The 265745-nt window shown below is 42.6% G+C and overlaps 2 protein-coding genes across 8 annotated transcripts; one reads left to right on the top strand and one right to left on the bottom strand.

Moving 5' to 3' along the window:
• Nucleotides 1–23701: 23701 nt before the first annotated feature.
• LOC147895567 (D-alanine-D-alanine ligase family) lies at nt 23702–178365 on the bottom strand. Of its 6 annotated transcripts, none has more exons than XM_087383547.1 (24): nt 177864–178365; nt 165270–165341; nt 165125–165171; nt 164827–164938; nt 140987–141061; nt 132818–132880; nt 132597–132674; nt 132310–132402; nt 132033–132152; nt 131397–131480; nt 130433–130642; nt 115283–115330; nt 103097–103324; nt 77449–77549; nt 77058–77293; nt 59771–59839; nt 59436–59500; nt 59132–59307; nt 39634–39712; nt 34703–34964; nt 34412–34457; nt 24423–24531; nt 24227–24289; nt 23702–24147 (listed from the first exon to the last, which is right to left on the bottom strand). In XM_087383547.1, exons 1-24 carry the CDS (start codon nt 178209–178211, stop codon nt 24055–24057), a joined length of 2877 nt encoding a protein of 958 aa, XP_087239673.1. In that variant the 5' UTR covers nt 178212–178365; the 3' UTR covers nt 23702–24054. The 6 variants fall into 6 exon arrangements, with proteins under 6 accessions (XP_087239673.1, XP_087239677.1, XP_087239674.1 ...); XM_087383551.1 differs by having other exon boundaries at nt 130433–130513; XM_087383548.1 differs by having other exon boundaries at nt 140987–141058.
• A 75946-nt stretch (nt 178366–254311) lies between these two features.
• LOC147895566 (glycosyltransferase 6-like) lies at nt 254312–256825 on the top strand. 2 transcript variants are annotated; one of them, XM_087384206.1, is made up of 2 exons: nt 254312–254588; nt 254914–256825. In XM_087384206.1, exon 2 carries the CDS (start codon nt 255048–255050, stop codon nt 256767–256769), a length of 1722 nt encoding a protein of 573 aa, XP_087240332.1. In that variant the 5' UTR covers nt 254312–254588; nt 254914–255047; the 3' UTR covers nt 256770–256825. The 2 variants fall into 2 exon arrangements, with proteins under 2 accessions (XP_087240332.1, XP_087240331.1); XM_087384205.1 differs by having other exon boundaries at nt 254312–256824.
• Nucleotides 256826–265745: the final 8920 nt, after the last annotated feature.

Raw genomic sequence — 265745 nt, 5'->3', positions numbered from 1 at the left:
ACTATATTATCTGATGCTAGTCTAGGATTAGGCTCTAAATAGAAAACATGGAAACGACTCAATGACATGACACAATAGCCCGACCTTACCATTAAGGTTACCAATGTAAGGTACACAAGCCAATTATTTTTGTAGATGGTGATTTCGACTATTTTATTGGGTAATTATACAATTTATATAGAAATCAATACAAAGCTCTATTTTTTGAAAGTGCTATCTTTTGAAAGCCCTCTTTGTAAAAAGACGATGAATTGCTTTCAAAGACATCTTTTTTTGACAATCTTGAAAGATCTACTATTAAACTTAAGACCACCATAGATTAATGATTATGTTAGGCTGAATTACATTAATAAAATGTACTATGTGTAGAAACACAAAGTCTATCATGGGTACATAATTCAAGGACAAAGAAACAAATGGTGGAATGATGTCAACCTTGTATAATAAAGCACCCACTCTTTGCTTTAGGACTAGTGCATGTGTGAAAGCAATTTATATCCTAGCAAAAATTGTCCATTGATGGAGGCATGACAAAGTGGAGAAATAGCAAAATGCAAAATGTAGGCTTCTTAGTGATGGAGGTTAAGCATGAGAACAATCATACAATGGATCTAGTAATGTGCATAATCTTGAATAATGCTCTTTTAACTTAAAATTTTGTGTAGATTAAATAGTTTTGAAGATATTCATGCAATGTATTACGCATGCATAGCCCCAGCTATCAGTTTTTACATGTGAATCTAAATAATGCATTCATTAATGCATTTTGAGGGGTATTTTGTCAATCTATTTACTTTAGAGGGTTTGGCAACTCATCCTTGTTTACGCCAACATATTGGTAACATATTCTTGGTGGCAAGCTATCAATGTTGATATTATTTATATAGATACCAAACATAACAGAAGAGGTTTAAATACTCAAATCAATCTATAATGGAGTATGTTTTAAAAATCAAGATTGTTTAAATATGGTCCAAACAAATATGGAAACAAGGGTGATTGTCCTTGAAAAGGTGTATACAAATTTTGAGGTAATGTTATCGTAAATGGAACATTATGAGTCATATGTTGTCACACTCACTTAATTGTAGCTCAACTATTGTACTCCTTACTTGGAACACAAATATTGTACTCCTCCCATTGTTTCATAAAGAACACAAACCCATCATATGAAAGGGTATTTCCAATGCTCAAGTCATAATTATAGATTTTCTTTAGTAGTTAATTAGGGAACGAAAGTGGCTGGACTCATTCATGATTAGCAATGCAGTAGTACTATAGATATTCCTTAATTTTATATAGAAATATATCATTTATTAAAGAGGTGAATCTATAAGGATATTAGCACCAAGGTAAACTATCTCGATCAAATGAAGGAGGTCCTTTCTATAGTATTATTGAACAAGATGTCCGGATGTAGTACTATCTACTTAAAGATCTACCATTGCTAATCCTTACATGAGTGTACGACACATGGCATTTGGCAAGCTTAGGATCTTAAAAGAATAGCCATAAGTATTCAAAAGTGTTTGAACTTGGGTAGGGCCATCCAAAACCAAATTCAAGAAAGTGATAAAATTTGAGTTCCAACATGGTATTGATCTTCTTAGTTGACAAAAATAGTTATCAATCTTATAAGCACATTGGTAGGCATTGATGATTTGTGTACCACGTCCATCGTCTCGAACACTTTTTTATCTTTCAAGGACCATTGCACTACTTATTGTATATCCATTTGAACATGAGTTCCTCAAAGAGGAGAGGAGTGGACACAATTGTAGTGTAGCTATCTTACACTGCAATGAAAGCCAAAAAATTTATACACAAAAACCCACATCCTTTTGCCTATTCGTATTGTTTTCTTGCAAAATAGCTTACAACTATGCAAGCACCCACTTCACATAAGCATAGGCCCCCTAAATGGAGGCAAGGCAATATGAGGGGATGCCTAGAGGGGTCACTCATTAACAAAGTGGATAATCCACTAAGGCCATGCTTTGTTTTGATAGTAGACCATGTGGTATTTGAAAGAACAATTTGGTCTATGTGGATGGATTGTGGCTAGTGTGTGTTAGGAATTGCATATGTTTTTTGAGTTAGCTTGTACATGAGTTGATGTATTTTTAAATATAGAATGTTTATTGTTTTTCCAAATTTTACGTTATTATGATTGGGTATTAACCCATTGAAATACTTGTTTAGTGAGTTGTTAATCAAGCTCATAGCTATGTAGTTTGTTTGTTTGGAAGTTGAAAATGTGCTTGTTCTTTGTTTGTGAGTTAATGCTTCTACATTTTGTGTTTGAGATAAGGCTTCATCTTTGCAAATGTGAGATCCACATGTTGAGGAGGCATGAAGAAAGTTCGTTGAATTTTCTCAGTAGGGAAAAATATGTTGACACACCTATATGGTTGAGTGTATGGGGGAATGGAGGAATTGGTGTCAACTATGTGGATAAAGGTATGGTGATCGACATTCGGAAGGAACAATTGGTTGTTTTGCAGTGGGCAGAAGAAGTTGCACTCGACCAAGAAGCTGCCATGAAAATTGGCTACAATGAGGAACACCAAACAAATGAAGAACTGGTTGAGAGCGCAAGATAATTTTTGTATTGATTTTGCTAGAGTGGACACGTTTTCTTTTTAAGTTAATGGTCCATTCACCTTTGTTCATTTCTTTCTTTCATCAATGTACTTTTTTCCATTTTTATTCACGTTTACTTGTTTTTCCTATTTTGGTTTTCTTCGGATTTATATGTATCATTTATTTTGTACAAGTTATTGAAAATGGTTAACTAAATTTGGTAAATGTGTGGAAACTTTTAGGTATTCATCGGTCACGAGTGCTTGGTTAATGTTTTTTTTAGTAATGTTGACTCGAGGATTGTATGCTTTGCATATGAGTGAATGTCTAAGTCCGTGTGTATTTTTGGGGTTATCTATTGGGAATTATTTGTTAAGGTTTTTGTGTTTTGTGGTTGAGAAAAGGCTTCATCTTTGCTAATAGGAGATCCACATGTTGAGGACATGCCGAAGTTGAATTTGTAGGTGTATGAGTTGGGGACTACAATTTGTATTCTGTTTTTGTGCTATGCACGTATGAAGGATGTCAATGTTGAGGTCTCCTATCAGTATGAGATTTTGTGTGACAAAAGTTGTAGATAGTGTTTTGTGGAGTAATTGAAATAATAATTTCATCTGTTACACAAAACAAATCAAGAACTGGTTGAGAGTGCAATATAATTTTTTTGGGGGATTTTGCCAGAGCAGGCACTTTTTTTTGTAAGTTAACAGTCCATGCACTTTGTTCATTTATCTCTTTCATTCATGTACAAGTGATTGGAAATAGGTCATTGAATTTGGTAAATGCGTGAAATTGTTTAGGTATGTATTGGTCATGAGTACTTGGTTAATGATTCTTTTTTAGCAACGTTGACTCAAGGATTGTACAATTTGTTTTTTTGGGATATCCATAGAGAATTAATTTGTAGAGTTATGATTTGTTGTATATACTCAGTTGCCACCATAAAGTGGTTATGTTCAAGTTTGAAAATGTGTGGGTTATGTGGTGTTTTACATGTGCTGAGATTGATTTGTAGGTGTATTGTGGACTACCATTTTTTAAATATAAATATCGAGTGCCCTTAAGTAGTGATGAATGTCTGATGGAGTTTGGATTTCTGCTATGCGCATATGTAGGTTATAGAACGATCTATCCAATATGCATATGCAGATCCGCATTGGTTGTTCATGTTAGGTATGTTACTCCAAATATGATATAGTTGTGTTTCGCATATAGTTGTGATGTGATGACATTGTAGTATGTGCCTGGAACTATTCATAATCTCTTGTAGCGTCCATGACTCCTTCGTTTGTTGAAGCATGTCAATGTTGAAGTCTCCTATGAGAATGACTTTTTCATTTGTTGAAGCATGTCAATGTTGAAGTCTCCTATGAGAATGACATTCTATGTGGCAAAAGTTGTTGATAGTGTTTTGTGTAGTAATTGAAATAATTTTTTTGTATGTTTGGCTGGTGGTCTGTATACGTTTAAAATTTCATATGTTATCTGTTTTGTGTTGACACGAGTTGTTGTGATCTTGATTCCATGTATTGAAAATTTATTTGCTTTTTCAATGAGAATATTCTTTTATACCAGGGTGCAACTAGAGCGATTGTTTATATACTAGAAATTTGGCATGAGATATGGTTTGCAATCTTTGGTTTTGTCTTACAAACATATAATATCAAAATTCATAAGTGTCTTTGTGGCTTGTATGTCGTCTTTCTATTTCTGTAATGACCTAGCGTTTAAAGATTTAATTAGTATAGTTGTATCTGTATTTTGTTGGATTTTATTATTTAAGGTTTCCCATCTTGATTGAGTTGTTGGTCTTTCCATCTCTTCATGAACGTCTCTATCCATTAGGAAATGTTGTTGTTGGAGCGGTTGAAGTAAGTACATGTTTCTTGTATTGTTTACCCATAAAAGTACAGTGTATACAAGACCGTGTGTCCAAATTCCCGCTGGTGAGAAAGCAGTTTCTCCATTGTTAGACCATGTGCTCTGTGGATCATTCTAGCAGCAACTACTTGAATCGGGAATTATTGTCGAGTGCGGATGTTTGTTTTAGAAGGGCCAATTTGTACCTTTATTGTAACACAAAATATCATTATCCATTTGCAATTGGTGTTTGTTGTGCATGCATGGAAATTGTTTTGTCGGGTTTCACTCCCTATTCGTGGGTTATGAAATTGAATCCATACATTGCCATTGTTCTCATATGTGGACATGCCCATGAAAACACCATCTGCACCGTTTACTAATCATCCTGTTGATTAATTTTTTGTGCACATAGTTCAACTAACATTCCTTGTTTGCAGACTGTCTATTGCTTTAGGATTTTGTAGTATTTTAGAAAAAATACGATTGTCACTAGTGAACAAGTCCATTGCTTTGATATTGTACTCTTTACCTGATACTACATGGAAAACTTTGTTGTTATGTTTGTTTGTTTCGAGATTGGTATAGTAAAGGTGAGGGAAAGTATTGTCTTAGGGTGGGTCACGGAGGCAACATTGGTTGATGTATTGTATTTGCTCAGCGCTATGTGTACACTTCCTAAAGAGTTCAACACTTATATAAATTGGTTTTTGTTTTGTCGCATTGTTTTTTAGAGCTAATAACATTGTGGTTTTGTGAGCCAATATGTGTTCGCCACTATTTACAATGAGTCTCTCTCTGGTTTAAATACCCGACCATCTTTCGTTGGATTGCCTAATATTAATCTTCACAGCAGATGACATCAACATTTCCAAAATTATTCCACGTGATTTCTTTTTAAGGTTCTCATACGGAGGTCCATGAAATCTAAAGTTCGTCTTACCTCTAATGCAATCTTTTCAAACATGACAAATGAGTGAGTCAAGCTTTTCCCTCAAGAGGGAGGTTAAGTTTTTGGTTTGTAATGGCAAATGTAATGTGGAATGTATAGTGAGCCCGCGTTTATGTTATAACCCGCTTTTCCCATGTAAGTTAACATTAATACATGCAATAGTTCATAATTTGCACATGAAAGAGTTCGATTGTAAAACCATAATAAGCCTTGGACTATAAGCCAAAGAAGGTATGTTTTACCTGTGCAATCTCCACCTATGAGAAATAAGTGTATTTTTTCTTGTCGGATGAATCCTTTTCCATATCATGACCTTGTCAAATATTCTCAGTTCAATGTTAAGAGATCGAATCGTCTTGAAATATTCATCGTTATGCATGAGGATTTTTTAAAAATAGGAATAACGAATTTATCGTTCATCATTTTTTAATTAACGTTTCTCATGTCAAATGCAATGTCGTATGTAGGGAAGTTATTTTGTTCAAAGTTATGGTTTTCAGACATCTTGATGTCATCGTTATTCATGTGTTGGATATCGTGCTCTTGTGCTTTTCATTCATTGTTGTCATCTTGTGTAAGTAAAGCTCTATTTTGTACTTTAATCTCATGCCGAGAACTGTAAGATCAATGTATTGTTGGTTCATGATCTTCATCATCTTTGAAAGGATAGTATAGTAGTACCCATTCACAACAGTAATTTTTTGGGTCTCTATCACCATATTGAACTTCACAAATCTTATAATTCTTGGTCTCCATCTCTTTTTTATGCTGCCATTATCATAGTTATATTATGTTGCAAATGATGCGAGGCAAATGTTGTCCATGTCTTTTCTTCTTGTGCATTTATTGATGATAGTTTCGCACGTTATGTCGATGGACTCATTGGGGAGGTGTTGTAATTGTTGTTTTTGCCTAAGGATGCGTGCTCTGTTTTCTTGTTTGTTTATGTTTATAAAGTAGAAGTTCCTTGTTGTTCTATGTAATGGCAAAGACATAGTAGTGAAAGATGCTAATTGTGCACTCATCTGCTACACAGGTAAAACATATATCCCATTCTTTGTAGCATATCATATGCACTACTGTTATCCTATTTAAGTTTTAATTGTGTTGGAGGCTACTTGTTATTGTGTCATCCATTTTTGTGATGTATGAAGTGCAATAAGTTGTGGTTGAGTATGGGTCCATAATGTACTCTATGTCCATATTTGATCACCATAAGAAGCTCATCTTTGGATTGAAAGTGTTTGTGAAAATGTCCTGTTCTCTGAGTGTATTTTCACTAATAATGCCTTCTAAGGTTGTGACCATGTCTTCTGTACAATGAGTATTCCTTCTTCTAGTGGATTCAATTTTGCATGGGAAAATTAACATTTTGGGGTACTTTATGATGAACCTTAGTTTCTGTGGCTTTCGTGTGAGTTGTGTAGTTTTAGAAGGGTGGTTGTTAATTTCACTTTATAAATGATGTGTTTCAAACTTAAAGCCAAATGTTCGAAAGAAAACATGTTGTAAGAATAAGTCTTCAATGCAGTAGTGGTAGATATCATCTAACACTGGGAGTTAGTGGACTTGCCTTCCGACAAGAAGGCGATCGGCACCCTTTATCTCGAGAAGGAAGGGGGGGATTCGCTCATCATTGTTCTCTATGTCAGTGACATGCTTCTCAATGGTACTAATGCTTTCAAATTATAGATTTCAAGGATAAATTTGAGAAGATGTGTTTAGATGTCAGTTTTTGGGTTGCTTCACTACTATTTGGACATTTAATTTATAGAGGATGATAGAGGTGTTGGGTGTAGTCCAAGTATATTACTAAGATCTTGGAACAGTTCACATTTTAGAATTGCAAGCCCACAAATGGAGCCAGGGTTTAAGCTGTCCATTCAAGATGCCAATGAACATTTTTTATGACTCTGTTTATAGCCAAGCTATGGAAAGCCTTATTTATTTATGCAACACATCTTGACATTCAATATGCAATGTCCAAGCTGAGCAGGTTTATGCATAGCCTAAAGGCTTCACATTAGCATGTTGTGAAGCATGTGTTTCAATATTTGTAGGGCACCCGGTCTCTCAGTTTGCTCTTTCTCAGGAGGGGGTTTTTGGGTTCCACTAGTTTCAGACTCAGGGTTCCCTACTCCATCGAATGGGGTTCTGTATTCTAGTTTAGAGCTCAAGAGGGTTCCAACAAGAGTGTTTTGGGTCTGGGTTCAATTAAATCTGTTCTCAAATCTAGGTTCGAGTTTTATGAGGTAGGTTTTGAGTTCTAGGTTCTAGCAAAGAGGTTATAGTGTCCATGCCTAGCCAAAAATATGATTTTGGGATTTGGGTTCCATCAAATGGGTTTTGAGTTCCATGTTGCATCACTATCATATTTAACATATTTTTCAAATTCAAAGGGCTACCTTGCCATAGCCTACAACATCTTTTTGATGTTTGACCAAATCTATTGTCCATGCTAGATAAGTTGCACTTGCATATCAAACAATTCCTAATTTGTAATAAAAATGTTGTCAACATTTACCTCTGATGCATCCACCCATCATTTGTTTTTTGACCTCAAAAAGTGCATCCAATTATTTTACCAATATGATTGTCTTAGTCTGAAGGGTTGTGTTCTTACGAGGAATAAAAAATCATTCTACATCTTGTGCAACCGAACTAGATTAAAACATATGATTTGGACTTGGTAGATAACGTGGTTGCCAAATTATTGACCTGCAGAATGTGGTAGTCTACTTACTTTTGGGAATCTAGCAAGAGGCTTATGGGCTCTAGGTGCTAGGATCATGAGTTCTTGTGTTATGGTTATGGTTCCCGAAAAAGAACTTGGGTTCTAGGGGTTTTAGTTCTAAGGTATTGAGCTAACTTTTGATGTTTGCTCGAGACTTTGTGATACCTGACATGTCTAGGTGTATGGTAGATCTTTTCTTTTTATGATATAAATCAAACTTTTTCCAACAAAAAAGAAAAGAATGTCCTTGTATCATTGAAGGTTCAATGCCACACAGGTTTCTAAGGGGATCACTACTCTCTGAAGGTGATCACAAATTTCTTAACATGTACAATATGTGCTTAGGGAATCACAGATGATAAAATCGAACAGAAATTATTTTCATACAATTTTTTAAACAGGCTTCTCAAATAGCTTACTAATGTCAATTGTTCCTCACAATCGGCTATCCATTGAATCACGCCTTTTTTTAGACCATTGCAAAAAAGGAAACTATTTGACTAACAATTAGATGGAACTTTGTTGTTTAATAGTCTACTAAACTCACAACCACTTATCAATCGATGAATCACTCTTTTTTTAAAGATGTTGCAAATGATGCCTATTTTAAGATGCAAGGTTGCAAAAAAACTGCCACGAGCAAGAGTGTTGTACAGAAGAGGCATTGACTAGGTCATCAGAAGATGTGTTCAAGACCATGAGCAAAAAGCTGTGTTAGCAGATTATACTCTTAGATCATTTTCAAAATTTACAAAGCTTTGGATTGGTGACCAATGTCCTCTCCTTCTGTTATCTTTTTAAATTCTATGAAGCATTAGATGGGTGACAAGTTTCACCCCTGCTCGTCACCACTTCTCCCTGTGATTGGTCGTCATGTGGTCCTCTCAGAATTGAATCATGCCTTTTTGAAGCAATCGCCAATGGTGCCTATTTTACTAATAACTAGATGATGGATTTTATAGGTGCTCGGCCATCATGCGGTCCTCTCAAAATCGAATCACGCCTTTTTGAAGCAGTTTTTAATTTACTAATAATTAGATGAAGGGTTGTTATAAAACTATTATGAGCATGTAAAAAAGTACAACACTTATACCCTTAAATCCATTTTCAAATTTGAGGGAGCTTTTGATGTCCCCCGTCTCGCATCGTTGGACCTAAAATCTTTATACTATCATGTATTATTCTAAAATGTATAATTGCAAATTTAAATTAGAGATTCTATTAGCTAAATGCTAAACATGAATCCATTATTGAAAACCCATAAATTTATATCACCATCAAAATAAAATAAAATAAAGTAAAAGTAAAATAAAAGAGAGTAATTTAATAAAAAGTTACAACTAATAGGAAAAATATTCAAGAGACTAATATTTTTTATAATTGTTCCACAAGAAGATGGCTATAGATTTATTCCTAGGATGGAGGTGATATTATGTTGCCAAAGAGAAATAGTTTCATTTGCTACAATCCATGATAGTGATCCAAATTATTTTTATCACTTTAAAAGGCTTGGCAAAGATAAAGTGGTAGTTATTGTATTTAAGATTCTTAGTGCACATGTTAAGCTAAAGCATAAGTGTGGAAATATGGAAGTACTTGGAGATGTTATGCCTTATAATGTTTTCAATAAATCATTTATTGCATGGGATAGAGATAAGACTTATCCAACACATATCATCGGGAATACAAAATGCATTTCTTTGGATTTTAGTGTGGGAGATATTTTGCAAATGATATCATTTGCAAATAAGAACAGTCAAGTATTGGGGTTTGAACACGTGGATCAGTGGTCATTTGCATAGATGAGAATTGTGAAAGTTACTAATGATGGTATAGATGATAATGCAATGTCATTGGATGGTCCCTATTATGAGGAAGGACAAGATTTGAGATGGAGCATGCAATTTTCGAAGATTAAAAAAGGACGTGGTTTTCAATGATCATAAAGATAAGGTATACTACAATTTCAAAGGACTTAAAGAATATGCCAATGAGCCAATCTTTGTCCCTTCAGATGTGGATGATTTCAATGGACTCAAGTATAAAAGTGACATCTTATCAGGAGTGGATGAGTTTATTGGTACTGAGAAAGATGAAGAATTCAGAACAATCGCACCCCTACCTAAAGTTGCTTGTGCATTTTGTGGGAAGGACAATCATGAGAAAGAGAGATGCTAGTATAATCCAAATTATAGGGAGAGAGTCCCTCCTCATGTGCAAAATTCAAACAATAAAGCCCCACCCATGGTGGCAGCTAATCAGATTGCAGTAGGCAGGCAAGGACAACAAAGATTCAATAATGCACCACCATGAAGACCCAATCAGCCAGAAAAATCAACAAGGACAAAACTAGGATCAAGCGTGCACATACTATGGCATGGAAGGCCACAGACAAGGTCCTCAATGTGAGCTTTGGTGCAAGCAAAGAGGAGAAAGAGGAATTCCAATAATCAATTATAATGCACGAGGTAACCAAAATTAGTAGTAGTAGCCATCACCAGGTGTTCATATGGTGTACTTAGATCTTATAAATGAGGGCTACAATCAACAAAATCAAAGAAATCAAGGTAACATACATGCACTAGCAGTGACCCGATCTAGAGGTACAAACTCCTCAATGAACTCCATCATCAAGAATGACTCCCACAGTGCCAAACGAAAGATGATCACTAGTCCATCACAGACGCCGAAAAGCACTATCAGTTCAGTGCATGTAGCATTGACGGACCATCCATTGCAACAACAGATCAACACAAGCTTCTTCCACAAGTCTCCTCTACTTATGGTGCCCAAAAGAGGCCATTGGCTCACATTTGCTAGCCCAGCAGAACAACCAGAGCCAAACATCCAACTCTTAAGTGCTACAGCATCCCTCGACGTAGCCATGGCTCCTAAAAAATCTCTCACCCCTGCTCGAAAAAGCCCACCCTAAATCCTGACCGCAAGGAAGACTATACACATCCCAGATCCAGAGCAGATGGAATCAGATGAAGAACTACCTCTTCCTCTGCAAAAGAAGCAGATGCTCATAGCCAGCTTTGCAAATATCAAGGTGTCATTTGACCTCTCCAAGCATTAGAAGTGGCTAAAGAAGATCGGCTTATTGCAATACTCTAGCTTACCCTGGAGTCATGGAAGGCTTCTTCACATGCACTTACACAATATGAGAGTTTCCAATGCAACAGAGGTATGCTTGCTGAGAATATCATGCTTTCCCTTGATATTATAGCACAGGTCTTTCAGCTTCCTATCATCAACGAGGAGGTTGTGTACAAAAAAGATGTCAATTCCGACATGCAGAAGGAGTTTGTACCGCTAGAGACACAAAAGAATTACTTTTTCATCAATAATGTTCAGGATTTGAGAAGACATCAATTTGTTTGGTATCTTGAAAGGATGCAATTGCTTGTAAAAACTAATATTATGAGTAGAGATTCTTATGCTATTCTAAGTGTAGCTGAGAAGGGAACAAAGATATCATGGGCACATTTATTGCACTCACGCCTCATGAGCGAGATCACCAGAAAGGAATTGAGTGCTTCCAATGCTTATTCCAAGATAGGGCCGTTTATTGCTGTGTTATTTGAATTTGCTAGTCAGATGGGTACAAAGGCCCCGAAGGTAGTCCATCACTACAGTGAAGAGCGCACAAAAACAAAGCACAACAACCAACATGAGGAGGAAAAGACAAAGAAAGACATGCTACAACCATTGGAAGATGCCCATTACTCCAAGGAGGAAGTGATTATGGCTGTGTATGGCCAATCCTTGGCAAAACACCTGTGGTACATGCCCTTAGTAGGAGAAGGGTTACTAGCCACGCTTGGAGAGCCCAAATCTTCCAAGAAGATCAAGTTAAATCCTCAGCTAAAATTTATGCTTCAAAAGCTAGAGACCTAGAGTAAACCAGAGGATAACATTGCCAGCATACTGCTTACAACTCCTTCCAAAAGCTCCTTTGAAGCATTCTCCCATGTCCACAACATGATGGACTTATAAGCATCCCCAAAACAAAATATGACCAGTCCACCTACAGGAGGAATAGACTCTAGCATTGAGCCAGAACATGCGCTCCAAGTCTTGCAGGACTATGTTGATCAATAGAGAAAAATACAACTGTAGCTGAAGTAGCAAGTGAAGGAATTAATAGAGGATAAGAAGGCCGAACACAAATATATGCTTAAGCAAGCCGACATGCAGAAGAAGCTCCATGCCACTCAATTGGAACTAGAGGAGATCAAGAGGGAATATGCCCAATACAGAGCTATGTAGGAGAAACAAGTCTTCAAACTCACTGCCCAAGTCAGAGTGCAAAAAGAATGCATGCCAATTGTGACAACTTGGTTGGAAGAAATGAAGGCATATTTTTTTTTGCAATTGGATCGAATGGGTGCAATACATACATACTTGAATATTTAGAATCTTATACTAAAGGAATGAACAAATGCCTTGGAAGGAGTTGATCAACATTTGAATGAAATGGGAGAAGAAGTTGATGGAGTTTTCTTTAGGTCCTCCAATCTCACAGATATAAAGACAGTTGGTAAAGACATCTCAGGACCTATGGTCCAATCTCAAAAAACGCGTGTTTGTTATTGTGCAAAGACCTTATGAGGCCTTTGCATCTACTACATATGCATATGAAATCATGGCACAGGAATTGGAAATGCTCTGAGCTACACCATAGGGTGCAAAATAGAGACAGATGCCAATGGATGCTGACACATAATTATTTGAATTGAAAATATAGCCTGAGAAGTAGGCTACAACACAACGGAGCCAGTCAACACAATTGCCTGCAAAGCATACCACTTTCAAGGATGCCAAATATGAGGATACAAAAATCATTACTACCCTGAGCCAGGCTTTACCCCTCGGTGCACATTTTACCGAGCAACAGACATGTGAGGAGGAACTGGAACTGAATGAAACCTGCAAAAATGTGCATGTGATGTGACGAGCATGTAGAGCACAAAAAATCGAGCATTGTTTCTTTTTGGAGTGCCCTCAAATTCTTCCTAGATCAAGAGATATCGCTTGATTTAGTGGAGGGGTAAAAATGATGATGTGGCACTCAGGGTCACATGCTGGGGTGTTCCTGCCAAGGGGTAGCAATGCTTAGCAAGGGGTCAGTGCCACGTGGCCCTCACATGGCAGTGATGATGTGGTAGAGCTGACTAGACAGGGCTCATTACTTGTTGATGGTGCAGACATCCACAATGATTTGGCGTGGTTCTGGCCGTTGCAAGAGTGTCGTTAATGAGGCGCTATAGTCATGCATGGAGAGTCTCGTAGAAGAGTTGCGTAGGCAGCTGGTTAATGATTGTTGGTAGTGGGTGAAGCTTTTACTTTGAGGAAGTTCGATGGGTGATGACAAAGCCGTTGGAGCCGTTATGGCTCGTGGATGTAGTAGAGCTGATGGAGTGGGGACTTGGTGTTGGAGGAGTCCTTGTTCTATGAAGAAGGAGCTCCTTATCTCTAAAGCCTCCACTCCTTAGTGCCATCTAGGAGCTGCTACTTGGAGAGAAGCTCATTTCAAGGGTGTAGTAGTCCGACAGGCATTTGAGAATCGTTGGGCACTGCTTTGTCGATGAAGGCTGAGCATCGGAGGTCGGAGCTTAGGTGCTAAAGGTGTGGATGGGTTGCCAGACTGAGCACGGGAGCTAGTTTCCCTTACTGCTTGTGTAGTTCGTAGCTGGAGGCGCTACTAGGTCGCTTGCGCATGCTATTGTAGGGCTGCTTCATCGAGGCTAGGTTAAAGCTGACAAAAATATTTCTATGGACTTCTCAAGAAGAACATACTTCCCTCACTCTCTCAATAGATTTCTTTAGGAGAATAACTACTTAAACTCTCTCCTGAAGTAAGATAGCCCAAAAGCCTTGTCTCTCACACTCGGAATGATTCAACCAATAGATCCTAATCTTTCTCTCAATCAAATCTCTTAAGAAAACACTCAAGGGATCTCTCTCTCTCTCTCACAGAAGAATGAACACTCAAGCTTACGATGAACTGAATGAAAATCCTTTAATGAAAAAAATTTCATAAAGGAATGAATGGAAATCTTTCATCAACGGAATGAATTTATGGAAGCACTCTCTCAACAATCACTCTCTCATACTCTCGCAAGGATCGCCATGTCTCAGTAGAAGACAAGGGAGCTCTGATACCATGACAAAATATGAAGAGGGGAGAGGAGAAGAGTGGAGATGAGGAGAGGGGAATAGCTAGAGAGCACACCACAAATGACTAACTGTATACTAGATTTAGTTGAATATATAGGATATATACAAACCCTTTTAGGGTTAGGGTTAGGGCATCTAACCCTTTCCGTTATATTTGTCTATGTGTTAGTGCTATTCACAATATCTAACACATGATGTTGAGATGGTTTCTCAATAGAGCTTTGGTGCAGGAAGATTAGTAAGAGTTGTAACAATGTTACCATAGTCTTCTTGTGGTAGACTCTTCAATAAAATTCCTATACACACATCTTTATCCAAATTTACTTTGAATTCTAAGAGTTGAGTAGTCAAACTCTTCATTTATTGAGATATGCAGCAAGAGATTCACCCTTGTTCAAGTTCAAGACAAAGAACTGTATGAGGAGGCTAATCTTGGAATTTTTGATTTGTGTGCCAAAAAGTTTCTCCACTTCTTCCCAAGCCTAAAAGGATGTGTCTTTTCCATTAATATCATGGATGAATTCATCACTTAATCCTAAGGCAATAATTCAAAGTGCCTTCTCATCTTTCCCTAGTTGATTACTTCTCCTTAGCATTTGAAATGTTCGAAAGTCCCTTCCTCATGAGAGTGAACTTTACCTTGGTCTACCAAGTATGAAAAGAACCAAATTTGTCTAGCTTTGTGGAATTGGCCATAGGGGAAGGTCTTACCATAATACGATAGTATCTAATTCCTTATAATGCTACAATGCCTTTAGAATTGAGTGTCTACTATCAATGCATCAATCTCAACCCACATTTGCACTCATTTCAAGCATAAAACCCTGCAAAATTGTCTTCTTCTTCTGGATGTTGTTAGATTTTGATTCGAGAACAACAAGAATGGGGAAGTTCCCTTCAACTATCACTTCAAATGAATCAAACACTTGCAAATAGACAAAAGCCCTCAAGTTCTAGCACTTGCTAGAAGTCAATGCAATGGATTCTCCAACAAGAATAGTCAAAAGATTCTAGTTTTCGTGTGCAACCTAAGTGAAAATTTGCCTCATCCAGGTGCACCCTAGTTTAAGAAATTAGCTCTCAAATTTTTGTGATAAGATCTAAGTAAAAGCGGGCACAAGAGAGTGACGAGAAGCATTTGGGAGGAAAGTGAGATGGAATCAACCATGTCTAGTCTAGATGGAGTCAATACTATGAAGAGGAGGATTCTTCATGATGCTAAGAGCAATTTGCAGTCTGAAGGTCATGATACCTTGCCAACTAGGTGCAATGGGAGACAGATGCCATGCTTTGGGTTGACATCTTTATTGGGAATACAAAGACCCGCTTCAACAAAGCATGCAATGTAGACCCTACTCTTGCACAAGAGTTTGATGTCTTCAAGTTAACACAGTAGACATGTGTATGGGCCAAGCACAAGAGTAGGGCCCTTGCATCAGATTGCCGTGTCATAATGGCTAAGAGCTAGGATAAGAAGGCTGCAATAGCTTATGGGCGAGCTACATCCCTGGCCGCAGGTGAAGAGCAGCTAGCCTCTACATCCTCTCAACCATTGAGAGAGGTGATGAGGTTTAAAAGGCACAACACATGTCTAGTAACATAGACAAAGTGTCACACTTGGCAAATGTCACAGAGAGAGAGAGAGAGAGAGATACAAGTTGGTGAGAAAATCGAACGACTCAGGCACCTGTGGCACTGTATTTAAAGTGCGATTGGTAGGAGTTGCATGGTTGCCATATCACGTGGGATATGCCGGAAAGAAGTATAAGGGCAATATTGAGACACGTAATGAGAGAAAAATTCATGCAAATTTTACACCCAATCCTTGTACATGTGATCGCAGCAACCCAAGAGAGCCACTATGGACCGTCATGCCATTCTTTAATAACGGTAGCCTGTTGCAATTCCTTTAGATTCTGCCAATTGACCAGGGCAGGTTCACACTCTACTTCCACCATGTTCTAAGGGAAGGAATGGATCGGATGGCCACAACAACAAGGAGAGTCCAAGCTACATTGGAGAAGGAAGATATCACCTGAATCAATCTCTTTTGTGAGAATTTCCTCCATATCATCCATGCACTTGTGGATGGTTTAGCAAGGCTGCATGTTGGAAGGTGGATGACATAGACCTATACCCAGACAATATCTTACTGGATTTTATTGGAAAGTCTAGATGCCGAGTATAGACTAGGGAATGGGCATGGACTTCTCAGAGAGGCATTCAAGCATCTGAAGAAGCAGTCTTTGGAGACAGATGCCGACTTTGCTGGGCGAGTTTAAAGGAAAGAGGAAGAGCATGGCCGAAAAAAATGGCTTGCATCCGAGCTATAGGAGGTAGCATTAAGAGGCAAATACACATGCCATGCAGATACGTATGCATTGGGATGGATCATTGTTGAGATGATTCAGATTCAATTTGTGAAATTCTTGGAGTTACCTTGAGGATGATCATAAAATGCCTCCTCCTCATGTCATTAATGCCATTAAGCGTCATGCAAAAAAGAGTCAAATGATGCATTGCATTGCCGATTAAAAAAAGCCACCTGAAGAGACCAATGATACATTAAAGAGAGTAGAATGTGAGGGAGAATTGGCTATGAGGTCTATGGAAGAGATGAGCCTTACACTTAGGCTTACAACATAAGCCACATTTTTTGTCTTGTAATATTTTTAGGACCGCATGTGTCAAACTAATTGTAATGAAATTCTTGTTCAAAAATAAAATTTAATTGTTACCATTCCATGTAAATAAGGATTGCAACATCTACATTTTGTTAAATTAAAGTAATTTTATTATAATTTATTTTGCACAGCATATGTAACAGTTTGCATCTTGCATGGGATATGTAACATCTTCATCTTGTATCGATCATATTTCATGTTACATTTGCATCTTACATCCTACATCACACATCAGCACCTCACAAATGTTGAACTTAATGCATGCAGACCTTGCATATTGTTGGGAGCATTCATCCGCACTTCACTCTTTGCAACAAGGAAAGAATACTCCTCCCCCGCTTAGGAAACCAGAAGGTTTCAAAAGAGCACGCAAGCGTCTATTGACGCAAGATGAAATTGAAGAGGAGCTTCAACATCTTGAGCATCAATAATTGCAGTTTGAGTGGCTACGCAGGGTTACTAGTACGAGGCCCAAGCATGCGCAAACACTATTGCACGGACATCCATGTACTCTCAGTCTGAAGGTCTATATGTTTAATATTTTAAAATTTGCACGCTTTTAATATTATATGTATCATTTCTTAGGTCTTTTGTCAATAATTATCACATACGAACTAGCAACCAACACCATGGGGTTGGTTTTCTAAGCATGCAATGGAAAGAAGTGAACAAGCTTGTCTCAAAACAAGAGCTTTTGGTAATCTTGCCCTTAGAGGCTGATGAAGAGAAAGCCTCAGGCAACAACCAAGCGATGAGATGTAGAAGAACAACAGAGGGAAGTGGAATCACCCCAACCCAAGATTTGGAGCAGCACGGGAGATGGAAGATAACAAATTATCGAGACAAACAGATTTGACAAACCGCTAAGTGGATACATATCAAGGTATATGGGAAGGCACCACACCATAATGAAGTGGCGATGTACTTTGCGAAATTCTTATACATGTACATAAAGGATATCTAGGACAAGCATACATGTGATCGTACTGAAGTGATGATCACCCAATCACAATCCAGGGCATTGGAGGGTGCATGTGGGCCACTAGAGCAACAAGTGGTGTAGCTCCGTGAAAGGAACGTAGCCCAGTTCGAGCAAGTCCCAACACCCAGAAACCAAAAGACCACAAACCAAGCCGGAGCTGTAGAATGAGATTATAGCTCTACACACCCAGCTGAAGAGCTTAGAGGACCTCAACACACGGTTGTGACAAGAGGCCCATGATACACATGTAGCACAAATTGGAGATGCAAGCATGGAGGCGCAATTAGTTGTTTGTCGACATCCATCTTATCAAACATATGTTGTGCAACCACTTCCCTCTGATAGCCCAAACAATTGTTTGTGCCCAATATGCCAGTGTTTGTTTGATAACTTAGCTGGCTATTATGCTCTACATTGCGGCCATAAATTTCATATTTATTGTCTAGTAGATTACTTGCTAACTAAATCTATTTGTCCACTTTGTAAATCCCAACTATCAATGACATTATACATGGTGTTGGGCATAGGACAGCTATATGTAGGACCGTGAATTAGACCTCTTTACAATGTATACATTCTCTATTATGAAAATATATGATTTTGTTTCAAGTTATATGTTCTTTCAAGTTTATATGATTTTAGTATGAATGAATTAAGTAATAAAGTAATTAAAATTCAGAACAAAGTAGGTTGCAATTCTAAATCAAAATGCACAACTAAATGGAAAAGCATTTAGCATTTGCAATTAAAGTTTAATGAAGAAGGAAATCCTTATGTGTGCATTCCATTCGAATTGACAAACTAGGAATGTACTTATAATGACTTTAATTTCTTTCTAAGCGTTGCCTGAGTTTGAACATGTTTGAAAAAGAACCCTCATTGCAATCAAGAGTACAAGCTCACACGTGTCACCATTCATCATCAACCATTTCCAAGCAGATGTTCTTTCTGCCAATCCTTGAACATCGCTCGATGTAAACAACCCCTCCTTGCATCGATACTTGGCTAACTCATTACAACACTTTGCAAATTCGTAGATTTGGAGATAATATTATCGCATGACCTTATGAAAGTTATGCATAACAATTGGGATCTCTTTGAGCTTTATATTCCACCACTTGAGGTCTAAAAGATACCCAACACTATGCAAGGGATTGTGAGCTTGCTTCCATTGAGGCCTAAACAATCGCCACGATTCCTTGCATTTTGTAGCATTAAATGATCTTCTCTCATTCTCTTGGCCTGGGCGAGTAGGGGGATTCCTTGCAATAAGAGCTTGCTCAATACTCCAAAAATGCATCCATGCTTTTTCGATTGTTAGAGCCTTTGAGTCGAAAGCCCTAAGCGTTTCTAACATAGGTTTCATAACATTAGCAACATCCTCAAACGGTCTCCATAATGTAGAGGATCCCAATGTTTTTTTTATGTCATGTATTTTCTCCTTTGTTGCCTTATTGGTCAACTCTGACATCCATCATTCAAATGCATCATAATGAAATGTCTCTATAAGAAAACTCATATTCTTCAGCAAGGATTGCAAAGTGTAGAAGTACGTGGTAAATCTCGTGGTTATTGACAATTGCAACATGGTAGAATCATCATGAGACATAAAGATTGCTATGAGATATTACTTCCATTGTATTAACTTAAAGATGTCTCAAGCCTTACAAACAATCTCTTAAACCATGGCACTTGTTTATATCAATATTTCAATGGAAGATTTAAAGTGTCTGTACAACACACAAATGCATATAGATTGATATACTCCCTTTGCAATATTCTACCCGCCTTTTCACAACTCTGGGCATTATCCATGACAACCTACACAACCTTTTCAAGACCTAACTCTCTTATAACCTTTGATAATACACCAGCTATCGACTTCTTTAGATGTGAGGCATCAATTAACTTATGGAAGGCCTCCCCATGCGACGATATAACCATCACATGTAATAAAGCATGGCATTTTATGCTTGTCCACCCGTCTGAGACAATTGTGCATCCAGTGTTATACAATTGCTTAAAATGCTGTGACTTACGTGATCTTTCTCTTCTGCATATGCCTTGTCTAACAATGCTTTATGTAATGTGTCGTATGAAGGGGGATTGAAGCCCGATTCATAATTAGCAATGCAATTCCATGCAACTCTCATATCATCGTTATCGCCATACTTAGTGGATACCCTGACCACAAGATTGATCTACCAAGTACATACTATACATTCTCCAAATCTTGAATCTGTATGCTCTCAACTATCGTGGGTTGACTGAAATTAGGAGTCGCAGTTGTCGATCTAGCTTCATGAGCCATAGGTGGAGATCTATCTTACATATTAGTGTCACACAAGGAGTCCTGGCATGGGAGCCTGCAACACTTGTACTTCCGTCACCGAGTGTGCTTATAGACTTTACTCCGCTTACACCTTGACTTTCCCAAATTGATCTTTGGATTTTTTCGGAAGATTGCAACTTCTCTATCAAGGTGCGAGCTGTTGTAGCAACTCTAGGGACAACACAACACTAAATGCTCTTTCTTGAGCCACCACTAGTCTTGAAGGTTGCGGAAGAGCATTTCTAATTTCAAGAATTTTTTATTATGCATTTGTAGTTGCAACATGTACCTTGTTTCTGCTCAAATCATTGCCATCTCGTCCTCCCCTTCTGTCCAGACTCTTCACTAACAATCACATTCATTAGCACTCATGATCCTAGTCTACAAGTTCCCAAAAACACAAGGAATCAGAGTATAGACCACCCTCAAGTACACACAACAAACATCACATCCACTAGCACTTACGTTCATGGTTTGTGATTTTTTCAAAATGCAAGTTATCGGCGCAATAAACCATACACCTACAAGTATAATGAATGTTGACTCAGCCTTACCACTATTTAGATCCACATTACAGTTGATTTTCTTTCCCGACTTACCAAAGTGTTTATCGAGATATGAACCATAATCAGATGGAATGATGAGCCTCTATTGCCCTTTCCATCAATATATAGCATCAAGCTACACAAAAATTTATAAATTTGCAACCCACAATACCGCCTGTACTTAAGCTATTATCAATGATAATATGAAAAACATCGTTGGTAATATAGCATTACCATCGATTATAATACCAACTACTAGTGGTAATAGTAACGGTTAGTTTAGTTATATTACCGCCAGTTATGTGAATACTACCGACAATAGTTTTACCCAGTTTCCCTATGAATTTTTTTAATAAGCAACGTAATCACATTGTTTTCACACTATTTTAAAGCATAATTAACGAACGCTAATAACCTATTACTGCAAACGTGAAACATAAAGCATAATCCCAAGTTGCTATTGATATCAAGAATCTTATAGAATCCATCTTTGCTACTATAGCATAAGTCTCATCATAATTTTGACCATATTGCTGTGCAAAACCTTTTGCAACTAGCCTTGCTTTATATTATTCAATGCTTCCATCTGGATTGTACTTTACTTTATAAACCCATTTATTTGCAATGGTCTTCTGTCCTGATGGAAGGTCACATAAATCCCAAGTGTTATTTTTGTACAAAGCTTCCATTTCTTCATTCATAGAAGTTTTTCATTTCGGCTTGTCAACTGTATCCTCAAAATACACTAGCTCTTCGCTAGCCATGATGGTAGTCATAAGAGCATAATTGGTGGTTTCAATCTGAATTGCTTTCTCTTTTTGACAATGGCAAATTGTCCATATGAGAAGACCTTTCACAAAGAAAGATCATATCGGAGTAAAAAGCAAAACTAGGTAATGGGTCTTGATGACCCCCTACATGCCTCTACAGAGACTCAGCTGGTATATCAAGTGATGCATGAGGACTGTGAAGATACAAGGAAAAGTTGGAATGATCCGGTTCCTACCAAGTATCATGATTGAGGTAGATGATATCTTTGACCCCATGAAGAATTATGCCAAAAATGCCATCATTGTTTTCTTTCCTGGACGGGCTGGTATATCAAGTGATGCATGAGGATTGTGAAGATACAAGGAAAAGTTGGAATGATCCGGTTCCTACCAGGTATCATGATTGAGGTAGATGATATCTTCGACCCCATGAAGAATTATGCCAAACATGCCATTATTGTTTTCTTTCCTGGACGGATGCCTATTGCTGCAAAAGTTGGCAATTGGTTGACTAGAACCCTCGGTGGTTGGTATGTCAAGAAAGTACATTATGTAACGAAGGTTTTTTTGGAGTGATAATGGCTGATGAAAAGCATAGATAGATTTTGCTGGAGCAATCTCCACTCTTCTATGGTCAACAAATGGTCCATGTATTGCCCTGGTCTCCTACCAGGGATTATCAGGCTTTGATTCGCCATCGCTGCTCTGTATGGGTAGAAGTTGTGAATTTTTCTCAGCGCATGACTTCTCTATTGCCAAAAATTGCAGCCTCTTGGTAAGGTGGTTTGTCCATTGAGACCAAATGGCAATTCGAATTACTTTTGCATTTTGTGGGACAAATATAATCTCACACCGGCTTCTTATTCAATTGCTGTCAATAATGTTTCCATGGGCAGTGCTTTCTACAAGTTGAAATGGGGACTGTTTGCAAGTGCTTGCTTTGAATGTAGGCACATGGCTTTGCAATGCCCTTCTCGACCTCCGAAGATGCGAGTACAAGTTGACATGGTTTTGCCATAAAGTAAGAATGCCAATGCCTCTTCTGTAGTAAAAAACAAAGGAGTAAAATAATTTTTTGCTGTTCAAGACAAAGGTGAAGCCCTGACTGTCTCGAATGCTACTGCTCCTCTTCCTATGCCTTCGGCTTCTCTGTCTCAGGTGAAGGAAAGAATTTGAATGAAGGATGGTAAACTCCTCGCAAAGTTCTCTCTCCTAGGAGACCTCTGCCATCCAAGACTTAGAATCGTGCTTCACAGGCCGAGACACCAATTAAAAACTTTGACATTGGTTTGACTTGGGCTATAGTCACTGCCAATCGTACCCTCTTCATAGAAGGAACGTTATTGCTATATTATCTTTCCCTCATGTTGATTCCTCTTCTCAAGGCAAAGGTCCAGATATTGAGATGGAGATGCAAACATAATCAGTTTATTTATTGCTATACATAATTGTTTCATTGCTGTAAATATGCTTGACTACATCAAATGCGTTACACTTAATGTACAGGGTTTGTGTGATCATAGAGAGTGGAAACTTGTGTGGATATATATCAGACAATCGCAACCAGACATAGTGGCTGTGAAGAAACATAATCAGCACATATTTGCTAGTCACATAAGACATTTTGCTGATTATGATATTTTCTATGCTGGGGAGCACTCTTTCTCTGGAGTGGCTTTTTTGGTGAGGCATGATCTTCAACCCGTTGTGGCTCTCAATGATCGCCATGGTAGATGGATTATAATGCAATGCCTGTTTCGGGGAGAAATATTTGAATTTGCATCGGTTTATGCTCCTTAATCTTCCAATGGTCTAGCATTGATTTGGGATGCCATGCACAATTATCCATGAAGACACTATGCATTCATCTATGGTGATTTCAACAATGCTCCTCAACCGGGAGAGAATACTTCGGACCACACTCATATAAGGCAATCATTTTATGATTGTCTACATGCACGAGATCTACATTATCCTGCCTTCTTGTCATATAATGATATATTCTAACACTTGTGACTGCCCATCCCTTTCTTTGGGACTGTTTCTTGTGATATAATGAAAAATGCATTTCACCCTTTAAAAAAAAGTAGCCCGCAAGGTACATTTCTGCTCAAATGGGGTGCACATTGTGACTCAGATGGCTGTCATCATCTTGTACCACAAAAGGAAAAAGAAAATGGTGCAATGTGTTGCGATGTGCCATCAATAGTGCTATGATACAGGTAGATGTATCCAAACAGTCCACCTCTGGTGATTAACATTTACCACAAAAAAGACAATAATAGAAGCAAGAAAGACTGACATGAAAACAATATATGACCTATGTTTTGAGAAACAGCTCACGACCTCACGAAAATGGGTTTTGTCATTTAAAGCCTTTGGAAGATAGAGCATTTTTTGAAAGGCACCCAGATAACGTTTGATTAAGGTTAAATACCCATCCTTTTATGCTGTGATAAAGCCAGTTCCACAATCCTTCTGAAGAACATAGATGGAAATATTGGGGGAACTTCTGCAAGAGCCTGTGCACACACAGAAAAAACCCTTAGGAAGGTCTCTCCATTATATATGCCTTCAGAGTTAAGAAATTAGACTGCTTACCTGATGAACGAGGACGGTCGATGGCGTCATTCCTGGAATAGTGTTCACTTCAATCACTATGATCTAAAAATCAAACAAAAAAACAGCTCACAACCACAGACTTGAAAGGAGGTGAAACTCAACCGCAGTTGGAAAGTTTGACATCCAGACTAAATCATGTACAAAATAAGGTATACGTTTAAAAATTTGGCCAGACCTCTCCTGAATCAATGTGAACAAATGCATCAATGCGAGCAAACCCTTCTAGCTGCAAGGTATTCGCAACTAGTTCCACCCTCTTTTTGCAAGCTTGCACTGCATCCATTCTAAGCAAGGTAACATCACATCTTAAGTTATGTTACATGTTTCAAATTTAGAAAAACAAAGAAAGAGATTCAAGTTAAACTTACATGAAAGAGCAAATCCCACCAATCTATAGCAATTCAGTTTACAGGAAAATCTTGATTGTTGTTATGTCTGTACTGATGAGGGAATGCAGTATGCATCTATGCACATATATGGGGCCTACATGAAGGTGACGGGTGCTTCCAAGTGCAGGTACGGGGCCTACATGTATTTTATATGAGGAGGTGGTGGGTTCTTACAAGTGCAGGTATGGGGCCTACGTGCATTTTATATGTGGAGGTGATGAGAGCTGACCTCACAAAGCTGCAGAAACTCCAACTGCAAAAGCAGAAGTGAAAAGCTTGGAAAGCCACAAAAGCCAACTCTTGAATCTCTGATGGTGGATCTAGCATTGGCTCCCGTGGTTGTAGGCATTTGAAGTTACCAAAACCGAAGCAGAAAAAAAACACAACCTCACAGTTCGTAAGGGCAAACCCAAAGCAAAACCACCGCGAACAGGGATGCTAATGGAAGTGAGAGGCTGCTCATACTGCTCTGACAGACTGAGTTGCTATGAGTGATGAAGTATCAGGTCCACCATAGGTAACTAGGCTTTCAAATTGATCCTTATGGTTTAATGCATCATCGAATATCTTTAAAACCATGTGTCTATGTACATGTCTCAGTTCTTTCTAAAAGCATTTGAAGACTTAGCCAGTACTGGCTCTGCCACGTGAAATGTATCTGATGAGCCTGTTCACACTTGCTAGCATATTGCCAAAAGGTAGATGTAGATACCTATTATTACAACCATCCTTGCCCATAAAATATCCTCTGAATTGCAAGTGAACAGCAACCTCCTGCAATCGAGAGCAATTCTACCTACCATAATGATAGAGAGCTGAATGTGACTTGCATAATTATGAAATTAATGTGGGCCTTGTCATCTTGAGTATCCTTGAGTTAGTCTGGATCATGCATCGGGGTGTCTTCGATGGGAAAGTCCCCAACGCTCTTCTCAATCCAATGCTGGGGCATTCTTCCATGTTAGTGGGTGTCTGGTGGCCTTAATTCCTCCACCAGTGGTAAATCTTGTTGTTTCTAAGGTATGATGCTCTGGAATATCTCTCCCGGTCTTCTCTTCACAGAGGCTGAGCAGCCTTGATCTCATCATCTACATATGTGGCCTCATCATCCTTGAATGAGGCCATAGTAGGTCGGGTAACAAATTTTCAATCCTCTGTTTTACAATTTAGGCTACAATATCCAGACAGTCTATGGCTATTATCCAATCAAGCATGGCTCGATCATATTTGAAGGTAGCAGCTACAATCCATCAGCTCTCAACTGGCAAACCACAACTGCTCTGTTTTGGAGCTTTTTGAGCTGTTTGATTCTCCAGCAAAGCATGGCGCTCCATTCCCAGGTCAATTCACTTGCGATTAATTGATGCCAGTTGGCAGTTTTTAGCCCTCTACCAATCAAAAGGGAATATCTGCCAAATGTCACACCATATTCGTGACAAAATGAATGCCATCCACAATCACATTGGCTCCCATCACCACACCCAAGAATAGGATAGTGCATTGGCCTGCTAGTTTGATGAGGAAGGAATAGGGATAAATCAGGGGGAGTCCCACGTGGAGTCTGGTAGCATCTGGCAATATATTAACTCTGGAGCCAAATCCACTATAGCTCTCACATCCAACTTGGGTTCTCAGTTCAAGCTAGCAGCGCCAGCCTTCTTTCCTTTCCCAAAACCCTTGGGATGAACCCCCAGCCCAGCCTGGGAGATTAGTTTCAATCAGTGGGTACCCCTAGATATGGTCAATATGGAGGAGCTTTGCTCCTCCTCAAAATCCCCCCCCTCTCTACCCCCTCCCAGGTAGCCTTGACTCCAGCCCGAACTCTACTCTACAGTTGCAGCGTTGACTCCCTCTCTACACAGGACGACATACCAATGAGGGGGAATCCATCATCCTATCTTTGGCAGCCAAGAACAGACTTTTCAGCTAGAGCAATAGGTGCAACAAGAGTTAAGGTTGCGGTTAGCAGCCGTGACAGCTAGATTTCAGGTCTTGAAGGACCTGGCACGCAGGCAGTAATAGATGAGGAAATGAAGACTTGCAAGGCTTCTCTCCCTACACCTCAACTAGTATCTACAATTAAATAATTTTTTCGCACTGAAGTACAAACAATCAAGAGCGACATGCTTGTGGAGGTTGATACAAAGGCAAGTAAAACTGATCTTCAAGAAGAGATTAAGGAACATGAAGCCAGACGTGACAATGCACTGAAGATTAGAATAGGGGCGCTCCCTAAAGGCTAGTACAAAGAGGACTCTTTCAATGAGACTTTAGCACATGTCAAAGCAGGCATGCCTAGCATTGCATGGACGGTTGACGATGATGAAGATGCCAGAACAACTACTATCCTGCATTCTAGAGGATATGCTTTCGTTACACTTAACTCACAAGATATACGTATCAAGCTTCTCCAACCTGCATTCTAAAGGACATGCTTTCGTTACAATTAACTCACAAGATTTACGGATCAAGCTTCTCCAACAATCTTACAAGTTGAAAGGGACCAAGGTATGGTTAGTGAGGAACTCACGGATTAAATTGAAAAACAAGGCAACGGAAGTAGCCAAGGGCTGCTAGGAAGGATCGAAAAATGAGCAAGGGCAATATATTGGAGGGTGTAGCACTCATCAAGGAGTTTGAATCCAAATCAAAAGACTCAATCTTAAACTAACATATGACTGATTATGTTTTTTGATTTCTAGACATTAACGTAGGTACTCTAAATAACTTGGAGTTGCATTTTTTTGCACTCCATGGGAGCTGCCATGTGCCCTCCCTAAGCAGATGTACTAGCTCAATTTTTTTGTTGTCCCATAGACTTGTGGTCTCTTGGAGACATTAATAGACTTCCTTTCTTTCTTTCTCTTCTCACATCATTCAAATAGATTCTCAAGTTGCGAGCATTGTCCCCTACATTGGGATGCGTGAGGCAAACTTCAATGCTTGTGGCAGCAGCAACAGTGTAAGGAGCCGAAGATGAAGCCTGAGAGATTAAGATTGGGCACTTGATGGTGCCAATTTTGTATGGTGTGGGAGCACAAGAATCATATTTATGTCGTCATGTGGTAGTTCCAAGAGTTCAATAAAAACCATTGCCTAGAATTACAAATCCTTGGTTGGTGGGAGTGCCTTCTTCCATTGGGGAAACTTGGTGGAAGTTGCAGTCAAACACCAAACTTGTGCTATGACAAGTCAAAAACAAACCTTAGCAAAGGCTCTATAAAAGTGCTGGAGAAGATGGAGTTACAAGGGTTGATCAATGTGATTGGTCCCTCCCCAGTTGCGAGTGTGTCCAAGAGAAAAACAAATATACTGACTAGAACCCTATTCATGATGACATCTGCATGCACTTGCCAGACTCACATCTACAAGACCCAAACTTGCAAGAAGCTTTGCAAGCTGCCCTCTCACAGACTCTTATAGTAGCATGTGGCACCACCATTGCTGCGATACTCCTGCAGTCTATGGACTCATATTGCAGTATCCAACACTACCTATACCAATACAAGTGATCCATCTGCTAACTAAGTTACTACTAGTGATATACCTGCTATCTTCGTTTCATTGAGCTTGACATCCAATCACCAATCACTATTGCCCTGAACACTATGGAGATTGGTACTTTGGATAATACCAATGGGAAAGATGTCATGATGGCGAGAAGGATGAATAGAGATGATGTCCATTGTTTGAGCTAGATTTTCTGGAGCAAGAGGTTTTTTGCGCGGGTTTTGCTATTTTTAAATTTTAATTAGTTATTTCACAGTTCTTGAGCATCTATTACTCATTGTATTAAATTAAAGGTAGACAATCCTTTTGAACAAAGCGAATCTTTTGGGTCAACCAAATCCCTAGTGCCATTTCCATTATCATGAAGAACATAATCTCCTCCCTTGGCCCCCCCACCCAAAGGAAACAAAAGAAAACAAAAAACTTCAAGGAACACAATTCATGTAAGGATTAAGAAGTCCTTGTGTATCCTAGAGTAAAGGATATTTTAGTGAGACATCAATGTCTCATGTAGAATATAGGATTTATATTATGTTATTTTATCATTTTTGTAATATTGAATTACTCAATTTACAAAATCAATCACACCAATGTGTAGACAATGTTTTACCACTTCATTTGATTAGTTACGTGACTATGATTAGTATGTATGCATGCGTATGTGCATGCCTGTATACAAGCATAGGTGAATGTCTCTCGTATACAGAATGTCATTAGGGAGTATGGAAATTGGCACATGGCTACATGGAGGAATGAGATCAAATGGGCAAAAAGGACAGCACAACAATTGACTGAATTTTCACATTTAAGGCCTCTCTCTAAATCAGAAAATGATTCCCTTTCACGTGCTCGGATCAAACTGACTGATAATGATCAGAGGAAATTGCACAAATGGCAGATTAGAGCAAGAATGAAGCCCCTCATGGATAAGGGCTGGTCATCAAAAGACTTCTTCCAGGGACTGCATGCTACTCGAAAGAAAAACTCATGTCTAAGGGTAAGGAAGTTAGATGGCTCTTGGACGCACTCTTTCTCTGATCTCCAAGATGAATGCCAAAATTACTTTCAGAAATTGTTCTCTACCCCTGGCTCCCCATCAAATCAAATGACTGATGCGAGGACTGAATTTCTTCAATATGTTTCTCAGATAGTGGAAATGGATGATGCTCTTACATTCGAGAGACCTTTTACTGACACAAAACTTGATAATGCGTTGTCCCACCTTGGCAAATACAAGTCTCCTGGCTGGGATGGTCTTACGGTGGAATTTTATATTTCCTTTTGGGATGATTTGAAAGATGTTCTCTTACAAATGATCAATTCTGCCTGGCAAGAAAATCACTTGCCGCATCTTTGGAAGCATGGCATAATCAAACTTGTGTCCAAAAAACATCTGTGTGACCATATGTCAGATTGGAGGCCTATTACTTTGATGCCTGTAGTTTACAAACTCATCGCCAAAATGATAGTGTATGGGCTTCATGAGATACTGAATGCGGGCCTTCATCCTCATCAGTATGGGTTTGTGCCGCGAAGACAAATCCATGACAATATCTCCAATGCATTGACTGCAATTGAATATGCTAAGTACTCGCATCAAGATGTGCTCATATTGCAGGTAGATATCACTAAGGCATTTGACACTGTTCAATGGGATTTTATCTCTCAAATCATGACAAAGTTGGGCTTTGGTCCCAAGATAGCAAATGCAATTTATTGGCTTTATTCTGGCTCTACCTCTCACTGCATTCTTGGGAGTCATCTATCTCGGTCATGGACATTGGGTAGATCAGTCAGACAGGGCTGCCCTCTTAGTGCTCTCTTCTATGCCATTGTGACCCATCCCCTCTTGATGTATCTTGATCATCTTACAAACACAGGACAGATGACTGGTCTTAAAATCCCTGGGGCTGCATATTTTTTGGCACAGGCATATGCTGATGATTCCTTCTTTATGCCACAGAACTCTCCCCGGGAAGTTCACATGCTTATGACCACATTATCATTGTATGGATTAGCAGCGGGATTGCATGTCAACTTTGACAAATCTAATTTGCTTCCCTTGAAACAATGTGACTGGCATTCTATTCTCTGGCCAGGTCAGGTAGTGCATTCCAAAGATGTAGTCAGGCATTTGGGATATCCTATAGGATGGCATATCACCAGAAAGCAGCAGTTAAAATGGATCTTCCAAAGACTTCAACATAAACTCGAATATTGGAAAATTTCTACTTGGCCACTTCATGTCAGGCTCAGAATAGTACAGTCTATTGTAATGTCCTATGTTCAGTTCTTTTTGCCTTTGCTACATTGGTCCTCCAAAGATATTTCAGCCTTTATGTCTCAAGCTATGGAGCTGTTATGGAGAACAAAAACTGCTGTGGAAGCATTGAGACTGATGAAGATGGAAATGGTGTGCTCTCCTAGGATGCATGGGGGACTTACTGTTCTCAATATCAGATATCATGTACTTGCAAGGAAGGCGACTATGCTCCATACTTTTTTCTGTCAACAACACCCATGGACTTGTATGATAGCATCCATGTGTGTCAACATGAGGACATCTGCTTATGGCCATTGGACTACTGGTTATTGGGAGGTTGTCATTGGGAGATTTGTAGGGAAGATTCCTGGCTGCCCTTTCTCTACTGCTCTGATACTTGACTGGAAACAAGTACTTTCCAAGGTCAAATGGGCTCCTGATAATCGCTCGGGGATAAACTCAATGAGGAAAGAAAGTATTCATTGGAGTGCCATCTTTGACATTCCACTTGCTTTACAGGAACCTGTTCGGGCATATAATCTCATGAAATTGGAAATTAGATACATCAATGACGTTGTAGATGATCTGGGCTATGCCTTATCTTTTCCTCAGGCCACTGCCTCCTATGCATTGGGCAGCATCATAGGTCGATATGGAATAAAATTGCTGATCTCTTACATCCTTTTCTACCTGTTCCTCCTGTGGCTGACACAGACAGGCTTATGGATTGGTAGTTGCACCCTTCTGCTACATGCTCTCATCCTGTTCCTCTGCCTGCTTTGACCTCCATCAAAGCCTACAAGCTTCTTCAGCCTGCTCCATGGATTCAGCAATATGCTAATACTCTGTGGCATATCAGGCAGCCCCTCTCATGGTGGCAGAAGAATCTTCGGATATTACGGAGGTGTAAAATGCCTTTGAAACAAAGACTTTTTCTTTGGAGATGCATGACTGGCACATTGTCAGTGGGAATCACACTTGCCAAACGTCACATTGCACCATCCACATGTCTACGGTGTCAGGCTCCTTCCGAGACTGTCCCTCATTTGCTTTAGCATTGCCAGTCTTCTCGGAATCTCCTTGGGAGAATTTCAGATCATCTTCGGCTCCGTTTCCTGAGTCATAGATTTGGGAAACATTTTTGGTTATTTGGCAGATTTATGAGGTCCTTGTCTCAATATTCCCTATTTCTCTCATGGGTGAGATATTGGGCTCTTTGGACACTCTGGAATGAGCATAATTTGGCATACTTGGGCCGCCAGATTCACAAGTCATATGAATCTTTCAGAGCCTCATTGCGGCAATCCTTATATGATGCCTGCCATGGGGGTGATATACATGCTTCTTGCATAAAGCTTTTCTTTTTATGCTTCTGATCTTTGGGATACTCTCCATTTTGGAGACTTCCCATCTTGTAAATTCATGAGAATATAAATAAAATGCACTGGATTTTACCAAAAAAAAAAGAATGTGCATAAGGATCAAGGAGCCCTTGTCGGATTAATTTTCATGTAATATATAGAATTTACTAGATCGTATTGGTTTATGGTTTATAAATTTCAAGTTGGTCGATTTGCAAATTAATAGCACTAGTGTGTAGAGCTTTTTGGCTGGTTAGTTGGATAAGCTACATGGCTATGATTTGAATTATATATAGTTGAAGTGATATGGTCCTGCCAAGTTTGGTACCCTTCTCAAAGTCATATGGGAGGCAGCTCGCTAGAGCACTACCGCCCCCATCCATTTTTGAAGAAGGCTATGGGGGGAAGCTCATTGGTGAGCTACCTCCCACAGCCAAAACTCAGCAGAACCGTGTCTTCGACCGTAACTTGGATCATAGTTGTGTACTATATTAGATCAAATGACAAAACATGCTCTATAAACTGATGCTATCGGTTTTATTTAGTAAGTCATGATTAAAGAAACCCTAAAATAAAATACGTATAAAAATCTTAATATGTTTACATATTCTACATGAGGAATTGATTTTTTGCTAAAATATTCTTTAGACTAGCTATTTGAGGAATCCTTGATCCTTATGGAGTGTGACTTTTTTGGGGAGCACTAATAACCAATTTCCTAAGCTTGCATTTGGAAAGGCATTTTATTACACATATACTAATGCTGAAGCCATTCGTTAAAAATCCAAGTATCTTTAGACCCGCTACAAAGGAACCATGATAAAAGAGTACAATAGAAGAATTTAGGGTTTTGTAAATAATCAAGAAAAGGAAAATAGTGCCTAAAACCTAAGTCAATGAAAATTGGCAAAACTGGCTCAAGAGATCTTGTTTATCACACAAAGCTCATGATCCTCACAATGTTAATGTTTTTGAGAGTAAGACAGATTAGAGAGCCAACAATGATGAGGAGTATATCTTAAAGCCAAAGTAGTAGAAGCTCAACCTAGCTTCTGTAAGCAGTTGGATCCACTAATCTTGTGCCCATCACTTTGCTAGGTATTTCATCCTAAGACCTCTCACATGGGTTGAAAGTGCTTTGACTCTTTGGACCTTGATGTTTGGGATGACGAGGTGTGTGTTCCCCTTTATTTCTCATTAGTTTTGCCTTCATTATCTTGATCTAACACCATAAGCTGAATCTTCCATTTCCCCAAACCACTTAAGCCTAACAAAAAAATCACCTACAGTGGATATTCTAGATTGAGCCTTCTCGATAAGTTCTGTTTTACAGTTGCTTCCAATACTCTAGCAGTGCATTTTGATACCAAGTATCATGTCTTTGTAACCCACATTTGTATTGACTGTTCCGGCGCACACAGGCCAGATGGCTTCAGGGGCAGCACCAGAGATCTATCCCTCCAATCCTGCCCTCCTCCTTCCTTCCCTCCCACTCTCCATCTGCTGAACCATTTTCTTATGTCGGTTGCCCACCTTGTGCAGATGATCTTACTTTTGTAGTTTTTTTGAAGCTTTGTGCTGGCCTTCCATGCTTTATGAGGCAACCTATCAGGTTCATTTGTTGTACCTCTATTAGGTATTGCATAACTCTGATCAATGCATGAAATTCAATTGGTCTCCTTCCCGTTTCCAACAGAAGTAATGAGTATGGAGTAGTGGGTTTGACACCAAGGTGTCGCCTTAAGAAAGCTTTTTGCATTTTCTCAATATCATTCCATGTAGAGGCTGAAATGCTGCCTCCCCATACTTCCACTCCATATAATACTGTCTGCACTACATATGCATCAAACAATACATTTCGAATTTTCTAGTTCCTGGTGTCGGTGTGCCTGCAATCATTCTCAAATTGGTAGTACTTCCCCCAACCAGTGTCCATCCTTCTGTGTATACATTGCCACCATCTGTGATTTGCCAGGATATCAACCCCTAAGTATTTGAAGGTGCTGACATACTCAATAATCTGTCCATCAAAGTGATTTCAGGGGGATGTTCTGGCTGATTGGTATAGACTGCCATCATCTTTGTTTTCCCGACATTTACTTGCAGCCCACTTTCCTTACAAAAAGTCTTAAGCACTTATAAAAGTTTGTGCATAGATTCTGGATCGTATGCAAAAAGAACGACATCATCTACGTATAGCAACAATAGCACTATCCAAAGTCCCAATTGCGGTCCTTGCAACCCTTCCTCTGCTGCAGATTCATTGATGAGTTCCTCCAATTGGTCAATGCATATTCCAAACAAGGTAGGCGATAGAGGGCAGCCTTGCTTCACTCCCATATTACTCTCAAATGCATCGGACATACCCTGTGTTTGTTTGAGTTGGCATAATACCTTTTCATAGATGCGAGAGATGCCTACTCTTAAGGCCAAAGGGACTCCCATTTCTTGCATTCTCTTCCATAATCCTCCTCTTGGAACTGTGTCAAATGCTTTCTTGAAATCCACAAAACAACAAAATAGAGAGAGAGAGAGAGAAAGAAAGAAAGAAAGAAACTATTATTATCGTCCTCTGGGGGCCTGAAATCGACCCATGGGACCCAATAGAGAGAGAGAGAGAGAGAGAGAGAGAGAGAGAGACCTTATTAATGAAGGAGGCGGCGGTGTGAGATTGATCCCTGTCCCACCTAGTATGACATAAGGAGACAATAAAAAAATCCATTTAGATGAGGTAACACATGGAATAATAAATACAAAGTATAATTCCTTTGGGGATCCCAGCTTACATGGAGCAGTTCAAAGTAAATAACCTTGCAGAATGGAAAAACCTCATACGATTAAGACACAAACAGCATAAAATTCTGAAATTTTGCTTGCTCAAGATCTGCAAAATAAGAGATTGTAGCCAAAGTCTTGATAATGAGTGTATAACCTTGAAATTTTTCTTCCAAAGATAGAATGTCACTCTGTTCTTTGATGGTGATACTGGGGTTGAGAGCATGCATTTCCCCTGCTCTCCCGATAACACCTACTGTTATCTCGACCCATTTACTGGACCCCGTATATTCAAGGATATCTTGAGCAGATTTGTCTTTAGCATTCCCTGAAGACAGTCTTATTTCAGCTGTTTCAATAAATGGCTCAAAAATGAGCTTCTCTGGTGTAGAATCAGGCATCTGGATAATACCATGTGCCTGCAAAAGGTAATCTCAGATTTTTTGTACTCGAAAAATCCTTCAAAGAGTTGAAGTTTTTCCAAGAATTTATATCATCACAAGTAACAAGCAACTATATGCAGGAATGTTTCGACTTCTTCCATTTCTATGAGCACACTGTGAAACAATTTGCTGACATTGTTCAAACTAATTTGCTAACACATTGTTAGAGGGAACAGTCATGAAGATTGTTCGAATGAATGTTATTGTAATAATGCTTACAAAAGAGGAGAACATTTCAAGAGAAACAAGGACCCGATATAATTTTTGCCAAAATTCAACTCATAGGTCCTGCAAAATGTACCTTTGGATGAATGAACATCAATTTCAAAGGCCAATCTGTTGGAATATGAAGTCAAAGTGTGTATTTGTGTGTCCTAGGTCCCTAGGACTTATTTTATAGTCTAGTGAGTCCTAGACAGTGCCACGTGTCATATGGGAGATTATCCCATATGCATTGTGACTTTCTAGAGTCTAGAGGCTCACACTATATAGTCTTGTACTAGTCTTCAGTCTTTACAGATCAGTCAACATCAAGCTATCTCTATCATGTGAGTACTTTGGTTATCATTGTTGTGCACTTGTATCTTCTTTCCATTTCCTTTCCATTCCATTCCTGCGTGCCATGTGCCTTCACAATCTAACTCTACTTAGATTGGTATTCAGTCTCAATAAGAGTGCAAGATCATACCTATCAAGCAGGAAAAGATGTAAAAAGGCCCATTAGTAATGGGCCACACGCTACATACAGGTGCTATGCTTAAAATGCAATGTTTAATTCATGAGTACATGTCAGTACCATCTTCCTGCATCACCTGTGAACCACACTGGTTCAGAAAAGCAACCAAATATGTTCTGCATAAAATTTAAGAGAGATTTTTTGGAGAATATTCACAGTATAACATCGCAGCTAGATTCAAGTAGCTAGCATAAATCCAATCCAAGCTACATAGCTCCACGAAGCTGAAGGAAATGGAACAAACTTCCCCACAAAGTTTGTTCAAGCTCTATCATTCAGCTCCACGAAGCTGAAGGTGACTGACAAACTTCGCTGACAATTTACCCCCCCTGGCCCCGCCCCCACCCCCCTCCCGGAAAAAAAGGGAACATAAATTCAATCAATTTCTATCATACAACTATATAAGTTCTAATATACTGCTCCAGTAAGCTGAAGTCAATCAAGCAAAATTCCCAAGCAATTTACCAAAAAAAGAAAGAACTCTCAAAAAATGCAATTGCATGAATGAAACTGTAGGATCTCCTTTCTCAGAAGATTAAAATAATAATTGTTAAGAGGCAATGGGTATATGGTAGGCTTTGATACCTATTGAAGGAAAATGAGCACAATCTGGATGGAAAAAAGCTTGGAAGTCTTGTGATCCACAATGATCAGCTCGACAACTGAACTAAAGAGAAACTACATCTGCTCACTTCTATACTATATACTAAGGCTCAAAACTACTGTTATGGCATGCAAACCCTAAAAATCTAAGTGAACCAATGTGTCTTACATGATTTTTTTAAACAAGTGTATTACATGCTAACAAATGAAAGACGGCATCGGAAACCACGAAATTATATGAGCAGAGGTGAAAGCCCTCACTCAGAACATGCCAGCTCCAGTTAGATCACCTCAGACCACTCCAACACTAGGGAACCTTTAGCAGCCATCCCCTAAGCATACCCTTAGAATGAAAAAAAGTCAAGATTCTTGGTATGGAGTTTCCATTACCTTATGCTCACGGACCCTCTCAGCCTCTCCTCCCTGCCTGCAGCTCCCTCCCCACCCCTAGCCTCTCCGCCCGCAGCTCCCTCCCCTCCCCGCCTGCAGCTCCCTCCCCACCCCTAGCCTCTCCGCCCCTAGCCTCTCAGCCCTCGCCGCCTGCAGCTCCCTACCCGCCTAGCCTCGCCTCCTGCAGCTCCCTCCCCGCCTAGCCTCGCCTCCTGCAGCTCCCTCCCCGCCTAGCTTCCCTCGCCGCCGCCTGCAGCTCCCTCCCACGCCCATTGCCTCCTCCGTCTGCTGCCTCTTCCGACCCTCCACTCCTGCTGCTCCCCTCCCGCCTGCAGCTCCACAAACCCCTCCCCCGCCTGCAGCTCCTTCGCCCGCTGCCTCCCCGCCTGCAGCCCCTCCACCCGCTGCCTTCTCTCCCCCGCTTCTGCTCCACCCTCCCTCTCTACTCACGCTGCCTTGCCATCGCGCTTGCTCATGCTGCTGCTCATGCTGCTGCTCATGCTGCCTTGCCATCGCACCAGCACACTGCTCCATCTTGGAGGACCTTTCAACCTTTGACCCCAGTCCTCTACCATAATGAAGGATAAAGGAAGATGAGGACAGGGACTCACTTAGGCGGAATACCCTTCAGTCCAGATATACATACATGAGGAGATGGGGAAGGGGAACGGTGACAAGGGAAAAACACAAAAGCAACTCAACTTGGAGAACTTCAACAAACGCAGCAACCAGAGCGGTTTGACAGTGGACAGCACCGCGGAGCAGAAGAAAGGGGCCCACCCGAAGCCCATGCCGCTCACCACAGCCTCGACCACTATGATTACCACCACCACTTTGCTACCATCATCCGCATCCGCCTCATCATCCACGCCACCTCTCCCCTCTCCCTCTCCTGCATCATCATCACAGGCCTCCTCCCCAGTAGCCCCATCACTACCCCCATCAACCACAGCTCGACATGGTACTTCACTTGGATCAGCAATGCCGAGGTCTCCCCCAAAAGGGGGTCCGCATTCCAAAGGACCTCCTGCAAGACGAGGAAATTCAGCAGGTCATGGCAAGGATTTGGGAGCAGTTAGAGACGGCACCGTGTGAGGGCCGGGCTACGTGGGTGGCTGATGCAATTCAGAGGAGCAGTGAGGAGCTATAGGCTCATGCCCTTCGGCGAAGGAGTACCCTTCACGAGCGAGAGTGGGCTTTGAGGAGAGACCTCGCCTCCATTGAGAAGCTCAGGGAGCAGGACCCAGTGTCTCAGTGGCTTAGTGACAGATTCGAGAGCGCTCATCTCGAGCTCCAGGACACGGAGGTGCGGCGGGCTAAGTTCTCCTATCATTTCTCCTTGGCCCGATGGGTGCAACACGGGGACGGGATGACAAAGCAGTTCTTTCAGACCACTCGGTCCTGATCAACAGGCACACAGCTACGTCTTTCGGACTCGCAGGGCATCATGCACATTGACCTGCAGAAGATTCTGGACATGACCACGGGTTTCTACAGCCAGCTCTTTCAGACGGAGAGGATGACCCCAGCTGGTCTTGTGGCCCAGGAGCTAGTTTGGGATCACGTTCCGCCAGTAGTCTCATAGAACTTATGCAGCAGACTTGAGGAGCCTTTCACGGATGAGGAGCTCTGGGAGGCCCTCAAGGCTCTCCCGACCCAGAAGTGCCCGGGTGAGGATGGCTTGACTCCGACCTTCTTCCCGAACTTTTGGGAGATTATCTCCACCCCTTTCTGTTTAGCTTGCTAGGAGATTTTTGACATAGGCCTTCTCCCTCAGTCTTTGAGCATCCCGAAAGGGGGAGATAGGTCAGACATCCGACACCGGAACCTTAGAATGAAGAATGCATAACAGAGAGATGAAATCGAATACACAGAGATCTATAACTCTGAAAATCCTCCACCGAATCGTGAAAGAGCTGATAAGTAGGGGTTTTTGGGCGTCCGGAACGCAATGGGATAGACGGTTTTGGAAACCATGGTCTCAATCACTAAGTCCAACACGCGGACTCAAAAACGTTTTTGAAAACAGAGCTGTTTGTAAACTCTAGCGGAGTACGAATGATGAGCAACATAGAAGTTTTAGGACCTCCTCAGTCCACCGGAACTGACAGATCTGCAAATGGTTGCTCCAAACTTGAGTTCCAACACCCGGAGGGTTCTTACTCTTCCAACACATGGACCCCAGTCAACATCTAGAGAGACATTTGGAGAAAATCCCATATCCCAATTGCCCACTCTGACTATATGGTAAATTTTGAGATCCAAGCGCACACTTTTGTTGGGACCTAGACCTATGCCTCTCAATCACTCTTAGTGATTCGTATACACACCCTCATGTCCACTTGGAGAAGAGTTCAAGGTGAAAGCGGCTTTCATGAGAGGGTCGGACCATGGTTTGTTTTCGAATACAATACTAAAGGGATCTCATGGCACTTCCAATCTTCTGTTGGAGTACACCAAGCTCTTATGCATGTTATTTAACCAAGCAGGCTTCCATATCAGTAATAAATAGTCCTAGATCAATGAATGACAACCATGGTAGGGATCCTTAACAACATGTTACCCTTCATATTGAGCTTCCATATCAGTAATAAATAGTCCTAGATCAATGAATGACAACCACGGTAGGGATCCTAAACATGTAGCCCCTTCATATTGAACCCTATCTATCAAATGATCCTACCACACGTCATAGCATTTATCTTGATAATCCTATAACTCAATGTAATTTTGATCATACACCCAACTCTATAAGCTCAAGCTTAAGTAAAACAAATAGGTGACCCACATACATCAAGATTGTGCCATTGCACCCTGGTTCAAGCATGATAGATTCAGGCCAAATGCATGAGCCACAAAACTATTTGTAAGAACTTGCATGTAATTGTGCCCAAATAATACACGAGACAGAAATACCTTGCTTAAGCTTCCCAGAAGCAACTGGGGTAGCCTCGCTTGAATTGCAACCAGATATGAATGCAGGTCTTCTGCACAACTACACACCAAAAAAGCAGCTTGGTTAAGAATTTTATTGGAAACACTACAAGATCAAAAGGTTGAGCCTTACAGAAGTACCTGCAAAGAAACATTCTTCTGAAATATGTTTTATCCATGACAGGTTTATTGCATCACAAGAAAATATCACTTTCCCGGACGGGTATATATTTGAGAATTTAGACACTCTTAAAAAGCGTTTCATTCATCAAAAATTGTTTCGGCAAAAAGCATTCAGGGGGATTTTTAAATGAACATAGGAATCAGCTATAATTATGAAAATACCTCAACGCCAAAAATGTTTTCAAACATGCTTACTAGCCTTCACATTATCTACGTATCATACTCCCCTACACTCACACAATATTGTCAAATCGAATTCCACCATTGAGTTACATGACATACTCCTAGTAGGAATGGCACTAAAATAACTTCATCCTAATGTTCTCCATAACAGCAGCAAACTGCTGAGTGGGGGTCACATCCATGCCTACTTGGCCTTCCATATAAATGGCAGTGGTACCCCATCCTAGTGTATCTGGATCATTAGCCCAAAATCCAATGGATTTCGAATATCGTTGTGTAGTCCGAAAGTCCACAATCAAGAAACTCCTCGTCATTTCCACATGGGAAGATGAAGTCCAATGATCTGTGTCTATAAGTAGGCGAGTGACTTGTCACGTCAGCTGCGAACAAGTATAGAAAGGGAGTAAGAGGGCAGCCTTGGCAAACAAATCTGGATATCTGAAATTTCAAGAAGTTATCTGTTACGCTCAAGTTGAGGTAACATGACCTCGGAAGGGTCAATCGATATTTTCCTTTGTAAAGGATCAATGTTTGTATTATATTTATTTGGGCTTCATGTAAATAGTCAAAGGGGTTAATGTCAAGGTCCTTGATGAGGGTGACAAGGCACTAACTAGATGGGTCTAAGGCTATGGGTCTTAAATGCGTTAAGTGGGAAATGTGCCTAGGGGCAAGTGAATAAATTGATATCCCAAGAGAGGGGTAGTAAATATGCATTTAAGAGGTACCCTAGAATGTAGACATGTGGCATACTAGATCCATCTAGGGAATTGGGGCTTGGTGGAATATGCAAGCTGGAGCCTTCACGTGTGTGTATTGTTCTGAGAGTTTGCTGTCACCAAGAATTGGCTGGGAGGAAAATTAAGTACTTGCCCCGTGATTGATTGTTGGCTAGGGAGGATTGAATAGGTTGTACATTAATAGATGTGTAACATTTGGTATCAGAGCGTGGGACGGTGGTTGGTCATTGTTATACCCAACGGAAGACCTGCTGGAGCGTAATGAGTAAAAGACCTTACAAGGAATTATCAGGCTCAAGAACCGACAAGCCTCCAGCGTCTCTGTTTTGGTAGCGCAGCCTAACGGCAAGAGTCCGTCGCTAGATGTGCACAAGAAAGCTCCCCTACACGCAGAAGTCGAGCGCATGAAGCTCATCATACCCAACGACGCCCAAGCGGGTTTCTGTAGTTACTCACGCTATAACGATTACAGCTCCTTGACTAACCGGTCGTTCATGTTTGGTGGATCAACGTTGGGATAATGAACGTTAACGATTGTGTACTACGGGTTCCGTTGATTAGCTGACGACCTTAGAGAACCTTCGTGTGGTGGCTCAGCAAATCAGAATCAATTATGATTACCTCTACGTGATAGTGGCTGGGACGAATTTTTTGGTGGAGCAGAAGTTTTTTTTTGGGGTCCGTTGGTGACGGAGGTCACAATCCCGTAATATTACTATCACGATTTCAGATTTCAGAAATATTGGTTTTGTGTGTTATATACGAAGGCTTGTTGACGATTGGGTGAAGTCGAATTTCATCGTCATGAGAATTCCGTACATCAGTGACGGAATCCCATTTTTTTCCCGTCCGAATATTGATGGAACTTGACGGAAAATCAGTTTAGAGGCGCTTTTGAGTGGATTTGGATGTATCGAAGTGGCGTGGTGTCGAATAGAGGCAATCAGGAGCTTGAACACTGAAAGTTGGACCAGGGAGTTTTCTATTTCTTTATGCCTTTGAATTATTTGAGATTGCAGATATTTCCCTAGTATAGGGAAAAGATATTCATCTTGGTTCTCAGCTATTTTCAGTTGCTGGTTACACCTGTTTAGACACCTTTTGTGGTTGTGAGATTGAAAAGCAATTTGTGAATAGAGTTTTAGGTGGTGTTTTATTCATTTTATTTATTTATTAAAAAAAAAAAACACACACCCATCGACCTAAATGGAAGTAGAAGAAGCTTCTAGGGTGGATCCCGTAGAGTCGGGAGCCCGGCCGACCCCGCAAGTGTCGTGCCCAGCAAGCCATACACTGTCTTGTAGAATTGCATTATTGGAGGATGCCTTGCAACAGATTTTAGCGCAACAATTACAAGCAAATGTAGGGCAATCCGAGCTCATGAAAATGGTTCATAGTGTGTCTGCCACACCATCTCATGAAGAGAAGGGTAAAGCTCCAATGGAGCCTGAATCCAGTGTTCATACGGTCGAGCCTAGGAGGGCTAAGGTGCCTAATATTGCCAATTATAGGCCAGAAAAGTATTCTGGTTGGATGTCTTACCGTAGTTCTGATATCATAGAGACTTGGTTACACAAATGGAACGAGGCCTTCGCCATTTGTGAAATCAACAACGATATGAAGAAAATCCGTGAAGCCACCCATATGTTAAATGAGGCAGTGGATAGGTGGTGGATAAAACAGCAGAAAGATGGAGTGGCATCCACTACTTGGAAGGGGTTTAAAGAAGAATTTAGAAAACACTTCTTACCTCCTGACGAAGCATCCCGAGCTTGGGATCAATATTGAAACCTTCGTCAGAGAAATTTATCAGTGGCGGAATACATTGATAAGTTCAGAGAAAGTGTAATGAAAGTTTATAAACCTCTACCTCAGTCAATCCAGGTAAAAGATTTTATCTTTGGACTGAATGAATGGATCAAGATGGAAGTTCGGGCTAAGTATGCAAACACGCTAGATGAAGCAATTGCCATAGCCCTGAACTATGAGGATGCCAAAGGGAACAGACCAAGTGGGTTTATGCAGGTTGGGACTCGATATGAGTACCCGAAGAAAACTGGGTTTAAGAAGAAGTGGATTAGCAAAGGGAAAGCCTCACAACCTAGTGGTCAAGCCAAGCAGGCGAAGCCAGTTGAGACTCCTAAACCAAGTACCACCATTGGAGTGAAAAGAAAAGTAACACCAATGGCAACCCGGGCTTGGTCGAAGTCTTCTTTGAACTTAGAGCAAAGAGAAAAAGCAAGGAGAGAAGGCTTGTGTTTTGGATGCCTTTAGCCTCATCAGTGGAAAGATTGTCCACGAAACAAGGATCGTCGGATAGCTGAGATGGTGATCTCAAAATGCGACGTGGAAATGGAGGAAAGTCCCAGAGCATAACAGATGCAGATTCAGCTAGCGGGATCTTCTCAAAGGTCAATACCTATTTTGTTATGTCTGTCTGTTGCTAAGCTAGTAACCAATGCACCTGATAATGTCCTATCAAAGCCCGCACCAACGGGCTATATAGCCTTTTAACTATACGGAGTTAATTAAGATGAAAGGGCAAGTAGCCAATCATGATGTCATTGTGTTGTTTGACTCAGCGTCAACGCACAATGTAATTAACTCCAGGCTTGTAAAGAGGCTGAAATTAAAGACTAGTACGAGAGTCGACCTACGACAACTAGCTTCAAATCTACCTATGAAAGACAACACAATCCCTCCTTAGAACTGGTGCATGGATATTGAGCACCCCAATCTCGAAGCCCCTAGAAAACGGATGATCCACTAAGCCCTGGCTAGATCAAAGTACCATGTGCAATAACATTGCAAAGAATCGAAGCTAAAATGGAAACGCAGAGTCCACGAGATCGAAAGAGCACTGGACCAAAAAGTATGCGTAATTAAAAGCTTGCCTATCGTGCCGCATCGCCTATCAATGAGTTTGTGCTCTTGGAGGAAGAGAATGTCCATTTGGTCCATGAGTGACCAAGGGGTGAAGCTTGTCATTGATGACTTGCTTCCTTACGATGGGTTGGAATCCCAGCCAATCCCTCAACATTCCATGACAACTCTCATTGAGAAGAAAGAGGCTGGTGGAAGGTCCTATCTGACAGGAGTTTGATGAGCCCAAGCTGAAGGTGAGGGTCAATCAAGTGGCCAAAATAGAGGCAACACAGTCTAGAAAATCACCTCTCGATAAAAGAGTATGAGAGGTAAAAGATCTCGGTAAGTCATCATCACCAAGATCCTCAGCTGGGTTGCTAATCTAAGGGCTACATAAGGGTTTGGAGAGGCAAAAACCTCTTGAGGGGCGATGTGAGGTGCAAAGGGAAGACAATTGTTAATGATCTTGCACCTTTCCAAACTTGAGCTTGGTAAGCACGCGGGGAGAGGAGGAAGGGGGGGGGGAGTGCAGACCCACCTAGTGATGTATTGAACACCTAAGGAAGGAATACATGACCCAATGCATCCAAGAAGAGATCCTTCCACTGCTCTTGACCTAGCATGAGTCTCTTGGCAACAAGCTTGCACTACAAAGCTTTGCATTGAACATCAGGATCAATGATACTAAGCCCTCCCTCATGGGTCAATAGAATCAAGGTCTCTCAAGCCACTCCTTCTCTAGCATCTTTGGACCCATAAAGTCTAGTTCTAATAGGCTTCTTGAGCTGTGTGATGCACCCCCTAGAAAGAAGCTATCTCCGAACAAACAATAGTAGCAGCCTTGGATCTCGTAGTGGAGATGAAATGCTCCTTTGACTTGATCTCCTATAGATCACACAAGGCACAAATCCCCCTCGCCCTCGGTACTCCCTCGACTCGTCCACTCTCAATGTGGAGTCGATGTGACGAAACCCTAAATTGCCCAATAAATATTTTCAATGAATGAGGGAGATGAATCCGAGTATATCCTGGAGGATAGATAAAGCTCTCATCGAAAAAGTGAAAACATTGATCTCTATAGAAGCTGGGCTTCATTGGGAACTCACTTAGTGCCAGCCAAGTCCTGAATGTGCATAGTTGTAGAAGGTCATCGCGTCTGACGTGGTTGACCTCATGATATCCGACCAAGAGAAATGGCACATCAATGCTGCATTGGAAGCACCGTGCAGTGGATCCCCAATCTCTAACCACCTGCATGTATGCATACTAGCATCTCTAATCACCCTCATCTGCTAGGGTCATAGAAGACGATAGTGCTAGCCATGGTAGTCTACATTGCCCTAAAGAGCAGTTGTCGTACACTCCGAACCATAAGTGATGACCTGGAACACCGCATCAAGTTGAGCACTATCGGGGTCAAACAAGGTGTTTGGCCTACATAGATAAGCTCGAGGCATATATGTCCCTCGCTGGTTCCTTAACTCAGATCTTGTTGTACGCATATGATGTCGTGTTGTTATCCCCCTTTACAGAGGACCTCTAGAGAACTTAGATGCATTATAGTCATTCTGTGAGTCACATGATTTGAACCTCAATATCGGTAGAAGGAAGGTCACTATCTTCAACACATCCCGAGTAGCCATGCATGGAGAGCAGCTAACCTGCGATGGATCGTGAGTTGAGATTATCTCATCATACACTTATCTCCGGGTTCTCTTCTCTGTTCCTATAAATACGATGAGGCCGATGATGCAAGTCCGTTTGAGCAAAGGATATGCCTCGTTATCCAGGCTGGAAAGACAATGCTTCCACTCACACCAAGACTCTCCTCTTCGACCTTCTTGGTCCGGCCAGCAGACATCTATGGTAGCCCTTGTTGGGGACCGGATCTTTGTGAGGCAGAGTGGCCTCGATAGAGTGTCTCCAAGTTCTTATGCTGTCGAGGATGATATGCAATAAGCCATCAGTTCCCCACTGGATCATTCAGGATGAATTTGGGTCGTCTTCTGGTCTCCTTTGTCCATCCAACTCCTATCCGGACTCTACCCAAAAGCCTCTCATAGAGTGCCATATCTCCACTCATAACCCAACTCCTGTAACATCTAAAAAGGCGGCCCCTTGATACTGTCAAGGATTTGCACAAACCCGCAAAGTAACAATAGAAACTCTGTCTCCATAACCTAGCCTTCTCAATGACAACCCTGAGTGTGAGTATGTGATCCAATGTGTGTGTGTGTGTGTGTATTGGTGTGTGTGTGGGGTGAGTCATCGTGAGAGGAGGAGCGCCTCGCCTTGATCCCCCTGCAGGCCCTTTCGTCCGTACGTTCCGTACGTTCTGTACGTCCGTACGGTCACCATACCTGCGTAGATCTGCATGCAGGCCCGTGCTGTCTCCTTGCTCTCCGTTTTTTCGTACAACGCAGTATAGCCTAGCCTTTTCTGTACAGATTTCGTCAGCTTCTCCGTACAGCCTAGTCTCCTCGTTAGCTTCCGTACAGCCCAGCCCTTCGTCAGCTTCCGTACGCCCAGCCTCTTTCGCACCAATTTCATTCAGTTTCTCTTCGTCAGTTTCCTTTCGTCAGTTTCTCTATACAACCCAGCCTCCGTACAAATTTCATTTGGTATTTCTATGCAATCCATCATCGCCCGTACAGACTTCTCCGTACAACCCCGTTGGTGGTCCGTACAACACAACCTGCTCAGTCCCTTTCGTAAAGTTTTACCCCGTACCTCTTGCTGTACAAGTTTTGGGGTTTTTTTGCTCCGGTGTCTTCCCTAGCAGTCCTGTGTCTTCCGCCAAAATCTCACCTATCCCTCTGCTCTCTCCTTACCAGTTATAGTCTTCTTCTCTTCTCTTGTGGGCTTCCTGTGAATATTTCTTTGGGACGGGTTTTTTTTTGGCTTTCACTACCCTTTTACAGGTACTTCATTCTCAAGCTCCCTTTCTTACAAAGTCATGGTAGAGTATTCATATGAAAAAACGTTTCAAAAGGAGCGCTCGGCTCCTTGCAAGAAGCAAAAGCAGGTTGAGGGTCAGCATGACCCGATGCATGATACTCTTGAGGCTCAACTGGTATATGATGTAATGCATGAAGGATTTGCAGATACGAGAAAAGAGTGTAAAGACTCGGTTCCTTCAGTTGGCCTCATGGTTAAGGTCGATGAAATTGTGGATCCAGTCAAAGAATATGCCAAGAATGCAGTCATATTATTCTTTCCAGGCCGGATGCCACCTGCTGCAGAGATAGGCAATTGGCTGACACGCACATTGGCTGGCTCTTTTGTTCGTAAAGTACACTATGCAGCCAGGGGCTTTTTTGAGGTTATCATGGTGGATGAGATTCACAGACAAATGCTTTTGGAACATTCACCTCTCTTTTTTGGGTAGCAAATGGTGCATGTCTTGCCATGGTCTCCCACAAGGGATTTTCAGGCTTTAATCCGACACAGATGCCCGGTTTGGGTTGAAGTTGTTGATTTCCCCCAATGTATGGCCTCACTTTTGCCTAAAATTGCAGCATCTTTAGGTAAAGTGGTCTGCCCACCACGGCCAAATGGCAACTCAAACAGATTTTGCATTCTCTGGGATACTGATAATCCCACACCGGACTCTTATTCAGTCACGGTGAATAATGTGAACATGGGAAGTGCTTTTTATAAACTCAAATGGCGTTTATTTGCAGGGGCCTGTTTTGAATGCAAAAAGTTTGGACACATGGCTTCACAGTGTCCAATGAATCAACATAAAATGCCTCATGCCACCTTGCCAGTTCACATGCCTACTAAAGATGCTCCTACTCCAGTTGCCAACAAAAATAAAAGCAGTAGACAACCATAAGGATAAAGGCAAAGCTTTAGTGGCTCCCAATGGGAATCTCACTTCACATTCACCTCTTGCTATTCAATCCTTGACCAAAGGAAAGCAACCTTCAACTGATGGCTGGCAAAGCCCAAGAAAAGCTATTTCTGCTCAAAGAATTCCACCCCCCCGCACTTGGAATGGTGCATCTTCTAGTGGAAATACCCCAGAGATAAATACAGGAATTGGGATTACATGGGCTGCAGTAACAGCCAGCAAAACACTCTTCCCTGAAGAAGAGGTTGCTGCTTTGCTGTCTCCTTCTCAGGCGGCTACTTCTTCTCAGGGGCGAGGCCTCGACCTTGAGATAGAAATGCAAGGCTGACCTCATAAATTTTGCTGCTGTACATAGTTGTTACATTACTATAAATACCTGTATATATGACTGCTCACATCAAATGTTTCACACTCAATGTCCAGGGCATGTGTGACAGTAGGAAATGGAAATCTGTGTGGCTGTACATCAACAGATTTCAGCCTGACATAGTGGCATTACAAGAGCACAACCAACATATTTATGCAGGCAAGACAGGACACTACTGTGGATATGATATTTTCTATGCTGGGGAGCACTCTTTCTCAGGGGTTGTCCTTCTGATCAAACATGAGCTTCAACCAGTCATTGCATTAAATGACAACAAAGGCAGATGGCTTGTTCTCCAATGCATTATTAGAGGAGAGGTGTTTGAATTTGCTTCAGTTTATGCACCTCAGTCCTCTAGAGAAAGAACTGCAATTTGGGATGCCATGCAACAATATCCGTGGAGATATCATGCCTACATATGTGGGGATTTCAATAACGCTCCACAACAGGGAGACAACACCTCCAGACATGACCATATGTTATCTCCTGAAAGGCATGCATGGTCTCAACTACTTTTGCATTTGGATCTGGTTGACCTTTGGAAGGAATTGCAGCCTTTGTCACCGGGCTACACTTTCCAACATAATGCTCTTTCCGCTTATCAGGCATGTCTGGATCGATGGTATAGTGTCGCTCCCCAACAAAATGGGGATTTCACATGCAAAATGTGGATTGACTATGCCTTTGTGCATTCAGACCATGCACCGCTATGGCTGCGGTTATCTTTTCATAATATGCCAGATGATAGATTGCCACAAAGGAGACATCTAATCATAAACAATAGTTATTTGCAACATGCTGATTTTAAGGCAATGGTTACTGAAGCAGCTCATTGTCTTTCCTCTAGCAGCCATCTTCATGTTGATAGTGCCTGGGATTCTTTTATTTCTAAAATGCAAGTGGTGATTAGAGCTTATGGCAAGTCTTACATGAAGACTCTGAGGGAAACCATTGCTCAGGCCAAATCTACTTGTCAAGACCTCACTAAACTCAGTCATCATCGTTCGTTGTCCATGCATGAGCAAACAACACTATGCCAGGCCAGACGTTGTCTTAAACTAAATGATCACAGGAAACTGGCTAAATGGGAGACTAGAGCAAGACAAAGAGCCTTCACAGATAAAGGTTGCTCTTCCAAAGAATTTTTCAAAAGTTTACATCAGAGGAGGATCAAAATAGAAATTTGCAGAGTGCTTATGCCTGATGGATCATGGACTACTTCACGGTTACAGCTTGCCTCTGTTTGTGTGCATCATTTCTCTCAGCAATTTGGCTCTGCAGCTCCTCCCTCGCAACAGATTTTGCTTGCACGAAATTTACTGTTGCAACATGTTTCTCCTATCATTTCCCATACTCAAGCTTTGGAATTGGAGGAACCCTTTACTGAGAGGGAACTGTCAGATGCGCTCAAATCATGTGGCAAATGGAAATCCCCAGGATGGGATGGTTTAACAGTCGAGTTTTTTCTAGCATACTGGCCTATTTTGAAGCATTCATTGCTATATATGGTAAATGCTGCGTGGCAAAATCAGAAAATGCCGGACACATGGAAAAGAGGTTTTGTTAAACTCCTTCCCAAAAAACAAATTTGTGAGTCTTTGGCAGAATAGAGACCTATCACTCTTATGCCTGTAATTTACAAAGTCACTACCAAAATGATTGTTGATCGGCTAAAGGGGTTTTTACATGATGGGTTGCATCCTGCTCAATATGGCTTTGTCCCGCGTAGGCATATCACAGAGAACATTGCTAATGCCTACATTGGAATTGAATATGCCAAATACACACAGCGGGATGTTTTGTTATTGCAAAATGATATTGCCAAAGCCTTTGATACTGTTCAGTGGGATTTTATTTCATCGACTATGCAGGCATTGGGTTTTGGCACAAAAATGCAGCAACTCATCACTTGGCTATATCAAGATAGTAAAGCTGCCTGCATACTTTCAGGAGATATTTCTCCATCCTGGACTCTTGCTTGCTCTGTCAGGCAAGGATGTCCCCTGAGTGCTTTACTTTTTGCCATAGCCACTCATCCACTGCTTCAATATCTGGATCACCTCTTGGACATTGACAAGTTCCACGGTTTGGAGATTCTTGGTAGTCGCAGCACGATTGCTCAGGCATATGCTGATGATTCATTCTTTACTCCAAAAAATACTCGGGCCGATCTGTCCATGATTATGCATGCTCTTTCTACCTATGGATTGGCTGCTGGCCTTCGGGTAAATTTTCAGAAATCAAAATTGCTGCCGTTACATGCACAGGAATGGCACAACCTTCTGTGGCCTGGGGAAATTGTCCCTGCTTCTCAATTCATTCGACATCTTGGTTATCCTCTAGGCTGGGGACTCACCCGTTCACAACAAACTGATTGGGTGCTAGTAAAGTTAAGGGCAAAACTTGAATATTGGAAGCTTGCAACTTGGCCATTACATGTTCATCTGAGAATTACACAATCCATTTTGATAGCATACATACAATTTTATCTGCCTCTCACTATGTTCACTAAGGCAGATCTGGTTTCATTTATGTCAGCTATCATGGAAATTTTTTGGCGTTCAAAACATGGCAAGAAAAGTCTCAGATTACTCTCTATGCATCATCTCTATTCTCCAAAGATGCACGGAGGTCTGAACATTCTCAATATTCAAATGCATTTACTTGCTCACAGAGGGAAAATGATGATACAGTTTATGCAAGGAGATCAGCCTTGGGTTTTCATGATCCGCTCTCTATTATTACATCTTCATACATCTGCCTTTGGGAATTGGCAGCCTACTCAGTGGGATTTTTTATTTGGCTCCATCCAAGGCAAGATCAGAGGCTGCCCTTTTGTCTCTCGTCTGCTTCTTGATTGGAAACACATTCTATCCCACTTGGAATGGCATGGCAGGGACTCTCTCTCCCGCACGACGCTCCTCGCTGCCCCTCGCTGCACCTCCCGCACGACGCTCCTCGCTGCCCCTCCCGCACGATGCCCTCGCTGCCCTCACGACGCCCTCGCTGCCCCTTGCTGCCCCTCCCGCACACCCTCGCTGCCCCTCCCGCACACCCTCGCTGCCCCTTGACGCCCCCCCCGCTGCCCCTCTGCTGCCCTCGACGCCCCCCCGCTGCCCCTCTCGCCCCCCCGCTGCCCTCGACGCCCCCCCCGCTGCCCCCTCTCGCTGCCCCCTCGATGCCCTCGACGCCCTCCCCGCTGCCCTCGACGCCCTCCCCGCACGCCCTCGCTGCCCCTCGCTGCCCCCCGCTGCCCCTCTCGCTGCCCTCGGCGCCCCCCCCGCTGCCCCTCTCACCCCCCCCGCTGCCCTCGACACCCCCCCCGCTGCCCCTCTCGCTGCCCTCGATGCCCCCCCGTTGCCCCTCTCGCCGCCCTTGACGCCCCCCCCGCTGCCCCTCTCGCCCCCCCGCTGCCCTCGACGCCCCCCCGCTGCCCCTCTCGCTGCCCCTCGACGCCCCCTCTGCCCCTCTCGCTGCCCCTTGACGCCCCCCCCGCTGCCCCTCTCGCTGCCCTCTCGTCGCTCCGCCTCCCCCTCCCTCGTCGCTCGCCCCCTCCCTCGTCGCTCAGTCCCCCCCTCTCGTGTAGCTCTACTCTGCTCCCCTCCTGTAGCTCCACTCTGCCTCCCTCCTCCCGTAGCTCCACTCTACTCCCCCCCCTCCCACAGCCTCTGCACCACCCCCCCCTCCCGTAGCCTCTGCCCCACACCCTCCCGCAGCCTTCCCGTGGTCTGAGGGCCCTTGTCTGCTGCAAGCCTTGGCTTGCCACTGGCCTGCGCACCCCTACAGCAATGCTGCACAAGATCTGCCTCCCCTGGAAATCGTGCACTTGAACAAGTCCTACAATGGCCCACAAACCCAAACAGTCTCCGAAGCCAATCGTGGGAGAGATCACAAAACGCATCTCCAGGAGTGGATTAGCAATTGACAGCCAACCAGCCCTGAAAACATCGGGTGCAATGGACAATGCAGTTCTTTCTCCCGTAGCTATCATCTCTACTCCAATCACTGCCCCCCCCACCACTGTACCACTCAGCCTGCCCCCCATAGGAGAGGGTCACAGTCCCTCACCCCCCACACAGCTTCCTTCTGTCTCCACCACTCTTATGTCCCCCCTTCCCCTCACCCAGCAGCCTTTCTCCACTCCTCTGCCATATACAGCAAGCCTATCGCCCACGCCTCCACAGCCATACGCCATGTCCCAGTTTGCACCCCCCCGGGTCCCACCTGAGATGATAGATTACATCTTTGCGGAGCTACATCGACTACGGGATCACATCGTAGCACAAGACCAGCTTATTCAGAGCATGCGCCAGGAGATCACTCACCTCCGTCAAGAGGTTGTCTCTCTCACTGCTACAGTCACAGCGGCTCTGCGCACTACACCAAAGGTAGAGGAGCGGATCGCTACTATCCAGACTACTATTGCAGAGACTACCAGATGGGTGGACGTTGCGAGACAGGCACCCAAAGCAGCAGTCTCAGCCACCATTGCCGAGCAGGAACAGAGGGCCAGTAAGGCTCTCAACATCCGAGTACGAGGTATCCCCCGCGCAGATTCACTCACCCCCTTAGCGGACGCGACTGCTTTTGTGACCTCTACCCTCGGCCTCGTCGAGCATGGAGTCGAGCATGCATGGCGCACAGGACGGGATCCCACGCGCCCACAGCCACTCATCATCCGATTCAAGGATACTCAGGCTCGACTTACAGCACTCTGGCAGCGTGCTACACTACGGGACCACCCTACTATCTTCATGGATGAGGGTCTCACACCTATGTAGGTGGAAGAGCGGCGCACCCTGCTTCAGCAGCGAGATGTAGCCCGTCAGGAGGGGAAGTGGGCTGTTGTCCGAGATGGCCGCCTGTTAGTTGGCCCCCGCCGCCGAGCCCCACCAGGTACTCCAGACATGGTAGCAGACTCCCCCCCCAAATAGGGAGACATGGTCTATGAGACTCGGACTCAGCACACAGTACCCTTGGCATGCACCGTATGGAGCTATAATGGTACCCTCTGGTCTGACCCTGGGAACTTCTCAGAGTCATACACTGGACGCGACATCGCTTTCTATACAAAGACACATGAGAGCCCCAAGCGCCCTCTCCCCTTGGTCAGTGGCTATACCTCGGAGTCAGTATTCCGTGAGGAGACCAGATATATTGGGGGGGTCCGAGGGACCCTACTCCTTCGCTCAGCGCTCACGAGCTTGACATCCGTGGTTAGACGGGTTGCCCATGCCCGTTACCTATGGCTCCGATTCCGACGCCCCTCCACACGCGACCTCTTTATTGCAGTCTGCTATTTTCCTCCAGAGACGTCACATTTCGCACAGATGCTTCGCGAGGACACGGGGGTATCCCCCTATCTAGATCTCTACTCAGACATTGTGGAGTTCTCCAGACGCGGAGAGGTCCTCCTAGTTGGGGATTTCAACGCAAGGACAGGTGCACGTCAGACATCACTCCTAGATTTCCACTCAGATCTGGTCCTATTACTTGAGAGGGACACAGAGGACTCGGGCTTCCCTCGCTCCTCGGCCGACAGTCGCGCTCCCGTTACTGGGTATGGGCAGGCTCTTTTGGACCTTGGACGTATACATGATCTGGTCATCTACAATGGACTAGATCGGTGGCCTGCCTCCTCTGGTTTCACATGTTTCCCACATGGCGGAGGAGCTAGTGTCGTCGACTATATTCTGGGATCTCCTGCTTTAGCCCCACAGATCACTGACTTCCGCACTGCACCCTTACCCCCAGGAGCCGATCACACTTACCTTTTCTTTCATATACTTGTGTCCCAAGCTCCTCCCAGCCACACCCCACACTATACTACCTATCATGATATACACTTCGATCATAAGCTCTCACCTGATTACTCAGCCCACCTAGCCTCCCTCCTCAGACACATAGGCACCATACCCTCTCTAGATCACCGAGCAACCCTTATCACCCACTCCCTTCACAATGCAGCCCGCCACATCTTTCCTTCCACTGCCCGATCCACCCGCCCTCCACCCGCTGGCTCTACCCCTTGCAACAGATGGTATGATGACGAGTGCAAAGCATTACGCCGCACACTCCGACTCACAACCCAGCGAAACGCTAGGGCCAACCCACGTCTCACCAGGGATTATCGTCGACTAGTCCGTCGCAAGAAGCTAGCCTTCCTGCGCCAGAATGAGGATACGCTACTGAACATTCTGTTTAGCTCCAAGGATTTCTGGAGGAAATTCCTAGAACGCTGATCCCCCTCCCCCCTCACGGACACTTCCCTCTGGCACACCTATGCACGCACACTCTATGATATCCCTGATCAGCCCCCCCCGACCTCTCAGCCACCCCCCGCCCCGCTTCTTGTATCCTCTTCACAACCCAGGGAGTCACCCACGCAGCACATAAGCTTCATAACGGTCGAGCTAAGGATCATGAGGGCCTTTGCACAGAGTTTGTTGCCTACGGCATCAAAACTCTAGCCCCCATCCTGGCAACGCTGTTCGATGAAGCTGTCTGTCAGGGGTTCCCTAGAGCCTGGACCCTGAACACTATCACACCCATCCACAAAGCAGGAGATCCCATGGATCCAGGGAATTACAGGACCATCATGGTTGGACATGTTATGTCCAAGATCTATGCATCAGTGTTAGATGGCGAGGTCAGTGCTCGCGCAGAGATACAGGGGCTCAGGGCATCCGGACAGGCCGGCTTCAGGATGGATCACTCGACTTATGATCACATTTTTACACTTAGAGGGATCATTGAGGAGGCCAGACACAGGAGACAGAGAGTATATTGTTGCTTTGTGGATTTCCGCAAGGCATTCGACACCGTTCCCCGCGCCCGACTCATCAGACGTCTGCAGGAGTTAGGCTACGACTCGGCGATTATCTGGGCAGTAGTAGCTCTCTATGAGCGAGTGACGGGGCAGGTCAGGATTGGCACCAGCTGGACCCCAGAGATCACGAGCAGTATCGGAGTCAAACAAGGATGTCCCTTGTCACCGACTCTATTTGGCCTCTACATTAACGAGCTCGAGACCACCATCAGGACACTCGGAGGTGCAGGCTGCTCTCTTGCGGGGACTGCCATCCAGATTCTCCTATACGCAGACGATGTAGTACTACTATCCTCTTCTGCTACTGGTCTTCAGCGACACTTGGATGGACTTCAGGCCTTCTGTGATACACATGACTTGAAGGTCAACCTTGGGAAAACCAAGGTGATGATCTTCAACACTTCCAGACCCGCTATGCACCGAGAGCAGTTCCTCTTCGCCGCGACCCTGTTGAGATAGTTGACTCCTACACATACTTGGGCGTTGTCTTCTCAGGCCCGATCTTCACGATGCGCCCGGCCATGCAGGCCATGATCAGCTGGAGATACGCCGCTCTTGCCAGGCTGGAGCGACAGTGCTACCACTCCCACTTCCAGGACCCGCGGACCAAGTCTCTTCTTTTTTATTCTTTGGTCCGCCCAGCAGGCATGTATGGTAGCCCTTGGTGGGGAGTCGACCTTTCAGACACAGAGTGGGCTCGAGTTGAGTGCCTGCAGATACTGATGTTTGCTCGGATGATCCGTAGCAAACCATCGGTACCACACCAGATCATTCTAGCAGAGTTCGGCACCTCACCCCTACAGCTTGATGCGGCTTTTCAGGCTATCACCTACCTCCACAGAGTCAGGGATTTTGGCTCCTCCGCTGACGGTCGCCTCCGCCTACCTTGGTTAGCCCTATCCTCCTCTATGGCCTTATCCGTTGATGGGGACCAGCGATGCTGGTATAGTCGTCTTTTCAATTGGTTCACCCGATTGGGCCTCGACTTAGACCGGTTGCCTCCTTTTCAGTACAGCGTCGATGCTCCACCATCTCCCCTCTCCCCCACTGACCAAGAGGTCAACCAGCTAATTCGGGCGGATCTGCTCCAGCTCCACACCTGGCGGACATGGTTTCTTCACTCCGAGCTTCCTGTGAAGCTCGACTTCTACCGCCGACACTGCCTCCAGATCTCACAGGAGGGCTTCATCACACCTCCGGGTTACACACAACTTCATCTACCACATGCGCTCCGGATCTCCCTCGGTCAGTTTAGGGTCTCGTCACACCGATTACGGATCGAGAGTGGACGCGCAGAGGGTATCCCACGAGAGGACCGCCTTTGCCCACTTTGCGACTTACAGGAGATCGAGTCGGAGGAGCATTTTGCTTTCAGATGTCCTATCTATTATGCCATTCGAGGCCGATACCACTGCCTCTTCCGCAACGGATTCGGCTCCCTCTCACACATGCTACAATTCCCGGATCAGCAGTGCCTTGCCGCTTTCTTACATGAGATGACCCGCCACCGAGATACTTCTCTCCGAGCACGGCGACACGAGAAGCACACACAGCGTGAGGACATCCAGCGGCCTATCACTGACTTCTTTCAGCCACAGGATATCTCTTCTCAGTCTAGCCGACGACGCGGACGTGAGCAAGAGCCAGTCACGACAGCTGCGTCAGCGGACAGATTCACACATCCAGGTCCATGACATCTCGTCTCTGCTCTCGGCCCGCCCCACTGGGGTTACCGTTGCCCTCATCCACAGGGCCACCCGCCGCCCCCGACGACTGAGCTCGACTAGGCCGCGTGACGTCAGAGGCCAATCATCTATCGCAGGGTTTTTTCCGACTTCCCATTTGATGGCCTCTCTATGATTGGTCTCTTACGATCACCACCTGCACATGTATACTGTATCTCCCCCCTCTGCCCCACTTTTTTGTGCCCCCCCCTTCCTCTTCTTTGTATCATTTGGAGGTAGACACATATTTTTTGTATCAGGACTAGACACATAGTCCTTCATAACCTCTTTTTTTGTAGAAACGGTTGGTTGGCCCGTTTTGAGACCACCACCGTTATGCTCATTGTATCAGTTATCTTTAGTCTCATAGACCTTCACGGTCTCCCGAAGACTTTAATAAACTTTCTTTCTTTCTTTCTTTCTTTCTTTCTCGGGCAACTCTTTGAGGGTAGAGAATATTTTTTGGTCTAAAGTATTCCACCCTCCTTTGGCCATACAAGAACCCCGACGTTCTTATTTTCTCTCCTTCAAAGGCATTTCATCTGTGGCGGATGTAGTTCAGGATGATGGGCAATTTTATCTTTTTCTATGGCTGCTCGCAAATATGGCTTGGGAGCTCATTATCGTCCTTTATGGCATAGAATTTCAGCAATGCTCCAACCGTACTTGACGGTACCTCACTTGGAACTTCAAAATCGGCTTGAGGATTGGATTTTACGCTCTCCTTCCTTATACGCCCGTCCTTTGAAGCTCTCACATATCACAGTGTCATCACTGTATAGAGTTTTATTACCTCCACCTTGGATTTCCCACAGAGCAAATACTGTTTGGCATATGGATTGTCCAATGAAGTGGTGGAGAAAAAGGCTGCGTCTCCTTTGGCATTACAAAGTCCCTCTTCGACAACAGCTTTTCCTATGGCGAGTTCTCCTTGGCATTTTTCCATCTAGACAGTTACTCGCACACAGACATATTGCTTCAGCTATTTGTCATAGATGCCAGCACTCTACTGAATCAGTGTTTCCCATCTTTTGGTCCTGTCCAAATACTTCTGATCTCATTGCTCTCATTAGACAGAGGCTTCGACAGCGATTTCCTACTGTTACTTTTGGCAGATTTTTCTGGTTGTTTGGCTTTCATCCACAGAGACAGGGTTTTGATTTATTTTTTGTATGGGTGCGCTATTGGACCCTATGGACTTTATGGATGGATAGAAATCATAGAGTCTTTGGTGATCCACTATTTTCATCCTTTCTTTTTTTCAAACGATCTCTGCAACAATCATTCTACGATTGTTTTCAGACTCGTTTGATTGATCAGGATGTGTATACAGCTTATACTGAGATCTTTAGTTGAGTAGTAGCTACTTCGTTTTTGAAGTAACTATGAATGTAATTATTCTACAGAAATAAAAGATTTCTTCCCACAAAAAAAAGAAGTGAGTATGTGATCCATGGTCCCGTGGTCACGATGGAAACCAGCCTGTCCCTCTACTCTAAGTCTATGCATTTCTGCGAATTGACTGACCTCAGTATTGTGTATTGATGCAGGTATCTTAGACATGATTTGTCCGACCATGATGGTCCTGTAGTTTTCCAGTTTCATGGGATCCCCTGCCTTGTGAATTCGTGCGACAGTGTTAAGAGTCCAGTATGTGGAAAGCCAAGACAAATAGCCTCATTGAAGAGATTTGCTAAGATTGGAGCTAGGACGTCAATCACATATGCAAGAGTTGACGGAGGTGGAGGGAGGGTGATCAGAGGCAGAGGGTGAGCAGGGCAGGTGCAGGCCTGTACGGGCTACCGTACAGGTCCATACAGCAGCAATGGGTGGCAGGAACAGGCTTTCGAGGGTGGAGTGGAGCAGAAGAGGATGAAATAAGAGGAAAGGACGGGCAGAAATGGGAGGCTCATGGGCAGGAACAAGAGGTGCAGCAGGTACTGGGAAGCGGAAGCAGCAGCACCTGGGAAGGTGTAGATTTTATTGACAACCATTCCGATTGGAATAATACTTTGTGGCTCATTTGAACATGGCCATAGAGCATCCAATGTGGCTGGAGTTGCCTCTTCTTCCTATCCCATACAGGTCCCAACCTAATAAAATGTCAAGAGGAGGGGTGTGTAGCCGACAGTAGGGCTAGTCAGGTTGAATCCTCAAGAAAACGTACCATATTTTCATCAATGTGAAGTTTTGCCATCCAGGATTTCTTTGAAGAAGTAAAGTGACATGATAAGGTCTTAAGAATAGCCTAATCAGTGCTCTTTATGGAAAGATAAGACTGTTATGCTGGCTTTTCCCATGTAAAGTTGGAATGCTAGACATGGTGGTGTTACTCCAGACAAGGCAGAGCATGTGGCGGTGATTTAAGGTCCCATCACAAGGCCTGCGGTTTCGCATTAGGCCACTGAGCCTGGTCAAGAAGATCAACAAAACAGGCTGACACTTCAGTTATACTTGTTAGGTCCTATGGGAGATGCATCAAAACAGGCTGACAATCTACATGTACTTATCAGGGGCCATGGGAGATGAAGTTGAGTAACATTCACAAGATGAGGATTTCTAGACGTTTAAGATCTTGTGAAGGTTTGCACATGTTTTAGCGATCCATCAATTCCAGGTAGGCATATACTGATGCCTGGAAAATTCCTTAACAGCATAGAAACATATCACACATACCCTGAACATATATACTTAGAAAATTCACAAGATATGCAGAAGATCACAAAAACGTACCAAAGTCTTGCAACTCCAGTAGAACAACCATCACTAGCAGGCTTTACACAAAGGGTGCGCGCATTCAGCCTTTTTAACATAGATTCCCAGAGGGTCCTCCAATTTCGAGTTTCCTTCAAGATATCAGCTGTGCTCCAGACATCCTTGGGTGCAGTAAGCACCCCTTTGGTAGTAAGCTTTGGCAAGAAGAAGACAACAAACATAACCACTAAGTTAATGCACAACTTCTAAATTGAAAATATATTGAATCCAGCACATAAGCTCACCTCCTACACCTCTTGACTGCATCCCAACAATAACTTACATGAGCCAAAGCAATTGCTGATTCTGCCTTATCCATACAAATCCTGGATGAGGCCACGCCAGAACCTGTATTCCAATTATCATTTTGTGTAATCTGAAAGAATGGAATGCAGCAAAGTGTATTTTCTAAACTCAAATTCCAAATACATTTCCCACTATTGAGAGCGTGCTATATAACAACTATATGAAGAAACCCAGCATATTATATGAAGAAACCCAGCATATAAAATAGTTTTCCAATGTACATTACGTCCAGCAGAAAGAAAGTAAGAAATTTTATTAGAGAAACTTCAATGTTACTCAGAGCAAAAAGTGTGGATTGTGTAAGTTCATTACCACTGTAGACAATGTTTGAAGCTTGCAGAATTTCCTGCAAATTCCCATTTTCTCCAACACCACCATGAACTATTTAAGAGCATGGAGTCACTATGTCAACGGAGTGAATTGAATTTACAAAGAATACCAACAGTTGATATTGGAGCTAACAACAATGAAAAATAATGATTGAACAAGCTACAATTGTATTTAAGCTGAGACACCCTATCTGTCAGATGTTTCTTCAAATAAGAAGAATATTTTATAACAAACACAGTTTGCATAATGCAGATCCTTACAGATTATAAAGGCACGAAAATGGGGTCATAACCACATATAATACTACCATAACAATTTCAAACTATTAAGAGGAAATGGGAATCCAGTTGCCATCCCCAAATCATTTAGAAGTCATATTTAAACTCGTAAACATAGAAAGGCCACCTCAGTATTTTAACGGGTAGATCACTACTAGGCTGTAAGGATGATCTATTTCTCCACCCAAGGTGATATTAAATACAAAAAGAGAGGGCCTTTTGAGTTCCCAAAAACTAACCAATTATTATTATTTTTGGCAAAAAATTGAACTAACCCCAACCCTAGCCCTTCAATATGTGCTGTAAGGATAATCCTTAATAGCCTTGCATCACTAGGCCATTAATACTAGAACACAGTACATGCTAGGAGTTGGGGCTCTCTAGGGCCTTCCAAGCACCCATGGTCAATTCCCCTTGGTGATGTATTCCCTTAGTTCTTTAAATGTAGGGCATTTTTACCCCTCTTTTGTACCTACAACAATTTCATAAAGCACACCACCATGGCACCCATTGACTGTTAGCTTTTGCATGCAAGAATAAACTCTAGAGTAATCCTAGTCTTTCTGGGTGTGCCCACCAAGCAAACCAAAGGACACGCCAAACATTATTTCTCTGGTTAATTGAGGTCAATCCTCTTTGATTATAATTAAGGGGCTTTGACCAATAGTCAAGGCGCCTTAATTATAACCAAATCTCTCCAATTGAGGTTGGAAAATCTTGGTTGACTAGAGTCAACCCTCTTGCCTAAACCTTGAAGTCTCTCCGATCGAAGTCAAGTGTCTTTGACCGAAGTCGAGATGCTTAAAAGAACTCTTTGACCATAATTTAAAAAAATAAATGAAGACCTCTTTAAATATGATCAAATAAATGGCTAACTCTGTACTTTACTTGGAATATTTACAGCTTCGTATCATCCCCTCGGCTTCTAACCAGTAAAAGCCTCTTTGTAAACACCCAGAACTTGTAGATAATTAGACAACATGTCTTCATCCATCCACTTGGCATTCAATGGCCAATAATTCTTGAACTTTTCAAGGTATCTATTAAATACCTTGCCCTAAGCTCTCTTGCGTCCCAATGATACACATTTGTTTTTGGCTAAAGGATCTCCTCCAGCTCCACTTCTTGTGGATCTTCCATTATAGGTTCTATAGGCTCTGGCCCTTGATATTTCTTCAGAAGACTCACATGAAAAGCATTATAAATCTTCCAATACTCTAACAACTATAATCTGTATGCCACCTCATTGATTTCATCTGTGACCCTGAAAAGTCCATACTACCTGATAGAAAACTTTCTTTTTGCCCTTAGGTTTGCGGAGCTTGGCTTTCTCAAATTTTAAAAGCACCCAATCACCTCTCTTGAGATCAAGGTTCCTTCTATGCTTATCTATAGCTTTATTTTGTTTCTCATGAGACCTTTCTATTGCTGTCCACGCATGGCTGAATGCCGTTTGGAGGTCTCAGACATACTGATCAGCTGCAAATATCTAATCTTTGGTCCTCTTGATTGGTGGCAGAATCACCTTTCCATATGTGACCTCAAACGGGGCTTTACCTATGGAGCTGTGAACTGTACTATTGTATACAAACTAGATGAGCGGAAGGTACTTTTTCCAACCTCATTTTTTATAAGCACATAGCATTTCAAAAGGTCTAGCATCGTTGAATTTGCTCCTTCACTTTGACCATCTACAGGGATGAAAAGAAGAAGAAAAATTCAGATTCGTTCCCATATTGTCAAATAGAGCTGTCCAAAATGGGCTGGTCATTCCAGGGTCTCGGTCACTAAAAATGGACTTAGGCATAACGTGAGGGTTTATGCCCTACTATTCGTGCTAATGTACGTATGCTTCGACCATCTACAGCTTCTGATGCTATGGATTTGGCATTAGAGTCAGAAAGAAAGCAAGGAAGAAGCTTTGCTACTCGCACCCCTCGAGCAAAGAAGCATACTTCATACTTCAAGCAGGAGGGTGTAAGAGGTAAAGTTGGTAGATATGATGGTAAGTCTAATTGGAAACCTGCTAAGTCACGTATTAATCGAAGAACCAAAGAATTTGTCACATGTTACGAATGCAAAGAGAAGGGACACTACTCTTATGAATGTCCAAAGAATCCACTTGCTACACACAAGAGTTGAGAGCAAAGCAATATGCCATCACTAAGGGGTAACCTTCCTGCCCACAGGCAGTTTCTTAAGGGAAAATTTCCCAATAGTTGGAGATAGGTACAACATACTTGATTTTCATCATTCCACTTAGGAGTGATTTTTGTGGTGTGCAAGAAGAGACTCACCTATTTCCATTCTAATTATTTACCGAATCCATGTAGGCTTCAATTTTACCTGGGCTAGAAGCACACATGTCAGACTGGTACAAAGAGCTAGGCAGAGTTAATGTGTTACGCTTGGCTGCACATAGTGGAGGCATGACAAGCAATGTTCCCCCTTGGTAGAGCTTGTAAACTTGTAACGAAAAGACACGTCTCCTTCTAATCGCACTTGGTGACAGGCAGACATTTGAAAGCAAGATACTTTAGACTTCACTGATTTCTTTTTTCATGAAAGAGACTTCTATTAAGTATGAAAAAAAACCCACAAAGCAAGGCATACATTTGAAAGCAAGATACTTTAGACTTCACTGATTTTTTTTTCCATGAAAGAGACTTCTATAAAGTATGAAAAAAAACCCCACAAAGCAAGCTCAAAGTGGAAATACATCATGCAGATTTCAAAAGTAGTGGAGAGCAGCTCCATTGCTAGTGCTAATACGAGTCGTAGGAGGAGCTTTGTTTGCTGCTGCCCCCCGCCATCGTCCGTCGCCATCAGCCACCCCTAGCAGCGCCCTGCCCCTTGGCCGCGACCTGCTCCCTTGGCAACACCCTGCTGCCTAGGCTACGCAGGCTTCCGTTGGCAGCCCCCCCTGCTCAGGTCACCCCCCCTTGCCCGCTCGCGTTGCGCCTCCTCTCAGCCCGTTTGGCTGCTGCAGGTGCGCCCTGGTGGTCGAGCCCCCCCCTTAGCCTGTTCACCTTGCGCCCCCCCCTTCAGTCCAACTGGCTCTGCAGGTCGAGCTCCCCTTGCCCCCTTCAGGTTGCCCCTTCAGGCTGCCTTCTAGACCACCCTTCAGGCCGCCAGTAGCTACCGTCTGCCCCCTCCCTTGCACCTCAGGTTGGACTTCAGGGCCCTCTTCCGAGACTGTTCTGCGTGTGTTTCGTCACAGTTTCTTTTCCTCCTGACATTGTGCAGATGATTGAGGTAGCAGAGGAGGGTTTTCGTTTGACGTACATCATTGGCTTTCTCCCCGGTAGAGGCCAACAGTTACGTGATTGGGTGTACACCAGCATGGCCTCATTGGGTGTCTCAGTTACAGTTTTTCAATTGCTTGGCAGAGGGTACTTTTCTTTTGGCCTTCAGCCCGCAGAGCAGGCTCAAAGAGTACTTATGAGCTCTCCGATTCAGTTTCAGAGCAGAGTCATCCATTTGTGGCCTTGGCGGAAGCACTTCAGTACTACGTCCCCGGGACCACGTTAGGTCTCTTTTTGGATGCTTTTCCCTGGACTTCCTGATGAGGTTAGCTCTTGTCGCAGAGCTGTGGAGCATATGGCTAGCGTGGCAGGACAGTCATCATCAGGCCCTAGACTTTCCTATGCTCAGTCACTTGCTGGTACAGGTGTTACGAGGGTCAGACTCACTTCAGAGTTCCCCCCTCCTCGACCTTTGCCTACTTTGATTTCGTACTCCACGGGAGATGGGGTCCAGATGCAGCAAAGGGTTTTGTATGAGGGGCTTCCTGATCAATGTCTTTTCTGTTGGAAGAGAGGTCACTTTATTAGGGATTGCCCCAGTCGTCGGCCTTGATCACAGACTCCGCATCCTTCTCATCCTACGAGAGACCCAGAGCCTTCAGTTCAGCCTCCAGGGGTCTCTGAGCCTGCTTCGACTCATTCAGCAGAACAAGAGGAGACTCCTCTGGGGGAGCCTCCAGTGGAATTAGAGGACCTGGAGGTGCCTCCAGTGGAACAATTTTCACGGAGAGCTCCGAAGAGACGGAGACAGAGGGAAAGCTAGCAGTACGAGCAGCCCCAGGTATGAGCTCACAGATGGCAGAGAGTTGAGACTTATGTGCAGGAGACCCCGGAAAGGGGAGATGCAGAGGACCATCCGCAAGCAGGTCTGACACGGTGCAGGAGACGGTCGCTCAGGGAGTCGAGTCACATGTGCAGGAGACCCCGGAAAGGGGAGTTGTAGAGGACCATCCGCAGGCAGGTCTTGACACTGTGTAGGAGACGGTAGAACAGGGAGTCGAGATACATGTGCAGGAGACCCCGGAAAGGGGAGATGCAGAGGACCATCCACAGGCATGTCTTCTCACCAAGCACGAGACAGTAGTTCAGGATTTGATGACTCTAGACACCACTACCCCGGAGTTTCAGATATTGGTTACGGAGACAGTTATTCAGCAGGAGACTGCTCAGGCTGCAGTTACGGTGACGGATGCCTCTCCCCAGCAGCCTGTTGAGAGAGTGGTATTTTACGACATAGGTCAGAGTCAGAGCCCATCCCAGGATCTCATGCACCTGTACGAGGTTCCCTCGAGACCCCTTTCATAGCCCCGTCGCATAGTACCTTCCTTTGTTGCGATGCGGAGCGTCCTTTTGGAAACCCCTCCCAGCACAGCCTCGTCCTCGCAGCTTTTCACTCCTGGTGTATCCAGATCTTTTGCGAGTGCGGTCACAAATTTTGCTCAGTACCCAGACAGGCGTGAGGATTGGGAGATCCTAGCAGATGAGATCGAGCGAGAGTTTCAGTCACCCATGTGGACATGCACCTCGTCGCACATTCTTCCTCTCCCTCTCACCTATTCCAGGAGCAGAGTCAGGACGGCTCAACCCTTTTCAGCTCTTCTGACTCCTAGACCTGACCCCAGGATGGTTGACAGAGATCTGCCCGTTGAGCTTTGGCCTTTTTGGCTCGAGGGGTTATCACAGACTCCCTCACTCGATTGGAACTTCTACCGGTGTTTTGCCGATGGTCAGAGGAGGTAGAGGAGTACTTGGGATCAGCTACTCTCTCCAGAGAGGGGCATGTTCTTCGTTTCTCCGCTGGTAGCTTTCGACCTCAAGGGAGCGAAAGCTGGTCAGCTGAGTTACTTGACAGCGAGATTGCTAGACAACTTATGAGCATGACTCAGTTTTCATCGGTTCACCATTTTGTCCGCTCGCAGATTCATTCTTGCCCTAGGACTCTTCGACCTGGCTTCGGCGGCAGGGCCTTTCTGTTTCTGTTCTTTGAGATTCAGGGAGACTTTGATTTGCCCAGGAGTGCTGGTTGGTTTGACTTTCAGCTCCTTGGTTCGTGCCAAAGTACTATTCCCTTGGATGGAGCCATTTTACATGAGTTGGGACAGATTTGTAGTTTGATTAGAGACCGACTTTGGATTGTGCCGTCAAAGAGAGAGTTTTGTGCCGTTGCCACTGGCACACCCTCACTTCCATCCGATGTCTAGGTTGTCCATCATTTCTTGGAATGTGAGAGGACTGAACGGCCGCAGATTTACCTCAGATGCAGATGGTCGTAGATTGGGAGTTCCTAGATTGCAGTTGCTTAGGGACTCCCTTCGGTTTATTTCCTCAAGGTCCCCTCCAGACATTGTGCTTATCCAGGAGCATAAGCTCTCCCAGGACAGGATTGACAGATGCAGATCCTTACTCAGAGGACAGAGCCGGACTTATTGGAGCCCAGCGGATAGCACGAGGGGAGGAGTTTGCATTTCAGTTTCAGCTAGGTGGGCCTCAGAGATCACCCAAGAGGGTACACTAGTGGACAGCAGAGCATGCTATGTTATTCCTCATATTGAGAACACAGTAGTTGGTGTTCTCAATGTGTATGCTCCCACGGATCCAGCTCACATACGTGCTTTTTGGAGACAGCTTAGAGAGTCCCTTCCTCAGGCAGACACTTGGATTGTTGGAGGTGATTTCAACATGGTTGAATTCGCTGAAGACAAGTCGGGTCAGACAGAGGGTGGCCTTTCCGATAGGGAGAGAGTGGAGTGGGATAGTTTTGTTTTGCATGCTGGACTTCATGATGATGCTCGATTGGACGACTTTTGTCAATTGGCAGACAGTCTTCAGTTCTCTTGGACCGGGGTTTTCCATGGCTATCTTTCTTTGGTCAGACTTGACAGGTTTTATATTGGCCATTGGGGTCAGGCCAGAGGAGGACAGATTGGGATCCGCCCGGGTTATGTTTTATCTGACCATGCTCCAGTCCTATTACAGATTCTTCCTACCTCTCGATTGGAAAGCACAGGCTCTGTCAGAGTTCCCGACTTTGTTTTTCAGGATACAGAGTTCGTGGAACGGTTGAGAGAGACTTGGTTGTCAGTGGACACTCCTATGGATCAAGGCTGGTTGTTGTGGGTAGAGGGGGCTTTGGCTAGAGTCAGCATGGCCTGCCAGTTGAGGGCAAAAGAGGAGAAGGAAAAGCTCAGAACCAGAGATCAGAATGCAAGAGCGGAGGTATCCAGACTTCAGAGATTGATTCAGAGTTTTCCTCATTCTCTTTTCATCAGAGGGCAGATTTCGGAGGCTCAGGAGAGACTAGAGGAGATTCAGGGCAGGAGGGCCTAGTTCAGGTTTTACTCTTAGTAGACTCTCTCGATTTAGAAGGGATAGATGCTCTGGAGAATTCTTCAGGACAATGGGTCAGAGATACTCTTCGGACAGTCTTCATAGACTTGTGGATGAGGCCGGGTCTCTTCATACGGACCCTCATCGGCAGGAGCAGGAGCTTCTGGACACTGAGTTTGCTGACAACACGGCACTCACAGTCAGAGGAGATGCATATAGTCTTGCTACTGTTGCGGATTCAATTGACAAGTTCTGCCTAGCCTCAGGAGGACGTGTCAATTGAAACAAATCAAAAGGCATCTGGACAGGAGCTCAGCAGGATACCCCAGCATGGGGAGGAGACAGAGGCTTTGTATGGATTCCCAGAGGCACCTCCACGAGATATCTAGGCTTTCAGGTTGGCATTGAGGTGTCCCCGACGCAACAGTTTGCCCCAGTTCTTGAGAGCATCCGGAGAAAGCTAGCCTATTGAAGCACGGCTAGACTTTCTTTGGCCAAAAGAGTGCTGGTACTCAACCAGGTTCTACTAGCGACTATGTGGTACGTTGCGTCATGTTGGTGCTTTCATGCTGACTCGATCCGTCAGGTGAGGAGATTGCTCCGGAACTTCCTGTGGAGTGGTGCTGATGGTTCTGAGGACACTAGGGCCAGGGTTTCATGGGATACTATCACTTTACCCGCCTCGCAGGGAGGACTTGGAGTTCTTGATCCTGAGATGCAAATCAGAGCCCTTTTAGTCAGACTTCTTGTTAGAGGTTTGACTCCAGGAGATCAGCCGTGGAAGCAGTTCCTACTGCATGGGATTCACCAGTGCACCCCAAGAGCAGCAGGCCAGTGGGCAGGTAGAGTCAGTTGGATCTTCCTGACGGACCAGCATTCTTAGCCTTCCTCACCACTTGTGAAAAGGCTTATTCAGATATGGAATCTTTTTCCACAACACCTCATCAGAACAGTTCCCTCCTCCAGAGAGGAAATTGCCCGACAGCCACTATATCATAACCCCCTGGTTCGATATCAGGGATCTTCCCCTGGTACAGAACTTAGGACTCCCTTGGCCAGATGGCATGCTCAGGGGTTTGTGACAGTCGGAGATTGGTTCAGGGGACGTGTGGAGATGTCAGAGGAGGAGATCAGAGATAGACACGGGCCACTTGGACAGATTGCTGCCACCAGATTACTGATCATGAGAGCTATTCCTCACGGGTGGAGGGATATGCTTACAGATCCAACCTATGTTCATCCCATCTCTACATGGTCAAGTTGTTTTAGTGAGGCTGGGCTATGCATTGGAGTTCGTTTAGGACCGGCACCGTTTACTTATTTTGAGACGGACTCCTCTCACAGATTGTATCCCACTCAGCCCCTGGATCGACAGGAGCTCGTTTCGCAGAGAGTCAAGGTCATTGGTTGCCTTGGTAAGGAATGGGCCACAGATCCTTCCAGGTTGACCATCGCAGAGGATCCTAGATGGAGACTTTGGATCTTTCAAGGTCGACCTCTTGCGGAGCTCGACTAGGACCCAAGTGAGTGGGCGTGGCCTGCTCCGGTGGTAGGCACTCGTTTTCTAGTACTCGACGAGGGCAGGTTACATGCTTCAGCAGAGAGACTCTCATCACCTACCATTTGTCTCACAGCATTGGCACGCACAGGGACTTACTGCAGAGCTCTTGCTGAGCTACTGGACTCACTTTTGGGGCATCAGTAGAGCCAGGAAAGTCTCCTACTTTCTTTGGCTCACTATTCGTAGGGATATACCTGTGGGTACTTGGCTTCAGTAGATGGGTAGACCCTCCTTGTGTATGCATTGTCAACTTGCAGAGGAATCTAGTAAGCATTGTTTATGGAGCTGCCCTAGCTCTAGAGTGGTTTGGACAAGTATCTTCAGGATGTTCTCATATGTTACATCCGAGTCCTTTCTGATGAGATGGGGCGCTACCCTTTGGGGGAGAGGATTTGGAGTCTTTGCCCTCTATGAGTCAGAGCCGGGAGACCACGGTTTCTTCATGCAGTGTCGCCAGAGACGGGGTCCCACAGATGTTAGCATCATGGAGCCGCAGGACTTAACTTTTGGTACCAGTACCAGCTCAGGATTCCAGGCCTACTTCACCTACAGGGTCAGCCTGGGAGGTGATTTCTAGTATTACCCTATGGCGGATATGGTGTTCGCGATGTTCTTTTGTCCTTGGGGGCCATTTATGCACGGAGGCTGACACTCTTGCTTTCATTTGGGTGGAGATTATCTTCACTCTCAGGAGTCAGTGGGAGCGGTGTACAGGCACCTCTTTGGCAGCTCGTGGGAGACTTTTATCCTTCATGAGGACATGGGACTGCTCATTATTTTTTCATTTGACCCCTTTTGGGATGTCGTGGCATTTTAGACCACCACCATGGCTTTTTTGCCACATTGTTGAGGCTAGGGATAGAGTGCTTTCTCTCCCACCTGTTGTATGATTCGTTTTGAATGGAATATATCACTTTTATTTTTAAATTTAAATAAATCATGCATGGCATGAACCAAAAAAACACTCAGAACGGGTCAACAGAAAACCTCAGAACAAACTAGAAAGAACCAAGGAAGAGGCTGAAAGTGCCACTTCATTCCTGCTATAGACTCTGAGAAGAAGGGCCATTCCCTAAGAAAATATCCCCCCTGCCACAAGCTGCCCGGGAGGAACCCTGCATGGTTGCCCAATTGGCCATCAAGGTATGTATGGTATCAGTCCATATACTGGCCATAGTGTGAGAGAGGTGGACCTGAGGTGTGTGTGTGTGTGATAGTGTGTGTGTGTGTGAGAGAGAGAGAGAGAGTGTGGTAGCGGTGTCGAGCCTGTCAGCGTCTGTTGCTCTCCATCCACCGTTGTGACTTTTGTACGGTTACCCGTACAGGTCGTACGGTGTTTTTGACGTACAAATCCTAGCCCGCCTCAGCTGTTCCGTCCAGGCCTGCATCAGCTGCTGCTTTACCGTACCTTTTGTGCATCTCCTAGGTGTGCCTACGTTTGCTTGCGGTGTGTAAATGCAATCTCGGTGAGGTGTCCGTCGCTCTCTGTTTTGTCCTAGTCAGGAAACCTACGCGGCCCCGTCCATACATTTGTACGATTACCGTACGGCGTCCGTACGCCCGTACCTTTCCGTACGTACGCCCGTACCTTCCTGTACAGGCCAGTCTTCACGTTCTCAGTCGTACCATCGTACTGTCAAGTTTCTCTCAGTGCAGCCCGTATATACCTCCGTACAACTCAGCATCGTCCGTACAATCTTGTACTTCCTGCCGTACAGGTTGGGGGCTTTTTGCTCTGGTGTCTTCCCTAACAGTCTTGTATCACAATCTTACCTTTCCCTCTGTTATCTCCTCACCAGCTATACTCTTCCTCTCTTCTCTTGTGAGCTCCCTGTGGATATTTCTTTGGGACTGGTTTTTTTGGCTTCTTCTACCCTCTTACAGGTACTTCATCCTCAAGCTCCTTTTCTTACCAAGTCATGGCAGAGTATTCATATGAAAAAACATTTCAAAAGGAGCGCTCGGCTCCCTGCAAGAAGCAGAAGCAGGTTGAGGGTCAGCATGACCCGATGCATGACACACTTGAGGCTCAACTAGTATATGATGTAATGCATGAAGGATTTGCAGATACGAGAAAAGACTGGCAAGACTCGGTTCCCTCAGTTGGCCTCATGGTTGAGGTTGATGAAATTGTGGATCCAGTCAGAGAGTATGCCAAGAATGCAGTTATATTATTCTTTCCAGGCCGGATGCCACCTGCTGCAGAGACAGGTAACTGGCTGACACGCACATTGGCTGGCTCTTTTGTTCGTAAAGTACACTATGCAGCCAGGGGCTTTTCGAGGTTATCATGGTGGATGAGATCCACAGACAAATGCTTTTGGAACATTCACCTCTCTTTTTTGGGCAGCAAATGGTGCATGTCTTGCCATGGTCTCCCACAAGGGACTTTCAGGCTTTAATCAGACAGCTTTAATCAGACACAGATGCCCAGTCTAGGTTGAAGTTGTTGATTTCCCCCAATGCATGGCCTCACTTTTGCCTAAAATTGCAGCCTCTTTAGGTAAAGTGGTCTGCCCACCACGGCCAAATGGCAATTCAAACAGATTTTGCATTCTCTGGGATACTGATAATCCCACACCGGACTCTTATTCAGTCACGATGAATAATGTGAACATGGGGAGTGCATTTTATAAACTCAAATGGGGTTTATTTGCAGGGGCCTGTTTTGAATGCAAAAAGTTTGGACACATGGCTTCACAGTGTCCACTGAACTCACATAAAATGCCTCATGTCACCTTGCCAGTCCACATGCCCACCAAAGATGCTCCTACTCCAATTGCCAACAAAAATAAAATCAGTAGACAGCATTCTGGAAGTCAGGATAAAGGCAAAGATTCAGTAGTTACCAATGCGAATCTCACTTCACATTCACCTCCTGCTACTCAATCCTTGCCCAAAGGAAAGCAACTTTCAACTGATGGCTGGCAGAGCCCAAGAAAAGTTATTTCTGCTCGAAGAATTCCACCCCCCCGCACTTGGAATGGTGCATCTTCTAGCGGAAACACCCCAGAGATCAATACAGGAATTGGGATTACATGGGCTGCAGTAACAGCCAGCAGAACACTCTTCCCTGAAGAAGAGGTTGCTGCTTTGCTGTCTACTTCTCAGGCGACTACTTCTCAGGGGCGAGGCCTCGACCCTGAGATAGAAATGCAAGGCTGACCTCATACATTTTGCTGCTGTACATAGTTGTTACATTACAATAAATATCTGTATATATGACTGCTCACATCACCTGTTTTACACTCAATGTCCAGGGCATGTGTGACAGTAGGAAATGGAAATCTGTGTGGCTGTACATCAACAGATTTCAGCCTGACATAGTGGCATTACAAGAGCACAACCAACATATTTATGCAGGCAAGACAGGACACTGCTGTGGGTATGACATTTTCTATGCTCGGGAGCACTCTTTCTCAGGGGTTGTCCTTCTGATCAAACATGAGCTTCAACCAGTCATTGCATTAAATGACAACAAAGGCAGATGGCTTGTTCTCCAATGCATTATTAGAGGAGAGGTGTTTGAATTTGCTTCGGTTTATGCACCTCAGTCATCTCGAGACAGAACTGTTATTTGGGATGCTATGCAACAATACCCGTGGAGATATCATGCCTACATATGTGGGGATTTCAATAATGCTCCGCAACAGGGAGACAACACTTCCGGCCACGATCATATGTTATCTCCTGAAAGGCATGCATGGTCTCAACTACTTTTGCATTTGGATCTGGTTGACCTTTGGAAGGAATTGCAGCCTTTGTCACCGGGCTATACTTTTCAACATAATGCTCTTTCCGCTTATCAGGCAAGACTGGATCGTTGGTATAGTGTCGCTCCCCAACAAAATGGGGATTTCGCATGCAAAATGTGGATTGACTATGCCTTTGTGCATTCAGACCATGCACCACTATGGCTGCGGTTATCTTTTCATAAGATGCCAGAAGATAGATTGCCACAACGGCGACATCTAATCATCAACAATAGTTATTTGCAACATGCTGAATTCAGGGCAATGGTTACTGAAGCAGCTCATTGTCTTTCCTCTAGCAGCTATCTTCATGCTGATGATGCCTGGGCTTCTTTTATTTCTAAAATGCAAATGGTGATTAGAGCTTATGGCAAGTCTTACATGAAGACTCTGAGGGAAACCATTGCTCAGGCCAAGTCTACTTGTCAAGACCTCACTGAACTCAATCATCATCGTTCGTTGTCCATGCATGAGCAAACCACACTATGTCAGGCCAGACATTGTCTTAAACTAAATGATCACAGCAAACTGGCAAAATGGGAGACTAGAGCAAGACAAAGAGCCTTCACAGATAAAGGTTGCTCTTCCAAAGAATTTTTCAAGAGTTTGCATCAGAGGAGAATCAAAACACAAATTTGCAGAGTGCTTATGCCCGATGGATCATGGACTACTTCACGGTCACAGCTTGCCTCTGTTTGTGTGCATCACTTCTCCCAGCAATTTGGCTCTGCAGCTCCTCCCTCGCAACAGATTTTGCTTGCACGAAATTTACTGTTGCAAAATGTTTCTCCAATAATTTCCCCTACTCAAGCTTTGGAATTGGAGGAACCCTTTACTGAGAGGGAACTGTCGGATGCAATCAAATCATGTGGCAGATGGAAATCCCCCAGATGGAATGGTTTAATAGTTGAGTTTTTTCTAGCATACTGGCCTATTTTGAAGCATCCATTACTATACATGGTGAATGCTGCATGGCAACATCAGAAAATGCCAGACACATGGAAGAGAGGTCTTGTTAAACTCCTTCCTAAAAAACAAATTTGTGAGTCTTTGGCAGACTGGAGACCTATCACTCTTATGCCCGTAATTTACAAAGTCACTACCAAAATGATTGTTGCTCGGCTAAAGGGGTTTTTACATGATGGGTTGCATCCTGCACAATATGGCTTTGTCCCGTGTAGGCATATCACTCATAACATTGCTAATGCCTACATTGGAATTGAATATGCCAAATACACACAGCAGGATGTTTTGTTATTGCAAGTTGATATTGCCAAAGCTTTTGATACTGTTCAGTGGGATTTCATTTCATCGACTATGCACGCTTTGGGTTTTGGCACAAAAATGCAGCAACTCATCAATTGGCTATATCAAGATAGTGAAGCTGCCTGCATACTCTCAGGAGATATTTCTCCATCCTGGACTCTTGCTTGCTCTGTCAAACAAGGATGTCCACTGAGTGCTTTACTTTTTGCCATAGCCACTCATCCACTGCTTCAATATCTGGATCACCTCTTGGACACTGACCAGCTGCACAGTTTGGAGATTCTTGGGAGTCGCAGCATGATTGCTCAAGCATATGCTGATGATTCATTCTTTACTCCAAAAAATACTTGGGCTGATCTGTCCATGATTATGCATGCTCTTTCTACATATGGATTGGCTGCTGGCCTTCAGGTAAATTTTCAAAAATCAAAATTGCTGCCTTTACATGCACAGGACTGGCACAATCTTTTGTGGCCTGGGGAAATTGTCCCTGCTTCTCAATTCATTCGACATCTTGGTTATCCTCTAGGCTGGGGACTCACCCGTTCACAATAAACTGATTGGGTGCTAGTAAAGTTAAGGGCAAAACTTGAATATTGGAAGCTTGCAACTTGGCCATTACATGTTCGTCTGCGAATTACACAATCCATTTTGATAGCATACATATAATTTTATCTGCCTCTCACTATGTTCACTAAGGCAGATTTGGTTTCATTTATGTCAGCTATCATGGAAATTTTCTGGCATTCAAAACATGGCAAGAAAAGTCTCACATTACTCTCCATGCATCGTCTCTGTTCTCCAAAGATGCACGGGGGTCTGACCATTCTCAATATTCAAATGCACTTGCTTGCTCACAGGGGGAAAATGATCATGCAGTTTCTACAAGGAGATCAGCCTTGGGCTTTTATGATCCGCTCTCTCTTATTACATCTTCATACATCTGCTTTTGGGAATTGGCAGTCTACTCAGTGGGAATTTTTATTTGGCTCTATCCAAGGCAAGATCAGAGGATGCCCTTTTGTCTCTTCTCTGCTTCTTGATTGGAAACATATTCTATCCCACTTGGAATGGAAAGGCAGGGACTCTCTCTCGGGCAACTCTTTGAGGGTAGAGAATCTCTTTTGGTCTAAAGTATTCCATCCACCTTTGGCCATACAAGAACCCCGACGTTCTTATTTTCTCTCCTTCAAAGGCATTTCATCTGTGGCGGATGTACTTCAGGATGATGGCACAATTCTATCTTTTTCTTTGGCTGCTCGCAAATATGGCTTGGGAGCTCATTATCGTCCTTTATGGCATAAAATTTCAGCAATGCTCCAACCGTACTTGCCGGTACCTCATTTAGAAATTCAGTATCGGCTTGAGGATTGGATTTTACGCTCTCCTTCCTCATATGTCCGTCCTTTGAAGCTTTCACATATTACAGTGTCATCACTATATAAAGTGTTATTACCTCCACCTTGGATTTCCAACAGAGCAAATACTGTTTGGCATATGGATCGTCCAATTAAGTGGTGGAGAAAAAGGCTGCGTCTCCTTTGGCATTACAAAGTCCCTCTTCGACAACAGCTTTTCCTATGGCGAGTTCTCCTTGGCATTTTTCCATCTAGACAGTTACTCGCACACAGACATATTGCTTCAGCTGTTTGTCACAGATGCTCGCACTCTACTGAATCAGTGCTCCATATCTTTTGGTCTTGTCCAAACACTTCTGATCTCATTGCTCTCATCAGACAGAGGCTTCGACAGCGATTTCCTACTGTTACTTTTGGCAGATTTTTCTGGTTGTTTGGATTTCATCCCCTAAGACAGGGTTTTGATTTATTTTTTGTATGGGTGCGATATTGGACCCTATGGACTTTATGGATGGATAGAAATCATAGAGTCTTTGGTGATCCACTATTTTCATCCTTTCTTTTTTTCAAACGATCTCTGCAACAATCATTCTATGATTGTTTTCAGACTCGTTTGATTGATCACGATGTGTATACAGCTTATACTGAGATCTTTTGTTGAGTAGTAGCTACTTCGTTTTTGAAGCAGCTATGAATGTAATTATTCCATAGAAATAAAAGATTTCTTCTCACAAAAAAAAAGAGAGAGGTGGACCTGAGATCCATCCAATGCCTCTGTGCATCTGCCTATACCTAGATGAATCCAGGAACAATCCCAAACTCATCCTCTAAAAACACAACATAGTGCAGTTTCAATCTCATGATAGTCACTCACAAGGTTGAAAACCATAAACTCCATCATGCATAGCAAGGACTAGCTACTATGGCATCCCCACTGACGTCATCAGCGCCCAACAGTGGGTGTAGACCATAGTATAAAAATATGCTCTCACACATACAAATCCACACACCCACACATACTTGAGCATCCATTTATACAAAGTCTTCGTACTGAGTTTCTGTCGGCACTCCGGAGGTGAAGGGCAGACTCAGCCATGATGAAGGCTAGCACTAAAGGAGAAGGCTAATCAAAAGGTAGTCCAAAATCTCTTCATTCAAGCTACAACTGCTTGTGAAGTCTAAACATTTTCATTTTAGTCTCTCCCTAACGAGCATCTAGATCTAAATATAGCTGATAGGGCAACGCACCTCTGTGCATCTGCCTCTCCAGATATGCCATGCTGCAATACTCGCCAGAATCTCCCAAGAGGGATCCATAGAAGCATCTACAGGTCTGAAGGAATAAGGGAACATAATCTAGAGTGCAGTACTTAATTGAGAATTTGAGCCATCCCCAATTGATATTACTAATGAGCCAGAAATGTGGTATATGTGGAATCAGCTCCAAGAGATCAAGAGCAATGGGTCTCAATGCTTTGAGAGTTTTAGTACTAGTGTTGAGATATTTTGTGATTGTATATTTGCATTCCAACTTGGTAGTTCTTGCTCTAAAAATAATTATAGAAGTACCTAGAGAAGGATCAACTGCGGAAGCTATAATCTTCTAAAGAGAGGCAGAACATGGGACTTTTTGAGGAACGTTTAAGATTGTGTACCATATGACACTTATTCATAGAAACCCAATCTCCACCACAAAAAGTGGTAGCTTCTTGCCTGTGATCTCAAGGAAAGTATGTCTCTAAAATGCTAGATAGACCCTATGAAGCTCTCGTTTCCGCTTTTATTTGTTATGTTCCGTCTTCTTGATTGCTAGTGTTGGCTGACATTTTTTAGGGAAAGTTTGATTCCAAACCTCTCCTCGAGTTTTCCTTATAGGATAACACTTTTTTGATTCACCTCCAGGCCTAGCATTGAAGCTTGATACTTGACATGAAAGTACATTCCTAATGAATGTTGTCACATCTACTACCATGAGGAAGGGCTTAGAATCATTGATCCTAAGGAATCATTGATCTTGATATGTACTGCAGAGCTTTGCTTTCCAAGCTCATTGTCGGGGGACTCATGCAGGTTAGGAGCCTAGGTGGGAGGTGTTTGGACAGCACAAGGTGGATCTCAAGATGCCTTCTTCACCATTTGTGGCTGCTATTGTGAGAGCTCGGCACAATTTCAGAGATACCTTGCAGAGGATTCTCCCCATTATGCATGATGAGGTTCATAGATAGCCAATTATGTGGAATAAATCTATCTTGGAGGACCATGGGAGATGTTTGGGCGAATACGCACACAATGCAAAGCCAGTGCAAGCAATCAAAACTTCATATAAGGTCATCTAATAATTCATCTTGTCTACTTAGGCAACTAGCCAAATGTTATTCTGTATTCCACAAACCAGCGGTTCTTTTCTAAGCCAAAAGCCCACCTGCAATAAAGACAACAGCATCATCATTCTTTACTTCATTTATCCATTGAGACATAGACAACTGTCGTGGTGCTTCGAACGGAAGGTCAGTGATATTTGTGAAGCCACCAGCAACTTGAAGTTCGGATATGACTTGGTCCCTCTGGATCATTGAAGCAGCCATAGTACTAGGCTCTGCAGCTTTCATGCATGCTTCAACAACCTCCTCCACTGTGTGTCGCAACAGTAAGGCGTAGCTGTAAAGCAAATGTAAGCCCGAAAGAAGGTTAGGAGTCATCATCCTCTGACCTCTTCGAAATATATTACCTGGCTAGCAAAATTCCCAATAGTGGTGCATTCATCGGTGCCAGTTGCCAAACAACTCCTTGTAAATCACTTAAAGCATACTCACGGAAGTTTCCAAATTATCTTGGAATATATTGAAGTAGAAAAGGAACGCTCCCCTTCCATATTTGAGCAGTAAGAGGAGAGCAAAAATGGAATTACATCAAGCTGCATCCAAAGGACTTTTTTGGTCAGAAGCACAGCCTCGATGCCCCCCCCGCCCCCGCCCCCCTTCCGCCAAACACACACAACACCCTAAAAAGTTGAAAGCCCTTCACCTTCCCAGTTCAAAGAGAAACTATGGAATGGCCAAAACTTCAGAAGAAACTGAGAAAAGCACAGCATACTAAGGTTAAAAAAAACTCACCGTCTTTGTCTAACTGTTCTATTCACAGGAATCATTGTTTCATACAACTAATCTACAAGACATGATATGCCAGGAATGGATATGTGTTTTGAAGAATGTGCAGAGCCACGAATGCTTTATAGATGACATTGAAGAAAATGAAACTCAAATAAACTTGGCAAGTTCTCAGAAAGACAGTATAGACAAAATAGCAGTCACCAATAGAAAAGACTGCCCATCTTTTTGAATGAGGCACGTTTATTGCTCAATCTTAAAGCAGCAACCATTATGACCTTTGTGAGGCCCCCAAAGCCACTACCCTGATTCACGCAAGCACGAGTGGTGGTCAAATCCTTACAATGATGCTGCGTTAGATGAGCAAGAAAAGTAGCACCAAAAGCAGGAAAGGGAAAATTCAAACAGAATCTTTTAATGGCCATAACATTCTTGAAGACACCTTCAAAACTCGGGATGCCATTGATTGGGCCCAAGAGGTCAGAAGCAGACGCCTGCCGTCATTTTGTTGGACTTTAAGGAGGTGTATGAAACGCATGGATTGCTGCCCTTCCCTAGTCCAAATAAGCTGCCTCCAGGTTGGTTTTGTTGACTTGTCTTCATGTATTCTCCTTTCTTGTCTGTGTTTTACATAAGTCAACAAAATTCACTTGAATGCTGCCTCTTTTAAGTTCTTCAACAGCTTCAGCACCCTGTTTATTTTGTAACAGTACGAATCCCTAACATGCAGCGTGTCTTGACAAAACTTTATCCAACTCCAACGTTTTCATACCCTCTATCTCCACCCACTACCAGTCATTCCGCCTCTTATAACAAAGTGCCCTATTCGTCCAACTTGTGGAGACATTACGACAACGCGTGATTGCCTCTGTGTATGCATCAATAGCTTCTTGAAATAAAGGTTGTCCTAGTCTTTCAGAAGGTCCACTCGTTTGTCACACAATTCATCTTGTTTTCCTTGTTCGCCCATGAACTCTTCTATGATCTTCCATCCTAATATCCTCAAGATTGTCGTGTGTCAAAACCCCAGCAGGTGGTCCATAACCCTTGAGAAAGGCACTTTCCTATCAACCTGTGACAATGCTCGTCCACCGACAGATTCGCCGCTATTGGTATTGGCAATTGCCTGATCGACCTTATCAACGAAGGTCTCACCTATCAATGTAATAGGTGATACTATGCTCAGGTGGCCTCTATCCAAGTTCTGATATCTACAGAAACACGAATCAAAGGGTGAGGTCATTCTTGATCCTAGGGGCACCCAATAGTAGATCAAAGCCCACACACTAGGATGGATACATGACCTCAAACTAACAGAATAGCATCATTGCAAATGAAGGAAAACTGGCCCTAAGTCTTGAGCAAACTGGCTTCGATTCTTGAGAAAAATATGACTACACATCGATTAAGCCTACAATGAACTTCCACGGTGCAGCCCAACTGGTTCACGTCAATTCCACAAAAAAAAACTTCTACTAGCAGGCTACAAATGCTCCAAGTTCTGCTACCAAAACTGTAACACTCCACTTCACGTTCCCAAACAAAATTATTCACAAGCTTCTGAGACAGAGTCACCACCTAACCAAATTGTAATCTATAGGCATGCTTAATGTAGTCCTCTCCTAGCTTGAGCATGTCAACTTGTTAACCTTTTACCTCTGTGTGATGCATTTTCACCCAATGAACCCCTAGAAGGTTCGTTACCTAATATGGACTACTTGCCATATGTTAACCCATGTCATTAATCTTTAGCCCTCTTGGGTGTTCACTAGCCACTTCTTTGCCCATAGGCACATGATTAACAAATCAACCCAAACAAATATGCATGGAGGTCCGCTATACTTTCTAGTTGTCTAGAAACCTGTCACCAAAGACCCAAACAACAATCCTTGATCGTAATTATTTCAGAAAACATAACCACCACCCATCTGCATTTATATACATTACTAACCATCGCTGTAAGGATTTTTTATCACAGATCTATGCAACGTCCTATTACATTCTCATTGGAATGTAACATGGTAGAGACTAACAAGCATGCATTTATGCTATGCCCAAGATACTATGACATTCGAGGAAGATTCTATTGCTTGTTTACTCATGGACTACCCTGATCAACAGTGTGCCGCACTCTTTGTAGATGAGGTTACCAAACTTCCATCTAAATTCTTAAATCCCTTGCTGAACATGCCCATTGGCATGAGTAGTAGGTGTGTTGTACATAATCCATGCTAAGTAATAATATAAAATGATAAGGTGGCATGGGTCCTCCATGTACCACCTCTCCACCTAGGCCGTCCCTGCATTTAGTGAGATATGGCCCAAGTAATATAAAATAGGTGGAGATGGATATTATATTGGATTATTCCCTCCATGTAGGATAGGCCCATGTGGGGTGGTGGTGTAGAAAGTCCAAGAATGCAAGTTAAATAATGGGAAAGTAGGATGAGGTGGCAAGATTCTTTGTGCCAACCCTCCACTTGTCCTCCTAGATGTTTGAACGTATTATAAAATTGGGAAGAGACCAAGGGAGTATCTTAGACTTGGGATATGGGGGTTGATTTATGTGGAAAAATGAGGCAAAGGGTTGTCGCACACAATTGAGAGTGCGTAACCGCCTAGCCCACATGGGAGACTCTTCCACACACACCATGCATATGGGAGGATGCATTTATTGGGAGAGACCCCCTCTCTTGGCTATAAAAGGAGGGGGCTATTCCTTGATGGGACACGCTCATTGTTGTAAAGCCACCTAGCTCCTCCCTTGATGTCTCCATCTCTACATTCCTCATCCCATTATGTACATGCTCCTCTTTCCCCTCTCCCTCTCCCCCTCCCCTTGTGCCATAGTCTTCCTCTTCATTCCCACCCCTCTAAATCCCTTTTCCCCACCCATGTTAATGCTTCTCCCCTCATGTTCCCTTTTCCTATATGGCCCTCGAGCATCGCCATGCCTAGTGTCTAGCCTCTTGTCTCGAATTCTTTTCTAGTTGATAGCACCAGTGCCATTCTGATAGAGAATGGCGCTAGTGCCATTCTAATCCATTAGAGTTTGTGGATAATGGCACTGTGGCCAATCTACACAAACTCACATGGAGTAGGATGGCACAGGTGCCAATCTCTATAAAAAATACCAATGCATAAATTAATCTTTCGGTTTAGCATGGCACAAGTTCAAATGAACTCCTTGCATCAAAATATCATGCATAAAGATTTCCGTTTAGCATGAAACCGTTACCAATCCACTCCTCGCATGTTTTAATGAGAATATGTTAGCATGAAATCCTTTTGAAAGAAGTGCCAAATTGTCACATTATTTATCCTTGCAATCTCTATTTTAATATATATCATAACCAACTTGTCACATTACAGACAACTTCACAAGAGAAGAACCTACAGAGATGGGCTCTTATCATGACCAAGACATTGAGCCTGTTCCCTAGAGATGCTAGATAACCAAGAGATGGAGGATAGGTCCAATGAGCTCCCACCCTATCTAAGGCACCCTTATTACTACATCGCAATGCCAAGCTACTTCATGACATTCACGAGTGCGTCCCACAAAGAGGAGTCAGGGGTGAGAGCAAGACATTTTGAACGTGTTCCAAAGGATCAAGACTCCTCGTGGGACCCCTGCATACGAGTACATCCGTTAGAGAGGAGTCAAGGATGCCATCCAGAGACACGACGACAATTAAGATACCCCAGTTGAGCCCATGCAAACCTCAAGGTACTCTCGACTAACACATGACATATGAAACCAAATAGGACATGACAAGAAGTACCCCCAACACTTTCATTCCTACAGTTCCTAGAATCACCGATTATCTTGGAGGTATGAGAAGCACCTCTAGTTGCCTGATGAGGGGTGTACTCTCATGCTGATTTCAGCTTTCTTGGACTCATACACTTTTTTGGCTACACCAGCAAATGCAATAGTGGAAAGCCAAAGGCAAGGGTAGAGATAGATTACCAGCACATACGAAGGCCCCCAGGGCAGCAACTACCTATCTCTCATTCTTGGAACATGCAATAAACAGTGAGCAGCTCCATACATTGGTGTAATAATGACACGAGGCTATGTAAGCCCTTGAAAGTGCAATGACAGCTTACATGGCAGGATCACCACCTAAAAACACCTCTGAGGTTCTCACTCATCTTAGTAATATTTGTGTGGCTTTGATTGAGAAAGTAGATAGTTTCGAGACCAACAACGTGGCATTAATGGCAGAGAAAGCACATATTGTTAAGACACTCAATGAAGTCAAGAAGCAAGGAGGGCATATGCAAGATGAGTGGAGAAAGGAGAGAAAAAAGAAGGATGAGTGGGAGAAGGAGAAGGCAACATTGGAAACTGAAAACAACAGCCTTAATGACAAAATGCAAGCTATGGGGACAGAATTACAGTGACTAAGAGACATGCAAGGAACGCCGGAAGGGGCACACAAGGTAATGGAGGAACTGAAGTTTGAGAATGAGAAGCTCAAGAAGGAGATGGCAGCCTTGCAAACAACCATACAAGGAAAGCATGCTGAGTTTACAAAATAAATCACCAAAGGGGAAACAGATATGTTCGAATGGAAGAATGTAAGAAAGAGATCATCTCTGAGGCTCTGAAGGAGGAAAAGAGAAGGAGCAGGAAGGCTTTGAATATCTTGGTTAAAGGCCTAACAGTGGGAGATACCCCTATGTTAGATGCCAAAACCTTGTTCACCAAGATGGGAGTCATCCTCACATGCAAGACAGCATGGAGAGTTGGCAAAGCTGAGGCCCCAACAAGACCCCTCATAATGAAGTTCCGGGTAGCAATGGACAGGTCTACCCTCATGAGCATGAGGGTAACCTTGAAAGGGACGAGAATATACTTGGACAATGATCTCACATTGCTACAGCAAGAGCATCGGAGGGAGGAATGGTGCGTGCTATGGCAGCAAGAGATGCAGGTAAATGGCTGTCTAAAGAGATGGGAAAGTGATCATCAAAGAGAGAACAAAACGGGAGGAAAGGGAAGAAAGAGAAGAGGGGGAGATGGACAACACATGACGGCGTCAGACCCAGCTGATGAGGGCACAAGCGAGGCTGAGAATAGTAGTGTGAACTGTAATGGTACTCTTTGGTCCGCCGACCCTGGGGGCTTCCTAGAAACATACACCGATAGAGACATGATCTTCTCTCTCTCTCTCTCTCTCTCTCTCTCTCTCTCTCTCTTCACACTGACTTCATCTCGAGAGCGGCAGAGCAGAGCGATTACCCAAGGAGAGGCGCATAGGCATTTAAATCAAAACCAAAAGACTCTCAGTCTTAAACTGATGTATGGCTGTTTACTCTTCTAGACTATCATGTAGGTACTCTAAATAATATGGGTTGCTTTTTGCACTCCTTGGGAGCTGCCATGTGCCCTCCCTAAAGCGGATGTACTAGAGGGTTTATTGCTGTCCCATAGACCTTTTGGTCTCCAGTGGACGTTAATAGACTCTGTGTGTGTGTGCGTGTGTGTGTGTGTGTGTGTGAGCTGGTTGGTAGATTATGTGTGTGTGCGAGAGTGTGTGTGGTGGGGAAAGAGAGAAAGAGAGAGATTCCGTGCTAGCCCTCGTGCTCCCACGCTACAGCTGCTTGTTTCTCCTCAATTTGACACCCTCCAGGCTCCGTTTGACGTCAGTTTTGTGTCCGTACACTTTGTTAAGGGGAAAAAAAAACGTACTTCAAAAATCCATACGATTTTGTCAATATAGTCAGAAAACTCGTACAGTCTGTATAGTTTTTTTCCATACAGTCGGGGAAGTCCGTACAGTTTGCATGTCAGAATTTTTTTTCGTACTGTCAAAAATCCGTACGATTTTGTCCGTACAATCGGGGAAGTCCGTACAGTTTGCATGTCAGGGAAATTTTTTTTGTACTGTCAAAAATCCATACGATTTTGTTCGTACAGCCAGGAAAAAACAGTACAGTTTTGTACTTGTTGTGCTTTCCTCCTTGTAAAGCGTTGCTGCTTCCAAGCTTTTTCCTTAACTTGAATGGCGGATTATTCCTATGAGAAAACATTTCACAAAAACAAGTCGGTTTTCAACAAGAAACAAAAACATGTGATGGATTCAGGTGATTCCCTTCATGACTCTGTTGAGGCTCAAATGTTTATGAGGTTATGCATGAAGGGTTTGAAGACACTCGTTTGACGTCAGTTTTGTGTCCGTACACTTTGTCAGGGGGGGAAAAAAAACGTATTGTAAAAAATCCGTACGATTTTGTCAATATAGTTAGAAAACCCGTACAGTCTGTACAGTTTTTCCCGTACAGTCGGGGAAAGTCCGTACAGTTTGCATGTCAGAATTTTTTTTCGTACTGTCAAAAATCCGTACGATTCTGAAATGTTCTCAAAGAGGCACACCCATCCGATCAGTACTTGGTCAGATACAATCGGGGAAGTCCGTACAGTTTGCCTGTCAGGGAATTTTTTTTCGTACTGTCAAAAATCCATACGATTTTGTCCGTACAGCCAGGAAAAAACAATACAATTTTGTACTTGCTGTGCTTTCCTCCTTGTAAAGCGTTGCTGCTTCTCCAAGCTTTTTCCTTAACTTGAATGGCAGATTATTCCTATGAGAAAACCTTTCACAAAAACAAGTCGGTTTTCAACAAGAAACAAAAACATGTGATGGATTCAGATGATTCCCTTCATGACTCTGCTGAGGCTCAGCTTGTTTATGAGGTTATGCATGAAGGGTTTGAAGACACCCGTAAAGGTTGGAAAGATCCACTTCCCACCACTGGCATTATGGTGGAAGTGGATGATATATTTGATCCAGTTAAGAAGTATGCAAAGCATGCCATTATAATTTTCTTCCCAGGACGGATGCCTACTGCAGCAGATGTTGGGAATTGGTTAACTCGAATCCTAGGTGGTTCTTATGTCAAAAAAGTTCATTATGCAGCGAGGGGCTTTTTTGAGATCATCATGGCCGATGAGGAGCACCATCAAGTTTTGCTGAAGCACTCTCCTCTTTTCTATGGCCAGCAGATGGTCCATGTTTTGCCTTGGTCTCCCACCCGGGATTATTAGGCATTGATTCCTCATCGTTGCCTTGTTTGGGTAGAAGTTGTGGATTTTCCTCAATGATTGTCTTCTCTTCTACCTAAAATTGCAGCTTCCCTCGGTAAGGTGGTATGTCCACCGTGACCCAATGGAAATTCGAATCGCTTCTGCATTTTGTGGGATACAAATCATCCCACTCCAGCTTCATATTCAGTTACTGTGAATAATGTTTCCATGGGGACTGCCTTTTACAAGCTCAAGTGGGAGTTGTTTGCAGGTGCTTGCTTTGAATGCAAGCAATTTGGGCACATGGCTTCACAATGCCCTTCTCGAGCTCCACGGATGCCAGTGCAAGCTGAAATGGTTCAGCCTTTGAATAAGAATGCAAATGCCTCTTTTGTGGTAAAAAACAAAGGGATCAAACAGTTTTTCTCTGTTCAAGACAAAGGCAAAGCCCCGGCTGTCTCACATGGTAATGCTTCTTTTCCTGTGCCTTTGTCCTCTCCACCTCAAGGTAAGGGGGAAATTTTTTTGACTGATGGATAGCAAACTCCTCGCAAAGTGATCTCCCCCAAGCGACCTTTGCCTTCTCGGACTTGGAGTGGTGCATCCTCTCATGGGAAAACACCTGCTGAAAACTCTGGTGTTGGCTTGACCTGGGCTGCTGTGACTGCAAATTGGACCTTGATTCCTAAAGAAGAAGTTGCTGCACTTTTGTCCTCTCCTCAGGCTGATGCTTCATCCCAGGGCAGAGGCCCGGACATTGAGGTGGAAATGCAGACGTAGACAGCCCGTTAGTTGCTGTACATACCTGTCCCATAACTGTAAATATGCTTGATCATCTGAAGTGTGTTACTCTCAATGTATAGGGAATGTGTGATGGTCGCAAATGGAAACTGGTCTGGATGTATATCAAGTAATTGCAGCCTGATATAATTGCTTTGCAAGAGCATAATCAGCATATGTATGCTGGTCAAATAGGCCATTTTGCTGGTTATGATATCTTCTATGCTAGAGAGTACTCCTTTTGTGGTGTGGCTTTTTTGGTAAAGCACGACCTTCAATCTGTTGTGGCTCTCAATCATCGCCATGGTAGATGGATTATTGTTCAATGCCTTGTTCAAGGGGAAATTTTTGAATTTGCATCGGTTTATGCCCCCCAGTCTTCTCGTGATAGAGCTTTGATCTTATCCATGGCGACAACATGCCTTCATTTGTGGTGACTTTAATAATGCCCCTCAATCGGGTGACAACACCTCAGGCCACACTCATACGTTGGCTTCTGAAACACATGCATGGTCTGATTTTTTGCTTCAGTTGCGCTTCGTTGATCTCTGGAAGGAATTACACCCCATGCTTCCGGGTTATACCTTTCAGCATAATGCTCAATCTTCTTATCGGGCACGCTTGGACAGATGGTATCAGATTGATCCACAGCATTGTGATGCCTTTACTTGTCAAATTTGGGTTGATCATGCTTTCACACATTTGGATCATGCTCCTCTTTGGTTAAGGCTTTCCTTACATGAATTTCCCATTGACAGATTGCCTTGCCGAAGGCTTTTGCTGATTAATAATAGTTATCTGGAGCATGTTGCCTTTAAAGCCTTGGTCTCTGATGCTATTCAGCTTCTCTCTCGTTAGATACGCATTGGTTTGCATTATCCCTGGCAGGCTTTTGTTGCTCGGATGCAAGCAGTTATTCGAGATTATGGCAAATCCTATATGCAAGCCACAAGGGAGACTGTAGCACATGCCAAATTTACATATCAGAGTTTGACTGAGCTTGCTCATCTTCGCCCTTTGTCTTCAGAGGAAAGCATGCTCTTATGTCAGGCTCAATTCTCTCTTCAATCCAATGATCGCAGAAAGCTTGCTAAATGGAAAACTCGATCCAGACAACGGGCGTTTTTGGATAAAGGCTGCTCTTCCAAGCAATTTTTAAAGAGTTTACACTACAAAAGACAGGCTGCCAATATCTATCGGATCCGGATGCCTGATGGTTCTTGGTCAACATCTCGCTCAGAGCTTGCTAATTTATGTGTGCAGCACTTCTCCACTCGTTTTGGGCATTTGGATACTCTTTCTCCTCGGGTCATGTCTGCACATCAGCTTCTTTTGCAACATATTCATCCAATTCTATATGATGCTCAGGCTTTGGAGCTTGAACATCCCTTCACTGAAAGGGAATTGTCTGATGCACTGAGATCCTATGGCAGATGGAGATCTCCAGGATGGGATGGTCTCACTGTTGAATTTTTTCTTACATTCTGGGATCTTCTTAAATTCACCTTGCTGCAAATGGTAAATACAGTATGGCAAAATCAGCAGATGCCTGTGTCATAGAAAAAGGGTCTTCTCAAGCTAATTCCAAAAAAGCAGCTATGTGATTCACTTGGTGATTGGAGGCCAATCACGCTCATGCCAGTCATTTACAAGATCATTGCCAAAATGGTGGTTGATCGGATTAAAGGTTATTTGCATGATTGGTTGCATCCCTCCCAATATGGCTTTGTTCCACGTCGCCATACCACAGATAACATTGCCAATGCTTATATTGGGATTGAATATGCCAAATACGCGCAACAGATGTTCTACTCTTGCAGGTAGATATTGCAAAAGCCTTTGACACAGTTCAATGGGATTTCATCTCGCAAACTATGCGAGCTTTGGGGTTTGGACAAAAAATGCAGCAGGTTATTTACTGGCTTTACAAAGATAGCAATGCGGCTTGCATTATTTCTGGGGATATCTTTGATGAGTGGACTCTTTGTTGTTCGGTCCGCCAGGGATGCCCTCTCAGTTCTTTACTATATGCCATTGCTACTCATCCTATGCTGTAATATATTAATCATCTTGTCGCTACAGGATCACTTCATGGCTTGGAATTGGATGCTAATTGTAGCATGGTTGCTCAAGCTTATGCTGATGATTCTTTCTTTACCCCGAAGAATACGCCCCCCATGATCTGGGTGCCTTAATGCAGGCCCTCTCTGTTTATGGTTTGGCAGCTAGTCTTCATGTTAATTTTCAGAAGTCTAAGCTGCTCCCTTTGCATTCCAAATACTGGCATAGTCTATTATGGCTCGGGGATATCATTCCACCCACTCAGTTTGTTCGTCATCTTGGTTACCCTTTGGGGTGGGAACTCACTTGCCGACAACAAACTGATTGGGTTTTGGCTAAGCTTCGGAAAAAGCTTGAGTATTGGAAACTGGCAACCTGACCTTTGCACGTTTGTCTTCGAATAGTGCAGTCCATCCTTGTGGCATATATTCAATTTTACTTACCATTGATCATGTTCACTAAGGCAAATCTTACATCTTCCATGTTTGTCTTTATGGAACTCTTCTGGTGATCCAAACATGGCAGAAAAAGTCTCAGGCTGCTTTCGATGCATCACATTTGTTCTCCCAAGATGCATGGTGGATTGAACATCACAGATATTCATGTGCATATTCTTGCCCATAGGGGGAAAATGTTGTTGCAATTTTTGCAAGGTGATCAGCCTTGGGCTCTTATGATTAGGACTCTAGTCACTCATATCAGTATTTCTACGTTTGGTCATTGGCAACTCGATCACTGGGATTTCTTTTTTGGCTGCACTGATGGCACTTTGCCTGGATGCCCTTTTGTCTCCCACTTGCTTCTTAACTCGAAGCATGTTCTTTCTCATCTGGAATGGAATGGACGGCAATCTTTGCTTGGGAATACTTTGAGAGCTGAAAGCATTCACTGGTCGAAAGTCTTTCAGCCTCCCTTGGCTTTATAGGAACCTCGACGTTCCTACTTTGTCTCGTTTAAAGGCATCACCTCGGTTGCTGATGTTATAGATGATGTTGGTACTGTGCTCCCCTTTTCTCTAGCAGCCACTACGTATGGATTGGACTCTCATTATCGTCCTTTGTAGTGACAAATTACTTCTATGCTTTTGCCTTTTGTTCCGATTCCTACTTTGGAACTCCAGGACCGACTGGAAGATTGGACTTTGACTTCTCTAGGGCCCTCTTCTCGTCCTTTGAGGCTATCTCAAATTGCATTGTATAAAATCCTTTTGCCTCAACCTTGGGTTTCAGAGAGAGGTGATTCAGTTTGGTGAATGCATCGCCCAGCCAAGTGGTGGAGGAAAAGATTACAGCAACTTTGGGCCTATGATTCTTTTGGCGAGTTCTTTTGGGAGTGTTTCCATCTGGACAGCTATTAGCTCATCGATACATTGCTCCTGCACTTTGCCATAGATGTTCTGCTTCTTCGGAGACTGTGCCTCACTTGTTTTGGCATTGTCCGTGCTATCGTGAGTTTTTTGATTTGCTTCGACAGCACCTGCAAGTGAGATTCCCATCTGTTCCGTTTGGGAAGTTCTTCTAGCTATTTGGGTTTCATCCATCCAGACCGGAGTTTCATCTTTTCTTCGTTTGGGTTCGCCACTGGGCACTATGGACTTTATGGACATATAGGAATTGTAAAGTCTTTGGTGATCCTACTCTCTGTTTGGCTTTTTTAGGCGTTCTCTGCAACAATCTTTCTTTGATTGCTTGCAGACACGCTGCATAGATCATGAGGCCTTTTTGGCATATACTGAAATTTTCAGTTGATGTAATTGTAGCACCTTTTTTTGAGGTAGCTACTCATATAATATAATCAATCAAAGATTTCACCAACCAAAAAAAAAGTGTGTGTGTGTGTGTGTGTATGTGTGTTTACCTCCTCATTCCAGTCCTTTGCTGTCTGTACCTATTTCGCACCTTTTGTATAGCCTCTTTACTCCGACCTGCCTTCTGCCTCTTCTTTAGATTTTCCTTCCTTTATTCAGCCACTTTCTTCAGTCCCTTTTGCCTCTACTCCGACTGCTCCAGCCTCCTCTCTGATCCCTATGCTTTCCTTTTCTTCTCCCTCTCTTTCTAGCTCTCCTCCTATCCTTTAGTATGCTCGGAAGAAGAAAAGGGATTCTCTTTTTCCGTCCCCTTTGGAAGGGGTGAAGGCTGCCAAATTCGATTCTTCTACCTTTCCTTCTTCTTTGCTTCAACAAGATCTCTTTCATCAACTGTGTGCTGACTCAGTGACCTCATCTTCTGCTGCTGGATTTTCCTTACGGAAAACTCTTTCCCCTGAACCTTTTCTTCAGAGCATTTGCCAGGAACAACTTGGTATTTGCCTTTACTTTATGGGAAGAGTTATGACAGTGGCTTCTTTGCAAGCCTAGTCTTCCGCTGCCGTCGGTGCTGGACAAATTACTTCTTTTGTGTTCATGGGCAAGGGCTTTTATTTTGCACATTGTGCCTCTCTGGACACTGTTTTTCACTTGCTCACTTTGGGAGGAGTTCATGGAGCAGGTCATTTTGCAGTTGTCATGCCTTGGGATCCTCTTTTTGATCCTGCGCGCTCCCTCCTTCACTATGGTCCCGTTTGGGTTACTCTTAGAGACTTACTTGTTCTGCTTCTTCAACATGCCTCTTCTCTTGCAACTCTGCTTGGCCGTGTTCTTTTTATTCCGAAGCAGGATTTTCTGGTCGCAAGCAAATATATTCGGGTATGTGTTCTTTGGGATATGGAGCAGCTCATACCTTCATGCCTGGAACTGGATTTTGGATTTTCGCATCCTCTCCGGATTCCTCTTCATTTTGCCTCCTTTCCATCTGCGTGTTATAAATGTCGCCAACTTGGCCATTTTGCTAGAGCATGCCCTTCTTCTTCTTCTTCAACTCCTGCTCTATAGACTTCTGCTCCTCCTATTCCGGTTCCTGCGGTTCCTATTTCTTCTTCCCTTACACAGGCAGTTTGGCATTTCAAACCTGCTAAAGTCTGGAGGAAAGTTCAAGAGGCTAAGTTGGTTCAAGATTCAAATCCTTTTGCTGTTTTATCAGTTCCGGATCCACTCCCTACGGTGCTAGCTTGTCAGATTCCTTGTGATCCGGTTTTTGTTACCACTTCGACCTCTGAAGATGTTCTGACAGATTCTTCTTCCTTGCTGCAAAATTCTGCTGTTATGCAAGAAGTGGAAAAGAATCTACAGTCTCCTCCAGCTCCAGATACTGTTATTCCGGATGCAGATATTGTTATTCAGTTTCATGTTCCTTCCCCTGAGAAGCCTATTGATATGTCTGCCCCTTTACAGAGCCTCTCAGTCTTGGATCCGGATGTTCCTTTTTCTTGGAGTCTTTTCATCCTTGGTTGCAGCAGGTTTTTGACCCTTTAAGAAGAATCACAAGGGCAAAAAGCAACTCTATTTTATTGATGGCACTGTCACTCCCTTGCATCAGTTTTTACAAGGCAATAGTTTGAAATTGGATGATGTTTTGTTGGAGTCTCTTGCAACTGATATGTAAAATTTTTACTTGGTTGCCTCATGAGTTTCTCTCTCTAGGGTTTTACTTGTAAATTTTCTCCTTGTACTTATTAGTGGATTTTCACCTCTTTTGAGGTTTCCCGTGCAGAAATAAAATATTTCACTAAAAAAGTGTGTGTGTGTACATAGATATTTCCATACGCTCGTGCATGTATGTATGTGTGTGTTTGTATGTATGTATGAGTGTGTGTCACACTTGTTTTGGCATTGTTCGTGCTCTCCTGAGTTTTTTGATCTGCTTCAACAGCGCCTGCGAGTGAGATTCCCATCTGTTCAGTTTGGGAAGTTCTTCTGTTTATTTGGGTTTCATCCATCCAGACCGGAGTTCCATCTTTTCTTCGTTTGGGTTCGCTACTGGGCACTATGGACTTTATGGACATATAGGAATTGTAAAGTCTTTGGTGATCCTACTTTCTCTCTGTTTGGCTTTTTCAGGCGTTCTATGTAGGAATCTTTCTTTGATTGCTTGCAGACCCGCTGCATAGATCGTGAGGTCTTTTTGGCATATACTATAATTTTCAGTTGATGTAATTGCAGCACCTTGTTTTGAGGTTGCTACTCATGTAATATAATCAATCAAAGATTTCACCCAAATCTCTTACAGCTACACAAATTCAAGAGCTAATTATCCAACGTGCTTCTTGTAAAGCTCAACTTCTGTAAGGACCACTGCTTGTAGATCTCAGAGGAGGGCTTCATGAGCCACCAAGATAAACATGGATCCACATCCCCCACTCCTTGAAGATATCGATCAAACAATTCCGTGTCTCATCACACCGACTTCATATTGAGAGTAGGTGGGTTGAGGGCATATCCAGAGAGCATCACATGTGTACTGTGTGTGATCGACATGAGATCAAGTCGAAAGAGCATTTCACTTACAGATGCCATGTATACCATTCATTGTCTCTTCAAGGAAGGTTTTCGATGCCTATCTAGTTTTGACTTGGCCAGATCAAAGATACCCAACGACTTTCATACATAGGGCGTCCAACATGGGGAGCATCTACTCCGAACGTACAACCAAGATCAATGTGCACATCCAAACTTCAGCATGATCATTGAGTTTTCTAGCTAGACAACACAGACTAGCAAGCTCCAAGGAGATGGCGGAGACGAGGACCAGAGCGACAGACACGATAGACTCGCCAGTTGGTTGAGGCATTGATTAGACTTGGGGACCTTCTCTTCGCGTTCACAAGATCGAGCGCATGGCCGACGAGGGTGACGTTACACTTAATAGGTCCATAACCTCTTAGACCACGCACACCGATCGTCGCCAGCCACCCCACCCTCGAACACCACAGGACTACAAAAAACCACCCCGGTATATCTGTAGGTGACAAAAAGCCTCGGAACCCTGTATACTGAGAATACCCTGCTCTTCCTACGGAAGCCGTAGGAAAGAGCCAACAGCTTCTTAACATGTCCTATTATGAAGCCAAGGGAGGATGTACTATGGGAGCCATATGTATTGGCTTTGATAGGTCTCGTTATCAGGCCTGGCCGAGTTCCAAGATGCTGGTGTATTCCTAGAGCTATGAGCTGGTCATGTAGCCATGCTATAACGTTAGCCTCTGAACATGTTGAGTCTCAAGCCATGAGAGTGCTTGGAAAAAACCTCTGAACATGCTCAGATTTTAGCCTCTGAGTTACATGGGGTACATAGTTTGATGACTGTCATTGTCATGTTTTGTTCTTGGTTCCATTCCAAAAGTCGCTCACCTTGCCTTCATGAGGGGGTGTTAAAATATGAAGCTAAAGTGAGTCTAAAATGAGTGTTCTAGGTTGTCTAGGTGTGAGGCCTGACCCATTTGCCAACCTCTAGAGGATCATTAGAATGATGCTATACCAGAGTTTTAAAGGGCTTCAGACATTTCTATGTAGTCATGTTTTTATGATAATGCTATGTTAAATGTTTGTCTTGTGTATGACGCCCGCTTAGAGTCTCCACCCATTCATATCATTGTATCAAGTTCTTTCAGTCTCATAGACCCTTAGGTTTTTTGAAGACTTGTAATGATAGACTTTGGAAGTTTCTTGAGCGATGAACCTCTCATGGACACCACTTTGGCACTCGTTAAAAATGCACGCTATCTGATGTCCCTAACTAGCCTGCACCCGCTCTCTTGCACTCACCAACTCACCATGCCCTACTCTGCACACTCTTCACAGCGGATCGTGTCAAACACACAACTCTGAAGCTTCACAATGACTGATCAAACGATCGTGAGGGCCAATGTTTTGAATTCATTGAATATGGAACATATATTCTGGCCCCCGATCTTAGCAAATCTTTTTAACGAAGCAATTATCACCGGTTTCCCTCACACCTACACCTTAAAACCATCACTCCCATTTTATGAGGCAGGGGATACCATGGCCCTGAAAAACTACAAAACCATTATGATTGGGCATGTCTTGTCCATGATCTATGCATCAGTGCTCAACATAGAGGTTAGCTGGTTTGCAGTGCTCCAAGGACTCTAGATCACATACTCACACTCAGAGGTGTCATTGAGGAGGCCAGAGCATGGAGATAGAGGGCTTTCACTATTGTAGGGATTTCGCAAATCTTTTGACCCAGTGCCAAGAGCTCGCCCATCAAACATTTGTAGGAGCCCGGGTATGATCAGGAGATCATTTGGGTAGTCATGGCACTGTCTTAGGTAGGGTTCGAACAAGTGCAAGGTCGACATGGACAAAGGAGATTATGAGCATCATTGGAGTCAAGCAAGGTTGTCCATTATGACTAACCTTGTTTGGCCTCTATGTAGACGAGCTCGAGATTTTCATTGGCACTCTAAGGGGGGTTGGCTGCTCTCTCACTAGATCTTGATCCAGATCCTCCTGTACACAGATGATGGTCTTACTCTCATCCTTACAAGAGGGCCTCTAGCGACACCATGCCCTTCATACTTTCTGCAGCAAGACACGTGACTCGAAGATCAACGTTGTAAAACCAAGATCATGATCTTCAATACATCTCGGGCAGCCATGCACAAGAGCAGTTCATACTGGATGGATTGCCGGTGGGGGTTGTTGCATCCAATATACTTGGGGGTTCTTTAATTTCCACTATGCGCCAGTGATGCAAGCCCACTGAGCAAGGGATGCGTAGTGCTTGCTACGCGGTAGTTCCCAGTATCCATGGGGTCCCCTGCCTTATGTATCGGTACAATGGTGGTAGTGCTCCAAGTAGGTGGGAATCCGTGACATACTGCATGGTTGAATAGCTGCGCTAGAACCGGCGGGGCCAAGACCTCCTGTCTATGTGCAAAGTGCTCTGTATGTAGCCCCTCATGGTCTGCTGGTCTCCGGTTGTGCAAATGAAGGAGGGCATTCCGTACATTCTGCGCAGTGTACAAGTGACAAGTAGTGGGTATGGGCATAGAGGACATATCTGGTGGCATCTGACATGGGATATCATATAAAGAGCATGCATATCTGTGCCAAATCTTTGGGTCCGTGATGGGAATGGGCCGTTTCCTCTCTGATAGGAGTCCCTAGCCGATAGTCAGGTCTCCCTCTCGAAAGGATCCAACCACCTCATCAATCCTGCGAGTGAGAAAAGTCTGCTTCTTACCTCGTGTCATCCGACGTGAGATGCGATGCGCTCAGATGAGGTCAGGTGTCCCAAGGACTGCTCACGTGTGAGGTGAGCTCTCATCTTCTTACACTCATCATCATACCAGGGGTTCTGAAGCATCTTCCCAAGCCGGGCATGTGTTGCTCAAGTCGTAGGGAAAGATATGATGGCAGCCTCATGTACCACTGAAGCCAAAGTGGCTGAAACCTGAGCAAGGTCTACCTCTGCTCCGTGCAAGGTTGGAAGCTCTCGAGCTAAGTGACTCACGTAGACTGGATTCAGAGTCCGGTCAAAGAAAGAAAGAAAGAAAGTGTATTATTGTCCACTAAAGGCCAAAATGGGCCCATGGGACATCAAGAACTCTGCATACAAGATAGCACAAAATCAACATGCCACAAAGAAGAGGCATCGTCGAATATCATCTAAGTGCTACGCAATACGATGCAAGTGAAAGTACATAATGTCAAATCTGAGCCTAAATACAAAGTAAACTAGATGCAAGAAAACCGCCCCTGGGTGCAAAATGGGGGGATGAGTACAATATGCCAATGCAAAGATACAAGTCCAGGTGTCACGGAGTCTCAGAACCAAAATAATACTGGAAATCCTGTCCATCGACTCTGCCTCCTGCTATGAGAGTACAAATCTGAGCAAAGGTGAGGTGAGCGGCTGGTGGGGCGAGATCTCCATGAGTAAGTCTCCTCCGAAAAGCTGCCATCATCCTGGATCGTCTGGAGATGAAGCGGCGAGTACGTCCCCTATGTAACAAGATCCTGCGGCGTCTACAAACCATCTCATATGTACATCCACAGGAGAGAGAGAGAGAGAGAGAGAGAGAGAGAGAGAGAGAGAAGGGGGGGAGGGAAGAACACAAGGATTAATGTTTGCGAGAGGCCTCGCGGGCCTATGAGACAAAGTACACTCCAAAAGGTAACTCATACAAGCCACTAAGGGCTGAAGCAAAGGGTTCACTAAGACCCTTGCTGAAAGCTAAAAAGCTAAAGTGCTAAAACTAATGAATCAAGTGTCAAAATGCTAGAGTAGCGAAAGCCAAATAATAGACGGGTGTCAGGTGCTCAGAGCTAGCACTCCTAGTACATGCTCAGGTTCCGTATATCTAGGTAACCTAGTGGCTCTTTGATGAGATGTCAGGAGCTCTCGTATCTATGTCTGTCGAGCTGTCTCGCGGCGTGGGGGAGGCGTGGTCTCCTCGATCTCTAGATCCGGTGGGCTATGTCAAGGGTGAAGCCTTGCCTCTAAGGGTCGCCTCTAAGAAGGGCTGAGATAGACTGAACCTTGATTGTGCGTGCTCTGGTCCCTATCCGTGTCGCACGTGGAGTGTGTGTCCCTCGTCAGGCAACATCGTGGTAGACTCTCCTACTGCTAATCCATGATGCTCTCATCTCCTCAAGCTCCTCGCAGCCACGTTTTCCAAGGGACTGCCATCATCCTTGTCCATCTGGACAGTAGCTGATGCCTCCAATTGCTTCTCAAGATTTCTCAAGTCATTCAATACTTCAATGATATCATCTTTAGGCATGGAGACATTACCAGACACATCTGTCCACGAACGTAGCTATTTCATGTCCTCGTGACATACCCCCCTCATAAGACAGCAAACACACTCGTTTGTTGCTACAAAATACAGGAAATAAACAATAATGAAAGAGGCATAAATATCCCGTACTAGATAATGCATGATCTGTATGATACAACCAATTGGTATCTCCATAATAAACCCCCTGCTTCCTAACTGTTACAAGACAGGATGGAGCCTTTCTTAAAAACAAGGCACATAAATACACTCAAATTTTTACCATCAATTCTCAGCTACGGAAGGAAGAGTACTTGACTCAAACACATAAAATATGTAAATACTGTCTTGAGATGAGAGACGTCCTCTTCACAACTGCTACAAACTTTAATTGTGTTTATTGTTGCTTTGCTAGTAAGATGTCAATTAAGTTTAGCAAGAATGCCCCAAAATGGAGTGCCGATATTGTCCATGGGAGCATATGCTTGGAGCAATTAGTGCAGGATTCTCAAAACAATAGTTTTGGGGTCTTCAATGTTGATGCACGATCTAAACTTTTGCAAAATCCTCAAATTGTTACAGTCCCGCCTCAAGCGAATGTTTATAGAGATTTGCTCCAAAGTTCAAAGTCAATAATACTTGCAATAAGGAACTGTGCCCAAGAAGAGCTTTGTCACTTTTAAAGTAAAAAGACACGTGGCAGCTTCAAAAAATGTTGATTTTCAAGGGGAACTTTCTTCCTCGGTTGCTCCTCTTTTGCTACTATTTCGTAGCTGCTGCTGCACAGTTGCTTCTAGCTTTTGCTTCGCTGTTGTGCTGCTAGCTTGCGCTTGTCATCTGCTAGTTCTGAGTGCTGCTCAAAGAAAGCAACTCTTTCTCATGCAACACTAGTTGATTTCAATCTTCAGTAGTGACTGTGGCTATGGAAGAGATGACACCGTTGTCCTTACAATTCCGTAACTAGCTGGTGTGATGCAATTGAAGCAGGGAGCGCTTACATTGTAGTTATGACAACTCTTGAGATGCAAATAGCTTTGCTGCTGAAAGATGATGAAGCGTTGTTGCTGAAAGATGATGAAGCATTGTTGCATAACTAGACAGGCCTAAACACTATGATCGGCATCACAGCTGATGATAATCTCTCTGAGTGGCGGCTTCAATCAGCCTGAGTAGAGAGACAACACTCCTATTTAGTGAAGTGTTAATGGCCCCAAGAGAAGACAACAGGAGCTGTCTGTTGCAGTTCTATCCGCTGCTCTCTAGGTATGCCGGCCGTTCTCCCAGCCTCAATCCGCAGCTGGTGGGACAAGACTTGTATCTGTCCGATAGCAATCCGCAAGGTGTGTGAGACTCTCCTATCCTCGAGGTACTTGGGCCTAATGATGAGACCATGCTCCGATATCCTCGGAAAGTGGTCATGATAGAACTGGGTCTCGGTGGGAAACTTTTGATTCCCCCCCCCAAGCCCGAGATGTGTGAAGCTGAAATAGGTCTGACCGTATGATATGGTTAATCTCATCATGTGGAAGGAGCTCCGGTGGTGCATCTATGCTGTACTAAGAGGGGGGGAGCCTATCCATCCGGATACCATGGCTATCAAACCAAGTCGACACCCGCGCATACCATGTTGTATCAAAGCCTCTCTCTACCAAGCATCGGGATAACTCCAGTGCCAGTCTCGGTAATCTCCACTCAAGTAGGGCCCTAATTTTGTGGAGAAACGTCATAGTCTGGAAGAGGGCATCCACTTGGAAAGGTGTCATGGCGAACTCTGGTTGCATGATCTCATGGGGGACTGAAGGCTTACTCAGAATCATCCTAGACCCCATGATCACCTGTAGCCTCTCAAATCCCTTCCTGTCTCAGTAGCTGAAAGATCACTCCCCAAAAACGTGCTGCATATATGGCAGTTGGTCTCACGAGAGTCAAAAAGCCAGCCGTTCTCTGGCGGCATGGGTCATCGTGAAGCCTGGTCCCTTGAATACCACCCCTAGGTATGTGTAGGACTGCACTATCTCCACTGGCTCCCCACAGTAAGTGAAACTATGTCGACATCGATGTTGATGAAGCACTGCTTGGGATGTGCTAAAGATCATAACCTTGGTTTTTCCAAGGTTGACTATTAGGTCCCTCTCTTTGCAGAACATCTCCAAGGCCTCAAAGAGTTTCTTCAAACCCTTTGCTGAGGACTATGTCATCTGCACTAGAGAGGTGATGCTTCCAGGCACACTTCCAAGACGCTCTGACGAAGGGTTGGCTTTTTGACACACTGGTGAGACCGACTGCCATGTATGTAGCACCCTTCTGGGGGAATGATATTTCAGCGATAGAGTGGAGGAGATTTGAGAGGCTACAGGTGACTATGGCATCTAGGATGATTCGGAGTAGACCCTCTGTCCCCCACCAAATTATATAGGCAGAGTTCGCCATGACCCCTCTCTAGGTTGATGCCATCTTGTTGCAGACAGTGACGTTCCTCCACAGAGTCTGGGCCTCACCCTAGTGGAGATTATCGAGGCTAGCATTAGAATCCTTCAGGCAACTAGCAGACAGTGGTGTTGATACGGCATGGTATGCATGGATATCCACGTGGTCTGGTAGCCACGGCATTCAGATGGACAAACTCCCCCCTAATACAGTCTCGATGCACCACCAGAGATGATCCCACGAGATGAGATCAACCGTATCATACGGTTGGACCTCCTCCAGCTCCATACATCTAGGGCTTGGCGGGGAGAGGAGTTTCCCACCAAGATCCAGCTCTATCATGACCACTTCTTGAGGGTCGTAGATCACGGTCTTGTCATTAGACCTCAGTATCTCAAGAACAAGAGAGTCTCACATGCACTGAGGGTCGCCATTGATCACTTGCGAGTCTCATCACATCAGCTACGGATTGAGGCAGGGAGAGCTCTAGGTATACCCAGAGAGCAGAGGACTTGCACACTATGCCAGATGGAGGAGATCGAGACGGAGCACTTTCTATATGTCTGCCTAGTCTATTATGAGATACAAGTACAATACCACTGCCTCTTTCATGAGGGGCATGGCTTTGGTCCACTTACATGGCTGATCCATTTTCATGATCACCTCTGTGTTGGGCTCTATGTGATTGAGATGCGTCGAGACGGAGAGACACATTGATGCGACAGATCAGAGAGCAGCAGAGACTGACGCCATAGGTCACCGATATAGACAGAGCACAGACACTTGTTACATACTTTTATGCATTTGAGTCAGCTGCCGGTGATCTAAAAAGCATAGAAAAATCCCATGTTAGGACCCCATTGATGTGGAAGGGTTTCACGGGGTCTCCACCCTGCGGCAACAAGCATTCCCCCACCCCCTCTGAATTCTCTAGGACTCTCACACCCACATTGAGACTCCAATATTCAACACGCCCCTTTGGAGATAGGTGGAGTAGCTTTGGGAGAAAATCATAACAAGGTCATGGCTAAACTCTGAGCATGGTCCAAAGGTTGAACCAAGCAATCTCATGGCTCAATGTTCAAACATGAGTAGAGGCTCAAGTCTAAGCATAGATGAATGACCAGCTCATAGGCCTAGGCAACAAATGCACCAAATATGTGGAACTCAACTAGGCCTGATATTAGAGAAACCCAATCGACCTAAATGGAAGTGTAAGAGGAAGTTTCTAGTGTGAATCCCGTAGAGTCGGGAGTCCGGCCGACCCCGCAGGTGTCACGCCCAACAGACCATACACTCTCTGGTAGAATTGCATTATTGGAAGATGTCTTGCAACATATTCTGGCTCAACAACTGCAAGTAAATGTAGGGCAATCCGAGCTTAGGAAAATGGTTCACAGTATCTTTACTAGACCGTCTCATGAGGAGAAAGGTAAAGCTTCAATGGAGCCTAAAACTAGTGTTCATACAGTCGAGCCTAGGAGGGCTAAAGTACCTAATATTGCCCAATTATAGGCCAAAAAAGTATTTTGCTCAGATGTCTGACCATAGTTCCGATGTCTGACCGTAGTTCCGATATCATAGAGACCTGGTTACACAAATGGGATGAGGCTTTCGCCATTTGTGATGATATGAAGAAAATATGCTAGGCTACCCACATGTTTAATGAGGCAACGGATAGATGGTGGATAAAACTGCAGAAGAATGGAGTGGCATCCACTACTTGGGAGGGGTTCAAGCAAGAATTTAGAAAACACTTCTTGCCTCCTGACGAAGCATCCCGAGCTTAGGATCAGTATAGAAACCTTCATCATAGAAATTTATTAATGGCTGAATACACTGATAAGTTTAGAGAAAGTGTAATGAAAGTTTATGAACCTCTACCTCAGTCGGTACACGTAAAAGATTTTATCTTCGAACTGAACGATCGGATCAAGATGAAAGTTCGGGCTAAGTACGCGAACACGCTAGATGAAGCAATTGCCATAGCCATGAACTATGAGGATGCCAAAGGAAACAGACCAAGTGGGTTTATGCAGGTTGGGACTCGGTACGAGTACCCGAAGAAAACTGGGTTTAAGAAGAAATGGGTTAGTAGCCTAGTAGCCAAGTCAAGTAGGCGAAACCAGTTGAGACTTCTTCTAAACCAAGTACCACCATTGGAGTGAAAAGAAAAGTAAACCAATGGCAGCCCCGGCTTGGTCGAAATCTTCTTTGACCTCAGAGCAAAAAGAGAAAGCGAGGAGAGAAGGTTTGCGTAATTAACTCCAAGCTTGTAAAGAGGTTGAAATTAAAATCTAGTCCATCTCACTATGCATATACAGTCAGGATGACAGACGGAAGCTCAACTGAAGGGTTACCCAGTTGGAACTTCGAATTCAGGACTATACAGAGAAGCTTGATTTCGAAGGACAAAGCTTGCTCACCCAGAGATAGCCCTGGGTAAGGCTTGGTATTCTAGGAAGAATCCAACCATAGATTGGAAAAACCACATTTATCAGTTCAAGATGAGTGATGTGTTGTATGTCTTACGAGGTGAAAAGGATATACCTCAAGGACCGTTGGTTTCTGTAATGGAAGTTCCAAAAACTCAAGAAGAGTTTTTGTTTCTTGGTACAGCATCAGTAGAGCCGATTGATGGTCCATCAACTAGCACTGATGTTACCCAAGATGGGGAGATGGCCAAGTTGGCTGATCAAATAGCAAAGGAGTTCTCTAATTGCTTTAGGGATGGGTTGCCTTATGGGTTACCTCCGGAGCGGAATGTTTAGAATAAAATTGAACTGATCCCGAGGGTAGAACCTGTAAATAGACCTTGGAAATGGATCCAAAGAAAGTGGTTGCGATATTGACTTGGCCTATCCTTCAGAGTTTGACCGCTTTGCGATCATTCTTGGGATTTGTCCAATTTTACTGAATAAAGAAGAAACATGCCTCTCTCTCTAGGGCGGATGACAAGTGTACAATAGAGACAACAAAGGTGCTAATGACCAATAGTTGGCCTAGAATGAGTTTTGGGCAACCCTTAAACATACGACACGTTTCGTAAACGTTCCAAATCCAAATCGTCAAAAACGTTGGGAATCCAAAACGTGGATTTTGGAGGACCTTAACAACCCCAAAATTGAAGTACCTATTACCATCATTTCACCTTTCAAAATTGAATCTCTTGTCATGACATGATCATGATTCATGTATCTTTTTCAGTTCTGAAATATGATTATTGACTCTTGAATCTTCAATGATGTGTAGCTTTCTTTTTTATTTAGAAACTAGTAATCTGCTTCAAATTTCAAGTTCTAAGTGACATATCAAATATCTATGCACCATGGTTCATGAGTTTTTTTCAAGTATTGTAGTTCAAGTGGTAAATTTTATTTCGTTTGCCAGGAACAGCCAGGTGTGGTCATTTTGGTGGCCTCTGTCTTGCTAGAACTGACTCCCTTGACAGGTATTCAAAGCTACCAAGACAGATTGGGCTGATTTCTCTCCTGCCAGGACTCCCCTAGTGGGTATCAGAGCTGCCAGGTTAGACCCCTCAACCAGATTCAGAAGAAGGGTTTCCATGGAATATTGCACTAGACTGGGATGCCTTCTTTGTGATTGCAGAGCAGGACAGAAGTGCCTATGAGCAAATTATTCAGTTGGCTATTTGTGGACTGATGCACTGCGGTGCCATTCATGTATTTGCATGCCTTCTGAATAAAAGGTAAAGAAATGCCAAAAGGGGTGCTAAGTTTAGGGCCAATCTGGTGTCCGGTGCAAGACATGGGCGATCTAGCTCTCGGGTGTAGTGTTCTAAGTTGATTTGGCTTGCTGTGGAAAGTTCTAAGTGGCTGTAAATTGAGTATTTTCTGGTTGTTATCTGTTCACCGCCCTTTGGATTTCCCAAAGGCCGGTTACAATTACAATATCCAAAACAATAAAATACAAACAATTACAATCACAAAGCAATGTTCAATGATTAACATAGCTATTATTATGATTACAATCAACACACAATGTTCAATGATAAACATAGTTATCAAACTAGGAAGCATGTATTCCTTGCCCTAGTTATTCTTGCCAAGTCTTTTCAGTACTGTATGTGACCATCTACCATAGTGGACAAACCCATGTGCGAGAACTTATGTCGTCCTTTTATTAAGTATCCATGCACAATGGACCAACTTCAGGAAAGAAAAACGTACATATGACTCTGTTAGTTCAGAGTTATTCTCGAAACCATATAGATCCAGTACAAAAACCATTTCTATACTAAAGATTCAGCCAAAATAGTTTGCAACCTCAAATAGGCATGTATGGTCCACTGCATACGAGCACTGCATACTGGAATGCTGAGCTTTTCTTATTCAGTGTCTCTTTCAAGTAGCCAATTGTAAAGTAGCACCTAAGGGATAACATGCAAATGTTTTCTCAAGGACTTACATCTGATGACTTACGGAGGTTCAGCAAGACATTTGTTCCACTTAAGAGAGAAACCTGACGTTCTGAGGTATCACCACCAAGTATCACATGTACTTTCTGTCTCCTGTTTTGGACAGCTGACTTTTGAAGACATGCGTAAGGCAGGGACCAAAATGAAGAAAGAGATGGATATCGGCGACAGGCATGTAAAAGAATAATGCGTAATGCTCCAGCATGAGATATTCCAACCTGGACACCACCAAAAAAGGGCATTGAGTCTCATTGGATACACTAATCTACCAATTTCTGAATTTACCATTATAGCAGCATTGTCTTTTCTTAGACATGGAAAACTTGCAAAACATAGAGGAACACTCTGATTTTCAGAAATGAAGATTAGAGATTTGAAATTTAAACCCACAAACATGAGTTACAAAAGTAATTTGGTCCTAGAAGTGCTCCCCGATAGAAGAGCAACCGGTACTATAAAAATTTCAGCACTAACTAAGACGCCCTGATCACTAGTCTGCTAGACTACCAATCATTTAGAATTTGATAAAGACCAAAGTTGAAAGCACCAAAATACTTTCTAAAATAAGCTTTATTGTTAAGACCCTTTATTAAAATTAAAGTTTTCAATGATGTACCTGTAGGATCGTTAAGCAAAAGAGAGAATACAAGGTACAAAGAGACAATGAGAATCAGCCGTCACATCAACTAGAGTAGTAGAAAAGAAAGAGTACAAAGTACTTGTACCTAGACCTAGGACTAAGTGTCCTAGGTGTCACATAGGACTAAGTGTCCTATGTGGCCTAAAAGGCACTAAAACTATAAGTGCCTATATTTATGCCTACAAGGCACATGCCATGGCCTATAGGGCATCACTAGAACCACCAGAAGATGGCCTACAAACCCCCCTCCATGGGATGGGCTGAAGTATTCTGGAAACGTCTCAAAATAGCTGGTATTTTCTGGTCATGGTGGCATATGTTCATCCAAAAGGACATAGCCACCTATGACTGTACAAGGGATGTCAAATTATGTAACAAAGGGAACCAAGTGTAAAGCCTGTCAGAAGACTTCGAACTTGGGATAGGAAGTGCCTTTGTAAACATATCTGCTATGTTGTTCTCTGTGGGAAGATAGAACAACTCTATGTCTCCTGCTGACAACCGCTCCCAAACATAATGATAGTGAACTTCAATATGCTTGGTACGCGCATGAAACACTGAGTTACGCGCAATGGCCAAAGCACTCTGGCTGTCAGTGTAGACCATAGTGGAGGATGTCTGGCGAATACCAAGATCTGTAAGTAACTGGCGAAGCCAAACACACTCTACTGTAGCAGTGAAAGCTGCCCTGTACTCAGCCTCACAGCTAGATGTGGCAACTATTGGTTGCTTCTTGCTAAGCCAAGAGATACATGAATTGCTAAGCAAAAAACAATTGCCGGTATGTGACACTCTGGTGTCGGAACATCCTGCCTAGTCACTATCCGTGTAAGCATGCATGGTAAGTGAACCCTGATCACCATAGAAGAGGGCTAAATCCTGAGTGTCTCTGAGAAATCTGAAGACTCTCTACACTGCCTGCCAATGCTGTGAACTCGGCATGTGCATGAATCTGCTGAGCTGAGATACTATATACTGTAACTCAGGTCTAGTGTGATATAAATAAATAAGGCATCCAACAGCCTACTGATAAAGAGTGATATCACATGGTGGGCTCCCATCATAAGCTGAGAATTTGAAGCCAGAGTCCACTAGAGTAGACCCAAATAATAGTGGAGCTGTCCCATGTCTGACATTTCAAAAACCTGCTGCAAATCAGCCTTGAAAGCTGCAATATGCTGAGTATCTCGGCCGGTGATGAGCATATCATCCACACATAAAATCAGCACTAAAAAATCAGATCCACTCCCACGGACATAAAGAGTGGATTCTGTGGGGCTATTCTGAAAACCAAGAGATAGTAAGTGTGCATGAATTTTGGCATACCATGCCTGGGGTGCCTGCTTCAGACCATAAAGGGCTTTTCTAAGTCGGCATACCTTGTTTTCAAAATTAACAACCTGAAGCCAGGAGGTTGTGTGACATAGACTTCTTCCTGCAGATCCCCATGAAGAAAAGCAGTTTTGATGTCAAGTTCGTGCACTTGCCAATGGTGATGGGCTGCAATGGCAATGACACATCTAATGGTAGTAATCCTCGATGTGGGAGCAAATGTCTCCTCAAAGTCAATGCCTTGTTGTTGGGCATACCCTTTCGCAACAACACGGGCTTTGTATCGATTTATGCTGCCATCAGATTTCCTTTTTAATTTGTAGACCCACCGAGTACCAATGGCATGCTTGCCGGGAGGGAGATCTACTAATTCCCATGTGTCATTTTTCGCAATGGATTGTAACTCAGCTCTCATTGCATCCATCCACTCTTTGCTGTCAAAAGCATCTTTATGGCACAAAGGCTCTTCATTCCAAGCTGTAGCAAGGAGTGCAAACTCAAGAAAGTGACCATGCATCTGTCTATTCCCTGATCTTGTCCGGGCAGCAAAAGGCTGATCTTGTTTGCTGTCTCTCAATGTATCAAGAAGCCATCCGGGAACTTGCCTTTGCTGTCTATTGACAGTTATTTCTTCAATCATTGCATCATGAATAGTGGGATCATTTTGTGCTGGAAGAGAAACCTGCAAATCAGCATGGGGTAGTGGCTGATCATTTATTGTTGGAGGGCCTGCAGGAGGCTCATGTTGCTGGTCAAAGTCTTCCTCTGAGGAAGGTAGAGGTAACCAAGAGTCAAAGACATCAAACATGTCAACATCTGGCTTAGCTTTGCAGTCCACAAGAGGAGAAGCTGAATGTTCAGCAAAGATTACATCTCTACTAACAATAATCTTCCCAGTATTTGGTTGGTATAACCGATACCCTCTGCTCTCCTGGCTGTAACCAATAAATATGCATTTGATTGCCTTGCATTGCGCGTAACCCAGTGTTTTATGCGCGTACCAAGCACATTGAAGGTCCCTATCGTTATGTTCGAGAGCGGTTGTCAGCAGGAGACATAGAGTTGTCCTACCTTCCCACAGAGGACAACATAGCAAATATGTTTACAAAGGCACTTCCTCGTCCCAAGTTCGAAGTCTTCCGACAGGCTTTACACTTGGTTCCCCTGACATACCTTGTACATTCATAGGTGGCTATATCCTTTTGGATGAACATGTGCCACCATGACCAAAAAATACTAGGTATTGTGAGACGTTTCCAAAATACTTCAGCCCATACCATGGAGGGGATTTTGTAGGTCATCTTCTCCCAGTTCTAGTGATGCCCTATGAGCCCTGGTATGTGCCTTGTAGGCATAGTTATAGGCACTCTAGTGTTTTAGTGCCTTTTATGCCACATAGGACATTCAGTCCTATGTGACACCTAGGACACTTAGTCCTAGGGTCTACCTTTCAAGTACCTTGTACTTCTTTTCTCTAGTACAGTTGATGTGATGGCTTATCACTCTAAAATCTTGTGCCTTGCTCCCACGCTCACCGCACCTTCATAGCATTACGGCTTGGCATATTTGGAGAGCCAAGTGTACAGAGGCGATGGAGGGTATCCAGGTTCACCCTTCCCAAATTATGGCCAGTATTTGGACTGACACAGTACACACTCTGATGGCCATTTGGGCGAGCATGCAAGGATCCTCCAAAGCAGCCACTGCCAGGAGGGTTAGTTTTTTCAGAGTTTGGAGGGGATCTCCTTTCTTCTCTGAGTTTCCTTCAGGGTTGAGATGGCATTTTCAACCTCCGCCTTGGTTCTTTATTAGCTTACTTTGAGCTGTTTTTTCCTCATGCATTGCATCATGTACTCCCGCATTTGAGCTTGCTCTCGTGGTTTTCATTCATACTTAATGAAGTGATTTTCTTGAAAAAAATATATATATGGGGACAAATCTGAATTTTTCTTCTTCCTTCCATCCCCAGAGGGATGGTCAAAGTGAGGTTCTACAGCATTGGATATGCTGAAATGCTACATGGGTGACCAAGGTTCCAACTGGGAAAAGTACCTACCATTGGTGGAGTTTGCTTGCGATAATACAGTTCACAACTCCACACGGAAAGCCCCCTTTGAGATGGGAAGGTGATTCTGCCACCTATCCTCAGGACCAAAGATGAAATATTTGCAGCTGATCAGTTTGTGAGAGACCTCCAGAGAGCTTTCAGCCAAGTCCGGACAGCAATTGAAAGGTCTCAAGAAAAGCATAAAAGAGCTGCAAATAAGCATAGGAGACAGTTAGCTCTCAAGGAAGGGGATTGGGTACTTTTGAAGTTCGAGAAAGCTAGGCTCCGCAAGTTTCAAGGCAAGCAAAAAGTGTATGCAAAGTTATCTCCCATATACTATGGCCCTTTCAGGGTTACAGAAGAAATAAATGAGGTTGTATACAGGTTCGCATTCTCAGAGCATAGGACGATTCACAATGCTTTTCATCTGAGTCTTTTAAAGAAATTCCAGGGGCCAGAGTCTACAGAGCCAGTAATAAAGGATCCACCAAAAGTGGATAAATTGGAGGAGGTCCTTCAGCCAAAGTAGATTGTGTACCATACCATATGCAAAGGCCCTCAGGGCAAGGAATTTTACAGATATCCTGTAAAGTTCAAGAATTATTCGGCATTGGATGCTAAGTGGATGGAGGAAGACATGTTTGTCTGATCATCCATAGCTTTTGGATGTTTACAAGGAAGCTTTTCAGTTGAGATTAACTAAATAGAAGCCGAGGGGATGTCACCAGGCTGTAAATATTCCAAAATCAAAGCATAAGTTGACAATTTATTGATCATTCTTCTTTTGTTTAATTCTGTTCATTTGGTCAAAGTATTGACTTCGATCAAAGATACTTAACCTCGATTAAGTAAGCCTAACCTAGATTAGGAAGATCTGGCTTCAGCCAACATGGTTAACCACGATTAACCAAGCAATTAAAGTGCTGACTTCGGTCAGAGAGAGTGTTGTCTTCGGTCAACGAGATTTGGCTCACGCCAAGAGGGTTAACCTCGTTCACCAAGGTGCACCAACTTTGATTGGAGAGACTTGGCCATAATTAAGGCGCTTTGACTGATGGTCAAGCCCCTTAATTACGACCAAGAGGGTTGGCCTCGGTCGACTTAGAATTGTGTTCTATGTTTTGTTCATGTGTTTTTGTTCAGTGGGGACACCTACAAGTGACTAGGATTAGTATATGGTCTAATTGCATGCAAAAGCGCTAACCATTAATGGGTACCATGGTTGTGCGCTTTAGTTGTTAATTCTAGGTATCAAGTGAGACTGAAAACCCAAGCGCTAGGGAGCCTGACAAGCATCTAGGAGGACGTTCACGTGACAAGTTCTTCGAGGACTCTAGAAATTACCCTTTAGTGGCATGTAACTAGTTTTTAGTTAGGAAATTTGACAAGTGGCATGTTGCCAAGAAAGAGAGCCTGAGAGCTCATGTAATTACTTCACATTTTGGATTTTTGTAACAGCACTACGCTGAACTCATGTACTCAGTTTTCTCTCAAGTGATAAAGACCTTCGGGGGGGGGTCCAGCCCGACATGTTGTCCTGGGCCCTAGTGCTGTAAGGAGTGAGAGACAGAGCAAGAGACTCACTGTAGAAGTATGGAGTGGTGAAGAAAAACGTTTAAGCGCAGGACTTCCCAAGAAAAGAAGCTTTTGCATAAAGGCTGAGTTTTTGCTCACAAGGGTGACTCCCTCATCCACCAATCATGTGGGTATGAATTTAAGCTCTCCAATCACACAGATGTATGAACCATAGTTAGTAGGGAACATCGTTCCAACATCTGGAACGCCGTTCTCGGAAGCAAGGTAGAACTTGAATGGCCCCAAAACGTCTTTTTTTTTGGCTCTTTGAAAGTTTCAAATGGGTATTTTAGAGCTTAAATAGAAAGTTTAAATCTCTAATGTCAGGTTCTTTCATTTTCTAGCATAGTTCTATGTCATATGATTAAGTGTTGTGTATGACGTGGCGTTCGGGTTTGCATTCCCCCTTACCGGAACGTTCTCGTTTCGACACCCAAATTTTCAGAACGTTTTCGTTCCTTGGAAACTATGGTATAAGCCTCAACAATAAGGACCCTAGAACATTGCAATCTTCCCTCATGACATACCATAAAGGCTGAGCTTTTGCACAAGAAACCCTTGAGGAGGGAACAACAAAGCACTAAATCTCAAAATGGTCGGGAAAGGTGAGTATAAAGTCAGCCCATTGGAAACAGCCAGAGACTTCATACACACTGCCATTGGGATGGGCAAAAAACAGATCATCAATGCTTGGAGGGTGGGAAAGGATGAGACGAGAGAAACCATTGATTGTCAATTTCAAAGATGCATCTAGGAGACAGCAATTCCTCACAAAGAGAACATGCCTACGGGGTACTGAGGTTTGATTTGGTCACCATGCGGCCTGTGTGACCACCAGTGCTTTGCGTTTTGCTGTCTGGGATCGGAGTGGGACCTTGTTGTCTTTCCCGGACAACCTTGCAAAGACCTTTCGAGGGAAGGATCTCATAGTGTAAACCGAGACACACCAGAGCCCAAAGAGAGGACTACCGATAGTACATGGATACACACATGGCAGTCCACATATAGCTCATAGACCTGCACACAGATGGACAAGTACATAAATCAGGATGAGTGGCAGTTCTCTTCTGCCCATTTGCAGGCACACGTGACAGTCACTGGTACATTTGAGCATACCCAATATATGTGGATCCGAATCAGGATAACCCACATCAAGCATGTTACATATACATTGCAGCATGCTACTTCCCTCCACAGACATCAGATTATGCTACGGGAGAGGATGGGCATCCCCTTTGATCCGCAAACATAAGATTATGCTACAGGAGAGGATAGGCATCCCCTTTCCTAGTACTGTTGAGGACATTCAGAGATACACACGGTTGGGGGAGGTCTTACTGATTGAGGACTTCGACACACAGGCACAGATCCTAGACTCTCATGGAGATACCATAGCACTACCAAACCTCCATCTTGGAGAGTTCATTCGCAGATCGAAGGACATACACACCTTCTCCTCCATCATGCAGTATGCGAGACGCTTGAACGACATGTGTACCAGTCATGAACTGCTCATATATAATGGCTTACAGAGGTGGCTAGCCTCAGAGATATATATGTGTTGCCCACACGGAGGTTTGGTTGACTACATGGAATTTCCAGCTTTCACATCTAAGATCTCTGAGGTCATAGTCCACCCCCTCATGCCAGAAGCTGATCACTCACACTTATCCTTTGACCTGACCCTTGCCCAACCGATATAGGACACTCATTGACCTACCGCTTCCACATTCTACCAATACAACTTTGACCAAATAGTTAACATTTATGGTAGCTATTTGGTCACACTTGTAGAGCACATAGACGTACAACCTGACATAGATGCCAAAGCCCTTCTCCTCACTAGCTTTACCCACATCGCAGCACAACACTCCTTCCCTTACACTATCAAAAACACCGAAAAGCTACACGAAGGGTCTATCCCTCAAAATAGTCCAAACAATGACGAGTGCAAAGCACTAAGGGCAACATTTGCACTCAGAGACCAAACATGGACACCCTGGCCATAAATAGACTGTACCAACGTCTGGTGGGATGGATGAAATGAAAGTTTATTCTCCACCATGAACAAGAACTCCCAAGTGTCCTATATAGCAATAACTCCCAAGAGTTTTGGATGAAACTATTAGAAAAGCATTAAAAACATCCTATTACAAGTGATGATGTTATCTCACATGATCCGGGGGGAATAGGTCTGTCCTTTATCTTGAAAGATTTCTTTCCTCCTTGATTGTGGCAATGATTCAGTTCTCCCCTTTCTCACCACCTCTACCCAAGAAGAGGTCTCCTTCATTGAGATTGCACAAGTTAAATTTTTAAGGTATGTTGAGAAAGTACCTATGCTATTTTTGGATTCTCTAGCAATTTTAGCAGCTCTTTTTCAGGTTTTTATCTTCAGTCCTTGATTGTGTCCCCTCTGATGCTGTTCTACCCAGTACGTGTAACCCTACTTTTAGAGTCTTCATCTCAGGATGGCATACTTGCAACCCCAAGTGACGACATGCCCCGGGACTCTTCTTGCTTGTTCCTTATCGTCTCAATTTCTTAGGCAAGTGGTTTGATTGCGTCAACGGTTTTCTCATGTGCTTTGTGAAGTATCCCATTCTCTTCACCAACTGTCTTATTTACTACTAAGAGCATCCTATTTCTCCATGCAGTGCATGGTGAACTCTTTGAAAACAGAAACCCCTCCAAGGATAAAGAAAGAAAGAAAGCTTAGTAAAAGTCTTCGAAAGACCCAAAGGTCTATGCAACTGAAAAGAACAAATACAATGACCTGAACGGGTGGAGCAACTAAGCGGGCATCTACACCTAAGACAAATGCAACATAAAATGTCGAAGCCCATGGAGAGTATGGAAGATGTGGTGTGGCATCACTGCAATGGCCCTTGGGATACTACGCAGGGGTTAAGCCCATGGGAGATCCCCGTAATTACAAGGCTGCTATAGCATCAAACCCATTATAGAGTGCTGGTGAGGGTCAGTGTTTGTGGCCCTTTGTCGGACAAGTGCCACGATGACAACCATCGGTTGTGTCTCCAATCTGATAAACATGGATTGAAGGTCCTCGAGCCTAATCTGTGCATCGACCCGTTGGCGAGTCTGTCGTCTCTCTTCCTTAGGACTCGACTCCTCCATTTCTCTGGGGCCAAGTGATCCGTGTTATTTGGTTGGAAAAACTAAGTGATCGTAGATGCGGCCCCCTCTAGGTATCCCCTCTGTCCAACCACTCTTAATATGGAGGTGACGTGTTGAAACTCAGAGCTGCCCTATAGATATCCTCAAGGCATGAGGAAGATCAATCTGTGTATACCCTTGTGGATGGATGAAACCCTCAACGGAGATCGATAGGCAGTGGTCTTTGTAAAAGTTAAGCTTCATAGAAAGTTCATGAGGTGCCAACCAAGTCCTGAATGTGTGTAAATGCAAGAGATGTTCTCAAATGACCTGGTAGACCTTGTGAGGTGAGCGGGATAGAAGGGGCCTCAACACTGTCCTGAAAGGGAGGTAGCCCATTTGTGTGCAGCCCCAAACTCTCAAACCATCTCCATGTATGTGCGTACTGATGCATAGATCTTGGACATGACATGTCCAATCATAATGGTCCTCTAGTTTTCTGGACTCATGGGATCTCCTGCCTTGTGTATGGGAGCGATGGTGTTGAGGGTCTAGGTGTGTAGAAAGTGTGTACAAACCGCTTCATTAAAGAGCTTCGCTAAGATCGGAGCTAGGGGCAGTTATCCCATAGGAAATGAATTCGGTGCGTAGCCCCTCATGATCTTTAGCTCGGCCGTTATGAAGCTTTAGGGTTGCTTGCCTGACACCACCCGCTATGAATAGTATGCAAGACATGGGACGTGGTATGAGCAAGAGATCAGGTGCAGGCTGATTGGGGACATCATTGAGAGGGGTTCGAAGTCATCTCTAAAGAGACTATGGTAACAACCTCGAACAGACATGTGAAAGCAAAATGCTCCTCGACCTCAATCTCATGCCAATCACATAGAGTGCAGATGCGACCCTCTCTAGGTATGCTCTCAACCACCCCCTCTCAATGTCAACGCAATGAGACCCAAGACTGCCCGATCAATATCCTCAAAGAATGGGGAATCGAATAGTGTATAGCCTAGCAAATCGGTGAATCCCTCCTCCGATATATGTAAGCGGTGGCCCTTGTAGAAGCTAAGCTTCACACGATGCTAAATGAGTCCAACCAGCTCCTGAATGTGTGTAGCTATAAGAGATCCTCACGGATAACCTAGTTAACCTCATGGTAGGTGAGAGGGCCCAATGCTAAACCAAAAGGGGGGTAATCTATCCATATGGAGCTCCAGACTCTCAAACCATCTGCATGTACATGCATACCAACACCTCTGGTTGCCCACAATTGCTTAAGTCACAAATGAAGATAGGGCCATAGCCATGGTAACCTATGTCAGCCTGGGCAATAACAGCCATACTCCCTGACTCGATAGAGGTATATGTGATCACTTAGAATCCTGGGTCAAGCTATAGTGTAGAGGCCCCAACTCAGCCACAACTATCTAATGTGAGACCGATGGCTTACTACATAGGAATCATGACGGCAAGACACCTCGAGCCCTCCACTTTCGCACCAACTACCTCTAATAGGTCAAGCCCCCAGCAAGGACTCCGCTCGCTAGAGCAAGGAGTCAAAAGCGATGGGCAGTCATGGTACTCTATGAGAGGGTCTCAGGCAGGGTTCTTACGTATGTAGGGTGGATAGAGAGGACATTAGGAGCACCATTGGGGTCAAAGTGTTGGCTGTTATCGCCAACCCTTTGTTTGGCCTCTACTATTGAGCTTCAGACTTTCATTGGGACACAAGGGGGGCAAGATGCGCTCTTGTTGGATCTCTCATTTGGATCCTCCTATATGCAGACAATGTGGTTTTACTATCATCTTCAGTGGAGGGCCTGCAACGACACTTGGATGCACTCTATACCTTCTTCAAGACACACGACTTGAAGGTCAACCTTGGTAAAACCAAGATCGTGATCTTCAACACATCCTAAGAAGCCATGCATAGAGAGTAGTTCACGCTTGCCCCGGTAATTAATGTCATGATCCTCACAACATCTTGAGCAGCCATGCATAGAGAGTAGTTCACAATGGATGGATGATTGGTGGATGTCGACGGTCGTCACATCCTATGCATAGTAGGGGGTTCTTTTGTCTGGCCTGATTTCACAATGCGAGGAGCAATGCAAGCCCAATTGAGCAGGCCACACTAACTAGACTTGAGCTGCAGTGCTTTGACTCTCATTTCTAGGAATTTTGGACCAAATGATTTCCTGGCCATACCCTAGATCTTGCAATCATCTTATGTGGCAAGCTCTTGGCACTGTATCAAAAGCCTTGCAAAAATCCATAACGCAGCAATAAACCATATGTCTCCATGCTCTGGCCTCCTCAATGACACCTATGAGTGTGAGTACGTGATCTAGAGTCGTGTGAAAAGGATGGAACCCTGCCTATCCCTCCACCCTGAGTGCCTCTAGCTCTGCAACCTGGCTAAACTGTGTGTCAAGCATTGACGCATAGATCTTTGGACATGAAATGTCCAATCATAATGGTCTTGTGGTTTTCCGGGCTTATAGGATCCCCTGCCTTGTGAATGTGAGTGATGCCGCAAAGATTAGTCAATCCGCTTCATAATGTTTGCAACAATGCCTCCTACTAGTTTTCTTTATCAAAGGATTAAAAGTACGAATGCACTAATGTCCTAGGAGGCAAGCATCTCCAAAGAGGACAGCTAAAATAAGCTTGATGTTGTTTATTAACCCATCCCTTTGATGCTTGCAAACTTGAGGCTGCCGTAAGAGAGGATAAAGGTTGCTCACGACAACCTACAGGAGATGTACCCTTAGTGGCGAGCTTGCACGAGAATACCTATATGCTGATCAGGAAGTTACTATCATATGCCAGGACTGGCAGAGGTAGCTAAGAATGCAGAGGGACTATTGTATACTGGGAGCAGAAGAGGGAGCTGGAATGTGGTAAATGCCTCTACTGCTGGCTTTTTTGTTCTCCAGCTCATGTCTGTAACTGTATGCCGATGGTCCACTTGGGCTTTTGGTAACTGGTTTTTTTGTTCTCCATTTGATGTTCGTAACTGTATGCCAATGGGCTACCTAGGTTTTTCAAGCCTGATTCTTCTCATCCGGCTTGTGGCAGTTGATCTCCCTGCTTGGGTTGAGGTCTATACTTCTACAAATTAAATATAACCCATATTTCTCACCTCAAGAAAAAAGGGTATCTCGTTAAAGCCTAAATGGGAATTCAAATCTCGGTGGCGATACTAGGTGTGTTTTTAATAAACAAATTGACACCGAGCAGCTAAATCCCAGCAAGGATAGAAAAGAAAGTAATCATTTAATCATTCATGTATGTGTTTTGTCTTTCATTGCCATTTATTATTTACAAATCATTTTTCTTGGTCAAAGGTGTACATGCCTTTTATGTGATACATTATATATCAAAAGGCTCAACCAACCTACTTCAAGTGATATTAGGGACTGACACAGGTAGTAAGTCCAAAACTGCTTAGAAAGCACCTACTTGTGCAAACTGCTGAAATAAAAAGCTTGTTTGCTCCATTCCGCTCACCTGTCAAAAGGAAACCACATCCCATAAGTCCACAACTAAAAGCCAACATTTTTTGAAAGAATTGGTCGCTTGATGCTTTTTATTGGAGACAATCAAATAAGACGTTAATCAAACAAGAGGGTTAAGATAAAATTCGATGTGGATGTGCAGATAGCTGTTAGGTCATCTGGAGGGTTTCTTTTTTTTTTCCCCCTTGGACGGGTTTCTTAGCATGTATTTACAGCAAAGTACCTGAGAAGACTTCCCATCTTCTAAGCCATATCTTTTACAAAGCCAGAGAAGTGTCCATCACCTACATCGGAATGCATGAAGCAGTAAATCTTGCAGCCGTATGCACAGGAGCTCTCCCATTAAAGGATTTCATTCAGCAATGCCTCTGGTAAAGAACCACATTATTGGTTTCCTAGAGCATAGTTCACCTCTTTACAAAAGGATTAGTAGAACTAAGATAAATGTATGTATGTATGTTTGATTGCATGTGTGTGTGACCACACGAAAGGTTGCCTACGTCTGAAGTCACACTATATAGTGTTGTACTTGTCTTGAGTCTTTTGATATCAGTCAACATCAAGCTATCTACATGTGAGTATTTTGGTTATCATTGCCTAGCACTTGTTCTTTCATTTTCCTTTCCATTTTGCTTTTCATTATGCTTTCCACATTTCCATTCCGTTCCTAGCTAGCTACTAGATCTCTTCATATGGTATCAGAGCCATGTTCCTAGCCCTGCTCTCTCTTTCCCTTTCCCTTTCCCTTTCCCTTCCAAGAGGTTGAGGTGAGGGAGGCCAATGAAGCTACTCTAACTCCTCCTGCTTGGAAGGCTGCCCTCTTCTCTCCTTCCTTGAGCTCTCTTATCCACGCCATGATCTGCCACCTCTCTTCTCCTTCCTCCAGCTACATCAGTCTGTGACCTACGGACGATGTGACGCTTCTATCCAGAGCTAGAAGTAGAATCACGGCTTTGTGTCGTAAGCGAAGTTGTAGAGGACCTTGAGTACTACAAATTTCGTTTTTACATCATTGCAATCCGAGTTTTTTGTGAAAAGTTATAGCCCTTGCAAGAAGTGACGAAATTTGTTTCCTTCAGCTACATCTTTCTGTGACCTGCAGACGATGTGACACTTCTATCCGGAGCTAGAAGCAGAATCACAGCTTTGTGTCTTTAGAAAAGTTGTAGAGGACCTTGAGTACTACAAATTTCGTTTTTACATCATTGCAATCCGAGTTTTCTGTGAAATGTTGCAGCCCTTGCAAGAAGTGACGAAATTTGTTTCTGCACGCAAATTTTGTTCTGAAGCTCAATGATTTGACAGCCCAAGCATAATGCAACCAGCTCGACGTGGAGCTGTCCATCCTCTTCATCGTGTTGACCTCTGCTCTAGCCCGCCATTTGCTCCTTCTGCCCGACATTCTCTTGGAGCTGCTGCCCGCAAGTTCATGCCTGCATTCTGCCTATCATTCTCTTGGAACTGCTGTCCACGCTGCCTCTATCTTCTCTGCCCGTCACTTGATGTGAGCTCTTGACATTACATTGCGGTGACTCCTTCACGTGACTACTCCAAACTTTGGTGAAGACTTCCCGAGCTAAATGTGAGTTCTCCGATACTACTCTAACACACTCCACTACATTGATCTCTCTGATTAGTATATTTCATTGAGCTTGATGTAGACCACTCTACATCAATAAGTGACTTCTTCAACATTGCTTATTCGATCAATGCCTGAGGTACTTCGCATTGATTGACTTTTCGATTGGTCATGGTACCTGAGGCTTCTACTTCGACGTTGGTGAGTCTCCTTCCTGCATTTTGAGAGTCATCATGTAATTGCTCCATGTAGCTACCCATGGACTTTACCGACACATATTTTAGGGCATTCCTTGCTAGCGCTTCATTAACATCGTCATCGACTCGCAGGGATGTGCACACATGTGCATTAGCTACTTGGAGGACATCTCTTTCACAAAGAGAGATTTTTATTTATTACTACACGCTTGATGTATTTTGGGGTCCTCTGCCATGGGTAGTCCCCCTAAATTGATATGTATTGAGTGTTTCGTTTTCATTGAGTCTAAAGGTCCTCTGCCTTGGATAGTCCTCCTAAAAAGATGTATTGGTTTTCCTTTTTTTTTTTTTTGTGGCTTCCTAACATGTCCTGTTATAAAGCCAAGGGGAATGTACTGTGGGAGCCATATGTATTGGCTTTGATAGGTCTATTTGTTTATCAGGCTTGCCTTGAGAGTTCCAGGATGTTGGTGCATTGGTCTCCTAGACCTCTAAGTTGGTCATGCATCCATGCATAATGAGCCTCTGAGCCATGCTAGATAAGATTTCTATGTTATGCTCACTAGCCTCTGAGCCATGCTCACTTGCCTCTAAGATTGTGTGGGAACCATGTCTAGTTCTAGACCGGCATGCGCAGTTCTGATGACCGTCATTGTCATGTTCTCTTCTTGGTTCCATTCCAATAGTCTCTCACCTTGCCTTAATGGGAGCGTGTTGCAATATGAAGCCAAAGTGAGTCAAAAATGAGTGTGCTAGGTGTCTAGGGGGTGTTTTATAGTCTAGTGAGTCCTACACATGCCATGTGTCATATTGGGAGTTATCTCATATACACTATGGCTTTCTAGAGTCTGGTGTCACACTATATAGTGTTGTACTTGTCTTGAGTCTTTTGATATCAATCAACATCAAGCTATCCACATGTGAGTATTTTGGTTATCATTGCCTAGCACTTGTTCTTTCATTTTCCTTTTCATTTTGCTTTTCATATTTCTATTCCATTCCTAGCTAGCTACTAGATCTCTTCATAAACTTCTCCAAAACCTTCTCAATGCATTCCTCTCTGAAGCACACTTCTTTTGAGTCCAAGAACTCCCACTTCTTTGCGACAGAAGTGCTTCTTTTCACATTTTTCAGAGGAATTCTTGCTGGTCAGCTCTTGTAAATGCTCTTTCTTCATGCCTTTGCACTCCTCTTTGGCTGAGAATGCAATTGGGCATTGTCTACTATGTCCTCTTGGCGATTGAGGACTTGGTTCGAGTTTTCAGGGCTTGGTGAGTTGTGATTTTACTGCTGCAATTTCTTTTTTCCATAAGCTATTGGTTGGCCTCATGTGCCACTCTTTCTTGGTTCCAGGTGCCTCGGCAATGCTACATGAGTCATTCTTTGGTTGGGTACTTGGCTGATTTTATTTTGGAGCTTTGAAAAGCTTTGTGAATGCCATCTGGAAACCACTCAAAGACAGTGTAGCCGGGGTGCAGTGTGATTGCATCTGGACAGCCAATGGAATTGCACTCGGAAAAGAGAATGCCTTTGGATTGAGCCTATGGGTTAAGTGCACTTATGTGACGGTGTTCTATGCTTGAAAGCCTTACGAAGGCTCAGTGAATTTGGACTGCGTGCTCAGTTGTAGGGAAGGTCTCCCAGATGCAACTTGTAATCATTTCACTGTGAAATATAAAGAAATACCGAAAGGGACGCCATGGTGTTTGGGGCCAATCGGGTGCACTTGTCTATGTTTGTTGAACACGGGCATTCTAGCCTCAATCCCTTTTTCAATGGTTTTGTTTGTCAGCAAATGGATAGATGCCTGGTTAATGGTTGTGATATATGCTTTGTGAGCTGTAAATAAGTGTTGAAGTGATTAAAGGTTTAGTTGCACTGCCCTCTGAGTGATGAAAGGCCGGTTTCATTGGTTCCGTTGCCAGGACACAACACACTCTTCCTCAAGAGGTGGGCCTCAGTAGTTTGGTGGAAGGATATCTTAGCTACAGTTTTTGATAGCTGAATATTACAGCCATAAACATGGTGAGTACCCATGAGTAAGAGAGCTCCACAACTCCTCAAAGAAGAAGGCAGGAAAGCCTTAATGATCCAGCTCGTGTACAACTGCAGGGAGCACAACAAATGCCTTTTGAGCAGGCCACACATGAAGCTACAACTCAGCTCAATCGTGACACTAGTTCTAGCAGTGAGTCAGATGATGCTACTATGTTGAATGCACAGCTTGCAAGTGCAGTGATTGCTTTGACTCAACTGACTCAAAACTTGGCTCACATTGTGCAAACAAATGCTAAGAAGAAGAAGAAATCAAGAAAGCACAAGCACGGAAAGAGTGAGTACACACATGCATTAGCTTCTCATGGCGGACAGCACACTCATGCATCAGTTTCCCATGAAGGAAAGCCATCAAAAATGACTCAGAAAGGGACTTCCAAGAGAGAGGAATCCCCCAAAAGAGCACTTGAGAAAGAGGTACAAAAAGTACAGCTAGTGCAACAGTATGAGCAGCCAGCACAAGGCCTTGGTTTGGGTACTTCTACTTCTCAAAATAATAATGTGCAGTTCATAAATGTGGCTCAGCCACCTCAGCGATATTTGAGGCAGCAACCTGAATATTTTGGTACAGATTCTATCTTTGATGCTATGTTGATTTCATCGCCAACTGGGCATAGAAAGCAAGCCATGTATGACAATGTGGTATTGCAGCCAGGCATGCAAGCCACAGCACATGCTCCCATGCCTAATGTTCAGCCAAGCATGGCTGTCCCTAGTGAAGGGAACTCTGCAAAAATACAGCCATCTTTGGGACAGCCAACATCAAATGGATATAAAGAATTTAAGGATGGTGGTTCTCATGTCAAGTTTAAGACATATAATGGAGTACATGACAGGTACAAAGCCCTCATATTCCTTCAACAGTTTGATGCTACATTTCTTGGGGGTTTGTTTACAGAAACATCCAAGATGAGGAAGGTTGCCACATTTTTGAAAGGCAATGCACTTAAGTGGTACACCAACCTTATGCTTCATGGAGATGCACCTGCTACTTGGCTGGAATTCAAGCAAGTGTTCTCTTCTACTTGGCTTACTCCAACTTTTGAAGTTGACGTACTTTCACACCGGCATGACTTGTCATACAAACTTTGCAAGAATCTTGATGATTACACCTAGAGGTTTTGGGATGTTTTGTTGCCATTGAGCTCTTACAGGCATGTTTCTTTGAAAGAGTAAATAGAGAGGTATTGTTGTGGATTGCCTAGTGAGCTACGTGATTATTCCATCAAAACCAAGGTGGGTTCTATGACTCAATTAATTGAGAATGCAAGGAAAGCATATGCATGGATGTAGGAGAAGCATTTGGGCTTTATGGACAGCAAGAAAGAAGACAGCAAACGGGCTGCCAAACACTAGGATAAGAAGGACATTAAATCTGAAAATAAAAATTATGGCAAACGACCGTTTCAAAAGGGAGGAAAAGCCCAATTCAAAGCTGGTCAAAGGCGTAAGTTATCTGATGAAGAGAAAAAGTCACTCATGGAGCAAAACAAATGTTTTATATGCAAAGGAGAGGGACACCGCTCTTTTGATTGCCCGTCCATGAAAGGAGACAAGTCAGATGATCATAAGAATCATGATAAACAGGCTGATCGGAAGGGCAAAAGGCCTAAACTGACACAACTTAATCTGTTTGCTCCTAACTAATTCTTGATTCAGGGGCATAGGCACCTCAATTTTCCTCCCAGCCAACCTCGGTGGTAGCAAGCTCTCAGCAAAATCCTAGTTGTTACATGAAGCTCCTGCCTACTAAATTCCACCAAGCCCCAAAATTCCCTAGATGGATCTAGTATGCCACATGTCTTCTTTCTAGGGTCCCTCCTTAATGCATCATTTACCCCTCTCTTGGAATATCATTAAAACCATTTGCCCCTAGGCACATTTAATGCATTTAGGTCCCTTGGCCTTAGATCCACCTGGTCTAGTGTTAGATCCACCTAGTCTAGTGCCATGTCACCCTCACCAAGGACCTTCACCTTTATTCCTTTTTTATCATTTACATAAAGCCCAAACAAATATAATACAAACATTGATCCTTTAAAGGAAAATGCCGACTAACCCTTCCGAGGTCATGTTACCTCGACTTGAGCGTAACATTCTTTCCCTCTTCAAGTATCAGCGTCCTCGATGATAAAGTCTAGGAACACTCTCCGTAACTGGTATACGGATTCCCAGGTAGCTTCTGATAGAGGTAGACCATGCCATGCAACCAACACCGTAGGTATCTTCCGATTGCGCACTTGCATTGTTCCTCGGTCCAGGATTCCTGTTGATTTGCGTCTTGCATTATCCTCTATCTCCTAACATTACATGAAGAGTTTTCCAAAAACATTCAAGCCTATGGTTTGTTGATCCAATGTCTGAATCTCATTGAAAACAAAACAACACCCTCGATTAGTGAGTCACCTATATGCAAAAATGTCTTTGAAAGAGAAACATGAAACACTGGATGCTGTGGCAATTCTAATTTATAGGCTACCTTGCCTATTCTTTTTAGAATTAACCATGGCCCACAATATCGAGGTGATAATTTACCACACTCTCCTGCAATCAAAGACTTAGAGTGCGAAGGAACTCTGAGAAAAACTTTTTCTCCTTCCTTAAATTCTCTAGCGGATCGGTTTTCATCCGCATACGCCTTAGCTCTATCCATAGCTTGGTGGATGTTAGCTCTCGCAAGTGCTAGCATCTCCCGCATCTGAACCACAAAGTTCGCGGCACTAGGCACTTTCTAAGGTATTCCAACTAGGTCTATAACCATAGTTCAGCTCAAAAGGACTTAACCCTGTAGAGGAATTTTTCTATCATTGTAGGCAAACTCTAACAATCGCAACCACTTGTCCCATGTATGTTGCCTCAATGACACATATGCTCTAAGCATATCCTCTAAAATTTGGTTGATTCTTTCCGTCTGACCATCCGTTTCTGGATCCCTAACGTCAATTAGCCAAGACCAGCCCATGCGCCATCCTAACGTCCAACGCACACCCAGTTTCTGCTTTAACATATACCCATGCAGGTGACGGGATATCTCTAGGTGCACGTAGCAATCCCTTCGATCTTTCTGCTTCCACACCGCGTAGCAGTTCCCCGTCACGACGCTTGATTCGACCAACGCTCTGATACCAAAATGACACAACTTAATCTGTTTGCTCCTAACTGATTCTTGATTCACGAGCATAGGCACCTCAATTTTCCTCCCAGCCAACCTCGGTGGTAGCAAGCTCTCAACAAAATCCCAGTTGTTAAGTGAAGCTCCTGCCTACTAAATTCCTCCAAGCCCCAAAATTCCCTAGATGGATCTAGTATGCCACATGTCTTCTTTCTAGGGTCCCTCCTTAATGCATCATTTACCCCTCTCTTGGGATATCATTAAAACCATTTGCCCCTAGGCACATTTAATGCATTTAAGTCCCTTAGCCTTAGATCCACCTAGTCTAGTGCCATGTCACCCTCACCAAGGACCTTGACCTTTATTCCTTTTTAATCATTTACATAAAGCCCAAACAAATATAATACAAACATTGATTCTTTAAAGGAAAATGCCGACTGACCCTTCCGAGGTCATTTTACCTCGACTTGAGCGTAACATAAATCTTCTGTAGCACTTCTTCCAGATGTGATTCGGAGTTTGCCACATGCACATGATGAAGAGGAAACGAAAAAGACTGAGATGTGCAGAGCATGGGGAAAAAGCAGAAATCAGAATTGTTTATTTTTCTTTGATTCTGGGGCAAAGGCGAATTTCATAACTCCTGATATGGTAGGAAGGCATGGCATCAAGCCTGAGGAAATGGGACCATCAGGGATGTGTGATATGGCCAACCCTCAACTCAACACACCTATCACTCCTATCATTGGCAAGTTGAGGATGCATATCCAGGGATATCAGGATGCAGAGGACTTCTACATTATGCCTTTGCTAGAGTGTGATGCTTTGCTTGGGATGCCTTGGATGTACAGGGTGGGGGCTGAATTGCAGATGAGAAACAAGAAGATTTCTTTAACTCATAGAGGCAAAAATCATGTATTTCATGTAAAGTTGAAAGGGGAGTCCATCCCTGTAGTTTCAGCTTCTTGTATTTCCCATGTAATAAAGCGTCATATTTCATCGTACTTGATTTTTGTCAAAGAGGACAGCCAACCAATTCAGGAAAGCTCTACTCTTTCTGCTTTAGATAGAGAAAGGGCTGCTTTTATTTCAGATTTTCAGGATTGTTTCTCGGATGCACTTCCTCAAGAATTACCTTCCAAGAGGCCCGAGGATCATCAAATTGATATAATTCCAAGAAGCTCACCGCCTAATATACCTCCCTATCGTGTCAGTAAGGCACAACAGGAAGAGATAATGTCACAAGTGAAGGAACTCTTGAAAAAGGGATTAATACAACCAAGTAATTCTCCTTACTATTCCCCTGTGTTGCTTGTGCAAAAGAAGGATGGTAGTTGGAGAATGTGTATTGATTATAGGACTTTGAATAAAGTCACAATAGAGAACCTTTTTCCAATTCCACACATTGATGATATATTGGATCGGTTGGAAGTTCCTCAATGTTCAATCGTATTGACCTTAAATGTAGATACCATCAGATAAGGATACGGCCTGAAGATGTCTACAAGACTACCTTCCGCACTTCATTTGGCTTATATGAGTTTCTTGTGATGCCTTTTGGTTTGACTAATGCACCTACCACTTTCAATAGAATGATGGACAAAATTTTTAGAGCGCATGGAAAGTTTGTGGGCACTTTCTTCGATGGCATCATTATGTTCTCTAAAAATGAGCAGGAGCACAGGAAACACCTCACTATTGTATTTCAAGAGTTGAAAAGACACAAGCTATTAATTAACACCAACAAAAGTGAGTTCTTTATGCATGAGATTCATTTTCTTGGTCATATAGTGTCAAAGGATGGAGCCAAGATGGATCCTGCAAAAGTTGAGGCCATAAGGGGTTGGCCAATTCTGAAAAATCTGCATGAAGTCAGAAGCTTCCTTGGGTTGTGTTCATACTATCGGAGGTTTATAAAGTACTTTGCAGGAATTGCTTCTCCCTTGCATGCTTTGCAGAAGAAAGCTGTACCGTTTCGGTGGGGACCAAAGGAAAATGCGGCTTTTGAAGAGCTGAAGCAAAAGTTGTGTTCTGAACCCGTTATTATGTTCTCTAAAAATGAGCAGGAGCACACGAGACACCTCACTATTGTATTTCAAGAGTTGAAAAGACACAAGCTATTAATAAACACCAAGAAAAGTGAGTTCTTTATGCATGAGATTCATTTTCTCGGTCATATAGTGTCAAAGGATGGAGCCAAGATGGATCCTACAAAAGTTGAGGCCATAAGGAGTTGGCCAATTCTGAAAAATCTGCATGAAGTCAAAAGCTTCCTTGGGTTGTGTTCATACTATCGAAGGTTTATAAAGTACTTTGCAAAAATTGCTTCTCCCTTGCATGCTTTAGAAGAAAGTTGTACTGTTTCGGTGGGGACCAAAGGAAAATGCAGCTTTTGAAGAGCTGAAGCAAAAGTTGTGTTCTGAACCCGTTATTATCTTGCCAGATCTTGCAAAACCCTTTGCTGCAACTTGTCATGCATGTGGGAACAGCATAGGAGGCACATTGATGCAGGATAGCAGAGTGGTTGCATATGAGAGTAGAGTTCTCAAAGATGTTGAATTGTACTTGCAGACATACGAGAAGGAAATGTTAGCAATGATACATGCTTTGACCACATGGAAACATTACCTTCTTGGAGCTGATTTTTATGTGAAGACAAATCATCAGTCACTTAGATATTTTCCCACGCAGAGAAAATCATCTGAAAAGCACATGAGATGGGCTAACTTCCTCTCAATGTTTCATTTTTTAAATTGTACATGTGCCGGGTAACAAAAATATCGTGGCTGATGCACTTTTCAAGAAACCACAGCCTGCAGCAGTCTCCAAGAAACCCAGTGTTTCAGCAGTGAGCATTGCTTACAACAATGTGTTAGATGTGATGAAAGATCAGTATGTTAATGATGTTATGATCAGCTTTCTGATGGTCAAAGGCATGATCACTATATGTTGAAAGAGGGTTTCATTTTGACGCATGGACGACTCTGTCACTGATCAGATGCGACAGAAAGTCATAATAATAAGTCATGCTCCTCCATATGCAAGACATAGGGGAATTACAGCAACAATTACAGCAGTGGAGCAATACTTTTATTGGCCATCTTTGAGGAAAGATGTGGAAGAATATGTGAGAACGTGCATGGTTTGTCAGAAAGCAAAGTTTGACAAGCAGAAGGCACCTGGGTTGTTACACCCTTGCCAATTCCGGATAGACCAAGGCAAAGCATAGCTATGGATTTTGGGTTTGATCTTCCACGTAGTCCTACTGGACATGATGGACTGTGGACAATAATTTGCAGGTTTAGCAAACCATCCCACTTTGTGCTAGTAAGAAAGAAAATTACAGCGGATCAAATAGCCAAATTGTTTCTGCAGCATGTCTTCAAGTATCATGGGATGCTTGAATCCATAATGCGTGATAGAGATCCAAGGATGACCAGCCTCTTTTGGAGAGGGCTGTTTGAAAATATGGACAGTACGATGAATTTTTCGTCATCTTTTCACCCTCAGTCTGATGGACAATCAGAGCAAGAAAACTCTACATTCCTGGATATGTTTAAATGCTATGTCTCAGACCACAAAAGAAAATGGGAGCATCATTTGCCTTTGCTGGAATATGCTTACAATAATACGGTTCACACATCCTCAGGTAAAGCACCTTTTGAAATAGTGGAAGGTGCCAGGAAGATACCTCCCATTTTGCATACAAAAGAGAAAATCTTCGAAGCTGATCATTTTGTGGAAAGCCTTGAAGAGGCTTACAAGAAGATCAAATATGCCTTGCAAAGAAGTCAGGACATGCAGAAAAGAGCAACAGATAAACATCACAGGGAATTGGTATTCACAGAAGGTGATTGGGTTTTGCTGCGTTTTCAGAAGGCAAGGCTGAAAAATAAGAAAGGCAAGGAAAGGTTGTACACAAAGCTGAACATGCGCAGCTATGGTTCTTTCCAGGTTTCTGAAAAGATAAACGAGATAGCTTACAGGCTGAAGTTGCCTCCACATTGGAAGATACATAATGCCTTTCATGTGAGCTTGTTAAAGCAATATCATGGAGATGTTCCCGAGGATTTACCTGATGAGGTACAGCCTGAAGTGGAAGAACAGGATGAACTTCTGGTCCCAGAGCAGATTCTGGCACACAGAGATAGAAAGCTCAAGGGTAAAGTTATCCGTCGCTACTTGGTAAAATTTCAAAATTACCCATCACTCGATGCAAAATGGATGGAGGAAGGTAAACTGGCAGATTCACTTGGGATATTGCAGCTTTACCTTGATGCTTCCGGTTAGAGCCGACTGCGGTCCCTGCGGTCCGGGCTCCTACAGGTAGTTCAGCAAAACGAACATCTGATGCATTACCTGGTGTTCGAGAGGGGGCTAGCACCTCCACTCCCTTGGTACAAATGGGCTCAACGTGATTTCATGAGGTTGCTTGATGACACTGTATGTTCCATCCGAGATACTGAGCTGACAATATTTCTGTTGTGAGACTTCATGATATTGATGCATCTTGACTATTGATCGCCAAGGATCACATAGATTTTGAGCAATGTATATGGATAAATGCATGCCTCTCCTAGCCATATTTTCACTGTCTCTGTATACTATAGCTACGGCTTTCTTGTATACTCTTTCATGGTATATTTCATGCTCACTCCTGTGTTTTGGGACAGCAAACTGTGGTTTGTTGTTTCAAGAGAGAGGTATGTCACAGGGGCGTGAAATTCTAAGTACTTTAATGTACTACAAGACTGTGACAACATTGGTTTTAAAAGTCCAAGTGTGGGCTTAATAATATGTAATTAAACGCGGCATGGTGTCCAGCACATAAGCGTAATTAATCCCTAGGCCCAAAGGCATTCCAAGGAATTAAAAGAGTGGTTGTTGGGAAATGATGACGTGGCATTTTTAATGGGCCCCCTAGAGGGCCATGTACCTTCAGTGGCCCCCGTAGAGTTCCAGGTGGCTCTAGTGCCTTCTACATGCTCCTTTGCCATTCCTGGACCTTACTGGGCCTTCTAAACTTCACATGTGTGGTTTTCCCTCTCATCTTCTTCCTTTGTTGAGATTTTGGACTGGTTTTTCAGCCTCTTTCAGCTGAATTCCGAAATTCTTCATAACTCCTCACCCGTTTGGATTCCTCCACTTCCGTTTGGCCCAATGGCTTCCCCTCTGCCTCCCCTTCACAGTGATATGCTTTTCCCTCCGTGCGTTTGGTAGAACGGGCAGAGCTGAGCACTTCTTTTGCTGGTCGAATTTGCAAAAGTGGCTTTTTCTAGACCTTTTTGCTTCTACAGCCTCCTCGGCCTCTCCTCTTGCAAAGCTACAGCTTTCTGTTGAATTTCGAGTAGTCCCACGCACTAGTTGACTGGTTTTTCTCAGATTTGGAGGACTTTCCGACGATGAAACTTCTCCAAAACCTTCTCAATGCACTCCTCTCTAAAGCACGCTTCCTTTGAGCCCAAGAATATGGTCAATTTTTCAAGCATTAACAAAAAGTTCTTTTCTCTAATAAAAAGCATAAGCATGAATGTAGCAATCATTGGGATGGCTCTCTCCCCTCCCAAGTGTTGAGAGAACCTAGGACCTCGTACAAGATCGTCTCATCTTCATCTAGTTGCTCGCATTTACCTAGGCCATAATTCTAAAAAAAGCTAACGATTTTTCATAGTGTGTATGTTAGTCTTTGTTGCTTCTCAGCTCAAGAATGCCTATCCGACCTCTCCACTTTGAAAAACTCCCCTCTAGTGAATGCATATCATTGGGAATGGTCTAACATCCTTCCTCCATGCCATGTCACCCTATCAAAGCAAGCATGATCAAAGGATGGTCTAAAAAAGGCAATGTCCGCACGAATACCATCATGCCTTCCATATCTAGACTCTAATCTCCGAGATAATCTAGCTGCCTGCATGTAGCTAGAATATGCCCAAACTCATCCTCTAAAAACACAACATAGTGCAGTTTCAATCTCATGATCGTGACTCGTAAGGTTGAAAATCATAAACTCCATCACGCATAGCAAGGACTAACTAGTATGAGATCCTCACTGACGTCATTGGCGCCCAACAATGGGTGTAGACCGAGTATAAACATATGCTCTCACGCATACAAATCCACACACCCAAACATACTTAAGCATCCATTTATACAAAGTCTTTGTACTGAGTTTCTATCGGCATTCCAAAGGTGAAGGGCACACTCAGCCATGACGAAGGCTAGCACTAAAGGAGAAGGCTAATCAAAAGGTAGTCCAAAATCCCTTCATTCAAGCTACAACTGCTTGTAAAGACTAAATGATTTCATTTTAGTCTCTCCCAGACGAGCATCTAAATCTACCTAATAGGACAACGCACCACTTAAGATAGAAAGAATTATCACAAAACCAACAGGCCGCACATGAACAAAAACTTCACAATGTGAAATTTGCATGTCCGCTAATAGAGCAGAAGCATATACCTAGATGAGTCCAAGAACATGCCCAAACTCATCCTCTAAAAACACAGCATAGTGCAATTTCAATCTCATGATAGTCACTCTTAAGGTTGAAAACCATAAACTCCATCACGCATAGCAAGGACAAGCTACAATGACATCCCCACTCACGGCATCAGAGCCCAACCGTGGGTGTAGACCGACTCTGTCCCTTCTACCTGAACATTTGCAGCCTGCAGGATTTTTTCCTCTTTTTTTTTCCCAAGAAATAGATTTTTTTTCTCCCAAGAAATAGATTTTTTTTCAAGAAAATAACTTCTATTAAGTATGTACGAAACCCGCGAGAGCTAGTTCATATCAGAAATACAACATGCAGGCTTCAAGATGGCCAAAAAATTCCTCAAAAAGAGGTAGAAAAAATCCAAGGTTGAGGCTGACAATGCCATTGCAACCCTATAGAGGACTTTGAGAAAAAAGGGGAGCCTCTCCATTGCTATGGAAAGTAACCCTCCTAGCAGGGGCCGCTCGGGAAGACCCTGCATGCTTATCCAAGTGGCCATCGATGTGTGTATAGTATCTGACGGAATACTAGCCAGAGTATGAGAGGGGTGGACTTGGGAATGGTCTAAGGCCTCTGTGGATCTGACTCTCCCAATATGCCACGCTGAAATACTCGCCAGAATCTCCCAAGAGGAATCCACAGAAGCTAGACCATCATCCAGGGGGCATGACTCAACTAAGTGTTGCCGAATCGAGAAAGCTGAAGAAGAGTCATGCCTCTTGTAAAAGTACCTGTGGACCTAAAAAGATAATCCAAGCAACTAAACCCCAAGTCATGAAGAAAGGGTGGTAGGCAAAAGATGCTGAAAATCCTAGCAATTCCTTTCCAGATAATCCTCGCCTGTCTGCAATCCCATAAGCAATGCTGAACTGATTCCACTGCAGAATGGCAATGAGGACATGCAAAGTCCGCCCAAAAACCTGGAACTCCACAGGTTATTGCATAAGCAATGCTGAACTGATTCCACCGCAAAGTGGCAACGAGGACATGCAGAGTCTACCCTAAACCTGGAACTCCACAGGTTGACTGCAATCCCACCATGGACAGAAAGCCAAAAGATTAGAGTGATTTTTATTCCTATGGGATTTCCAAAATCTCTTCCAAAAGATTTTGTGCAAACAACAGAAATTCTCCCAATGAGGAGCTCTGTAGGGTCTCCAATCTCTACAACTGCCCTGAAACCTTCTGGCATTACTTACAGTGTAACGAAAGAAGGGGGCTCTTCTCTCGATGCCCTTCATCAATCCTTTCCCACTCCCCTGGGTCCCACTGTAGATACTTTATTGAGTCCCCACCATAAAGCCAAAATCTCCATGAACCAAGGGCAAAAGAAGTGAGTCAGGCTGAGAATCTAAGTCATACTCTACAAAGCCAATGACCCTGATAGGCTGGAATGCAATCTCTAGTAGAACATTGTCTGAAGATCTGGACAGAAATAGATTTCCATAAAGTATGACCTATCAGTTCTCAGAAGAAACGTGTCAACCTCCAAATCAACAATCAGCATGCAACTGTAAAAATTTCAGGCTACATTACTAAAAGTAAATTGAATTGTGCCTGTCTTGCTAAAGACTTTTATCTTCGAGAATTCAGAAGTATCTCGCACAAGAAAATTTGATGTCGCTCATATAAATGAGGTGATTATCACAGCGCACCAGGTTGATATCTGTAAAAACAATCCTGCCTGCCTCAAAGTCGCCAACCGCATGTCCGCTTCCCTTAACGTATGTTGTCGACTGTGGTAGAAGCCACCCATCAATGCGTGCAAAGTCACAAAGCTGCAGCTGCTTAAATGCTTCTGCTGCTCCAGAGCGAATCGCTTGTATTGCCTCTATGGGAAATCGTGGAGGAGTGTGATACATCACCTGAAAGAAATTGTCTTAGCGACACTCAATGCAGTCACTATAAACAAAGACAGCATCTTACCTTTCACTAAAAATGCTAAGAACGATACTAAAACAAGCACCATCATGGCAGGGATAGCCTTCTTTATAAGAAGAAGAACTACAGAGTGCAATACAAATATACAATCACAAAAACACCTAGCTTAACATACTACAGTAATATTAAAGCTCATTTAAGCACTGCCAAGTCAAACATGTTGAATCAGTTCCCAGAAGTTGAATGCTACATCCATTTACTGACTCAAATTTTCCCAGACAGTGTCATGATATGAAAGCCCATTCTTCTGATGTTAGATAAAACCAGCTGAATTTCAGATCTCTTTCATTTCTTAATATATGCATGCCACTAGCATAAAAACTTGCATTATGATCACCCTTTAGCAGGCTTAGCAGAGCAAGTTGCTTGACTTTGGAGGTGCAGAGCAAGGCTGTATGTTAATCATCCTTGACACAAATTATGGATACACAAATAATTCATTTGATAATGACAAGCAGCTGCGCAGAGAACAATTGCCTTTGTACTGTACAGCAAAGCTGTAAACAAAAAAAATCAAAACCTCCTCTTGGATTTTCCAAACAATAAGATATATTACATGTAGAAGCCTTTAACAGATTCAAGTGCATTTCTTACAGATATACTGATCACAACTCAACATCGAAAAAAAAATACCGCTGCAGACTAAAATCATTTCTCAGATCTTTTTTCAATGCTTACCTGATTTGTGGGAAGATATTTCTGCCGATAACTGAAGATAGCATCACTCCTGTCAGCAGCCAATACCTCATTACAAAGCTCTACCTGTGAAAAGTGTGCTCACCATTATCATTGTTGAGTTGTCCACCTCCACCTTTTTATTAATTTTAAATGAGATATTTGTGATTCGTAATCTACCTCTGTGCAATCATTACCATACAAACTACCCCAATCTGAGAGAGAAAGAAGGCCAAAAAGCCTATGAGACCGAGGGAAACAATTGAATACAACATGGCGAATGTCAAATGTTCTTTGATCTTCACCCCTTTTCCCAACCATCAAAGTTACCTAAAAGTTAAAATTCTTGCTGCTCGAATTATAATAAAAACTAATATGCATCTTACTTAATCAGAATCTTGTTAGTGTTTAAAATGCAGTAAAATATAATGAACGCAATCTGTGTTAAAATATCCAGAGTATAACAATAGGCAAATGGACCACTAACACACAGCCAGTTATCTAGCTAATTCATAAATATTCAAAACAAGGCAAGGTAATTCAAAGAGGGAACTTTTTAATAAAAATGTATTACCAATTCCTTACGAAATAAAACGAAGGCTCTTTTGAGAATACTATGTGTACTAGACAAGATCTGACCTCCGTTGGAAGAAGGGTTATGGGATTTGGATTGCTGGGTGATCCCATATCAATAACAATGGCAGTAAACTCCCTGCCATCTTCAATGAAAACTTCAATGATAATTCTTTCACCAAGTCCCTGGTACATGTGCCAACCAAATGATAAAGATAAATGTTAAAGCCAGAAAAGCAAAAACACGCTATGAGACACAATACACCACATAAACTACCAGAATCTGGCTTGACAATTGTTATTTGTAATTAAATAAGATGGTGATTTAATGCAAGATCTTTACCTCCGACATCAAAGTCTTAGCTTGTTTCAAAGCTTTCTCCACTCCATGAGCCACAGTGACTCCAATACTCGAACCAGAACAAGCTGGCTTTACCTGGTTACATTTAACAGCCCTTTAATCAGACAGAGAAGCATACATTTCTCAGAGGATGACACAAAACCAAAAGACTAGATTAGCATGAATTTCTAAAATTGAAATGCATGAGGCTGTATAGTTGGATTGACGAGGGGGCTGAAGACCGATTTTATAGTGGCCTGTACTTCCAAAACAAGAAACTATTTGCCTACCACAGTGCGGCCTGTATTGATGTCCAATCCATTGGCTTCAAACCACAAGGTGACAGCAGACCTATCCCTAGCAGGGTCCTGTTACAAAATTTTGAAAGAAGCACGTGCTTTGTTATGAAGTTACCGTTTCTTCATGTCAGATATGCAAATTTCACGATACTTACAAAGTTCCATGCCGCACCTTCATTGGTAGATTTCTCATATCAACTCCCAACACTAACCTTGACAAGAAAGCTTGGAATTGTTGCAAATCCTCTCGATGAGAGCTCTGAAGAAGCACTATACTTTGTATGTACATACATACCACCAAAAAACATTAGGCATCATTTCAATGCAGAATATACACTACAAGACGGCTAAATACAAAACAGACAAAAAATCAAAATGGAAAATGCAAGTAAGAGTCAAACTGGGCAAGGTCATAGAGCAAAACTTCCACAGGCAATAAATTTTTAAAAAACGTATTTTGTGACAAGACTTGCTCTAATAGCTGCTGGACTGTTTTAGACTCGCCCGTCCCATCCATCTACAGCTCAGTCTATGTAGAGTTTCGTTTGACTTCAGAATATCTGCAATCGTTGTGCTCTCAAAGCCGTCCTCCTCCATACGCTCAAGCATTCCCGACTGTGAACGTTGGAAAAGAACCGGTCGAGCACAGGGTCTGGCGACGCGCATGTGTTGCAGAACGGCTTCCGTGAGGATCTTTCCATGCATAGAGAAAATCCTCCCAACACCTAGCATTTTGACGGATTACTGAAACCTCGACTCAAGGGAAGAAATAGCGGCTTGATAGAGGCTTAAAGAGTTTTGACTCCCAAGGATCTCTCCACACATGTGCGCGATGATTTATGTACACAGAGAAGCAAAGGAGGCCGCCACCACGCTATCCCAAGGTTTAAAAACCTTTGGGAAGAAAGCCATTTCATCACATACATTTCTACCCCTCTGAAATCCTAAGTCTAGAAGCCTTTTCTTTTTTCTTTTCCCCCCGCTTGCCTCTTTCTCTCCAAGGCACTCCAACTCATTTTAGCCTCTTCAAATTTAAAGACGAGGATCGAAGATCAAGTGGAGAAGTTCAAGAGCGGGATTGAAGAATTATAACTTACATGGCGCAACAAGAGCGGGTTCGAATTCAAAAGACATCCAAAACCTCAAACAAATATCAGGGAAGTGGGCATCATATTTTTCTCTTTGACATAAAGCGCTTTGCTTTATAATTTCTCGAAAATACACATCTTTAAAATGAAAACTCCAGAAAGGGATGATATGGTTAGAGAGGCTGAGGAAAGGGCTAGAAAAGGAAAAGCGATAGTTGGAGAGGAAACACATGAGGAGATACAAATTGAAACTCAAGAGAATAACGTGGAAATGGAGGACATAGGCTACGGTAATTATGGAATTCAGTATACGGAACTCACTAAACCTGAAACTCGAACGCAAAATATAGAAACACGGCAGCTAGGAGTTATTAGTGATACATTGAAAACCCTAGCTGAAGCCATAACTAAGATAGCCGATTCTCAATCGGTAACTATTCATGAATACTACTCATGAAAATCAAGTCGTGGAAGCAAGTCTTTCCCTTGGAAATAAAGCCTATAGGCTATAAATGGTGAATGAGTCTCAACGAAAATGATAGAATTCCTAGGTATTGGACTGAGTTTGAACAAGCCTTTCTAAAAGAGTTTTTAACGAAAAATGAATTAGAAAGAGCATGGTAGGCTTGGAACAATTGCACTATGGGTAAAAACACTCTAGTCCAGTACATAGCGAACCAGAGGGAGACAGTCCTTACGCTGAAGGGAATTGATGAATTCCAAAAGATAAGGGGTTTTGTGAGAGGTCTCAAAGACACATATAAAGTTGAGGTGAAAAGAAATTCTCCTAAAACCTTTGAGGAAGCCATTAAGTATGCCCAAATATACGATGATACAACGGGGAAATTCAAAGTTTAAACTTCAGAACAAACAAGTTTTGTTCCAAAGTTCAACAAATTTTCCAATTTGAAAAGGAAGGGGCACTTTAAGAAGGAGGTTTCTTAGACGCCACCTAAGAAACCTCAAACACAAAATTATCCTCTCTTAACGAAAGAGGATTATGAAAGGGCCAGGCAAGAAAATCTTTGCTTCAAATGTTTGGGCAAAGACCATGCTACTTGGAACTGCCCTAAAAATAAACAAGCGGGAGCTAAAGCCCTTAGGCATCCATGCTGTCCCCTTCGTACCATCAGGCTGCTTGCGCCATAGTTACCCGGAACGGGAAAAGGATTACAGAGAGCAGCTCATCATTATTGATGAGATTGTCCCAAATTCACAAGTAGTTTCTATGACACTTGATGGGCTCCTTGACGCATACCAAGGATTTTCTACGACATTGAGGCTATTGGCCATGGATAACCCTAACCACTGTTCTTTCGATCAGTCTCTTTCACTACTCCTACAAGAGCAATAAAGTCATCAAAACATAAATAGGACTGCCTCTACTCATGCAGGCCAAGCCTCTGCCACCGATCATAGCGGCAACGGCAAAGTGGGGGAAGATTACAGTCAGACCAAACCAAACCTACATCTAGTATCTCGTCATCTTCTTCTCCAGTTGACGGAAAGAAGAAGTGTTGTAATTATTGCAGAAAGCTTAGCCATGACATCTCTGAATGTCACAAGCACATTGCTTCAAAAATGGTATTGCAATTACACATGCTCCTACTGCCCATGATCATCCTCATGAGGCAGCAAACTTGGCTCACGATGAGTGGGCATTTGTTGTGACTTGCCACCATAATCCGAAGAAGCATGCTTTAGCGTTATCTACTTCGAATTCTAAGTTAGCCTGGTATTTTGAAAGCAGTGCTTCTAAGCGCATTACCTCTTACAAGTCTCTATTTTAGTCCTTGATTGATGCTCCACATGGGGGCATTGTCACTTGTGCAAACAATGCAGCTTCTCCCATGAAAGGGATTGGACAGGTGCAAGTCACATCCGTGTCAGGTGATACAGTGACACTTGTGGAAGTTCTGTATATGCCAGACACCAACAAGAGTCCGAATTCTTTCAACCAGCTCCACAAATGGCTTCAGAGTCCTTTTTTATGGTCATCGTTGTGCCATGCATGATGATCGGTATGATATTGTATTGTACTCACTAGGACACATTGATAGCGGGCTGTATCACCTTGATATCTTTGAAAAACAGGCTACTATAGAAGCTAATGCCATTGCTGAATCTGTGATTTCCGATACTCACTTATGGCATGAGAGATTGGGGCATCTAAACTTTAATAGCTTGGTGAGAATGCATTCAAAGGACATGGTGGTAGATCTCCCACCCAACATGTATGTGAGGCTGCTTATTGAGCAAAATGCATCGGTTCCTATTTCCAAGAGATGGGACCCTCTGTGCATCTAAGACATTGCACCTCGTACCTAGTGATGTATGTGGGCTGATGCGGACAGCATCACTTGGAGGATACTACTACTTTGTTACTTTTGTGGATGACTTCACCGAGTTCACTTGGATTCATCCCATGAAATTGAAGTTAGATGTCTTCTCTAGCTTCAAACATTTTCTTGTCTTAGCAGAGAATGAGAGTGGTGAAACACTCTTGACCCTCCACATTGACAAGGGGATGAGTACTTATCCCGAGAATTTGCTCATTTTTTAGCAGCTCAAGGTAAGATACATGAGTACACAGTACACAGTGCCACAAACACCACAACAAAATGGACTTGCAAAGCGAAAAAATCAAACAAAAATAGAAATGGGAAGACGCATGCTTAAGGGGAAGTCTTTGCCCAATAAATTCTAGTTGGATGATGTTATGTGTGCCAACTATGTGCTCAAGTAAACACCCACTCGAGCATTGAAGACTATGACCCCTTACAAAGAATGTATAGGCCGCAAGCCTGTAATTTCTCACATGTGGGTGTTTGGATATCTTGCATATTCACATGTACCCTCTCAATTGAGGCATAAGCTTAATGATAAGGCCATCAAATGCATTTTCATTAGCTACAGCTCACAAAGCAAAGGATACAAGTTGTTTCAGTCTCGCACAAGCAAGATAATTGCCAGTGGAGATGTGGTTTTTTTGCTGAGAAAGCACCTTTACCTTGGCTGGACTGTAAAAAACAGCCCTTAGTAGCAGCCTTTGATGTATTTGATTCTATACTGCCTTTACAGTTCCGATGACACTTTGCAAGGTATGACTCCAAATGCTTCTAGCGGTTCACAACCTCCCCCTGTTGTCCATGCTCAGCCTGATTTGCAGCCACTTGATGATCATGCCATTGATCAGGCAGTTGATGAGGAGCAGGCTGTCACTAAACAGCAGAAAAGAGCGGCTCTTGGATACTCTACGCGATAGCAAGCAAGCTAAGCCCTGGCTACTCGCACCAAAGGTGCACAAACACAAGTACAGGGCAATTTTATTCATGTTGCTTTCATTGCTACTATTTGTAATCAGGAACCTCTCCATCATAAAGATACATTTGATAGCAAGAATGGATGGATGCCATGAAAGCTGATGGATGTCTACGAATTGAAGTGGAAAGCTGATGGCAATGTTGATCACTACAAAGCCCACCTTGCTTGCAAAAGGCTATGCCCAACAACGTGGCATTGACTTTGAGGAGACATTCGCTTCCACTTCACGCATTAAGACCATTCGTTGTGTTATTTATCTTGCACCTCATTTTTCTTTTGAAGCAGGCACCGTGGGCATGGTATGCCAAGATACATTATTTTCTACTATGGCTTGGGTTTCAACACAGCCCTAAAGAGGCCATTTTTTATGCCCGGAAGAGTGAATCAGAATTTTCAATGTTAATTATTTAAGTGGATGGCATGCTTATCACTGGGCTAGACACACAAAAAATTGCAGACTTCAAGGCAAATTTGCAGAAATCCTTTGCAATGACAAATATGGGAAGGTTGCACTACCACTGAGGGGGCATAATGATGAGACAATCCAAATAACTTGGACAGCTATTGCAGCAGTTCCGATTCAAGGATTGCAAGCCAACAAGTTTTACTCCATTTCCGTTTATCCTCCGAAGATGGGAGTGCCCATTTGATGCAGCAGGCTGTCGGCTGCCTTATTTACTTATGTCATATCCAGTCTGATTTGCAATATGTGGTTTCCCAGTTAAGTAGGTACATGCACAAGCCCAGCACGCAGCATCGATAGGTAATGAAGTGAGTCTTCCGTTACTTGAAGGCCACACAACATTTGGGGCTGTTCTAGAGTGAACAAGCTTCACTAGATCTGCATGCATTCACAGATAGCAAGTTGTTATGACACCCGCGAGTCACACAGGGATACCTATTTCATGCTTGGCTCTTCATGCATCTCTTGGTTCAGCAAGAAACAGCTTACAGTTGCGACTTCTAGTTGTGAAGCTGAGTACAAGGCAGCCTTCACAGCTACAGTAGAATGTGTTTGGCTCCACAAGTTACTCTCACATCTTCATGTCAACCAGGACACTTTTACAATCATCTACACTAACTACTAAAGCGCTTTAGCTGTTGTGCGTAATCCAGTGTTTCATGCGCGAACAAAGCACGTTGTGTAATATCATTATGTTCGAGAGCGCCTGTCAGCTAGAGATATTTAGTTGTCCTACGTTTTCACAGAGGATAACCTAGCAAATCTCTTCACGAAGAATCTACCATGACCCAAGTTTCATGCTTTTCGACATGCCTTACACTTTGGCACCATTTATTGCGTGATGATCTCCCTATACTATCATAGGTTGCTATATCCATCATGGGCGAATATGTGCAACCATGATATCGTTTCCAGGTATACCTGAGATGTATCCAGGATACTTCAGCCATTCCATGGAGGGGGATTGGTTAGCAATTAGCCCTAGTATGGCCTTGTAGGCTAGTTGGGATCAGTCAACCCTTAGGTTGACTTCATTGATCTGACTTTGGGACCTATATTGGCCACCACTTGTACTTTCTCATTATCCATTTTGAAATTACTTCGTGTTCTCTCAACTGTTGTCTCAGCCCTGGTATGGCCTTGTAGGCCAATTAGGATCGGTCAACCCTCATATTGACTTTATTGGTCAACACTTATGGTTGACTTTGGGGCCTATATTGGCCACCACTATTACTTTCTCATTATCCATTTTGCAAGTACTTCGTGTTCTCTCAGCCGTTGTTTGCTCCCTAACATTCCATTTGCACTGCATTGCTCCCCACACCCAACACTCACGTCAAATATTCCATCAGTGTCTTCTTCCAATTGCCTTTGCACTTCAGCTTCTTTGGTAAAGCTTAAGGCCTATTTATAGATTATGCCCCTGGGATATGTTCAATATTGAGTTGAACATTTTGCTCTGGAGGTAACCCATCACCACCTTGGACCTAGCCTCTAGAGCCCTTCTAGTGAAATAAGTTTTGTTAGCCTCTGCTTGGTACACTACCTATTGCTAGTGCTTTTCACGCTCTTGTACTTTGGTACGGAACTTTCTCTAGTCGGATCTCACAGCACAGGGAGCATACATGACACCATTGCCCTTGCACCAGGGTGACCTCAATATCATCGACCCTGACATCTAGTGTAGAGCCTTGTTAGGCAAGCTGCCTCCTTGGCAAGAGCCTTGGAAGGATTTCTTGATGTAGTAGATTCAAAGGTGCACTCCCTACAAAGTGGAGAATGGTTGCCAAGCACAAGGTGGATATTCACATAAACCCACATTTGACTTACTTCGTCCCTCCTCTTAGCAGCAATCATCAGAGCCTGGTAACAACTCAAAGTAGCCCTCACACATGTCACTCCTCAGACTCAAGGTGAGAGGGACACAAAAAATTATGCAGAATGAGCTCTTTTTAGATGACTTACAATGCAAACTATGTAAATCAAGATACATGGAGCGGTCAATTTCAAAGCTTTCCAGCGAAATCGCAGCAACTTTAGCCAATTTGCAATTCAAGATCGAATGAATACTATAGACTGGGAACGCGGATTGGTGAAGGACAGCAATTCAAAGCTTTCCAAATGAGGAAGAAGAAAGAAAGAAAGAAGAATGAAAGTTTACTAAAAGTCTTCGGAAGACCAAACTACAAGAAACTGATACCATGAGCTGAGGGGTAGAGCCACTAAGCAGGGATCAACACCCATGATGAATACAAAAGAAAACCCATAATCATGATCAAAACAGCATCGATACATAGAGAGAAAACTTTCTGATCTCATGAAGTGGGAGCTGACAGAGGCATCAACCCTAGGAGGGGGGCGTCGATGTGCGAAGCTGTTGTCATGGCATTAAATTTATGATAGAGCATTGGTGACTGTCGACACGTGTAATCTACTATAGTCTGCTGGCCCTACGGCGGCGAGCAAGTGAGAGAAGAGCGCAGACACACTAGGGGCCAGAAATAAGCGCTGCCCCCACCCCTCCTCCGGGGTTTTTTATTCTGATAGAAAAACTTGAAACAAGGTTGGCTCACAAGGGTGCAAGAAGACTGACAAGACTCACATGCATACAATGGAGCATAGAAGCTCTGAATTTATAAACTTGGCAAGTAGCCAGAAAGCAGGTGCTTTCCAAAAGCTAGAGTCTGCTTTAAGCCTAGAATAGGCCAGCTTTCTAAATAGTTGAGCTTCCTTGGGCGATCCAATCGCTTTTCTCCAATGGGACCCTCCTTTAATGCTGGTCACAATTTATGCATGTGCTTTTCAAAAAATGGGGATTTTACATAATTACCAGGGAACAGCAAACATTTCGGAAATTCAGATGCTGGAATGGGGCACGTCATCTGATCATATGGAAATATACCAAAATATAAAAAGAAAACCACTTTTAGCAGCTCCAAACTTTCCATTGCAGCATGAGACCTTTAAAAACACAAAATTCAAAGAAAACTGAAATGTACATGTTTGCAATGTGCATAAAGCCATAGAAGTGTGAAAATACTATCGATCACAGAGAAAATGCAAAACACAAAAACAGAGGTCATGCCTCAGGCCTAAAGGCCTCAATACAAAATACGACTAGAGACTCTCGAGTCAAGTACATGGTAAATGGGAAAAAGAGAGTCATCCCTAATGGTCTGAAGGTGGCATAGCAATAAAGGCCTCTCCCTCATCCTGATCCTGTTCCTGGGCTCCTAGGCCTCATCATCCTCATGCTCGAGAGCATCCTCTTTTGCATCACTGTCAGAGTCGTTTAAAGACTACTAATGTCCAAAGTTGGGCAAATGTGAGGGTGCTGAATTGATCTTAGAGGACAATGCCTTTGCTGTGAATAACGTATGTCCCATTCTCTACAGATGGATGTTTCGATAGATGAAAAATAAGCCTTTTGACTGAATCAAATTATAATATTTTGTCCTATTGTGCTAGGTTTTACATGAGAGAAAATTTGTCAGTTCGCAGTTTACCTTATCAAATGCACGCCGAGCTGCAGCTGCACCCGTCCCAATATAAGGTATGCCAGCCTCCTCAAGAAGTTCCTGCTATCCGTGAAAGAAGCATCCATTATATTAGACATGGAAAGACAAAAAGAAGAGCTCTTATATATAATACTTCGGCTCTAGCAGAGTTGTCTTGGTTGAATTTACATGCTTTTGCATTGAAACCCTCTATTTTTTAGCTAAGTCTGTCCACCTAGTCAGACTCGTAAATGCAATTGTACCAATTGGTGCCAAAACAGACACACACATACCAACACAAATGTAAGAAATATGCGTACAGTTTGGCTTTGCATGGATGAACAAGAGTCGTCAGTAAACCAAAAGAAAGAGGACGTTTTCCCATGAGAAAGGTGGAGCCAAGAATATCTATATTCTGGTAAATCTTACCAGCATACATCTATTCCCAGACAAGGAAACGTGAGAATGCCATTCTGTATACATACACAAATGTGTGCATTTGGCTACTCTCTGTGGGTGTACGCTCTTGCACACACACCTTTAACAAAGCCAAGAGAGCAAAGGTATTCGTAGAAGATGTAAGTTCTTTAAGACATTAAAGGAAATTCCCATGGAATGAAGGAAACTCAACGTTGGTGAAACGCTAAATTCAGGCAGTGCACGAAAAGAAAGGTCAAGTTCACCCCAGCCCTCCTAATCAGAGAGATGCAAAGTACTTGTAAATGAAACAAGGACAATAGTCTACACGTAGCAAACTTAGTGACCAAATTGACATAGCAATAAACAATACCTTGGACGATTGCATATCTAGACCACTTTTTGGCTTGTGGGATTACAAAGTAAAATCGTTGAGAACAAAAGACAATTTTCAAAAAAAAAATTCTTAATTTCACAGTACTCTTGCAAGGGGGGATTCCCTTTTCCGAGCCTAAATCCTTGAGCTTCGAGCTTGCATTGCCACGATAGCTTCAAAAAACAACCACCCAAACTACTCTTTCTTGGAAAAAGGGTGAAATATATGTCCTTTCAAGGAAGTACTCAACCATGTGCAATGTGAGTCATATGAGTCTTGAAGACTTGGAGTCTTACCCAAGTCCAAGAGTCACCCTTTACTATAGTAATTATCATAGGATGTCTCTGGAACAAGATGATGTAGAATCAGAGAGAAGAGAGAGAGAGTGCAGGTACGAAAGAGTCTAAGTAGAACAGCCGTCACGTCAAAGTCTTAGATAGTCAAAAAACACACAAGTATAAATACTTGTACCTAGACCTAGGACTAAGTGTCCTAGCTGTCACATAGGACTAAGTGTCCTATGTGGCCTAAAAGACACTAATACTATAAGTGCCTACACTTATGCCTACAAGGCACATACCATGGCCTATAGGGCATCACTAGAACCACCAGAAGATAGCCTACAAACCCCCCTCCATGGGATGGGCTGAAGTACTCTAGAAACGTCTCAAAATACATGGTAGTTTCTGGTCATAGTGGCACCTGTTCATCCAAAAGGATATAGCCACCTATGAATGTACAAGGAATGTCAGATCATGTAACAAAGGGAACCAAGTGTAAAGCCTGTCGGAAGACTTCGAACTTGGGACGAGGAAGTGCCTTTGTAAACATATCTGCGATGTTGTCCTCTGTGGGAAGATAGGACAACTCTATGTCTCCTGCTGACAACCGCTCCCAAACATAATGATAGTGAACTTCAATATGCTTAGTACGCACATGAAACACTGGGTTACATGCAATGGCCAAAGCACTCTGGCTGTCAATGTAGACAATAGTGGAGGATGTCTGGCAAATACCAAGATCTGTAAGTAACTGTCGAAGCCAAACACACTCTACTGTAGCGGTGAAAGCTGCCCTAAACTCAGCCTCACAGCTAGACGTGGCAACTGTTGGTTGCTTCTTGCTGAGCCAAGAGATACATGAATTGCCAAGCAAAAAACAATTGCCAGTATGTGACACTCTGGTGTCGGAACATCTTGCCCAGTCACTATCCGTGTAAGCATGCATGGTAAGTGAACCCTAATCACCATAGAAGAGGGCTAAATCTTGAGTGCCTCTAAGATATCTAAAGACTCTCTTCACTGCCTGTCAACGCTCTGAACTGGGCATGTGCATGAATCTGCTAAGCTGAGATACTGCATACTGCAAGTCAGGTCTGGTGTGACATAAAATAAATAAGGCATCCAATAGCCTGGTGATAAAGAGTGATATCACATGGTGGGCTCCCATCATGAGCTGAGAATTTGAAGCCAGGGTCCACAGGAGTAGAGATTGGCTTGCAATCCTCAAACTGAAAACGATCAAGGAGCTGTCCAATATACTTGGACTGAGACATCATGATACCCCCTCAACATGAGCAAACTGAATGCCCAAATAATAATGGTGCCGTCCCATGTCTGACATGTCAAAAATTTACTGAGTATCTGGGCCCGTGATGAGCATATCATCCACATATAAAATCAGCACTAAAAAATATGATCCACTCCCACGGACATAAAGAGTGGGTTCTGTGGGACTATTCTGAAAACCAAGGGATAGTAAGTGTGCATGAATTTTGGCATACCATGCCCTGGGTGCCTGCTTCAAACCATAAAGGGCTTTTCTAAGCTCGCATACCTTATTTTCAGAATTAACAACCTCAAAGCCAGGAGGTTGTGTAACATAGACTTCTTCCTGCAGATCCCCATGAAGAAAAGTGGTCTTGATGTCAAGTTGGTGCACTTGCCAATGATGATGGGCTGCAATGGCAATGACACATGGAATGGTAGTAATCCTGGATGTGGGAGAAAATGTCTACTCAAAGTCAATGCCTTGTTGTTGGGCATACCCTTTTGCAACAAGACGGGCTTTGTATCGATCTATGCTGCCATCAAATTTCCTTTTTAATTTGTAGACCCACCGCGTTCCAATGGCATGCTTGCCAGGTGGGAGATCTACTAATTCCCATGTGTCATTTTTGGCAATAGATTGTAACTTAGCTTTCATTGCATCCATCCACTCTTTGCTGTCAAAAGCATCTTTATGGCACAAAGGCTCTTCATTGCAAGCTATAGCAAGGAGGGCAAACTCAAGAAAGTGACCATGCTGTCTATTCCCTGATCTTGTCCAGGCAGCAAAAGGCTGATCTTGTTTGCTGTCCCTCAATGTATCAAGAAGCCATCTGGGAACTTGCCTTTGCTGTCTATTGACAGCTCTTTCTTCAATGACTGCATCATGAGTAGTGGGATCATTTTGTGCCGGAAGAGAAACCTGCAAATCAGCATGAGGTTGAGGCTGATTATTGCTTAGTGGAGGGCCTGCAGGAGGCTCATGTTGCTGCTCAAAATCCTCTTCTGATGATGGCAGAGGTAACCAAGATTCAAAGGAATCAAACATGTCAACATTTGGCTTTGCTTTGCAGTCCACAAGAGGAGAAGGTGAATGTTCAGCAAAGATTACATCTCTACTGACAATAATCTTCCCCGTATTTCGTTGATATAACCTATACCCTCTGCTCTCCTGGCTGTAACCAATGAATATCCATTTGATTGCCTTGTCATCAAGTTTATGTCTCAGCTGAGATGGTACATGAACATATGCAAGAGACCCAAAAACTTTCATGTGTGAAAGTGAAGGCTTCCTGCCTTTCCATGCTTCATAAGGTGTAATAGTCTTCAATGCCCGTGTAGGTGATCTATTCAGCACATAGTTGGCACACATTAGTGCATCAAACCAAAATTTATTTGGCAAAGACTTGGCCTTAAGCATGCATCTGGCCATCTCCATTGTGGACCTGTTTTTCCTTTCAGAAACAGGATTCTGCTGAGGAGTGTAAGGAGTAGTGCATGAGTGAATAATGCCCCGTGAGGATAGAAATGCATCAAACTCCTTTGACATATACTCACCCCCCCCTATCTGTGTTGAGGGTGACAAGCCTGTTTCCTGGTTCATTCTCAACCATATTCAGCCATCTCTGAAAGCATAAGAAAACTTCAGATTTGGCCTTTAAAGGATATACCCAGCAATACCTTGTGAAATCATCAATGAGAGTCATGAAATACTTGTATCCTCCAATGGCATTTGTCCTCATTGGGCCACAGACATCACTGTGTACTAGCTGCAATTTCCTTTGTGAGAGTTTTGGACAATTCTTTTGAAAAGGAAATCGTGCATTTTACCCAAAAGACAACCCTCACACACATGTTTGGAAATGACATGCTTGGAAGCACCACTATCAAAATACCAGGACTGAGCATCATTAGCAGTAAAGAGTGCATCAGCTTTGGAGGGATCAAATGAGCAATGGACAGCCCATGCCCAATCATCCTAAAGAGCATGTGGATGTGAAGCATCTGCTAGCTCATGGGATTCAATAGCATGTGAGGCATTAACTGTCAATCCTGCTTTCTTTTTCTCCTAAGCAATGCGCTTCCTGCATTCTGAAATGTCATGTCCAGGCTTGCGACAATAGTTGCATCTTTTCTTCTTTGCCTTATCTGCTGTATTTTTAGATGCATGGGAGGAATTGCAGCTGCTATGCACAGATTTTGGCTTGCCCATAGGCTTGGAAGCCTTGCCTCTTCCTGTCTGCTGTCAAGCAAATGCATGATCAGGAATAATGACTTGTCTGTTAGCTCTACTTTGCTCTTCCTGCAAAAGCAAAGTAACTAGCTGATCAAAAAAATAGTGGTCTGGATGACCCATGGCCACTAATCGAAGGGTTGTAGCAAACCCTTGATATGTATCTGGCAGTCCATTCAATGTGGTACTGACAAGCTATGAATTTGGCACCACCTCATCAATGTTGGCAAGCTGTTCCATGAGGTCCTTGACCTTTGTCAAGTATGCATCCATTGACTAACCTTCATTCATATTGACTTCCTGTAATTGCCTTCTCAAATATGCAACACGAGCTTCATTGCGAATCTAATAGAGAGAAGCCAATTTATCCCAAGCATCCTTTGCTGTCCTGCAAGATCGGATGTGTGGAATAATGATTCTCTTGCATGATAAAGCAATGCATGAATGTGCATTTGCATCTCTTGCATCCCATCTTGACTGTTCTTGAGTTGGAAGAGCAGCAGCAAGAGTGCTAGAGGAAGAGGCATCAAGAGGGGTACCCCCTGCAGAAGGACCAGCAGTAGAGACAACCACTGTAGCATTGGCTGGCCTCAGATCAGCCCCAGAAACAATATTCCACAAATGCTTTGCAACAAGAATATGTTTCATGAGATAAGACCACATCGGATAGTTGGTGCCATCCAACTTATCATCTTCACGAAGAACTCCAAATAAATATTGATTGTTCCCAGCCATAGCAAAGGTGATACCCTGAAAAAGACCTGAAAACCCAAAAGCCTCAAGGCTATCACTGCAAAAAGCTGGCTGTCCCAAAAATGACAGCAAATATCTGCAAATTTCAGACCCAAATCAAAGGGCAAATGCAAATCTGACCCAAATGTGACTGTGACAGGCAATGTTCACTGCAAAAAACAGCAAAGGTTGGCAAAAGCCCCAAATTTATTGAGGGCAAATAGGCCAAAAAGAGGGCAAATGCAGAAATGCCCCAAATTTTGCTGAGATTTTGCAAATGTGACCCAATTTATTGCAATCTGACTCAATGTCCTGCAAAAGTGACTCAATGTTCTGTAAAATGACTCAATGTCCTGCAAATGTGACTCAATGTACTGCAATCAAAAAGAAATTGCAGACCAAATCCCGAATCTCTAGTGTTCTTGCAAGAAGTTGCAACTAGAGGAGATGAAAGGTATTGAAAGCCCCAAATTTTGCCAATGTCCTGCAAGAGACTTCACACGTGCAACACCTGTACGGAGATCTCGAGAGAAGTACTAGCTGTACGGACAGCTCAAGTACGGTGTACGGCTGTACGGTCAGCTCAAGTATGACTGTACAGTTGTACGGCCGTACGTTGTACGTGGATCTAAAGTACTACAGTTGTACGGAGGCTCCCATGTGCAGGTACGAAAGATCTGCGTAGATCAGTACAAACAGTACGACGGTGCTGTACTGATCTGTACGGTGGCGCAAGTACGATGGCGCTAATACGAAACACGGCACAATGAAGTACAGTACGGTGCAGTATTGAATGTAGGTACGGATGTAGTGCAAGGCGATGTACGTGTACGGCGACGCGCAGGTACGGCGATGTACATGTGCAGGACTTGTACGTCTGCTCACGTACGGGCTGTACGACGCAGGTACTCGAAAAAGCTGCAGCAGCTGGAGATGTGTCGACCAGCAGGGCAGCAAACTCCCAATGAGCAATGGAGAACTCGGGGGTTGAGAAGAGCTGGAAGACAAGAGCAAAACCTACTCTGATACCACTGTAGAATCGGAGAGAAAGAGACAGAGTGCAGGTACGAAAGAGTCGAAGTAGAACAGCTGTCACGTCAAAGTCTTAGATAGGCAAAAAACACACAAGTACAAAGTACTTGTACCTAGACCTAGGACTAAGTGTCCTAGGTGTCACATAGGACTAAGTGTCCTATGTGGCCTAAAAGGCACTAACACTATAAGTGCCTACAATTATGCCTACAAGGCACATACCATGGCCTATAGGGCATCACTAGAACCATCAGAAGATGGCCTACAGATGAGTCCTAAACTCAAATCACGTATTCAAATTTGTGTGTGTTCAAGTGTGCCTGTGCGCGTGTGTGTTACATTTCTTACAAAGCTATGGCTGAATATTCCCATGAAAAAACGTTTCAAAAGGAGCGTTCAGTTCACTGCAAGAAGCAAAAGCAGGTTAAGGGTCAGCATGACTCGGTACATGATACTCTTGAGGCCCAACTGGTATATGATGTCATGCATGAAGGATTTGCAGACACAAGAAAAGAGTGGAAAGACTCGGTTCCTTCAGTTGGCCTCATGGTTGAGGTAGAAAGAAAGAAAGAAAGAAAGTTTATTAAGTCTTCGGGAGACCGTGAAGGTCTATGAGACTAAAGATAAATGATACAATGAGCATAACGGTGGTGGTCTCAAAACGGGCCAACCAACCGTTTCAACCGTTTCTACAAAAAAGAGGTTATGAAGGACTATGTGTCTAGTCCTGATACAAAAAAATATGTGTCTACCTCCAGATGATACAAAGAAGAAGGGGGGGGCACAAAAAAGTGGGGCAGAGGGGGGAGATACAGTATACATGTGCAGGTGGTGATCATCAGAGACCAATCATAGAGGGGCCGTCAAATGGGAAGTCGGAAAAAACCCTGCGATAGATGATTGGCCTCTGACGTCACGCGGCCTACTCGAGCTCGGTCGTTGAGGGCGGCGGGTGGCCCTGTGGATGAGGGCAACGGTAACCCCAGTGGGGTGGAGACGAGATGTCATGGACTTGGATGCGTGAGTCTGTCCGCTGACGCAGCTGTCGTGACTTTGGCTCTCGCTCACGTCCGCGTCGTCGGCTAGACTGAGAAGAGATATCCTGTGGCTGAAGAAAGTCAGTGATAGGCCGCTGGGTGTCCTCACGCTATGTGTGCTGCTCGTGTCGCCGTGCTCGGAGAGAAGTATCTCGGTGGCGGGTCATCTCATGTAAGAAAGCGGCAAGGCACCACTGATCCGGGAATTATAGCATGTGTGGGAGGGAGCGGAATCCGTTGCGGAAGAGGCAGTGGTATCGGCCTCGAATGGCATAATAGATAGGACATCTGAAAGCAAAATGCTCCTCCGACTCGATCTCCTGTAAGTCGCAAAGTAGGCAAAGGCGGTCCTCTCGTGGGATACCCTCTGCGCGTCCACTCTCGATCCGTAATCGGTGTGACGAGACCCTAAACTGACCGAGGGAGATCCGGAGAGCATGTGGTAGATGAAGTTGTGTGTAACCCGGAGGTGTGATGAAGCCCTCCTGTGAGATCTGGAGGCAGTGTTGGCGGTAGAAGTCGAGCTTCACAGGAAGCTCGGAGTGAAGAAACCATGTCCGCCAGGTGTGGAGCTGGAGCAAATCTGCCCGAATGAGCCGGTTGACCTCCTGTTCAGTGGGGGAGAGAGGAGATGGTGGAGCGTCGAGGCTGTACTAAAAAGGAGGCAACCGGTCTAAGTCGAGGCCCAGTCGGGTGAACCAACTGGAAAGACGACTATACCAACATCGCTGGTCCCCATCAACGGATAAGGCCATAGAAGAGGATAGGGCTAACCAAGGTAGGCGGAGGCGACCGTCAGCGGAGGAGCCAAAATCCCTGACTCTGTGGAGGTAGGTGATAGCCTGAAAAGCCGCATCAAGTTGTAGGGGTGAGGCACCGAACTCTGCTAGAATGATCTGGTGTGGTACCGATGGTTTGCTACGGATCATCCGAGCAAACATCAGTATCTGCAAGCGCTCAACTCGAGCCCACTCTGTATCTGAAAGGTCGACTCCCCACCAAGGGCTACCATACATGCCTGCTGGGCGGACCAAAGATGAAATTGTGGATCCAGTCAGAGAATATGCTAAAATTGCAATCATATTATTTTTTCCAGGCTGGATGCCACCTGCCGCAGAGATAGGCAACTGGTTGACACGCACACTGGCTGGATTGTTTGTTCGTAAAGTACACTATGCAGCCAGGGGTTTTTTTGAAGTTATCATGGTGGATGAGCTACACAGACAAATGCTTTTGGAACATTCACCTCTCTTTTTTGGGCAGCAAATGGTGCATGTATTGCCATGGTCTCCCACAAGGGATTTTCACGCTTTAATCCCACACAGATGCCCGGTTTGGGTTGAAGTTGTAGACTTCCCACAATGCATGGCCTCACTCTTGCCTAAAATTGCAGCATCTTTAGGTAAAGTGGTCTACCCACCACTGCCAAATGGCAATTCGAATAGATTTTGCATTCTCTGGGATACTGATAATCCCACACCAGACTCTTACTCAATCACGGTGAATAATGTGGACATGGGAAGTGCTTTTTATAAACTCAAATGGGGATTATTTGCAAGGGCTTGTTTTGAGTGCAAAAAATTTGGACACTTCACAGTGTCCAATGAATCAGCATAAAATGCCTCACACCACTTTGCCGGTTCGAATGCCTACTAAGGATGCTCCTACTTTAGTTGCAAATAAAAACAAAGGTAATAGACAGCTTTCTAGAAATCAGGATAAAGGCAAAGCTCCAGTGGTTTCAAATGGGAATGTTTTTTCACATTCACCTCCTGCTTTTCAACCCTTGACCAAAGGACAGCAACCTCCGACTGATGGATGGCAAAGTCCAAGAAAAGTTATTTCTGCTCGAAGACTTCCACCCCCCCGCACTTGGAATGGTGCGTCTTCTAGTGGAAATACCCCAGAGGTCAATACAGGAATTGGGATCACATGGGCTGCAGTAACAGCTAGCAAAACACTCTTCCCTAAAGAAGAGGTTGCTGCTTTGTTGTCTACTCCTCAGGTGGCTACTTCTTCTCAGGGAGAGGCCTTGACCCTTAGATAGAAATGCAGGGCTGACCTCATAAATTTTACTGCTGTACATAGTTGTTATATTACTATAAATATCTGTAAATATGACTGCTCATATCAAATGTTTTACACTCAATGTCCAGGGGATGTGTGACAGTAGGAAATGGAAATCTGTGTGGCTGTACATCAATAGATTTCAGCCTGACATAATGGCATTACAAGAACACAACCAACACATCTATGCAGAAAAGAACTGTAATTATGATATTTTCTATGCTGGGGAGCACTCTTTCTCAGGGGTTCTGATCAAACATGAGCTTCAACCAGTTATTGTTTTAAATGACAACAAAGGCAGATGGCTTGTTCTTCAATGCATTATTCGACGAGAAGTGTTTGAATTTGCTTTTGTTTATGCACCTCAGTCCTCTAGAGAAAGAACTGCAATTTGGGATGCCATGCAACAATATCCATGGAGATATCATGCCTTCATATGTGGGGATTTCAATACTGCTCCACAACAGGGTGACAACACCTCCAGACATGACCATATGTTAACTCCTGAAAGGCATGCATGGTCTCATCTACTATTGCATCTGGATTTGGTTGACCTTTGGAAGAAATTGCAGCCTTTGTCACCTGGATACACATTTCAACATAATGCCCTTTCTTCTTATCAGGCACGTCTGGATCGATGGTATAGTGTAGCTCCACAACAAAATGGGGATTTTACACGCAAAATGAGGATTGACTATGCCTTTGTGCATTCAGACCTCACTGAACTCAGCCATCATCGTTCGTTGTCCATGCATGAGCAAACAACACTATGCCAGGCCAGACATTGTCTTAAACTAAATGATCACAGGAAACTGGCCAAATGGGAGACAAAGAGCTTTTACAGATAAAGGTTGCTCTTCCAAAGAATTTTTCAAAAGTTTGCATCAGAAGCGACTCAAAACAAAAATTTGCAGGGCGCTTATGCCTGATAAATCATGGACCACCTCACGGTCACAGCTTGCTTCTGTTTGTGTGCATCATTTCTCTCAGCAATTTGGTTCTGCAGTTCCTCCCTCACAGCAGGTTTTGCTTGCACAAAATTTACTGTTGCAACATGTTTCTCCTATTATTTCCACTACTCAAGCTTTGGAATTGGAGGAACCTTTTACTGAGAGGGAACTGTCAGATGCAATCAAATCCTATGGCAGATGGAAATCTCCAAGATGGGATGGTCTAACAGTCGAGTTTTTTCTAGAATATTGGCCTATTTTGAAGCATAGATTGCTACGTATGGTAAATGCTGCATGGCAAAATTAGAAAATGCCAGACACATGGAAGAGAGGTCTTGTTAAACTCCTTCCAAAAAAGCAAATTTATGAGTCTTTGGCAGACTGGAGACCTATCACTCTTATGCCAATCATTTACGAAGTCACTACCAAAATGATTGTTGATCGGCTAAAGGGGTTTTTACATGATGGGTTGCATCTTGCCCAATATGGCTTTGTCCCGCGTAGGCATATCACAGATAACATTGCTAATGCCTATGTTGGAATTGAATATGCCAAATACACGCAGCAGAATGTTTTGTTATTGCAAGTTGATATTGCCAAAGCCTTTGATACTGTTCAGTGGGATTTTATTTCATCGACTATGCAGGCATTGGGATTTGGCACAAAAATGCAGCAACTCATCACTTGGCTATATCAAGATAGTAAAGCTGCTTGCATACTTTCAGGGGATATTTCTACATCCTGGACTCTTGGTTGTTCTGTTAGGCAAGGATGTCCCCTAAGTGCTTTACTTTTTGCCATAGTCAATCATCCAATGCTTCAATATCTGGACCACCTTTTGGACATTGACCAGTTGCACAGTTTGGAGATTCTTGGCAGTCATAGCATGATCGCTCAGGCCTATGCTAATGATTCATTCTTTACCCCTAAAAACACTCGGCCTGATCTGTCCATGATTATGCAGGCTCTTTCTACATATGGATTGGCTGCTGGTCTTCGGGTAAATTTTCAGAAATCAAAATTGTTGCCGTTGCATTCACAGGAATGGCACAGCCTTCTGTGGCCTGGGGAAATTGTCCCCACTTCTTAATTTATTCGACATCTCGGTTATCTTCTAGGTTGGGGACTCACCCATTCCCAACAAACTGATTGGGTGCTAACAAAGTTAAGGGCAAAACTTGAATATTGGAAGCTTGCAACTTGGCCATTACATGTTCGTTTGCAGATTACACAATCCATTTTGATAGCATACATACAATTTTATCTGCCTCTCACTATGTTCACTAAGGCAGATCTGGTTTCCTTTATGTCAGCTATCATGGAAATTTTCTGGTGTTCAAAAAATGGCAAAAAAAGTCTCAAATTACTCTCTATGCATCGTCTCTGCTCTCCAAAGATGCACGGGGGTCTGAACATTCTCAATATTCAAATGCATTTATTTGCTCACAGAGGGAAAATGATGATACAGTTTATGCAAGGAGATCAGCCTTGGGCTTTCATGATCCGCTCTCTCTTATTACATATTCATACCTTTACCTTTGGGCATTGGCAGCCTACTCAGTGGGATTTCTTATTTAGCTCTATCCAAGGCAAGATCAGAGGCTGCCCTTTTGTCTCTCGCCTGCTTCTTGATTGGAAACATATCTTATCCCACTTGGAATGGCATGGTAGAGATTCTGTCGGGAAACTCTTTGAGGGCTGAGAATATTTTTTGGTCTAAAGTATTCCACCCTCCTTTGGCCATACAAGAACCCAGACGTTCTTATTTTCTCTCCTTCAAAGGCATTTCATCTGTGGCGGATGTACTTCAGGATGATGGCACAATTTTATCCTTTTTTATGGCTGCTAGCAAATACGGCTTGGGAGCTGATTATCGTCCTTTATGGCATAGGATTTCAGCAATGCTTCAACCGTACTTGCCGGTACCTCGTTTGGAACTTCAGAATAGGCTTGACGATTGGATTTTACGCTCTTCTTCCTCATCCGCCCATCCCTTGAAGCTCTCACATATCACAATGTCATCTCTGTATAAAGTGTTATTACCTCCGCCTTGGATTTCTCACAGAGCAAATACTGTTTGGCATATGGATCGCCCAATGAAGTGGTGGCGAAAAAGGCTGCATCTCCTTTGGCATTACAAAGTCCCTCTTCGACAACAGCTTTTCCTTTGGCGAGTTCTCCTTGTCATTTTTCCATCTGGCCAGTTACTCGCACACAGACATATTGCTCCGGCTGTTTGTCACAGATGCCAGCACTCTACTGAATCTGTGCTTCACATTTTTTGGTTCTATTCACATACTTGTGATTTCATCGCTCTCATCCGACAGAGGCTTTGAGCGAGATTTCCTACTGTTACTTTTGGCAGATTTTTCTGGTTGTTTGGTTTTCATCCAGCGAGACAGGATTTTGATTTATTTTTTGTATGGGTGCGCTACTGGACACTATGGACTTTATGAATGGACAGAAATCATAGAGTCTTTGGTGATCCACTATTTTCATCTTTTCTTTTTTTCAAACGATCTCTGCAGCAATCATTCTACGATTGTGTTCAGACTCGTTTGATTGATCAGGATGTGTATACAGCTCATACTGAGATCTTTAGTTGAGTAGTAGTTACTTCATTTTTGAAGTAACTATGAATGTAATTATTTTACAGCAATAAAAGATTTCTTCTCACCAAAAAAAAAAAAAAACAAAGTGTGTCACACACATACGCATGCGCACGCACACACACACGCACACACAATAGTTTTGCATACTGCCTACATGTTTGGGTGAAAGGATACTATTTTACACATGCATTAAACTTTTGTATAGTACCTATAACTTATGATAAAAGGAACACATACAAGAGAGGGAGAGAGAGAGAGAGAGAGACACACACACACACAGAGGACTTTAGATTCACACTCTTAGGTCACAAGGGATAACAACATCGCGTTAATTTTCCATGGTTTCAGAAAGAGTCCTTGGAGACATGCAATCCTTAGCACCTGTTTTGCTAGCAAAGGGGTTTATTAACCCTTGAAACCCAAGCTTGTAGTGGCAAGGGCACTTTATGAGCCTACTAGAATGTACTAATGGTAGGATATGTTTCACCATAAAGTCCTTGGTAGCATAGCATCAAGGGAAATAATTGTAATGCACATGAGTCACTTGGAATCCAATGGTTGGAGGAAATGTGTGCTCTCAAATGGATGCCACCATGATCCCTTTCACACTAACAAAAAGACGCAATGCACCATGTGTATACTATCTATCTTTTTCATTATGTATATACTTAGCGCACCATGCATATACTCATATTTGGAATGTAACCCTCTCTAGCTCTTTTTTTGTGTTGGGAGGTAATTTTTTTCCTATAAGATTATTTTCACCATTTTGTTGGATAGATTTTTATAAATATATCTATTTACATCTCATCAATTCGAGCTACGGTTTGAGAGTTATGACCATTTTTAATTCTCATCACATCTCCACAGACCCTTTCATTGGCGAAAGGATACTAGAAGGATGAAAAGACTTAATTTTGATCTAATGGCTAGATAGAACAAAAAAATTACATAATTTTTCTTTGTTCAAAAACTTACTTTTGACTGCATGGTTAGATAGAGCACAAAAATTACATCTTTTTTTCTTTTTACAGCTCCTCAATTCGAGCTACGGTTTGAAAGTTATGACCATTTTTTCACCATCACCACATCTCCGTGGACCCTTTCTCTGGCGAAAGCGTCTTAGAAGGATGAAAATTATTATGTTTAATTGCATGGTTAGATATAGCACAAAAATTACATCCCTTTTTCTTTTTACAGCTCAGCAATCTGAGTTATGGTTTGAGAGTTATGACCCGTTTTTTACGTTGATCACATCTCTATGGACCCTTTCGCCAGTGAAAGGGTCCTAGAAGGATGCAAAAACTTAATTTTGATTGCACGGTTAGATAGGGGAAAAAAATTAAATCACTTTTCCTTTTTACATCTCATCATTCCAAGCTATGGTTTCAAAGTTATGACCATTTTTTCACCGCCATCACGTCTCCATGGACCCTTTCGCTGGTGGGTCTCAAAGAAATATTATATTTGATTACATTGTTAGATGGATCACAAAAATTACATCACTTTTTATTTTTATATCTCACCAAATCCGAGCTATGGTTTGAGGCTCGTCACATATCCATGGACCCTTTCATTGGCGAAATGGTCCTATAAGGATGCAAAATGCTACTTTTGACTACATTTTGGCTAAGAAAAAATATCTCCTCGCATCCTTTCAAAACAATTTGTTGCCCAAAGAGTAAATAAACCAAAATTTCACACGTTTTTTAGGCTCTTTAGTAAAAAATAAGCTCATAGGAGGGTCATTTGAGCTTTTTTTGGATGGATTCAAATTGAAAATAAATAAATAAATTTCGGTCTTTAAAAAGCCCATGAGATTGGATGAAAGGGTCCTATAAGCATTTTTTTGTTGCATTCAAATAAAAAATAAGTCAATAAATTTAGTTCTTAAATGGTCCAAGTGAACCTTTAGCCGGTGAAAGGGTCCTATGAGCAATTCCTTTTTTAAATTTGAGGCATAATGCAACAAAAAAACGACAAAGGAACTTTGCTGACCAAATGGTCCTATGGTCTTTTTTCAAACCAAACTTGATTTAATTTCTTGAGGCTCAATACAACAAAGAAAAAGTCCAAGAGACCCTTTGACCAAAAAGGGTCCTATGGATATTTTAAAGACCTTAATTTAAGATCAACTCTATATGTATTACTAGCCCTTCTCCATTGCAACTTGCGTCGCTTCTCTTTTGGAGCATCCACTTCACCCTCCCTTTTGACCTTCACCTCATCATCTCTCTTGCATTAAGGGTTTTTAGTTCAAATGAATATCCTTGAATACCCCTACATACTCCATTTATCATATCTCCAAGGCATCCATTTGAGAGTACACATTTCCTACAAATGGAGGTGACCTTTCAAAAACCATGGAAAGTTATCATGATGATGGTTAACATATTTGCTCATAACTCTCTAACTATAGCTTGGATTGATGAGATGTAAAAATAAAATGTGATGTACTTTTTGTGTTGTATCTGACTGTGTACTCAAAAATAAATTTTGGCATCTTTCTAGGACCCTTTCACTAGCAAAAGGATTCATGGAGACGGAATGCTGGTCATAACTCTCAAACTATAGCTCAGACTGATGAACTAGAAAAAGGACAAATGATGTATTTATAAAACTCTATCCAGCCAAATGATCAAAATAATTTAATAAAAAAAGTTGGTCCTCCCAACATTATAAAAGAGAGAGAGAGAGAGGATTACCATGCCAAACATGAGTATATACATGATGCAATGCACCAAAAGAGACTCTTCCTCTAAAGGAATAGGAAGAGGAAGAGGAAATACTACATTTTCTAATAAGAGTGGAGACAAGAGGACTTCAACTAGCCAAGATGTTGGAGTCGAGAGATTTAGTGGGACACATGAAGAGCTTCTCCATGATATTGAGGGGGAAGACCAACATCATGATGAGAAGGAGGAGAGCAAGCCTCAAGTATGTAGATGATAGTAAGAGAGGCGGGGATTACATTGGTTTGGAGGCCAATGATGCCAGGGGGAGATATCATTAGCAAATTGAAGGTTTTTAGTTCAAATATATATTTGAATACCCCTATGCACACCAATCATTCGTTCAAGGGTTAGGTGATATGTAGTAGTCCTTAAGGTGTGTGGGGACTCCATACCCTAGGGTACATCTCTAATGTTATGGTTTTATGCTATTTTCAATTGAAAAATGTAGTGGTTAGATTGCATGTTGTCGGAAACACTTTGACTATGATATGTTTGCTTGTTTTTGAAGCATGGATATGATCATGACTACAATATGCAGCTTTGCATCTTTGGTATATGCTTAAAGGAATGTACTTGTGGTATGACAAGAATAACACCATATCTTTAGTGTTTTGTGGTTTGTGGTTTGTGGTTTGAGTGCACATATTTTTGGTGCTACGTGGTTGGTAAGTATCTGTGCCGACCTTGGAGACTCGAGCACAATATCAAATAATTTCCTAAAATCCACAAAGCAGCAATTTATTATTTCATATCTTGCCTTGCCCTAATCAATTATCATTTCGAGGGTAAAGAAGACTACAAAGAAGTTGTGGCAGAAACTAACCATATGAGAGAGAGAGAGAGAGTTTACTATAATTCTTCAAAAGACAAAAGGGTCTATGAGACTGAAAAACTAGATGCGATGAGAAAACCTGAATGGGTGGGGCAGCTAAGCGAGCATCCACGCCCAAGACTAATACCAATATCTAAAACCCATAAAAAACAGATATACAATGTGATGTCACTGTGATGGTCCTCTCTTTGTTGTCTAAGGACCATGTTCACTGGCCAACTGAGAATGGACAGGAGGGTCTCAGTGTGGCTTTAGTCGAAGGCCGTGTTGGAAATAGAGGATAGAATCACCACACCTCACTCCCTAACTAGCTCATACAACACTCCGAAAAACTGAAAGAGAGGTAGGACAGAAACTCAGATATATTCCTCCACAAAAGTGGGCAAACAAAAAGCTCAAGGATGAGCGTATACAAACAGCCCGAGATGCTGTCAATGGCTGAGACTCTTCCTCTCCCGCTGCGCACTTGCATGTGTGCAAGGCTGTCTGTGCAAGTGATAAGGAATGAGGGGGGAATGGGGGCTTTTTATAGGAGGGGCTAGGCCCCCTCAAACTGGCCGACCAGGGAGTCAACTCCCTGCCCTATGCACCGACCTGCCAGCCCACCAACCGACCAGGCTGGGTCGGCCTTTGCTGGCCGATCTGGCCGGCTTGGGCCAGGCCTATATAAGGGCCCATGAGCCCTGCTCATGGGCTGCTGTTGCAGTCCCCAACGCCGCCCGTATGCTGGTCCAAGAGGCACATTGGATGCCGTGCCATCAACATACTGCTGCATGGGTTCCCTGCCAGATAGGTGTGCTGCCTTTTTCCTTCCCCTACCCCCTATGGTCTTCAACCCCCTTGTCCTCTCAAATCGGGGGCTCACAGGTGGGGCAGTGACCTTCTAACAGGCCGGCATCACTGAGAAATAACACCTGTGATGAAGCATTGCTACTGATCGACCTGAGTAGTCTCCTCTAGTCCTCTCGTAGTAGCTCGCAATCAAACAAGTGCCATTGTCAATCCAGTCGGCAACTCGGTTGTATCCCCAAGCCGGTTAACATAGAGAGGGAATATCCCCAAGCCTCATGTATGGGTCAATGCACTAGCAGGTCTGTCGTGTCACCCTCTCTCGACCTCGATTGTGTCATCTCCAAAGAATTTCCAATAATCACCCTCTAGCTAGACTCTAACTGGGCCTCATGATCTCATCTCTGCATCCAGAGCAGCTAATCTCTATGCCATAAGGCTTCATGAATCACTCTCTCTCTCTGATTCAGATGGACCACGAGGCTGATGGGGCTCTGAATCTATCTCTAAATAGACAATGGTGACGGCCTCACTTCTCATAGTACACACGGCATCTGAAAGCAAAGTGTTCCTCTAACTCAACGTCCTAGATGTCACAGAGGGAGCACATCAATAACTTACAGGAGCTTCAACAAGAGATTCTCCATGCTAGGAAGTAAGTATCATATGAGGACATGGCCATAACATTGTTGTCCCACTTGTCTTCCCAATAGAAAGAGAGATTTCAAAATCCTTCCCAACACAATTGCTCGGAGGCTCGAACAGCTGAGCTAAGGGAAGGAAGAAGATGGCAGACAAGGAAAGACAAGCCCTAAAGGTTTCATGTACGTGTAACCGTTGTGGCCAAAAGGTCACTACTGGTGGCAATGTCCTCAGCAAAAGAGTGAGAGGACTAGTGAGCAGACGGAACCTACGACTATCAATGTCACCATTTGGGACTTCTCCTAAGAAAATAAAGAGTAATCTTTATTAGAATTGACTTCCGTCAAAGAATGGTGAAGTTGGTTAACCAAGAATAAGTTTTATTGTTTTTACTTTTGCCTTGCATTGATAAAAAGAGAACTGTGGGGATGCCACAAGGGACTAGAAATAGTCCAAGAACTAGGAATGCATGCATTTCGCTAACCTCTAATGGGTTAAAGTGTTGGAATTTGTTTGTGCAATGTGTAGGACCCAAGATTAGGGAGAAAAGCACAAAAAGCAAGTCCCACAAGGCTCTCAAGCAAGGACAAGGGGGACGCCTCTTTAAAAGAGGGCCCACAAGACTAAAAAGGCGCCTAAAGCCTCCAATTTAGGAAGAAAAGCCTGAAAGCTTGGCTTTATGTAAAAGTAGCTTTTAGAAAGCAAGCCCTAGCTTTTTGCTAGGCCAAGTCTATAAAAGAAAGGCCCCAGGCCTCCTAGATGTATTCAGAATTGTACTAAGTTCTATGCTCTTTCAGGAGCCTATTGTACAAAGATTATTCTATTGCAATAAAGACCTTCAGGGGGGTCCAGCCATTAATTTTGGGCCCTAGTGTGGTGTTTTGTCTTCTCTCCCCCACTCCCAGAGTTCTATCTTATTGCGAATTATCTCTCTCTCCTCCAGGCTGAATTGTGATTTACTCTAGCTCCAAGATCTTGTATCATCTGCATGTGTGACTGCCCAGAGAGGGAGAACTTGCTGTGAATTCTGTTTCAGCCACCTATACTTGCTGCGAATTCTTTCCCGGGAGCCTAGAACTGTTACAATTTTGTCAAAGAGTGCCCAGGACCCTTATGTTTTGGTTCCACTTCGATTGTTCCAACCTTTTCAAAAGGATGCGCTGCCAACAAGCATTCTAGTTCTAGATGGAGGATTGATTGCTTGCTTGCATGTGACAGCAGGACCTGCCAGACAGGTGCAATGAAGTCATCTCTGTTCAAGGCAGGCTTCCAAGCAGGACCTCAAGCCGCGAGGAGTTGTTCCCGCTGACTCAAGTGGCAGAATGTATACCTATCTGTGTTTGTTTGGACATCATGACCTGGTAGACCTAGAAGGGGTTTCCTTGTGTTCAGCTGTGCAGTATTGTCTGTCGAGCTGCTGGAGATAAGAATGGATCAGATGATTGCCAGTGCGGGAATCTAGACACCACAGATTGATCCTAGTCAACAATTTGATGCCCATTATTTTTGGAGCACAAAGGTTCATCGATCTCGGGACAGTGTACAAGTTTGGCCCTGAGAGGGGGCTTCAGAGGGGGCTGTATAGCTCTGTGATACAGTGCCCATGTAGAGAAGCAAACCTTGCACTGCAAGTAGTATCAGTTGGATTGTTGTACCAGTATAGTACCAGACCACAAGAGTATGTCTAAGTACCTATGGCTTGGGAGCAGCAATCCCAAGTTTCCAGTGATCATGTTGAAACGGTTCGTGCCAAGAGGGGGCTTCTTCGACAATACCTATGGCGGTCTTCTGTGACAGAGCTTCACACGATGAATTCCTTCCCTTGTTCCAACAACACACCCAGCTCCCTGGAGATGATGTCACATCTAGGAGCTGAAAGGGGGTGTTGGAGGTCAGCATTTCCTGATGTACCATGGTTAGGGTAGAGAGTGAGGGCCTTGCTTGTGGGTGTGCCCGCAGGTTATGGTAGGGTTGATGGGATATCTCCAGGTGTATGCCCCAGGCACACCTTAGGTTCTATGTGTGTGTGCTAGAGGCACAGTTAGGTGCCCATAAGCACTGTTAGGTGGTGGTAGATGCCACATAGGATGATTGAGAGATTCTAGGAGCTGATTGAGGAGATGATTGAGGAGATGATTGTGGAGCTTGGTGGCTCATGTAGAGGTGCCTACATATGGACCTCACCCTTCTTCATTCTAATGCAATTCTTTCATTTTGTGTTCAGCTTCATGCTTTCCTTTCACTTCTTCAACATGGTATCAGAGCACTATGATCCTCCTTGAGCCCATTTATGCCAGGTCGTCATCTTCTTCTTCTTCATCTTCACCATTTCTTCCCCAAACTTGTGAGAGCTTGTTCTCCCTCGTCGTCTCACCATTCTCCAAGTCCTTCTGGCTAGAGAGACCCTTCGTATGGGCGAACTTCCACCTACAAAGAATTAAAGAATGATTGTCGCTGCTGGTCGCCATTCCCCGAATTCTGTCGAAGCTCTCTGTCGCGTATGCTCCTTCTATGCTCCACCTCTTTCTAATTCCTTTTAGGGAAAGCTTCTCCATACTTTGGACTCTCTTGTGTTCAAGTTTAAGTAGCAATGGCTGTATATTCGAGGAGAACAGAGCCAAAAACCAGTCGACTTTGACGACGTTCCAGCCAGCAACACCGCGCGACATTATGTCTAACCTCTGCACCAGAAATTCGCCCATATGTGAGCTTTCATTTGAGCCAGAAAGCCCTGTTTTCTTTGCTCTGAAGAAGGAGATACAAGCCCTCCAAGTTCAGGCCTCTTTTTTGACAATGTTGTGAGTTTGATGCTACATTAGATGCTACTATAGCATTTTTGAATAGCATCAGTACAATTGTGGCTACAACTTTCCTTTAGGTTGCTATACCTGGATTTGCTTGGAATACTTTCATTTAGCCATCTCTATGAAGCATGCAAGTCAAAGCATCATTTCCATTATGATTTGTAGTATGGAATTTGGTTACAAGTCTTTGCTACTCTAAATGCTTGTACTTTGAAGCTCTTCAACTCTTTCTAGCCTTGTAAGAGAGTAGACACTGCCCATTTTGGGTTAGATCCTCTCATGGCTACCTTCTTGAATGTCGATAAGTTCAATGGTAAAGGCTTTCACACATGGCAGATGAAAGTTAAGTTTGCATTGATGAGGGAAAACCTCTGGGGGCTTGTCAAACCTGCTTCAACTTCTTCTTCAACAGCCTCTAATCCTGGAGAATCCTCAGCTCCTACACGCCCGGCACGAGATCCTGCTAGAGAGGAGAAAGCCTATGGCATTATTGCTCTTGGCTTAGGAGATGACTATATTCATCACATTTCTGATTTGGAGTCTCCTTCTGAAGCTTGGCAGAAGCTTGATATTATTTTCGGTGCTAGCTCTCACATCTCAAAATTGTCACTTAAGATTGCTTTCTTTAAATTGAAGATGGCTAGTGGCACTCCCTTGGCTGCCCATGTCAATCACATGCGGAGTCTCATGACTCAACTTGCTTCTATCAACTCTCCAATCACTACAGATGATGCAATGGTAGTATTGCTCAAAAGTATGCCTGAAGATTATGATCATGTTGTTACCACTTTGAAAAATCTTCCTAATCCTACTCTTGAAGGTCTTATTACTGCTCTTCAAGAAGAAGAAAGGCACATGAAACTCCGGAGAGGCAATGACACAGCCTATGCCATAAAAACTCAAAAGGGCAAGTTTTCACCTTGCAAACATTATGGGAAGACTAATCACCTCTCAAAATATTGCTTCAAGATCAATCCTTGCAAATATTGTGGCAAAAACAATCACCATGAAAAGTTTTGTAAGGCCAAAAAGGAAGCAACTACAAAACTAGAAACTGCCAATTTACTTTCAGTTGATGTGCCTCCACAAGATGAGGCCTTCTATGAAGATTATGCTTTTTGAACCATCTCCATATATGCTCCAGATCTCTCTTTTATGTTGAGTCAAGGTACTCTGCCTGGATAGTCCTCCAAAATGAATGGAATAAACTATTGTGTTCTTTGTAAACAGCTCTGATCACCATATGATGTAGGCCATGTGTATGTGTTTTGCTCCATGGTACCTCCTACAGACATTGTGTGCATGTACATGCAAGGGAGATAACCATTGGAAGGTCTTAGGTATCCCTTTGTTTACACCACACCCTTGGAACCCTTGCTAGCATGAGATCCTAGCCATAGATTTATCCTTGACCACCATGAGATGGCATGAGAAACTATGAGACTAGATGTATCCTTGACATAGCCTGAGGCATTCCCTTGAGGGGGGGTTTGATGGGATATCTCAAGGTGTATGCCCCAGGCACACCTTAGGTTCTATGTGTGTGTGCTAGAGGCACAGTTAGGTGCCCATAAGCACTGTTAGGTGGTGGTAGATGCACAGTTAGGTGCCCATAAGCACTGTTAGCTTGTGGTAGATGCCACACAGGATGATTGAGAGATTCTAGGAGCTGATTGAGGAGATGATTGTGGAGCTTGGTGGCTCATGTAGAGGTGCCTACATATGGACCTCACCCTTCTTCATTCTAATGCAATTCTCTCATTTTGTGTTCAGCTTCATGCTTTCCTTTCACTTCTTCAACAAGGGTTGGATTAAAGGCATACCTGAGCATGTAATTAGCTAGGCTCCTGTGATGGATAGCCAAGCTCTTGTGGTGGACCCAGCCATCCCGGAGCAAGTATGGCTATCTGGAGGGAACCTCTTGGTTGTGCGTTGCAGGCGTATGTTCCCAAGAGGGCTGCAGGGCTGTACGAGGCACCTATGGGCCTGTTTCCTGTTGTGTGGCAGCCCATAGAGGCAAGACTCCAGGCCCTCAACTGCACCTTTTATAGGCCAGGTTGAGGGGCTTATTTCGCCACCCCTTGGCTGTAGGATCCACTATTTGGTCGGGTTCCTAGGGCAGCACTACAGGGCCAGATGGAGGGGAGAACCGACCTACTGGTCAGTCCCCCTACTGGCTCCTCAGTTAGCTCTAGATGCAGGGGGGTCAGCCCCTCATATGGCTGTGTGTCCGTCCCTTTTATGGTAAACCTAGGCGGCCCATATAGGGTAGGAGTCGGCCCTCTAGAGGCATGCCAGTCGGCCAATGTAGGGCTCCTGGTCGGCCTATTGTACAGCCGACTGGAGGGGGAAGAGCGCCTATTTATAGGCCCCACACACTTGTTGTTGAGCTTCTCACAGTGGAGGTTTTCCCAGCAGTTCAGAGGGTTTTTCCTGAAATCCGTTCCAGTCTCTCTCCTCTCTCTTTCTCTCCTTTCAGTTCAGTTTGTGTGTGATTTACTCTCTCTCTCAGGCCCCTCGTTGAGCCCCCTCAGCCCAACCCCTCAGCCCGATACCCCCCACCTCCGTCGCGGCACCCTGCTTTGTGCAGGATCCTGTCCCGACCCCTAGGGCCCTCCTTGGGGCACGTTCTTGCACTGCGCACTGTGCCACCCACTTTGGGGCTGCTTTGTTCGCCGCACCTATACCAAGGCCCTTGTGGGGGATGCAATTGTTTTCGCCTGCGCCTGCACCGCACACTGCGTGCCACCCCCTTCAGAGCTGCTCTGTTCGCCGCCCCTGTACCACGCCCCTCGTGGGGGCTGCAATTGTTTCCGCTTGTCCCAAGCCCCCCTTAGAGGCCAATTTGTTAACAAGCAAGATACAATGAAGTATACGTTCAATAGACCACTCGATATAATCTACCGCTCATCAGATTTACATACAATGGGAGTTGAGAAAAGGTAAGAAAATAAACTGGCCTTGTTATGAAAAGACTGCTGGAAACAATAGCTTCAGTACATGTCAAACTGTGAAAGATTTGTGCTTGAATTTCGTCCCCTCACCTGAATGCCACCATCTTCCCCGAATCGGCCGTGAATCAAAGGGAACACAATATCAGCAGCTCCATTTATGTGATTCATCAAAGCAGTGAGGGATTCAAAACCCTCAGCCATGCTGTTCATTCACAAATGGATGGAAAGAAGAACGAGTGAGATACTGGAGGCCCTCATACATGCTGCTTATTCAGCAGACAAATGGAAAGTATAAATCAATCAGATAGGAAATTGAAACTCGTAACAATCTCTAGCACAAAATCTTCTTCTACACAAAACTAGATGGAATAGAAAATATGAATCATACCTTGTAACCTTATAGTCAAAATCTGATGGAGTGTTTGAATATAACTGCTAATAGAAAACATACCCTATATGAGCATACACAAACTTACATCATAAGCTTAACAAAGATTGTGTTTGACATTTAAATCAAATGACTAAAAACGAACCTGTGCCAATGAAATCCTGTAAGGAAGAAAATTCCGATCAATATAATAGCAGCTGATGGCTACATCTTCGCTCTGCATTTCAACAAAAGAACTGTGGATGTACTTCTCTGGCCTTTCAAAATACGTGAATATCAAACCAGAACTAGTGTTTTCTTGCTCTGAATAAATCTGCACTTCAGTATTTAATAATGGCACAGCACAACTGCCCAAATCAGGAATTATTGCAAATAAAAAGGAGACAGAGGGTGGTAGTTTTTTGTTGGGGAAAAAAAATGAGGGAGACAGAGGGGTGGTGGCATAATGTCACATACAATATGAAACTGTCACTATGCGAGACTCCATCCAAAGTCTTAGAGCCTACATGCTACTTTAAAGAAATCTAAGGGCTGAACTAAGAAATTCTCGATACATAACATAATAAAGCAAAACACCGGCGCAATATAGCCAGATTCACAACATGCAAAGGACATCATTGGTGTCCACAAGCGGGCATCCTTGGATATATTGAATGCTTGGACCATCATCCTCCCTAGGATCTTATGAGGTGATTTATGGACATGTGGCTAGGTGGTAGAGGCTTGAGGAACCCCCCACACACGCACATCCTGAGGTAGCACACAGCCCTGTCATGACGAGAAATTACTAATCCGTGATTAGTAGACATTAAAACATTATTATATATTATACGCCAATGGTGTAACATGTATTTGTATTTATGATGGACAACCACCGATTTGTTATGGCGGATCATCTCAGTAGATAGGACTAGTCGAACTGGAGCCACTGCTTCAGACAGCATCGAATTTGGACATATGATACTTATTCTATTAATAAAAATGTGCACACACGTGTCTAAGTCCTAGGGGCAATAGGAAGGGAAGGGCACATTAAGGTGCACTGAATGGTAGATGCATGGGTCATAGGCTAAGGGTAGGTGTAAATGGGAAGATGGAACTTGAGTGATCTCAAGGGACATTAATGAAAGGGTATCACCCTTTCATTGTGAATCTCACATAGCATTCTCTATTCATCTTGCATTCATCCACCATATCTCACACACCTTGCATGTAGGTCAAAACAGAAACAAGTACTCTCACGAGGGTGCTCTTCCCCATTGGAGGGCCAATCGGCATTCAAATTCTGCATGCATTGCACACATTTGCATTCTTGAAAAGTCTGGTTCTTCACAAGCCCCTCTTGGGTTGCTAATAAGGTAGCATTTGCCAAAGTTGATCCTTCATCAAGAATTACAAAGGGCCCTGATACTCAGAACATGTGCTTTATGTTCCAGGCTTTCGTAAGAACCTCATTTCTATTTCAGCCATTGCTACATGTGGCTTTCAGGTTCTTTTTTATGGTGTGAGGTGTGCAGTATATGATGCTACACATGCCTTTACCATGGTTTTGACTGGCACATTGTCTAGAGGTCTTTATAGACTTGATGCTTATGACAAATGTTTGGATGATGATGATGCACTTGCCAATGGACATGCCTTTGCTATTGATTCTACCATGGCAGATACTCATTTGTGGCATCAGAGGTTTGGACACCTTAATTTTGGAGCCTTCGAGAAGTTATATAACGAAGATGTGGTTGTGGATCTTCCCAAAATGCATATGCCTACCAAACATGTTTGTGAACCATGCTTGCTTGGTAAGATGCACCGTGCTGCGTTTCCCAAGGATGGCAGAGTTGGTGCTTCACGCAAGCCTTATCTGGTTCATAGTGATGTTTGCGGACCCATGAGGGTTGTAGCTCTTGGGGGGTTCTACTATTTTGTTACTTTTATTGATGATTTCACCAGGTACACTTGGATTTTCGCATTGAAATCCAAATTTGAAGTTTCCTCATGCTTCAAGCACTTTATTGCCTTGGCTGAGAATGAGAGTGGGCTGCACATTGCTCACCTTAATTTAGACAAGGAGGGTGAATACATGTCGAAGGAGTTTGCTGTTTTTTTGGCTTCCCGTGGCATTAATCATCGATGCACGGTGCCTTATACTCCTCAAGAGAATCCCGTGGCTGAGGGGAAGAATAGATCAGTGATGGAAATGCCCAAATGCATGTTGAAAGGAAACATTTGCCTAATAAGTTGTGGTTGGATGCGGTCATGTGTGCAAATTACATCTTGAATAGATGTCCTACAAAGGCATTGCAGACTATCACACCTTATGAGGCTTTGACGGGTCATAAGCCTTGCATTTCCCACATGAGGACTTTTGGATGCCTAGCTTATGCTCATGTGCCTTCACAGAAACGCACTAAGTTGGATGATAAAGCTGTTAAATACATTTTCCTTGGGTATAGTTCAGACAGCAGGGGCTATAAGCTATATCAGCCCCGCACGGGCAAGTGTTTTGTCAGTCAAGATGTTGTGTTTGATGAATCTTCCACTATGCCTTTGCTAGACTATCAAAAACAGCCCGTTGTTGATGCCCCAGACGTATTTGACAGCTTGATGCCTTTGTTTCCATCCGATGCTCGGGATGATGTCCATCTCAGGTTGTCCCTCCTTCATCTGTTGGTCATTTGCAGCCAGAAATGTAGCCAGAAATTCAGCCTGATATGCCTATCATTGATTAGGATCATTTGCACAAGGCTCTTGACTAAGAAAGAGCAGAAATTCAAGAGCCCAAAAAGGTACCCCGTTGGCTCAAGACACATTAAAAGATAGCAAACAAGACACTCCTCTGCCAGCCCGTACGAGAGCAGCTGTCCGGAAAGAGCATGCTAGTTTTGTTGCTTATGCTTTGGTTGCTACAGCATGCAATGAAGAGCCATTATGTCATCAAGATGCCTTTCAGAATGATTGTTGGATGAAGGCCATGCAAGCTGAATTGGATTCTATCCATCAGATTGACACTTGGGAGTTGTGTGATTTGCCTCATGGCAAGAATGCCATTGGAACTAAGTGGGTTTACAAAAGCTGATGGTTCAGTGGACCGTTACAAAGCCTATCTTGTTGCTAAGGGCTATGCTCAACAGCATGGCATTGACTTTGAGGAGACTTTTGCTCCCACTTCCAAGATCACTACCATTCGCATTGTTATTGCCTTTGCTGCCCACTTTCATTGGCAGATACATCAGCTTGATATTAAGACAACTTTCCTTCATGGTTTGCAGGTTTCCCAACCTCCTAGCTTTGAGGTTGAAGGTTCTGAAAGGAAGGTTTGCCGCTTGAAAAAGGCCCTCTATGGATTGAAGCAGGCACCTCGGGCTTGGTATTCGAGAATTCATTCTCATTTGCTCACACTTGGCTTTCAGAACAGCACTACAAAGGCTACCCTTTACATCCGCAAGCGTGGGACAGATTTGCTGATTTTAGTCCTTTATGTGGATGACATGCTTGTGATTGGGACACATGCTCAGCAAATTGCAGATTTTAAAATTCATTTGCAGCAGACATTTGCTATGTTTGATCTTGGTCTTCTGCACTACTATCTGGGGATCCAATTTGCTAGCAGTGAGGGGGGCATTTTGACGTCACAATACAAGTACATTGGACAGCTTTTGCAGCGTTTTCAGTTTGAGGATTGCAAGCCAATATCCACACCATTAGAGACTGGTTTTCACTTCTCTTCTGAGGATGGTAGCGGTACATGTGATGTCACTCTCTAACAGCAGGCAGTTGGTTGTTTGATTTACCTATGCCATACAAGACCTGATCTACAGTACGTTGTCTCATAGTTGAGCAAATATATGCACAGCCCATCTATGCACCATTGGCATGCCGTGAAGTGTGTTTTCGGATATCTTAAAGGAACTCAGCATTTAGGCCTTCTTTATGGGGCTGATACTTCACTTGTCATGCATGGGTTCACTGATAGTGATTGGGCTGGTTGTTCTGACACTCGTGTGTCACATAGTGGAAACTGTTTTATGCTTGGTACTTCATGTGTTTCTTGGTTCAGCAAGTAGCAATGTACAGTTGCCTACTTCTAGCTGTGAAGATGAGTACAAAGCGGCTTTTACAGCTACAGCGGAGTGTGTTTAGCTTCGGAAGCTACTTGCAGATCTTTGCGCATGTCAGATTGCTCCTACCGTCATCTTCACTTATAGTCAGAGTGCTTTGGTTGTTGCACGGAATCTAGTTTTCCATGCTCGCACAAAGCACATTAAGGTTCACTATCACTATGTCAGAGAGCGATTATCAGCAGGTGATATTGAGTTGTCTTATGTTCCCACTGAAGACAACTTGGCAGATCTTTTTACGAAGGCTCTACCTCGACCTAAGTTTGAGGCTTTTCGGCAAGCTTTAAACTTATTACCCTTTGTAACTTGATCTGTTGTACTCTGTCCAATCATAGGTTGCTATATCCCTACGGGACGAACATGTGCAACCATGACACTAGATATTTAGGTATCCTAAGCCATGACCAAGATACTTCAGCCCATACCATGGAGGGGGGTTTGTAGGCCATCTCATGGCCTATCCATAGATGCCACTTATACCTTGGTATGAGCCTTGTAGGTCTAGTTATAGTCAGTTAGGACTATTGGTACAGTTAGTTTATGTACCATCTAGGTCAATTAGGACAGTTAGCCCTAAGGTGTTATGTTGGCTCTCCCTTGAGCCTCCACCCTAAGGTGTTATGTTGGCTCTCCCTTGAGCCTCCACACTTCAGTTTTGCATCAATCTATTACAACATCTCATTTTTCTCCACTGTGTTTTTAGCTTCCATTGCTTCCAACACCCAACAATTCCCGGAGGACCAGGAGAGAAGGAAGAGCTGTAGACTGAGCTTGGAGGGCTGACACTCAGGGCAGCAAGGTTGAGAAGAACACTCTAGACAGAGAATCTACATATGCTCGAGGTGGAGCACGCGGGCTCAAGGATCTAGAAGTGCTTAACATCTAGTAGGAAAACCTTTTGGTATTGTATCCTATCCTACTTTCTGGACGGACAGAAATATAAAGTATTGCTTCTATATTTGTCTCTGAGCATTGTCTATTTACTGACTTGCACACCTATGCACTTTAAGTTAAGAAGTTTGTGATTCCACACCCCACACCACACTGTGTGAGCTCCTGGAAAATAATGTCTGTCTTCCACTGTGCGTACCCTCTGTTGGTCCATTTCTAATAGTAGGAGCAAGAGTCTCCTCATAATCTATGCCCTTTTTCTGAGCATATCCTTTGGCAACCAGCCATGCCTTGTACCTATCAATGGACCCATCTGGCTTCCTTTTCACTTTGAAAACCCATTTGGTACCTATGGCATTTTTTCCTGGTGGCAAATTCACAACATCCCAAGTCTGATTTTTCTCAATGGACTACAATTCATTGTGCATGGCATTCATCCAATGCACATTATCCTTGGCTTCTTCAAAAGTATCAGGTTCTTCATCATCAAGAAGAGTACCTGCATAAACTGATTCAACGGAAAAAGCCCCCCATGCGTGCCTTGCTGCACTACGAGTCTTGCCAGGCAAAGGTGCCTCAAGTCTACTCTCCTTGAGAGTTTGTAGCAACCAATTTGGAACTGTGTTGCTACATGTATCTCTTGATTCTCTTGCCTGACAACATCATCCACTGCCTGTGGAGGAACAAAATCAGCCGGTGGCTGAATCAGGGAATGTGGATCAGGTGGAGGCTGCAGTAAATGCTAATTTTCAGCATGAGTATCAGCTAGGGAACCAAAAGCAATAGGAAGGAACCCCTCAAAAACATCATCTGAAGAAGCAGGAATAGCGAATTCAGCATGTGTATGAGCTGAATTCTCTGGAAAAATTACATCTCTACTCACAAAAATCTTGCGTGTGGCAGGATTGTAGAGACGATAGCCTTTGCTTTCTGACAAAGATACACTTTAGTGCCTTATCTGACAACTTATGTTGAACTCCACAGGCACGTGGGCATATGCTACACATCCAAAGACACAAAAATGATCCATTGAAGGCTTTCTCCCATGCCAAGTCTCGTAAGGAGTGATCGTCTTCAAAACCTTTGTGGGAGCCCAATTCAAAACATAATTGGAACACATGAGCCCTTCGAGCCAGAATCTGTGAGGAAACTTCTTGCTAGTGAGCATGCATCTATCCATCTCCATGAGAGTTCTATTTTTCTGCTCAACTTTGCCATTTTGCTAAGGGATAAGCCTCACTGTAAGCTGATGTGTGATGTCTTTCTCCTTCAAAAATGACTCAAATTCATAAAACATATACTTCCCCCCTCTGTCAGTGCAAAGTGTCTGCACCTTGAGTCATGTCTCATTTTCAACCTTGGCCACAAAGTGTGTGAAATGCATAAACACATCTGATTTTTTCTTCAAGTAATAGACCCAAGTGTAATTTATGTAGTCATCAATAAATGTGACATAATACAGATAACCACCCAAAGCAAGTGTCCTCATAGAACCATAGATATCACTATGTATGAGCTGTAATTTCCGGACAGCTCATACTGCACTGTAGCGGGAGATAGACTATCCTCACTCTCTCTCCTGCCCAATACTAACTGCAACTGCAAGATGATGCACTCAATACACAAAGTGAGCTGTGGATGTGAGTGAGAGAATCAGAGGGAGAGAATGTAGTGGACCTCCGAAGAGGAAATAGATATGACTGAATAATGAATGCCCAAAGGGCTGAATACCACTGTATGGAGGGACTGAAACCCTCACTGCAAAACTAGAAGACTAGACTACCTACAAGAGGTGAATCCTCCCTAGATCCCTGAAGAGGCTAAGGCTACCCTGTTGATCTGCTACGGGGAGGCCTGACTCTGCTACTCTGAAGGCTTGAAGGCCTGAGGAGTGGATGAAGAATGAGGGCCAAAGGCTGCCCTTTTATAGGCTAATAGGTCAGCCTAGCCGACTTGGTCAACGCCGACCGTTGACTTGGTCAAGCAAAAAAAGTCAACACGTTGCCTTTTGACCAAAAAAATCAACACGTTGCCTTTTGACCAAAAGTCAACGAGTTGACTTTTGACCAAAAGTCAAGCCTGCGCTTTTTGACCTGCAATGACGTGGCCGTTGACTTGGCTGCCTGCGCTGGCACTAGCTAGCATGGCCACAGGCATGTGGATGCTCGTGACATCCCCTTCTGCTGAAAGCGTTGACTTTTTGGTCAAAAGGCAACTCTACGCTTTTTGACCTGTGATGACCTGGCCGTTGACTTGGCTGCCTGCGCTGGCACTAGCTAGCATGGCCACGGGCATGTGGATGCTCATGACATCCCCTTCTACTGAAACTCAAACTAGGGTACGAAAGAGGCTTCCCATCGTGCTGACAAAGGTGACTGTCTGTGGTAGACCTGGATGATAAATCCTGATCCGAATGCCTAGTTCTTGAATCTGAAAATGGTTGCTGAACTCATGAATCCTGATCTGCAAGTACTGAATGCCTGGATTTGGTGCTAACTTCTCGTATGGATATTTGCTGTGGGTTAATACTCTAGGATGATGCTCCCTGTGGTTTTCCTCGGTGCATATAGGTGATAGGGACGGAGGAAGACTGGGTTTGAGAGGGGCATCCCAATCTTGGTGTAACCCCTGTTGCCTGCTGTAATACTATATCTTGTTGTAACACTGTATCCTGCTGTAATACTGTGTCGTGTTGGCACCGGCCTCGAACCCCTTGAATGATTGATATCAAAGGTCGAGGTGGAACACCCTTACTCCAATAGATGAACTTGGACCCATGGCCTGGGATTTTGACATCCAAGCCTTGGTGCTGATAATCTCGTCGAACTTCGAACTGGTGCCACCATCGTGCTCCCAAGATGACGTCCGCTGCCTGAGGGTGCAACCCTGAGTGGTCGCCTATGTACCCACCCTGAGATCTTCAGAGTGGCGGAAGCTACCTGCATGTTGCTCTCTATCTGCTGCCCTGGAAATGCACCATTCAAGGTCATTGGTTCCATTGGCGTAAGAGGCAACTGAGCCTTTTGAGCTGCTTTGGTGGAGATGATGTCCTCGGAACTGCCTGAGTCTGCCAGGATACGGACCTTCTGACCACCGACCTATCCATAAAATTGAAACATATTGGGAAACTGACGAGGCTCCCCCTTCTGTTGAGCTTCAAGCTCCTGGATGACTACTGAGGTTGTCCATGTAGTCTGTTGGCCATCAAGCTCCTCAATGACTATTGAGGTTGTTGAAGCTGTTGTTGAACCACTTGACGCAGCTCCTGCTGTTAGAAGCTTCTGGTAATGCAGGCAATCTTTCTTATTATGGCCCGGCACATGACAATGGAAGCATCGGTTCTCCTTGGCATAGAGTGCTCGTGTCACTGTATCCAAGTACCCGCCATAGCCATTGCTATCCTTTGCCATCCAGCTCTTCTTTTGCTGCCCATTCCCACCATCACCTGGTGTGGAATCCTGGGACTTCTACTATTGACCTGCTTGGATCCTTGACCCTTGTGCATGAGCTCAAAATTCTGAGCAAGCTCATATGCACACTCATAATCCTGTGGCTTGAAACTTCTGACATAACACTGGATGTCTATATGCAGCCCATGGAGAAATTTGCTCAACTTCTGACTATCCTCCAACTACAATTGTATAAACACCTGACTGAGCTTATTGGCATAATGATTCACCATCTCGGAGTCTCCCTGGCGTAGCTCGTAGAACTAACTCTGGAGCCTGTCCAAGTACTGCAGTGGCAGGAACCATGATCGAAGATTTTTCACGAATTCCATCCGGCTGTAGAGAGAGGTCTCCTCGCTTGCATCATAGTGGTCCTTATGCCACTTGACCCACCAGGTGACCGCCTCGCCTGTGAGGTGCATGGATGCTAGGATGTACCGCTCGTCCTCCTTCGTAGGCATCACTAAAAAATAACTTTCGAACTGATTGAGCCATGAAGTCAACACTAAGGGTTCTTGCTTACCATCATACCGTGTGAAGTTGAGCTTTCCTGGAAAAGAAGGTTTGGCTAGAGGTCGAAGTATCTCCTTTTCTCCCCCCTCTGGTCGAAGTAGAGAAATGAGAAGCTGCCGATCTTGTTCTTCCTTCTCTTCTCGAGCAATACGTTCTCGGAGCTCCTTGGCCTCCTAAGCCTCGCGGTCCCGGATTTCCTTGGCTCCTCAAGCCTCTCGATCGCCTTCGTCTTTTGCTTCCCGAGCTTCCCGATTGCGTTCTTCTTTTGCTTCTCAAGCCTCTTGATCGTGTTCTTCTTTGGCCTCCCGAGCTAGCCTTTCACGCTCTCTGGCAGCCTGCTCACGATCTTCCCGCATCTGCTGAAGCTGGGTCATGCGGGCGAAGAGAGCCTCGGACTGTTGTTGCTGCATCTGCATCATAGCCTGCAACATGGCTGTCATGGCAAACATGGAAGTGTCTGCAGGATTCTGTGGTGGGTGTGGTGATGGTGGTGGCGGTGGCGGTTGAGGCACTGAACCCTCACCCCCCCCGGTGTTGGACTGCTCATAGTTGCATATGAAACGCGTTTCATACGAGTATGAAACCCGTTTCATACAGCCCCAATTTTTGGGTAGGGTTCAAAAGGGGGCAAATAAGCGATTTGACGCATTTTGCCGCTGCCCGAACACTCCGTCCGTGCAGCCCATACGCCCCCTCTTGCTCATTCTCAAGGTTTGTGCCCCCAATGTGCATTCAATCGTCCTTTCTATGGTCTACCCTTCTTCACTAGATCCCTGAAGAGGCTGAGGCTACCCTACTGATCTGTTGCGGGGAGGCCTGACTCTGCTGCTCTGAAGGCTTGAAGGCCTGAGGAGTGGATGAAGAATGAGGGCCAAAGGCTGCCCTTTTATAGGCTGATAGGTCAGCTTGGCCAACTTGGTCAAATCCGACCGTTGACCTAGTCAGGCAAAAAGTCAACGCATTGACTTTTGACCAAAAGTCCAACTCTGCACTTTTTTACCTGCGATGATGTGGCGCTAACTGCCTGTTGACTGTGTGCTGATTGCTGATTGCCCATGGCTGCCTGAATGGTTGTAAGGATGTCTACGTGGCCGTTGACTTGGCTGCCTGCGCTGGCACTAGCTAGCATGGCCATGGGCGTGTGGATGCTCATGACATGCACCATTCTTTTTAAAAGGAAATCTATGCATCTTACCAAAGATGCACCCTTCACAGGCATGACGAGGAGGTGATTCCAAAGGAGGCAATGCATCAACCATAGCATGCTTCTGAAGTATCATCACGCATAGCTCATGTGCCCATATCTGGCATGAGGAGGAGGTGATTCCAAAGGAGGCAATGCATCAACCATAGCATGCTTCTGAAGTGTCATCAAGCTGCCATAGCTCACATGTCCATATTTGGCATGCCATAACTCCGCATACTGCATGGCAACCGTGGGAGTGTTTACTACCAGTGTAAGATCGGATCTTTCCTCATAAACATCAAGCTGAAAAAGACCTTGATACAAAGCGCCAGACATCATTTTCTTTGTCTCAGACTGCACACTTGGCATCTTCAAAGATGACCTGAAATCCTCCTCAATTGAACGAAGGACACTGAAAGTAAATTCTTCTTGATACCAGGCACATAAAGAGAATCAGAAATTCTGAAATTTGTGCCATCTGTGGAGGTAAGTATTATGTCACCCACTCTACACTGAATAAGAAGAATTGTTTGCACAAGTCACCCTCTTTCAAGCAGGTGGTGCATGCAGAGATGCAAAAAAAACTCTTCCTAGAAGTGATGTGCTTGGATACACCACTATCAAAATACCATGTGTTCACTGTCTCATTAACACTGAAAGTGCATGCATGCTTCCAAGGGTCATAGCTGCAAGTCAGAAAAGCATAAGAATCATCCTCAAGAGTGGCTGTAGTATCTGAACCAGCCACTTGAAAGTCTGAAATGCAAGACCAAGTTTGATGTATTGACAAACCATGAGTCTATCCAATACATATGTGATAGGCCTGAGTTGAGGGGAAGGAAGGCATGGTGGGTTAAACTTATGCAAGACTTTGATATGAAAAATTAGGTACCGGAGGAGTAGTTTCAATAAGATTGCCGATGCTTTGAGTTGCATTGGTAACGTAAACTCTTTTGAGTTTTACCAAGATGGAAGCTAACCTTATTATTCCCTAAGAGGGCTATGTAGGATTCGATCGGTATTGGCAGCAAGTCCAAACAATCTATTCAGGTGGCGGGTGGTCAATTCTACATTCGAAATGGCTTGTTGTTCCGAAAAGGGAAGGTTGCTCTCCTAATGAAGCAAAGGTCAGGAGAAAGATCTTATATGAATGTAATGGCGCTCCAACCGCAGGTCATCTAGGAATTCAGCGAACCTATGACTTCAAAAAGCGGATATTTTACTAGCGTAAGATTAAGGCTGATATGACTAACTATGTGATGAAATGCCAGCAGTGTCAAATAAATAAGGTTGACCATCTTAGGGCTAGAGGGTTGTTGCATCCACTAGACATCCATGGAAGTTAATGGAAAAGTATTTCCATGGATTTCATTGAAGAAACTGCAAACTACTTTCAACATGCAATACTCATACGATATGCGCAACTATAGAGAAATATCAACACATGAAATGCCAAACTCCTTGTATTCCACGAACTGAAAAGAGACAACATCTTAGATGTCATGACGAACTCACTATATCTAGCTATCAGCCCAATCATCAACCAAGTGGCATTATTTGTTAAGGTTAATTTCCTAAGGCCTTATTTGCAAGTAAACTGCAAGGGTTGACTCCCCATTTTGCCTCCGTCAATTGGGATTTTGGAGTTCTAGCAGAAGAGAGATATTTGCAGATTGTCTTACCGAGTCCTATTTTCAGTAGCGATCATTGCCATGGGGCCGTGATTTTTTGGGACATACCTTATGCAAATCACTCTTGTTGCAATTTGAGCCATGTGCGCTCATCCCATGAACCTAAATGAGTTATCGACTTCAAGCAAAGGAAACTCAGGAATACGTTAATTTCGGAGTTCAAAGTCAAGTCGAAGGATAGATCTGAGAAAGACTCAACTTGGGCTTCTAAGAGGGGAAGATGTTTTGTACCTCGATGTTAATCCTCTGATCAATGGACTTAATCCAGAAGACCTAGGATAAAGGAAAGCAGGCTAACGTGGGGCTAGAGGACTTAGAACAATAGCATAGGGCTAGTTGCCTATTTTTGGCCATGACACTTTCTAGAAAACGGAATGCTCTTCTATATAAGAGTAGCCAAGGCTATCGGGTTGGCATTTGGAGTGTCAACACCTATGAGTCTAGTCTGGATCACAAGCCTAGACTCTTGCCTTCTACATGGCGGATCATGAGATACTATGCTGAAGGTTAGTAATGGACGGTTCTGGTGGTATCGGAGGCTGCTGGATCTATGGGCATAGCCTAGGGACGATTCATTTTCCATATGGGCATAGCCTAGGGACGATTCATTTTCCATTACATGTTCCAAGCAATATGGCACCCTTATCTTGTTCAGATGAAGCTTGCAAGGTATAGAGTCAGATTCTCCTAACAAGGTTTATTTGTAAGCACATTGTTTTGATGTACTCTCTCTTTTGTGTTGCACCTATGATCTGCTTCCACGTATGTGTTTGATGTCAAACTATACATCGCCTCGGTTAACAAGGGCAGAAGTGGAAACATTTAAATCCAAGAATGTATTTTCAAGCAAATTTTTATTTTCTATCACTTAGACACCCAGATAGCAGAAACCTGGAGATGATCTAGAACCGATCTCGCGGAGTTCAAAGAGATTCCTCTTTCTGCAGAAGGACCTCCACAGATGAGAGCCACCCTTAGTGCTCTGCACCCTTCTTCAGGTTGAGAGTGCCCAGCGTCTGCTTCGGGCCACGATTTATTTGTTTCAGGGGACTCTGGAGCTCTCATAACAGTGTATATTGCCGATCCATACTTCCTCTCTGATCCTGATGTTCTGAAGATAGGCAGCTCTCCACCAGTACTCATCGGCAAGAAAGAAGCCACATAGTTATAATCACGCAATTTCCGCGAGTAGCCTTCAGTGTATGTCCAGCTCGCATTTTTCCAAGTTATAGAAGCCATGACGAATAGGAGATATTACGCGTTGTTCTAACGGGTGCGGAAACGAAAGCAAGAGTGAGTGATTCAAAAATTGACATCATCTAGGGGTTTATATAGGTTCTTGAGGAGGACTAAGGTTGGGGTGGATTTGATAGACTACTTTGTGCCTTATGATGTGATTGTGAGATCCTTACGTTGCCAGATTCTCTTCTACGAGAAGTGACCCTCTACGCACAATTTGTGGACATGTGGAGGAAAAAGTTTTATTTATATTATAACAAGTGACTACAAGTACTTGTGAGGAGTGTGCCTTCATGTCAAAGGAAAACAATTCTCAAGATGAATAAATGATTAATTTGCAACACCTGTGACGGAAGCCCGTGTATTCCTAGGAAAGTTCGAATGATTTGCAAACTCTGTGTGTGTGTGTGTGTGTGTGTGTGTGAATATCTTTTCCCTCCTGCGCTGCATCAACGCCCTGAAATCAGTCTTTTGGAGCAGCCATCAGCTGTCGTATAGCCTATCAGACTTCCATACAACTTCCGTACAGATGTACGGACTGTATGGACCATATCGTCTATTGCAGTCTACTGCTCCCACATTATATCTGGTTTCTGGACTGTTTTCCACGCAGGGTTCTGCCTCCGGACTACAGCTGCGCACTGATCTTGAAGGCCTTCGCTCCCGTTTCTCCCCTCTTTAGTCTCTGGGTCTGCTACACCTTTCCCATCGCCAAATTCTTCCATTTTCCTCTGAAATATAGTTCATCTAGGGTTTTTTACTAGTTTTTTCTCTCTCCTTCCTCTACAAAACTGTTTTCTATCCTATCTCGACCTCTATATCCCTCTTTCCCTTCTTTCTCTTTACACGTATACTCTTTACCACTTTACAGGTACCTCCTTTCTGAGTTCCACTTTTTACAAAGCTATGGCTGAATATTCCTATGAAAAGACATTTCAAAAGGAACGTTCGGTTCATTGCAAGAAGCAAAAGCAAGTTGAGGGTCAGCATGACCAGGTACATGATACTCTTGAGGCCTAACTGGTCTATGATGTCATGCATGATGGATTTGCAGACACAAGGAAAGAGTGGAAAGACTCGGTTCCATCAATTGGCCTCATGGTGGAAGTAGATGAAATTGTGGATCCTATCAGAGAATATGCTAAAAATGCAATCATTTTATTTTTTCCAGGCCAGATGCCACCTGCTACAGAGATAGGCGACTGGTTGACTCGCACACTGGCTAGTTCGTTTGTTCGCAAAGTGCACTATGCAGCCAGGGGTTTTTTTGAGGTTATTATGGTGGATGAGCTACACAGACAAATGCTTTTGGAACATTTGCCTCCTTTTTTTGGGCAGCAAATGGTGCATGTATTGCCATGGTCTCCCACAAGGGATTATCTGGCTTTATTCCGACACAAATGCCCTGTTTGGGTTGAAGTTGTAGACTTCCCACAATGCATGGCATCACTTTTGCCTAAAATTGCAGCTTCTTTAGGCAAAGTGGCCTGCCCACCACGGCCTAATGGCAACTCAAATCGATTTTGCATTCTTTGGGATACTAATAATCCCACACCTGACTCTTATTCAGTCACGGTGAATAATGTGGATATGGGAAGTGCCTTTTACAAACTGAAATGGGGACTATTTGCAGGGGCTTGTTTTGACTACAAAAAATTTGGACACATGGCTTCACAGTGTCCAATGAATCAGCATAAAATGCCTCCTACTGCTTTGCCGGTTCAAATGCCCGCTAAAGATGCTTCTACTACTATTGCAAATAAAAACAAAGATAGTAGACAGTTTGCTGGAATCCAGGATAAAGGCAAAGCTCCAGTGGTTTCAAATGGGAATGTTTCTTCACATTCATCTCCTGCTATTCAACCCTTGGCAAAAGGACAGAAACCTGCAACCGATGGATGGCAAAGTCCAAGAAAAGTTATTTCTGCTAGAATACTTCCCCCCCCTCACACTTGGAATGGTGCGTCTTCTAGTGGAAACACCCCAGAGGTCAATATAGGAATTGGGATCACATGGGTTGCAGTGACAGCTAGCAGAACACTCTTCCCTGAAGAAGAGGTTACTGCTTTGTTGTCTACTCCTCAGGTGGATATTTCTTCTCAAGGGAGAAGCACTGACCCTGAGATAGAAATGCAGGGCTGACATCATGAAATTTGCTACTGTACCTAGTTGTTATATTGCTATAAATATATGTAAATATGACTGCTCATATCAAATGCCTTACACTTAATGTCCAGGGGATGTGTGACAATAGGAAATGGAAAACAATGTGGCTGTACATCAATAGATTTCAGCCTAACATAGTGGCATTACAAGAACACAACCAACATGTCTATGCTGGAAAGACAGGACACTACTATGGCTATGACATTTTCTATGCTGGAGAGAAATCTTTCTCAGGGGTGGTCATTTTGATCAAACATGAGCTTCAACCCGTTATTGCCCTAAATGACAACAAAGACAAATGGCTTGTTCTTCAATGCATTACTTGAGGAGAGGTGTTTGAATTTGCCTCTGTTTAAGCACCTCAATCCTCTAGAGAAAGAACTGAAATTTGGGATGCCATGCAACAATATCCATGGAGATATCATGCCTTTATATGTGGGGATTTCAATAATGCTCCTCAACAGGGTGACAATACCTCCAGAAATACTCATATGTTAATCCCTAAAAGGCATGCATGGCCTCAATTAATGATGCATCTAGATTTGGTGGACCTTTGGAAGGAATTGCAGCCTTTGTCACCTGGATACACATTCCAACATAATGCTCTTTCTTCTTATCAGGCACGTCTGGATCGATGATATAGTGTAGCTTCGCAACAAAATGGGGATTTTACATGCAAAATGTGGATTGACTATGCCTTTGTGCATTTTGATCATGCACTTCTATGGTTGCAGTTATCCTTTCATGATATGCCATATGATAGATTGCCACAAAGGTGACATCTGATCGTGAACAATAGCTACTTGCAACATGATGCTTTCAAGGGCATGGTTACTAAAGCATCTCATTCTCTATCTTCTCGTAGCCATATTCATATTGATGATGCTTGGGATTCTTTTGTTTCCAAAATGCAAGTTGTGATAAGAGGTTATGGCAAGTCTTACATGAAGACTCTAAGGGAAAGTATTGCTCAGGCCAAACTAAATTGTCAGGATCTCACTGAACTCAGCCATCTTCGTTCATTGTCCCTGCATGAGCAAACAACACTATGCCAAGCTAAACATTGTCTTAAACTCAATGATCACAGAAAACTGGCTAAATGGGAGACTACAGCCAAACAAAGAGCCTTTATAGATAAAGGCTGCTCTTCCAAAGAATTTTTCAAAAGCTTGCATCAGAGGATATTAAAAACATAAATTTGCAGGGTGCTTATGCCTGATGGATCATGGACCACCAAGCGGTCACAGCTTGCCTTTGTTTGTGTGCATCATTTCTCTCAACAATTTGGTTCTACAGTTCCTCCCTCACAACAAGCTTTGATTGCAAGAAATTTACTGCTGCAGCACGTTTCTCCCATTATTTCCACTACTCAAGCTTTGGAATTGGAGGAACCTTTTACTGAGAGAGAACTATCAGATGCAATCAAATCTTGCGGGAGATGGAAATCTCCAGGATGGGATGGTCTTATAGTTGAGTTTTTTCTAGAATATTAGCCTCTTTTGAAGCATACATTGCTACATATGGTGAATGCTGCATGGCAAAATCAGAAAATGCCAGAGACATGGAAGAGAGGTCTTGTTAAACTCCTTCCAAAAAAACAAATTTGTGAATCTTTGGCAGACTGGAGACCTATCACCCTTATGCTAGTCATTTACAAAGTCACTATAAAAATGATTGTCGATCGGCTAAAAGGGTTTTTACATGATGGGTTGCATCCTGCTCAATATGGTTTTGTCCCGCATAGGTATATCACAAATAACATTGCTAATGCCTATGTTGGAATTGAATATGCCAAATACACGCAGCAGGATGTTTTATTATTGCAAGTTGATATTACCAAAGCCTTTGATACTGTTAAGTGGGATTTTATTTCATCAACTATGCAGGCATTGGGATTTGGCACAAAAATGCAGCAACTCATCACTTGGTTATATCAAGATAGTAAAGCCGCCTGCATACTTTCAGGGGATATTTCTACATCCTTGACTCTTGGTTGTTCTGTTAGGCAAGGATGTCCCCTAAGTGCTTTACTTTTTACCATAGCCACTCATCCAATGCTTCAATATCTAGACCACCTCTTAGACATTGACCAATTGCATGGTTTGGAGATTGTTGGCAGTCACAACATGATAGCTCAAGCATATGCTGATGATTCATTCTTTACCCCAAAAAATACTCGGAGTGATTTGTCCATGATTATGCAGGCTCTTTCTACATATGGATTGGCTGCTGTGGTCTTCGGGTAAATTTTCAGAAATCAAAATTATTGCCGTTGCATGAACAAGAATGGCATAGTCTTCTGTGGCGTGGGGAAATTATCCCCGCTTCTCAATTTATTCGACATCTTGGCTATCCTCTAGGTTGGGAACTCACCCGTTCCCAACAAACTAATTGGGTGTTGACAAAGTTGAGGGCAAAACTTGAATATTGGAAGCTTGCAACTTGGCCACTGCATGTTCGTTTGCAAAGCACACAATCCATTTTGATAGCATACATACAATTTTATGTGCCTCTCATTATGTTCACTAAGGCAGAGTTGATTTCCTTTATGTCAACTATCATGGAAATTTTCTGGTGTGCAAAAAATGGCAAGAAAAGTCTCAAATTACTCTCTATGCATCATCTCTGTTCTCGAAAGATGCACGGGGGTCTGAACATTCTCAATATTCAAATGCATTTACTTGCTCACAAAGGAAAAATGATGTTGTAGTTTATGCAAGGAGATCACCCTTGGGCTTTCATGATCCGCTCTCTTTTATTACATATTCATGCTTCTGCCTTTGGGCATTGGCAGCCTACTTAGTGGGGTTTCATATTTGGCTCTATCCAAGGCAAGATCAGAGGCTTCCCTTTTGTTTCTCGCCTGCTTCTCGATTGGAAACATATCTTATCCCACTTGGAGTGGCATGGTCGAGATTCTTTGTCGGGAAACTCTTTGAGGCTGAGAATCTTTATTGTCTAAAGTATTCCACCCTTCTTTGGCCATTCAAGAACCAAGACATTCTTATTTTCTCTCCTTTAAAGGCATTACATCTGTGGTGGTGTACTTCAAGATGATGGCATACTTTTATCTTTTTCTATGGCTGCCAGTAAATATGGTTTGGGAGCTCATTATCATCCTTTATGGCATAGGATTTCAGCGATGCTTCAACCGTTTTTTGCCGGTACCTCACTTGGAACTTCAGAATAGGCTTGAGGATTGGATTTTACGCTCTTCCTCCTCTTCATCCCGTCCCTTGAAGCTCTCACACATCACAGTGCCATCACTGTATAAAGTGCTACTATTTTCGCCTTGGATTTCTGAAAGAGCAAATACTATTTGGCATATGGATCTCCCACTAAAGTGGTGGAGAAAAAGGTTGTGTCTCCTTTGGCATTACAAAGTCTTTCTTCGACACAACTTTTCCTTTGGCGAGTCCTACTAGGCATTTTTCCATCTGGTCGGCTACTTGCACACAGACATATTGCTCCGGCTATTTGTCACAGATGCTTACACCCTACTGAATCTGTGCTGCACATCTTTTGGTTATGTCCACATACATATGACTTCATCGCTCTCATTCGATAGAGGCTTCGAGCGAGATTTCCTACTGTTACATTTGGCAGGCTTTTCTGGTTGTTTGGTTCTTGTTTTTCTCTTTTTTTCTTTATTTTGAACTGGAGAGGGGGGGCGCCGCAAACCAAGTGGGAGAGGTGAAGGGTGGAGTGGGTCTTTGGTGATCCACTTTTTTCATCCTTTATTTTTTTCAAACGATCTCTGCAGCAATCATTCTATGATTGTGTTCAGAATCGTTTGATTGATCAAGATGTGTATACAGCTTATACTAAGATCTTTAGTTGAGTAATAGTTACTCCATTTTTGAAGTAACTATGAATGTAATTATTTTATAGCAATAAAAGATTTCTTCTCACAAAAAAAAAAAGTGTGTGTGTGTGTGTGTGTGTGTGTGTGAGAGAGAGAGAGAGAGAGAGAGAGAGAGAGAGAGAGAGAGAGAGAGACAGAGACAGAGACAGAGACAGAGAGAGAGAGAGAGAGAGAGAGAGAGTTCTTTAAAAAAGAAAGTGTGTGTGAGTGAGAGAAAGAACCAAAATGGAAGGGGGCCACATGGCAACAAAGTGTGTGGGACACTTTTTAACAAAAATGTACCCAGAGCGCTACCTGGAAGGCCGTGCTAACAAGGTGAATTACATTCAAATGGCCTACCATTTGGAAGGAGATTTTTTGTAAGTTAGGTAGTCATGGACTTGTCAAATTGGCCATGTAGTGGTTTGACCAATAAATGTAAGTGCAGCCATGGGTGGCGGGTGCACTATTTTGTTGTCGCACCCAGATGTGGTCTAGCGTGGAGCCATGTATTGTTGTCAGTTGCATGATGAGCTCGTGCATGCTGTGGTTGGACATAAATTATTGGAGCATAAAGTCCCATATAATATAAATGCATATCGCTGGCTCCGTGAACTTCGAGCGTGCAGACATTTGCTCTGGGTGATTTGTAGTCATTAATGATGGTGGTTTGTTGCTGAAGTCCCTGCTATTGAAAGTAGTGAGCAGGCACTCCACCCCTGGCTATGTAAGAATTACTTTTGTACCAATGAAATATACTCTTTGTAGTACATTGCAATGCTCTATCCTGCTCCACCAAACTCATGCTTGAACCCAACAATTGAGGACGCAGGTGCGTGTTTTGTGTGGAGTTCTTGCATGTGCAAGATAGATGCTGCGTAAAGGCTTGCACATGACAAAATGTAATGTGCGTGCACAGGGTATAACCTTGTGTTCAAGGGAGGTTCAAGGATTGCATGCAATATATATTATGTTCCATGGATGCAAAGTTGACTTGGTTAGTGCGCCATGCCCATTCATGATGAAGTCAGTGCAGCTCTTCGAGGATAGTTTTGTCGACCTTAATGTGCTTATTTTCTATAGGTTGCATAGATGTATAAGTTGTCTGGACTGCATACTCGAGATAGAGTTGTGCCCATGCGCTTTTATTCTCGATGGGTCATCGAACGCGAGGTGGTCCATTGTGAGCCCTTGCACACGATGGATTGTGTGTTCAACAATTGGGTGTATTGAGAATTGGTGCCTGCATACACTGTTTGAGTGATTCTTGCCAATTTGAAATTCATGTGCGATTTGCAAGATTGGGGTCCAAGACCTTGGAGTTCCATCTCTGAGTAGGAACTAGTGTGTGGCGCATGCATGCTTGCCTATGTTCAGGTTGCTGAATTCCAAACAGATGACATGAGGTTTTGTGTTCATTGTTGCATCCTTGAACACAGCAGTAGCTCCATTCATAAGGCCATCTGGTATGTCAAGGTTTTTGGTGCAAATCTCAAGTACCATGCGTGATTTCAGGTGGACCTTATTGTGTAGTCCTTCGGTCAATTTAGGGTATGACGGGATCTGTATTGTCATGTTTTGTGATGGAGATCCTTCGACAGGATGCAATGAGGGTTCGTCATTAGCTTTCTAAACACATCATGGTTGTAAGTGTCCTTTGTTTCATTTGTGTATAATAGATTAGGGATTTCCCCTTTTCTAAGTGGTTGCCAGCAATACTATATGTTCAGTTCAGTGAGGTCATGCGTCGTGTGTGTGCCTACACGCAAACGGTTTCGATCTCCACATAAGAGAATGTCACCATCTTCGAACGATTGGGAGTGATGGTGCTTTATTTCCCACATATGCATATGCGTCCACGAAGACAGATGTGTTTTGCCCTATCAACAAAATCTCATCAAATATGATGAGCTCCACATCTCAAATCTCGGTGGTGAGGCTCGTGTACGTTGATGAGAGTAAGGACAAATGGAGTGCTGAATGTATTGTTGTTCCCCCTATGTTGAATGCCTCCTTCCCTATCTAAGCTAGAGGAACACTTTCAGCAACTCCATATCAATGGACTTTGCACCTAAGTAGTGCCGTTGTAGGCTTGCAACAACGTGAATGTTTTGCTTGTACCTACGTTGCCAAACAAGAACAAGCACAACGGTGTTTTCTCATGGAGCCAGTTCTTTAGAAGGATGTCTTGAATAAGCAAACGTTGCTTGGAATTGAGTTTGTGAAGTTCACGGAATTATTCTTGATTGGGCATCAACACGCAAGAGAAGTCGCTTGCTTTTGTTGGTGGGGTCACTTTCATTGGATGATGGAGCTTGTTGTTGAGGTCCGCACCGACAGGTGGCAAACTGTCCGTTGCCACTATTGTTAGAGAGGTCATCGCCAAGGCGAAGACATTGTCAGGGGGCAGCATGCCCTTGTTGAAGTTTTTGAAGTTATGATCGATTGTTTCTTTCCCATGTGTGTACACATCGTGCCATGTGGTGAACATGCGGCTTGGGGCAGGTTCTTTATTCACGAATGGCAAATACAACACACAAAGCTCTCTATAGTGATTCTAAGTGTCTTTGCCCTTGTTGTAGTTGTTTAAGCGAACAATCTTTGGACATCTGTGTTTAGCTGTTCTGTGAGAATTTGTTGATTACATACTTGTATACTCAGCTAACCAAAGACCATGTAACCCAGATGGTCTGGTTTTGTACAACATCCAAGAAGAAGACGTATGTGTTGTGAGGATCCATTTTTTCTAGTTGTGTGAACGTCGCTTAAGTAGCAATGTACACTCTTCCATGGGGCTTGTATTTATGTAACAAAATTCTCTACTTGTGCTAGTCAATGGGAGGGATAGTGACAAGTACACCGCTTTCTACGAGCTAATGTGTTGGGTATTCAAGATTGCATTACCAATTTTTTGGATGCGGTCATTGGGTGGGGCATATGTTTGTAGACACTAAGCCATGGCTTGCTTCATGGCCTCCACAGTAGCTCAATCGACTTTAGTCATGTATGAAGTGCAATATACAACTGCAGCATGGGGGTTCATCATGAATTGGATGTCAGTGTTTACTTTAGCCTTGAAACGGTGGCGTTAAAGTTGTTTGTGTAAATGTCCTTCGGGTGACATCATAGGAAAATTGTTAGCTAAGTGACGTTGGTTCTCAAGGCCATAATGTATTGTTTCTTTGTTAGTGAGAGACCAGCCAAGAAGTTGTCAAATTCAAGGTTTTCAATATCCTTGTCATTCAAGAGGGACACACGTTTTCATAATTGTCTTTGTGGGTGTTCAAGAACATGGTTTGGTCGAGGGGTGACAATATCACTGTTGTTCTCATAGGAGGTCGTGGAAAATGGAAATGACATGCATCACCTCTTTTCTTGCAGGTTTTCTTGTGCTTGTTCTTTTGAATGTCCTTGTTCTCAAAAGACAGCTTTGTAATGTCAGTGCAAATGTACTGGTCGACAAGCACCACCATGTAAGAATCACATGACTTGTCATACATAGGTGCATTTTTGACACATAATAGTTCATGGTTGTGTTGGCTACCCCTATTCTGAAATTCAATCACAAAGAAAAAATCGAACACATTCCCTAGCACTATGGCATCTTGTTTAAGCAGGCATTTCATTGCTTGGAATTTGTGAATGTAGTAGCTATGATAGTAGTCACTAGGTGGCTCTACACAAGTGATCATAGTGCGTCCATGGGCATGGGGGAGGGTTGCTTGGTGAATGATGGGATGATTTGTGCAGGCAAGCAACCAATGGCTGCTATCTCTTCTCTATAGCAAAAAAAGACAAAAAGAATGTGGGAGGCCCTAGTTGTCGAACATTGTAAAGAGGTTCTTTTAAAGCTTGTGTTTGTAATAAGAGGACATGCGCATGCATGCAAAGTCATGGAACCCAATGTGTGACTACAGAATATGTTTGACGTTCGTGTCTTGGATTGCATCCTTTGCGAGTATTCTTTATCCTCACAATTGTCCTTTCCTCATATGCACCCAAGACGAGGACAACACTTGGGCTACTAGCACTTTCATTATTTTGAAAAACAAGTTTTCTATGGATAGTGTGAATCGCCTATCTTTGTAAAGGAGCTCCCACCGTGCAATGTCCTGGTAAGAAGTCCGCTCTGACAATTTGTATTATTGTGGATGGCTATAGAAAATATTTGGGAATGCGAGCTCTTCACAGTGCTTGTCTGTGAAGATGCTCAATGGGATGAAGCCCTCAAATTGGGCAACGTTGATCATTTGTCTTGGAGGTCCACCACTTGTTGGGTCATGTAAATACCACATACAATGGTGTCTGTTTGAATGTCTTCTTCCTATGGTTGAAGGAAATCTTTGAAGGCCAACTCCTTCAATATTCTTGAAGAACTTCTTGATTGCTTTAGATTGGTTTGCAAAGCGCTCTTCTGTGTGCATGTGGATGGGAACAACTCTTTGGTGGGCATAAAGCAGCCTACTGGCAAGTGTGCTAATGCCAGAGGTGTGCACCCCTAGAGGCAATGCTTTCCTTACTTTGTATGTTTTTGCTATGATAGCTCACAGTGAGCACACAATTCATGGGAAAGTGGCGATGTAACATGAAGCAATGTCTTTCGTGGTTGCATGTGGCATCACTTGAATCAAAGACATCAAAGTAATCTCATGGTACTCAGTCCACTAAAAGTAAGCAAAAGTAGCATGTTGACCTTTGTTGAGCCATTCAGTAGTTGCATCACAACATGAAGAGCTTTGCAAGGCCACGGTTGTGCGTGCAAGGAAATCATGGATAATTACACAGGATTTTGAATAGGTTTTAAGGATGCGAAAAACACACTCAACATTAGAATTGCCTGGGTACATGTCCATGTATTGCGCAACAAATCTTTCCAAGGAGGAGCCATGCATGCTATGCTAGTGAGAATGGCATCGCAAAGTACTTGCAACAACGTTTTGCAGTTTGGAAAGAAATTGGCCAAGCATAGCACAAGATCATAGTTCTGTGGATGGGTCTCTTAAAAATCGCTTGCTTCTTTTCATCATAACCTTGTATTTCAACACGTTTAGACATATTGTTAGCATAGGTTGCAAACATAAGTGACTCAAATAAGTTATGCAACAAAGGCTATGAGAAGACAAAGTCTATTGCAACAAACTTCAAATGGATACAATGGTTCTTCTTAAGCATTCGCCTCAAATGCTACTAAATGCCCAGAATCATTGAGAGTGAAGCTTCTGCTTGGCTTGATGCTTGAGAGCATTGAGCATATGCCTAGAATACTCTCTGTGTACAAGTCCAAGAAAGTTGCATGTAGTCCACTTGTGCTTCCCGAATAGTGATAATCGCATCATTACCATCATGAGCATAGAATAGTGACACTTTCATCATTACCATCACGACCATAGATCTAGCCCTTCAAGACAACAACCTTCCAAATGAATTGAATTGAGGCATAAGTGTACTAGTAAGGGTGCGTTGGCTCACGATTAACACCTGTACCACCACAAGTGCCACATTGAAACTCCATCAACTATGCATTCACAATTTTGTGAAGTGCATAATCCCCAAGACATGTTGCCTAGCAATTGCCATTGTTAGCACGTTCATATGAAAACATGGAAAAGGGAAACAATTTTGAATTTACTCTTTGGCCATAGCCAGGCTTTGAAACTTGGGCCATGAACACTTCTAGAGATGCTCCTCCTTGCTACCATCTGGAATCTCTGCAAAGAATGGAGAATTTGTAAAAGCACAAAGTATTTTTCGCTATCATGTTAAGAGACATTTTTGAGAGTGTACATGATAATTTAGTGTTCGTTGTACTCCTGAATGAGGCATGTTAAGATGCTCTTGCGCTCTATGACAAATACGAGCTGCAAGGAAGAGAGAGTGTTGGAAATTTGCATGGTGAGCTTGCAAACCCAATTCAATGCTTGTGCAAAAGGCTTACGGTTGCACGGTCTTGATCACGTGGATCCCGTCTACAATGACTTGATTCATCAGGCCTCCCTCACCATCTACCTTTATGATGACTATGCTTATGGTGCCATGAGAGTCGATATTGAGCCTCGCTTCATCCTTAAATGCCAAGAGGCAAGATGTGAGAAATCAACTATTGATGTCTCATTCACGAAGTGGATGGTTCCTTCAAACTCTTCTCCTTTCACCACAAGGGTGGTTGTGTCAATGTATAAAGTGTAGTATGTACTCCCTCCCTCACCAAAACCCTTCTTGGTTGGAACAACACCCTTGATTCTATAGAAAGAATTAGGCATGAGCATGTCCTTGTACTTCTGGACGAAAGAGTGAGGTACAACCAAGGTGATGGTCTCACAATTATGTCAATTAGTGATGTTAACACACAAAAGTGTCTCATACTTATCATTCTTCACTTTGAAGGTGCCCTATTTAAACAAAAGGTTGCCTTTAAAGGCGAACCTATGCATGATATCGTATGTGATTTGAATCAGGCAAATCAAGGGCAAAGAATTCCCACCCCCTACAAATTTGGTATGTGTAGGCACTATAGTTCTGTGTTTTACGGGTATGTGCTATCGTAGACAAAATACGAAGAGGGGAGAGGAGGAGTGGAGATGAGGAGAGAGGGCACAACTAGAGAGCACACCACAAATGCGTAATTGTACACTAGATTTAGTTGAAAAAATGTAATATATACAAACCCATTTAGGGTTAGGGTTAGGGGATCTAACACTTTCCTTTGTAGTACTCTATAAGGTTAGTGCTATGCACATATGATCACCTGATGGTGCTATGCACACATGATCACATGATGTTGACAACCATGATATAGCACCTTGACCAAGGAAAAATGCATATCCTTGTGTCGATCTCCTAGTCTCATGATCTCCGACATAGTCACTGTCACAACATCCATGCAACCATGGATGACTTCCTCTGTATTCTATCTCAAACTGTTTTGATGTATCTCAAGACTCTTTTCGCTGCATTCCAGTGACTATTTTGGATTTCCCATAAACTGTGCTAGTGAGCTTATTGCATAACAAATATCTGGCCATGTGATTGTCAGGCCTGTAGTATCTGTCATTGACTGTAGGCTTTTCTGAATCTTTAGTAAGTTTCAAACTCTATTCCATGGGAGTGGCTGCAATCTTGCAATCTGCCATATGAAACTTCTTCAGGAGACTGTCAACATACTTGAGTTGACTCATGAATGTGCTATCTGAATCTCTCCAGAACTCAATTCCAAGACAATAGTGCATAAGTCCAAGATCTTTCATGTCGAACTCTGTAGATAAGTCTTGTTTCAGTTTTCTGATGAAGCTATCCTTGCTTCCTGTCACAATGAGATCATCTATGTACAAAAGTGCAATAGTAATGTCTTCCCCTTGAACTTTGTAGTAGAGAGTATGATCTGCATTAGACTTCATGTATCGCAGATCAGCAAAATATTTGTCGATTCTACTATACCAACTTCAAGTTGCTTGTTTTAAGCTGTAGAGACTTTTCTTGAGATGGCAAACCTTATTCTCCTTTCCTGGTTCAACGTAACTTGCTGGTTGTTGCATGTAGACTTCCTTGTCTAGATAACCATTGAGAAATGCATTCTTGACATTGAACTGATACACATTCCATTTGCTGAGTGTTGCTAGTGATATCAAGGACCGTATGGAATCCATCTTTGCTACTGGAGCATAAGTCTCATCATAGTCCTAACCATATTGTTGTGCAAATCCTTTTGCAACTAATCTGACTTTGTATCTCTGAATACTACCATCTGGATTGTACTTTACTTTGTATACCCATTTTTTTGCTATGGCCTTCTTTTCTAGCGGAAGGTCACATAATTCTCAAGTGTTATTCTTATACAAAGCATCCATTTCTTCATTCATAGCAGTTTGCCATTCTAGCTTGTCTACTACGTCTTCAAAGTACACTGGCTCTTTTGTAGCCATGATGGTAGTCATGAGAGCATAGTTGGTGGTTTCCACCTAAATTGCATTGTCTTTTTGAGCATATGTCAATTTGGATGGAGGTATGCTTTCCCTAGTAGACCGTCTGAGTTGCTGTGGCTCTGCTTGGGGTGTTGCTGGCAATTCTGGCTCTTCTTCATCAACCTATTCTGTAGATGACTGTGAAGTTGATGCTTCTATCTCCTGTGTAGGTGAGGTTTTCCATTCTGATTCCTCATCAAAGATTACAACTCTAGAGAAAATGACTTTGCGGTTGATGAGGCCACACAATTTGTATGCTTTGCTTTCTTCACTATAGCCAACCATGATGCATTTGTGACTTTGCATCCGATTTCCTACGATGATCATCATGTATGTGGGCATATGCTATGCAACCAAATATGCGGAGATGCCTAATGTGTGGCTTGTGTCTAGTGAATGCTTCATAAGGAGTCATACCCTGTATCGGTTTGGTAGGAAGCCGATTAAGCAAGTAGTTTGCTGTAGCTATTGCTTCTACCTAATATTGATTTGGAAGATGCTTTTCACTAAGCATTGCTCTAGCACTGTCTACTAAAGTCCCATTCTTCCTTTCAGCTCTTGCATTCTGCTGAGGAGTATCTGCACATGTGAATTGTCTTCAAATGCCATGATTTTTGCAAAAGGTCATGAATGCTGAAGACATGTATTCACCTCCTCTATCTGATCTCATGACCTTGATCTTTCTGCCTGTTTGGTTCTCTACCATGGCTTTGAATTCTTGAAATCTGGAACACACTTCAGATTTCTCTTTTAGAAAGTAGACCCAACAATATATGTTGTAGTCGTTGATGAAAGTCAAGTAGTAAAGTGAACCATTGATGCTGCGGGTCTGGGCATAACCCCATACATCTATATGTATCAAATCAAGAATACCTCATGCACGAGAGGTACTTCCGACAAAGTTGGTTCGCTTTTGTTTGCTGAAGCAGCATGCTTCACAAACCTTTCCAAGAAATTGTAGCTTTGGAATCCCGATTGCCATATTCTGATTCCTGAGATCTAACAAGTACTTGAAGTTGACATGACCATATCTCTTGTGCCATTTTGCAGATAATGGCATCTGTTGCAGTTCATCTAACATGGCATGCCTATGTGGTACTGTAGCTAGCACTCTGTATAAGTGTCCTTCCTTGACACCTTTTGCTACTAGCTGACATCTTTTGGATTTGTCTCTGATAATGCATTCATCACCATCGAAGATGACTTTGTAATTGTGTTCCATCATTTGACCTACTGACAAGAGGTTCTTGCTGAGCTTCGGAACATAGAGTACATCTTTTACTAATCCTTTCATACCAGTGAAATTGTCCATAGGGATAACACATGTCCCTTGAATTGGATTTGGTGTATTGTCTACTGTGTAGATGACATTTTTATGTCCTTCTAATGGTTTCATCTCTGTGAACCATTCTTGATGATTTGTCATGTGAGATGATGCACCGCTGTCGATGTACCAAGGATCCTATTCAACTTGGTCAACTTGATAGCTAAAATCCTCTTTGGGATTGAAATTAGTGTCTAGGTACACTGTATCAGTCTGATGCAATTCCTCACTTGCAAGAAACATATTTCCATGTTCATTTGCAAAATTACTGTGACTAGAAGGTCACCACGATGATTTCCTCTGCCTTGAGAATTCCCTTGATTACTGTTGGATTGACCGCCTTGGTCATATTGCTTCTTGCGGCAATCTCTTTCATAGTGTCCAAACTTGTGACAATCGTGGCACTAAATGTTTGACACATTGGTGGATGCAATCCCTCGTCCTTGAAATCTTCCTCGATTGGAATGATTTACTCTTTGCTGATTCTGATGTTGCTGAGGATGATGCTGATGCTGATGTTGATGCTGACTTTGATTTTTTTGCTGATGATGATGACCACTTTTTCGATATGATCTACCTCTACCTTTGCCTCTGCTTCTGTCTCAAGCTATGAATGCCTAATCATTAGAATGACCTTTATGTGCTTGAATGGTCTCAGTCCTAAGTTCTTCACCAAGTAGAACTGATTAAAGTTCTTCAAGTGTTAGAATTTGCCGTTGAATGGCAATACTCTGGGCTAGATTCTCATATCCCTCTCCTAGTCCATTCAGAATGACTCGAATCATTTCTATAGGTTCATAGTCTCTCTTGTTGCTGCAAGTTGATTGTTGTAGCCTTTTATGCAGAGTACATAAGCATGACCGGTTTCATTGCTATTACAGAAACTTTGGTTGATCTGGTTTCTCAATGTGAGAATCCTGGATGTGTTCTTGCACTCGTAGAGTGCTGCCAACATATCCCATGCTTCTTTTGATGTCTTGACTGTGTTGAGCTATCCTAGCATGACATCTTGCACATTTTGCTTTATCAAGTGATAGGCATACTTGTCTTTCTTATCCCATTCTGCCTGAGCTCAGGTAATGGTAGGATCGGCTACTGGTGTGAAAACTATTTGTGTAGATGTAGATCCCGTTGCTAGTGCTATGACAACAGATGGAGTAGAGCTACTGGTAGCTGGATTGTCCAATGGTCGAGGTGTAGACCCATCGACATACTCCCATTTGTCCTGAAGTACAAGAATGGTCTCCATTCGGTATTTCCATGTACCATAATTGGAGTTGTGTAACTTAGTAGATGCCTCCAGATTGAGGTTGCTAGTCATAGACATGGTGCAAGAAATGTACTCAAAAGTGTCGTGAAAAATCTCTGTATGAACCAACTACAAATCCACTGACTATGCCAAGTGAAATCTCTGAACCATCAGTGAAGATAGAACTGCAATATATAAAATCTGATCTGTATTACAAGGCTTGTGGCAATGATGCCGGGAATAGCCAAGAGGCTTTACAAGGTTGAAATGATGTGCACGATGTCGTGAAGTAGCCGAATAGGCTTTACAATGGTGGCATGTGTGTGTGAAATCAAATGCTATCTGCCCATTGAAACAATCTGCAATGCCTCTAAACTCTGAAGTCTGCTCACTCAACTGATGAACGTAAGGTTTCAGGTAATGTAATTATGTGAAACCATATGTGAGGGTAGGTACTAGTCGAGAATTTCAGGCATGGTTCAGATTGGCACTTGGGGAAATTCAAAGCGTCCCCTCTATGGCAATCTAGTCTACTCTGATCTAGATCTATACCAACCATCGATTGATGAAAGAATAGCAAATAATTCCTTTTCTTTTGTTCTTTTTAAGTGATGGGTCAAATGCGTCGATGTAGAGGCAAATGTGCATGAAGAAAGTGGTTTTGACGATCATGGTAAAATGTGAGTGTAACTTGCACCAAAGTATGTGTATGATGTGACGAGTGCGTAGAGCACAAAAAATTGAGTGACTTTCCTTTTTGGAGCACCCTCAAATTCTTCTTGGATCAAGAGATATGACTTGATCTATGTGGAGGGGCAAAAGGAGTGCAAATGGTGCTCAATGATGATGTGTCACTGTGGGTCACATACAGTGATGATGTGGCATTGTGCCTAGCAAGAGGTGTGCCAGTGAAGCCTTGTGCTGAGGTGGTAGGGGTGGTCACATGCAGTGACTGTGAAGCACTATGTGTGCCTGCAGAGGTTAGTGCTGATTGGATAGCTGAGGTGGCACAGATGATGATGTCAGCAAGGTGATATGGCACTGATGATGTGGTTGATGATGTGTCACTAGTGACATGGTAGGTGATGTGTTGACTGAGCAAGCAGGGGTGATGTGGCAGTTGGTGATGACGTGGTTGATAAGTCTGACGTGGCAAATGAGATGATGTGGCACTTGGAGAAATGATGTGGCAATCGTGCCATGTGTTAAGAATTGAGAGGCTTATCTGCCACATGGTAGATAAGATGACTTGGCATATGACTAGCCTGATGCTAATGTGGCAGACTAACGAGGCTACTGATGTGGCATGTAGATAGGATGTGCCACGTGATGTGATTTGGCTAACCAGAATCTTTTAAAGATTCTATCTTTGATTCCTCTCCTTGGAGCCCATCAATGGTGTGGACATGTTCTATGAGCCGCTCTATGGTCGGTGCTATGTGCAAAGCTGTGAGAATCCTTTGAAGCCTTTGAAGCCTTTGGAGCATGCTGTCTCTTCCTTCTTCTTGCGAGCTTGATGCCAAAGTTGAAGACTCCACCCCCCCAGCGGTGAGGTTGTTGCGCCTTTTTCTTTGGAGGGAGAGCTTTGGGCTAAGTCTATGGTTATGGCATGGGAGCCACCTGAGCTTTTGTTATCGGAGGACTCTCCTATTGGAGAGGCTGGAGACACTGTTTGGTCTCGCTATGGAGCCTAGGCACTGCCATTGGAGAGGGTCATTGAGGCTCTTAGAGGTAATCATCCCATGGAGATCTAGCTTGGAGGTTGGAGATGCGTTGAGGTTTGTTGCGGTAAGAGCTGTAACATCTTGTAGGAGATTGTAGCTATTTTGGAGCCGGTGCTGCCTTTAATCGCTTGAAGAGCATTGTAGCAGACTCGTTAATAGAGCAGTAGACTGGCCGTAGCATTAGTCCCATGAGGTCGTCTCTGCACATATTAGCTACCAAACAAATCGTGAGGCCTAGAAGACCAAGTGGGAAGAATGGGAGTGAGCAAGCGAAAGATGCTGAGGGGCTACCCTCAATGCCAACCTCAAAAAAGTTGGAGGCAGCTTTGAAAATGTTACTTGGTTTCAATGGGATCGACACAAAGAGCGATGAATCTGTGGAAGAGTAAATGGAATCTGTGGATAACAAAATCAAGTGATTGGTTGGCATCCTGCTACCTTACGATCTATCCAACATTCGAGGGAAAGATAAGATAAAGATGAGAAATATGGAGAGTGATATGGCGGGCTGCATCGTCCCATTGCCATCGCATGTTGCTTGCACATAGCTCTCGCTTCACTCACCTGCATGCCATTCCCTGCATTTTGGGTGCTCATCTATCTGCATGATGGGTAGTGGTCCTCGTATCTTTCCTGCACTGCAAGCCTCTTGGAGCTTGATGCTTTGTAGAGTCGAAGAAGCTGCTTTGGAGCTTGAAGCAGGTGCGCTGCTCTTCATTGCAAGTTGACGCTATTGCTATTGGCCACTTTTGGCCGAGATTATAGAGTCGATGTTGTTGGAGGTCCTGGTTGCTATGGGATGTTGAGAGTTCATGCTCAACATCATGTGATCATGTGTGCATAGCACCATCACGTGATCATATGTGCATAGCACTTAACTTATAGAGTGCTATAAAGGAAAGCGTTAGATCCCCTAACCCTAACCCTAAAAGGGTTTGTATATATTCTATTTTTCCAACTAAATCTAGTGTACAGTTAGTCAGTACAGTTAGTCATTTGTGGTGTGCTCTCTAGCTATGCCCTCTCTCCTCATCTCCACTCTTCTCCTCTCCCCTCTTCATATTTTGTCATGGTATTAGAGCTCCCTTGCCTTCCGTTGAGGCATTGTGATTCATGAGAGATTGTGAGATTGAGAGTTCTCTTGAGTGTTCTCCGTGAGAGTCCACTTTCGGTGAGAGATCTTCATCTATCCTTTGTGAGAAATTTTTGTCCATTTGAGAGGAATTTCCATTCGTTTCATTGAGAGGAATTCTTAGTTCATCGAGAGAAAGAGAGATCTGAGATACATCTCTTCCATTGAGAGATTTCCGCTATGAGATCTCTTGTCTGAGAGAGAGAGAGAGATACATAGAGTTTTGGCTTGAGAGTTCGTACCTTTGAGAGGTTTCTAAGTAGAAAGAGAGGCTCGGTTTGTATCTTTGAGAGATCCAATGACCCATCTCCTTCTTCACAAGGCCATCGACTCCATTTTTAGCTCCATAAACCGCAGCTCTAAGGCTTTAAGCCTTCTATCGACCTACAACGACCAGCACTGCACACGATGCCTTCTTGCTCAAGTTAGCACCTACGAATCCAACGACTTTTGCAACTCCAACCGTGTGGGAAACGCCTTCTTTGCAATGAGTCTTCATGTAAGATATGCATCACAAAGCTCCTTGCCAGTGCCAAGCCTCAGTCAGTCGAACTTCGACTCTAGCAATAGCATATCTACAAGCTATGACCAAAGCATGAAGGCACCACTATCAGGTGACTCTCAAACAAGCATATCCAAGGATCCTGTGATCTTCAAAGCAAGGGAGCGTGATCGTCCTCTATCATTGACTCACAAGCAAAGCCTATTCTCTTGGTCTCGGGCAGTGCATCTATAGCGGCTCTCATTCTCGCCAACACTGGCTGCATGCAATATCGCCTTCTTCAACTGTAATTGACACTATGGTGATTAGCTTCGACATGCTCCTAGCCTCTTTTATGATAGCGCAACTAATTCCATCGCCTTCCACAAAGGCTTCCCAAGGTGCAACATTACAGATGACTTCCCAAGTGCAACACTTAGGGCTCCCGTGACAATCATCGACCTGACGCATGATCCAACAGCCTGCTCTTCAACAACTCTACAGCTTCAACTCTTCAACCTCGCAAGGCTTGGCAACCAAATAGCAGCCCCTTCTACTCCAGTGCTCACAGATCTTCAGCAACGCGTTGGCATCGTCAGCTCCAATGAAGAAGGAGATGAAATCTTTAAAGATTCTGTCAGAATCCCAAGATTTCGGCTCTCCTTTGAGTGACACGTGGCACAAGCCACCAACCCTATCACAAGGGTTACCACACATCGGTGTGCTCTCAAGGTTGACATGTGTCAACCCTTATCTGCCACATGGTAGACCTTATCTATCACATCATTGTCCTCGCTCAGCGTGCCAATTATCTTGACACGTGGCAATTGACTACCACATCATCAACCCTCATCCTATTTGCCACATCACTTGGCATGGTGGTCGCCATGTCATTTGGCCACATCACCCTACCACATCATCAGGGCCACATCATCAGTGACATGTCATTTGCCACATCACTTATGCCATGTCATCAATTACACATCATCACTACCACGTCATCTGATGACATCATCATCTGTGCCACCTCAGTAATGCCACCTCAGCTGTCCAATGAGCACTGACCTCTAGAGGCACACACAATGCTTCATAGTCACTGCATGTGACCACCCCTGCCATCTCATCATAGGGCTCCACTGGCACACCTCTTGCTAGGCACAATGCCACATCATCACTGCATGTGACTCATAGTGACACATCATCATTGAGCACATTTGCACTCCTTTTGCCCCTCCACCTAGATCAAGTCATATCTCTTGATTCATGAAGAATTTGAGGGCGCTCCAAAAAGCAAAGTCGCTCGTTTTTCATGCTCTACGTGCTCATCACATCATCTGCACATTTTGGCACAAGTTACACTCACATTTTAGCCTCACCGCCAAAACCACTTCCTTCACACACATTTGCCTCTACATCGATGCATCTGACCTAGCACTTAAAAAGAACAAAAGAAAAGGAATTATTTGCTATTCTTTCATCAATCGATGGTTGGTATAGATCTAGATCAGAGTAGACTAGATTGCCATAGAGGGGACCCTTTGAATTTACCCAAGTTGCCAATCTAAGCCATGCCTGAAATTCTCGATTAGTACCTACTGGGAGTCAGTCCATACGCTCACATACCCCTCACATACAGTTTCACATCATTACATTATCTGAAACCTTATGTTCATAAGTGAGCAAACTTCAAAGTTCAGAGGCATTGCAGATTGTTTTAGTGGGCAGATAGCATTTGATTTCACACACACATGCCACCATTGTAAAGCCTATTCGGCTATTTCATGGCATCGTGCACATCATTTTAGCCTTGTAAAGCCTCTTGGCTATTCCTGACATCATTGCCACAAGCCTTGTAATACAGATTAGATTTTATATATTGCAGTTCTATCTTCATCGATGGTTCAGAGATTTCACTTGGCATAGTCAGTGGATTTGCAGTTGATTCATACAGAGATTTTTCACGATACTTTTGAGTACATTTCTTGCACCATGTCTATGACTAGCAACCTCAATCTAGAGGCATCTGCTAAGTTAGACAACTCCAATTATGGTACATGGAAATACCGACTGGAGACCATTCTTGTACTTCAGGACAAATGGGAGTATGTCGATGGGCCTACACCTAGACCATTGGACAATTCCGCTACAGTAGCTCTACTCCATCTGTTATCACAACACTAGCAATGGGATCTACATCTACACAAATAGTTTCTGCACCAGTAGCCGATCTTGCCATTGCCCAAGCTCAGGCAGAATGGGATAAGAAAGACAAGTACGCCTATCACCTGATAAAGCAGAATGTGCAAGATGTCATCCTAGGATAGCTCAACATAGTCAAGACATCAAAAGAAGCATGGGATATGTTCGCAGCTCTCTATGAGTCCAAGAACACATCCAAGATTCTCACCTTGCGAAACCACATCAACCAGAGTTTCCGCAATAGCAGTGAAACCAGTCATGCTTATGTCCTCTGCATAAAATACTACAACAATCAACTTGCAGCAATAGGAGAGACTATGGACCTTGCAGAAATGGTTCAAGTCATTCTGAATGGACTAGGAGAGGGATACGATAATCTAATCTAGAGTATTGCCATCCAAGGCAAATTCAACCACTGGAAGAACTTCAGTCAGTTCTACTTGGTGAAGAACTGAGGACTCAAGCCATTCAAGCACATAAAGGTCATTCTAATGATCAGGCATTCATAGCTTCAGATAGAAGCAAAGGCAAAGGCAGAGATAGAGGTAGATCATATCAGAAAAGTGGTCATCATCAGCAGCAAAATCAAAGTTAGCATCAACATCAGCATTAGCATCATCCTTAGCAACATCGAAATCAGCAAAGAGGAAATCATTCCAACTGAGGAAGATTCCAAGGTCGAGGGAATGCATCCACCAATGTGTCAAACATTCAGTGCAACTGCTGTCCCAAGTTTGGACATTATAAAAGAGATTACCGCAAGCAGTACGACCAAGGCGGTCAATCCCGAGGGAATTCTTGAGGTAGAGGAAATCATCATGGTGGACATTCTAGTCACAGTCATTTTGCAAATGAACATGGAAATATGTTTCTTGCAAGCAAGAAATTGCATCAGATTGATACAAGGTACCTAGACACTAATTTCAATCCCAATGAGGATTTCAGCTATCAAGTTGACCAAGTGGAATAGGATCCTTGGTACATCGACAACGGTGCATCATCTCACATGACAAAACATCAGGAATGGTTCACAGAAATGAAGCCATTAGAAGGACAGAAAAATGTCATCTACACAACATACAATACACCGAATCCAGTTCAAGGGACAGGTGTTATCCCTATGAACAATTTCACTAGTACGAAAGGATTAGTCAAAAAGATGTACTCTATGTTTTCGAAGCTCAGCAAGAACCTTTTGTTAGTAGGTCAAATGATGGAACACAATTACAAAGTCATCTTCAACAGTGATGAATGCACTATCAGAGACAAATCCAAAAGATGTCAGCTAGTAGCAAAAGGTGTCAAGGAAGGATGCTTATATAGAATGCTAGCTACAGTACTAGATAAGTATGCCATGTCAGCTCAATCGCAACATATGCCACTATCTACAAAATGGCACAAGAGATATGGTCATGTCAATTTCAAGTACTTACTCGATCTTAGGAATCAGAATATGACAATTGGGATTTCGAAGCTACAGTTTCTTGGAAAGGTTTGTGAGGCATGTTGCTTCGGCAAACAAAAGTGAACCAACTTTGTCAGAAGTACCTCTCATGCATGAGGTATTCTTGATTTGACACATACAGATGTAAGGGGTTATGCCCAGACCTGCAGCATCAATGGTTCACTTTACTACTTGACTTTCATCGATGACTACAGCATATATTATTGGGTTTACTTTCTGAAAGAGAAATTTGAAGTGTTTTCCAAATTTCAAGAATTCAAAGCCATGGTAGAGAACTAGACAGGCAAAAAGATCAAGGTCATGAGATCAGATAGAGGAGGTGAATACATGTCTTTAGCATTCATGAACTTTTGCAAAAGTCACGGCATTCAAAGACAATTCACATGTGCATATACTCCTCAACAGAATGGAAGAGTTGAAAGGAAGAATGGGACTTTAGCAGACAGCAGTGCTAGAGCAATGCTTAGTGAAAAGCATCTTCAAATAAGTATGGGCAGAAGCAATAGCTACAACAAACTACTTGCTTAATCAGCTTCCTACCAAACCGATACAAGGTATGACTCCTTATGAAGCATTCATTGGACACACGCCACACATTAGGCATCTCCACATATTTGGTCACATAGCATACGCCCACATACATGATCATCGCAGGAAAACAGGTTGATGAAGAAGAGCAAGAATTGCCAGCAACACCCCAACTAGAGCCACAAGAGCTCATACGGTCTACTAGGGAAAGCAGACCACTAGACAGATTGACATATGCTCAGAAAGGCAAAGCAATTTAGGTGGAAACCACCAACTATGCTCTTATGACTACCATCATGGCTATAGAAGAGCCAGTGTGCTTCGAAGATGCAGTAGACAAGCCAAAATGGCAAACTACTATGAATGAAGAAATGGATGCTTTGTATAAGAATAATACTTGGGATTTATGTGACCTTCCACCAGGAAAGAAGGCCAAAGCAAACAAATGGGTATACAAAGTAAAGTACAATCCAGATGGCAGTATTCAGAGATACAAAGCCAGACTAGTTGTAAAAGGATTTGCACAATAATATGGTCAAGACTATGATGAGACTTATGCTCCGGTAGCAAAGATGGATTCCATACGATTCTTGATATCACTAGCGACACTCAACAAATGGAATGTGTATCAGCTCGATGTCAAGAATGCATTTCTCAATGTTTACCTAGATGAGGAAGTCTACATGCAACAACCAGTAGGTTATGTTGAACCAGGAAAAGAGAATAAGATTTGCCATCTCAAGAAAAGCCTCTATGGCTTAAAACAAGTACCCAAAAGTTGGTACAGCAGAATTGACAAGTATTTTGCTGATCTGGCATACATGAAGTCCAATGTAGATCATACTCTCTACTACAAAGTTCAAGGGGAAGACATTACTATTGCACCTTTGTACATAGATGATCTGATTGTGACATGAAGCAAGGATAGCTTCATGAGAAAACTAAAACAAGAATTATTTGCAGAGTTTGACATGAAAGATCTTGGACTTATGCACTATTGTCTTGGAATTGAGTTTTGGAGAGATTCATATAGCACATTCATGAGTTAGCTCAAGTATGTTGACAGTCTCTTAAAGAAGTTTCATATGGCAGATTGCAAGATTGCAGTCACTCCCATGGAACAGAGTTTGAAACTTACTAAAGATTCAAAAAAGCCTATAGTCAATGACAGATACTACAGGCAGCTCATCGGATCTCTTATATATTTGACAATCACACGGCCAGATATTTGTTATGCAGTAAGCTCACTAGCATAGTTTATGGCAAATCCAAAACAGTCTCACTGGAATGCAGCCAAAAGAGTCTTGAGATACATCAGAGGGACAAGACAGTTTGGGATAGAATACAGAGGAAGTCATCCACAGTTGCATGGATACTATGACAGTGACTATGTCGAAGATCATGAGACCAGGAGATCGACACAAGGATATGCATTTTTCCTTGGTCAAGGTGCTATATCATGGTTGTCAAACAAATAGCCAACTATTTCTTTGTCTTAGACTGAAACAGAATATAGAGCACTCACTACAGGTGCATGTGAGGCTATATGGCTCAGAAGACTATTGTCAAAAACAGATTACTTTGATGAGTCAAAGCCAACAATAATATACTATGATAATCAATCGGCTCAAGCATTGGCCAAAAATCCTGTATATCACTCCAGGACAAAGCACATTGATGTCACAGAGCACTTCATCAGAGAAAGAGTGTTACTTGATGACATCACACTACAACATTGTGATAGCAAAGAGAATGTTGCAGACATCTTTACCAAACCACTCAGTAAAGAGCTATTCAAGAAACACTGACTAGTTGACGTAGAGGAAGGACATTCCCATTAAAGGGGTGTGATGGAATGTAATGCTTAGTCCTTCTTTGATTCCCAAGAATCATCATCTTGAGGGAAGGCCTACTTCATGATGTTGATCTTGAGGGAAGGTGTTGAGAGTTCATGCTCAACATCATGTGATCATGTGTGCATAGCACCATCACGTGATCATATGTGCATAGCACTAACCTTATAGAGTGCTATAAAGGAAAGGGTTAGATCCCCTAACCCTAACCCTAAAAGGTTTTGTATATATTCTATTTTTTCAACTAAATCTAGTGTACAGTTAGTCATTTGTGGTGTGCTCTCTAGCTGTGCCCTCTCTTATCATCTCCACTCTTCTCCTCTCCCCTCTTCATATTTTGTCATGGGAGGCTTGGAGTAAGTCATTGAAGAGGGAGGCTAATCTCTCTATTCTCTCTCACAGAGAGTTCTCTCATCTCTTTCACACAATCTCTTACAACAAATCTCTCTCAAGTTGTCTCTCAATAGAAATTTCTCAAATCACAATGAACAAAAATGGATGAGATTCACGGAAATCTCATGAACATAAGTCTCTCTCTCCCTCACGAGAAACTAAGATCATCTCTTTCTCAAAAAAGAAAAGATCTCTCAAGAAAATGAATGGACGAAAATTCCTCTCAAATGGACGGAATTTTTCTTAACATGGATGGAATTCTCTCTACGGAAGTGAAGGGAAGGAACTCATGATCACTCAAGAGAACTCTCAGACTCTCAATCACTCTCACTTTCTCAAGAATCGCAATGCCTTAGCAGAAGGCAAGGGAGCTCTAATACCATGACAAAATATGAAGAGGGGAGAGGAGAAGAGTGGAGATGAGGAGAGAGGGCACAACTAGAGAGCACACCACAAATGAGTAACTATACACTAGATCTAGTTGAAATCAAATCATGTGCTATCTGCCCACTGAACAATCGGCAATGGTGGGCTTTATGTGCTAGAGGCAGACGTTGGGCACTGGGCCCTGGAGTAGCTGAATATCTACGTAGATTTTGAGAAGTAATGACACTTCCAATAGACCCTTACTTGCAACTCTCTTGCCAGGGATAGCAAGTGCTCTTGCCAGGGTCTTGACGGATCTTTGATGCAGAGGAGATTGCACATTAGGAATGCTTAGAAGATGGCACAAATGCAAGTATGTTCACCTCAATTGACGTGAACTTGATAGGATTACTTGGGTAGGATAGAAACTTAGGCATTCGGAAGGTGTTGTGAGAATTGCCACCGCTCCCTCTACTGGCGTATGCTGAGGTGCAGTGCCTAGAGTTTGCAGTTGCCACTACAAGGTCATATATGCTTGCTATCTCTTTGGAGAAGCCTGGCATCCCAGAGGTCTATTGTGCAGGTGAAGCTTAGAATACTATTCATGGGTGTTGCTCGTAGATAATGGAGCTGAGATGAGGTATTCTATTGAGTATATCAAATCAAAGAACCTCTCCTCTCATAGAGAACCTCTCACACAGAATCTCAATGGATGGAAATCTCACAGTGGCTGAAACTTTCTCTCAAACTCTTTCAAGTGAAGATCAGTATAGCCTAAATCTCTTAAACTCTCTCAAGGATGAAATTCCCTCAATGCAATGGAAGGAATCGATGGACAGAAATTTCTCTCAATACAATGAATGAAAATCTTCTCTCGACAGAAGTGAAATTGCTTGAAGAGCACTCAAGAGAACCTCTCAATCTCTCACAAGGATCTCAATGCCTCAGTGGAAGGCAAGGGAGCTCTGATGCCATGACAAAATATGAAGAGGGGAGAGGAGAAGAGTGGAGATGAGGAGAGAGGGCATAGCTAGAGAGCACACCACAAATGACTAACTGTACACTAGATTTAGTTGAAAATGTAGAATATATACAAACCCATTTAGGGTTAGGGTTAGGGCATCTAACCCTTTCCTTTATAGCACTCTATAAGTGTTAGTGCTATTCACATATAATCACATGATGTTGAGTGTGGTCTCTCAATAGAGGACTATTTGTAGGACTACGTAATGGTCTAATTGGCAGGGGGTAATCTGGATGAAGTACGAGTAGAATGTCCAAAAGTGTGTGGCATGCATGTCCTCGTATGTGCAAATGTGATGACCATGGAGATTATGGACTCAAAGGTAGAGGCAGAGGTCCTGGAACTGAGAGAGGCCGATGTCAAGTTGAAGACAATTTGGTTGTTGAGATTATGAAGGTTGTCATCAATTGGCTGACTATGGGCAGGGACATCAAGGAGTAGCAAGAGGATAAGGCAGTTAAAATAAACCATTGCAATGACCATAGGGTTGGGAATAGAGCCATAGGAGTTGTTGAATGATTGGAGGCAAAAGAAAAATCCCTCTTGGAACATTTCCTTGGGAAAATTATACTTCGGGAAGTTGTAAAAAATATTGGGTCCTTCTGTTGGAGCTCGCAAAAGTGGGCCTAGGTCTAGCGCTGTTCCATGGGCATGTACAGGGGGGTGGATCCACTGATCGACATGTGCACTATGATAGTAGTGCCAAAATTGCTCCTTCTTCAAAAAGGGAATGCACCAATGAGGTTGAAGGTTGCCGTCGGTGTCAATGAGGCAAACAAGAGCATCAGGGGCAAGGTGGTACCTAGCGTGCATGCGCTTCAGATGGGTCTACCACTAGTCATTGAAGGACTGGGTAATAAACTAGGTAAGGGAGTGAACTTCCATAATTTGGTAGAGGTGGAGGCGAGAGACTTCGAGTTGTGTCTTCCAGTGATGCATTAGTGCATTGTCAGGAAGATCTTGGAAGAACTACAGATTAGGACACCATTGGACATCTTTAGGTAGGGAGGAGGGGGGTGTTGGAGGGATATCGTCATCATCCATAGGCATGGGTTCTTCTTCAAAAGTCCTGACTGCAAGCGATGGGTCAATGGGCATATGCACAAAATGCACAGGCTTGAGGAGCATGTTGAGTGCTTCCTCTGAAAGGTCGATAGGAGCATTGGAGGAGATGGATTGGGAGGTCTCATGTTGTGCAGAGCTTATGTTGGAGGCATTGGAGGAGTACTTGGGAAGGTTTGTGTGATGGAGTGGGGGCAGGACGAGATGGGTGCTTTACTGGGGGGGGTTCGACAAGATCTGTAGGAGGCGGCTATGGGATTTTGGTGGGTGGGGCGATGGAGTTGAAAACTACCCCTCCTCCTCGATGAATTCTTTGAGATATGCTACGTGGATTGTTTCAAAATTGCTGACCAAGGACTCAAGAGAGTCCTAGAGAGCTTGTAGCACTTGATTGTGCAAAATGACTATGTCGAGGGGATCGTAAGCGGTGGAATGGTATGCAACTATGTGCCCTTGCGTTGGAACTACTAAGGCTCAGCCATAGTTGTGTATCCAATTGATATCAGCTTAGAGGCCGTTGGGAGTGTAGGCCCATGGGCTGAGTTCATTGGGCTTGTCTAGTTGCATCACGTCATCATCTTGTGGATAATTGGTGGACTTTATGATGACCCAACACCATGCTTGGAAGTTGAGAAGGATGGGGTGAGCAACAAGGGTCTGAAGGTCAGAGGGGCAGAGAAGGGAGAGGCTAGTGGGCTAAAGATTAAGAGAGAATTATGACATGGCAAGTGAGAGTGCTCTCAACGGAAGCAAGAACGGAAGAAGGAGAGAGAGAGAGAGAGAGAGACAGAGAGCCACACAAGTTTTGGTGGGTGCAGAACCACCCTAATCTTCTTTTTCATTCATTTATATATGTGTTTGAGTATTGTACATAACTGGGGTCAAGGCGCAGTGACCTTTAACCCCCACAACCTCCCACTTAAAGGACAATGTGCCTTTAAGGGAGAACAACCAGTGAGCATACTATCCAATGCCCATCAATACACGACAATACTCAAACCGCTGACTAGGTAGACTCTTTGTCAGCATATCTACAGGGTTATCATCTATATGAACCTTGACAAGCTCTATGCGCTTGTCCTCAAGTACCTCCCTAATGAAGTGGTACCTGACCTCAATGTGTTTGGTCTTTGAATGAAAGACCGGATTTCGTGCTAGCTGAATAGCACTCATGGAATCACTATGCAATGTCGGTACACCTGTATGAATCCCCAAATCTCCCACTAGCCGATCAAGCCATATAGCCTCCTTGCAACCCTCTGTGGCAACAACATACTCAGCCTCTGTGGTAGACAAAGCAACGCACTTCTGTGCACGAGACATCCACGACACTGCACCACCTGCAAAGATGAACACATAACCAGAAGTGGATCTCCTACTATCCACATGCCCTGCATAGTCTGAATCTGTGTACCCAAGTACACGCATGTCTCCTTTACCAAAGCAAATGCACATCTCCTTGGTACCCTTCATGTACCTCATGATGCACTTAATTGCCTCCCAATGCCTCTTTCCTAGATTAGCCATATACTGACTAACAACTCCCACTGCAAATGCAATGTCTGGTCTAGTAGCTATCATAGCATACATAAGACTCCCAACTGCTGATGCATAAGGAAACTTGGCCATCATGGCCCTCTCCTCATCTGATTTGGGACTATCTGTATGACTTAGTTTCACATATGGAGGCAATGGAGTACTCATTGCCTTCCCCCCCTCCATATTGAAATGCTGCAATATTTTTGTAACATACTCTTTTTGTGAAAGCCAAAGGAGTTTCCTACTCCGATCATGCGTGATGCGCATACCAAGAATATGACCTGCAAATCCCAAACCTTCATATTAAAGGCCTCATGCAACTTGTCCTTTAATGCATCTAGCTCATAAGTATTCTTGCTAGCCAATAGCATATCATCCACATATAGTGCCAGGATTATCAGGCTACTATCCTTAGCCCTTTTAGTGTAGAGGCAGTGATCAATTTCACTCCTTCTAAAACCCTGGGACCGAATGAAAGCATCAAACTTCTGATACCATTCTCTAGGCACTTGCTTAAGACCATAGAGACTCTTCTTCAGCTTGCAAACTAAATGCTCTTTGCCCTTTTCTTCAAAGCCTTCCAGCTGCACCATGTAAATTTCCTCATGCAAATCCCCATGCAAGAAAGCTGTCTTGACATCCATCTGCATAAGCTCCATATCCTCTGATGCCACTAGTCCAAGCATGCATCTAAGTGTGGTCATCTTCACAACTGGAGAGAATATCTCATCAAAGTCCACACCCTTCTCTTGCTTGAACCCTTTAGCAACCAAACAGGCCTTGTACCTAGGCACATCATCACCTGTGACCTTCATTTTGTAGACCCATTTACATGGCAATGCTTTCTTTCCATGTGGCAAAGAAACCAAGTCCCAAGTCTTATTCTTCATAAGTGAACTCATTTCTGATTGCATAGCATACTCCCACTTGCGTTGATCCTTGCGCATCATAGCCTCTCTGTAGCAAGAAGGCTCCCCGCAATCAATAAGCATCACATAGTCTACCCCTGGAACAAACCTATTAGGTGGTCTAGACACTCTAGATGATCTTATCAAGGGCATTTCAGCTTGCTGTCCCACCTGCATATCAGCCACATTTGGCTCATCATTTCCACCAATAGATGATCCATCATCTACCCTTGATTGTATACCTGTGGGAGTACTTGGTGGTACCATTTCTTGCACATTTGGTGCATGGACAGCTTGTTGTCTATCAACATATGCAGGTGGATTCACATCCTGGAAAGTGATTCTCCTCATTTCCACATCCCTCATGGTGCCTTATGCATCTTCTTCTCATTGAAGACCACATCATGGCTGCGTATGATCTTCTTTGCTTCTGGATCCCAGAGACGATAGCCCATCTCTCCACTTTCACCATAACCCAGAAAGATGCATTTCCTAGACTTAGGATCTAGCTTCTTTCAAAGCTCTTTTGGCACATGTGCATATGCCTCACACCCAAATATATGCAAATGAGAGTAAGAGGGCTTCTTGCCACTCCATGCCTCTTCACGAATACCACCATCCAAACTACTAGGTGATCTATTGATCACATGCACTGCAGTCTTCATTGCCTTAGCCCAAAAACCACCAGAAAGACTTGCATTGGAAAGCATGCATTGCAACCTTTCTTGAATGGTACGGTTCATCTTTTGTGCAACTAGATTTTGCTCTGGAGTACGAGGGGATGTGAGCTCCCTCTTAATCCCACGTGTATCACAGAATTGCTGAAAGTCATGAGAGAGATACTCTCCACCATTGTCAGTCTGTAGGCATTTAAGCGTTCTACTTGACTGATTCTCAACCAAGGCCAGCCATTTCTGAAATACCTAGAACACATCACTCTTCCGAGCTATAGCATAAGCCCACACTTTCCTAGTTGCATCATCAATGAATGTCACATAGTATTCAGCCCCGCCAAATGACCATGTAGGCATGGGACCACATACATCTGAATGCACCAAATCAAGCATTTCAAAATCTTTCTTTCCCCTTCTTTTATGGGCTGATTTAGTTTGCTTCCCATAGAGACAATGCTCACAAAATTCAAAATCAGAGAAACTCAAATGCGGTACATAACCCAAACGGCATAAGAGTTTCATTCCATTCTGGCTCATGTGCCCCAACCTGCAATGCCACAAAGAAGTGCTTGGTTGCTCGGTTATTGCAACAACATGATCAAATACCCCTGATACATGTAAGGGATACAAAGTCCCACACTTGGCACCCCTGGCCAAAAGCATAGAGCCCTTCTGAATTTTCCAACTCTGAAAGCCAAAAGTGGTGTGAAAACCAGCATCATCTAGCTGACCCACTGAAAGAAGACTCTTGGTCAGCTTAGGCACATGTCTCACATGTTTCAAAACAAATGCAGGCCCATTTGCAAAAGAAAACTTTATGTCACCTGCTCCCATTATGTCACATGCATAGTCATTACCAAGATGCACACAACCTGTCTTTCCACTATCATAAGTGGAGAACCATTCCCTATGGGGAGTAACATGGAATGAAGCACCAGAATCCAAAATCCAATCCTGGGAATATGCATCATCTGAAGTGGTAAGCAACTCTGCAGATAAACTAGACATGAAGAGAACGTCATTGTCACTATCATGTGTGACTGCATTGATCTCCTCGATCTTCACTTTTCCTTTGTCCTCCCTTGGACTCTCTTCCTTTTGATTTGCACCCCAATTTGCATTCTTTTTCTTATCGTTTTGCTCTCTTTTCATCTTGTAGCAATCCTTTTTCATATGGCCCTTCTTGCCACAGTGGTAACACTCAATGTTCCGTGCCCTGGATTTGCTACGAGACTTCCCTCTTTCTTGGGACTTCTCCCTGAACTGTGATCTGCCCCTTTGCACATTTAAGGCTGCATCCTGCTTGTTGCCATCCATAGACTTCCGTCTAATCTCCTCGGCCAACAAGCTACCCACAACATCATCAAATTTCAATACTCCACCAGGTGCAGAGTTAAGCTGTACGGAAGGTATCCCATGAGGATGGCAATGAACATAAGAGAAATATTGCCTTAGTCTCTCCATCAAAATTCATTTTCTGAGCGTGAAGCTGGCTGAAAATAATATTGAATGCATTCAAGTGAGAAGTAATGGAGACCCCTTCCTTCATCTGCAGCTCAAACAACCTCTTCATGAGGTAAACTTTATTGGAGGCAGTTTCCTTCTCATAAGTGGCACACAGTTTCTTCCACAAATCTTCCGTAGTTTGCTCATTTACTACTGTGAAATAAACTGACTCTATAAGATGAAGTCTAATAGTAGACTTTGCTAATGCATCCAACTCATTCCAATCATCCTCAGACATATTTGCAGGCTTAGCTTCAATCCCTACCAAGGGTTTAATCTCCTTCTTTTGAATAAGCACATCCCTTATTTGTTCTTTCCACAAAGAAAAGTTTGTCCCATCAAACTTTTTAATGGTGAAAAACTCCTTTTCAGACGTGGAAGAGGATGCCATGATGCAAATGAAACAAAATCCCAAATGCTAGTGCCTGCAAGAGAGAATCACACCAAATACCAGGTGCACCCAAATGTGTATGCCAAAATAGAGTGAAATATCACCAAAATTCAAAGCTCAAAGCATCAAAAGATGCATCTGACTCATGTGCATATACTATGCATCCATATGAGCAAATCTAGCCCAAAAGGAAATGCCAATAAGTGCCAAATGACTCAAGCATAAACACCGTCCACTGGCATATGCATCAATAATATCTCATCCAAGAGAGCATAGCACTATCAGTGCATCACCTGCAATGTGTCAAAGCTGTCCCTGAGCATAAAATATCATCCATGTGCAAAGCGTCCCATAAAAATAGCATCCCACAAGGCAATTTGGGCCTATTAGCGCATCCAATAAGGACCGTAATGCATCCAAATGGCCTATAAATCATCCACTGCAACCCAATGCATACCACGAATGAGCGAACTGCAACCAGAGTGATCTGCATAAGGTATGCTCAAGAAATCATAGTCCCACGGTAATGAGCGCTACTGAAAATAGAACCTGAGATGCCTCAAAACATGGGCACCATTGCATAATCGGACTCAACAAGAAAATCTGCAAATATCTCTCTTCTGCCAGAACTCCAAAATCCTAACCGATGAGTGAGAAATGGGAGTCAACACTTATCCACTGCCATGTGGCATAAATCTAAGGTTTCAAAACCTTAGAATGAAAAATGCATAATAGAGAGACGAAATCGAATACACAGAGATCTATAACTCTAAAAATCCTCCACCGAATCGTGCAAGAACTGATAGGTAGGGGTTTTTGGGCGTTCGGAATGCAATGGGACAGACGGTTTTGGAAACCGTGGTCTCAATAACTGGGTCCAACACACGGACTGAAAAATGTTTTTGGAAATAGAGCTATTTGTAAACTCCACCGAAGTGCAAATGATGAGCAACATAGAAGTGTTAGGATGTCCTGAGACCACTGTAACTGACAGATCTACAAATGGTTGCTCCACACTTGAGTTCCAACACCCGGGCAAAAAACGCAAAAACTAACACAGTGAGCCAGAAATCCAATGAAATGATCCCAGATTCAAGAATGAAGGTGTTTCCAAGCTCTTGAAGTGAAGTGGACACCAAAAGCAAGCAATAGTTGCCTCTACAAGTCAATACGGAGTCTCTGTCATCGAACGGAACAGGGAAAAGCTCAAAAAATGACTTTTTCTTTGAAAACTCTTAACAGGCTCTCAAAACCACTTCGTAAAGCCAAAGTGACTTTTCCAAAGGTTCCTCCAAGGTCTCTACACACTCGGATGCAAGTAAAGTCACCCACAAAGCTTCCCACAGAGCTTCTCCTTCCTCCCACAGAGCTGCTGAGCTTCAAGCATTCATGCATGCTCAGCTAGATCACTCGGGCTCTGATACCAGTTGAGAGTACTCTCAACGGAAGCAAGAACGGAAGGAGGAGAGAGAGAGAGAGAGAGAGACAGAGAGCCACACAAGTTTTGGTGGGTGCAGAACCACCCTAATCTTCTTTTTCATTCATTTATATATGTGTTTGAGTATTGTACATAACTGGGGTTAAGGCACAGTGACCTTTAACCCCCACAGCAAGGATGGGGTGGCAATGATCAAGATTATGGTGAAGGATTGTTTGGAGTGCATTGGCAGGAAGGGGGGTGGTAAGGTCTATGTAGAAGATGAGGTTTTGTGCACAAAGGGCATCAAAATACATTTGTAGAGTTTGGGGGATGGTGCGTGGGGAGAGACTGTACCTGGTGAGTTGGGCTGAGACCTCTAGTACATCTGGAACTCTTGTTGCTCCCTATCTTGCAACATGGATTCCTCTAAGTGGCCAAAGGTACGTAGGCACTCATTTTTGGCCTATATGGTAATGGTGAGTGGATGCTCATGTGCCAAGATCCTAGAGGGTCTAGATTTGCCTATTGGATCCCTCCCTGAGTCTGGCTTGCTACTCCTCGGTTTGCGCCCTGCATTCTTCTGTGGTGCAGAGGCTAGATTCTCCCTTGTTTAACTAGTCCATAAGGGTTTCGACTAGGGATTCACTAGTAGAAAGCTCATCTTTGAGCTTTGTGATGGAGAGTTCCATCTCTTTGGCCTTGTTGCAATACTCTTCTGCTCTATCAAGGGTAGTTTACCCTGTAGCTTGGGTAGCAACATTAGTGTAAGTTTATTGTGCGTGGAGAGTTGTGCCTAGAGGAGAGTTGGGATGCATGTTCCTACCACCTTTGTAGAATTGTTTATGCCACTTGTGGGAGCTAGGCCATCGCATCAAGTAGCTAGAGCTCCATCTAATGATCGACACGGGAGAGTTGCTCAGCTAACATGTTGTTGTAACTACTTGCGGTTTGATATTAGGGTGCACTACAAAATTAAAGGGATTCGGTGAGCCCTGCCACAGGGACAAGGAGGAGCCAATGACAAAGGAGGTGGTTTCTTGAGGGTGTGCATAGCTGAGCTTGACACTTAGGGCACAAAGGGGGTGGCTTGAGTATCCTAGGTTCCAGGGTGGAGGCCAATGTGGACAATATCATCCCCAAGGAGGTCGTCAATGTGGATGGGGTCTTGGGGTAAGGCCTTGCCCTTGGAGGGTGGATTGGAGTGCTCCATTTGGTGCTACCTCCTACTTAGGAATGCCTGCACATATCAGTCTTTGTACTAGGTGAGCAACAACTAACTATGGAGGGCGAGTAGCAGCTAACTATGGAGAGGTTGCTAGTAGGGGTGGGGTGGTGCTACGTTCTGTCCTTGATTGCTTTGGTACATCCACTGTCTCCTCCTCATCCACTGGTACGGGCCCTTTGGCAACTTTATCAGCTATCCCACATCCGATTGGCAATTGCTATTGTAGCATATGGTAGAGTATTGGCATGTAGAGCATAGGGTTGCTGAGGACCTTGCCATGCATCTTGAGATCCTCCCACATATGGTTGCAAAAATAGTCCGCCCAGTTGGTGACCTGGGGAGCTACCAATCTTGCTAGGATGTTGGGCATGATGGATTGGTGGTGATCCATATGCTTGACTTGGGTCAACCACTGGAGTGCGAGTGGCGATTTCTTTAACTCTGTCTTGATTATCTCAGAGAAGTGGATGCACCATTTGCTCTTTTTTTGATCATATTTGCAGATCTAGCTGAGGGCCCCTTTTCTTCGAGGTGTACTTATTGGCAATGACTGGGAGGCCGAAGGCAGTTGACACCACATCCACATTGAGGTGGTAGAAGTGGGGGTGCCTATTGCATTGCATAGGATGCTGACATTGGTGGTGGAGTTGTAGGCCTGGAGGAATTCTCCTAGTAGCTTCATGTCCAAGTGATAGGGGAGGTGGTCCACCATGGATCCAAGACATGTTAGTGCTAGACAGGCTTGAACCTCTAGATCCTGGAGTGCTTGATATGCAACCGCATTGTGGTAGCGAAGGGTGTAGTTGTGTCCCTACTAGTAGGCATATCGGGAGTGGATCGTGCATCCATTGAGTTGCTGCAACTAGGCCTCTCCAAGTGATGAGTGCGTCTGGGACTGCACAATCTTGTATTCTCCTTGCATTGGGGCTGGAGTGCACTTTCTAGATGACTTGGAGGGAGTGGTGCCAGTTGTTGTTGGCACATCCTGAGTGGTTTATTGAGTCGAGATCTCTTCCTCCACTTGTAGGTCCTCTACTAGAATGCTGACGGGCATTCGGATGGTCCCTGAGGGCATACTCTAGGATTCAGAGGGGCCGGTGGGCTGTGGAATTGGGGGGTGGAGGCCGAGAGCTCTATCTCAAATTTGAAGAATTCATCCTTACGATCCATGGGAAAGGAGGAGGGAAGTTGCATGAAAAGAGAATTGGTGGAAGAGGAAGATGAGGTCATTAAATGGGGGTTGGAATGCAAGATGAAAGAGGGCTGGGGGAAGTTTGGCAAAAATTTGGCAGAGTTTCACTATTTTTGCTAAAGCGACAACCCAGACTCACTTATTACTTGCCTATCCACTTTCTTTCGAATGGATCCAGGGAAAAAATTCTTCAAATTTGAAAGGAAACTTGGTCTCCACCCCCAAGACTAGCCCCTATCGAACCCTTGCCCACCGGCCCATCTAAATCCCAAAGCACACCCTCAAGGTCAATCAAGATGCCATTCAACATCTCCAAAGACAAACTACAAATTCTGGAGGAGATCACAATGCAACAAAAGAGCCATCAACAGTGGCCGCCAACACTCCTTCTCCATTGTCCAAGAAGCATGTGCCAACACCAACATAGGGCGAGTACAAAATTGTAATTTACGGTCACTGGCATGCTCTCCTCTTGGGGAAGCCTAGCTTCATCAACTCAACGGCTGCGTGATCCACTTAAAATATGTCTATGAGGGTCAGGCTTACACCCTCTATTACCATATGGTAGTCACATACCAAGCGCTCCAAGATCTAGAGGTACAAGCCTCCTTGGTGATGACAAGTCTCAAGCCATTTGCAAATCTACTGCGACATCACCTCAACATGAAGCTGCTTAGGAAGTTCATAAGCACCTACAACTCAAACTCTAATGGCAAAATTCTTCTCGATGAAATAGGGACCCCCCACTTCCACCATCTCAATGTTGATGTAGTGTGCTCGGGGGCTTCAACCTATCGGTAGTGGTAGAAAAGTACACACACAAGAAGAATATGCACGATTTCCTTGGTAAGATCTGCAACAATGATAAGAAGCGAAGCAAGAGTCGCATCCACTTCTCATAATTCATGGTGCTCGCATTGGATAAATCGGCCAGGGTACTCCAGCCATTGACCCAAGTCAAGCTCATAGACCACCATCAATCGATCGTGCCAAACATCTTTGTGAGGCTAGCAAAGCCACATGTCACCAACTGGGCATATTATTTCTATACCTAGATGAGGGAGGACCTAAAGACACATGACGATGTACTGGGCAACCCGATGATTTATATGCCTATCCTCTACCACATGGCATAGTAGTTGCCAATCGGGTATGGGCTTTTGATAAAGAAGCCACAGGACCCATTCCAATAGACAAAGAGACGACAGTGGCTGACTTGTTCCAATAGACAAAGAGACACTAGACAAAGAGATGACAGTGGCCGACACCAAACGACTGAGAAGTGATCCAAGTCATGGATGATTTTTACATGTTAATTTTGTTAAGAAGTGAAACTTTTATATTGGTGTCAAAAGTTTGTATGCCCTAATAAAAATAAATGTTTGAAACATTCGCCAAGATTTTAAACTTTTATGTAAAAGAAATTAAAGTTTCACCAGAATTTACATGTTTTGTTTCAAAATACAAAAGAAAATATACAAAAGTATAATATATTTTATCACTATTGTGAAACAAAAAAGCTATCTCAATAGAATTTTGCTAGGATTTTATATTAATATATAAGTATACCTTAGATAAAGACATCCATGATCCAAGTGTGCTGCCCTGCCCACTAGCCACTCGATAGCCAGCTGAGGGAGCAATATGAGGGCCATCAAGTGCGAGAATCCTTAGAGATATAGAGATCCCTCAATATTGGCCTCTACCCTAGTGGTGCAGCAAATATTCTGCCAACCCCTTTGCTCCCTAGACAACAGGCACGACCAAAGTACAATCCAAAGAGCCAGCTTCTTTTGTCAAAGGCTCTTCCTCTTCTCTATGGGCTAGCACAGAAGCCCTACAGTTTTGCAATGTACCTGAGTACTAGACACAAGCTTGGGGATATAGCAACATGCTGGCCATATAGTTATCAAAGGCATACAACGTGGAGCTCCAATTGCAGGATGCAATGGCCTAACTCCTTCAGGTGCTGCACACAATTTTGTAGTGAAGGCCCTCCCAACTTTCCTCCTCTCAACTACAAGCACAAGTTAGGGCACACAATAGCTACACCCTCATGGGGGGGGGGATGGCCATGGCCATGCGAGAGGGGAGAGAAGGGGAGGAGAGAGAGAGAGAGAGAGAGAGAGAGAGAGAGAGAGAGAGAGAGAGAGAGAGAGAGAGAGATACACACACATAGAGCGGGGTGGGGGGGGGAGGGTGAGGGGAAGGGGGAGGGGGGGCATAGCCTCAGCCACACACTCCCCCCTTCCCCCCTACTGTGTCTAGTCATGCAGCCGTGGGACCCAAAAAATAAACTTTTTTGACCATGGCTGTGTGATTTTGTATTTTGGAAGGGAAGGGGGAGCAAAAAGAGGAAAAGGAAGGGAAGGAGAAGAAGAAGGAGAAGGGAGAGAAAGGGAGAGGGGTGAGGGAGAAGAGATAAGGAGAGAGAGGGAGAGGGCAGAGGGGAGAGGGAAAAGAGGAAAAAGAGAAGGAGAGGGGGATGAAGAAGAGGGAAGAGAGAGGGAGAGGGGAGGGGAGAGGGGAGAGGAAGGGGAAAGTGAAGGGAGGGAGAGAGGAGGGAAGGAGGGGAGAAGGAGAATAGCCTCCATTGAGTTATTGGAGGTTAATCTATAAGCCACCAAATCCTTACAAACTCAAATTTATCTCTTTTCCCTCTCCCTCTCTCTCCCTCCCTACCTAGAATTCAAACTTTTCCCTCCCTCTCCTCTCCCTTTCCTTTCCTAGAATTCAAACTTCCTTTCCCTTCCCTAGAATTCAAACTTCCTAATCCCCTCCTCTATTCCCTCCCATCCCCCTCCCCCCCTTTCCCCCTGTTCTTGCCCCCTCCCTCCCCCCCCCCCTTCTCCTTGCCCACTTCTCCTCCCCCTCCCTCCCTCTCCCTCCCCTCCCCTCTCCCTCTTCCTCTCCCTCTTCCTCTCCCTCTCCGTCTCCATCTCCCTCTCCCTCTCCTCCTCCCCTCCCCTTACCTTTACCCTTCCCTCCCTTCCCCTACCTCTCCTTTCCTTCTATTCCTCCCCTCTCCTCCCTCTTCCCTTACATTTGACTTCCATCCATTCCCTTTCCCCCCTACATTCCCGCAACCGTGGTGGCTACCTTTTTTAATGTATTTTTTTCAAACAAAACAATAAATAAATCCGTTCATGGACTCGGAATATAGTCACTTTTTGCTTTTGATCACCACGATACTTTGCACGCACATCAATGCTATGTAAGAAAATAATACAACGTCTGTGCTCAACAGATAACAAGATCTCGTATGCAAGAGAGAAAAGCAGATAGTATGGAGAATAAAAAATTTGATTATTGTAAAACTGATACAATAGATGGCATTACCTCCCAGCTGTGTGCTCTTGTGTGAGAAGCTTTGATGGCATGCTGAAAACAATAGAGGACAGGGGCTGGATGCTAAGGAATTAGGGTTGCTGTAGCTAGTGATGATAATGGGCTTCACGGGCTTGCTCTTATATAGCCATCGGTCATAGTTGGTTAGACCCAATTGGGAGACCGCGACCCAATTTGCCCAAAACGACCGACTGGAGGTCGGTCCCAAAATTGGGCACTGACCACACATTAGAATCGTGGCACAGAATAGAGCAACTAACCTACGGCCCCCGTTCAGCCCAAAGCCATCCGGGATCATCTGGGGCTCCAAACGGCCCCCGCAACCCGAAAGTGGGTTGCCTTGAGAAATGCTCTATCTACCCTCAGTGCGGTCAGTCATGGGATGCCTTCCCACACTTGCATGTAGCCTAGTTGGCAGTGTGCCAATTCTATTTGAAGTCGTCCAACCATCAGGCCACACATGGCCCCCATCTGGTGTCCAAACTAGGACCTATCATATAACCGAGATACTCAAATGCCTTCTCCTCATATGGGGGGTTTACAAATAGAGTTAGCTGGTTCTTGTGTAGTTACACAAGAGTGGAGCATTGATATCTAACACCCCCCTCAATGTCCACCACCCGCAAGTGAACTTACTTTTTCGGCCCAATGCCAAGTCGATGAAGATGCCTCTCCAGCAAGTCTCTTCCAAGAGCCTTCATAAAGATGTCCGTAGCATTCTTTGTAGTCGGACAGTACACCAAGTCGACCTCTCCATCCATGATGAACTTGCATATAAAGTGATATTGAATCTCAATGTGTTTTGTGCGAGCATGGAACACAGGGTTCTTTGAAATTGCCATGCAACTCTGATTGTCACATGATAACTGCATAGGCTTGTTTTGCACTGCACCCATGTCCCCTAAAATCCTCCTCAACCGCACTACCTCACAAGAAGCAAAACATGCTAATTTGTACTCAGCCTCAGTAGAAGAAAGAGCAACTGTAGGTTGCTTCTTGCTGACCCATGACACAGCTCTAGATCCAAGTGAGAAATAGTAACATGTCACTGATCTCCTGTTGTCCACATCTCCTGCCCAATCCGAGTCATAGAATTCGGTCAAGATGTTGCCCTTGGTATAGGTGATGCCATAATCAAGTGTGCCTTTGATGTATTTCAGCACCCGCATCCCTGCCCTCTAATGGTTCTCCTGGGGCTTATTGGAAAACCTACTTAGTACACCAATCGCAAAGCTGATGTCCGGCCGTGTGTTGTTGCACAAGTAAATCAAACTACCCACAAGCCTTCTGTACTTCACTTCATCCACCAGTGGTGATGAATCCTCGTTTGAGAGCTTCACGTCAACCTCCATAGGGGTGCCAATTGACTTGCACTCAGCCATGCCAAATGCCTTCAACATCTCTCCACCATACTTCAGCTATGAGATGAATATTTGTTTTGGCTCTTGCCAAACTTAAATCCCCAAACAGAAATGCATTAGTAGTCCGAGGTCTATCATTTCAAACTCGCTTCCTAGCAACTACTTTGTTTGCGAGATCTTTTCTTCATGGTTCCCTATTATGACAAGGTCATCCACATAAAGGTCCACGATCATACACCTACCTCCTTCTTTGTAGATATACAAATTTGCATCAGATGGGCTCCTCCTGAACCTGTTTTGCAGAAAGTAGGCATCAATCCACTAGTACCACACTTGTGGGGCCTATTTTAGCTCGTAAAGTGCCTTCTTCATTTTATAGACTTTACCTTCTGAACTGAGGATCACAAAACCCAGTGGTTGTTCCACGTATATCTCCTCCTTGAGATCTCCATTTAGAAAGGCGGATTTTACATCCATTTGAAACACAGGCCAACTTTCCTGTGCTGCCAAAGCCAAAACATTGTGAATTGTGGTTAGTCGAGCTGTGGGAGCAAAAGTATCCTGATAATAAAAAGCATGTACCTGTGCGAATCCTTTTGCCATGAGCCGAGCCTTGTACTTCTCCAACGTGTCGTTGGACTTGTACTTGGTCTTGTACACCCATTGGTGGTGATTACCTTGCATTTTGGTGGTTGATCCACAAGGTCCCAAGTGTTATTCTTCATTATGGAGCCATACTCTGACTGCATAGCCTCCATCCACCTATCATCACCCTGTGCCTCTTTAAGACACTTGGGTTCTTCAGCACGGATCACCTCTATCATCAAAGCGTAGTTGACCAAGTGTTCCTGCGCCCTTCTTTAGTCCTCTAATCTCTTGGACCGGCAGTGTTCGGGTGGTTTCTCTTCAATGGTTGGAGGTTCTATGTCATCCAAAAGCTGCTTTACCCACTTCGGGAATGGCCGTTGCTGTTGTGGTTCTGTAGGCTCTTCTTCCTCTTCTTTATCTTGAATCCTCCCAAGCACCGTTGGGGGAGTTCGGCCTACTGTTGGTGGTTGTATTGGATGGATATCCTGGTCCTGGTTGTCTGGGAAGGAAGCATCCTCCTCCAATTGATTCGGCTGTTCTGAGAAGACCACATTGCGACTTACTATTACCTTCTTGGTAACATGATTATAGAGACGGTAACCCTTCGCCTCTTCACTTAGCCCAAGAAAATACACTTTCGGCTCTTTGGTTCCCATTTGGTCTTGTTAGCATTAGGGACATGCACAAAGCAATCACATCTAAAAACTTTGAAATGTGCAGCTGAAGATTTCTTACCAGAAAAGGCCTACAGTGGAGTCATCCCATTCACAGCCTTCATGTAGCTACGATTCAAAATGTAAACTGCCGTGTTACATGCTTCAGCCCAGAAAGTTTTTGGCAAATCTTTCCCTTTCATCATACTCCTGCCCATTTTGTAGATGAAGCGCATCTTGCGCTCTACTACCCCATTTTGCTGTGATGTATGTGGCAGGGGTTTCTGCCTCTTAATCCCGTGACTTTTGTAGTAACTTTCGAATTCACTTGATGTGAACTCACCATCTCTGTCTAATCTCAACTTCTTTACCTTCCTCCATGTTTCTTTCTCAACCATTACATGCCATTCTTTGAGCTTACCAAAAGCCTCATCTTTAGTCTTTAGGAAGCATATCCATATCCTTCTACTGTAGTCATCGATCAGTGTCATGAAGTAGTAGGAACCACCCAAAGCTTCTGTCTCCATCTTATCACAGAGGTCCATGTGAACGAGCTCTAGAGGAGCCTTTGCCCTACTGGCCTCTTTAGGAAAGGGCTGCTGATGCTACTTGCCCATCATGCAAGCTTCACATACATCGGGTAGATCTGTAATTTTTGGTAGGTCTACAATCATTCCACTTTTATGCATCTCCTTTAAAGAATTAAGGTTTAGATGACCAAACCTCTCATGCCATAGCTTAGTGTTGCTCACATTGGCTTGAGCACTGAAAGCTAGAGTTCATAGATGTTGTTGTGCCATGTACCTTTACTAATGACCTTCCCTTGAAGATCCAAAATCTGTGCACCATTCTTATCCAAGTGAACTTTGAGGTCCGGATCCATGATCGCAGAAACGGACAACAAGATCCTCTTGATATCTGGCACATAAAGAACATCGAACAACTGTTTTACAACTCCATCTGTCTTGAGAGCAATCATATCTTTTCCTTTTTTGGACATTTTGCATCATTGCCAACTGCTACCAGGATGTCATTTCCTACCAGATGTAGAGAGGTATACCAATCCTTCCAACTAGTCATGTGGCACGATGCACCAGTGTCAATAATCCAAGGTTCATCCACAGGTACATGAACTGCCTCTGTGCAAATCTCCTCAATTGCTACAAATAGTTCTACTAGTACTGCCTATGCACTATTGTTGGACTCTTTCTTTACTCCGTTCTTCTCATCTGCAATCTTCTTCTGGCACTCATTTTGCTTGTGCCCTGCCTTGTTGCAATAGAAGCACTTGATTTTCTTTTTTCTCTTTTTATCATCAGAAGAAAATGGGTTACTAGAGTCCTTACCCTTACCTTTCTTTGATCCACCAGCCGAGAAGGCTAAATCTTCTCCAGTCCTCATCTTTTGATGCATCTCCTCCTCTAGAAGCATTGCACTGAAATCCTCAAAGTTGAGGGGTGAATTTTTGTTTTGTGTATTCAGCGCCATAACAAGACTGCCATACTTTGGTGGGAGAATCCGTATGCACCTTCATGCTAGATTCTCACTGGTGATAGTGATGCCAATCACAGTCATCTGATCGTGTAAATTCTTCACCCTGGTGATGAACTTCTCTGCCGTTTCAGACTCAAATAGTTTCTCGTTCGTGAGTTGAGTCTCCAAATTTTGAATCCGCATCTGATTCGTGGTCTCATATTGATTTTTCAAGACCAGTCCATGCCTCCTCCGCTGTGGTGACATTTTGAATTAACGCCATGACAGAATCACTTACACTGCAGATAATAGAACATAGTGCATCTGCATTTCTTCTTGTCCACACGAGAATTTCATCTACAGTTGGTACTATCTGTTGTCTTGCATTGGTTGGATTCGGTCTCGGCTTCACATCCACCCCAGTAGCAGTATCCCAAAGCTCGTATGCACTTAGGATGGTCTTCATCTTGAACTTCCAGAGTGGATAGTGCCGTCCAACTTTCAACTTTCACCAAACGGTGGGATTCACAGTCTTGCGGGCTGCATAGATAGGATTTCTGCATGTACCAAGTATTGCACCCACTTTGTATGTGTGCATTCAAATAAAACACTTTGGAGCATGTTTTTTAGTGGTTGTACATAACTCTTGGTGAAAAACAGGGTTTATGGCGACACTTCGACCATACAAATACTATCCGCAATAGGCACAATAATTATAACACACCTCGAAATAGGTGAGATCAAAACACATGCAAAGTATCATGCCCATCAGATATGTCTAACTATGAATAACACACCTCAGAGCATGTTTTTTAATGGTTGTGCATAACACATGGTGAAAAAGCATATTTGATGGGCATAATACTTTGCAATTTGTGCAATTTCAACCATCCAAAGCATATTCAATGGGCAAATACTTTGCACACACCTCAACATAGATGGGATTCATGCTTGTGCAAGGTATTCATGCCCATCGAGTATGTGTGGCATTGAAATAACATACCTTAGATACTATTTTTTGACAGGTGTGCATAACGCTTGGTGAAAAAGAAGGTCTTTGATGACTTCGACCATCCAAAGCATATATGATGGGCACAATACTTTGCACATATCTCAACATAGGTGGGGTTTATATGTGTTTAAATTGGTATTCCCATTGAGTATGTACATGTTCAAACATAACACACCTCACAGTGTGTTTTTTGTATAAGACGGTGAAAAATGGGGTTTGTGGTGACTTAGAACATCCAAAACATATCCGATCAACATGATACTTTGCATGCACCTCAACATAGGTGGTATTGATGCATGTGCAAAGTATCCTTCCTATCGGGCATGTGCCCATCAAATAACACACCTTAGAGCATGTATTTTTATGATTGTACAAAGCACTTAGTGAAAATGGGGTATATGGTGGCTTCAACTATCCAAAGCATATTTGGGCATGATACTTGGAAAATAACTCAATATAGGTGGGATTTATGTGCATGAAATTTATCTTTTCGATTGGGTATGTGCACGTTCGAATAACACATCGTAATGTGCATTTTTTGATGGGTCTGCATAACATATTGTGAAAAATGGGGTTTATGGAAACTTACGCATATTTGATGGTCAAGATACTTTTCTCACACCTTAACATAGGTGGTATTCATGTACATGAAAATTATAGTGCCCATCCGATATATGTGCATTTGAATGATACACCACGGGAGCATGTTTTTTGATGGTTGTGCATAAGACTTGGTGAAAAATAGGTTTATGGTGACTTTGACCATACAAAGCATATCCAATGGGCAATATAATTTGCACATGCCTCAAAATAGGTGGGGTTGATACACATGAAAAGTATCATGCCCATAAGATATGCTTTGGATGGTCAAAGTCACCTTAAAACCCCGTTTTTCTCCAAGTGTTATGCACAACTATTAAAAAACACACTCTGAGGTGTGTTATTCAAATGCACACACCCCCAATGGGTATGGTACTTTGCACATGCATGAATATTACCTATATTGTGGCATGTGCAGAGTATCATGTCCATTGGATATGCTTGGATGGTGTAAGTCACCACATAAACCCTTGAGGAGTGTTATTCAAACATGCTCATACTTGATTGGCACTATACTTTTCATGTGCATAAATAACACCTATGTTGAGATGCATGCAAGGTATCATGCCCATTGGATATGCTTTGGATGGTTGACGATGCCATAGACCCTGTTTTTCACCAAGTGTTATGCACACCCATCAAAAAACACACTCTGAGGTGTGTTATTCAAACACACACATACCTAATGAGAAATATAATTTTCATGTTTGTCAATCCCACCAATTTTGAGGTGCATGCCAAGTATCATGTCCATCAGATATGCTTTTGATGGTCGAAGTCACCAACCATTAACCCCAATTTTCACCAAATGTCATGCACAATCGTGGAAAAACAAGCTGTGATGTGTGTTATTCGCATGTTTGCACATAATATATTGGCATGAAAATTTTTACACATGTTAATACAATATATATTGAGGTGCATGCAAAGTATTATGTCCATCGGATATGCTTTGGATGGTGGAAGTCACCATAAATCCTGATTTTCACCAAGTCTTATGCACACCCCTCAAAAAACATGCCTTGAGGTGTATTATTCAAATGTGCATATATCCAATGGGAAGGATACTTTGCACACACTAGAATACCACCTATGTTGAGGCAAAGTATCATGCCTTATACAAAGGTTTTCACTAAGTCTTATGCACAATTATAAAAAAAACATGCTTCGAGGTGTGTTATTCAAACACGCACATAGTCGGTCAAAATAATGCTTTGCACACACATCAATCCCACTTATGTTGAGGTTCTTGCCAAGTATTGTGCCCATTGGATGTGCTTTGGATGGTCAAAGTTGCCATAAACACCATTTTTCACCAAGTGTTGTGCACACCCCTCAAAAATCACTCTGAGCTATGTTATTTGAGTGCGCACATATCCAATTGGAATGATACTTTGCACATGCCATGAATCCCACCTATGTTGAGGTATGTATCAAGTATCAAACCCATCGGATATGCTTTGGATGATCAAAGTCACCACAAACCCCGTTTTTCACCAAGTCTATGCACAACTGTCAAAAAGCACTTGCTGAGGTGTGAAACATGCACATACCCAATTGGAACAATAATTTTCATGCATGTGAATCATGGATGATTTTTCTTTTTAGTTTTAAGAGGAAAAACTTTTATATTGGTGTTGAAAGTTTGTATTCCCAAATAAAAATAAAGGTTTGAAATGTTCGCCAAGATTTGAAACTTTTATGATAAAAATTCTAAAATTTCGCCAGCATTTGCAACTTTTTCTTTAAATTTCAAAAGAAATTAGTAAAAAATGTAATATCTCCTATCACTATTATGATACTAAACAATGTAGCTCAATAAACTTTTTCCACTATTTTATATTAATATATAAGTATAGCCTTGATAAAAGCATCTTTGATGTGAATCCCACCTATGTTGATGTGTGTGCAAAGTATTGTGCCCATTGGATAGGATTTGGATGGTTGAAGTCACCATAAACCCCATTATTCACACCAAGTCTTATGAACAACCATCCAAAATCACACTCTGAGGTGTGTTATTCAGATGCACTCATATCCGATGGGCATTATAATTTGCACGTGCATGAATATCACCTATGTTAAGGTGGGTCCCAGGTATCATGCCCATAAACACGCTTTAGGTGTGTTATTTGAATGCGCACATACCCGATGGAAAATATACTTTGCACATGCATCAATACAACCTATTTTGAGGTGTGTGCCAAGTATCATGCCCATCAGATATTCATTAGATGGTCAAAGTTGCCATAAACCCCATTTTCACCAAGTGTTATGCACAACATCAAAAAACACAATCTGAGGTGTGCTATTCAAACGTGCACATACTAAATGGACACGATCATTTTTACATGTGTCAATCCTAGATATGTTGAGGTGCATGCAAAGTATTATGTCCATCAGATATGATTTGGATGGATGAAGATGCCATAAACCCCGTTTTTCATGAAGTGTTATGCACATTCCTCGAAAAGCACACTCTGAGGTGTTTTATTCAAACTCACACATATCCAATGGGAAGGATAATTTTTACATGTGTGGATACTATCTATGTTGAGGCACATGGAAAGTATCATGCAGATCAAATATGCCTCGTTTTTCACCAAGTGTTATGCACAATCGTAAAAAAATAGTATCTACGGTCTGTTATTTCGACCATGCAAACCATATCCTACGGACACAATTATTTGCACACCCCTTAATGTGGGTGGTATTGATGCATGTGCAAAGTATCATGGCTATTGCATATATGCGCATTTGAGTAATAGAACCTGAAGCGTGTTTTTTGACCATTGTGCATGAGATTTGGTGAAAAACATGGTATAATGTTATTTCCCCTATGCAAACCATCTATGATGGAAACAATACTTTGCACATGCCTCAAGATAGATGAGATTGATGTGTGTTCTAATTATTGTGGCCATACAATATGTGCGCATTTGGATAACACAGCTCGGAGGGTGTTTTTTGACCATTGTGCATGCAACTTTATGAAAACATGGACTAATGTGAGTTCGACTATGCAAACCGTATCCGATGGCAATGATACTTTGCACACATCTCAAGATAGGTGGAATTGATGTGTGTGTAGAGTATCGTGTGGCCATCAGAAGAAAAGAGTGACTATAATCCAAGTCTGCGAACAGATTTATTTATTGTTTTGTTTAAAAAAAATACATTAAAATAGCCGACCATAGTAAGTTTGAATTCTAGGGAGAGGGAGGGAGAGGGAGAGGGAGAGGGAGAGGGAAAAGATTGAGAAATTTGAAAATTTTAGGGTTTGGTGGCTTAAATATTGACCTCCCATAACCCAAAGGAGGCTATTCTCCTTCTCCTCCTTCTACCTTCCCCTTTCCCTCCCTTTGCTTTTCCCTTAATCTCCCCTTTGCCCTCCCCCATCCCTCTCTCTTCCCCCTTCTTCATCTTCCCTCTCCTTCTCTCTTTCCTCTTCTCCCTCTCCCCTCTCCCTCTCTCTTTTTCTCTCTTCTCCCTCTCCCCTCTCCCTCTCTCTCCCTTCTCCTTCTCCTTCTCCTTCCCTTCCTTTCCTCTTTTTGCTCCTCCTTCCTTTCCAAAATACAAACTCGTGCGGCTACGACCACAAAAAAAAGGGGTTTTTTTTATCATGCGGCCGTGTCCCCCCCCCCTCTCTCTCTCCCCCTTGCATCCCTCCTCTCCCCTTCTTTGCCCTCTCATGTGGCTATGCCCTTCTCTCTCTCTCTCTCTCTCTCTCTCTCTCTCTCTCTCTCTCTCTCCCCCTCTCTCCCCCTCTCTCCCCTTCCTTCCCTCCTCCTTGCCTTCCCTTCCCTTCCCTTCCCCCTCCCCATCCCTTTTCCATTTCTTTCCCCCTCCCTCCCCTCCATCAATAGCCTCAGACCGTGAATCTGACACTAACATGGATGAATTAAAGCCCTGCAAGCATGTTTGTGCCATGTGGATAAGTGCATGGTACCCATCATGCCATATGTACCAATGGCCTTTCATTGATATGCCATGTGGGAAAGTGCTGTGCACCTAGTAATGGAGAGCAAGCAAGGCAAAAGTAATACTTGAGAGGAGGCAGAATCCATGAAGAGGCACAGGCAAGGAAGGTTAGTAGTTCGTGAATGCTTCAACTACTAGTAGCAAGCTACCGATCAAATAACCACAAGAAAGGACTACAATACATGTGTTGGATAATGGGAGGGATGCAATGTAGTGTGCAAGCTGATATGATAGGAATTTAATAGTACTCGACGAATAGGTTTACTCATAGCAAACGTCCAAGAGAAATCGTTACAACAACCACCATACTATTCCATGCCATGCATGGTCATGGGTGGTGGCTAAGTGTAGGTTAATAGGGAATATAAGGGTTTGGTTAAAAAACTTTAATTAAAAGAACAAGTGCCACCTATACCTGATACTAAAAAATTAAATTAGATACCAAAAAATGCCCACTTAGGGAGTTGCATACTAAAAAATTAAATTAAATAAGGTGCCAAAAAATTCCAACACTTAGGGAGTTGCATAGGAGGAGTTTAGTCTGTGTATATATACGTAATTAATATGAAGTGTAGGTCTTATTTATTAGTAAGTATAGATAATTACTTATAAAGTAAGTATTACTAATCAAAGCAATTACTTTAATGTGTAACTCTTATAATTGTAATAAAAAAAATTCCATAAAGGATGTGTAAGTTAAAGAAGAAGAGTGTGGTGGTAGGTTTTATTGTATCCAAAGGATTTTTTGATTGGAAAGAGAATAAAAATCCATTAAAAATATTTATAATTAATTATTAATCATAAGGAGGGAGAATTCCTCACTTATAAGGTGGAAAAATTTCAATAGTTCATAAGAGGGGACGACGTGGGGGGGGGGGGGGAGGACATAATTAAGAACACATATTTCATTTAGTTTGGACTCATGTGTCTACATTGGACTAATCGAAAAAATCCTTCCCAAATGAAAAGTTTACTTTATGAAAATGTCATTCGAGAATCAAAAGTTTACTTTCTGGCATTGTCATTTCTACATAATAAATTTCACAATCTCTCTCTATAATGTTGTACTAATAATTCTAAAACTACTATTAAATCTTACATTTGCATTTCTTGTTTTTAAGAATCCTATTCACGTTTAAAAAAATTCATGAGTTATTAATTCAAATCTATGAAAATACACGTATAAAATAAAGACTTATTAGTTTAATTTAATCCAAAAAAATGCACTTAAAATTTAATGTAGAAAACTATAACACTCTTGAAGATTCAAAAAATTAAAAGGTTCAAATAGACAAGAGACATGGAAGACTCTTTTGTACTCCAAAAAATGTAATAGCTATGCTTGCAATTTTATATTGTCTTGCAATTTTTGACATGGAAGACTCTTTTGTACTCCAAAAAATGTAATAAATATGGTTGCAATTTTATATTGTCATATGTTTACAAGAAATATTGCTCTCGATGAGACTTTGTACAAAGGAGTCTGTCACGTCCTTTTCAATAATTTAATCTTTCCTTTTATTTTTACTTTTTCTTCTACATCATACCCCATGTGCTTCTTTGTTTTCTTTATCCTTGATTTCTTGGATATTATGATTATCTTTGTGGTGGAAAGCTCTAAAACTACTTCATGGTTTGGGACACAATCCTTTTTCAGACAACAAGTATACTTTGTATTGTTACCTTGGTTCTCCTTCCTACCCCTTGGCTCATATCATAGCACTACAAATGTTGCAACTGGGTCCTTGGTCATCATCCATGCTCATGTCCACTACTTTTGCAAGCTAGAACTTCACATTCTCATGTTCATCATCCGATGGTCGAATCGCAACAAAACAATAGATATCTATGTCTACTTCAGGCATAAAATCTCTCTTCTTCAGTCCACAATATGGATGTGGGAGTAGCGATTCAAACTCATGTTCAAATAGATCAAAAGCTAGGTGCAAGTCATTACCAACATTTGGCCAAAATAAAGGCCCTTTTGTCTTAACATCATCTTCTCACATTTTCTCAAGGTCCTTTCAATTGGTAGGTCTTCATAATTACAATAGCAGTGTGTTCCTACAAAGAGGGCTTCCAATAAGGAAATCTATGAAGCATTTCCTCTTTGTATGTAGTAAAAGCTTTCAAGCCTTTTATTTCACCTTTGGAATTCTTGCTGAATTCTTTCATAGGAGCCCATGTTGGATACATTTCTTTGCTTGGAATTGAAGTTAAGAGAGTCTGTAAGGTTCTTTGGGTTCCCATGTTGTATCATGAGATTAGTGTTGCCACTGCATCATTGGTATTTCACCTTTAAGAAAAAGAAAAAGTAGTGTGGAGTGCTATGACCAATCGACCATGGAGCATATTGTACCTTCCTTGCGGCTAGCAACTTGCCTCCCACATTTTCTTATCAAGTCATCCATCATCTCCATGTCCCTATGTTTTAGCTCTCTTGAGACTATGCTAAAAACTTGATTGATATCCTCATGTGTGTGTCCAACCAATAAAAGCCCTCAATCTCATTGAAGATTTGATGAGCAATTAGCATTGATCAAAATGCAAAGAAGAGTACATTCTTATTCTTTTGTCTGCAATTGTTTACCTATATTCTCAAATTTGCTGGTAGGTGACCTTTTTTTGCATGTACATTGTGAATTGCCTTCATAATGTATGTTACAACTTGATTGCTATCATGCAGATTCAAGGAATCAATGCATATGTCTGCAAAAAACTTAAATCCATGCACTAACACTTCACATTGATGTGTCCTTAAAAAGTATTTTCCTTGTAGTTTAGGCGGAGTGTTAAGAAAACGAGTTAATGTTGTCGTATTTTGATCCATATGATCTACACTAACGCACATGTACTCATTTGGGATGAGAAATAGATTGCTCCTTCCAAAATGCATATTTTAGTCTAGAATGCTGAACAAGTCCATGATGAAATTCTTGTTTTTTTTTTGTATGATTCTCTTTGTTTTAGAGACTTTGCATTTTCAAGTGCTTGCTTTAGATCATCACAATCACTGCACTTTGACAATTTTTGCCTCTTTGGGATTTTAACATGTCCAAAGCTCTTCTTCAATACTTCTTTTTTTGTCAAACCTATCAGAAGATGCATTTGAGATCGATGGGGTTGAGGTAGAGTATTTTCATGAATGTAGTCTTTAAAAATTAATGTTGCCAAGACTATTGAGGCTCTTGTTTTCGGCCTTCCTGTGTTTCCATGAAGGTTAAATGTTACTCCATACTTTGCTTTATTTGAGTAGGTATTCATTTCCTTTTCCCCCTCTCCTTTGCCACACCTATTCTCTACACCCTTGATGTCATGTAAGTTAATGGAACACATACATCTATGCTTGCAACATGTAGATCACATGACTTTTAGCATAACATCTTCATTCATTACTCTTTTTCTGTTTGGTTGCTTTTCTACATCTACCTAGATTCACTTTCTTTTCATGCATATATGTGTCCGTTTTCATTTCTTCTATACATCCTTATTTGAATTTGAGTAGTTCTCCTCGTCAAATTTATTTGTCACTTTGTTTTCATCGGGTGATGCATCCATGATCATATCACAATTAAAGTAAAATACCAAATAGTCTTTGTTGATTTCATTCTTCTCTTTGAAGCAATCGTAGTAGGGAGGCAGTCGATAGAGCGAGCGAGGAAAAGCGAACGGGCCCAAAAAAGCGAGTGAGCTTTTCTACAATTTCCTTATCGAGGTACTCAACATAGCTTTGTGGAAACCACTATTTGGGAAGATTCTCGAAAATAAAACTTATGTTACTATGTGTAACTATACCAATATTGCGAATTATAGTCTACCTTAACTTCCAATTGGAGCCATACTCACATTATGCAACAATAATATGTGGGTTTGAAAGAAACCGAATTTCCACTCCAAAGCGGATTCCATTACTGATACAACAAATCTTTTGCATTTGAAATGGGTCTTATTATCAAACTCCTTCAATAATCAAAACAAATGTGTTGCTTGATATGTTGAACTTAGTAACGTAAACATCACTTCACCCATATGTGGGGAAAAAAAACTGTCTGTAGACTTCATAGCATGGGATTGCATCAACACTTATAACATTCAAAATGGTTCTTCTTATTAAAAGTGTTATCAACCATGAAAGAAAATGTTTAAAAATAGTTCACCCATATGTTGAAAAACCCAAGTGTCATTTATGACATTCAAAATTGTTCTTGCAACCATCCTGTAGTTCCTAGAGATTTTGCCCATACTTCCAACCCCTTCCCTTCAACCACCAAGAGGTATCTAATAGTTTTATAGAACACTTGAGATATCATCACCTCCTAATACAAAACCATTATTACTATTTGTAGAACACTTGAGATATCATCACCTCTTAATACAAGACCATTCTTAGTATTTGTAGAACACTTGAGATATCATCACTCCTTCCCTTCAGCCACTAAGAGGTACCTAATACTTTTGTAGAACACTTGAACCATTCTTACTATTTGTAGAACACTTGAGATATCATCACCTTTTAATACAAAACCATTCTTACGGTTTGTATAACACTTGAGATATCATCACCTCTTAATATAAGACCATTCTTAGTATTTGTAGATCACTTTAGATATCATCGCCTCTTAATACAAGACCATTCTTACTATTTGAGAGATTAATGGATTAAAGGTTTGAAGCTCATAGGAGACGAAGGAAGAGAAAGTCAGTTTCAACATGAGGACAATAAAACTAATTGGAATATTTTGACTTATGTATTATACCTTTTTGAAGACTATGAATTTAAGTCAGTTTCAACATTAGGATGATAAAACTAATTAGAATATTTTGACTTATGTATTATATATTTTTGAAGACTATGAATTTTAATGAGGAGAGGCACACACACTACTTAGTAAATACACTAGTACTACTACTAGCCTACGACTATTAAGCCTAGTATTTCTGTCATGTGTTCCAATATCTTCAAAAGGATACCTTTATTTATGTCCAAACTTGAGCATTGATTTGTATTTATCAAACACAATTTCACTCCACCTATTCTTTAGAATGAAATTTTTTCGCCAAAAGTGGGCCAAATGTAAGGTCTTTCCACATATTCTTAAGAATGAAAATTTTGGCCTTATGTTGGCAAGTCTATGGAATGAGGGTAAGGCCAAAGTCTCTGGTACGGTGCATTAGGTCTTGATTAATTCTTCTTTAGGCTTGAATATTTAATGCATTAACTTCACGACTATTATTTATGCTTGAACTTGTAATGTATTAATTTCATGACTTAGGATTTTATGAAGTTATATCTAACATGTCCCAAATTTAATGGAAATTAATATCCTACATAACACAACAAAGTATCATCATATCCCTTCCCAAAATCAATGCTACCTAGCAACTCTCCTGGCATTTTCACTGCCTTGCATTTGAGTTAGCTATGATGAAGAATGTTGCCTACCTTTGGAACCTCTTAGAGTTACCGTTAGCATGATCTAATTTCATGTACCCCAAAACTTGAGACTTGGAGATTCCCATATCACACCAGCGGTAGCTATCTTGTTCACTCTCAATGCTAGTAAGAGCTAGGCCCCATAGACTGGTAAAAGAAGTCTTTTTGGAGGTTCAATTTTATGATAAAATAGGATATATTCATCACCCTACATTTAATGCAAGAATTGACACAACTTTTTTGGACTTGACTATGTAGTTTACATCTCAAACTTGGTGCTAAAATTGCAGACTGGGAGATTCCCATATCACACCAACGGTAGCTGTCTTGTCCACTCTCAACACTAGTAAGAGCCGGTCCCCATAGACCGGTAAAAGAAGTCTTTTTGGAGGTTCAATTTTTTGCCTCTGTCTTCTCCGGCCCCATGACGGAATAGGATATATTCACCACCCTACATTTAATGCAAGAATTGACAACTTTTTTTCGACATGACTATGCAGCTCACATCCCAAAATTGGTGCTAAAATTGCATACCGGGCATCTCCATTTGCCGGGGGGTGTCCCTAGCAACCCCTTGGACTTGCTCTATTTGTCTAGTTGTGTCTCTCCACAAAAATCGGAGTGGGGCCTATTTTCCCCATCTAGTAAAACTATATGCATCAATATGTATGTATGTATGTATGTATGTATGCATGCATGCATGCATCCATGTATGTATGTACACACACACACACATGTATGTATGTATGTATACTAAAACTACTAAAACTATATGGATCAAATAATGTTGTTGATCAATTTTTGGCATACCCCACCAAAATCAAGACCCCCATTGCAAAGAAAGGTAAGGAACACAAGTGCTTGTTCTTATGCTCATGAGACAACAAAATGCATGACATAGGCAACCAATGGGGTCTTACTTTTGATGTTTGTATGTATGTATGTATATATGTATGTACATACATACATGCATATATATATATATATATGTGTGTGTGTGTGTGTGTGTGTGTGTGTGTGTGTATGTATGTATGTATGTATGTATGTATGTATGTATGTATGTATGTGTGTGTGTATGTATGTATGTATGTATGTATGTATGTATATATATGTGTATATGTATATGTTGATGCATATATGTATATATTGATGTATATATTCATGCATACAATTTTGATATATGGAGAAAATGGACATGAAAACCATCTAAATTGGTTCTTGTCGTTCGATTTGATATATGACATGATCCTATTTGGATTTGTAAGTCCAAAGATATGGGGTCCTACTTTTAGGGCCTGAATGCCTAAAATAGGCAGCGCGTTAACGCGCTGTCTATTTCATGCATTTAGGCCTCAAAAGTAGGACCCCATTGGCAACACAATGGGGTCCTACTTTTGAGGCCTAAATGCATGAAATAGACAGCGCGTTAACGCGCTGCCTATTTTAGGCATTCAGGCCCTAAAAGTAGTACCCCGTATCTTTGGACTTGCATATCCAAATGGGGTCATGTCATATATCAAATCGAACGGCAAGATCCAATTTAGATGGTTTTCATGTCCATTTTCTCCATCAACTAAAACTATATTCATCAAATAATGTTGTTGATCAATTTTTGGCATACCCCCCGAAAATCAAGACCCCCATTGCAAAGAAAGGTAAAGAACACAAGTGCTTGTTCTTATGCTCATGAGACAACAAAATGCATGACATGGGAAACCAATGGGGTCTTACTTTTGATGTTTTTATGTATGTATGTATGTATATATATGCATGTACATACATACATACATACATATATACATATATATATATATATATATATATATATGTATGTATGTATGTATGTATGTATATGTTGATGCATATATGTATATATTGATGCATACAATTTTGATATATGGAGAAAATGGACATGAAAATCATCTAAATTGGCTCTTGCCGTTTGATTTGATATATGACATGACCCCATTTGGATTTGTAAGTCCAAAGATACGGGGTCCTACTTTTAGGGCCTGAATGCTTGAAATAGGCAGCGCGTTAATGCGCCGCCTATTTCATGCATTTAGGCCTCAAAAGTAGGACCCCATTGGCAACACAATGGGGTCCTACTTTTGAGGCCTAAATGCATGAAATAGGGAGCGCGTTAACGCGCTGCCTATTTTAGGCATTTAGGCCCTAAAAGTAGCATTCCGCATATTTGGACTTGCATATCCGAATGGGGCCATGTCATATATCAAATCGAATGGCAAGATCCAATTCAGATCGTTTTCATGTCCATTTTCTCCATCAACTAAAACTATATTCATCAAATAATGGTGTTTATCAATTTTTGGCATACCTCCCCCAAAATCAAGACCCCCATTGCAAAGAAAGGTAAGGAACACAAGTGCTTGTTCTTATGCTCATGAGACAACAAAATGAATGAAATAGGCAACCAATGGGGTCCTAATTTTGCTGTATGTATGTAATTATGTATATATGTATGTATATACATACATATATATCTATATGTGTATATATGTGTGTGTGTGTGTGTGTGTGTGTGTGTGTGTGTGTGTGTGTGTGTGTATGTATATGTATATGTTGATGCATATATGTATATATTGATGTATATATTGATGCATACAATTTTGATATATGGAGAAAATGGACATGAAAACCATCTAAATTGGCTCTTGTCATTCGATTTGATATATGACATGATCCCATTTGGATTTGTAAGTCCAAAGATACGGGGTCCTACTTTTAGGGCCTGAATGCCTGAAATAGGCAGCGCGTTAACGCGCTGCCTATTTCATGCATTTAGGCCTCAAAAGTAGGACCCCATTGGCAACACAATGGGGTCCTACTTTTGAGGCCTAAATGCATGAAATAGGGAGCGTGTTAACGCGCTGCCTATTTTAGGCATTCACGCCCTAAAAGTAGTACCCCGTATCTTTGGACTTGCATATCTAAATGGGGTCATGTCATATATCAAATCGAACGGCAAGATCCAATCTAGATGGTTTGCATGTCCATTTTCTCTATCAACTAAAACTATATTCATCAAATAATGTTGTTGATCATTTTTTGGCATACCCCCCCAAAATCAAGACCCCCATTGCAAAGAAAGGTAAAGAACACAAGTGCTTGTTCTTATGCTCATGAGACAACAAAATGCATGACATGGGAAACCAATGGGGTCTTACTTTTGATGTTTGTATGTATGTATGTATGTATATATATGCATGTACATACATACATACATCTATATATATATGTATATATATATATATATATATATATATATATATATATATATATATGTATGTATGTATATGTTGATGCATATATGTATATATTGATGCATACAATTTTGATAGATGGAGAAAATGGACATGAAAACCATCTAAACTGGCTCTTGCCGTTTGATTTGATATATGACATGACCCCATTTGGATTTGTAAGTCCAAAGATACGGGGTCCTACTTTTAGGGCCTGAATGCCTGAAATAGGCAGCGCGTTAACGCGCTCCCTATTTCATGCATTTAGGCCTCAAAAGTAGGACCCCATTGTGTTGCCAATGGGGTCCTACTTTTGAGGCCTAAATGCATGAAATAGGGAGCGCGTTAACGCGCTGCCTATTTCAGGCATTCAGGCCCTAAAAGTAGTACCCCGTATCTTTGGACTTGCATATCCAAATGGGGTCATGTCATATATCAAATCGAACGGCAAGATCCACTTTAGATGGTTTTCATGTCCATTTTCTCCATCAACTAAAACTATATTCATCAAATAATGTTATTGATCAATTTTTGGCATACCCCCCCAAAATCAAGACCCCCATTGCAAAGAAAGGTAAAGAACACAAGTGCTTGTTCTTATGCTCATGAGACAACAGAATGCATGACATGGGAAACCAATGGGGTCTTACTTTTGATGTTTGTATGTATGTATGTATGTATGTATGTATATGTATGTATGTATGTATGTATGTAGACATGGGAAACCAATGGGGTCTTACTTTTGATGTTTGTATGTATGTATGTATGTATATATATGCATGTACATACATACATACATACATACATACATACATACATACATATATATATATATATATGTATGTATGTATGTATGTATGTATGTATATGTTGATGCATATATGTATATATTGATGTATATATTGATGCATACAATTTTGATATATGGAGAAAATGGACATGAAAATCATCTAAATTGGCTCTTGTCGTTTGATTTGATATATGACATGACCCCATTTAGATTTGTAAGTCCAAAGATACGGGGTCCTACTTTTAGGGCCTGAATGCCTGAAATAGGCAGCGCGTTAACACGCTGCCTATTTCATGCATTTAGGCCTCAAAAGTAGGACCCCATTGTGTTGCCAATGGGGTCCTACTTTTGAGGCCTAAATGCATGAAATAGGCAGCGCGTTAACGCGCCGCCTATTTTAAACATTCAGACCCTAAAAGTAGCACCCTGTATCTTTGGATTTGTATATCTGAGTGGGGTCATGTCATATATCAAATCGAATGGCAAGATCCAATTTAGATGGTTTTCATGTCCATTTTCTCCATCAACTAAAACTATATTCATCAAATAATGTTGTTTATCAATTTTTGGCATACCCCCCCCCAAAATCAAGACCCCCATTTTGCTGTATGTATGTAAGTATGTATATATGTATGTATATACATACATATATATCTATATGTGTATATATATGTGTGTGTGTGTGTGTGTGTGTGTGTGTGTGTGTGTTTGTGTGTATACACACACACATGTATGTATGTATGTATGTATGTATATATTGATGCATATATTGATGCATATCTTGATGTATATATTTATGCATACAGTTTTGATTGATGGAGAAAATAGGCATGAAAACCATCTAAATTGGCTCTTGCCGTTTTATTGGATAATGGACATGATCCCATTGGGATTTGTAAGTCCAAAGATACGGGGTCCTACTTTTAGGGCCTGAATTCCTAAAATAGGTAGCTTGTCAATGTGCTACCTCATTTGGTCCTACATGGGGTCCTACTTTTGAGGCCTAAATGTATGAAATAGGCAGCGCATTGACGCGCTGCCTATTTCAGGCATTCAAGCCCTAAAAGTAAGACCTCGTATCTTTGGAATTACAAATCCAAATGGGGTCATGTCATACATCAAATCAAATGGCAAGAGCCAATTTAGATGTTTTCATGCCTATTTTATCGATTTAATAAAGCTATATGCATCAAATAATGTTGTTTATCAATTTTTGGCATACACCCCCAAAATCAAGACCCCCATTGGAAAGAAAGGTAAGGAACACAAGTGCTTGTTCTTATGTTCAGGAGACATTAAAAAAGAGGCCTGGTAGCCCAAAAATGGCAGCGCATCAATGCGCTATTATTTTTGGGTTGCCAGGTCTCTTTTTGTTGTCTCACGAGCATACATATGGAGGTTATTATACAATATAACTAAGAAGTAGTATTGAAGTAGTTCTACAATTTGGATGCATTAAGAGCATTCATATAGCAAGGAAGAATATAATAATTGAATATATATTTTTTTCAATACATATTGCTAGTGAGACTACCAAAAAGAGGCTCTACCCCTCATGATGTCTCTAGATACAAAATATGAGATTGCTTGATGCTTGGATTGCAGCTGGAAACGTTGCGTGGGCAAAGCCACTATATGCCTCAAGTGTTGGAAATTGATGTATGGCTCAAGTGCTAGAATGTGCAAATCATGGCCAAAATCAAGACCCCTTAGAGATTCCATGAGGGCTATCCTTTTACTACTACACACATCACCTTTAGTCGAGGGCAGAACCATTCGTCATCACAGCCAGCAACTTCATGGGACCCCATCCCATGATCCAAGGCATTATTCAAAGACAAAGTATTTCTTACCATTCTCAAATTGAGTTTGCCAATTCCTAATCTGATTGATTTCATTTACTGGACTTGCAATGCTTGCAAAGCCCTTGCTTAAGCTTGAATGAGCCTCTTGATTTTGGGGGTATAATGGTCAAAAATGGCTTAACATGCCCAAAATCAAGAGGCTCATTCAAGCTTAAGCAAGGGATTTGCAGGTCTTGTTTTTGGGTGGCAAAAGCACGAAAAATGACAGTGCATTAAGGTGTTGCCATTCTTATGCTTCCCCCCTCCAAAAACAAGACCCCCAAGCTATTCATTGGAGACACCAAAATGAGGAGAAGGATGACGTGAGGAGTAGAGGAGCTGGCCAATGAGGGGAGGGACAGCCTTGGAATTGCCAGCAACAAGCATGATGCAAGGAGGTGAGAAGGCAAAGAAGCAAGGAAGTGAGGAGGTGAGGAAGCAAGGAGGCGAGGAGGCAAGAGGCAGTCTTGAAGGGCAACAAGAGGGTGGAGGTGGCCAAAAGAGTAAGCAGGAAAGGGAGGGATGGAGATTGCTTGTAGGAAATGCTTGGATTAATGCTACAAATGCCATTTGTTTTTTTGTGTTTTGCAGCATGAAATTTTTATGGCATTTTTCTTTTAAAAAATACAACATTGTTGTGATTAATTGCACTACAAACAACTCAAGTGGTAAAGCACCATGGATTAGTACAACAATATACATCACAAATAGATGCATACACTCATATACATCACCGATGGATGCATACACTTATACTCACATCAATTTCCAATATTGTATTAGATGGACCCTTAGCATATATGTGTGCATAGAAGACCATTTCCTACATTGATCCCTGATTTCATAGTTAAATTATTCCCTTTCTCACATTCTAACATGTGAAGATTTAATGTACATGCATTATGGGCACATTATATTGCAGTTTATGACTAACTTTTTTTATGAATGCGTGATACTTGTATATGGTCAAGGAAGGTATATTATCATTTTTGAATGACAAGATTACTCTATGCTCCATTTTATCCTATATTAGAAACTATGATCACTAGATATTACATAAAGGTATTGCTCCATTATATCCTATACTAAAAACTATTTTGACCCAAACACATAATGCCAATTGAGGTTAGTACTCATGACAAGTGATGAAAACAATCTAATGGTATGAATGAGATCTTATAAATTTTGGATATATAATATGGGTACTATGTTGATTGAGCTATTTTTCTAAGGGAATATTTTCAACTTAATTACTAAATACATACTTACAATGGTGACCTGATTCCCATCTATATGTATAATCAAGTTTTACTTTGTGTTTAAAAAAAAGCTTTTGCATAAGGTTAAAATTCGAATAGTATTTATATTTGTTTAAGACTACCCATTGAGCTGGCTCCTATCCTTATATTGAACATGATAATGTTGATAAAGATTTTATGAATACAAATAGATAGCATTGGCTCTCTTTTTAGTGGTTGGGAATGAACCCTAAAAGTACCCTAAAACGACTATGTATTCCCTTATTTGTAGCATGGAAGTGATCATGGTAGAGTGGCATAATCCCTATTTTGCTTTTTTCATAGGTTTTTTTGCTACTCATGGTTGGCGGATACACCACGGCATAGATCCAAATAGATATTTGGTTTTTTGCTTCAACTTGCTTGACTAGACTTTCCTTGATGATTGTTCGATTGTGCATCATGAGTATCATTGGCTTAATTGATGCATTAAGTGCAATGTTTTCCTTAAAGTTTTTCATACTACAGGATACGAGTTTGCTTATAGGGGTGGAAATAGAAGCTTGTTAACACCTGGTGCATATTTTTCGTTAGATGCAGCAGGATACTAGTTACAGAGTGTCGGCCAATTATTTCACTTGAATCATGCTCCTCTTATGCTTGAGTTTATGGTCACGTATTGAGTTCAACATAATAGTCTACAGGATACTAGATGAGCACTCAACATAGTGGTTAGATGCATTCATTTCTAGTTCCGATAGAACTATCATTCAGACATTGGTCATAATAGAAGTATGGAGGGCTAAAATCCTTTTTTGGCTCCCTAAGTTTTTTAAAGCATGGTATTGTCCAGATTACATAGGTATTTTCACTAAGCAAAATTAATCCTTATGATAAAAATGTGTTTTTTTTCTTTTGACATAGTTAGTTCTGTTTCCATGTTTTTGGATCGAATGTATGGATGATCTTCTGCAAGCATAAAAGACATGATATGTATATGTAGCTCATGATCATGTTTACATATTTTCAGTCATATATTCTACCTTGTGATCTGTCATTATCTTGCTGTGTGGATGTTCAATCTGAGTAGTGTTTGCTTTTTTTATCACAAATTTTATGTATTGTTATGTATCTACCTCTCCACAACGACTCAAATTGATAGTATGGGGATGAAAGAGAAGTTAATTGTGAGTTTCAGGCATGCCTTCATTGTTGGAATATGTTTAATTTGCTTATGATCACATCAATTGTTCCAATGATATTGAGGGGAATAAGATGCTGGATGAGGTTCTCGCTCGCTTGAAACCTATTTAATCTTGCTCGCTTATTTGGGGCTGCTCGCTTTTCTCCGCTCACTTTTTGGTAATCCTCCGTAGTAGGGACCATTGGAATCAATATCCATGTCATACATGTCAAATAAGCCAACACTTTCAAACTCTTTTCCCTTGTCAATGTGTGTGAATCCATACACTCCAGATATGACATCACTTCTGAAACCTTTTTCTTTCTTGGTAACAACAAACTCATCCACTCCCAATAAGATATCACTTCTCTAGTTGAGTGCATTGAAATCATCCAAGTTTGAGGGGACAACACTGATGATATTTTTATCATTCTCAACATGCATGAATTCATTGACTCTAGATAAGACATCACTTTTAAAATCTTTTGCGTTCTCGGTACCATTGAACTCATCCATCTTGATAAGATGTCACATCTATAGATGATTGCATTGAAATCATCTAAGTTTGAAGGGACAACACTTTTGATGTCTTTGCCCTTTTCCATATGCATGAATTCATCCACTCTAGATAAGACATTGCTTCTGAATTATTTATCTTTCTTGGTACCAATGAACTCATCCACTCTTGATAAGATGTCACTTCTATACTTGAGTCCATTGAAATCATCCATGTGAGAAGGGACAAAGCTTGGCTGGTTGGCATATTATTTAAGTCCTTTGAAATTGTAGTATAGCTTATCTTTATCATTGAAAACCACATGTCCTTTTTTAATCTTCAAAAATTGCATGCTCCATCTCAAATCTTTTCCTTCCTCATAGTTGGGCCCATCCAATGATGCTATGTTATCATCCATACCACCATTAGTAACTTTCACAATCCTCATTTGTGTAAATGATCATTGGTCCATTTGTTCAAACCCCAAAGCTTGACCTTCCGCTATGTTCTTATTTGCAAATGATACCATTTGCAAAATATTTCCCAATTTGAAATTCAAAGAAATGCACTTTGTATTCCCGATGACGTATGTTAAATAAGTCTCATCTCTATCCCATGCAATAAATGATTTTTTGAAAACATTATAAGGCATAACATCTCCAAGTATTTCCAGATGTCCACACTTATGCTTTATCTCAACATGTGCACTAAGAATCTTTGATACAATAACTGCCACCTTATCTTCACCAAGTCTTTTAAATTGACAAAGAGAATTTGGATCACTATCATGAATTTTAGCAAATGCAACTACTTCTCTCTTGCAACAAAATATCACCTCCATGCCAGGAACAAATTCTGTAGCCATCTTCTTTGCAAGCAAGTTGTGGAACAATCATAAAGAACATTAATCTCTTTTCAATATTTTACCTATTAGTCAATTTTTTAAATTAAATTACTCTCTTTTATTTTACTTTTACTTTATTTTTTTAAAGTTTAATGGTGATACAAATTTATGAGGAACTTATTAATAAATATGGGTTTGTAATAATGGATTCAGGTTTAGCATTTAGCTAATAGGATCTACAATTTTAAATTTTTGATTATACATTTTAGAATAATACATGAGGGTAGAAAGATTTTACGTCCAGCAACAATGAGAGACGAGGGACACTTGACACTTATAAAAAGCTTCGTAAATTTTGAAAATGGATCTAAGGGTGTAAGTGTTGTACTTTTTTACATGCTCATGGTGGCAGTTTTATAGCAACCCTTCATCTAATTATTAGTAAAATAGGTGCCATTGGCAACGGCTTCAAAAAGACATGATTCAATTATGAGAGGACACCGAGACCACACGACGATCGAGCACAGTGAGAAGGGGCGAGGAGTCGGTGTGACCCTTGTCACTCATCGAATGCTTCATAGAATTTAAAAAGATGACAGGGAGGAGAGGACACTTGTCACCAATCCAAAACTTTGCAAAATTTGAAAATGGATGTAAGGGTGTAAATGATGTATTTTAACATGCTTGTGGAGGTTTTTTAGCAACCTTGCATCTAATTGTTATTGTGGCAGTTTTTAACAACCTTGCATCTAGTCATTATTAAAATAGGTGCCATTTATAGAACGAATTAAAAAAAGGCATGATTCGATGGATAGGCGGTTGTGAGGTTAGTAGGCTATAAAACAACAACCTTCCATCTAATTGTTAGTAAAATAGGCACCATTTGTAACAATTTCAAAAAAGGCATGATTCAATGGATAGCCAGTTGTAAGGAGCAATTAACCTTAGTAGGCTATTTGTTAAAAATTGTATGAAAATAAAATTTCTTTGATTTTATCATCTAAGTGAAATAGGCATCATTCCATCGAGCAAGCGGTGAAGGAAGGGTGAGTGGTAAGGGAAGGCAATGAGCAGTGAGGGAGGGAGGCCATGGCTATGGGCGAGCGGGTGAAGGGAAGGTGAGCGGTGAAGAGAAGGCGAGTGAGCAAGAGGAGATAACCTCCCCCCTCCTGCGGCTACCAAGGGATAAGGGAGGGGGAATAATCCCACCTATAACCCCCTTCCTTATTCCCTGGCATGGTCACTAGGGGATAAGGAAGGGGGGATCATCCCTTCCCTTATTCCCTAGTGGCCGTGGCTATGGCCATTGCTACTAGGGAATAAGGGAGGGGATAATCCCCTTCCTAGCGACGGTGAAGCAGTGAGAGAGAGGTGGTAGGTGAGAGAGAGGTGGCGGGCAGCAAAACAGTGGGCGGCGACCCATTGCAAGGTAGTGGTGAATGGCAAAGTGACAGGCGGACGACAGAGAGGTGATGGTGGGCAGCAGGACGGCAGGCAACAACCCATTACAGGCAGTGAAAGGCAAAGTGATGGGCGGTGATGAGAGAGAGGTGGTGAAGGGGATGGGAGGTGAGAGAGAGATGGCAAAGTGGGCTGGTAGATGGCAAGGGAGGCGGGTGGGTGGCGAAGCGATCGGCTAAAATAGACGGACGGATGGGGAGGGACAGAGGGAGGAAAATAAATAGATGCGGTGGAAGGGACAATGACAAAAGAGGGACAGGTTGAGGAAGGTCAAGAGAGAACAAAATCAAAAGAAATGGAATGGAACGAGAGAAGCATGGGTGTGAGAGGGAACGGAATGAAGTAAGATGTGAGAACAACAAAACATGCAATACAGAGAAACCTATCAAAGGCAAAGAAAGACTTAAAATGGCAAAGATTAATACTACAAGGTCCACAGTTCCAAAGGCTACCTTAAAAAAAACACAACATTCCTCCATTCAGAAACTACAGGTAAAGAGGAACATGACACAGAAGAGAAAGAGGAAGAAGAGTCAGATCAAGAGGTTGAGGAAGATAGAGATGAGCTCATGTCAATAAAGAACCTGAATCTACATCTTAATGAGACAATCATAGAAGATGATATCGGATATATATGGGGATAGAAGCCCTATGCCATGAATGCTTGAGATATAGAGTCAGCAACCATTTTTACCAACTATAACAGGAATCTTGATATATCTTATGCTATGCAGATATTCAAGGATTTGGTGGATGGCAAGAAACCTATGGTCTCTAACGTAGTCTTGCGTCCAATCATGTTCTGTTCAAATATAGGTAGCTGTGACAATGGAATTATGTTTGAAGGACCTACGCATTTTGAGGAGTTGTTCACCTAATTCTTCACACAATACCTTTGACAAATTTGGTATGAATAGGGTGAAGAGGCAAATTCCAAGAGAATTTTGAAAGAGGCAAAGAGAAATTTTTTGTTGCATTGTAAATTTGAGCCGATTGATGGTCAGCATTACACTTATGGTTGCAATGAACTTGCTAGACAAGCAAGGGACTCCAGAAGACAGATTCTAGAGAAAATTTCAAAGGCTTTTCCCCCTTTAATTTTTATATGGCCACAATATGTATTTCTAAGCACCTGACAAAATATTTGATTGAGTCTGAAAGACTAAATCATGATATTTTGGCAAAGCATAAGATAACCTTGACATCGAAAATCTTAATGAAAGCGAAGTGTCTATGGATGATGATTGAATAGAAAAAGGGTGTGTTTTATTCGTGAGAAATTTACATATAAGGGGTTTTACAAATGGGCCTTGAACAAATGTGATATAGGGTTCCTGGTTTATACATAATGACCCCCCCCGCCGGAGTAAATTTTATAATTTTGATTTCATTTCCTTCAAAAGCCTCTTTAAAATTGCTTGTTTTTATGTTTTTATCTGTGTTTTGAATAGTGGGGTTTTTTCTTAAATTTTTTCAAAAAACTAGTCTAAAATTACCTATAAAAATGAATTTGTACATTGACAAGTCCAAAATTGATGTAATATGTGTTTAAGGAAGATAATTTACAAAAAATACAAGGGTAAATCAACATCTCATAAGAAAAATTATGAACATTAAGAGTGCAAAAAAATTATGCCAACACCTCCAAGGGCTTTTCCATGTCTTTATGGCAAAAAGAAGGATAAATATCTATAAGTTCACATCCACCAGAAGTCATAGGTGCTCCTCAAAATCACTTTAAAGTTTTAAGAGTGGGAACATCAAACAAAACAAGCTGGGACCCAAAAAATTGTATGTGTCATGTGTTAATAATCCACCAATGAGTTAACTCCCTATAAACATACAACAAATTCAAAATATTTGACATATTTGTTGATAAGTATGTGTGTGTGTGTGTTGAAAAGTACTTATGTGTGTGAAAAAAATTTATAACTGTGTGTGTGTGCATGCGTGCATGCATGCATGCATGTGTGTGGCCCACCCCCAACCCACAGGGTAAGACCACATGGTGAGGGTAAAGCCCACCATGTGGAACTTACCCCTCACCGAAGAGATTAATAAGTGCCATAATATCAAAGCATTGTCCAAAAAAGTATCCTTTTTCAAGAAGCTAAGGACATTTTTAGTGATAAGTTAAATTGAATCTATTTTTGGAAAACAAGCCAATTAGCCTAACCAAATATAAATAAGCCCAAGAATAATGTGAAGCATTGTAAATAAGGGGCAGTACTTGCGAGATACAAATTTTATATGCACAGTTTCTTGGTCAATTACCTGCTGCATGGATGAAAGAGACATTAGGACAAGGCAATTCATATTTTTTTCAAAAGGTATGAGTCTCATAGTCTCTAATAAAAGACCTCATAAGTGTAATGGAAGTGTTAAGATAAGTGGTAGAATAAGTGTCATAAGTGGGTGGTAGAATAAGTGTCATAAGTGGGTTTGATAGCAATGATATCTAATGGGTAAATACTCAATGGGTCCACTTGGTCAATGGATCTATTATGGGAAAAAAATTCACAACAAATTCATTATTAATGAAAATTAAATCATCCATAAATCAAGCCAAAAGATAGAATGCTTTAAGCTATTCAAAATTTTAAGTTTAAAATAAATTGTACTTCAAAACAAGCAAGGTATAAGTTGCACCAAATTGGTGAGCAAGAATACCCCATCAAGATGCTTTTGGTTTGTAAAAAAGATTGTATCACCAAGCATAATAAAATGATTGTCTAAAATAAAGAGGTTAAGATTAATAAAATCTTTGAAATTAATAGTACACTCCTTATTTTTCTTAGTTAGCATAAATTGTTTTCTAGACTTTTTGAACCAAGATAGCTGGATGTTTGTAAACTTTTGATAACATTTTGGAGAGACTCAATAAGGCTATTACTTCCTTGGTGAGGCATAGCTTCATAGCAAGACATAATGTCAAAGATAAGAATGTCATATTGATCGTGGATAACCCAATGGGCATTGGTATGACCTCAAGCAAAAACCCAAAAATCTTTATGAAGTCTTTTAGTAAACTCTTGGATTCCACAATCAAGCGCTTTACGTAGCTTGGTGATGAGGTCAGTAATATTGGAGAACATGTAGCTATGGGCATTACTCAACCATCTAAAAGATTTTTTATATACTTTATAAGTACCCATTAGATAGGGGAAAGTAAGTTTGGAAGGAGACTAACCTCCAACCTGCCCCCCGCCCCGCCCCTTCCCCTCCACCTTGCCACCAACACCCTCTCTGACTCCCTCCCCTCTGCCTCGCCTCCCTCCACCCTGCTCCTCCCCCTCCACCTCACATGCCACTATCACACCACCCTCTTGGAGTGGCAGATCATATTCTAGGAGATAAAGTGGGTATATTTCCTGCAAAGCTAGAGAGAGAACAAGATGATACTCTCTTTGTGATCACTAACCCATCGCTCATGATGTCTAGTGCTAATGTCAAAACCATCTCGTGCATGAAATCTAGTAGTGACGGCTAACTTCACATATTTCCCATGAGAATTATATCCCACTGGAGTGCAAGCGATAAACGTATGCAGCTATATGCAAAGGCTGACATAAGTGAAAGAGAGATAGGGAGGCAAGTGTCACTGAAATCTTGATTCATGTGCAAAAACAAAGAGCAGAGCCATGCAAAATGAGGGGCGTCGCTAATGGAGATGATTGCCGACCACCTTTCTAGAAGGGGTTGATGAACAAATTACTCATCTTTCGTATTATTTCTTTGAATTACTCCCAAGATAAGGATCCAGAATCTCTTTATATAGAGAATTTGGAATTGCAAGGCCTTCGCTGTCTTCTAAATTCTGTGTTGGGATCTGATTCGAGCCCTGGGTATGTTCCTGTTGCTGAGCGACCAAGGGCTTGGAAAAACCGATGCTATTGAGCCAAGAGAGAGTGAGGAAGGAGGTGCAAGAGGTGCTTGGAGGATAGTTCAAATGAGTGAAGTGTAGGCCATAGCATGTTGAAGCTCGACACTCTCTTTAAACCAATACATGGCGGTTTAGAGAATTCTGGATTACAAACATGTGACCTCCCCCAATTTATCCCTCCCGCCCCCCCAATATCCCCCTTCACCCCCTCCCCATGACATTGGATTTCAGTACAGATAATGAGCAACTAAGATCATTAACAAAAAATCTAATGATTTGGCATTACATAATAGACATAAAAAAAGATTTAAAAGGTTTATATTCATCTTTTGTTTGTCAACAAGTTGTTTGATTTTATTTCACCAAAAAAGGTCTTTGTGGAAGTATTTGATAGATTTGAAATTAAGAAAATATTTTCTACTTTTAATCTCGGCTTTGGTTGGAGATATCCCAAACAATTGGCTTGAACATTCTATAAACCTTTGGATACATTTTGTAACTTTTCAATGGAATCCATGTCTTGCATTTGCACTACCTCTAATTCCCATGTATTATCAACTGACCCCAAGTTGTGTAGACACCCTATTCTTCAAGACTTTATGAAAACGGCCTCTTTGTAATTGGATGTGCATCAATACCACTTTAGAACACGAGAATTGTATTAAGAAAATTATCCTTAGGGACTATAAACCTTCTTTTCTAACCATAGGTTTAATAAAAAACCTTGGCTCTATTACCAAAATAACATGGATGAAGTTGAGTATCTTACTCACCTCCTCTATATTTTTGAGTTAGAGAAATCCTCTCAAACGCCCCAACGTTCATGTGCAAAAAGTTAATTAATTATGTCTCTTGAATTCTCAATGTCCCTTCCAAGAGAAAAAAAGATTTAAAAAAATGTAGCACTTTATTCATTATCTTATGAAATTAGGGGGTTTAGCTTAGGTTAATATTTTAATTAAATCACCAATGAGTTTTTTCAATGAATCATGCAAATTTTCTAATTGTTGTTAATCCAATCCAAATTCTGGAGGCCAAGATAACTAAAGCAAAAAATTACAAACCGAATGCAAAAAGTTTGATGCAAATCTGATGCTCACGCACAAATTTAGAGAATTTTTAGAATTATTAGAGCAGAGTTAGAGCAATTAGTAGCCATTAGTAGACAATAGTATTAGAAAATGGAGTGTTGTGGAGTCAAGGAAGCAATGGAGAGATTCCGAGTTGCTTCTAGCATGAAATCATGAAACCAGAAGTAAGCTATGAGAGCAATTCTGATTTTTGAGGGAAACAAGGCAACCCAACCAATGAAAGCATAAACCAAGGCAATTCCAGAGGAGAAGGGGAAGAAGCTAAATAGATTTCGGAAAACAAACCGTAATAAATGGTCAAGCCAAATAATGGAGGCTGAGCATGAAGAATTAGGGTCAGATCGTTTATATTAGCATATGCTCATGTCGTAAAGGTAGTGTATCCCAATGAACCATTTATGGTTGAAATAGATGCTAGTGACTTTGCTATTGGGGTGGTACATTTACAAAAAGGGTCGACCAATGGATTTTAATAGCAAAAAGTTAACCCGTTCCCAACGGAATCACTCGACATATAAGAAGGGTGTTGAGAGTTGTGGTGCCATGAGCACATAGATTAAAGGGCTAAGGTATGGTATAGGAAAGAATTAAAGTAGCACCCTAGGATGTGGACTACATGATGTGGAGATGTGGATTGAGGATATCCACAAGGAGAGATGTAAAGGGCACTCTCTATATAAGAGGCCTATCATGTATTGTTGAGTAGGGAGAAATGCACTCAAGATTCTGTTTATGAGTCTAAGCTAATCTATCTTGGAACCTAATTGACTTGAGGTACATGTCATGAGCACTCTCTTCATTATGTCTCCACATAGGTTCCATCCACCTTAGAGCGCTCCATCCATCTTGAGGCACGCATGCTTTCTCATGGTATCAGAGCATAGGTTTAGTCCTCCTAGTTTAGCTATTAGTAGTTCACTAGGATTGCTCCCATTCCTAGATTAGTTTTAGGATGATTGAGAGTCCTTTGTGAGCATTCTTCTTCAGTCGTTCATCATGCAACCCAGCTGGAGCTGGTCATGCAACCGTCGTTCATCATGCAACCGGCTAGAGCTGGTCATTGGCTGGGAGCTAGCTTCCTTAGCCATTGGGAGGCTAAGTGGCTGCTGATTGGAGCTTGTAAGGCCATCTTGGATGGAGGCAGTGCTCACTTTGGAGCTGGGAGATTGGCCGTTGTAGTCTTAGGGTGGGCAACCCTTTCTTTTCTTCTTTTTGCTCATTGTCATGGTGGTCACCATCTTCAGCCGCTCTTGTTATCCTTCGATCAAGCACCGCTTTGATCTTTCGGGGACTATTGTTGTCTAGGTAGCGCCAACCACACTTGCGACATCGTAGATGTAGGAGAGGCAGTCTCTGTACAAGGTATGCAACAAGCCCAAGTCTACATTCTTCTGGGATAATTTGCACTCGACGCAGGCAGGATGGAAGTTGTTGATGGAGCAATACGCCTCGCAGTTATGAGTTAATGGCATAGGGATGACAACGGGAGCTATAGCTACAGAAAGCCAAACCTTGCTTTTTCTAGGAGTGCAAATTCATGGTCTTTTCGTTATTGCAAGTGTCTAGCAGCCATTCCAAATCCTCTGTTGGACTGAGTCACTATGTGAGTTGCAAGATCTAAGTTGCCAAAGAAACGGGCATGGCTTGAGCTCTATAGAAATAGGTGATAAAGACACGAAGGGTGACCTTTCTCTCTCAAACTTGGATAGGATAGACTTGTCTCTCTCTCTCTCCTTGAGGATAAAATGGACACGGAATGATGAAAACTCTCATCCATGGCTTCTCTCAAGGAGCTCCCAATGCTCCTCGTAGCTCCAACAGTGCCCGCAACGCTTGAGACCCTACAATGCTGAGCATCAGCAACTTGCCCTTGCTCCCCCCCGCTTGGACAACCATTTAGCAAGAAAGCAACTGCTCTTCTGTGTTGGTGTCTGCCTACCGTCGCTGAAGAAGAAGATTCTTCTAACATTGAAATCTTCTCCCACATTTCCATCGTCGACTCGCCTCTGCACCGTCAGATTTATTTCACAAAGTTTCACAAGGTTCTCTACAAGTGCCACATGGCAGATTGGAAGTAACTATGGTGAATCATACTTAACCTTGGTTTAGACTATCTGGTTCAGTTAAGTCACCAACAGTTAGGTTTACCACAAGCTGGTTTAGGTTCAGGATTGGTTAACTGCCACATCAGCAGTGCCACCTAAGCATAGAGGCCCTTGTGAAGCACAGTTTGAAATTCTGCATGTGAATCCTTGTGCCACATCATCAAAGGCCCCCTTCTTCACAGAAACTTCGAAAAGCCGTAACTTGCAATCCATGAGGAATTTGGACATGCTCCAAAAAGGAAAAGTGATCATCTTTTTGAGCTCTATGCGCATGTTAGATCAGAATCATTGTGTGCAATTAGACACTGCCAATATTGAAAGAAATCAATTGGTAGGACCTTTGCAACAAATGGAAAAGCGACGCATGAATGCAAAAAGCATGCCAAAAGCACAAGTGCATGAGATGACCATAGCACAAAGCATGGCATCCACACACAAAGCATTAAGGCACATGGAAGAATAAAGCATCATGCATCCAGCTACATCAAGCGAAGAAGCAAACGCCATCGACATGAAGCATTAAAAAGCAAATTCCTTGCCACCTTCAGCCCACATGTTTTGTAAATCAAGCTTGACCACCTGAGAGTAGCTATGAAAGCACCCAGGGGAGGTATTGACATGTAAAAGCCACACTTTACCACCTTAAGTAGCATTGCAAGCACTAAGGGGAGGTGATGGAATGCAACTCACATCTGACCACCTTGTAGTAGCCAAAGGATCATGGCACCAGGTGTTGGGAGTTGTGGTGCCATGAGCACATAGATTAAAGGGCTAAGGTATGGTATAGGAAAGAATTAAAGTAGCCACCCTAGGATGTGGACTACATGATGTGGAGATGTGGATTGAGGATATCCACAAGGAGAGATGTAAAGGGCACTCTCTGTATAAGAGGCCTATCATGAATTGTTAAGTAGGGAGAAATGCACTCAAGATTCTGTTTATGAGTCCAAGCTAATCTATCTTGGAACCTAATTGACTTGAGGTACATGTCATGAGCACTCTCTTCATTATGTCTCCACATAGGTTCCATCCACCTTAGAGCGCTCCATCCATCCTGAGGCATGCATGCTTTCTCAAAGGGACTGTATGCTATAGTCTATGCTTTGAAGAAATGAAGGCACTATTTGTATGGTGCCAAATTTAAGAGTGTGCGTGTGTGTGGGATATTGTGAGTGAATGAGTAAATGGGATGTTTTAAGATTAAATAAATACATGATTATAAGGACTTAGTTCACACCCTCTTTCAAATGATTAAATTACTTAGAAGGCTTAAAAGGGTTGAGTTTGAGGAGTAAAAAGAGTTAGTACATTTAAATGATTTAAATGAGTTAAAAAATAGGAGACACCTCTTTTAGCTAACCAAATTATTTACAAAGATAAGGTTCAAAACAAGTGAAAATATAGAAATAAATAAGGAGGATGCATAAAATACTTCCAAGCCAAAGTCTTCCCATCTAAATTCAGCTGTCTAGAAATAATATTGAATTCATTCAAGTGAGAAGCAATAGAGACCCTTTACTTCATCATAGAGCTCAAACAAGCTCTTTCTGAGGTAAACTTTATCTTTTGAGGAAAGTGTCATAGATTTAAGCAAGTCTCGTGGATGTTATTCATCTTGTGAACGAGGCATGAAAATGCTGCATTATGGCACCATCGTTTTCTGGACATATTCGCTACGTGGAAGGCCCTCTAAAGGATTTGTGCACATGGCTGATGGCGTGCACAGACGTGAGAATTGGACAAAACGCTAAAAGGTGATGCAGCTCATCAACCGTCAATCGAGACGGCTTCTTCTGCACGTCCTCCCATCAAACCTTCAATATACGACACGCCCATTAACCACCTCCCCCTACAGCTCACCTAAGATGCTGCCTCGCAGCTGTAAGCATCGCGACCTCGCACCCACTCAGACTGGACGTATCACCGGCAGCGATGGTGCCCTTCAAAGGGAGATAAAATTGGAAGAGATAATCAGGGATCCAGGAAGAGAGGAGTGGTCAGCGGCTTTGCCATGTTGCTGCGCTACCGGCCCAGGAAAAGGGGCCAAGGAGGCGCCGGAACTGTGAGAACTCGAGCGACTTAAGAGGCAGACATCGAGAGCTAGAGGTAGCTCATAGGCCGATTGTAATTCTTAGTGTGGGCATTCTTCTTTTCTTGGACCTTCCAAATTCGACTAGGTTGCAATCTAATTCTTTGTAGCATACTCCCAAACCTGACTCAGACTTCAGAAACTCAATTAGTTGCGTTTCCTGCGTCCCTATTCTACTGGAAATGGAAATGAGGTGGCGGCCTGAAGCCTCAGGAAACAATGGAGTACTTCTGTCGAAAACTTCGAGAAGCAGCTCAGCCTGGCGCATGAAAATGGCAATGATCGAAGCAAGATGGCTCCTAAGAGGAAAAGCCTTAACGTTTTTGTTTTTAATGTGGGCAGTTTGTGGAGTCCTCGTCTTAGCAGATGATTCCGGGCCAAAGTTGGCACGGAGGAATGAGCATCTTTCGCAGACCGTAGCTGCTCGTTCGAAGGTGAAACTCAGTAGCAAAGATTCTGTTAGCCGGGAGGAAGTCATGCACGGTGCATTTGAATTGCAGCCAGAAATCCTGGTTGATGCAGAAGAAAAGAGGGCCGGCGCAATTAGCAGTACGCGAGAGCGGAAGCCTTTGAAGAATGGAAGAAAAATGATCAATACAGATCATCCGACCAGGGAAGTGTCCGCAAGGGAAAAGCAGGTACTGCTAGAAGAAGAAGGCGATAAGGTGGCATCAATCCATGAATCGGTAGACATTCGTCCTGACGGTGAGGTCGACGTAGAAAAAACGGATTTACCCCGTGAGAATTCACTGGTGACAAGAAGCGATCGGGGGGGCCGCTCTACTTCCAAGCAGCGAGATGTCGAGAAACACAAGAGGAGCAAAGGGTCTCGATCTGAAGAAATACGCCACGCAATGATGAATGCTTCCGAATCTTGGACGGAAGAGTTGATTCCAGATGCAACGGTGAGGAAGGTGGTTCCAGATGCGCCTGAGCAATCTCTTACGTCTGGCAAATCAAGGCCGGTCGTTCGATCCTCAATTCCTACGGCAGCTGGTTCTGAGGGTCAGGGCAGCGCTGCAAATGCATCCTCCCACGAGACGGAGAAGAAACCTGAAAGGGTTCCCCGGGAGTCTGAGGAGCAGAAGGTGGTGGAGGTTAGAGAGGACAAGGACCTGGTTCCGGAATACAATCTGGGAGAACCGATTACGGATTGGGACAGGGAGAGGCAGCAATGGTTGGAAGAACACCCCGACGTTAGCCCTTACACAGAGGACGGGAGGAAGCGCATCTTCCTGTTGACCGGAACGCAACCGACGCCATGCTTGAACGAGGACGGGGATCACCTTCTCCTGAGGTGTTTCAAGAACAAGGTGGACTACGCCCGCATCCACGGAATCGACATGTTCTACAACATGGCTCTCCTGGATCCCAACATGCCCACGTTCTGGGCGAAGCTTCCCGTGGTGCGCGCGACCATGCTTTCGCACCCGGAGGCGGAATGGATCTGGTGGCTGGACGCGGACGCCATCATCACCGACATGGAGTTCGAGATTCCGCTGGAGAAGTACGACGACTACAACATGGTGGTGCACGGGTGGGAGAGCCTCATCTTCGAGAAGCGGAGCTGGCTGGGGCTGAACGCGGGGAGCTTCCTGCTGAGGAACTGCCAATGGTCGATGGATCTACTGGAGAGGTGGGCATCGATGGGGCCGCAGGCACCGATGGGGGAAGCCTACAGGGACATACTGTCGGATTTTCTGCCGGACAGGCCGAGGAATCCGACGGACGATCAGGCAGCGTTGGTGTATTTGATGATAAAGGAGAGGGAGAGGTGGGCGACGAAGCTGAGGGTGGAGCTGGAGTATATGTTGAGCGGGTATTGGTTGGAGCTGATGGACGGGTTCGAGGCGACGGAGGAGAGGTACAGGGAGATGGAGAAGGAGGGGGGGGTGGTGGTGGTGAGGGAGGAGGGGAGGAAGGAGAAGATGGTGAGGGAGATGGGAAGGGCGAGGGAGAAGCAACTGAGGAGGGCCAACGTGGGAGTGCACGAGAGGAGGCCTTTCGTGACGCACTTCACCGGTTGCCAGCCCTGCAGCGGCCACCACAACACTATCTACTCCAAGGACGACTGCCATCGAGGCCTCCTCCGCTCCCTCAACTACGGCGACGATCAGGTGCTCCGCGCGCTCGGCTACAAGCACCGCGCCCTTCATCTCCCCGACCTCATCCCCTCCTCCTCCTCCTCCTCCTCTTAGAATTCACTACTGTGTCTCCTTATCAACGCAATAATAACAAAGTTTTCTTCCATTTCCGCTTATATCATCCCACACGATCCTATTTGAACGAAATCATGTACAAAACCAATTCAAGAGCCCTTTTGGAGATTTATGTAAAAATATACTATTCATTTTCTTGCTATGGATGTGCCTACAAAAGAGGTGGAGCATTAGCTTTGGGTTTACTAACTCTCCTGTCATTACCTCACTTTCAAGACTTACAAGCTTTTTTCACACTTTGGAGAGGATCTCCTTTCTTATTTTAGGTGGCACTTTTAGCCTCCACCTTGGATTTTTGTTAGCTCTTTTTGAGCTGGTTTTTTTTCTCATGCATGGCAGGATCTACTCCCGCATTAGAGATTGCTCTTGAAGTTTGCATTTTCTTCAAGACATTTTTCCACCCAACGTGGCTTAAGAACATCAAATCTAGCCTTGCAAGTTCAATGTTAGAAACATGCCTGAGCTTCTTCAATGCCCAATACGTGAAACAAGTTATTCATGAATGTGAGGGACCTGGTAAGGGGTTGGTTGTTTCTTTGACTATGTTGTTTTTTAGCCTGGTTAGGAATTGAAGTAGCACCTGCGGTGGCAATAAAATTTGGCCACTACATAAGACTCCTTCTCTGGTGGTTGGAACTTAGAGCATATTAGAGGCCGTCCCCACATACAGCAAACCTAGCAAATTTGCCATTTTCCATTCGCTCAGACTTGGAATATAGTCACTTTTTTCTTTTGATCACCACGATACTTTGCACACACATTAATCCCACCTATCCTGAGGTGTGTGCAAAGTATGTTTGCCATCAGAAATTGTTTGCATAATCGAACTTACATTACACCATCTTTTTCATAGTCTCATGCACAACGGTTAAAAAACTCTCTCCAAGTTGTGTTATTCAAGTGCCCACATATCTGATGGCCATGATAATTTGTGCATGCATTCTCACCTATATTGAGTAACATGCAAAGTATTCTTGCCATCGCAAATGATTTGCGTTGCATTGTGGAAATCACATTACACAATGTTTTTCACCAAGTCTCATGCACAATGGTCAAAACACATGCTCCATGTTCTATTATTTGAACGCGCATATATCTAATAGCGGTGATACTTTGGACATGCATCAATCCCACCTACATTAGAGCGTGTGCAAAATATTGTGTCCGTCGGATATGGTAAATAACACAGCTCAGATATTGATTTTTTACGGTTGTGCATAACACTTAGTGAAAAACAGGGAATATCTCATGGGCACTACTTTTCCTGCACCTCAACATATGTGGGATTCATGCATGTGCAAATTATCATTCCCATCGGGTATGTGTGCATATGAATAACACATCTTAGAGCGTGTTTTTTTATGGGTGCGCATAACACTTTGTGAAAAATGAGATTTTTGGCGACTTCGACCATCTAAAGCATATCCAATGGGCACAATAATTGGCATGCATATCTCAATGTAGGTGAGATTGATGCATGTGCAAAGTACCATTCCCATTGGATATGTGCGCATATGAATAACATACCTCAGAGCATGTTGTTTGACAGTTGTGTAGAAAACGGTGAAAAATGGGGTTTGTGGTGACTTTGACCATCCAAAGCATATGTGATGGGCATGGTACTTTAGTACACACCTCAACATAGGTGGGTTTTATGCATGTGAAAAGTATCATTCCCATAAGATATGTGTGCATTCAAATAACATACCTCAGACTGTGTTTTTTGATGGTTATGCATAAGACTTAGTGAAAAACGAGGTTTGTGGTGAGTTCGACCATACAAGGAATATCTGATGGGTACAATAGTTTTGTTACATGGCTAAAAGTAGGTGGGATTTGCATGCGTGCTAAGTATCCTTCCCATCGGGTATATGCACATTCGAATAACACACCTCAAAGCATGTTTTCTAAGGGGTGTGCATAACACTTTGTGAAAAACGGGATTTATGGTGACTTCGACCATCCAAAGCATATCTGATGGACAAGATACATTACACGCACCTCATCATAGATAGGATTTCTGCACATACCAAGTATCACACCCATTTTGTATGTGTGCATTCAAATATAATACCTCAGAGCGTGTTTTTTAAAAGTTGTGCATAACTCTTGGTGAAAAATAGGGTTTATGCTGACGTCAACCATCCAAAGAATATCCGATAGGCACAATAATTGGAACACACCTCGAAATAGGTGAGATTGATAGACATGCCAAGTATCATGTCCATCAGATATGTCTAACTATGAATAACAAACTTTTAATGGTCGTGCATAACACTTGGTGAAAAAGCATATGTGATGGGCACAATACTTTGCAATTTGTGCAATTTTGACCATCCAAAACATATTAGATGGGCACAATACTTTTAACACACCCCAACATAGGTGGGATTCATGCATGTGCAAAGTATCATACTGATCGAGTATGTGTGCATTCAAATAGCATACCTTAGATACTATATTTTTACAGGTGTGCATAACGCTTGGTGAAAAACAAGATTTGTGATGACTTCAACCATCCAAAGCATATCCGATGGGGAAAATACTTTGCACACATATCAACATAGGTGGGATTTATGCACGTGCAAATTAGTGTTCCCATCGGGTATGTACGTGTTCGAATATAACACATCTCAAAGTGTGTTTCTTGCATAAGACTTGGTGAAAAATGGGGTTTGTGGTGAGCTCGACCATCCAAAACATATCCGATCAACATGATACTTTTCATGCACCTCAACATAGGTGGTATTGATACATGTGCAAAGTATCCTTCCCATTGGGTATGCGCCCATTCAAATAACACACCTCAGAGCATATATTTTTACTGTTGTGCAAAACACTTAGTAGTGAAAACAAACTTTATGGCACCTTCAACCATCCAAATCATATTTGATGGGCATGATACTTGGAACACACCTCAATATAGATGGGATTTATGTGCATGAAAATTATCTTCTCGATTGGGTATGTGCACATTCGAATAACACATGTTAGAGCATATTTTTTGATGGGTGTGCATAACACTTTGTGAAAAATACTGTTTATGGCAACTTAAGCATATTTGATGGTCAAGATACTTTTCTCACACCTTAACCTAGGTGGTATTCATGCACATATAAATTATAGTGCCCATCCGGTATGTGTTCGTTGGAATAACACACCGTAGAGCATGTTTTTTGATAGTTGTGCATAAGACTTGGTGAAAAATAGGCTTATGGTGACTTTGACCATCCAAAGCATATCCAATGGGCAAGATAATTTGCACGTGCCTCAACATAGGTGGGGTTGACACACGTGAAAAGTATCATGCCCAGAAATTTATATTTTTTCCAAAAGGTATGAGTCTCATAGTCTCCAATAAAAGATCTCATAAGTATAATGGAAGTGTTAAGATAAGTGGTAAAATAAGTGTCATAAGTGGGTTTGATAGCAATGATATCCAATGGGAAGATACAGTCAATGGATCTGTTATGGAAAAGAAAATTCACAACAAAGTCATTATTAATAAAAATTAAATCATCCATGAATCAAGCTGAAAGATAGAATGCTTTACACTATTCAAATTTTTAAGTTTAAAATAAATTGTAGTTCAAAACAAGCAAGGTATAAGTTGCACCAAAGTGGTGAGTAGGAATACCCCATCAAGATGCCTTTGGTTTGTAAAAAAGACTATGTCACCAAGCATAATAAAACAATTGTCTAAAATAAAGAGGTTAAGATTGATAAAATCTTTGAAATTAATAGTACACTCCTTATTTTTCTTAGTTAGCACAAATTGTTTCCTAGACTTTTTGAAACTAAGATAGCCGATATAACATTAAGGAGAGACACAATAAGGCTATTACTTCTTTGGTGAGGAATAGCTTCATAGCAAGACATAATGTCATATTGGTCATGGATAACCCAATGGGCATTGGTATGACCTTGAGTAAAACCTAAAAATCTTTATGAAGTCTTTTAGTAAACTCTTGGATTCCACAATCAAGCGCTTTAAGCAGCTTGGTGATGAGGTCAATAATATTGGAGACATGTAGCTATGGGCATTACTAAGCCATCTAAAAGATTTTTATATACTTTATAAGTACCCATTAGATAGGGGAAAGTAAGTTTGGAAGGAGAGAAATTTCATAGGATAACGAATAAAGTGCTACAATTTTTGAGATATTTTTTTCTCTTGGAAGGGACATTGAGAATTCAGGAGACATAACTCTTATTAACTTTTTGCACATGAATGTTGGGGTTTGAGAGGATTTCTCCAACTCAAAAATATAGAGGTGGTCAGTAAGATACTCGACTTTGTCCATGATATTTTGGCAATAGAGCCAAGGTTTTTTATTAAACCTATGGTTAGAAAAGAAGGTTTATAGTCCCTAAGGATAATTTCCTTAATACAATTCTCAGGTTCTAAAGTGGTATTGATGCACATCCAATTGCAAAGTTTGGACCATGCCAAACATAATTAATTCATAACTCGATAGGGATTCACTGGGATAGAGGGAATATGGTTAAGGCCTTTTTCATAAAGTCTTGAAGAACAGGGTGTCTACATAGCTTAGGGTTAGTTGATGATACATGGGAACCAAAGTCAACAAAGCCTTGCATAAATGGTTTAAATCTTTTAGAAGTAGTGCAAATGCAAGACATGGATTCCATTTGAAAAGTTACAAAATGTATCCAAAGGCTTATAGAATGTCCAAGCCAATTTTTTGGGATATCTCCAACCAAAGACAATATTAAAAGTAGAAAAGATTTTCTTAATTTCAAATCTATCAAATACTTCCACAAAGACCTTTTTTGGTGAAATAAAATAAAACAACTTGTTGACAAACAAAAGACGAATAAACCTTTTAAATCTTTTTTAATGTCTATTAAGTAATGCCAAATCATTAGCTTTTTTGATAATGATCTTACTTGCTCATTATCTGTACTGAAATCCAAGTGAAATCCAATGTCTTTTAAGTCTCGCGAAAGTCTTCCGAGCCACGAAACATTCAAGTTTTCTTGGTGGAGCTCTTCATGGTTGTTGGAGTAATTTTGATAATATTTTAGGATCTTCGCTTTTGAAGGTAAGAGGATTGGCTCAATAGGGGACCCATGGTGGTGAAAAAGGGTATTGTTGGCCCATGGGGAGGGAGTGAAGGGGGATATTGGAGGGGCAGGAGGGATAAATTGGGGGAGGCCATGAGGCTATAATCCAGAATTCTTTGAACTGCCATGTATTGGTTTAAAGAGAGTGTCAAGCTTCAACAGGCTATGGACTGCACTTCGCTCATTCGACTTGTCCTCCAAGCACCTCTCTCATCTCCTTCCTCTCTCTCTCTTAGCTCAATAGCATTGGTTTTGCCAAGCCCTCACTTAGCTACACAAACACACCTCTGGCCTTGCAATTCTAAATTCTCTATAGAAAGAGATTCTTGATCCTTGTCGTGGGAGTAATTCAGAGAAACAATACGAAAGATGAGTAATTAGTTCATCAACCCCTTCTAGAAAAGTGGTCGGCAACCATCTTCATTAGTAGCGCCCCTCATTTGGCATGGCTCTGCTCTCTATTTTTGCACACAAATCAAGCTTCCAGTGACACTAGCATCCTTATCTCTCTTTCACTTCTGTCGACCTTTGCATATAGCTGTAGACGTTTATGCCTTGCACTCTAATGGGATATAATTCTCGTGGGAAATATGTGAAGTTAGCTATGTTACTAGATTTCATGCACTAGATGATTTTGACATTAGCACCAGACACCATGAGCGATGGATTAGCAATCACAGAGAGAGAACCATCTTGTTCTCTCTATAGCTTTGCAAGAAATCTACCCACTTTATCCCCTAGAATATGATCTGTCACTCCAAGAGGGTGGTGTGACAGTGGCATGTGAGGCAAAGGGGGAGGGGTAAGGTGGATGCGGCGAGGTGGAGGGGAGGGAGTCAGAGAGGCTGGTGCTGGCAAGGCGGAGGGGAAGGGGCAAGGAGGGGCAGGGGTAGGTAGGAGGTTAGTTATATTAGCTTAATTTAGATTAATTTACATTAGGGGGTTTAGCTTAGGTTCATATAAATCACCAATGAGTTTTTTCAATGAATCATGCAAATTTTCTGGCTTTTGTTAATCCAATCCAAATTCTAGATGCAAAGACAATTGAAGCAAAAAATTACAAACCCAATGCAAAAAGTTTCATGCAAATCCGATGCTCATGCACAAAGTTAGAGAATTTTTAGAATTACTAGAGCCATTAGTAGCACTTACTAGGAAATAGTATTAGCAACTGGAGTGTTATGGAGTCAAGAAAGCAATGAAGAGATTCTGAGTTACTTCTAGCATGAAATCATGAAACCAGAAGTAAACTATGAGAGTAGTTCTAATTTTTGAGGGGAATGAAGCAACCCAACCAATGAAAGCATAAACCAAGGTAGGTCTAAAGGAGAAGGGGAAGAAGCTAGACATATTTTGGAGAACAAACCATAATAAATGGTCAAGCCAAATGATGGAGGTTGAGCATGAAGAATTAGGGTCAGATCGTTCACATTAGCATATGCTCCTATCTTAAAGGTAGTGGATCCCACTGAACGATTTGTGGTTGAAACACATGCTAGTGACTTTGCTATTGGGGTGGTACATTTACACAAAAAGGGTCGACTAGTGGCTTTTGATAGCAAAAAGTTAACCCATGCCCAATGGAATCACTTGGCATATGAGAAGGGATTGTATACTATAGCCTACACTTTGAAGAAATGAAGGCACTATTTGTGTGGCGCCAAATTTAAGATAATTTTTTATCAAGAAAGAATTAAGTGGATTTGCAATCAGTAAGAGCTTAAAAGTAGAAAAGCTAGATGGGCTAAAATTGACATTTAAGAAAAGGTCTATAAGTATTCTAGCAATTCTTCAAAAAATTCTTGGCTCACAAACTTTGTCTTAATTAATGGGATCTTTTGTTTTGGCAATCAAGGCAATACTAGAGCAATTTGAGGAATTAATGTTAGAAAGCTTGAAGAAAAAGTCATTGGACAAAAGATGTTTGGATTATAAAGCAAGAATTTTGCATTGGTCTACCACTTTGGGAGAAAAACTATAGAAGAGAGCTAAGGAGGTAATTGAGAAAGGGGATCTATGATTCATAACCTCAAAATACCATAGTTTAAGCTCCAATCTAATGGAATCAAGTTCAATTTAGTAGGGAGGGAGGAGAGGAATAGCGTTAGAAAAGGCTTGAGATAAGAATTTTTGAGGGGAAGAAGAGGTCGCAAAAGGTTGGGAGCATGAGGCAAGAACCTCTTTTTCATTATGATCCAGGAGGTCAAAGTCTAAGAGAGGGGGGTTGACAATTTTCGGTGAGTTTTTTATTTCAAGGGGAATTGAGGAGAGACCACTAAGAGAAAAAAGCTTATTCACTATCAAGGAAAGGGTAAAGAATTAGAAGTTAATATCGAGCGCATCTTGATAGTCAATGAGGGGTAGCAAAACAAGCAATTTGCTGAAGGCTTCCAAGAAGTCAAGTTTATCTTTTCTAGACTAGACCAAGAGGAAGATCCAATCATAATAGAGGCAATAGTGAAAGATGAAGGGGACTTATTCAGGGAAACGTGCTTCTTAAAATCTAGAAGCTTTTTGTGAAAGTCAAGATCTTTGATATAGGAGAGGATGCATTGTGTACCCGGGATAGGGATGTTGGATGAAGTTGTAGCATAGCCCAACTTTACTAGAGAAGGAATCCAATGGTTCTGCAATATAGATTTAGATTTAGTATGGATAATCACAAAATGCTTAGATTTTAATAATACTAAAGGAACTCTTAAGCTTTACTATAGATTTATCCAATAAATGTGAATTAATTGTATGACACTAGCCTAACCAAAGGCTAGTTAGCAAATCAATGTGTGTGTTTAGAATTAAAAGTCCCATCAATAAATGAGCCACAAAGTTGAGGATATGAAAAATAACGGTCACTTGATAGCAAAAGGAAAGAAAAAAGGCAGGATGTTTACGTTGGATGTGGACATGCCTGAATTGAGTGAAGCAATGTTTGCACATGGGATCGGTGTAGTTGCAGATATTGATATCTGGCATAAACGCATTGGTCATGTTAATATACAGTGACTAAAATCAATGCAAGCCCAAAATATTGTTGCAGGATTGCCAAAATTCAAGGTTGTAGAAATGCATAAGGTTTGTGAAGCCTATCAGTTTGGAAAACAGGCAAGGAAACCATTTCCTAGGCATGTTCAAGAGAGTAAAAAGCCATTGGAATTAATCCACTCTGATGTGGGGACTACTAAAGCTGCATCTATTGGAGGCTGCCACTATTTTGTCACTTTTATTGATGACTTCAGTAGAAAAGTTTGGGTGTATTTTATGAAAAAGAAAAGTAAAGTGTTTGGGCAATTCAAAGCTTTTAAAGCTATGGTTGAAAAAGGCCTACAAATAAAATGCCTAAGGTCAGATGGAGGGGGAGAGTATCTCTCAAATGAGTTTGCAAGGTTCCTGTAGGAGCATGGCATAAGGCAGCAATATTCATGCAGTCATACCCACAACAAAATGGACTTGCAGAAAGGAAAAACAGGCATATTGGAGAGGTATCTCGGGCCATGCTAAATGAAAAAGATCTACCAGATTATTATTGGGCTGAAGTAGTTGCTACAGTAGTTTACATAATGAACAGGACTCCCACTGCAGCAATACATGGCATGATGCCAGAGGAGATGTATACTGGTAGGAAATCAGACATTTCTCATTTGAAAATTTTTGGTTGCATTGCCTATGTTCATGTGCCAGACGAGTTGAGGTCCAAGTTGGATCCAAATGCTGAGAAATGCATCTTTATTGGTTATTCTCTGTAGCAGAAATGGTATAGATGCTATAACCCTTCTTCTCGTAAGTTTACAGTGAGCAGAGATGTTGTTTTTGATGAGATGAGCAGCTGGTATAAACCAGTAAATGTGATGATTGATGTAGATGCACAAA

The sequence above is a fragment of the Dipteris shenzhenensis genome, chromosome 13, assembly GCF_047967505.1.
Source record: "Dipteris shenzhenensis isolate YYH24624 ecotype China chromosome 13, Dip_SZ_1.0, whole genome shotgun sequence".
NCBI lineage: Eukaryota > Viridiplantae > Streptophyta > Polypodiopsida > Gleicheniales > Dipteridaceae > Dipteris > Dipteris shenzhenensis.
Note: the sequence above shows the minus strand (reverse complement) of the source record. Positions and strands in the feature narration are given on the sequence as shown.

Coding starts and splice junctions, on each gene's coding strand:
- LOC147895567 (XM_087383547.1), bottom strand. CDS start 178,211: ATGGCTTCTATAACTTGGAAAAATGCGAGCTGGACATACACTGAAGGC. Junction 132,881..140,986: donor CTCGGCGTGCATTTGATAAG/GTAAACTGCGAA, acceptor GTACATACAAAG/TATAGTGCTTCTTCAGAGCT. Junction 131,481..132,032: donor TAACCCTTCTTCCAACGGAG/GTCAGATCTTGT, acceptor CACTTTTCACAG/GTAGAGCTTTGTAATGAGGT.
- LOC147895566 (XM_087384205.1), top strand. CDS start 254,754: ATGGAAATGAGGTGGCGGCCTGAAGCCTCAGGAAACAATGGAGTACTT.